General features: G+C 40.6%; 7 protein-coding genes across 16 annotated transcripts; 5 read left to right on the top strand and 2 right to left on the bottom strand.

Annotated features, from left to right (window-relative positions):
• Window positions 1-39,431: 39,431 nt before the first annotated feature.
• vcam1b (vascular cell adhesion molecule 1b) lies at window positions 39,432-50,381 on the top strand. The gene is made up of 10 exons (XM_015339304.2): window positions 39,432-39,742; window positions 40,039-40,308; window positions 40,752-41,063; window positions 41,667-41,930; window positions 43,137-43,403; window positions 44,696-44,974; window positions 45,758-46,069; window positions 46,499-46,765; window positions 48,046-48,303; window positions 48,623-50,381. The coding sequence occupies exons 1-10, from the start codon at window positions 39,697-39,699 to the stop codon at window positions 48,784-48,786; spliced, it is 2,439 nt and encodes an 812-aa protein (XP_015194790.2). The 5' UTR covers window positions 39,432-39,696; the 3' UTR covers window positions 48,787-50,381.
• Window positions 50,382-74,018: 23,637 nt separating this feature from the next.
• On the bottom strand, window positions 74,019-86,735 carry extl2 (exostosin-like glycosyltransferase 2). The gene is made up of 4 exons (XM_006643083.3): window positions 86,640-86,735; window positions 82,686-83,104; window positions 78,961-79,031; window positions 74,019-77,854 (listed from the first exon to the last, which is right to left on the bottom strand). Exons 1-4 carry the CDS (start codon window positions 86,642-86,644, stop codon window positions 77,363-77,365), a joined length of 987 nt encoding a protein of 328 aa, XP_006643146.2. The 5' UTR covers window positions 86,645-86,735; the 3' UTR covers window positions 74,019-77,362.
• Window positions 86,736-88,271: 1,536 nt separating this feature from the next.
• slc30a7 (solute carrier family 30 member 7) lies at window positions 88,272-131,128 on the top strand. Of its 2 annotated transcripts, XM_069194260.1 has the most exons (12): window positions 88,272-88,430; window positions 89,157-89,258; window positions 93,315-93,428; window positions 95,020-95,107; window positions 97,444-97,573; window positions 98,634-98,744; window positions 98,784-98,849; window positions 99,866-99,916; window positions 107,871-108,006; window positions 127,051-127,141; window positions 127,511-127,660; window positions 128,611-131,128. In XM_069194260.1, exons 1-12 carry the CDS (start codon window positions 88,351-88,353, stop codon window positions 128,656-128,658), a joined length of 1,167 nt encoding a protein of 388 aa, XP_069050361.1. In that variant the 5' UTR covers window positions 88,272-88,350; the 3' UTR covers window positions 128,659-131,128. The 2 variants fall into 2 exon arrangements, with proteins under 2 accessions (XP_069050361.1, XP_006643138.2); XM_006643075.3 differs by having other exon boundaries at window positions 98,634-98,849.
• Window positions 131,129-135,032: 3,904 nt separating this feature from the next.
• On the bottom strand, window positions 135,033-154,824 carry dph5 (diphthamide biosynthesis 5). Of its 2 annotated transcripts, none has more exons than XM_006643077.3 (7): window positions 154,318-154,824; window positions 152,961-153,085; window positions 148,831-148,939; window positions 143,561-143,681; window positions 137,434-137,473; window positions 135,884-135,987; window positions 135,033-135,380 (listed from the first exon to the last, which is right to left on the bottom strand). In XM_006643077.3, exons 1-7 carry the CDS (start codon window positions 154,450-154,452, stop codon window positions 135,145-135,147), a joined length of 870 nt encoding a protein of 289 aa, XP_006643140.1. In that variant the 5' UTR covers window positions 154,453-154,824; the 3' UTR covers window positions 135,033-135,144. The 2 variants fall into 2 exon arrangements, with proteins under 2 accessions (XP_006643140.1, XP_015194775.1); XM_015339289.2 differs by lacking the exon at window positions 154,318-154,824 and adding an exon at window positions 153,787-153,976.
• Window positions 154,825-154,850: 26 nt separating this feature from the next.
• Window positions 154,851-238,156, top strand: LOC102682881 (uncharacterized oxidoreductase ZK1290.5). Of its 5 annotated transcripts, none has more exons than XM_069194261.1 (8): window positions 154,858-155,035; window positions 182,987-183,235; window positions 187,876-187,977; window positions 209,456-209,547; window positions 225,087-225,269; window positions 227,163-227,222; window positions 228,344-228,440; window positions 228,600-235,323. In XM_069194261.1, exons 1-7 carry the CDS (start codon window positions 154,954-154,956, stop codon window positions 228,437-228,439), a joined length of 864 nt encoding a protein of 287 aa, XP_069050362.1. In that variant the 5' UTR covers window positions 154,858-154,953; the 3' UTR covers window position 228,440; window positions 228,600-235,323. The 5 variants fall into 5 exon arrangements, 4 of the variants coding, with proteins under 4 accessions (XP_069050363.1, XP_069050362.1, XP_015194776.2 ...); XM_015339291.2 differs by lacking the exon at window positions 228,600-235,323 and adding an exon at window positions 236,995-237,085 and having other exon boundaries at window positions 154,859-155,035; XR_011190394.1 differs by lacking the exons at window positions 209,456-209,547; window positions 228,600-235,323 and adding an exon at window positions 236,995-237,085 and having other exon boundaries at window positions 154,854-155,035.
• Window positions 238,157-238,799: 643 nt separating this feature from the next.
• Window positions 238,800-242,342, top strand: s1pr1 (sphingosine-1-phosphate receptor 1). Its single transcript, XM_006643085.3, has 2 exons — window positions 238,800-238,928; window positions 240,156-242,342. The coding sequence occupies exon 2, from the start codon at window positions 240,325-240,327 to the stop codon at window positions 241,447-241,449; it is 1,125 nt and encodes a 374-aa protein (XP_006643148.1). The 5' UTR covers window positions 238,800-238,928; window positions 240,156-240,324; the 3' UTR covers window positions 241,450-242,342.
• Window positions 242,343-252,680: 10,338 nt separating this feature from the next.
• On the top strand, window positions 252,681-264,347 carry zbtb37 (zinc finger and BTB domain containing 37). 4 transcript variants are annotated; one of them, XM_015339309.2, is made up of 5 exons: window positions 252,681-253,161; window positions 259,592-259,742; window positions 259,848-260,500; window positions 260,839-260,938; window positions 263,639-264,347. In XM_015339309.2, exons 2-5 carry the CDS (start codon window positions 259,602-259,604, stop codon window positions 264,128-264,130), a joined length of 1,386 nt encoding a protein of 461 aa, XP_015194795.1. In that variant the 5' UTR covers window positions 252,681-253,161; window positions 259,592-259,601; the 3' UTR covers window positions 264,131-264,347. The 4 variants fall into 4 exon arrangements, with proteins under 4 accessions (XP_015194795.1, XP_069050359.1, XP_006643141.1 ...); XM_069194258.1 differs by adding an exon at window positions 255,757-255,879 and having other exon boundaries at window positions 259,592-260,500; XM_006643078.3 differs by having other exon boundaries at window positions 259,592-260,500.
• The last annotated feature ends 215 nt before the right edge of the window (window positions 264,348-264,562 follow it).

Here is a 264,562-nt window from a genome sequence, read left to right as displayed (position 1 = left end):
CACATGCATGAAGTGTTTAATAAACTTTGAGAAGGATAACAGGAATGAAGTACCCCTTCACCCCTACTAGCCTAACTTACAGTCCTTTGTCACATCCCTTCCCCAAAAGACAGAAAATCCTCAGTGAACCCCTCTTCCTTCCTTTTATTCATCCCCCTCCCCATCTCCACATCTGCACAGGCCCTTAGTTAACTCTTTGTTCTGTAGCCACGTGAGCCAAAATGCCTAGCTTCTCATTACGTGTGTACAATGTAAAATGGATTAAAATGAGTACTAACAACCTTCTTGGTTCTTTTTGTGGTATTAGAGTTGCATGGCTATAATTTGGAATAACATTTGCCATCATTTAGCATTAAGAGATACACAATATTGTGGGGAGCAAAGAAAACTCTCCAATGAGCTCATTCCTCAGTATACTTCTGACGTGAATTCACAAATCAATGTTTCTTCCTGGAGACTATTGTTTCTCTTTCTTCCACTAACAAAGGACTTTACAGGGGAAATTTCTGGCGCACGGGCTTGATATGTGAGAAAATCAAGAAGCACACAGACACACAGTAATAAACCATTCACAGCTGCAGATCAGGATGATCAATATTGCCAAAATCAGGGGGCGACTAAGATGAGTGGGGAGAATAGAAAGAAAAACATAGGAAACTAAAAGTTCCTTAAGCCTCTCAGTTTCCTCTCCAGCTATCAGTTGATCTTTTTCCACCCCTTATCATCAATCCAACACCTGTCCTAGACATGGTAGTGCAAGGAAGGAGAACTGTATCATCTGTTCTGAACCTATTATGTACAGTACGCCTGTGCTGCATTTTCTACAGTACACATCTTTTGTTTGTGAGTAGTTAAAACTGACTTCATGCTCTATTCAAGTTCACCTAACAAAGGGATCTGACCCTCCAAGTCTTTCTTATTTCAGCCCTGGCATGCTGAAGACATAACATATTAATTATCCAAACTTTAAAACACTGACACACCTATGGACTCCTCTTCTAGTAAATGTATGGCCAGTGTTTATTATTACAGTCTCACGTGACTTTGAAATTCTTCGAAAGTAGAATCAATATAGCCAACTGAAGTAACCTGCAAAATACATTCTTCACATACTTAAATATGAGGGCAATGCTTACTTTTAGGGGTTTTACAAAAGTACCCTATCTCATCTGACACAATGTCCTTCCTTCGTACTGTTAGCTCTGAGATTAGAACTGAATTATTTCTTGTGTTGCTCTTGTTGTCTTGACTAAACTAATCTTTCAGGGAAACATGAATTGATGTTCATCTCCCTTTTTAAAAATAAAAAAGTTTAATATCTGAGCTTTTCAAGAACCCCAAAGCAACAAATGTTTGAAATAACTATTTTTATAGTATTTCCCTCTTCATATACCAACTATATTTAAACTTCCCTAGAAAGACAGACAGCACACTAGACATGTGGTTGAGTAGAGGTGAGGTGTTGAGACAAAGCTGTACAATGTCCTGGACATCTCCTAAATGTCTTAGGAAAGGGAGTTCAGTGTGTTATACTGTAGGTTTCATGCCACCTCTTCTACTGATAGCCTCAGGGTGTTGACAGTGATCTTCACTGAGGGTATCAATATCCTTAGAGAAGAAAGATAATGATAATTGACCCTAGCTTGTTATTTCTAACAGTGCCTTGCATGTACAGCACATAGGGAATACAGAAATGAAAACTACTTTTTTTAGTACTTTCAAACAAATGCCTGTTTTCTCATATGGTAATCAAGTTACGATTCTTTAGAAAGTGATATCTAGGTATCATTTGAAACCTCCAGAAATTCTAGGCCCTGCTGCCAAGCCCTTGCACTGTCTCAAGGCTTAAAACAAGCATATCCCATCCTGATCCTGGTGGACTGTTGTTTTCATTCCAGCTCAGCTCAATGACGTAAACCAGCTGGTAACTGGCTAAAATGGACCAATTGTTATATTACACCTCTTATATGGACCACCTGTTACATTACATCTTCTCCCAACTCTTCAGGTGCTGCTGCTTTGACATTAGACCTAGAACATTAGAACATAAAAAAGTTACAAATGAGAGAGAGACATTTAGGACATCTACTGTATATGTTTGGTAGTTACTGTAATTGATCCAAAGTAAAGACATGTGTCTTGTTCTTGGTTTTAAATGCACTTCCACATAGTTTCCTCTTGAGTCCTCTGGTTTGTTTCTTGCTGTTCATTCTGAAGAAATCTGCTGGGTTGGCTTTATCAATGCATTTGAAGATTTTGTAAACTTGTTTTAGTTCCCCAGTACTAGGTCCAATCTGTACAAAATTAAAGGGTTTTTTTTCCTTCAGCTTGTCAGTGTAGGACATTCCCTTAAGCCCAGAATGTATCTGGTTGCTCTTCTCTGGACAGATTCCAGAGCAATAATATCTTGTCTACAACATTGACCCAAATCTTATCTGCAGTAAATTGGTTCAATTTTCTCAACAAGACTGTTGGAAGAGTTGCATGTCTTCTAAATTACTCCTATTCTGAATAGGATGAATGAAGATGCGTCATGCCCTCTGGACTGTATAATCCTGAGAGCTTTTAGGACCAAAATCTTCCCCCTCTTTTATTCTGATACTATCTAATACAAAATAAGATAGTAATACAAATTAAGATAATAATACAACTCTGGCAACACTTTCATTGAAACTTTGATGTATCTTTTTCTGTTGCAGTAAGCTTTTGGCTTTCTAAAATCTTTTTCACCTGTGCTTGTAATTCACTGTACTACTTTTTCACTAGATTCTTATTTTTGTAATAATTTTGTAAAGCACTTTCTTTCCCCTCATATTTTTCTTAATGTATATTAGTTGAAGTGCTGGGGAAGTGTTTTTAGATTTTGAATTATTCACTATCTGATAAATGTGTTCTCTGTTTCAAATGTAATCTGTTTAAATTGTTGGTATTGAAAATAGATACCAAACTGAATAGACAGAATCTGATTTCAGATATACTGTATCCTATTCTATATTATGTAAACGGATCCTGTTTTTAATACATTTTCCCCATTAGGTTTTTTTTCAGAATCGATTTCTTGAACCATTTGGGATACTGTTGTAAGCTCTTGGGTAACCACCACGCTGCCATACCACCAACACACAGATGGCTTGATTATTTGTAGTAGCAATAATAAGAAATTACATTAAAACCAAAGTTTTATAGGCAATATGAAGAAATGGTAAAACTGACGCGTTATGGTAAAAAAAATTGTTTGCTCTTTAAGAGGTGAAATAGTGAAGCTACAGCATGTAGGTAACTGTATGCATTTAAGCGGAAGAGATGCTATAGATAGGGAAAACATGCTGTAGTGCTGGAGAGACGAACTGATGCCCTGAGTCAGCGTTCTGGGAAAATGAAACAGTTGCTGCTTTTCCTCTCAGACAAAAAGATGCTGTTGACAAACTGATTGCTGCTTCTGAGAATAAAAACATTTAAAAGAAATCAAAAGTTTTCTAAACCAGTTTCATTTTAGCGAGGAAAATCCAAGTGTTTGAACCTCACATCCTAATCTGTGATGGTGTCTTCCACCTCTTTTCTCCAATAGACAGAACAGCACATAAAATATTTTATTATGAAACTTTTTTACAGTATTTTGATTACAATAGAGGAGAAGAATAACAGGCCATTCAGCATATGTGGTAGGTAAGGACACTTCAGCTTCAGCAGAGACAGTCCTGTCAGGAATGCAGTTTCCCTCACAGATGCAACATGTATTGGGGTTTTTTTGTCTCCTAGCCAGCAGCCATATCACCCTGCAGCTCACAACTGGCAACCCACTGAACCTTTCATGGGCACCTGGATGGCAGACCTCCTGGGAAAAACTAAGGTTGTGTAACGATGCTCTGTAGAGGTGAAAAGGATCCGATGCAGATGCAGGAGTCGCAGGGAGGTAAGTAAACGTACCGAGCAAATCCAGGAGCTGAGCCGTAGTCCGAAGGCGAAGGTAAGTCGAGATCCGGTAAAGGCACTGGTGACGAACAATCCAAAACATGAGACAGAATCGTAGTCGAAACGAGAGCTACAGGGTCAAATCCAAAACAGGCAATGATAGCAAACAATCCAAAGGGCGAGACGAGATCCGAAGTCCGAAGGGAAAAGGTGCAGGCAGAATTCCAGGAAGGCAAAAGAGGGGTGAGAACGCTAGGCTGAGCAACAAGAAGAGAACTCAATACCGAGCAACGGGAATCAGGTACAAATGGTATAAATAACCCGGCGTGCCGCACGGTAGAGCAATTGCAGGTGTGTTAACTCGTGCGGCGGCGCTTGTTAGTAGTAATCCGCTGCTGGTGCTGATTGGCTCGCTTACGTGTTGATCTCCGCTGGCTGGTGGTCGTGACAGGTTGCTGCTGGAAGAGGTGTAAGTGGGGCCAGCAAGGGGTTCTCACCCTGTGGTACATGTGGATCCTAAAGCCCCGGTATAGTGATGGGGACACTATACTGTAAACAGATGCTGTCCTTCGGATGAGATGTAAACCCAAGGTCCCGACTCTCTGTGGTCATTAAAAATCCCACTGTGTTCCTTGAAAAGAGTAAGGGTGTAACCCTGGTGTCCTGGCCAAATTTCCCATTAACTCTTACCAATCATGGCCTCCTAATAATCCCCATCTATGAATTGGCTTCATTACTCTGCTCTCCTCCCCACTGATAGCTGATGTGTGGTGAGCGTTCTGGCTCACTATGGCTGCCGTTGCATCATCCAGGTGGTGGAGGGGAGTCCCCATTACCTGTAAAGTGCTTTGAGTGGAGTGTCCAGAAAAGCGCTATATAAATGTAAGCAATTACTATTATTAGTGTAAGTCTCCTAGCTGAGACTTTCGTAAGGAATGAGCCAGGTAGCTGCTGCAAGGATGAAGAGGGGATGGAGGGAGGGTGTAAGAGAGATAGTAAGACCAGGAGGTGATATATATAGGTAGGAGAGCAGAAGATGGAAAGATTAGAATCCTTCCCAGTATATGTTAATAAACTCCATATTGTATTGAAATTATTAGTTTCAGATTGTTCTCAGGAAGTTTTAAGTAATCTGAGACTATCGGGGCTCAGTGGCTGTGGATAGAATGTGAAAATCCAAGAAAAAATAATGAACCTAAGACACAAAAGGTCCTTGCACACAGGATTTTAAAGCTTACAAGGGGAGATGGTGTCAGATGACTTGAAAGATACCTTTTGGTGAGCGACTTGTGTCACTTCATGCATTTTAGCATCCATATTACCAGCCCATCTCCAGTATCTCTGTGACCCAAGTGTCCAGGCCTGGGGGCAAGACCATTACAATATAAATATGTCAGAAAGAAATACCTCAAATCTATGATTAAATACAAAATGAATGTAACACAAAACTATTTACAGACATCTTTTTTAATAGAGGAAATGAACAAAATATCAACACTTAAGAAACATCTCACTAAATTTTACAAGCTATTACATTGTCTTGACTGAACAATATCCCTCTGAATTGTAAAGATCTGTCATTCAGTCCTGCATACAAATCTGTCAGACCACCTTCTCAATGACCAACAATACTAATATATACCTTGTTTATTTTAAGTTAAATCACAGAATACATCTTATCCAGCATAAGATGTATAAGATGGGTTTAAAAAAATCAGATACATGCTCACACTGTACACTGTACACTCCAGACTTCCACACAACTTAGCTCTGGCCCTACAAAGTGTGCATCACCATCATATGCCACATTTTCCTTTTTTTGTTTTTTAAGGGGATATTATCATTCCTATCATTCCATATTATTGGGATTATTATTATCTTTCCTGCTTCTATAATAATTATACTAAATGTAACTGTGAAGGTTCTCTTTTATGCCTCACATTTATATTCTGTCCTGTCTCATCCTGTCTTGTCATGTCTTTCTACAGTGTTTTATCCTATTTGTCTGTATTCTTGTCAAATTTGCATTATCAAAATAAGTTGATATTTGGCTTCGTAACCACTTCTACATTGGTTCAATGTCTATTTTTAAAAAAAATAGAAAATACATTTTGCTGAGGGGTTTGATTCTGACCTGGACAGTTTTCCTATGGGAGAATTCTCTAAAAACATTTCAGGGGTGAGGACTTTGAGAGTGGATGTGAGGTGAAAAAGAGAAACCTGACTGGGAAGCAGTCTGTTTAGGGCATTGAAACTATCTGACTCAAAGAGGAGGTCTGACGTTAGTGCTGAGCTGGACCTGGAGAACATGGCTGCCCAATCTTTTTTCCTTCTGTGACTGTTCACAAGGATGAAGGGACGAAGATGGTGGCTCTGTTAATCCACAGGGCACTGGCAATGTCCTATAAGGATGGATCTGTGATTCAGGGCAATGATGCTCAGAATTGTCCCAAGGGAGGTTTCATGGGGACCAGTAGACAGGATAGAGAACCACAGTAGCAGAAGCAGAGCTCCAGCATCCACTTCCTTGTCACTTGTGGGAAGAAGAGCCTGATGATTCAGTATCATGTAAGGAGGTAGAACAAAAACTATTACTGAGAGGGCCTCTGCCCATCCCTAACCTCCTGAGGAGTTGCAGGTACAAGACTTGGCTGATCCCAGTGTTTTTCTACTGGGTCTGCAACATCTGTGAAGAACCAGTGGCAATAATACCCCCTGACCCCCAGGGTCTATCTATCTCCTGCAGTGATGTGTATATAACTGTGATGTTAACTGCTAGCAGCCTGCAGGAGACCAAGTTCAGGGATCATCTGAAAGTCAAGATTCAGTTGAGAAAAGTGTCCAGTCCTGTGGCTAGGCAGTGATAGAAGGTAGGCAGCTGAACACTCTGATTATCGCCTACACTGTCTCCTACATTTGGCTTGTGAGAAAGCACTACACAGTGAAGGTGGCAAAAGACAAAGATGGAAAATCATAGTGCCTTGTTTTTCTTATCACCTTAATCCAAAAGAGGACTACAGGATTCTCAAACCTGGCAGGCTCCCTGTGGCCCAGAGAACCTCTCTCCTGCCCAATGTCTGGCCAAAGGCTGTTGTATGGACCCTAATATGCCCTCCTGCTATTATTTCCCTGCAGGTGTGCACTGTAGATAAGTACTTTGTCTTCACCATAAAGCGGACCTTCTCTGTTACCTTTATGGGCCCAACCAGATTTGAGTTGCCGGGAACAAATCTTGCATCCATGTTATCTGTTTCTCAGATTGGGCCATCTTCAAGTTACCCATGACTGGCAATGAGACCCATGTCTTTCTGGTGGGAGAGACCTTCACCTACCTGCTCTAGCTGAGGTGGAAATCCTGGTCAGACATTGCACTGCAGACACTAGGACTGCTATCTGGGTGGTGCTTTTTGTGTTGTCCTAATCTTCTGGACTAAGGCCACACTTCCACTCTGCACATCCATGCTCAGCAGTCTCTGCCCAGACACCACCACTGCTTCCACACCAGACCTCCCAGTTACTGGACTGTACCTCCCAGCAGCACGTGGGCGAGGAGATCTCCCACAAGACTCTAGAGACAAGAGACAAGAGCTTGAGTGCTGGCTGGGGATTGTGGCAAGATAAATTGCCCAGGAAAGGTGACCTATCCTGCTCCATTGTGGGAGGGGGTTGTTGGTGGACAGAGGCCCTGAGAAGTTGATGGGAAAAGAAGTCTTGTCTATGGGTTTCAGTTGGTTTGGAGGATCTGGAGTTAGAAACAGACTCCACCCAGGTTTCGAGGGATATGGTGTGACTATTTGATATATTTTTTAGATGCTTATGTTTGTTAATCTGTTTATGTGAAAGAGGATTGTATGTTGTTTTTTGTTTTAAAAAAAAAGAAATGTGCATTGCCATTCATAGTGCATTGTTTCCAGTTCCAGGTTTAGCAAGAGGGTTGACATAGTATTCAAAACAGATTCAAATACAAACAAGAGGTAATGGGACCTGACTTGTGTTAACCTGTCAAAACAGTTAGGTCAATTAAGTTATTAATGATTAGAGGTGTAATAGAAATTCAAGGATGCTGCAACCTTTAACATCCGTGCTGCTGGAACATCTCTTCATGGGAAAGGGTGGTGCTGCTGTAGACTTGCAGTCTAAACTATGCATCTTGTCAGCGTTTGATTCTGCATACAACATCCTCCAAACTCTTAAGGATGTTTAAATCGACATGTTAGCCAGCTCTGGTGTTGGTACCTACAGTATGGCTCAATACACTAAGGAGAAAGACTTGGTCAAGTATTATTTTACAGTCCTCTGGATAGTGGTACATATCAAGCTATTGAAAAGTACAAATGGCGTTACATGTGTACCTTTTTGGCTTTTTTGTGTGCTACAATGCACACCAGGTTGTTTTTGCTCAGTAATATATCTGATTGGTTGAACTGACTGGACCTAAAAAGATGTTGGTGCTGCATTGGGAAGCTCCTCATTTCCTCCCCTTGCACCACAGACCCCTGCCAAGCTTTTGATATCATTTACCTGGAGCTTCCTACCACTCCAGATGGTGATGGCTTGGAGTGCTGCAACTGATGGAGGAGCTTCCACAGATGGCGAGAACTGGATGGGATGGGGGGTTGTTATGTTTTGGCACTGTGGTCCTGTTTTGTTCTGTTTTTGAAAAAGTATGGTAGAAATAAAATTATTTTTAACTGATTCCAGTCAGTTCAACCAACCAGATCCAGATATATCATCGAGCAAAAACAACCTGGCAACTCATCTGGGGATCAGCTCAGTCAAAGAAGAAACCAGTCTCAGATATTATTTTTTCTGCTAAGCAAAAATTCTATTTGGAGTTTTTTTTTTTCATCAGAACATGTGTGCTCAACTCTGACATATAGTCTGCTGCATTTAATGTAGGGTGAGAAAACAGAGTACATGACTTACGGAGCTTTACGTATGGCAGAAATAATGACATGTTCATGAGGGTGATGAAGTATGAAAGCCCTTCGTGTAAGGGGTTGTCTCCTTAGATCCCTTCTGGTGATCCCTACTTGCCCTGTTGGCACTGATGGGCAGATAAACACAAGCAGGTCTTGATCCTAGTAACCCCAGCATCTGTTTTCTTTCATGCCAGTTGTGCTTTTAATTGCTTCATCGACAAGTCAAGTGAATTCACAATTCCCCAATTTGATCTGCTTGTTTTAACTCAGCTACCAAAAGGGATTCTGCTTTCAACTTCAGAAGAATTATTACTGGTAACTTCACACTGTACAAACACTAGAGCATCCCGTGCCAAGCACTGTGGTAGGGTGCCAGGGAAAATTACATATGCAAGAATGACAGTATTTCCACAAAAACGTAGGTCTTTATATTGTGCAAATCAGGCCAATCCAGACTTCTGTTAAACGGACAAACAAGAATGGGAAACTGAGGCTTTACAAGGTGCTGACAGTTTCAAAGTCTGTATTGGGATATGAGTGTTTTTTCTAGAAACTAGATGTGGTATGCGGACGTTTTTCCTGCCTTCCCCTTAAAACAGGGGGATTGCTCAGGAAATCTAGTCTTCATTTTTGTTGTGACTGGTTTAAAAGGAAGACAGTGAATTGATATCATTTAGTCATTTAGAGGAATGAACTGCTCTAAGTCAACATTATCCTGAATGTCTTGGAAAGTTTCCTTTTCCATCCACTTTTCTTAAAAGGTTCACTGGAAGATGCTACTTTACTGTACTGTTTTTGAATGGGACTGCACCCAGGTCTTGATTAATTCAAAATAGGCCTTGCCATTGTTCTCTGCAATTTGTTCTCTGAAGCTGGAGCAGTAGCAACCCCTTCAGTCCATTTGTCCTGTCTGTTGGTCAGGACACCAGGTCTTTTGGGTATTCTGCACTTCTACTTTGTCGACAGTGTGTGATCTTCTACCTCACCTCTCACCTTTATAGCATTTTCAGGACAACAGTCCTTTGATGATTTGATGACTTGTTTAAAATATATTGTAGGTTCACAGTATTTCCACTGACTACAAATCTATTGTATTCCTCTGTAAAAGAAACAGTGTCCAACTGATTAATTATTTAATCTGCATCTTTTAGTTTCATATGAAAGGTAGATTTAACTGCAACTAGAAATATATCCTAAAAGTAAAAGCTTTTTATTTTTAAAAGATCATTTTAAAGAATTATACAATCTTCATCATCAAGAATTGTATTGTCAGGCCCAATACACAATTAAACAGCAATTTTGAATTTAGCATAGTTTAAACACTCAATTTCCATTTACATTACATTTATTCCAGTTTCCCACAGTACTGAACAGTACCCAGGGATTATAGAGCCTTGTAGCAACTCCACATACCATCCCATCCCTGGCGGTGGATGATTCACAAAAGATTTAACTTATGTCCTTGTCCCCAGCTACTTTGAAAATGTAGCTAGCTAAAGCTGCTCCTGGAAAAAGTAGTTATACTGCTGCTAAATAGCTTGGTCTTTTTTAAGTTACATTTACAAACATAACAAAATATAATTAAATTTAAAATGCTTGTTGGGACTTGAAGGTCCCACCAGTAGAAAAAGTCAATGAATTAGTAGTCAAAAGATATCAGACTATTAACCTAGGGTGGACACAGGCCACAGTTCATCATCCACCTTCCACATCCTTGAAAAATACAACTGAAATGTATGTATACAACAAGGTTTAAAACAAGAAAAGTTTACAAATAAAACTTTTTAAACAAGATTCTTACAGTAAAGGAGCACCATATTTTTACAAGTATCATAAATTCAATCCATAGTGGGTTAAGCAAATGAAGTACAGTAGCTGCTCTCCATTGTTCTATAATATGTTAAACATAGTGTTACATTTTATACATGGTAGTCAGAAAGTATGCCCAAGCCTGGCACTGATACAGTTCTGCTGTTTGTTCCACAGTGCCTGGAAACTTTCCCAATGCTGCCCTTGAGATATGATTAAATTAAAGCTTCCTCTACATCGGTGGTGGCATTAAGATTGAAAGTAATAGGCACATTGATGGTGATTTTGCACATTTATCTTGTGCCTCTGTATTAGTGTCATAAAAGACATTTCTTATATTCTGAAACAACAGCTTTTAAAAATGATGTTCACCCTTTTCATCGCCCTTATTCTTTTCCCTGAAAACAAGCGGAACTCCTTTATGAATTTGGGGACATTGACTGTTGCCATTTTGACCTTCTTCTAGTTAAGGATTCCACATGGATGGCTTCTAGGACTGGAGCAAAAACAGCTTAAGTGTGATGTTCTGAAACTTGTTAAAAGGTCAAAGTTGCTTACTGAACTGCTAGAGATATGGTATCAATCCAGTGGATGGTGACTCCTAGAAAGCGTTTGCTGCTACATGAACCAAGCATCTGCTTTAGCTGAGACACATTCAGTGTTAGCCACCTCATTCCGGAGATACTTATTCATGAAGGTGAAATCTTCCACTGTCTTCAACAGGGTTGAAAATATAAGCTGTTTTGTTGACTGCAGCTCGTACAAAACTTCCCAGAACCCACGTCTATCAACAATTGGTTCATTTCCTTAAGAGGTTACAAAATTCCTTCTGCAACCCACTGTTGACACCAGTGTCTTAGAGCACACTGGACTGAGCAGTGCGAGAGCACGCAGGGGTCAAATATATCTCCAGAAACCGAGTTTCTGCTACAAGACTCCAAATGTGTTTATTTATATGGCGCAAATCAGGGTAATTTAGACTTCCTAGTATTTGTAAAAAATACCACTGAACAGACAAAATAAACAAGAATAGATGTGACACTCGAAGAAGTCTCCATAGCCAGAACGTTGTTTTTGTCTTCTTCTCTTTTCAATATGGAATAAACCTTTATTTGTTCCTTGGCAGCCTACGCATGCTGACACAGTTACAGTACCTACTGTACTTGGGAGAATAGTAATAGTAATGCAGAAGCATTATTAGGTGCTGTTCTCTCTAATCTCTGTAGACTTTCAAGGAAGCCACAATGCAAAATGTAACTACGCTACACATAGGGCTTTATATTACTATGGATCCAGACTTGCTGAAGCAGAGTAACACCTTTTTTCAATTTGGCCATGCTTTTCACTTTCTGGAAGAGGGATTTTAACCATTTTAACAGTTAATCAGGAAAGAATCAGGTTCACTGAATGGATGTTTCACTAAACATAGCAATGATATATGAAGGATTTAGGCCATTGGAGCTTAAATGGTTGTTAATTCTTAAAACATTATTATTAGCTTGTATTTTCTTCTTCATAAATGTGTGTTACAGTACATATCCTAGTACAATGTTGTGGGATAACAAAAAGCTTTGCTTGTACAGCTTGTATATGTTTTTCTATATCAAAATATCTTGTCAATATGCAAGTTTAGGTTACAGATTAGTTTCTCATAGATTGATGTTAAATTTTAGTTCAAATGATATTCATATTCATATTTTTCTATTTTTAAGGAAGTCTGGTGCAACATTTTCTGTAGATTACTGATTAGTTTGTGTAAAACCTTATGAACTGGAGAAATATGAGAACAAGAACCCTAAATAAAAGAACCCTAATATCTTCTTGGATTATAATGACTTGTGTTCTAGTTTTTGATGAATATATAACAAAATTAAAAAATGAGATCTGAATTTAAAATTAAATAGAAAATGTCTTCATTTCATCTCCTAAATACACAACATGATTTGATTTTACCACACACATACAAACTGACAAAAACAGAAGCAACACTTAATTCTAACATGCTTGGTTGTTAGTAGTTAATTGATTTCAGGATCTCATCTAGCCATTTCTTGAAAGAAACCAGGGTTCAACGATATGGGTCCTGACTCCCAAAATGCTTTAGGTAAAAAGTGCCTCTTATTCTTAGATTTAAATGTCCTTCCATCACATAACAGAGATGACAAAATCCCCTCACTCAAGGTTTCGATTTTGGCTTGATATTCTGATTCCTGGACCCATTTGTTTCTTCACAATGCTTTCAGTACATACCAGTTCAGCAGTTCATGCCGGTGCATATCTTTATGAGGACTGTGGTCCATACATTTTAAAAGCTGCAATTAAGAAAGAATCTCACACGATAAACACAAAAAGGTTTTTAATAAAGAGAAGGAAATGCATGCCTTGACAGATTCCTGCCATTAGTGCATCACTCTGGAGCCTTCAGATTAATGATGTTTATAAACTCAGGGTTTACACCTAACATATCTCAGATTGCTTCAGATTAAAGCAATAAAAAACAGTCAAATATTGAAAAAGAATTAAATATCTTCATTTGAATTACCTCTTAATTTGGGTCACACGTTTCCTGGTATCCGAACAATTACTAAAATCTTAAAATAACATCTGGAATGTACAGGAGGCCGGGTGAGGCTGAGGACAGCAAGGTCTCCCTGGGTTATTGCGAGACTGTACTCCTTGGCATTGTCCCATCCAAATCACTGAGACAGCAGAACAACAGAGACATTTTGAAAATGCATCAAGTTTGGAGAGACGTTTGGGAAGTAAGAAATTAACAAATGTTATTGTGTCCTATTAAATAATCTCGAGCAACTGCTTGTCAAGCACTGGCTCAGCTCTATGATCAAGGTGTCACAGACTCAGGCCTTGGCTGTCACGGATGTCGTAAAGGACGAACCGTAGAATGGCAGGAGAGCGAATAGACCCTATGCGTAGCGGCGAGACGGGGGTTAGCCCGGGCTCAGCTGTTCAGGGAATGCTATATAGAAACCTATGCCCTCAGGTAGCGGACGTGGGGAGACCTGGTGCTAGGCGTGTCTCAGGACATCCGAATGTCAATGCTGAGCGAAGGCAGAATGAAAGACCCGGAAATATATAGCCCCAGAGAGACAAGGACAGCAAAAAAACAGAAATAAGAGACAGGGCAGAGAAGGAGCGCCCTCTGTCTGCAGAGGGCGTGTCATTGGCCATGTTCCTGCATGATGGTAATAGACGACCAATGTATTTGGTCATCTGCCAGCTGTGTCTGGGATTGCCCAATCAGTTTTTCACTAATAGGTGGGATTAGAGATCCAGGGACTGTCTCAGCTCACATGGACACAGTGACTCTTCCAAGCTCCATGAAGGTGGGAGTGTTAGAGGAGTCAGCCTGTGCTTCTTCATTCTCCCCTTAGTGTGGTCATGCCATTCAAAGTTACCATCTGAGACACGGGACTGTCAATCTCAAATTGGGTGGGTGTACTGTAACAATAAGGGGTCATTTTAATTTGTTTTAAAAAAATAAATCAGCAAAGGCTATCTGTCACTGAGTCTTATTTTCTTCTGAGTCAGCTAATATTGCAATTTTTTATAATATAAATATACTGTATATCCTGAAGATAAGATGTTCAGGATTTTACTTTTGGCCTTGTAAAAACCTTCCTAAATTGATAGATTGTTCTGCTTTTGTGTTAAGTTCCAGAGTTCATGTTATTTTGTATATATATTTGTTTGTTTGTTTAAATTGCTCTTTGAAGTATCCCTTGGCAGATGACAGAACTGCTGAGAAAGTGCTTGAAGGGTTTTAAAGTTACTTTTATACTTCTTTATAATATAGTTTTATAGTTAAATATAGTCATATCTTTGTACTTTCATAGTTAAAACTTTAAAAAATTAAATAACAGGTACTGCTGGAGAAAATCATCAGCAAATGTAGAACACCTTTTTAGTTTTATCAATATGCTGATATGAGTAAATGGGCTGAGCCTCAATTACTTAAAGTAATGTTTTAAAAGATGGTTTGAAGCAAATCAAAAGTGAAAAACTAAACAAAGGCTGTTGTCTCTTTTCTGTATTCCTCCTGAAAGGGCCAGCATGTCACTCATGTTGATCGTTTTGAGAAAACACATAGGCTCTGTAGGTATAACAACAGATTTTTTGTATTTCACACAATGAGATCAACTGGGAAGGAGAGGTACATTAATGGCTTATGGTAGGTTTCCACCACTGAAATAGTCCTGATCTCTTACAATACTTACAAGGAACAAAGAGATAAGTATAACAGTTAATAACAAAAGACAGGAGGTGTTGCTTTTCACAGCTACTGGCATGTGTAAGATGAAAGGCTTATCAAAAAATACTTTCACTGCTGAATCATTTTGCTCTTAAGTAACAGAAGTTACTTATGGTAGTTCAGCCATATACTTGGGATATGACAAATGAGATTTTGTTATATGAGCATATTTAGGAAGATCAGTTCTAATAAAACTTACGGTTTATGTGTTTATTGTGTGAGGTGCTTGTGTGGAGTGTTGATGTCCCTTGGAATCACTGTTAATTTGCTTTCATATATAACAATTCAGCATTCAAGGGGATCAAATGTTTTAAAACAGTTCTGAAATTATTTTTGAGGCAGATCATGTGTCACGTGTATTTAAAAAGTGGACACTAAAAGCAGAACAACAAATGTTTATTGGGTGTTCAGTCATAGTAAAGTTGGCTTAACCCACTTGACTGAGGACCAGCCTCCTTGCTGCTGGACAAGGAGGCTATGACCCTCCAAAGGAATCAAGCGGGACCTCAGACCATCAAAACTGAACTGAAGGAAAAGCATGGAAAAGGTGAGAAAAGAGTTTTTTGACAATGGCTTGAACTGTTGAGCTGTTTCAGCAGTTAAATAGAAACCTGGAGCAATGCTCTTTTCAGGTAGGCGTATTAGTTTTAATGTGGGCAAGATAGGCCTCTGATGACCAGAGGTCGAGTTGCTAAATGAAATTCAGAAATACCTTCATAAGCTCCTAAGGAGGCTGCAGCAATCCAGAAATAATGACCAGTAAATTGATCGGCTACAGATCCAGACTTTTTGTTTGAACTTCATGGATGAAAGATAAATGCTCCTGAGAGATTAGGAGCTGCAGTTAATGGAGTAAAGACCAATGTAAGGTTGTATTTTGAAATAGTATATACAGTATACTGTAGATGCTGGAGTTGAACTGAATGGTTTTGCTTTTATTGAGACAATATATGTAGGTAACTGATACAGTGCAATGTACTGTATGAGGGGAAATCTGAATGTCCATGGAAAAACTGAAAAAACAATGCCAGCTGGTGCAGAAATGCAGAGTTGGAACTCCATACAAAAGGAGAATGTGGAAGAAGGAAAGGCCTTACATATATGGTAGGGTCACAAGACTTCGGTGCAGAGAACCATTGTGACTAGCCAAAATCGGATATAACCAAGTTCACTCCTATACCATGTATAATGTACTAAAGTATATAGTATACTGTATATACTTGAAAGACATTAGTGTCTGTTACAATATAAAAACAACACCTCTTTAAAATGCAGAAGCTGGGTAGTGGGTACTTGGGCCAGGGTTAGGGAGAGGTTTGAACTAGAACACACACAACATGCATGAGCTTTCGCTGTAAACTCCATTTTGACTAAAATGATGGTGTCAGAGCCACATAGAGATAGAGGGAATCAATGCAATAATTGTTCAAGAGTCATTGATACTGGTGGTTGAAGTCATGACAGAGTAATGGTCAGAGATGGGTTTGATGTCTACAAATTCCATAAGAGGAGGGGATGTGTGTGTGCTTGAGGGTTTTCTAGCTGTTACTGTACCTTGGAAGGGAGTTTTAGGTGCAGGCTTCCTTTTTTTTTGCTCTTGTTGTTGTTCGGAAAAAAGTGGGAAGATTGGGAGGTTGGTGGTGATCTATTAAAGATATAATTTCTGTTGCTTACTAGCTGCTAAGTATGCATTTTTTATTAAAAATATTATTTATTCATCTTTGACTTGGTCTCTGATTCCTATGATTCATCTTTTTGTTTTGCCCTGGAAGAAATGTGTAACGAACAGTTCTTTCTGGACCCTATGCGGACGACACAGTCCGACGGAGTGGGGAAACACTAGGAAAACGTCATGCAGGAAAACAGGGCTGAAGACGGGGGCATGTCCAAGGTGCGCTGGTACACGGGGAAGGTGTGGCCGAGGTGAACAATCCGAGAGTAGTCCATAGGGAAAATCCAAAACGCAAGGGTAAGTCCATAGCCAGGAGATCCATCAAAACACGACGTTAAAACCACGAAGACCGGGTCGGAACCGGCGGACAGGGGACAAGGAACAGGAACAGGGGTTAAAACCTTAACTGGACCAGGCGCCTCCAGGTCCCGGACTCGCACGATATGGAAATCAGATGCAGAGCCCGGATGAGCGTCAGCGCCTGGCTTTAAAGGTGGGCTGGGGATAGGGAGCAGGTGCACAGAATAAAGTCACAAGTGAAAGGGCTGGAGCACCCTTAAGGAGGGGGGACTATAATCGTGACAAAATGTAAATTATACTAATCATGCTCGCTTTCTTTGTTACTGGGGAGAAAATATTGCCTAAATGTAAATAGGAGTCCATCAAGTACAGGTACCTCCACTTTATACATACATGAAACTCACCTTGAATTGAATAATATTAACCAAATTTCAATACTTTGAAATCATAGATTCAAAATCTTTTTCTAGTTATCTCTTGAAGTATATAGTGTACTTTTTAACTTACACACTATTTCATTAATTATGATGTACACTGACATTTCCCAAGTTGACTCTTGTATTCAGGTTACTTACATTTAGTCCCAGGTTGGAGCAGGAGTGGCTACTTAAGATGCAAAGAAGAAAACTAAAATTTTGACAGTGAAAAAAGAAAAGAATGTGTTTCCATGACACATTCTTCCTGTTGAATGTTTACAAAGAGCTTGTACATTTATGATAAAAAAGGCACAGGAATACTTTTCATTGACTGTGTTAATTACAATTGCTGTGTAAATAAGTCAAAAGATCCAGAAAGCATACAATATATTTCACATATACAGTGCCTTGCGAAAGTATTCGGCCCCCTTGAACTTTTCAACCTTTTGCCACATTTCAGGCTTCAAACATAAAGATATAATTTTTTTATTTTATGTGAAGAATCACCAACAAGTGGGACACAATTGTGAAGTGGAACGAAATCTATTGGATTTTTGAAACTTTTTTAACTAATAAAAAAATGAAAAGTGGGGCGTGCAAAATTATTTGGCCCCCTTGCGTTAATACTTTGTAGAGCCACCTTTTGCTGCGATTACAGCTGCAAGTCGCTTGGGGTATGTCTCTATCAGTTTTGCACATCGAGAGACTGAAATTCTTGCCCATTCTTCCTTGCAAAACAGCTCGAGCTCAGTGAGGTTGGATGGAGAGCGTTTGTGAACAGCAGTTTTCAGCTCTTTCCACAGATTCTCGATTGGATTCAGGTCTGGACTTTGACTTGGCCATTCAAACACCTGGATACGTTTATTTGTGAACCATTCCTTTGTAGATTTTGCTGTATGTTTGGGATCATTGTCTTGTTGGAAGATAAATCTCCGTCCCAGTTTCAGGTCTTTTGCAGACTCCAACAGGTTTTCATCCAGAATGGTCCTGTATTTGGCTGCATCCATCTTCCCCTCAATTTTAACCATCTTCCCTGTCCCTGCTGAAGAAAAGCAGGCCCAAACCATGATGCTGCCACCACCATGTTTGACAGTGGGGATGGTGTGTTGAGGGTGATGAGCTGTGTTGCTTTTACGCCAAACATATCGTTTTGCATTGTGGCCAAAAAGTTCGATTTTGGTTTCATCTGACCAGAGCACCTTCTTCCACATGTTTGGGGTGTCTCCCAGGTGGCTTGTGGCAAACTTTAGACGAGACTTTTTATGGATATCTTTGAGAAATGGCTTTCTTCTTGCCACTCTTCCATTAAGGCCAGATTTGTGCAGTGTAAGACTGATTGTTGTCCTATGGACAGACTCTCCCACCTCAGCTGTAGTTCTCTGCAGTTCATCCAGAGTGATCATGGGCCTCTTGGCTGCATCTCTGATCAGTCTTCTCCTTGTCTGAGCTGAAAGTTTAGAGGGACGGCCAGGTCTTGGTAGATTTGCAGTGGTCTGATACTCCTTCCATTTCAAGATGATCGCTTGCACAGTGCTCCTTGGGATGTTTGAAGCTTGGGAAATCTTTTTGTATCCAAATCCGGCTTTAAACTTCTCCACAACAGTATTACGGACCTGCCTGGTGTGTTCCTTGGTCTTCATGATGCTCTCTGCGCTTTCAACAGAACCTTGAGACTATCACAGAGCAGGTGCATTTATACAGAGACTTGATTACACACAGGTGGATTCTACTTATCACCATCAGTCATTTAGGACAACATTGGATCATTCAGAGATCCTCGCTGAACTTCTGGAGTGAGTTTGCTGCACTGAAAGTAAAGGGGCCGAATAATTTTGCACGCCCCACTTTTCATTTTTTTATTAGTTAAAAAAGTTTCAAAAATCCAATATATTTCGTTCCACTTCACAATTGTGTCCCACTTGTTGGTGATTCTTCACATAAAATAAAAAAATTATATCTTTATGTTTGAAGCCTGAAATGTGGCAAAAGGTTGAAAAGTTCAAGGGGGCCGAATACTTTCGCAAGGCACTGTATATTTATTCTCATATAATAGTGTGTCTTTGGGCTAAAAAATAGTTATTCATGATTTATCAGACTCCCCTTACCTCCTATTAGTCTATTAAACAGAGGGTTTACTGTACTGTACAGGGAATACAGGATGGGCAGTGTGATGATTTGGGTTTTTAATTTATTTCAGACAGCTATGAGACTATTCCATCAGATCCCTTCCTTTTCAAAGATCAAACACTTCCCTGTCATTGAGGTACGTTGGTAAAAATGTGTTGAACGTTATATCGCAGTTGAGGTTCTGCCTAACAGTGGTGCTGAAGTGTTTTAAGAGATATTGTTCCATGCACTCACTGACAAAGCTGGGCTGTATGTCAGAGACACAAGGATCAGGCAGCTGAAGGAGTGAGGGCAATATCGAGCTGCTGCAGTGACTAGTACAGTATGCTTTATAACCTTTGTACTGCATTTTTCTGTTTGAGTTTTGTTGATTTTCTCCCTGTTGATATTTATTTGTGAAAAAATCTAATCAAGAAGGAACTTTCTTATACTTTTTGTGGTAGAAAATTTAACTCTCCCTTTTCAATGCAAAAGTATCTGTTGATTCCTTTTTGTCAGAAACATTTCACATTGTCTTCTGGTCATACTGCTATGAGCCCCCAAAGAGGAAAAGTAAATAGAATGATTGGACAGATCCTGTTCTGCTTGTTAGTTTGTATTCAAACCCTTTAGTATTTAGGGCTTTAAGGGTGAGACTTAGAAATAAACTCTAAATGGAAATTTTTAGAACTGACCAGAAGCCCACTGTTTCTCTAGGAAATTACTCACTATGTTTACACCTTGATCATATCTGCAAGCAAACTGCCCTTGGGAACTACGGTAACAATAGGCTACTTCCTCATTAAACAACTCTAGATCTGGACTTTTTACAGACCTTCAACCACACCCTGCAAATCACTCTGAAAATTCCCTCTATCAGATTGAAATGAGCAACAGTAAATACATTGGGAGATACTGCAAGTAACACATCACTGAGACTTCTGCTATCTCCATTCCCCACTTCCCCATCTTACCCTCATCTGTTCCTTCACATTTTTCTTCCATTCCCACCCCCAGGTACCCAACCTTTAGTTTCTTAACTCTCTGCTCCAACATCCTCAACAATCAGAAAGTTCTGAAATCATTCCCCCGGTCCTTCCGTTGCAGCTTAAGTTTTTTTCACTATTTTAGTTTCGGTCTGATGTTGTGCTTCATTTTTATTTATTTTTCTTTTGGTCAGGATTACCTGCTATTTTATAATAATCTGTAAAAAAAAAATAAAAAGATAGCATGTATTTACATCATATTCCTATGTCCAATACATCTCTGCATCAGCCCATGCATTCATGCTGTCTCTGTATGAACGCTGCTTGAGTTTACATGGCAAGGTTCTGCAGAACAGCTGACAACTGGTGATAAAAAATTGGTTAGGCAGCCTTAGAAAATTTCCTATGGGAGAAGTGGTATCCAGTGACCTACAATTTGGCTTCTCTTCTTCAGCCTCACTGTATGGATGATGGTGTTTTTGTCACGGATGTCGGAAGGGCATGCCATGGAATGACAAGGAGAGCAGTAGAGACCCTATGCGTAGCGGCAAAAGGGGCAACACGGAGGTTAGCCCCAGCTCAGGGGGTCGGACGATGTCGGTATAGAAACCAATGCCCTCAGGCCACAGACGTGGGGCGACCTGTTAATAGACGGGTCTCACGACATCCGTACCCCCAATGTTGAGCCAGGAGCAGAGAAGACACAGGAAGTAAATAGGCAACACAACAAGACACACCGGAAAGACATGAATAATCACAGGGAACTAGGAACAGGACAGAACAGCAGCACCCTCTAGGTGTAGAGAGTGTGACCGTTTTAAGACAGCGTGGGCTGGAGTAGTACAACATGGGAGTAGATAGAGTCACCAGTAAACTTCATGAATCCGATGACTTATAAAACAATGGAGGAATGCATTCCAGATTAGAGCAACCAGGTACTTTTAACCTTAAAGATCCTAAATCTCTTATGCATTCTTTCACATTCTGTATCTTTGTTTATTAATGATTTACAGCTTTACGGATGTTTCTTTCTCAATGAGTGCATTGTGAAAAAGCATGAGCTTCTCAGACATCAATTCAGCTCCTAAATCCAGGCACTGTTCTGTAGGTGAGAGCAACCAATACATCAGATGGGAGATGGCATGTACTCTAATGAACTTGAACTTTATTCCCATTTGTAACATGTACTGGTACAATGGAATTCTTACAGAAAGTGTCACGACCACCAGCCAGCGGAGATCAACACGTAAGCGAGCCAATCAGCACCAGCAGCGGATTACTACTAACAAGCGCCGCCACACGAGTTAACACACCTGCAATTGCTCTACCGTGCGGCATGCCGGGTTATTTATACCATTCGTACCTGATTCCCGTTGCTCGGTATTGAGTTCTCTACTTGTTGCTCAGCCTAGCGTTCTTACCCCTCTTTTGCATTCCTGGAATTCTGCCTGCACCTTTTGCCTTCGGACTTCGGATCTCGTCTCGCCCCTTGGATTGTTTGCTATCATTACCTGTTTTGGATTTGACCCTGTAGCTCTCTTTTCGACTACGATTCTGTCTCACGTTTTGGATTGTTCGCCACCAGTGCCTTTACCGGATCTCGACTTACCTTCGCCTTCGGACTACGACTCAGCTCCTGGATTTGCTCGGTACGTTTACTTACCTCCCTGCGACTCCTGCATCTGCATCGGATCCTTTTCACCTCTACAGAGCAGCGTTACAGAATACCGAGCCTGATTATGGATCCCGCAGACGCACAGACCCTTCGTTCCCTTCTCCCGCAGCAATCCCAAACCATCGCCCAGCTTCAATCTTCTCTCCAACTGCTCACTAACCAAGTCGCCTGGCTTTTTTCTTCCCCTGTTTCGCCGGCTCCCGCACCGATTCCTACAACGCCTTTTTTACAAACACCTGCTCCAACCACCGCGGCCCCGCCCACCACTCCCTCAACTTTACCATTTGTACTCCCGGAGAAGTATGACGGCAATCCTGCAGGCTGCAGGGGCTTTATTGCCCAGTGCTCCCTGGCTTTTCAGCTGCAGCCTGAGCGTTTTTCTACTTCTCGACAGAGGATCGGATTCGCACTTTCCTTGCTCACAGGCAAAGCATTGGATTGGGCTGCAGTATTGCTTGCTAGAGGAGATCAGCTGTTCTCTGACTTTCAGCTTTTTGCTGATCGTATCCAGGCGCGTTTTTCTCAAAGCAACCCGAATTTGACTTGCCTTCGGCTTTCCTCTCTTCGCCAGGGCGACAGACCACTGCAAGATTATGTGGCTGAATTCCAAGCCCTCGCCACGGAGTCTGCCTGGAACCCGGAAGCTTTGGTTTGCCTCTTCGCTAAGGGTCTCTCGGAGGATCTAAAGGACCACCTGGTGCTCATGTCCTTACCAACCTGGTCTCTAGAGGCGGCTATCGCTGCAGTAGTTGAATTGGACACTCGCATTCGGCTGCGAAGAGCGGAGAGACACCCAGGAAGCAGACCTGTGCGCCCCATGGGTCCTCCCCTCGTGGCGCCCACCCTGCCACATGCACCCCTGTCCTTGGAGGAAAAGGAAAGGCGCCGTCAGGAGGGGCTGTGTCTGTACTGCTCTGCGTCGGGTCACCTACTCGCTACTTGTCCTTTGAGACCCCCACATCCACCTCGAGCTCCCCCACTGCCTACTGTTAGTGTCAGTAGTGCTGTTTTTTCACAATCCTCTTCAGGGCCTTTATTCCCAGCTGAGATTTCCTGGATGGACACGCACCTTCCCCTTTCGGTTTTGATGGATTCAGGGGCAGCTGGGAATTTTATGGATGCCTCTTTTGCTAAGAAGTGGGATATTCCTCTTGCTCCGCTTTCACCCCCTATCTGCATTCAAACGTTGGATGGGTCACCGATCGCTCCTGGACGTATTTCCTGGCAGACCATTCCCCTATCCCTTACTGTTGGTGCCACTCACGTGGAGGACATTTCACTCCTTCTCCTGGACTCCCCTGCTTACCCTGTGATCCTGGGCCTTCCCTGGCTCAAAAAGCATGATCCCCACATCTCCTGGGCCAAGAATGAGATCATTGCCTGGAGCCATGCCTGTCGTGACAACTGTTGTCGTCCTCCACTCAAGGTTGCTGCTTCAGTAAACCTCTTGGAAGAACACTCTATTATTCCCCCCCAATATGCACATTTGAAGCAAGCCTTTGACAAACAGAAAGCTCTATCGCTCCCCCCTCACCGCACCTATGACTGTGCAATAGATTTGCTTCCAGGAGCATTCCCACCCAAAGGACGGATCTACCCGCTCACTCAGACAGAGAATGAAGCCCTGCAGGATTATATCAAGGAGGCCCTGAATTCTGGTTTTATTCGTCCCTCCTCGTCCCCAGCCTGTGCTGGGTTCTTCTTCATAGGGAAGAAGGACGGCTCCTTGAGGCCGTGTATTGATTACAGAGGCCTGAACTCCATTACAGTCAAACATCCCTACCCCTTGCCTTTAATCCCAGCCGCTCTGGAGTCCCTACGTGGAGCCTCCATTTTCTCAAAACTAGATCTACGGGGGGTTTATAATTTAATCAGGATCCGTGAAGGGGATGAGTGGAAGACGGCCTTTATGACCACGCACGGCCACTATGAATATCAGGTGATGCCTTTTGGACTCGCTAATGCCCCGGCAGTCTTCCAATCCTTCATAAATGACATCTTTAGGGACATTATTGGAAAATTTGTCTTGGTATACTTGGATGACATCCTCATTTTTTCCACCGACCCTCAGGAACATGTCCATCACGTCCAGGAGGTCTTGTCCAGACTCATCGACAACCAGCTCTACTCCAAGCTTGAGAAATGCATTTTTCATGCTTCTAAGATTCACTTTCTGGGCTACATTATTTCTCCTCTTGGAGTCGAGATGGACTCAGCCAAGGTGGCAGCTATCAATGATTGGCCTGTGCCACGTAATTTGAAGCAAATCCAACGCTTTCTAGGTTTTGCCAACTTCTACAGGCGATTCATCCGGAACTTTAGCTCCGTGGTTGCGCCCATTACGGCTCTGACCCGCAACCGTCCTAGTCGGGGTAAATGGAATCCGGAGGCTAACCAGGCATTCCTGCGCTTGAAACGTCTCTTCAGCTCCGCTCCTCTCCTACGGCATCCGGATCCCTCCCGGCCTTTCATTGTTGAAGTTGACGCCTCTGCCCATGGGGTTGGTGCAGTCCTCTCCCAGCGCCTCGAAGAGGATCGCCTCCCTCATCCATGTGCTTTCTTTTCCAAGAAGCTCTCTCCTGCTGAGGTTAACTATGATGTGGGCAATCGGGAACTCCTAGCTATCAAGCTGGCCCTCGAGGAATGGAGACACTGGCTGGAGGGGGCTCAGCATCCCTTTGTCATTATCACGGACCATAAGAACCTGTCCTATATTCAATCTGCCAAGCGCCTCAACTCGCGTCAGGCCCGTTGGTCACTTTTCTTTTCTCGATTCAATTTTGTTATCACTTACATTCCTGGCTCCAAGAATGGGAGGGCTGATGCACTCTCTCGGCTCCATGACCCCCCAGACCTGGACGACACACCTGAACCAATCATCTCTCCTAACAGAATCGTGGCAGCGATTCATTGCTCCATTGAAGATCAGGTCAGGCGTGCCCTCAACGGAACTACAGTTCCTCTGTGCTGCCCCCCGGATAAGCTTTTCGTCCCGAACAACTTGCGTTCTGCGGTTTTGCAGTGGGGACATGATTCCCAGTTTGCCGGCCACCCGGGATGCAGACGCACTCTGGACCTCCTCACCAGGGACTTTTGGTGGCCTTCCATGCGATCTGATGCAGCAGAGTACGTCCGGGCTTGCCCGGTCTGTGCCAGGAGCAAGACTCCGCACTCTAGGAAGGCTGGCCTCCTTCACCCCCTTCCAATCCCACACCGCCCTTGGTCCCACATAGCTGTTGACTTCATTACGGACCTTCCTAACAGTCAGGGTCATACGGTAATCATGGTGGTCTCCGATCGTTTTTCCAAAGCAGCCCATTTTGTCCCCCTCCCAGCATTGCCCAGCATCCCAGGAAATGGCATCTTTGTTTGTACAACAGGTCTTTAGGATACATGGTTTGCCTGATGACGTTGTCTCGGACAGGGGACCTCAATTTATCTCGGCGTTTTGGAAGGCTTTCTGTCAAACTCTAGGGACTCATGTATCTTTGACTTCTGGTTATCATCCTGAGGCCAATGGTCAGGTGGAAAGGACCAATCAAAGCCTCCTGACCTTTTTGAGAGCCTTCACCTCCAGCTCACAGGATGATTGGTCATCACTACTTCCCTGGGCAGAATATGCCCACAATTCTCTTACCTCCTCCTCCACAGGTCTCTCTCCCTTCCTTTGTTCTTTAGGTTATCAGCCCACTCTCATCCCTGTCACACCTCCACTCACGGCAGTGCCGTCCGTGCAACAATATATTGCCAAACTGCGAAGGACCTGGAAAATGGCGAGGACAGCTCTTATTAAGTCAACCCAGCGCCACGCCAAATTCGCCAACCGACACCGCAGACCAGCCCCTCGTTTTCGGAAAGGACAGTTTGTTTGGTTATCTACACGGAACCTACCTATACATCAGCCTTCCAAAAAGCTTGGGCCTAGATATATTGGTCCCTTCCGGATTCGTTCCCGGATCACCCCGGTTACCTTCCACCTTGCTCTCCCCCCTACACTCAGAATCCACCCCTCATTTCATGTCTCCCTCCTGAAACCTGTTTACCGCTCGCCCCTTGCGGCTCCCCAACATCGCCCGCCACCTCCTCGTCGCATTCAGGGGCGCCCGGCTTATACGGTCCACAAGATCATTGACTCCAGATGGAACCGCGGTACCCTTCAGTATTTAGTCGACTGGGAGGGTTTTGGTGCCGAGGAGAGATCTTGGGTTCCAGAGAAGGATATTTTGGACCCTACACTAATCAGTGACTTTCACAGGGACTATCCTAATCGGCCGTCTCGGGCGTCGGGAGCCGCCCGTGAAGGGGGGGGTACTGTCACGACCACCAGCCAGCGGAGATCAACACGTAAGCGAGCCAATCAGCACCAGCAGCGGATTACTACTAACAAGCGCCGCCGCACGAGTTAACACACCTGCAATTGCTCTACCGTGCGGCATGCCGGGTTATTTATACCATTCGTACCTGATTCCCGTTGCTCGGTATTGAGTTCTCTACTTGTTGCTCAGCCTAGCGTTCTTACCCCTCTTTTGCATTCCTGGAATTCTGCCTGCACCTTTGCCTTCGGACTTCGGATCTCGTCTCGCCCCTTGGATTGTTTGCTATCATTGCCTGTTTTGGATTTGACCCTGTAGCTCTCTTTTCGACTACGATTCTGTCTCACGTTTTGGATTGTTCGCCACCAGTGCCTTTTACCGGATCTCGACTTACCTTCGCCTTCGGACTACGACTCAGCTCCTGGATTTGCTCGGTACGTTTACTTACCTCCCTGCGACTCCTGCATCTGCATCGGATCCTTTTCACCTCTACAGAGCAGCGTTACAGAAAGTCTCTCAATTGTTAAAACAAGTGTAAAAACACAAAGTGCAGACAGTGCATCAAGACAATATACAAACAGTAGACAGTGTACAAGTAAACAGTCTGAATGTAAACAATGCAGACATGGAAACAATGACTGGAGATGTGCAATAAATAAGAAATGATAATGAGGTAGATGGTGTAGGTGTGGTCCAAGGGGCATGGCTAAATGTGTTCGCCAATCGCACTGCTTGTGGATAGAAGCTAGTGGTAAGTGTCCATATCCTTTTGTATCTCTTGCCTGGTGGGCAAGTGGGGTGAAGAGCTCATGCCCGGGGTGGTGACTGCCCTCTGTGATGGCAGTCCAAGTTAGATCATTAGAAATGTTAATTACCAAAAATTCCTAAAGCTGTTGACTGTTCCACTTCCATTCCATCAATACTGAGTGGGCTGTGAGTGTGTGGCCTGTGTCTCTGAAAGTCCACCATTAGCTCTCTTGTTTTATTTACGTTCAAGTCCAGGTTATTGCTATGACACCACCTAAGCAGCTGTTCAACTTCATCCCTGTAAGTGGACTCGTCATTATCGCTGATCAGGCCTATTATAGTGGTGTCATCCGATAATTTAATGATGTGGTTGCTGCTGTGTCTTGCTGTGTAGTCATGAGTGAACAGGGAGTACAACCTTGGACTCAGACAGCAGCCTTGTGGGGTTCCAGTGGTCAGGGTGAGTGGTGTTGATGTTTTATTACCTATCTGCACCACCTGTGGTCTCTCTATTAAGAAGTCCAGCAGCCAGTTGCAGAGAGAGTTGTACAGACCTAATCCCCTGAGCTTTGTCACCAGTTGGCTGGGTATGATGGAACTTAATGCTGAACAGTAGAGATCATGTCCAGCCTCCAGCCTCCAAGGTGGAAAAATAAACTTTCCTTTTGGCCAACTAGCAATCCATCCAACCATTTTCTAACCGAGTCATCCAATTCGGGGTCATGGGGGAGACAGGGTGTATTTAGGCAAGCAATGGGCACAAGGCAGGATACACCCTGGACAGGACACCAGTCCATCACAGGACAGACAAACTCAACCTAGGGACAATTTTCTCAGGAGATAATTAACCTACCAGTATGTCTTTGAACTGTGGGAGGAAACCAGGACACCTAGAGCAAACCAAAATGCAACCCTGGTCCAGAATTGTGCATCACTGCACTACTGCGGCACCCCCTTTCTGGCTATCGTTACACAATTCCAACAAACCAATACTCAGGCCTTGGTGGAGGCATTAATGGGATAAAATAATAAAAATAACATACTGTAACAAAATGTTGTTCATAACAAAAATAAGTTCAAGAAGAAACTTTATTCCCTTATCAGCCCGATTCACAACTTACACTCAGACACACAAAGAGAGCACTCTGGATCCCTTGGTACATTATCCAAACATTTACCTCCCAAAAGACAAAGGAAGATCTCCATACCTTTTTCTATACTGCAATCAGTACTGCTACATTAATAATATCTAGGCATTCTGCTTGCACCAGGCCCCCCTCACTTTCTCACACTTTTCTGAAAAACAAAGAAAATGGCTCCTAACTCCTTTAGAAGTTTCTTTGAACTGGTTTAAAAAGGGTGACTTATAGTATCTTCATCCCTGGTATCTGTTCAGCCGTGGTCTCTGTTCAAAAGCAGTGGGTAAGTACTGAAAGCCTGAAGTAGCAGATACATAATAATCTATTAACTCTTTCAGAAACGTCTACACCCCCACATCACTTGCTCTACTGTAGCTAAAAGTGAGGGAGCAAAAGTGTGCTGTTGAGCTCCAGGGGTTCACATCATTCCGGAAACTACACAGAAATAAAAACACAGTGTTTCAGCTGTGGACCCTCTTCAGGAGTGAGGGAGAAACAGGAAGGAAGGGATCAGGAGGGCTGGGTAGGGCATTCAGAAGAAGGAGTTTCTGAGAATGAGCACAACGGGTGAGAATGTGTCCAGAGGAATGGAAGTCTGAGAGATAGCATCCTGGAGAGGTGTTAGAGGCTGACATTGGTTAGAAAATGGATAGATGGGTAGTCTCTCATGGAGAGCTGGTGAAATATATGACCCTTATTCAAGGGTAATTGCTTTATGCCTATCTGGAGAAAGAGTTCTGTAATCCCTGTTAAAGCACGCAGACAGAGAAGTCATAGCAATCATGGGTGAGACAGGTGAAATGTGGAACTAGTGGCTTGGAGAGATCTTTGATCCTCAATGATCTCACATGTTTCCTGAAATGGTCCCTCATTCTTCCTTCTATAAATGGCATGACCTTTTCTGTAAGAGATATAACAAGTTAGGTGCTGGATAAACATAGTACCCCTGGGGCCATGTACAGTATTTGTTTGTTGCTGGCACAGGGTATATCCTCTTTAAGTAATTATATTTATATTTGATATATCTCCTGCCCATGGAGGTGTAAAGCTCTCAAAACTGTTATATTCATTACTGCAGGGCAGCTGTGGAAAATGTATATGGAATTTTTGTCCCTGCCCCTTTGTCAAATATTTCTCCTGTCTTTCACTTCTTCTCAAATGTTAGAGTTCAAAGAAATGACACCACTGTTGATCACAGATAACACCACTGTCTATGTGGCCTGACACACAGAACCTATGGTAAACCTATAAAATAATCTTGTAAAAAATATTTTAAAATATAAATACATCTAAAGCTAAAGTAGAAGATCATCTACACTATATGGAAAAAACATGGATTTCAAATAAGTAGGTCTTATCAAGGTGTTTTAGTTCAACAACAAACAAGAACAGTAATGAACAAATATAGATATAATGATATTTTAGTACTTTTTGTATTAAAGAAGGCTTCTGATAAAGTTCCCCATAAAATATACATTCTCAAATTATAAGCAAGTAAATAGAGAAAAAGAGGGTATAGATAAGGGCTATAGTCAAATAGGGGTGATTGGAGTACCATAGTGATCTCTTTTAGGACAAAGGATGTTCCTAATTCATGTCAATAATCAATATGTTGGTATAGTTAGTAAACTAGTTAAATTTTTGGATTCCCAATTATATAGGAGGATTAGGCTCTTTACAGTAGAATCAGGAGATTAAATTCAAACAGATTTAGATAAAAATCAAAACTGGACAAACATCTGGCAGATGATGGTTAACTCTCCACAGAAAACAAGTGGCTCCTTGCACCAGTGTTCCTGATGTCATCCAGCTCAAAAAGGAGCATCAGTAATTGATTACTCACTACATCTTCCTACCTCGCTTCTGTGTCTCTAAAGCTAACATCAGTACAGGTAGCCTCAGACTACTCCTTCCAATTCAGTGCAGTGTCTTCCAAGATCCTGAACTCTAGCCTGAGTTGAAAATCAGCAAGTGTCAATGACTTAATTAGAATGAATGTACCCCAAAGGTTAACTTTCTCCTTCTGGGAGTTTTTGTGTTCCTCTCTGCTGTGCCCACTTTAACTATTTAACTGTCAAATAACAATTTTGTCAACCGGTCTATGCCACAGAGCTCATTAACAAAGCCCACAGGACAATGCATCTCCCAGTGGGTATCCTCACACGTACTGTAACTGTCTCCCTTTTCCAATCTCACCTGTTTGCTTGCAACTCTTCCAGCAGGTGAATCTGCCTATGCATCTTTTTACTAGCATCTATGCCTGTCTGACCTCTATGCCTCAGAAAGAACTTGATCACTTACAGTAAGTCTCAAATGTACCTGCCACCTCTTCCTGTTCCACAAAAGTCCCCCTACTTACATTCTGCTTTAATCAATTCAGGATTAACCCTCCAATTTTAATCACCCACATATACAGTGCCTTGCGAAAGTATTCGGCCTAACCCGTTGCGTTACATTGGTGTCAGAAGCGGGGCGGGATAGCCCTTCGCCGGGGACGGCGATTTAAGCGGGGGAGAGTGTAACGCTTACGGCCGACAAGCACTGTGTGTAAGAGCCGGCGTACCAGAGCGGGTGACGTCACCGCCCTTCCCTGTGATAGCAGGACCACAGCTACTGGGCTGTGGAGAGATCTCTCTTTGGCTCACGGGGCTAGGTCGCTGCAGAGAGACGCGGAAGTCCCGGGTTCGAGCCTCCAGTCGGGATGGGGCTGACCAGATGCGGCAAGGGCGCCCGCCTGAGCCCCCGTTGTGTTACATTGGTTTCTGGATGAAAACCTGTTGGAGTCTGCAAAAGACCTGAAACTGGGATGGAGATTTATCTTCCAACAAGACAATGATCCCAAACATACAGCAAAATCTACAAAGGAATGGTTCACAAATAAACGTATCCAGGTGTTTGAATGGCCAAGTCAAAGTCCAGACCTGAATCCAATCGAGAATCTGTGGAAAGAGCTGAAAACTGCTGTTCACAAACGCTCTCCATCCAACCTCACTGAGCTCGAGCTGTTTTGCAAGGAAGAATGGGCAAGAATTTCAGTCTCTCGATGTGCAAAACTGATAGAGACATACCCCAAGAGACTTGCAGCTGTAATCGCAGCAAAAGGTGGCTCTACAAAGTATTAACGCAAGGGGGCCGAATAATTTTGCACGCCCCACTTTTCATTTTTTTATTAGTTAAAAAAGTTTCAAAAATCCAATAGATTTCGTTCCACTTCACAATTGTGTCCCACTTGTTGGTGGTTCTTCACATAAAATAAAAAATTTATATCTTTATGTTTGAAGCCTGAAATGTGGCAAAAGGTTGAAAAGTTCAAGGGGGCCGAATACTTTCGCAAGGCACTGTATACTGTTAGAATAGATCTCTGTCTCTCCTACTTCTACCTTTCCTCTATGCAACACAATCTTCACTCTTACTATACATGTTCAAAACAGTGGGATGAAAGACTTAACTTGTGGCAACAGCCCTAAGCCTCAGGAATCTCTGGGGTATATCAGAGGAATATTTTCAATATTTTCATAGTCCATCTCCATTTTGTCACTATCCCTGTTTCCACTCTGATTTAATGTGAGCTCTTAAACTAAATTATACTATGCATGATGTCTCTCAGGGTCACTATCTATCCTCAAGGCCCTGTTTCCTACACAGCACCTCAGTGCTACTTACAGTAACTGGTTGCCAACTGCACGCTATTTGAGGTGATAAAGAAATTGTGTGACTTCCTGGCCCCATGAATCTTTTCAGTATCATTCACTCAGTACCATTCTGTGATCTGTACCCAGTAGTCAACACCATCATTTTTTTTTAGGAGACTTGGTTCCATTTGGAGCCAAAATCTAACATGATCCACTCAGTCGTATCTGTACAGTTTGTATTTAAGTAACTCAACTTTCAATTTCTATGTATCATAAACCTTCCCAGATGTCACCTCTGGGCCTCTTTCAATTCTTAATGTGCACTGCTCATACTTTGTTATTCAATCAATGTTCCCATTTTTAGAAATGTAGGATCTCCTACACATTTTCAGAGGCCACAATCCAGTATCTCTTCCTCTGTGTTACCTTTCCGGATCATTTTCAGAGCACTCTTCATTCAAACTCTTCATTTATCACTTCAAATCCATCTGCACAGTCCTTTAAACCCCATATTTCCATGACCACAAATGTCAGAATGTAATGCTGTATTTTGAATGATTTGTTTTGGGATGCTTTCTGCGTGCCGTGTCTAAAAATGGTAAACAAAACAATACATAATGGATTTCAGGAAAATCCTGTGCTTAAGGGTTTTTCCTGAATAGCTTAACCTAATGGATAAGGATACATCTACTGCTTCTGAAGTTGCATAAAAGTTTTTGTTAAGTTTTGGTCCTTTTTGTTATTGAAAAAAAAGAATTCGAGAAGACTGCAAATTTAAAAGCGGTATGGTTTGGATATGTTTTTATTGACAGCACAGGTAATTTTCAACACAATGATTATCAAAGCGTTCTTGTGGTATTGCAAATCTCACTCTGCTTGTCCTCTCACCAAACAATGCATTGTTTCAAATCAAAACCTCTGCATTTGGAAAACAGTTGTTATCAATGTTATCAACAAGTTTCATAAATACAATTCCGGGTAAGTGGCTAATGGTCATTGATTATAATTTTGTCTGCAACATGAAATACTTGGAAAAAGAAACTTAAAGTTTCCTCTTTGGCTATTGGAATTGTATTCTTAGGATGTGCTAACAAAATGAAAGTTGTTTTTATTCAGACTTTCAGGATGTCCAGAGGAAATTTTGCTGAGCAAAAAAAAAGGGTTTGAAAGTTCCCAAATGTATTTTAACTCTGCCTTTAATACAAACTTTGTTCTCTCCCACATTGTTGTTGGTTTTTATACGCATAATGAAACTAAAATGTGATTAAAAAACCTTTGATCAAGCGGTTAGCTACAACAACCAAGGACAAGCTCAAAGGAAGCAGTGTATGAAATCTTGAGATGAAATTTGCAATACACCCAACACTGGTATCACAGAACACATTAATTAAAAAAACAGAATAATGTCTGTGTACAGTACATCTAAACATTTTTTAAATTAGTTTCTCTGGGCATAACTGAGGAATGAGCAATTCCCAATGGCTTTTCTAATGAGACTTTAATAACCTATGAGTCACTATAAAAAGAAAAAGAAAAAAAATATTTTGAAAGCATGCAAATAGAAGTAGCTATAGGGTGGACAGTAACAAACACATACTCATAAAATTAGTTAAAGGTTGAATAAAGTATGGTCATTATAAATAGCCACTTCTTTGAATGTAACAGCCAATCTGAAATGTAGTACTTGGCACTGAGATGATAAAATGATAAGGCAGATAAATATTAGTTATTAACCTGTTACTACCAGTGACATATTTAGCCAATGTCCGCCTGGAATTTCCCCACCTTAAACATTTGTTATATCTCTGCAGCAGAACATAGCAGGAGCCTGGTTCAGGTCTTAAATTGAAGCTAACCGCCTTGGCCTTGAGTGTGAATAGTCAAATTTCTTATATTTCTTAATGTGTCCACTCTGCAGACAAACATATGAAAAAACAAAAACAAAAAAACAGCTGGCAAACATTTTTTTTGGGTCTTCAGAGGTCAGATTTTTCAACTATATGCATGTCAAGGGCCTGGGAATGATTTGAAAACCTTGTTCTAGGTGGCTACTAGCTTGGATAAAAATTTGGGACAAATTGATCAATTAGAAAAAATTCTACATCATGTTTTGTGAAGACTGGACCTGGAATGAAATTTCATGCCTATAATAAAAAATCATAAAAATATTGAAAATAATAAGAATAAAAACCATTGCAATTGCTATAAAAACCTTAAGACACTGCTAGAGAGCCTTTATCTGCTGTTACGCAATGAAAAAAAAACCTCAGAGTTGCCTTCTGGTGTGAAAAAAAGGAGCACTGATAAGAAACTGATAAAAAACTGATTGATTACCCCTTCTGAGTCAATGATTGACAGCTAAAAATGCAACCTGAAGCTTCTAGAGGGTCTCACCCCCTAAGGGCTCTGAATGGCTGAAAATAAATGAATGACAGCGGTTTTGACCAATCAAATCACCTTATTTCGTTCTTCAGACATTTACTACGTAATCAATAACGTTTACTAGTCTCTAGCTCTTGAGAAAAACTAGTCTGGGTTGTTTTGGATATATATCATGCTCCAGAATAAGGTAAAAACATGGGATATATATATATTTGCTGGTTTTTACTTTTGCGGTTTTGTTGGTAAAAATGTATGATATTGACATGCTGTGCTTGCCGGGTTGCCGTGTGTTTTTATTGGGATTCTGCTAGTTCATTACTTTATTGGTTTATTGCATAATAGTGTCATGTCTGTGGAAACAAACTTTATGGTTTTGTTGTGGTGATATTTGAGAATACGTGCATGTGAGAAAATTTGTGGAGCGGTTTCAAACAAACGTTGTTTATCTCGCGTTTATCTTAAAAATAAAAAGTGTCATCTGGGGAGACAGGAATGGTCCTCGGTGACCGCGATCCGGACTAAGAGTTGTTTTACTGTTTACAGACATTAAAGTTAGTAAAAAATGTATTGACATCTGTCTGTCCAGCAGCTGACAGAATGTACCACAAGCAAGCTGCTTCCCATCCAACATGTCCCTGACACTCTTCACACAGAACATGTCCAGTTTTATTCACATTCCAGACAGCTGCCCTGTACAGACTTTGCAGAACAGCCCTCACTCATATCAAGAAAGAGTGCCTGGCTCATCTTTGATGCTGAGCCAAAGCCACTCCGAAAATAGCAAATCTTTTTGAGTGCTTTCTTTCCAGACTCACGTGCCCTCACTGAGCGATGGCATTATCTGCACTATCTGGCCTTGCTAGATGTGTCAGGTCCAGGTCAAACTTCCCTGCTTGGAGCAGGTAAATTCTGTTGTAGTACTTCTTTACTGCAGTTCCTTCCTGCAATGTGCTGTACTGAAATGGAGATTAATCATAGAGTCATGATATAACAAGCTACAGCAATACTGAGCAGTGCGGAAAGAGGCTCCATAATGAGTCATTTTGAATGTCGAGCTACCCAACCAACAGCAAAGGAGGACTAGCAGTGAGCAGTGCTGAAAGCTGTAGCTCATCACACAGCCCATGGTGAAACACTGACACACTCATGAGCCTTTCTTCTCTTACTCTCCCCAGCTGTTTGCGTAATGGCTGTCAGGAATCCTCAATGAATAGGTATACAGATCCTGTGCAGATGCCGGAGTAGGAAGATGTCAAGGCAGGTGAACAATCCAATATGTAAGGCGAGTTTGTGGTCCAAAGGAAAAAGGTGATTCAGAATCCATGAAGTACAATTGAAGTAAACCATCTGAAACAAGAGGCGAGGTCACGGTCAAAAGGCGTAATGTAGGTCGAAATCCGGGAAGTACACTGGTGGCAAACAATCTGAGATGAGAGGCGAGGTCCAAAGTCGAAAGGCAAAAGGGAAGTCCAGAATCCAAAATAATACGAGGTACAGAAAACGCCACGTAGAGCTCTCAACGAGTAGACTCAAGCAGAGGGAAGCGGGTTAGGATGGTTTAAATAGTGCTGCTTGCCGCACGGTAGAGCGTGTGCTGATGGATTAACACATGCGGCGGCGCTTGTTATTATTAACCAGCTGCTGGTACTGGTTAGCTCTCCGCTGGTTGGTGCTTGTGACAATGGCAGTGATGCTTTCATAATGGATCTCTGTAATTCTGCTTTGGTGGTGGGCAGCAGGTATATAGTTATCTATTTCTCTATTTTGTCTATGTCTAATATTTTGTCTAATATTTATCTATTTGTCAAATGGACCTAAAGCCTAACTGAGGAAACTGTGACACTGCAAAAAACATCAGTGTAATGGCTGCTGGACAAAACACTACAATGTCCACTGATGCCAGACAGCAGTCTTTTTCTCAAATTTGCAGTTTCACTTTTCACTGCTCACACGCCTGTGCTGCTCCTTGTAGCACAGCCAGACAACACACAACCAGCTTTCTCACTTCTCCAAACCTTTCATGATTGGGCATGTACATCACCGAAAGTTGCTTCCATGTACAGTATAAATGTGTAACCCAGCTGCATGTGCTTGAGACAACCTCACTATACACTATTCACTTGTAGAGACTAATTTGGGGCACCACTCATTTCTCCTTTATTCCCATCATTATTGTTGAGATGTCTTAAGAACTGACTGAATTTTGGATACGACAGCCTTGCTGGATGATAATTTTGGGGGGGGGGAGAGATGACATATTACACTTGGTCTCCCTTGCCAAGAACACCATTAAATGTCATCAGATGGGTCATCAAATCCCCTGAAAGGCTTCCAGACCAATGGAACAGTGGCACGAAACCATTTTTCCTCCTCTGCATATAATCTAGTTAAACACTCTAGACATATTCAAAGGAAAATGGAGAAAGTTGCTTGAAGATTGAATTAACATCAATTCAGGAAAATTACAATTTTGTAGAATTTACATACCTGTACTATATTAACATGCCTTGGCGCATAACACTCCAGGTTCTGTCTATGTACTCCTCCAGGTGTTTAGAGCAGATCTTTCCAGATGACATTTTTTGCCCTAGGTAATATAGTGTTAAAATCCTTTGAAACACACAGCTTTTACACAGAGGGAGTAGTGTCACTTGATGCTTTGAATAGATTGAGATGGAGGAGATTTGAAATTGAGTCTGTACTGTACTTTACTGTAATAGTCAGAACAATGGGGATAAGTAATAAAGAATTCCGCTGCAAAAATGGAGATATGATTTTGCTGCAAATTTTGTATCAGAAAAATTCCAGCCCCCGTGCTATAAAAGCCAGACGTTCCTGCCAATCTGGGCTCAGCTTTGGAAGATGGACCCCCGGAAGCCCGCCTATCCGCAAGTCCAGGAGCGACTCGACGGCACAGGCTTCATCATGGCGTCCTGACCTTCTGAGTCCGGGATTAGGGAGCATCTGGTCCCGTGACCCCCCTTTTATTTCCCCTACCCTCCGCCGGATCCCGCTCCGGCTTTTGCTACACCTATGGATTTGTCTCAGACTCCCTTGGACTGTTTGCCTCGGCCACACCTCCCCCGAACACCAGTGCATCATGAACACGCTCCCTGTTTTCCTGCCAGCCCTAGAGGCCTTTCTGAAAAAATATTAAGCCCAAGTGTTCTAATAACTTCATATCACTCTATCAAACTGAGCAAAGTGATAAGATTTACAGTTAAATAATGTAAACACAGAGCAATTGTCTTAATGCATTGTCTTGGCATCAGTTTCTAAAACGTCTATCAAGTTAATTGTGAAATAAATATACACTGCTAAATGCTGCTAGGAGATGATTGTTCCATGAATTCAAACATGAATAATAGTGGGAAGGGGATACATGCTCTTCAATTTAATAATTCTTAATAGCCATGGATTGGTTTCCTTGTCATGCAAATTACAAGACAGAGAGAATGAAACAGAACTTCAAACGTTTAATTTCATCCCATTCCACTCTTGCTTGTCTTGAATTTTTTACATACTTTATTTGACACTTACATGTACAGGAGTATGTCATTGCTCTTGGAGGAAGGATTATCAGACATTGTCAAGTGCCTCTTACTTCAGTATACTGTAAATATCCCTTACCTCAAATGTTGGAGGCTGATAAGTGACATCAAAGACCTCAAATGCCAGTAAAAGTCCAGGCCAGTAGTCTTCACTACAGAACAGCACTATGCCCATACAAGCAGAGAAGAGGCAGACTTACAGAAGACATGTTACTGTTCTTAATTTATATGATTCAGTGTTTCTCTTGTGATGTTTTAATTCTGCTGTCCTGGATCATAGACCAACATAAATCAGAAGAACCATGTAACTGTGATTCCTGGGAAGGGTTCTAAACAAGACGAGGCACTTTGGGGCGTCAAGCTTATTAAGCTACTAATATAGTAGCTAACTGATCCAAGGATTTCACCTAGAAACTTCCTGAAAGAATCCAGAGTATCAACTTTGACAACATGGCTGGGTGTTTTTTTCAAAACACCAACAACTATGTTAAAACCTACCTCTTGTTTTTGGTTTTAAATGCACCTCTCTGTTATTTCACTTGTATCTCTTCCTACAACCAATATTTGTATCCCTTCCTCTTTCCAATGTGTCTGATGGACAGTGTTGACGTTAGCCCTGTGAGCATCTCTTTGGGAGTCTTCCTTCTGTTTTATATGACAGGGAACTCAAAGCATTTGTTTTGCATTATTAGCTCTTCTTTTCCAGCATTTTAGACAAAGGCAGAAATTATCAAAGTCCTATGTGCTATAATAAAAGGCTGGGTTTTCCCATTTTAGAGGAAGGTGTTACATTTTTATTTTAGAAATTAGAAATCCCTGCTATTTTATAAATAGGTAAGAGCTGAAGCTCTGCCTCTTCGTTGTGTTTGCTAATTAATGGTTCAGTGGAACTGGTTGAGGTCACAGAGAAAGCAGATCCAAGCACATTCACTCCCACTCACAAAGAAAGGGAAAACAGCCTCCCTCCCTCCTTTGTGAGGCTGCCAGTCTGGACTGAATGTGTTTTAGTGCTTTTATAGAATAATGGTGTAGCTTGCAACATTTAGCTCTGCAAAAATCAAAAATTTCTGACAAGCACTATTCCACAAGTTGAATGTTTAAAATACTGGCCCCACATCACTGTGATTTTGTGACAATAACAAATTTAATTTATTTTTAAAAGTAAGTTAAAGCATACTTAATTATTACAACTAAAAATATGACATACAGTATCGAGCACGCCACAGTGAAAGATCAGCGCAAGCGGAGCTTGAGCTATCTGCCTATGTAGTGAGGATGATGCTTGTCTTATTAATACAAAGTAACTGGATTTTCATTTTAATAAGGATGAGAAATAAGTGAGAAGAATGATATCCCGTTTGCATCTGTTTAGGAAACTCCAGCTTGGATTGCTGTCGCGTCGTCTTCAGTGGTATTCACAAACAAGAACTGCGAAAAAGCCTAATTGAAGGCTGCAAAGCGGGATACCACTTCTTTCGGACGGGTTTGCAGCTTTCTGTGCCAGGCTGTGTGTGATAGCTTGGCTAATTGTTTCAGCCGTCTGTGTTCGTCTGTGCCCATTGTCTCAGCCTGCAAAAGCCTGGAACTGTGTATATTCCGGCAGCGTACGGAAGGGGGAGCGATGGACAGACGAAATTTCTTTAGGGGAATTCATGCGTGACACGTCTGGTATTTTGAGGGAGTGTTAATGATTCTTTTTTTATTTTCAATGGAATCCCCTTTAATCCCTATAAATAAGCCCAGCAACAGTTCTACAAACCCACACCAGAAGAACAGGGAGTGGAAAGAGCGGCATTGATATCCACATCGTAACACGTTTGATTGCACCTCGTTTTGGAATCTTAGCACATTAAAACTTCTCGTAATGGCATTAATTAAATTTATTTCGATCCTTTTGATCGCGCAGAGAGGTAAGTAGAATTATTCGTCGATATGCGAACGTACATTGGGCACATTTACGTGCAGTAATGGAGAAACAGAATAAAAGACTGAAAAATGCTTATTTTCTACACTATTATAAGCTAATAATTCTGCTACGCCTGACAAAAGCGGGTGTATATTTAGCAAGTATGCATATGCTATGCACTTAAATGTGATTTAGCCCTAGTGTGCTTTATACTATATTTTAATAAAATAATTTAATGGGAATACTACGCAGGATTTAATGTTAATATTGTATTCATACGTTTGCTTGTTTTCTGAACAGGATTTTCGTTTAATATTAAACTGCAACCTTCTAATCCATTGGCAATTGTGGGCTCCGACCTGGTTCTGAACTGCAGTGCGAACTGTCTCGGAGCCCAGTTCACCTGGGGTTCGCTGGAAGACAAACCTCTGTACGCGAAGATTCAGAATAGCGACTCTCAGTCCCTGGCGATACTGTCTCCGGTGAAGACAGAGCATGAAAACACAATCGTGTGCAAAGTAAAGTGCGGGAGTAAGAGCAAACAACAGTCGACAAAAGTCAATGTATATTGTAAGTGCTTAATGCTTCTTTCGTTGTACGCTGTTCCCAATTCAAGTATTGATACGTGATAATTTAGCTTTAAACCGTTAACTTGTCTTTTTGTGTAAATGTAAGCAGATTTCCTTTAAAATCGGCTTCAATCCCTTTGCACAGGTCAAAACACGTAAGAGTACATTTAACGGTAGCCTTTATACTGCTTGACATCTATGACCGAGTGTCATTTTTTTCTGTTATTTCAGATCAGACGCTATATTTATGTGAAATATTTAAATTATTTTTCGTGTTTCAGTAGGTTGTCACTGATATATTCCCATGTCTCTCTGATCAGGCACTAATCGATTTTCATCCTCCCATTACCCACAAGTGACAAATTGCGATAAATAGGTAGCCTAGGATAGAAGAGTCTACTATACAAATTGATTTTATATTTATACTGAATTATATTTTTCCAGCTTTTCCTAGCAGCCCAAGTATTTCAGGGAATGGACATTTACTGGAAAACCAATCAACTACGCTCACCTGTCAGGTCCCTGATGTCTACCCAGCCGAGAAAATGGAAATTCAGTGGCTATTTGGGGAAAACGTTATTAGTACAGATTATGGAATCCATAGTCCAGCTACCCATACTGTCACCTTGATTCACACCTTCAAGCCAACAGCTGGAGACGATGGGAAACAGGTGACATGCAGAGCCCGTCTGGAAGTAGAGGGACTACCAGAAGATCAGGCTACCAAGGAAACAGTCGCCACGTTACAGTTGCAGAGTAAGTCACATTCTAAAGACCGACCTGTAGTTCTCCATGCTGCAACACCATTTATGGCTATACAACAGCAAAACAGACAACTCTAAAGAAAGGAGGCTGCTGTCCACTTGAAACCAGCTCTTCAAAGGCAGTTTCTATTAGGCCTTTCATATTAGACATTAAGAATTAAGAATCAAGGGCTACAGCATTCAATTTATTTTTATAAAGCGCCTTTCACAACAAGGTTGCCCCAAGGCGCTTAATAAAACAAGTGACCATACTATATATGTTGTGAATACAGAACAGAAAAGACCAGAAGAAAACAGATGAGAAGAACCAAAAACTCCTGAGTAAGGAGAAAACAAAACTCTATGGGTTCAAGGTCAACTGGCTGCCCAACCCCTGTGGGCATGCTAACATTATACAATTTTTAAAAAAAGGAAAAATGAATAAAGGAATAAAAGAAATGAAGAGTGTATCAGAAGACAGAGGGGATCTGTATCGTGCATAGTGCATTTGTAAAGGTCTAACACTACCAAATACACTTTCCAGTATTCTCCATCACTATGTCGCACACAATAAAGCATCAAATTAAGACTGCATTTTTTGCTGTTATTTTCACAGGAGCGCCAAAGATTATTCGGGTTTTAAGCACTCCTGATTCCACTGTGAGAGAAGGGCAGAATCTGACGCTTCTGTGTGAAGCCCAGAGTGATCTCCCGGCCAACCTGAGGTGGAGGAAGCTGGGGCCGGGCGGCCAGGGACCACTATCGGACAGCGGGACTCTCTCTATTGAGCAGGCGCAGGGTATCCACAGTGGAGAGTACGAATGCCAGGCGAGCAATGCTGTGGGAACAGACACCAGAACAATTACCATCACAGTCCAGGGTGAGAAGAACAGTCTAGTGTCTTTACAAAGCCTGAAAACTGTTGTGTTTTCATCCTAAATATGTTAAACAGTTAAGCCTAATGTATTTTTAAGATCTGACCAAGCTCAGAAAAGAGACATATGAAAGTGTGATTAGGGAAATGAAGATACATTAGCTGGACGTTTTCACTGGTGCAGCTAGTAGCACTTTTTAATGTTTCTTTCGCTGCTGTTAGAAACCATTTATGTTGGAAATGACTTCAATGCCCACAAAAGTATTAGATACTTAAAGCCATGATTTCTCTTTAGATATGTCTTCACTGGGGGAGAGTTCCTGCTGTAGTTTTAAGTTCCAGAGCAACAGATTCAGTAGTTTTCCCCTCTCTAAATTATCACTGTTGGTATTTAATTACTTAAAATGCTTTAACGAAGCATGAATCAGTCAGTGTCAGATCTCTGGTTTCTATTTAATTATAGCATTCAGTTTTAACAAAGTTAAAATTAAGCTTAACATTTTCACCAATGTGGTTATTATGCAGTCATAAATGTAGTTTCAATCCCATAAATTAAAGTAGTTAGCTCTTCATAATGTATCTGTAATCTAATTCTGTTTTCAGTGAAGGGAAAAAACACATGGATTGCAATTCAGTTGTTATTAGTTTTTGGATGAGCACTGGGATTGACGTACAGTACATTCACAGCACACAAAGTTTTACTGTTTCATACTTATTAACTGGTGATGTTAATCAAGTGGGGATCTTTCCTTTTTGGGGGCTGTCTCTGTGTTGTCATTTCTTAATGCTGTATCTTTCACAAAGCGGGCTGGGCTTTGTGTCAGATTTGTTTATGTGGTTGGGGAAGAAACACACAGCCTGGCAACACTGAGGGGTTCAGTGAAAGAGCTTTTGCCAACACACATGGCCAGAAGCCTTGGTTTGAGTGTTTCTCTGAATGAACGGTTTTGAAGTGGTTCCTGAGAGCTGGCAGTTGTTTGTCTTTGAGCCACACTGCCACTTTCACACACCCTCCTCGTGACTACAACCTTATCCTTTTCAGAGTCCAGAGTTCCCATGCCCTGTGCTTTTTGTTAAGCTTAAACACCCACCTTGGTTCATCATATTTTTGACCTGTGTGGTTTCTGAAGTGTCAGGGTTTGGCTTTGGTTTATTAGCGCATTGCTTTGGTGATTAAAAGTGCTGATGAAAAGCCCAATGCTTGGTTTGCAGTGCCCCCTAAGAACACATCCATCACGGTGGACCCATCTGGGGAGCTGAAGGAAGGGGACAGAGTGACCATCACCTGCTCTACACACAGCACCTCAGCAGCGTGGCTCTTTCTGCGCAAAGTGACCCAGAATGAGCAGCAGCTCTTGGAGTCCAGCGATGGCTCTTTTACCCTGAGCTCAGCACGACTGGAAGACACTGGCCTGTATGAGTGTGAAGCTGTGAACGAGTTTGGAAGCGAGAAAGCCAGCGTTAATGTGTCTGTTGAAGGTGAGTACCACAGCATTTTTTTTTTATTGTAGCTACTACTACTTCTATTACAGCTGTTTTCAGTACTATTAATGGTATGCAATACTTCTTTATACCTGAGAGGTAATGAATGGACAGCAAAGAGATCATATTTTCCTCTCATTGACTTAATAGACAGTATGTACCTTCTCCAAAATAAGCTGCAGATTGGGTTTTCAGGTTAAATGCGTCGGCCTCAGCCTGTTTGTTGGACTATTCAAATCTGCTGGCTCTCAGTCTGAGACTGGGTATCTGAAACACACAGCACCATCTGAGGAAGGAGGAGCTTAAAATATTAAGTGAAGGGTCTCTATCGGATAGCTTCAGTATTGAGTGTCAACATCAGACAGTCTTCCGATAAGTGGACTAGTGTCATTCATTCACTTTTTTTACGGGTCACATCGACCTGTTTTGATGCAAAATGTAAAGTAGGAGCCTCGGGTCATTCTACTAAGAGTTAAAGGGGGAGGTGACAGAGGCAACAGGGACCAGTAAAAAAGGGGGAATTTCCCTCTGTAACGAACAGAACATCCCCCCCAGGGAGCTGGTGACATTTTTGCTCAGAAATTCCGTCCCCTGGCTCACGTTAAAAAGGCAGAGCAGTGGCTTAAGGGCATAGTGGCTTACTAAGGCTGAACAACACAGAATAAACACTTCTTGTGGGTTTCATACAAAACTAAGGCATCTTGAGTACTGCAATGGCATCGAAGTTTTTCTTCGCTCTGAGCTTGTGGTTTATGGTTTGGGCTGGAGGTAAGAGAGAGGCGGGGGCTCACAATGGGTCCTGCATTCCTTTGAGAATTTTGATATGATAGATGTGTTTAATGACTATTATTAGCTCAGCTGCCAGCGACTATAATACTACAATCACACAGCTGAGCGCAGCCTTGGGTTAGTGAAAGGAAATTAATCTTTTTAGCCTTAAGTGACTTAAAGATGAACTATCTCTGCTACACTAAACTCCTCATTTTTAGATGTATGCCAGTAACCGATATCCACAATGTCAAAGAAGAATAGCAACCACGCCTATGGCCACAAGGAGAAAATATGATTGTTAACCTTTAAAACTGAACAATGTTAGTTCTTTCTGTTTTCAGGTGGCATTTTGTAGCTTTTAACCATGCATTACATTCAAGGCGCAAAGTTATTTTGTGCTATTAACTTGTGTATGTTCTTTCCTGAAATGCTGCACTGTAATTAGAGACTTGAGAGATTTGAAGGGGTACTGACTACATCTGGTCAAACCGTGACATCTTCATCTGTCCTCTCACCAGCACATCCCCTGGAGGTGCAGCTGAGCCCCCCAGAGGGAGACCTCATAGTGGAGAGGGGATCCTCCCTGGTCCTGACCTGCCAGGCGCAGGGCTGCCCTTCTCCAGACTTCACATGGAAACACGTGATAGACAAGCCTCTGGACGGACAGATTGAGATTAAGGACCACCAGTCCAATCTCTTCCTTGACACCAAGGCAATAGAGGATGAAGTGACCTACAGCTGCAAGGTGCAATGCGGGTCAGCCTGGAAGACCAGGTCCATTCACATAAAGATCTACTGTAAGTGTTTTTTAATATCCATTTTTTTAACCTGATAGGAGACTCAAGAGGAAATATTCATTTGAAATGACCACCAACAGAGCAGAGAAATCACTGAAGTGAAGGATCTGGCCAACAGTTGTACAAACCCTTGACCTCCTAGTCTGTAGTTCAGGGCCCTCCCCACTACACCAAACTGGTGCCCAAAGGAACACTCTGTCACAAATGATGTGCTTAAACATCATGAGTTTTTCCTCTTGTTAGTGATCAGGTGGTTAGCCATACAGCTGAGTGTAAGCTTATTTTCTCCAAAGGGACATTTGTTTTTCTCCAGGCAGACTTTTTAGGATATTGCTCTGTGTATCATACACAGGAGGATTTTGATATATAATAAACTCTCTATCTGAAATGAATTAATTGGATTTAATCTAAAATTAAAGTGATGATTATTGTTATTGCTCTTGCCATTAATGCAGAACACATTAGCATTTCACAAATGGCTAAAGCTCCCCCACAGCACTGCATACCAAACTTTGGTTTACGCTTAAAGGTTCTGGATCTGGAAATAAATGCAACACTTACAAATAATGAAAGAAATATGCGTTGCTGGTTCTGTAATGTCCAGTACCACATTTTAATCAAGAAAATGTCAAGACATTCTGTGATTTGGCCGGACAGCTTCATACTATATGGAGACAGGATATCTTTGCCACAGCAGGCTCTGGAGTAGTCTGATGACAGCTTGTCTATGAATGCTCTTGCTGACTTCATCTCTGAGGGTTTATGGTGTTTATCTCTTTGCAGCTCTTCCTAGCAACCCCGTCATTGAAGGCAACAGGCCCTTTCAGGAAGGAGAAGAAGTCACTCTTACCTGCACTGTGCATGATGCTTTCCCAGCAAACATTCTGCAGCTTCAATGGCTGGAAGGCAAGGAGGTGCTTTCTTCAGAGGACCGGTACTATGGCACTGACACTGAGATCTTTACCTCCAAGTACACATTTGTTGTTCGTCCAGAACACAATGGAAAGCAAATATTCTGCAAGGCATACTTGAACTTGGAAGGCATCCCCAACCACCAGAAGACAAAGTCTGCTCTGATATCTCTAGTTGTGCAGGGTGAGTGACCAGTATTCACTGAAATTGGACTGATGTCCAGAAACACAGCATTCTGCCAATCCAAGAGACCCATCCCTGAGGGCTTTGCCATAACTTAGGTTTAGATTTACTCCAGGAAATATCAATGCAGCACCACAAGCCGAGCATCAGAATTGCTCAGGCCCCTGCCTGGCTACTAAGTCAATCTGAAATTCAGCAACTGGCAGGAGGTAGCTTTAAACTTTTGATGTTTGAAATATTACTTTATTAAACTTTGCTTTATGAATCAGCTGAGTAATTTTTGTTAACTAGCTGATATTATTTGTCTTGTCTGAATTTCTTTGTAGATTATTATTATTATTAATGATGATAGTGGTAGTTACAGTAGCTGTAACCCCACAGCTGTGGCCAGGCTGCACAGCAATAATTGTTGTGGGTTCTTTTTTACAGTGCCCCCTAAGAACACATCCATCATGGTGGACCCATCTGGAGAGCTGAAGGAAGGGGACAGAGTGACCATCACCTGCTCTACACACAGCACCTCAGCAGCGCGGCTCTTTCTGCGCAAAGAGACCCAGAATGAGCAGCAGCTCCTGGAGTCCAGCGATGGCTCTTTTACCCTGAGCTCAGCACGACTGGAAGACACTGGCCTGTATGAGTGTGAAGCTGTGAACGAGTTTGGGAGCGAGAAAGCCAGCGTTAAGATTTCTGTTAATGGTGAGTTTAGTACTTTGTAATTGGAATGGGAGTGTACCACTGCTGAAAATGTTGTCTAGCTTTCACTTCTCTTTTTGCTGAGATCATTCAAGACGTGTTTTGCAATGGAAAAATGTGTCATCACAGTTCTGCTTTTAATCTACCAACCGAAACACTGTAACAAAATAATCATTATGTCATGAAAACCCATATTCCCAATATGCAGTTTCATACATCACACAAGGTGGTGTTTATTAAATGATCAATGATAAATTAAATTATGAAATAATAATGATAAATCCTGAACATAATACTGTTACTAAAATTATACATTTGACATACATGCCTATATACAAAAATTAAATAGATATACAGTAGGGTCTCGACATTCATAAGCCAAATTCATATATAACCAAGTCTACCCCTATACTGTTGCATAATATACTACATTATGTATGGTTAAAAGGCATAATTAACCCTCTCTTTTATGATAATTAAAGTACTAATACATTAGCTTTAAGAACAGTTATCACAAACTTATACTAATCAGCTGAAATAAACAACATTAATCCCTACTCTGCGTCCAGCAGATATCTGCACTTTCTCTCTCTACCCCCATTATTAGCACACCTTACAGCCGAAGCAAAACTGGTTGCATCTGTTTGAATACAAAAACAAGACCATGTTGAGATGCAGGTGCTGGGTAGTGCGTACTTGAAAAGGGGAAAGGCCTACTCACTAGGTACTGTAGGTTCGTCTCACAATCTTAGTCTGTTGTGCAGCTAATTAGAAGGTTACACTTAACTTCTTCAGCTCAGTTTCATCCCACTCTGCTCTTCTTCCACCCAAGACAGTATTGGCAGACTGAAATGCGAATAAGCAAACTTAAATTTCTGAATATTAAGTTTGAGACCCTACTGTATTTATGGATCACATATGCCTATCCTAATTCAGATATTGTATCATGGCACTTGTCTGGAATAAACATTCAGAATTAAGTATCTGCATGTATTCATTTAGGGCCATATTTTTCACTTTATGTTAGCAAGAAGCAATCCATTAACAGAAAATATATCTTTCCATGCTCTTTTGGAAAAGACCTGCCTGTACATGCAGCAAATAAAAACAAGCACTACAAAACATAATGTTCTGCCATTATATGGGCAGCATGTCACAAAGTAATCCGTTGGTGTTTCCTTAAGCAGTGGAGGTGAAAGCTGGACTTTGCTGTGCTGCTGAGGGTTGGTTTTGTTGTTCCTCCTTGGAAAGATCAGCACACTCACTGGGCCTGTTTCTTGCAGCTCCACCAAGGAACACCACGGTCTCTGTATACCCATCCACACAGGTCTTAGAGGGACAAAACATCACGATTTTGTGCAAGACCATCAGCAACCCGCCCCCCGCCATCGTCCTGAGGAAAGTTGAGAATGGTACTGTACTGTACTCTCCGAGCGGGACGTTTGAACTCTACAACCTCACCACGAATGATACAGGCCTCTACGAGGTCAATGTCTCCAATGACCTGGGCTACGAGACCGAGATCTTCATCATCCGTGTGGGTGAGTGACTTCACAGCACAACTAGCCATCAGATGACAGGTCGCTGCATGCATCTACATCAAGGAGGTGATGAAGAGCTGAGGAGCTCCTGCCAGCTCCCAACACACCAAAACAGGAAAATGCCAAGTATTTTACGGCAAAAGTTAGGACCTTTTTTGTTTGTTTTTTACCTTGTGGTTTATATTCTATTTGGCTTATTCTATGATAATCTGAACTAATTATGCTTAAAGACAACATGTTTTATCCAGTTTCCTTTATTGTCATGCCATTGTTCTTCCGACCTCTTATGTATTAATATGGATTTGTTTTTTCTTTCCAGAGAAATACAGCGCTCCACAGACTCCTCCACTCTACAATGCGCTAATCGCTGCAGGCGGCTCTATTATCATGTTAACTACCATAGGTCTTGCACTCCACCATTTAAGGCAAGCCAGAATGAGAGGATCATACAAACTGGCCAACGCAAATCCGCCCACCGTCTAGTATCCTTTGAAGGGGCAAAAATGAAGATGGATAAACCACAAAAAAACTGAAGAAAAACTTGGAAGGTACCCTTTTCCCTGGGCTGGAATGTTAAAAGTTCAAGGACAACAGTAACGATACGAAGGACCTACAAAGCACTGTGCACTTTGCTCTCCACAGTGCTAGACTGAGTCACAGCTGCAGCTGTAAACTGTGTAGGCAAAGCTGGACTAAAAAGCGAGCTGTCTCTCTCTTCCACTCTTTTTGTCTGAGTGACTGAACTGAGGGGCCGGCTGGATACATTTTGATAGATCACTACAGAGAAGTGCCTGTTTGTAAGGCAGACATCTATCACTCTAAATACAATTTAAAGATTTGCATAACAGTGCTAGCAGTTTTGAAAGCTTGTGGCTAGTTTCAGGCAAGACCACTTTATTCTTGGTTAAAGTTACAACAAATGTGATTTTTAGAACTTGCTATCGCACATTGCAGCTTCTATAGATAAAAACAGAATAGAAGCAAAAATGAACTATGATGTCTGTAGGTATAAGAAACAATTGGAATTGTGGAATTGAAAGAATGTATTTGAAAATACCTGCACAATGTAGTGATAATTATATTGAGATTAGCAATTAAATATTTTGGTATCTCTTTGCCAGTCTAATACATGTCTAGGGCATATGAAACAATATTAACATTATTTTCTGACTTTATTCCCTGTTGTGAGATTTGATATCCTGGATGATAAAGAATAAGTGAAATATACATTCCATGTAATGGAATGAGGCATATTTGGTACGGTAACAGACTTTTTTCCAAATATCATAGCTATTGTTACTTTTTTGTGGAGCAAGTTAAGAAGATGGTTTTAAGAAGCACTTGTTAAGCTAAGCTTTTGATAGGGCTGTTATGAAGTTCAGTTTTTCTGTTGGCAGATTGTGCAATTCAAGAACCCGTTGTGCACAGGGACTCTAAATAAGAACTGTAGCTCAGTCGTTTAAACACTTTCTTTGGGTCAGAGCACCTGTGATTGCTGAGCAGTCCAAATCATTTTTTTTTCCAGCACTTTGCCAGGATTGTCTTAGTGGATCATACACTAAAAGCCTATTTATTATTGTAAATCTGGAGGGTGTCTATTTGTTTTGCTAATGCTAAAGGTTTTCAAATTCAATAAAACAATTTGATCCACACAGTCATTGATTTTGAAACCTGTTATAATAATAATAATAATAATAATTAATCACACTTACTGTATATAGTGTTTTTCTGGACACACCACTCAAAGTGCTTCACAGCACCCATCTGGATGATGCGAATGTTATTTTACAGTCGCTTTCCACCAAGCTGGTGCCAGACAGTTCTAGCAAACTGAAGCTCTACAGACTGAGCTGAAGGAGTAAACAACAAGTGCATTTAAAATCCTGATTGTTTTTTGTTTGTTTGAGATGCATGTCATAGCAAGTTTTTCACTGTAGAAGCCAGATCCCCTGTGATTTTATACAAGTGTTTCAACTGTCAAGAGTTCTCCTAATTGTGTGTACATTTCTGATATGTTGCGTTGTGCCTGTGTCTATGTTTTTTTCTAAATAAATATTTATTTTTAAACTGTAAAATAATTCCTTCTCATTGTGGGTAAGATCAGAATCCCCTTGTTGTCTTAGCAGCCACAAGGGGAAGTCTCGATGGACACGGAAAGCTTGGGGGAAGTCCTGTGAGGTCATGGGTGTTTCATGTAAATCACACGTCTTAAAATGACTCTCACACACACAACAGTGCTTTCGCTATCATTCTTGAGGAATCACACTGTGATCTGCCCCTCCCCCAATTATACACACACTTCCTCAAAACACCAGACTGGCCTAAGCAGCCTTAAAAACTCGGGTGCTGCGCAGAGTGGGAGGAAAGGGGCCTCATGAAAGATGGCTGGAGTTCAGTTCCAACGGCAGAGTAAATGAAAATAAAGGACAAAGCTGCTGTGGCAAAGGAAATGAAATTAAAGGCACAGTATAAGAATGAGACAACCACTGAAAAATGGAAAAATACTGTTTTAAAAAAATGTTAAAATATACTGTTAGTGTGCTGTGAGCCACTGTGCCAATAATGCCCAGAGAGAAGTTGAAGACCATGAATCTGTTTTTTCACTTCTGTTCATTATGGGGCTTACTGGCATTCATTCCTGGAAAAAAGTGGAAAAGTTGAGGAGTATGAAATTGTAAAAATGTGCCACACATTCTGTCTTGGTTTGTAATTAAAAGCAGAGAAAAAATAACAAAACATGCAAGCAATATTTTCTGTATTTTTCATTTCTTCCTGTCTGTGATCCATCTGAGAAACGTTTTCAACTTTTTCGTAGAGTGTGCTACTATAGACTCCATATTATTCTGGCAGTGAAGATGACACTGTGTGGATCATGAAGACAGGAACAGCAGGACTTTAATGTCAAGATGAGGACAAAAAAGTCAATTTTCATTTTGCCCCAGTCTGCCCAACTACAGGGTAGAACTGGTGGGCAGCAAGCTCAGGATTTTTGTAGATCATGGCTTAAAGAGGAAGTAGTCAATAGTTTTTTCTGAACTTTATCCATGACAGTATTATACACTGCATTCATATTTAATTATATCAACATAACATTAAAGTTTCCTCTCACTGTAAAAAAAAACATATGATACAGTCTAAAATTTTCACCTGGAGGATGGCCTAATTAATACACAGTATGAGTTACACCAAAGAGATTACCATGCTGCTGTTTGTAGTTCTCAATGTTTTTGTTTAGTCCTAGATTACAATACATTTCAGCTGAGAGCCTCTGAACCTAAGATTTTGATAAGACTGCAGTTTAACGGTACTGCTCCTGCATATGACACTGAGAGAAAATGGATTTTTGTCTTGTAGATCCTTCTCTTCCAAAATAAATGTTCTCAGTTTTAGCTTTTAAAGACACACACAAGCACATATGTAATTGGAAACATTTTTTAAAACCAACAGATCTCTAGGTTGATCATACAACAGCCTGTTCTGTTTACACAGATCAGACAACTGTCAGAGACTGGATCACTAGCTCCAGACTGATGATGTTCTGAACTCTTAGTCCTTTTCAACAAGCCCAGATACAAATGCTCAGTCAGGTGTCTAGGTCGAATTGGCAGTGAATTATCTTGTCTGACCCTGTGACCCAACCACAGAGAATGCACTGCCTTCCTAATATGACTATACATCATTTTCTGTTTCAGGGCAATTTAGGGACATTTGCCAGGAAACCACCTCCAGTGCCCAAATTGTACATGTTTTATTTTTTTCTGACACACTGTACTGTATGTGGGTGGGGAGATGTACCATGTCTTACTTAACAACTGCATTCTATGGATTGCTTCTTAAAAGTTAAAAACATAAAATCTTCCAATATTGTAAAAGCCTTGCCCTTGTGTTAGAGAAAGGATTGGAACTATTTTTTGCTTGAAGCTGAGTGGTTCAGAAGATGGAGATTTTTCATTCTGAAACCACATTTCACGCTATCTTTTGACTGTGAGGAAATGAACAGTGCCAGAACAGTAGTGTTGTAAGGGTGAGAGTGTTGAATAGTAAATTCACCAAATGAGGGGGTGGGGGGAGTAAAAAGTAATCATTACAGGATTAACAAAATCAGAAACTGGTAATAAAAACACTGGCTTTGCATGACTTCACTTACTAATGGCCCCAACCAGTCTATTCAAAAGAGTTGCTCACATTGATGGATGCTGGAGCCCTGACAGTGAACTTAAATATTTGACCAGGAGGACAGCGGAAATGGTTCCTGCACAGCTGCTGGAAGGACTGTCTGCTGTGCCTTATCAAAAAAAGACTCAAAAGCAGTTTGTTAGGACAATTGTCATGAAGTTTAAATCAGCAACCTGAAAAAAGTAGAGAAAGTTCTGAAAGTCCCATCAAGATCCGACACACTGAAAGTGAAGGCTGACAATCTGTAACTGTTTAAAAGCACTGAGTAAGAGTTAACTCTGGTGCCTGAGGGGTGATGGCCATTAACTGGCAGAAGTCTGCTTCTTCACAGGAGGCAAGAAAAACTTAGCCCTTCTAAAAGCATGTCTAAATCTGTTTGTAGAGTTTAAAAGAATTCTGAAAACAGGATGCTTTTTTTATTTTGTTTTTGCAACAAGACCGTTAAACTAAGTGCATCTTATCAGCATCTTCAACAGAGTTTTATATCTTGCATTGTGTCTCAGGTTCATTCTTTGTTTTAATATAGCTCTCAATTAATCTTTTTGTCTTCACAAAATTAGTTTTACAAGAGTGATACAGGACAACAAAAAATCTGAGGTGGTTCAGGTTTCAGAGGCTGAAATCTGGAAGTTCATAAGCTGAGGTGTTAAGTAATAATATTTAATTTTGAAGAGGAGTGTTTCAACCCCAAGTGTCTAGGGGAAAAGGGATGTAACATTTAGGATAATTCTTTTGAAAGCAGGGGGCTTTTGGTGAGGGACTAGGAAGCGTGATAAGGGTAAGGAACTGGAGTGGTGCCAAAGAAAAGAAAATAAACAAAATGGAGCTGGCTAGGACAGTGAGGGAAAGCTAATCTGACTACAAAAGAAAACCCGAAACACACGGTCTTCGGCGTCTTCAACACCCTAGCTAACCTGCACTGACTACCCAAAACCATACAAGACAAATGGCACCCGTACTAACTTAGTGTACTAATACAAAATCAATTAAGTGTGTAAAGTGTACCCAACAACCTAACCTATATAAACTAACCTTATATACAAAAGTTCACACAAAAACACAAGTGAACCAGGAATACAAATAAGGGAAAACAAGAGTAATAAACAGGAGCAGGGTACAAAAGAACACAAAAGTTGAACATGTAACACTGGGGCAAGGTAATGACAAAACAAGGATAAACACACAAACAAACGAAAGTACAAAGAAACTAACGTGAAACCAACAAAACAACAAAGCCAAAGCTATAAGAAAATACACAAACACAAAGCAAAACAAACCAACAAACGAAGCCAAAGCAATAACCAGGAGCAGAGCAGAGCAGAGCAGAGCAGAGCGATTTGATTTTTAAGAACTTTATTTTCTTTTCACAAAAAAATACAGGACATCACAAATCAGAAAGCTTTACATTAATATACATACTTAAAACAGTATATATGATCACATCTCATTACATTTTGACAAGGTAACAGTTACATAGCAACAATTTTCTTTTTTTCTGGTGCAAATCACATTTTGTACTTAAACATGATAATGTTTTTCACAGTTTCTTGAGATATTGACCTATGCTCTCAGATTTTCTGCTTCCTCCCTCCCTTCTCTCCACAGATCTCTGAGGTAATAGTTCTCTCGGGTGATGAACAGGGCCAGGCTACCTGCTGCCTTGACTGGGATCTCGATGCCTTTGAACAGCCACAAGTTCCTCACTCTCCACAGGGCGTCTTTCCCACTGTTCACCACTTCCTCCTGACGTGTTTGACAGGAGAGATGCCGTATATGACGAAAGCAGCGGTCAGGGTAAATTGGGCGAGAGGGCCTGCAACCAATCTTCAAACTGTGCCCAGAAGGCCTTAGCAAAAAAGCAGGACCACAGGAGATGGGTCACAGTCTCCTCCTCGCCGCAGCCCACCCTAACGGGAGCAGAGTCAAACGAAAGGCCTCTTCTTTCTGAAAGCCTCCATGTTATAATAGTGAATAAGATGTGTTCTGATTGGCTGAGGGCTGATTGATGATGACATCATATTGAAACAGTGGTGTGATGGTTGGCCAATGGGGAAGGGAGAACAATCAATGGTCAACAGTGTGGACATAACAGAAAAAACACACACAGAACACACACTGGGACGTAACAAGGAGGAACAATTGGACTATTAATCTTTCTTGTGTTTTCACAGGTTTTCATTTCAACTTCTGAGAGGCCCCTCCAATAGACTCAGATTTAGCCTGCTCAGCATAGGATTACTCACCAGAGCAAACAAATTACATGAGTCAATTCTCAATTGATTACCAAGGAGCGCACAATGTAATTTTATCTCAAAAGTGATTCCTCTCTAAGATTTTTATCTCTCTTCCAGAACCGTTTAAAGAACACATAGGAAGCTCCCGTCTGATTTACTGAGACAGCTATGTGATGTCAACTACTTTAGGAGCTTATGACATTTGTGCCATGCACGACAGTACAGGCTGTACAGGGCCATGTGCACATTTTAACCTCTGCTTGTTTGTCAATAGTGCTGTTCATTCTTGCCAAAAAGCCTCTTTGATCGTTTGATTTCAAGAAGAACAGGAAAAAGAGCTTACCATTTGACTTTCAGACTCACTGTTAGTTATGTTAAATATTACAGTTTTTGCTGAATATTCCATTTTTGAATTTATGTTTTTTTTTTAGATGTGTCTTTATTTTGCTGTTCAAAACTTTGGCAGCCGACAGGATACAACTAGTTATGGAAAGAAACAGAACACAAGTTAGGGTGAAGCAGTTCAAGTCGGTAGCTGCGTCAGCATGTGTAGGCTGCAAAGGAACAAGTAGAGGTTTATTCCACGCTGAAAAGAGAAGAAAACAAACACAATGTTTTGGCTGTGAATCCTTCTTCAGGTGTGAGAGAGAGGAAAACTGGAAATTGATAAAGCATGAGAAAACAAAAGCTGGGAGTGAAGAGGAGACTAGAGCAGGAGAGGAGCAGAGTTGACACTCAGATTGTGTGAAGTTGAGAGAGGTGAAGAGAGGTGTGAAGTCAAGAACTGCAAATTAATAGAGAAGATTAGAAGGAAACAAGTCTGTCATCGAGCAGAGGGGAAAGGTATGATCCTAGTTCCAGGAAAATTTTCGGTTTTGATGTCTTTCTGCAATAGGGGTGAAACCCCTCTTTGAGAATGCAGACGGAGAGATCAGTATGAGCTGTGAACAAGAAGGTTATGCAGATTGGGTGGTTGGCGATATGAGATGATGGGGCTGTCAGAAAATAGGGTACCCGTGGAGGGATCATCCTGTAAGATGGGGAAGTCGTCATTAATGGTCCTGAAGATAGAAAGGGTGTTAGGGTGGTAGGGGAGCACCAATGTAATACGGTTGTGAGGCCGGGAGTTCCTCATTGAGTTAATGATCTGAGGGCTGTCTTTGGCTCGGGAAAGGGCCTTGTCAATAACATGGGTGGGGTATCCTCTGTTAATGAAAAAATAATGCATTTTGAGGGCTTGTTTTTGGAAATCCACGTCGCCACTGCAAAGTCATCAGAGCCTGAGGAACTGTGAAAAAGGGAGAGACTTTTCAATATGTGTGGGGTGAAATGAGCTATAAATGAGATACAATTTAGGGGGATCAAGGTCTTTAGTTTTCTAAAAATCTTCACATGACCACTCTTCCTTCACATCCAGAGTTTTCTGTCATTCTGAATCGTTTATTGTTGCCATAGATTTGTTTTGGATGGATTTCAAGAAGACAATAGTTCACCAAAGAAAAAGAACTGAGTGTTCTCTCTGGAGCCTGCAGGAAGCTCTAGTTTTAAAAGGAACCCCGTTGTTGTTGTTGGATCATCTTGTGCACTGTAGGACATGCTTGCTTGGCCCAAACTCAACAGGGCCTCTGTCAGCTCGTGCTTCCTGTCAATGTAGCGACCTGTCCTCTTCAGGCATGTGACCTTGGAGGAAGGTAATTGTCAGGAAAAGCATGATGGGTCAATTTATTCACAAAAAAGCATATTTCAACAAAGTGTTGAAAAGGAATGGCAGCAGGCCTGCAAACAGGTTAGAGGAGTTTCAACATAAAACAGCCGATTGTCCCTAGAAAGATTGCTTAACGGTTGAACAACTCTCTATTTTACCTCTGTACCTCTGAATAGCTCATTGAGCACAAGGGCCTCTGTTTATTGCTCCAGTGACACTTTAAATGCAGGAAGTATTAGATACTCCATTATCATGTGCAACTGGCAGACCCAGAGATTCACTAATTGAGTGGCAACAGTCCACCCAGCATTCCCATTGCTAAGAACATCAAATAACCAGAATCCATGTACCATGCAGCCCAATCTAGCCACACATGGAAGACCAATAAGCCTGCTCATGCTGGGACATCTTCCAGGTGGACCAATGTCTGATACAAACACGATGATTTATATGAAAAATTGCCTTTGATAATGTTTAACCTTCAGACTTTAACATATTGCTAGCTCTATAGAGTGGAGATCCAAGAGACAGCAAACAGAATCAGCACCACATGCTATATGTTATCATAAAGTAATGATTTAACAGAAATCAAGAACAAACACAGTTGAATCTGCAGTCAAGCTAGCAAAATAAAGTAAAATAAGAATAATAAGATTATAATATTCATAGACTCATTATCAGAAAGCCACTCACTCCCAGCAAAGGTGCAAGGAGAGTAACACACCAGAGCTCATCCTGGAACCACAGGGGGCAAGGCTACATCAGCCACTTGACAGGATGCCAGTCCATCACAGCAGCTGCATGCACACACACAGGCACACACGCAGTTATACAGTATATACATGCACACAGACATGCATGCACAGATGCAATTACTTGCAGAAACACCACAAATAAAAGCACAAAGACAATTTACAGACAATAACTGACCTGGCCAGGATGCCTTTGGGCAGGAGGAGAAAACCCGGACACAAAGGACCCAGACAAAATGTAGACACCGAGGGAGTTTGTTAACTCCACACAGAGGGAGCACTAGTATCAATATCCAAGGCTCACAAGATGGTGCCAACATGCCACTATGAAGGCACCCACAATTCTAATGGGAAAGGACTAAAAATTGACAGGTCATCATCTTCAATTACTGACCTCTTGTTGCTACACACTAATGGCCGCAGCCTGGCGTCACACAGACGTCGCAGACAGGAGGAGACCATTCACTGCATCCGGCTGCTGTGTGTCACACCCGCTGCTATTCAGAATCCTCCACACAAACAGTCTCGCCCCAGTCAAGCACCAGCTGGAGGCAATCCCCACAAACACTGCAGATCAGACCTGTTAACCAATCAGGACAGCTCACCGCACCCTCCACATCCAGACACATTTAAACCCTCTCCCATGCTCGTCATTGCTTGGTATTGGTAGCTCCTTAGGAACACCTTGCCTCGCATTTCTCTATTATACTGTATGACTAGTGGCCTTGATTTCGGAACCCGTTCTTGACTTTGTTTATGATATAGCAATTTAGCTTTGATAGTACCGATAACGTTCCCAGTTTCCCAGACCGGAAATCTGCATAGGGTCCATTATGCTGTATCAGCACTGCATGCTCTTACAGAGTGGTACTTAAAATTGTACAAGAACATCACCCACTTGATCCTTGAAAGATCACAGTGAGTATAATTCATATACAATAGTTGTATCAACCCATTGTTCTTTATGTCGTTGCCGAGACAATCCTTTTTCAGTTCCTTGTTCTGAGACTATCATAAGTTTCTTCTCTGCATCTCTTTTTATAGAAACAATACACCCTCTGTAAGCTGCCCACAGTATTCTAAATAGCAGCAATCCTAAATCGTTGTTTCAATTCCTTGTTCTTTTTTTCCTAAAAAAGGCCAGAAAGATTCTGATCAAACAAAGCAAATCTGACAAGTGATAAATAGATTATACAACCATAATGTCATCAGACCTAAGATACTTTGAGAAGGACTCTCATGAAGTTAATGGACTTTTTTATTTCTAACATTTGTGTCACAAATAAAAATGGTAGTTTTGTTTTCTTTCCTTGTTAAAATGTTGGTTGATTTGCCTTTGGTTTTGGAGAGGGGTTTTTCCCACTGTAGATGTGACTGGGGATAGTCTGTTCCTGGACACTGAAAACACTGTCCCACTGAATAACAATGGGCTATGTCACACCAAGCAAACTATCCTCCTCCTCCAGTATCCTGACACCGGGTGTTCTCAGTCTCCATGAGGAGTAGCAACAGCTGGAAAAGATCAACACTGCCAGATTGGCCTTTACAATACATAAATATGGGAGGATATAGTAAGCCCACTAATCAAAATCATGTCTATCAGAGGGCACACACAGACAGAAACAAACATGCACTCCCTAACACATGGACCAATTTAGCAGAAGCCAATTAACCTTCCAGCATGTCTTTGGCCTGTGAGAGGAAGTACAAGTATATGGTGGAAGCCCACACAAACATGGGTGGAACATACAAACTCTACACAGACATCATCCCAGGAATAGAAACCAGGGCCCAAAAGCTGCAAGGCGGAAATGCTTACCACTGCACCATTGTGCCATCCCACAACAGTATCAACACTATTAATTATTAGTTTAACATCTTACTGCCCAATGATCATTTCAAGTCAGCAATGGTAAGAATTACAATGACTCTTTCTTCCTGCAGTCTCTACCTCCTTGTGACACCTCTGATCACTCCTCCAACAAGAAAAAAATAACAGCAAAGAGCATAAAACATAAGAAACTTGCTTGTACTCCAGCTGGTGTCGGACCTTACTTTGTTTTGAATATTAAAATATTATCTTATGAACATCTTTCACTAATATCACCATCATATTTATTTCAAACTAATATTCAATTTCAGTACACTGACTCATAATTTTAAGATATTACTAGGTATAATAATACTTAGTATACCTGTTTCTGCCTATCTAGCCAGTTTGGTAGTTAGAAGCTAATTGATTGAAGGATCTCTCTAATTCAGCCGCTTCCTGAAAGATTCCAGGGTAGCAGCTTCTCCAACATGGCAGGGTAGCTTGTCCTGCACTCCCACCATCCTTTGTTAAAAAAGTTAGTAGCTCCTGTTCTAAGATTTAAACGTACGTCCGCATAGTTCTTATCTGTGTTCTCTGTTACGTGTTTCACTCTTCGTGAAGTAAAAGTTCATGTCGATTAGGTTGGTTTTGTCAATGTCTTTGAGGACTTTGAGCTTTAAAGAATTAGTAGTGCCAAAAAACATTACTCACTTCAGCCTTTAAAAAACTGTTACAGGGGTAGATATTTTCAGAACCTTCCCAGTGGTCTTTGTTAAATGTTAAGGTTTTGTCGTGTGGATCTTCTGCCATACCATAGTATCAGTCAAAGCCAGGTCATTGGAAATTGCGTATTTCTGTTTCAGAGCTCATCCCAGTAGGAATGGAAAGATGTCTGTGTGAGGTGGGTCTAAAGATGATGGAGAGCATAAATTAGACTTTTTACAAATATATAGATAATTTGCTTCAGTATCTCCTCTGACATTGTCCTGGATCTTACGGAACATAAGAGCACAAGTCTGGATTTGTATGGAATAAAGATGTTAAATACCGAATACTGCAATAATCAGACAGTGGAAAATCATGAGGGTGATCTGACCAATGAAGCTTTGTAACTGTTTTCACTGAGATTGTACCATATACCAAGATACCACGACAGAAACACATGCAGACTAGGTGGCTTACCTAAGAAAACACCTCTCGGTGTCACACCCAGTACCCCTAGAGGGCGCTCTACTTTTCTCCTGTTCCTAGTTCCCTGTGATTATTCATGTCTTACTGGTGTGTCTTTCTTGTTGTGTAGCCTATTTACTTCCTGCTTCTGCTCTGCTACACGCTCAGCATTGAGGTTCAGATGTCCTGAGACCCGCCTAGCACCAGGTCACTCCTGTCCATGGCCTGAGGGCATAGGTTTCTATATGGCATTTCCTGAACAGCTGACCCTGGGCTAGCCCCCGTCTCACCGCTAAGCATAGGGTCTATTTTCACTCTCCTGCCATTCCACGGTTCATCCTTTCTGACATACGTGACACTGGGACTCTGCTTGGAAAGTACAAGCAAGATCACTCAAAATCAGAGGCCACAGGCTACCGTCATTAGACAGCAAAACGTTACTTTACTCAGCCTAACAGCACCTGTTGTGCATTTCAAGGTGCCACTTCAAAGTGAAATTAAGGATCATTTTAGGAATCTACTGTATCTGCTGCCAGTGAGATTCTCATAAATCTCATTAATTTGCATTCATTTCTGGGCCTGAGCTTAAAAAGAACCACATCTACTGCATTCAGTTCAATTCAATTTATTTTTATATAGCACCTTTCACAACAAGATTGCCCCAAGGCTCTTAACAAAGCTGTGTGGGAGAATAGATGACTTTACAATACAAAAAGAGAGACGCCAGAAGACAATGGAGGAGAGGAACCAAAGACTCCTCAGTAAGGAGAAAAAAAACCTCTAGAGGTCCAAGGTCAACTGGCTGTGCCCTGGGGGCATGCTAACATTATACAATTCAGAATGAAATTGCGTTGCAAGTATTGCACTGCATTGGAGTGGAAGATGTGGCAGACCCTGTTCTCTTGCAGAAATTGATCCACAAGCCTGTTTATTACCAATCATGTCAGGCTGGCTTTTTTGATCCAGTTGCAATAATTTTATGGGGACAAATCAGTTCTCCACTCAACTCTGCTGAGGGCACAGAATAATTTTGGACAGTCTGCCCTTTTGTACTATTCTCCAAAATACTTTATTTTCAAGTCCACAGATGGATTAGGTCTTCATTTAAAAAGAAACGTTTGGAAACCAGCCTAAAAGGCAACTGCAAAGGGAGAAAAACACATTTTCAAATAGTGCAGATATGCCTTCGTAACATGTAAAAAAGGTCTGATCATATTTGTGCTAATGGTGTTCAAACTGGGAGTTATTACTGTGTTTGTGTCTGTGGCTCAAGTCCCATTTCTTCCCCCCATACACAGCTTACTACATATCAGATCCTGTCAGACAGAAAGACTGGCGGGAGATGGTTTTGAGCTCTGCTTGTTTGAAGTGGAGCACACCATGACAGACGCAACATTAGAAAACTTCCTGTAAACATGCTTGCAGCAGAAATTATCTCTGAAGAGTTCTGTATTAGTCCCTGGGTCAGCAATGCAATGCTGGGCTACATCGGGGTGGGCTAAGGACAGAAAAAGAGTCATTTAATGGTCTTCGGAGGAAATACCACTTTGACACTATAAAAGCTCATTATCCCTCATGGCTGTTTATGCTAACCTGGAGGAGGTTGCCCATGTTCCAGCCTTTTCCAACCATCTTGTGTTTTTTTCCTAACCCACTGGATAAGTGATCTTCCTTATTGCACAAATCCCATAATTTTTCTGCCCCCTGTAATGTAAACTAAACTGTTATATTTTGTGGAAGACAGAAGGCATAACATTGAATGGTCTAGGGCATAATATCGGTTTAGTTTAAAAGAATACTAAAATAAAAGCCTAATACACTTGTCTGGGCCTCAACCTACTTCTTGGGAAACCTCTTCCAGACTCTCACAACTCTACGTAAGAAGCAGTCCTACATGAACTACTTTTTATTTTCCGATTGTGAGCCCTTTCCTTGTGTCAAATCTGTGCAGAGACCAGGGCAGAGGACTAAATTCAGTTATCAAAAACATAAACAATAGGTATAAAATGGTCAACTTAAAAAAGCAACTCATATACTGACAGGAGATGGAACGGTTTGACCAGGTATCCTATAGAACCAAGAGCTAACTGATACTTTTCAGGCCAATATCAACCTTGCTATTGGACATGTGGTATTACTTTGGGCCAGTAGGGCAGCACATCTTGACACACAGGACACAGTTTTGTACACAGTTGTAATTACTGGACACTTGCCACCTTTCCTCTGCTTCTCCTTGGTGTAAATGGTGTAAATCCCACATATTTGTTCTACTGATTGCTTTAATAGAGTACCATAGAAGACTGGGGATGTAATTGACAAAAGAGGTATTAGGTTATGGTTGAATCTTTCATCAGATATTGATTTTGTCCTGACCCCAGTATGCATACAGGTTGTTTACAAAGTTAATAATTACACACCCACCCCAGTCAGGAAATAGCAAGTGAGATCATATATCTTCTTTTAATTTCCATGAACAATTCAGTAGTGAAAAAATAAATAATCATCAGGCTAAAGCACAAAATTAAGCAAACTTACACATACAAAAGCAAATGTTGGTCAACCTAATGTACCAGGATTGAACAGAAATTTATTTAGGGGCACCAATTACTATTGGCATTTTTAGATCCCTTTCAGAAAGTGGTTGTGCACTACTATTGCAAAGTAAAGGAATTTCAGAGACAACACTGATTGAAGACTGTCAGTGGGACTTTCTGCTTGTTCTGTACAGGAATGGGCACCTAGAGATCTCCAGTGGCCAGTCAGGATTGATAGAGCCTGTGTGTCTGATTGCACCTTTCTGCCGCTTGTAGGACAGGACTGAGTCAATTTGAGAGACCTGAGGTACTAGAAGTCATCTCCCAGGAAGAAAAATCGACTTTTGATTTTTCAGTAGTCATGTCACCCTGCAACTTACACCTGGCAACCCACTGAAGCTAAGTACTGTAGGTGTGAGCCTGGTCAGTACCTGCATGGGAGACCTCCTGGGAAAAACTCTTCCAGTAGCTAAGGTTGCTACTAGAAGAGGTGTTAGTGGGACCAGCAGGAGGCGCTCACCTTGTGTCTGTGTGGGTCCTTATGCCCCAGTATAGTGACGGGGACACTATACTGTAAACAGGCGCTGTCCTTCAGATGAGACGTATAACTGAGGTCCTGACTCTCTGTGGTCACTAAAAATCCGAGGGCGTTTCTTGAAAAGAGTAGGGGTGTAACCTTGGCGTCCTGGCCAAATTTCCCATTGGTCTTTACTAACCAGGGCCTCCTAATACTCTCCATCTATGAATTGGCTTCATCACTATGTTCTCCTCCCCACAGTGTGGTGAGTGTTCTGGCGCACTATGGCTGCCGTCACATCATACAGGTGGATGCTGCACATTGGTGGTGGTGGAGAGGAGTCCCCTTTACCTGAGTGGAGTGTTCAGAAAAGCACTTCATACATGAAAAGCTCTGGGCATTGGTGTTAATCTGAAATTATTAAAAAATAAAAAATTATATCCAAAGAATACAATGGAATAAAACTAAATGAAGATCGCTTCTGGCAGCAAACAAACTATACTGTGCACACACCACATCCTATGCAATTTACATGTCCTTCAACTGAAATGAGGTTTTTGAGGATGTACCCATCTAGTGGCAGCCCTGATATTAACAGGCAAATCTGAGCACACTCAATACTGCCCCTGTAAAATGTAGTAAGTATAGTTGAAGATAGACCACATTTTTTCAACTGTCTGAGGAAGAACAGGCACTGTTCTGTCTTCTTTGTAGCTCCAGTTAAATGCTGGGACCACGTTAAATTATAAGTGATAAAGGTACCCAGACTTGAAGCTGCTAATTATCTTCAGTCACCCCATTAATGTGGATAGGGGTCTGGTCCCTACCCAGCTTTCTAAAATCTACAACCAGCTCTTTGGTTTTTCTCACACTGAGGGAGAGATTATTGTCAAGGCACCACTCCACCAGGGTCCTGACCTCATCCCTGTAGGCTGTCTCATCATTTCTGGCGATTTGGCCAAAGATGGTAGTGTCATCAGCATATTTGTAATGGAGCTAGAGTTGTGTCTGGTCACATAGTCATGGGTAAACAAGAAAAACAGCAGGTGGCTAAGCACAAAGCATGAGGGGCACCTATATTGACAGTCAGTGTGGAAGAAAACTTTTCATTGATCATCACAGACTGTGGTCTGCCAGTTGGGAAATCCAGAATCCAGCTGCAGACGGAGGTGTTGATATCTAGAACATTAAGCTTGCTGACTAGTCTGCATGGAACTACATTGTTAAAGACAAAGCTATAATTAATTAATAGCATACTGACGTATGTGTCTTTATCATCCTAATGAGACAGTGTGAAGAGCTAGGGAAACAGTGTCACCAATGCACCTGTTACGCTGGTATGCAAACAGCAGGGGGTCTAAACACTCAGGCTTTCTAGCCAGGCAAGAGCCACACATCCCGTGGTGTACATGCTAGGTCTACTACTTCTTAGGCTACATATGCAACATCCAATTAATCCTATACATTACATCAAGAATAGTGAAGCATCTGCAGGACAGGGAGCCTTCTTCAATTGCCTATCAGTTGGTTGTTTAACACTCTGTGACCCCCTGCACTGACTGAAACTGTGTTACACCTGGCTGCTGCAAGGGACTCCTCACTTCATTCTGCCACAAGAGAGCTTTGTGTGATGGAGTACACAGAATTATCTCCGAAGGGACAGGTCTACGAGCTGTTCATACATCAAAGAACTGGGTCCTGAGACTGTCTGGCTCTAAATTCACCAGCTCCCCAAGTGCTTGGGCAGTGTGGGGAGCTGTGCTAACTGTCTGTTCATTACCTACATCTCTATCACTGAACAGAATTGTGGTCTGTAGTCCCTGGGAGACATGATCAACAAGTGAACCAAATCTTTGTGCAATTCACTGCAAATAATGCAATTTTTTAGAAACCGAGGGACTTCAGAGAGAAGGCTTTCTCCTCAAAACATTCTGCCAAATTAAACAGCAGATTTCTATTTTTAGAATGAGTTTGTTTTGTTTCTTTCCATGCTAGGGCAATTTCCAACAGGAAGGTGTCTACATAAATAAAAATCAATAAAGCCTCTGGAGAGTTCAGGCAGAGCTTCCTAATATAATATAACATAATGAAAAACAATTATCTGGAACTTCCAGAACTCAAGCTCCTGCTTTAATACACTTCTGGCAAAGCCAGCATTTCCCTCCTTCCCTTTCACTTTTCTAATCTTGATCAAGACAAATAAAAAAAATCCCTTTGACTTTCAATACATAAATGCAACTGTAGATCAAATCTATGGAGGAAATTCCAAAATGGGAAATTCCTGGGTAAAATCTGGAGCCAAACTGCAGCTGATCTTTAGTAAGAACAGTGCAAGACCAGCTGAACTCAGTTGAGTAGAGTGTTCGATGTACTTATTCTAGTGGAAAAATGTATTAATCCAACAATTCTCTTGAGCTTCCTCAAACATCAATAGTGACCTTCCTGTCTTTTGAATTAGTTACATTTAATTTCCAAGCCTGACATGAAACTGAAACTGCTTTTTTCAGCAGTCATTTTAAAGCATTATCCCAATCTGGACAGGTTCTGAAGGACTGCCAAAGGATGGACATAGGCAAATAAACCTATCTTGCAGATTACAGATTTGAATTTGGGCTTGATAGTATGGATTTGGGAAAATGGAACAATGGAATCTACTGTAGTGATATACCTATGTTTGCCTGTATGCTGAACACTATTGTTTGCCAAAGGCCTTGTCATTGCACCTACTGTTTTCTGCAAAGGACAGGGGTCTCAGTATCTCAGTGGGTTGAGTCTCATCTCTCCCTGCTCCTGTGCAACACTTCAGTTCTCCTTCCAGCAGTCCATGACTAATCATACACAGACTAATCTCAGTCTCGATATGATTCTGATAATGTTTTGCCTACTTCAGGGAATTGACAATGATTTCATTCCAATATGTTTCCTCATTTATCCTTTTATCTCTTTTAAAGTAGAGATGATTAATCCTGTGACAGGACACCCCAGTCCTCTGTCCTACAGGTTAGATACACCATCCTTGTAAAGGATGAAATGTGAAACAATTCAAAGTTTTGCTTTTCTTGTATTTTTAGCTAATTAGACACCACCTCCTGGAAAATCCAAATGAAAGAGAACGGTGACACTTTCACCATAATGGACTTCAGTTGTCCCAGACCAGGCTTAGCAACTCTAGTGAAATTTCTCAGATAATAATTAATAATAATAATTGCTTACTCTTATATAGTGTTTTTCTGGACACTCCACTCAAAGCGCTTTACAGGTAATGGGGACTCCCCTTCATCACCACCAGTGTGCAGCATCCACCTGGTTGATGCAATGGCAGCCATAGTGCGCCAGAACACTCACCACACATCCGCTATTAGTGGGGAGGAGAACAGAGTAATGAAGTCAATTCATAGATGGGGATTATTAGGAGGCCATGGTTGGTAAAGGCCAATGGGAAACTTGTTCAGGACACCAAGGCTACACCCCTACTCTTTTCAATAAAACCACCTGGGATTTTTAATGATCACAGAGAGTCAGGACCTTAGTTTTACGTTTCATCCGAAGGACACCTTTTTACAGTATAGTTTCCCTGTCACAATACCGGTGAGTGCCCACTGCTGGGCCCACTGGCACCTCTTCTAGATACATTTATCATGGTCCAGAAGAAACAAAGCATTTTGGAGGCAGGTTGAAACCACTGTCAAACTGTGATAAAACCACAAAAAAATGGTTCAAATTCTGGTTAAATTCACCAAACTTATATCAGGGTATGCCTGCTTGTACATAAATGTAAAAGAAACTAATGAATTGAATTGACATGCATTTCTCATTTTGCCTCTAGTAGCAACAAGGTCTGTATAGAAAAAAAATAAGGGAGAGAGACATCAAAGCGACTCTTATGTGTTCCCCAATCAGCAATAATAATATATTTTAAAGATGAATGCTTATGTCTTTGATACTGAATATAAAACATAATTAAAATATCCATAACATTTTTTTTATTTTGCTATTTTACATCCTCGCTTTGTCTGTGTACAAAGTCATTGTGGACACAGGAAGTGGGGACTTGACCCGTATTCCATTAATAAACCAAGAGAATTAGCTGAAGTGGATGTTTAATTATACAACTGCTTTGTCCTGCTTGTTTGTTGTTGTTTTTGTCTCTTCTGCTCTTATTTGCCTGTAATATTCAGATGTACGTTTTAGCGCAAGTTGTATTGCAGTGTACATATTCACTAGAGGAGATAAAAGACTCCTTATTTTATTATCTTCATATATATATTGAGGCACCGTAGTGCGGATCCCTTCTTTAGTAAGCTAAATAAAGAATGTCTGCGATTCTAAGGAGTAAACTTCCCTGGTTCTTGTTTAGTACAGAGAATGTGATGTAGGATTCAACAGATACTTTTTGTTCTTAAAGTAGAACATTTACTGTGTCATGACATACATTTCTTGTAATCTGTCGTTCATGTTTCCAAAAAAACCTGCTTGAACATTGTCTCCAGTTAAACACTGCATAGTGACAAAGTTTAATTTACCTAAGTAAATCTCATTTAGTTTCTTTCTTATCATTACTAATTTGACATACTGTAACCTTCCTTAGCTGCTTGGCTGTGTTGTTGCCTATAATTCATTTAGTTTTGTGTAAATGAATAAGCTTTGCATAAGAACTACTAAATTGTAAATGTCATTGTGTTATAGTACTGCCTATGGTGGTAAAGCGGGAGTTAAGAAGATTTTGACTCAGATTTGAAAGAGCTCAGGGAAGGTGACTCTCTGATATCCTTAGGGACACAGTTCCAGAGCTTTGGGCATAACAGAGATGGCCCTGTCACCTATAGAGTGTAGACAGGCATGAGGGACACTTAGGAGATCAAAATTAGAAGATCAGAGGTTGCGAGATGGGGAGTAGGACGATAGTAGCTCAGACAGGTATTGTGGTGCCAAGCCATGCAGAGCCTTATAGGTGAGCATGAGGATTTTGAAGTCAACACGAAACATGATGGGAAGCCAGGCTCCTGAATTTTGGATGTACTGGAGTTTATCAAATGTGGATTTGGAAATCCCAGCAAGCAGAGATTTGCAGTAGTTAATTCGGGAGCAGACGAATGTGTTGATCAGCATTTCAGTAACAGTTAGCGATAACATATGACATAGTCTGGTGATATTTCTGAGATGAAAGAATAATCTTTTGACAATATGTTGCACATGTGGGTCAAATGTCAAGCCTGAATCAACTATCACTCCCAAGTGTTTCAAATTTGACTGACGTACTGTACCATGGGCCAGCATTGGTTTTAAAAAGTTGATGGGGGTTGCCAATAAGCATAACTTCAGTCTTGTAACAGTTTAGATTAAGGAAATTTGGAGTCATCCATGTTTTTATGTCAGAGGTGCAATTAGAGAGAACAGAGACAGACACATCAATGTCAGGTTTGCTATGGATGTAGTTTTGAATGTATCAATGTATCACCATAGAAATTATAAGTTAGGCCATGTGATCTTAAAAGCTAACCAAGTGGAAACAGGTAAATGCTGAAAAGAAGGGGGCCCAGTATCAAGCTCTGAGGAACAGGAGACTCAACGAGTCCAATTTCAGAGTTAAATTCACCAAGAGAGACAAAATGACAGCAATCAGTGAGGTAAGACTTGAACCATTTAAGACTAGTGTTAGAAAATCCAAACACACTCTCAAGATAAGAAAGTAAGATATCATGGTTAACAGTGTCAAAAGCAGCACTAAGATCAAGAAGAATGAGGACAGAAAGAGAACCAGATTGGAATGGTACAAAGAGGTTAATTTATTAACTTGATCAACTTTTAATAACTTTTTATTAACTTTTGCACCTATCCCTATCTGAACAACCATGAACATCTTGCTGTAACTAGCATAGCTATTAAAATATATTATTCAGTGCAGAATGGGTAAAAAAACCTGCATCTACAGGCATCCCAGCACAGATGTCACATCCATCAAACGTGATTCTCACTTTACAGGTGAACACAAACAAGAATAAAGTCTCCATTTGGTGACGATTCAAGGGAGACTAAGCGATTCTGATTTTTTACAGTGATTCCTGGGGGGGCTGGACACCATTACACCATGTGACAAAATGATGGGGGCAGCTGAGTGGTTCAGAGCGCAGGGGTACCTTAAGTCCAGGGATCACTGATGATTGAATTAGCAAGGAGATCAGACTTTTGTCATCAGGATTCCGCAGGAGCTGGTGCAGAACTGGCCCAACACCACCATTTGAACTCAACAAAATAATCCATGGCTCCTAATGCCAAAGTGGCCAGCCAAATGCCTGTGAAGGCAATGGATTAGGATAAAATATTCTTTGATTAAAAACACATAAAATGCAAGGTCAGTCTCTGCAGTCTGGGGAGTTACCATAGCAACATGTTAAATATTCAGCAGGGAGGGTGAAGATTACAGCCTCGCTGCACTCGAGCACACACAACTCATCAATACCAAAGATATGTTTAAATAGTTCCGCCAGGCTGGAGGTTTTGTGTGATACAGCAATATTTGTGCTCTTTTTCACATCCATTTATCATGAAAGCTGTGGTTGTCTGGTCATTCAAGGGCAGTCTTTTCTGCAGATAATGGGCCTCTTTTTACAAAAGAAGAAGTAGAGTCACAAAGGTAGTCACCTGCTTTGCAGCAGACTGAAACTAGCCACTACAGCAAAAGACTGCTAACTTGTTTGTATATATTTTAAGAACAGTGGCCTAACAAATCTTCCCACCCCTTAGAATTTTCCAGGGAAATGAATTATTTATCACAACATATACACAGGTGAAAAAAACCCACAATAATCTACAGAATTTTAAAACTTTTAATAACTTAAAAGTAAAAACTCAAGAGCTGGAAAATCAAATAATCTACTGTCAGTATTAAAGACATATATACAAACACAATTTTAAAAGATATCAGAAACTATCAAAATATGAATTAAAAATTTGGTTCTATTGCAGCTGGTCTGTACTTTTCTAGGAGCAACTGTCTTAATTAGCACTTCTTACCCAGTGCCAGTCCATCTGAAGAGAAATATTATATATGCAATCAGGCAGCTCTGCACGTGACTTGTATTTGTTCTAAACTGCTGATCATTAGGACTGGCATCCTGTCTAGGGTGTGTTCTGCCTTGTGCCCATTACTTGTCGGGACATACTCCGGCTTCCTTGCAACCCAGAATTAGATGAAACAGGTTAAGAAAATGGATGGATGTTTATCACCAGTGATTATACAACGGCTACCAGGCATGCTTACCTCTAGCCACATTTCCAAGATGATAATATGTTTTTAAAAAACATGATCCCTACTTGCAGGGATTGGCTTGGCTCCGACTCCCCTGCAAGCCAGTATAAAGGGTTGGTTGGATAGTTGGATGGATGTCTGGATACCACAATTACCTGGTGCAAAGGAAGTGAGTCAGAATACAATGGTCTGACAAGGAATCTGCACAGCACTTATATACTTTGCCCCTGTGCTCCCTCTAGTTCAACTCAAAGATGTCTGTTCACAACATTTTTAGCACAGTGATCTTGTGAACCACCAATATCATCACTGCCTCACAGAAAAGATGCCTCAGCAAAGATGAGACTGAACTGGAAAGGGTGAAATAATGTTTTATTATGTACCATGAAAACCCTCCCTTCTCTAACAATGTCACGTGTAAAAAGCAGAAGCTATGGTTTTAAGACTGGCCGGAGGTGTATCTAGAAGAATAGCAGTGAAATTATGTTTCCATAATTCAGCTGGAAATTTTACCTGTTGCTCTCATTTTCACACACTGAGATCACAGTCTGGTTGCATGTTACTCCTGAAATTTTAAGCAAGTTGCATAGCTTGTAAACATCATTTGTAATTCAACAAAATGGTACATCATTGGTTGAGGGGGGTGAATACTTTGGCAAGACACGTGTATTCAATCTAACTCTCATAAACTACTTTCATTAATAAAGTTATTCATGCCAGTGCACTAAGCTGTTTTGCAATTCACCATATTTATTTCCAGATCACCAATCACTGAATAGGCATCAACTTTATTATTATATTTTAAAAACTGGGAAAAAAATTAACTGTGCATTTCAAATGATAGCAGCACTACCACCTTCTAGCCAGATCTGAAAAGCTAATCAAGGCTGCTGTAAGTGGGGTTGGTGGACCAGTAGGTGGTGATCTACTCACTGGATCAAAATTTCCAAATCAATGGTCTACTGTGGTGACCAGGGACACCGCTGTAGGAGATGCTGTCTTTTGATTGTGATGTTAAACTACTTGGTATTTAAAATTCTAATGGCACAGTTCAGTAATGTAATCCTGTGTCTTGGCTAAAACCCAGGCTCCCTTAAATTGCCCTTTAATTCAACTGGTGCAGCAGTTTCTAACTCCTCCCCCTGATCTGCTCATGCAGACTGACTGCTGTGTGTCATCCAGGTGGGGCTACACTTTAGCATTGGATGATATGGATCTGTCCTATCTTTTGGGATGAAAAGTGATACATGAATGCAATAATTAATAATAAATTAGTACATCCAATGTCAAAATGTCATTTTAAAGTGCGTTTTAGAAAGAGGCGGCTGGGTGGAGCCCCACTGGTTTTAATCAAGGATAAAACTAGCTTATTAAAATAAACCTTTACTACTGGTTTGTCTGTGCAGGAAGCAAGCAGGAAGAAAGCCAATGAGACAAATCAGTCTGCTGAAAGGACATGCATCTGTTGAAAAACAGATAGATATCAAGAAAAAGATTACAGTACAAATCTCACCTCTTCGAGCGTGGGCAAAACTACACAACCAAGAAAGATGCAAAACATATTAATACAACTGAGCTTTTGAGGGAGATATGGAGCGGCTATCAAAAGTCTTCACCCCCTTGGTCTTTTTAGATTGTATTTACAATATAATGTAAATGTGTTACAATATGGAATCATACTGTATTTAACTGTTTTTTTTTGCTATTGACAGAAAACACCCTTTAATGTCAAAGTGAAAACAACATTTTATAGTTCTTCCTTAATTAATTATAAAAATAAACAGAAAATAACTGATTGCATAGGTATTCACCGCCCTTTAGAGAATATTTGCTAGAGGCACATTTGGTAGAAATTACAGCCATAAATCTTCATTTGGACACTGCTATTACTGCCCATTCTTGTTTACAAAATTGCTCAAATTCTCCCAGGTTTGATAGGAACAGTTGATGAACAGCAATTTTCATCTCCTGCCACAGATGCTTCATTGGATTAAGATCCAGGATTTGACTGGGTCACTTCATAATGTTGACTTTTTTCTTTTTTAACCACTCCAGTTTGGATTTGACTGGCTGCATGTTTTGGGTCATTGGCCTTCTGGAAGATGAATCTTCTCCCAAGTCCCATGTCTCTTGCAGACTGCAGATGTGCTTCCAGGATTTCTCTGTACTTTGTTACATCCATTTTTCCTTCTATCTTCACAAGTCTTCCAGGCCCTAATACAGCAAAGCTTCTGAATAGCATGATGCTGCCACCACCAAGCTTCACAGTAGGGATGGTGTTCTCAGGATGATGTTCACTGTTATGCTTACGCCAAACATAGCGCTTACTTGGTCTCAGACTCTCCCATATGCCTTCTGGCAAATTGCAGTCAAGTTCTGATGTGATATTTTATGTCACTTTGCCACAAAGCCCAACTTTGTAAAGCACCCAAAGAACTGTCATATGCACAGTTTCTCCCAGCCATGGGGGACTCTAATTCCTTTTGAGCTGTCACGGGCCATTTGGTGGCCTTCCTGACTAGACACTTCTCCCCTGGAAACTCAGTTTTGATGACACCCCATTATTACGTTTCACAGTTATGCCATATTTTCTACATTTCTTTATAACGTACTGTGTACTGTGTTTCTTTATAATTTACTGTGCTTTGGGGAATATATAATGCCTTGGAAAAGTTCTCATGCCTCTAACCCTGATTAGTGCTTCTCAATAACCCTTTTTTCTTTGAAAGTTTCTTTGTCTTCACAGTTTAGTGATTTAGCTTTTGTTGGGAGCTTTACTAGTCAATGGTGGGACCTCCCAGAGATATATTTTATCCTGAACTCATATGAATACTCTAATTGCACACAGGTGGATTCCATTCAAAAAATATTTGACTGACTTCTAAAGACAGGTTGCACCATAGCTATAACCATAGGTGTGTTGTAGTAAAGGGAATGAATACATATGCAATCACTTATTTTCTGTTTTTAATTTATAATAAATTTAGGGGGATCTGTAGAATTTTGTTTTCACTTTGTTTTGTACTATCAATGGCAAAAAATCCCATATAAATACATTGTGATTCTATATTGTATCAGTAAAATGTGAAAAACTCTAACTATACATTTGAATACTTGTGAAAGTGTGAATACTTTTGATAGCCACTATATCAGTGTCAACATTAGGTAATGAATGGAACTCATGATTCACTTAATTGAGCAGAGATTAGCAAAGATTTGTGCCTGAACTCAGGCATGTGAAGACAGACAAACCTACTGTCCTACTTTCACTTTAAGTTATATATGAGCCTCCTTGCTCTTTAGCAACACCTTTTACTAGGAGAAACACAGAATACAGAATGCATCTGTTACACAATTCAACAACACAAATATTACTATTATATAATGTGCTAAACATTTAGAGAGCAAGATTAATCACATGGTATTCCATCTTATTTTGCTGTCGTTTTTCCTCATTCTTTCAAAATCCTACTTGTTACCTCTTTCATCTGCATTATTTTCCTAATCTCCAAAATTATTTATTTTGGTGGAAGTATTATTAAAAGGCACAGCAGTCTGCCATTGATTTTACCATTTCCTTTAAATTTAATGTATTTTTAATTAAGAAAGATATCTCACTAGGAAATTACAAACAGCTACAGTAATATTGGACACAATGACATTAAAGCTCTTCTGTATCAATTCGGCATCTTAATTCCTGTTTTATCCTGGGAATCTAACGATTTAGACAGTAACAACATTCCTGTCCTGACAGCCAAACACTTTGTCTCTATTCTGAATAGAAAGAAAACACCTTGAAGCAGTTTTTCAAGAGGGCACCTTATTTTTTCACTCAAGGATTTCTCCTTTTAGACACATATAAAATTGGAGACAGCTGGTTAAAAGTCACAGCAAAGATATTAGAAACACAATCCTCCAGACAAAACAAAAAACTGAGAAAAAGGGTCACAGGTCAAATTACAAAAACTTCTGCTCTAGCCCACAACTGGCTCCAAAATTTTAGGACTGGTGTCATGCCAGGATGTATTGCCTGCCTGCTTTGGTCCAACTCAGTGGAACTCTGAATTGAATTAAGCAGTGATTGAAAGTAAAGGGATAATTCTTTTTTAAATCATAAAACCGGTGACTAATAACTACAGGTTATTGTTGTTTTCCATACAGTCTTTGTTTCCCATGTTGTTCCCAGATGGATGTCTGAAGATAACATGATATGTCATTTTCATGGTCAAGCAAATAAAGAGCATATTCTGCTCTGGAGTAAAAAACAATGTTAGAAATTCTTCTGTCCCTCTACAGGTCCGGTTGCAATCTTTGGCCCGTCAGTGACACCTAGTGACCATAGTGACTAGAATTGTAGTCTCTTCTTCAATTATTTTATTTTTTATTGCTCTTCAGAGCTCCACTGCTTATATCAAAACATATCTGTCCTTTATTATTTTGAATGGATATCGAGACATCAGGGAATAACACTATTATAACAACTATTTTAAAAGCTGTAGAGATTTTGTCCAGGAGTCGAGCCGAGTCTGTTGAATGACGGTATAATCATCACTTTGCATGCGTATGATTTCAGTGGGTTTGTAATGTACTTGTCCTGTAATAAAACCTGAGAAAGACCTTTAGAGTCTTAGGGAGTAATCTCTTGGATACCACAGAGGAATTTGCTATGTAATCAGAGTTAGACCTCCAGATTTTTTAAAAATGACTGCAACTCATGTGTGTTGATCACAGCACCTAGAGAGGCTGTTCCCCTCATAAGTCATGGTGGTTTTTATAGGAAACTTCACAGGTAGTGGACTTTCCATGTCATAGGGTTAATTCCATATAAAAGAGATAAACAAACCAAATTTTACTGACTTGCAAAAAATGTGTGATATGTGTCCAAGTGTAATTTTGCTTCTAGTTTAAAACTTGTAATGCGAAAAACCTAACTTAAGAACCTTTTTTCCTAGCAAGAATTACATTAGATCAGTATTTCTGGAATAATGCACATTTCAGAACTTTAGTCAGAATTAACTTTTTTAACACTACATGTAAGAACACTATCTTGGCTACACAGGAAGATAATTATTAATACAGGAAGCTGTTTTGAAACAACATGGAAGAGGGCCGATACAAAATTTGTACAGCTTGAATTGAAAAGTTAAAACTCAGATATATTTCACAACTTTAATTCTGACCTCAACATTTTGGCCAACTCTAATTAACCCCTGGAATGCCTGCAGGGTAGCTGATAACATAAAATGTTTACCTATAAAATTACCTAAAAGCCAGCGCCTTCTGAAAATGATTCAGTGCTGTAAATAACAGTAATGTTTTCCCACAACCTGTAATACAGTTTATTTTGAAAAATGAGTCACCCAGATGAGTGGTAATAATGGTCCCTAGAGATAAACAATAACTGTGTGATCTCACTGTGCTGATCTGGGCTGTCTATCTTACCTACAACCTCTCTTTCTGCAGACCACAATCTTTCCCTCCTGTAGACCTATAAGACACGGCTTCTGGTGTTAATGTTGATTTCTAGTGTACGATCAGGAATAAAAGGGCTGCCCTACCTCAGTCATACATACAACTACACACACTGATGAGGTTTTCTGGAGCCAGTATGAATTTCAATGCATCTTTGGGGATTTCAGCAAAGTGATCAGACTGAGCAGCAGAGGCAATAAAGTATTATACACTGAAATGTCATACAGTAGACATTCCAGAGTTACAGTTCCTCCTTAGAGTGCAAAGCACAGTAATTATAGATTAAAATATAAGAGAGTACTACTTCATTTCCGTGTAAAACAGTGAAAGAGCTTGCATAAAATAAAGAATAATATTCTTTTATACTCGAAGAGGCATCTAGCAACGAAAGAGTGAAGTGTGATGTCAGCTTCAGAGTGACCGACAGTAGGACATCACACTTCTATTTTATCTGAAGGTTAGCACAGTGATTTAGTCATCTAGAGACACAGCAAGCCTGTGGCAGAGCGTAGACTCAAACCAGAAACCCCTGGAACAAGAACATTTCTCACTCACTGGATCATCTAGTCCTGCTTTAAAAAAATTGACTTGTTTTCACTCACCTTTCCCTCACTGATTTGACTCTATAGATCTGGGTGCAGATTTTCAAGGCTATGAAACAAGACTAGGATGAGCAACCTGTGCAGATCTGGGGACAGAGGAGTGTGGTTGGAGTGCCCTCTGCTGTTAAGAAACAAAAGGTGCATCTAGGTTAAGGATTTAACTCCTGTTTTTTTCTAAGTCCACATAAAGGATCATTCATCCATTTTCTAAATGCTTCTTCCAGGATCACAATGGACTGCAAAACATAAAGGACCATAAAACATTTTAAAAAACTTAACTGATGAGTGAAATGAGAAAAATAAGTTCAAGACTGAGAAAACAATGAGTGGAAAATTGCTTGTTGCTACTGTAAATTCTTAATTCTTATCTAGGAAGTAAAAGTCATTCACACAGTTTTATTTCTAATTCAGGGGGATAATTATGGGAAAAATGTGCCTCATTGAAAATCTATTACTCATGATAACCAAAGCATTTGTTATTGGTCTGTGGAAATGTCAAAGGCTTCAACCCCTGAAGAAACACAATATGGGAAGCTCCTATTCTGATCAACATTTAGATAAGGCATCTAGAAAACATCCAGACTGATCATCCACTATTAGACCAACTGGGTTTGTTCAATGTAAATACAGATCAGAGCAATTCTAGGTGCATGCAGCTTTAAAAAAATGAGGACTGCCTCAGACTACAACTGCTTCACATTGTGTAGGTAAGGCTCCTGTCAACTGAGCAGGACCACCAGGGCTGATCTCAGTAATACCAAAAGAAATCCATGTAGAAAAGGCCATCTAAGAAGCCTGTCACACAGAGAGCAGACTCCAGGCCACTCTGAAAGGCTCAATGCCTGTCCTTGTGGTTGGCATAGCTGGGGAAGCCGAACTGTGAGATCATGAGGTTGGAGTAGCGCAATGGCATGCCGCCGTAGATCTGCACCAGGCGGTTGAGGCAGAAGGAGCGCTGCAGGAGGTGCTCTGCCCGGTGCCACATGCCCAGGTACCCGCTGCTAGCGTCCCGCTCCAAGTTGCGAATGTCCACGGGCTTCACAAACACCCCTGCTGGCTTGTGGGTGATCTGGGACACCATGAAGTTCATGGCAATATCGTCGCAGTTCTGCGTCTCGTCGATCAGGCGGAGCACCTCAGCCGGCTGCCTCTGGAAGGCGTCCAGGTAGCTCTGGTGGAAGAATGCTGCTCCGACTAACACCATAGAATATCTGTCCCCACTGCCGGCCTCAGGGTCCTGCAGCTCGAAGCTGCCATAACTGTACACCCCCGAGGGCGTCAGGACGTGCTTGCGGGGCACGAAACCCACAATTTGGTTGGGGAATTGCTGCAACACAAGTGGAAGACAAAACAGAATTTCATGGTTAACTTTTATAACCGTCACATGTCAAAACATCACCAGTTTTGTACAGTGCCTTTAAAAGCCATAATCTCATAGGTGTACCAAAGAGCTGGAAAAGAATGTTTTGTTTTCTCAGACATTTAGACAAAACTGAAAAATCTTTTCACTTTTTAGGATTTTTCAGTCAAAAAGTGAGGTGCTCACACACCAGCTGACAGTATTATAAGGAAACAATCTTAGAAAACACTAAACAAGTTATTCAAGTAACCAATCCTGAGTAAATGACAAGAAATGCTGTTTTTCAAGTCGTAATTGTACTGTTTAAGAACATCTTCATGATTTATAACTCACTGAGATTTTGTTGTTCAGATAGAATGGGCTGTCAGAATAATCAGGAAATATTACTGGAATCCCACCATAGAAATCACATTATTATTTATTAGTAGTCTAGGACTCTTCCTAACAATGCAGGCCATTAAAATCTGAAAACAAAGATTCCCTGAACACCACATGAAGCCTTACATTCTGAAACCACTTGCTGAAGAAAACTGGGGGCAACACAAGGTATTATGGGGCAACAACCATTATCTGCACATCCTCTAAAGCTTTCAGTCACAAACATGCAAGATACTAGCATTACAAACAATATTGCATTGTCTTTCCTTCTATCATGCTGACAAGAAAGACATTTCCTGTTTTCACAGCCAAAGCCTGCTTGGTTTCCAAAGTCACACAGCAGTGTTTTTTGGCTTTAGCCCATCATCCAACATCAATCAGAAACATAAACAGCAAATCAACAACACGGTAACTATTAAGAAAACACTGCAATCAGTAAACTTAGCTGGTAGTTAACCTATTACAGTGTGCAAAATTCCTGTACAAGATTCAATAAGAACTGTTTATACTTTCAATATTAGGTTTGGCAGTGTGAAAATCTAAAACAAAGGCAAGTTCAAATATTTTCCAAGATCTTACAAACATTACTGTCCAAACACACTAATCTCTGTCAACCTTTCTAATTCACTCAGGAGGACAAGCTGTTCCAATTTCAGTCCAAGAGAAAATTGCTGATGATATAATAATCACTGTACCTTCCAGACAGAAAAGGCAAAGCTGATGTCTGGAGCGCTGATCAGGGTGTCATCATCCAGCATTAGCACAGCTGTGAACACAGGTGAGTGAGACATGAGTAGCATGGTTGAAGTCCCCTGGGGCCACACTACAGCAGGCCTTCCTAGGCCATGAATGGCTTAATACCCAAAGGAAAGGGTTGAGGTGAATCGGCTGGGGTTTAATTGGATCAGTTGACCACTTTTCTCAATGGACACCACGCTTCACCCAGCCTCAGAGCTGGGGAAGCCTTGTTTTTCCAGCTCTGAAGACAAGCTCCATGAGAATAAAAGGTTTGTTACCAGAGCCAATAACATCCTCGTGAATCTTTTAGTGAGCGATCTGTTGTTTAGCAGGATAGGTGAAACTGGCATATTTTGAGAGCATTTTGAAATGCTCCTTCACTGTTGGACTTAGTTTAATAAGGACTGGAAACTAAACAGATTTTACTCCTTTTATTATGGAAGCAGGATAAGAGCACATATCACATTAGGAGGTGTTCCAGTAAAGGAGTGGTCACTAGTGTCCAGTTTAACAACCACCTGTTGTGAATTTGGGTTTCTCCTTAGATAAAAGGTATTGTGTTATTGTTAAACACATCCGGTGTAGGTTTAATATAGTTCTAGAACCCTTCACAACAGTTAAGACTGTTAATCATTTAACTTTGATTCAAAAAACAATAATAAGGCTTTTGGTTTATTCATTGGTTTTTCTATAATGCCCAATAAATACTTGGATTTCTGTAGCTTTATTAATGTTTTATGATGTTGTCAGAACAGTTTCAGGACAGTTCTGTCAGCTATTCTTGATCCTTCTACGGCCTTTTGACTTAATTCTATAATAAAATCGATTAGCCTGACATTTAAGTGAAACTCATTGTTTTGGAGCAATAGTAGTGGCCAAAGAATTAAACAGTTACATTCAGAGATTTAAAATGTCATCAATAGGCAAATAATAACAATTCCTTACACTTAGCACTTTATAGGTAATGGGAACTCCCCTCCACCACCACCAATGTGCAGTACTCACCTGGATGATATGACGGCAGCCATAGTGCACACAGTACGCTCACCACACAATAAGCTATCAGTGGGGAGGAGAACAGAGTGACGAAGCCAATTCATAGATGGAGATTATTAGGAGGCTCTGTTTAGTAAAGGCCAATGGGAAATTTGGCCAGGACAGCCAGTGTAACACCCCTACTCTTTTCAAGAAACACCCTGGGATTTTTAATGACCATAGAGAGTCAGGATCTAGCCTCATCCGAAAGATGGCACCTTTTCACAGTACAGTGTGCCCCTCACTATACTGGGGCATTAGGACCCACCCAGATTGGGGAGTGAGTGCCCTCTACTGACCCCACTAACACCTCTTACATTCAGGTACTGACTAGGCTCACACCTGCTTAGCTTTAGCGGCAATATTTTGAATGTTCCTAGATTGATGCTCCTAGGCCTCACAGAGGACATAAGAGCCAGTGCTTTTTGACTAATGTAGTAGATAAAGAAACAAAAGTGTTGTTACAATAGTGATCTATCCAATGTAAGGGAAGATAAAGGTTTCTAAGCACTATACCTTTGGAAAAAGCATTCAGAACATATTACTTTCTGTATTATCAATTTCAAATATAAAATAAAATAAGATTTTATTACATGAGGGCCTGACACATCAGAGAATGAAGTCAATTTCCTTTTCTTTAAAATACAGTGCCTTGCGAAAGTATTCGGCCCCCTTGAACTTTTCAACCTTTTGCCACATTTCAGGCTTCAAACATAAAGATATAATTTTTTTATTTTATGTGAAGAATCACCAACAAGTGGGACACAATTGTGAAGTGGAACGAAATATATTGGATTTTTGAAACTTTTTTAACTAATAAAAAAATGAAAAGTGGGGCGTGCAAAATTATTCGGCCCCTTTACTTTCAGTGCAGCAAACTCACTCCAGAAGTTCAGCGAGGATCTCTGAATGATCCAATGTTGTCCTAAATGACTGATGGTGATAAGTAGAATCCACCTGTGTGTAATCAAGTCTCTGTATAAATGCACCTGCTCTGTGATAGTCTCAAGGTTCTGTTGAAAGCGCAGAGAGCATCATGAAGACCAAGGAACACACCAGGCAGGTCCGTAATACTGTTGTGGAGAAGTTTAAAGCCGGATTTGGATACAAAAAGATTTCCCAAGCTTCAAACATCCCAAGGAGCACTGTGCAAGCGATCATCTTGAAATGGAAGGAGTATCAGACCACTGCAAATCTACCAAGACCTGGCCGTCCCTCTAAACTTTCAGCTCAGACAAGGAGAAGACTGATCAGAGATGCAGCCAAGAGGCCCATGATCACTCTGGATGAACTGCAGAGAACTACAGCTGAGGTGGGAGAGTCTGTCCATAGGACAACAATCAGTCTTACACTGCACAAATCTGGCCTTAATGGAAGAGTGGCAAGAAGAAAGCCATTTCTCAAAGATATCCATAAAAAGTCTCGTCTAAAGTTTGCCACAAGCCACCTGGGAGACACCCCAAACATGTGGAAGAAGGTGCTCTGGTCAGATGAAACCAAAATCGAACTTTTTGGCCACAATGCAAAACGATATGTTTGGCGTAAAAGCAACACAGCTCATCACCCTCAACACACCATCCCCACTGTCAAACATGGTGGTGGCAGCATCATGGTTTGGGCCTGCTTTTCTTCAGCAGGGACAGGGAAGATGGTTAAAATTGAGGGGAAGATGGATGCAGCCAAATACAGGACCATTCTGGATGAAAACCTGTTGGAGTCTGCAAAAGACCTGAAACTGGGACGGAGATTTATCTTCCAACAAGACAATGATCCCAAACATACAGCAAAATCTACAAAGGAATGGTTCACAAATAAACGTATCCAGGTGTTTGAATGGCCAAGTCAAAGTCCAGACCTGAATCCAATCGAGAATCTGTGGAAAGAGCTGAAAACTGCTGTTCACAAACGCTCTCCATCCAACCTCACTGAGCTCGAGCTGTTTTGCAAGGAAGAATGGGCAAGAATTTCAGTCTCTCGATGTGCAAAACTGATAGAGACATACCCCAAGCGACTTGCAGCTGTAATCGCAGCAAAAGGTGGCTCTACAAAGTATTAACGCAAGGGGGCCAAATAATTTTGCACGCCCCACTTTTCATTTTTTTATTAGTTAAAAAAGTTTCAAAAATCCAATAGATTTCGTTCCACTTCACAATTGTGTCCCACTTGTTGGTGATTCTTCACATAAAATAAAAAAATTATATCTTTATGTTTGAAGCCTGAAATGTGGCAAAAGGTTGAAAAGTTCAAGGGGGCCGAATACTTTCGCAAGGCACTGTATTTCCTGAATGAAGAACAATACTGGTTTATTAACACTTGTGAGGACTGGAGGTTCATCATGGAATCAGCAGAGTTCAAAATAAATTTAAAAACTCTTCATCAATGTAACTGCAAAACAAAAACAGATGAGTAGACTTTTTTGTCCATGAATATGTGCCAGTGCTAGTCCTCCCTCCTACGCACTCTAAAATCCCTCCTAAAATCCTAAAGTCATGACACTACAGTACCTGCAACAGGTACAGTGTGTCACAGGGATGCTTCACTGCTATGGAAGGGTTTGCAGCAGATGCTCATTTCTAGAAGGGCACCTGTTGTGAATAGCTGTCAGTGTGATCTCCCCTCACCCCTGTGTAAAGCCTACTGCCATCACCTTCAGTCTCCTGCTCTGGGAAGCGTTGCAGCCTGTTGCGCATGAGGTTCACGGCCTGCTCCTTAAAAACCACAGGCACAGGGTGCGGCTCCAGAGAGTCCCACAGCTCCTGGGGCACCTTCTCTCCCACACTGTTCCACACGATGATGATTCGGTGCAGGTGGGGCACGGCCTGATAGTGGTTGAGCAGTTTGAGCAGCAGGTCAGTGCGATTGTAGGTCTGCATGATGATGGTGAAGGAGTCCGAGAGAGATCCCCGAGGCTGGGACAGGCTGGCTCTCCTGAGGACACCCAGGCCCCCATCGTCCACTCCAGGCAGCAGCAAGGTCAAACCCACCCCAACCACGAAGAGCAGGAGGATGGGCACAATAAGGTACCTGCGGTTGGTGCTGTGCATCTTGCAAATACGGTAAAAGATCCTGGCAGGAAAGAGTACAGGATCTGAGTACAGTACAGTAAACTGCAGAGCACTTTGAGGTCACAACAGATAAATAACACCCTAAACAAGAACCAGAAATAAGAAGTTTGCAATGTTCCCACAGCACTTTCATGACTGAGGTTCCTTCTGTAGAACTGGAACTACAAAGTTCACATTGTTATGCATAACTACATTGTTATGTGTGAGTCTGCTCCATTTGTGCTTGGTGAAGTGCCAGTAATTAGTAACTGGTTTATCTTCATCTCATGGCTGTGGGAAATGTAAACCTGTATAGGAAATTCACCTATTGCCCTTTGTTGTACACAGCCATTTAATTGTAACCTATGGAGAAAATTATTTCTTCTTTCATTATACCAATCATTTTATTTGATACAACACACTGTGCTACTCCTTGCCACAGACAGCTTTACAGATCTATGGGAGTCTCAGGCCCAGTGGTTGCTCCACTCCTCCAGACAATAGTTTGGGGTATGTTAATTATAATAGATAACTAACTATGATAATAGTTTCTGAAAAATCCATGGTTAGTATTAATCAATTATTCTCTGTAAAAACCACGGGACAGGGACAGCTCATAGGATGCTTGGAAAGACATTTATCTGCAGTTTCACTGGAATCGCAGAAGCATTATTCCTGCTTGATGCACAGCCTAGACTGAAAATGCAGTAAGACAACTGATTGAAGCAACATTTCCAAAGCAAGAGGAAGTAAACATAAGTCATTCTTTAAAATGTAAATTCATGCTGTGTTCATTCTCAAAGTTTGGACTTAAGGAATAGATTGCAGCTTGGCTACATTTTGTTTGTGTATGGTTAGATTTCATTAGGTTTACATTCTGCTAAAACTATGGCACAGTTCTCAACGTCAAAACCTGATTAATTAGACCACTTTCCATTTTTCTCTCAGCCTGTGAGCTCCCATTTTCTGTAGAGTTTTTAATATCTGTTGTTTTCTGTCATTTCTGTTTCTTACTTGTAATACCAAAACAAATCCGAAAATACATTCTGAAGAAGAAGTAGATCTGTTGACATTTCACTGACGTTGTCACATTTTCCAGCTTCACAGATTATGACTGAAAAGGTTTTGCTATTTCTGGTTTCATTCCTAGGGGCAGATTAAGCTATGATATTAGAGGAAATACCACAAAGGCATTAAATATGTTGGAGTGAGGATCTGCATCAGTGTGGATTGGCTGCAACAGAACAAGTTAAGGTTAACTCCATGCTGAAAAACAGAAGAAAACAAAATGTTTCAGGCAGGAATATAAAGCACAGGAGAAAACAGACAGAGTTGGAGATTGGGATAATGGGCACATACTGTAGGTGAGTGACTACATGAAAGTCTGTGGTTCTACAGCTTTTTGGCAGTTTACAATGTTGGGATCCAGTGATTCATAATGTTTCATTTGATCTATGGACATTACAGTCCTTTACACTTGTAGTCCCCATGATGATGGTCAAATAAGCCCTCAAGCACACACTTAAATATACAGGACTTGATCCCCATATTCATACCCACTTACAATTAGCTGAACTGGTTCCCACACTGAATGCGTTTTCTTACTATAACCTTTCCTACCAGCTCAGTGGATCTGCCACGGTTACCAAGATGGGACCACGTTATCCCACCATCTTGGAGGGCTGGGTAGAAGAACTTTTCTTCACTTTCTATACAGCTTTTGTCCCCAACCTCTACAAGTGGTGCTGCCACCTGCTACAGCAATTCCTGCATCATTTCACCAACTTTCACCCTTCTCTAAATTTCAACATCAATGTGTATACTCCACAACTGTTTTTTTTCCAGACACAAGCCTCTCCATTCTCTATCCAGGACTGTATCCCCTTTATAGCTCCTTCCACCCCAAACATAAAAACTCTATCTCTCCCCTTCTCACGATTCCTTAAACTTCATGTCACGGACGTCCAAAGGGACTAACCGTGGGGAGCAGGAGAGCAGAAAAAGACCCATATGCGTAGTGGCGAGACGGGAAAAAGGCCCGGGCTCATTAGTGCAAAGAGTTCAGGAATGCCGTATAGAAACCAATGCCCTCAGGGAGCGGACGTGGGGCGCCCTGGTGCTAGGCAGGTCTCAGGACATCCGAACATCAATGCTGAACGAGGACAGAGTGCAAGACCCGGAAATATATAGCCCAAGGGAAAGAGAGGGACAGGAAGGACAGCAGACCGGAAACTAGGGACAGGTCAGAGAAGGAGCGCCCTCTGGCTGCAGAGGGCGTGACACTTCATCAGTTATGCAGTGATAACACGTCTTCCATAAACAAGCCCTTCTAATGAGTTCTTTCTTCAGTGACTGGGGACTTTGTAATTCCTTTGTTAAGATTTGTAGAAATATTCTAACAAAGATATTTCAAGGTTTCATGAGGCTTTGAGCTATAAGGTACAGAAAGACTGGAATAACTTACCTCCTGAAATAAGATCACAAATTTTAATTTGTGTAGTTAAAAGCAAACTAATTTTGTATTTAAAAACAGAATGTTTTTGAAATATACTTATTCATTTTAATATTTTATTTAGCCAAATATTCATTTAAGGTACTTAAATAATTTGTATTTTTATTTACTTAGTATATATACCTGCCACATTAGGTCTCTCTCACACACACCCAAAGAAGATTCAACATAATGATTATTTAAAAAACAAGCAAAATATGAATTTCCCAATCAATGCGTTCTATATACTAGTAGACTTTTGACATAGCTGTTCTAATTTGTAGCAGCCTCATTGTCGTTGTATTGTTTTTATTGCGCTACTCTTCCGTTCTTACACAATGTACACTTTCTATATTGTAATTCGCACTGGATAATGGTGTCTACTAACAGAACAACACATATGCATCTACAGACTAACTTGCAGTCAGTTGGTGTTAAAACTTACTCTTCAATGTTTCTATAATACTTTAAAGAACACACTCGACTTTGTTTGCAATGAATGAGTGGTTGCGTGTGAATAAACAGCATCTATACTTGGAGAAACTAAAGGTTGCATAATCTATATTAAATCACGTTTACACATTTCCCAGTTTTAGTCATCCCGAGTCAGCAGTTCTAAAAAAGAAACGTAGATGACTGCAATAAAACTTTTTCAAAAACTTTCGTAAGAGCATACACGAAGAAAACAACAAAAACTTTGTTGTTTATGACGAAAAGCTGTCCGGTCGAATTTGCATATTCCTCCAAAACAACTTTCCATTTGTCGGGTCCTTAATTGATGCAGTTGATACCCGTAACAGTTCAGAATGAAAAAAATCAAATACAGTCGTCTCCTTTATAAACCTACCATGTGGCATAAATCATTTTCAGTTTATGCATCCTGATTTGTAGTTGTTTGTAAGGTTTGGGGAGAAAAAAGTGTCAGTCTAAACGTATATAAACAAACCTGCTCACACACCGCATCATCACTAATAGTATTCATATTTATTATTTTCATTTCTATACAATACAAACTAGATTCCATCTCGCCCTAAAAGAAAAGGCGAAACTGCTGTAACACGATTACCTCATTTCATCCCGAGGACTTCCCAACACTTCAAGCTCTTCCTGCGGTGCCGGGTCTTGGGTTCCTGCGCAGCCGTGCGGGAACGTTTACCGAAGCCTCGAGCTCCGCGAGGATTGAAATGTGAAACCCCTAGTTACTGTAGCTCCGCGCTTGGGGCAATCATTAGGCGTGTAAAACAGGGTATTATATCTTTGCTCGAATTTCGTGGAAAAACTGACAGTCTTTAAAATTCAGGATCTTTACATGCACAAGCACAATCATACGTACACTGTATCTAGTGGCTGAATGTTTTTTTTTTTCGTTTTTTCGTTAACCAAACAGGCATTCTAATGTATACTTGTTTAAATAATGAAAGATAAATAAGACGTAAACTTCAGCAGCCAGGTTAAAATAATGTTATAGAAAGGTGTCGGCTTTAATAAGATCGCTATTTTCTAGCATTTCATACAAAGGTTTGAAAAATGTATAAAGCCGAGAGTTTTTTTAAGATACCCAAGTCTCTGATTAACTTCCCACATTACATCCTCCACACTCACTGTTCTCAGTGCGTCTTTAACACTTGCCCTTTTTTCCCTCAGTCTTCTTTTCACATTTTCACAGATATTGACGCAGTCTTAAAGGGCGTTATATAGACTGGAGTGAAATTCTGCCATTCGTCCATCCATTTCTACTCCTGCTGAGAGGCACGCAAATCTTACAAAAATACCAGTGTTGTGATCTGACTTGGACAGGAACATTCTGGGAATTATGAATGAAACAGCAATATGGTCTTGTTTTTAGAGAAACACTATACTATTTTAATTGGTTTTACCAACGACATTGTTTTTGGAACACCCCGTGAATTCCTTCCTAATGAATTCTAGATGAAACAGGTTGGATTTCTCATTCTGTTCCTATCCTTCATGAGCCCATTTCACTAACATCTAAAGCTGCTGTTCTGCATAGACCCGAAGAGCCCCTAATCTAGTTATTCCTATACAGTAGGTCTCCCTCCTGAGTAGAGGGTTCTGTTTAACAGTTCAGGGCGATGGGGGAGCCAGGGCCTATCCTGGCAAGCAACAGTAGCAAGGCAGTGTACACTCTGGGCAGGAAGTTAATCCAGCACAGAGCACACACTCACACAAGGGCCAATTTTCCCAGAAGCCAATTAATGTATATGGACTGTGAGAGGAAACTGGAGCACACAGGGTGAACACATCATCTCCACAAAGATTGGAATTGATTCCAGAATTGAACCCAGTGCTCCAGCGTTGCTAGGCAGCCATGCTAACCACTGTGCCAGTCACATATTTTATTATACGCTTTTTAATGTTTAGGTCGCATAGGTGTATTCCTATTGGGAACGTGGCTAGTCATGGTTTATAAGTCTTTATAAGGTCAGCAAACCATTTAACAGTGAAATAATTTGAAGTATGATGGCTATGGTGTATTCCTGTTTGAAAACACTTCTCTCGTCTACTGTCAACACAGGCGTTTTAGTGTGTGCACATAGGGAGCCGTACATTTTCATAAGGTAAATACAATTCAGGTGAACGTAAAATATGTCAGGGTCAGGCAGCTCTGCATTTAATTGCGCAGTAACCTGAGTGGCAATCAGCGACCCCCTCTGGCCGGAAGTGCCGTTGTTCTCCACCGCAACAAGCCTGTGACTCCGGGTATCCGGCCAGTCAGTGCAGCTTCAGTGCCGGGGTTCGGTGTTGGGCTGATAAAAATGTTACCTTTGTCTATTAAAGATGATGAATACAAACCTCCCAAATTCAACCTCGTGGGCAAGATCTCGGGATGGTTTAGGTAAACGGATGATATTTCTATAACTTTTAAGTCAAGAGACGGGTGTTTTGGTGATTTCTCCTCCGCCGGCGTTGTGGTAGTGAGGATTTGTCCGGGTTAGGAACTTCTCCCTGGGCGGGCAATGGCGCAGACACTGCGAGGCCTTACGGTAACACGCGTTGTTCAGGAAAACATTTTAAGTGGGCTTTTGGAAGTGTAAATGCTGCTGCCTGTGATTTTCCAATGGCAGTGTGCAGATTGGTGCAGTGCCGAGGAGTGTATCTGTATGAACCACAGATGGCAGTGAAAGTACATACGGTCATCTGAAATTGCGTAAAGAACTACTGAATTCATAAGGGACATCTTAGTTTACCGGGTGTTACGCTTAAAATGAAAAGACCGCTTCACAGTTTCACAGACAGTCAACACCCTTAACACGCAAATGATGTACCTGGATTATGGTCTAATGTTGCCGGGAGATGCCATATGTTAATTTGTTGCCTGTATACCGACAGAAGGTAATATGGCTGCTGTAATGTTTTTTGACATAGACATATAAATGTACTTTGTTTTTACATATTGAATGGTGATGTAAATCTAAAGGGCAGCACCAGGACGTTCAGTTGACAGAGAGTCGGGGGTGAGTTTTAATGGGTCCCCCGTGTCGGTCAGTTTCTTTAGCAGCGCTTCCTTGTTGCAGTGCTGGGGGTAGCCCTGTCTGGTAATTCTCCCTTCTTCTGTTTGCAGATCTATCCTTTCGGATAAAACCTCTCGAAACCTGTTCTTCTTCCTTTGTCTGAATCTCTCCTTCGCTTTTGTGGAGCTGCTGTATGGGATATGGAGTAACAGGTAAGAAGACGGAAAACACTCGCAGAAGTTCTCGGACGCGCCTGGCTGACGATACCAGGATGTGCCACGTAGGTCTGGAGAGCAGTGCTCCTCCGTAGTGCTTATTCCACAGACATGGAGCAATAGCTGGCAGAGGGAGATGGGATTTTTTTCTTTCTGAGGCACGGTTTGTGATACTTGCTCAAAACGCAGGGTTTTGATGGAGAAGCTGAACCATCAGAGTGCTGTGATTTAGGGAGACTGATCCAGGAGGGGCTACTTGGCAGTGGCCAGTTCCTGTATCTTAGACTGCGCACATAGGTAGGGGCAAAATAGCAGATTTCTCCATTACGTGGTGCTGTGTATAATGTGCCAAATGCAGCAAGCAGATAATTGGAACCAAAGCATTTTTCCAAACAGTATACAGTCAACAGGAGGTCAACTGCTTTCTTGTGAGGCGATGTATTAATGGACTGTGTGCAGTGCTGATTAAGCATTTTAATTTGTTTTGACAACTACCAAGTAGGTTCAGTAAACAGCATGTGGTCTGTATCATCTTTTTTTAACAATTCTCTTCTGCTCCTGCCTCCAAATAGCTTAGCTGTGCATTTGAAATCAACTGTAATTAATTGCGTACCCAGATCCACTGCATCCGACTGGGTGAGGTGAAAGCTTTTTGCTCTAGTCACATGGTCCTGCAGGGTCTTTCTGTTAGCAGTGCAAAGCCCGAACACAACTGTCTGTATCACTTCCACATGGAGGACAGTCAGCTGATGTCATGTCAGACGTTCAGGGCCCTAGGCTGAGAATTCCCCTGCTTTACTCCACTCCATCCAGTCCTAACAGTGCTCAGCCAGCTGTGCTCTGTTCCTGGGAATTCCCAAACAGCTGGCCACAGCTGCAGTTTGGATTGGGGCAGGTAGCAGCAGGGCTGTAAGGGTCATCCTCCACTGCAGGTAGATGAGCTCTGCTTGTCTGTCAGCTACACAGAGGAACGATGTCAGATTATCAGGAGCACTTTTACGGTATGTTTCTCAGCTGCTGTTGACCGATGCAGAGTGGATATGCAATGGAAGTTGCATTCTTGGAGGAAAAAAATTGATTTTTAACAGGTTTTGTTCATTTGGAAGCAATCCCTGCTGGTTTGAATCACAGTATGGAGGTTTTGAATAGAAAATAAAAGTGTGCCTTGTGCAGAATTTTCCAATTGCAGGATGAGTTTATAATGAATTATTGAACTTGGTGGTATAGTTAACAAGAACAGAAAATCAACATTTAATGTTTTTTTTTTTCTACGTTCATCTAGTTATAACAATACAAAAAATGAACCAGAGAGCACAACTGGAAACCATGTGAAATTGCATTTAAAACTCAAAGGTTTGTGGGAGTATGACACGAGCTGCTGAGCCCAAAATAACATTCTTCATGCCATTAAAGAATAAATCTTGGTTTCAGCTCGGCAGATCAATTAGTTACTAATGGGCTGGTTGACCTCCTATTGTTTGTTATACTTATATTCTTATCATGCTCCAACCACAGCAATTATTTAACAGCACCCATGCTGAACACCTGTGTTGGACTAGGGTCCCACTAAGGGGGGGGTGCATGCTCCCTGAGTGGCTGGGACAGGCTCCTGCTGGGCTGCAGCCCTCTCTAAGAGAAAGCAGCATTTCAGGTGTGTGTGTGTGTGTGCGCCTACTTACTTACTGACCAGTACACTGCTGCACAGTGCCCAAGTACGTGAATAATGCAGCCTGGGGATTAAATGCCCTTAAATGACGGACTCCCAGACCTGGTCCTGGGGATCCCCACACCTGCAGATTTTTGTTCCAGCTAAACTCTTGGGTACTTAATGGAATCCTTAATTGACCCACTAACAGGATTAATTGATTGAATGCAATTAACTTTCGTTTTGTCTGTTCCTAAATGTGTTGGAGTTTTCCTTTTATCTACTGTTTCATAATTAACTTAAGATCTTGTTAATTAACTTGTTAGTTCACCTAAGGACTCAAATACAGCTTGGCTGATGTGAAAGGCTGTGGGTGTGTGGGCCTGAATGACCAGGGTTCAGATCTGCTGGTAAAACGGGCAGCAACAGTCACCTCTAATTTAATAATTACCAGTTATTTCTAGTTTTCTGATAATTTGTTCTTTTAATTTTGTTGCCTTTTCTTTTATAACTTGAAGGCTACATCAATATACAGTGGTGTGAAAAAGTGTTTGCCCCCTTCCTGTTTTCTTATTTTTTTGTATGTTTGTCACACTGAAATGTTTCAGATCATCAAACAAATTGAAATATTAGACAAAGATAACACAAGTAAACACAAAATGCAGTTTTTAAATCAAGGTTTTTATTATTGAGGGAAAAAAAAATCCAAACCTACATGGCCCTGTGTGAAAAAGTGATTGCCCTCCCTGTTAAAACATAAATCAACTGTGGTTTATCACATCTTTGGAAAGCTGAGATTTATCAGTCTGGAAAAGGTTATAAAGCCATTTCTAAAGCTTTGGACTCCAGCAAACCACAGTGAGAGCCATTATCCACAAATGGCGAAAACATGGAACAGTGGTGAACCTCCCAGGAGTGGCCGGCCGACCAAAATTACCCCAAGAGCGCAGCAACGACTCCAAGAGGTCACAAAAACCCCCACAACAACATCCAAAGAACTGCAGGCTTCACTTGCCTCAGTTAAGGTCAGTGTTCATGACTCTACCATAAGAAAGAGACTGGGCAAAAATGGCCTTCATGGCAGAGTTCCAAGACGAAAACCACTGCTGAGCAAAAAGAACATAAAGGCTCATCTCAGTTTTGCCAGAAAACGTCTTGATGATCCCCAAGACTTTTGGGAAGATACTCTGTGGACTGATGAGACAAAAGTTGAACTTTTTGGAACGTGTGTGTCCCATTACATCTGGCGTTAAAGTAACACAGCATTTCAGAAAAGGAACATCATACCAACAGTAAAATATGGTGGTGGTAGTGTGATGGTCTGGGGCTGTTTTGCTGCTTCGGGACCTGGAAGACTTGCTGTGGTAAATGGAACCATGAATTCTGCTGTCTTCCAAAAAATCCTGAAGGAGAATGTCCGGTCACCTGTTCGTGACCTCAAGCTGAAGCGCACTTGGGTTCTGCAGCAGGACAATGATCCAAAACACACCAGCAAGTCCACCTCTGAATGGCTTAAGAAAAACAAAATGAAGACTTTGGAGTGGCCTAGTCAAAGTCCTGACATGAATCCGATTGAGATGTTGTGGCATGACCTTAAAAAAGCGGTTAAGGCTCGAAAACCCTCCAATGTGGCTGAATTACAACAATTCTGCAAAGATGAGTGGGCCAAAATTCCTCCACAGTGCTGTAAAAGACTCATTGCCAGTTATCGCAAACGCTTGATTGCAGTTGTTGCTACTAAGGGTGACCCAACCAGTTATTAGGTTTAGGGGGCAATCACTTTTTCACACAGGGCCATGTAGGTTTGGATTTTTTTTTCCCCTTAATAATAAAAACCTTCATTTAAAAACTGCATTTTGTGTTTACTTGTGTTATTTTTGTCTAATATTTCAATATTTCAAAAATAAGAAATCCGGAAGGGGGCAAACACTTTTTCACACCACTGTATCTGTGGAAATCAAGAGCAGTTGTGCCCATGTCACCGACAGAATCCATGCTTGGCCCTCATCCCTGATGGGTGTAATTTCTTAGTGTTGGAGTTTTGCTCAGTGCCATTGGAAACCAAGCCCCTGGTGTTTCTGGAAGGGCTCTGTAATGCAAGCGGGTGAAACTGCTGTTGCAACAAGTGAAAAGAATCATTAGGCTTCCTGTCAAGATTTTTATATAGAATAGAATCCTGTGCGATTTCTTCCACCCTTTGCCATTTATGAGGTGTAAAATTGAGCTGAAGGTTTTTATTCTTGTCCTGCTTCCTCATTCTTTTAATTGTATGTTTGTCATGAACTACCAGCTTGTTACCAGATCTGAATACGAGCACAGTCTTATGCTCGGTGCTGGCGCCACAATGGGCGACCAGCCTGTTATTCCAGACTGTATGCTTATGCAGGATTCTTTTCCTTCCTCTTCAGCCTGGGGCTCATATCAGATTCTTTTCACATGTTCTTTGACTGCACGGCCCTACTGGCTGGCCTGGCGGCATCCGTGATCTCGAGGTGGAGGTCCAACGATGCCTTCTCCTACGGGTAAGGGAATGAAGCATGTGTACCTCAGTCTGTGTGTCAGATAGTCCTGTTCAGGCCTGGACAGCGGTAAAACTGCTGGCTTGGTGCTGTGGGGACTGGGAAGAGTTTGTTAATATACATCCAAGACTAAACTCACATCCTCACTAGAACTCATACAAGTTCTGGCTTTAATATGTTTATTAAAAGTTTAAGTCATTAAAAATAAGGAGCTTGCTGGCTGCTATATCACTCTCAAAACTCACATCTGGCAGTCCAATGAAACTAAGCAGTTATGAGCTTGGCCAGTACCTGGATTGAAGGCATCCTGGGAAAGCTAAGGTTACTGCTATGGAAGAGGTGTTAGAGGGACCAGGACCAGGGGAGCGCTCATCCTGTGGTCTCTGTGGCTTTTCATGCCCCAGTATAATCCTAACTCTCTGTGGTCAATAAAAATCCCAGGGAGTTTCTCGAAAAGAGTAGGGTTGTTGCCCTGGTGTCCTGGCCAAATTTACCATTGGCCTTTACCAATCGTGGCCTCCTATCAGTCCCCACCTATGAATTGGCTTCATCACTCTGTTCTCCTCCCCACTGATACCTGATGCTGGGTGAGGGGACTGGCTGCTGGTGGATGCTGGACATTGGTGGTGGTAGAGGGGAGTCCCCATTACCTGTAAAATAATGGAGTGTCCAGAATAGCTCTATATAAGTATAAGGGGGATGATGATGATGATGATGATGATTATATATTTCAGTCAGTCCTCAGTTTGTCAGCACAGTCAGTTCCTTGAGTTTGTGTTTCTAGTTAAAACAAAATTATTTTCCATTGTAAGTGTTATTAATGTGGAGTGGATAACTGAAGCAAGGCTACATACCCTATTAACACTAAAATAATCCAGAATTTATGTATTCCACAGGACAGTAAAACTGAATTGAAAGAAATTTATTTGGCATTTATTTAGCACTATTTCTTTCCTATGCACGTTGAATATGTACCGCTGATCAGCTGTCCACTGTTCCTGCTCAGACCCAGTGAACAGCTGAATAAAACCAATTTGTTTGTAAGAGTTAGGGTTAAGTTTTATAGTGAATAGCTAATCGGTCATGTGTTTACTATGTGCAGGCATTAAATAAGTTTTAATTTCAGAAAAGGCAAAATACTAAATTTATCATTCAAAGTCATTCATTTCAAAAGCAGTTGAAAAACCTGTGTTTTCTCAAGATAAACACAGAGTCATATGGGCACCATAATTACAGACATAATTAAAGTGCGCTAATATTTTTGTATTGTAAATCCCAGTCACATTTAACATACAATTTAACCAGATTTAATTTTCTGCCAATGTTGTAGTCAAAGAAACACCACATTTTAAGAACTATGTGAATCTATTTCCAAACTATTCCAATGCCATTTTTAGTTACTGAGTGACACAACATCAATGTACATGTGTTTGCGTCTGAACTTGTTTGCTGGCTTTGTGTAGGAGCAAGCTGTCATCAGGCTGAGTCTGACACCAGAGAGTCAGACCGTCAGTCTGTGAAATTAGGAAGTGTTGTTTGTCGTAATGTGAAGTGGTGTCCTCTTCCACTTTACCTTGTCTGTGTTCTCTCTTAGGTATGTGAGGGCTGAGGTCCTGGCTGGGTTTGTGAACGGTCTCTTTTTAATCTTCACAGCTTTTTTCATCTTCTCTGAAGGAGTGGAGGTAGGCATTGTACTGCTGTTCTGCAAGCAGCTGAAATAATTTGTCCATAATTGACTTGTGCTTTATAGTGTACAAGTTAACAAATATAAATGTTTTCCTGTGCTTTGCCACCAGGTGGCAGTGTGGCAAACATTGATGAGTTTGGTTAGACCAGTGGTCCTCAAACTTTTTGGACCAAGTACCACCCCTAATCTAACCAAAGCATCCAAGTACCACCTACAAGTCATCATCTCATAGGAACCCCAGAAATTCTCAATGACCAACATGAGCGGGCGTGCACACACACACTCACACATATAATAAATACTATAATAATAAACTTTCTTTCATATAGCGCCTTTAAAGGTGGCTTCTCAAAGTGTTTTACAGAAAAAAAAACAGTAACAACAACTAATAAAAAAGCACCGTTTCAGTGAGAGGTGTGAGCCTGTTTAATCGAGCAAAGCAGATGTTAATTAATTTTTCAAGCCTTGATACAATTCACAACAGAGTCTAACAGATTTTAAATCGTCAGGCATTTTCTTGACGGCAAAGGTCTCACGGTGGATGTTGCAATGCGTCCATTAATTTCTGGAGCAACCTCTCTAATTCATGCAACTACACCATTATGTCGGCTTGTCATTGCTCTAGTTGTACAAACTCCAACACATTTTATCCAGTCGATGCCATTCTCTTCGATAAATTCATTCAGAAGCTGAAATATGTTCTCTCCTGTAGTTCCTGTTGGTAGCAGTTTACAGAACAGAAAGTCCTCATGGGACATACCCTCAAACTAGTATCTAACGTAAACGAGCAAATTTGCCAAATCGACTACAGACTCATCTAATTGCAGTGAAAAACATCTGCTCATCTTAACGCGCTCTATCAGTGTACTTTTGATATTATCCTTCATTTCAATAATTCTATGAGTGGCTGTGTCTTTCGGGGGGCAGCAGGTCAAGCTGTTTAGCAGCCTTTTCTCCACACATAATACGTATCAGCTGTTTTGCCAACTGTAAATAAGGTTATTCAAAAATAGTGTGGCTTACCTGGTTTAGCAATCCACAAGCTTGCATTTTTCTGCGTTTCTGTTTTTATTCCGTATATATTTAAAGTTTTTATTTCATGCGCATGGGAGCGAAACGCAGAGATGCTCGGTGTATTTTTCTCAAATAAATTTAGAACAGTTCTAAATATTTTTCTGTTATCTATCACGCTTTCCTGTGCTCACAAGATTACCAGCGTTCGTAGCACGTATTTCTATGCATTCCTGTGTTTACAACCTTAGCATTGTTCCAAAATCAGACATTCTCCTTCCTCCCCATTTGCTGGAGATACAATAGCTTTTTTTAAATACAATTGGTCACTTGCGTCCGAAGCACGCATTCCTATACAGTGGTATAGAATTACAGAGTATCTCTTGTGTCCACTGAAGTATTAGCGCGCCCTGTATCGTAGTACGTAGGCTGTGTATTCATCATGTATTAAAATACAAAATATGAAAACCCGTCCTGATTTTTCAGCGCACACAACACATTTTCAGGGTCATTTGAGGTCCCACCCGGCGGCACTCCGCATACCACTGCCGGTACGCGTACCACAGTTTGAGAACCACTGGGTTAGACCAAAGCCAGGGAGCAAGCTGCAAACTCTTCAGGGCTTCATTCTGACTAATTATATGTGTATCTGCTTTTGCAACACTGTAATTAATTGGTCATGGCAATAAAACACTTATTTTGAATTTGACAAAGCAAGCCTACAAAAATGCAACAACAAAATTGATTTGGCTTTTTGAGGGTTGTTGCCATTGATGTCTGCATCATAGCTTTGCCTTTGAAAATACAGATGAGATCCATCCAGCATCAGTCACTTATGTTACAAATGATGCTGTGACATGCAGAAAAAGAGAAAGGAGTAATACCTCCCTAAGAGGAAAAGTGAATAAGAGATGTCCTTGATGCTGCATAATTTATGGTTTCCAGCTTCTGGATTTGTTGTCCATATCAAGGAGCCTAGGGATTAAATGTTCATGTTGTAAAACATACAGTGCAGTTCTTGACTGGCCAAGTCAATCACCCAACCTGAATCCCATTGAGCATGCTTTTCACTTACTGAAGACATGACTGCAGGGAAAAAGCCTCCAAAACAAGCAGGAACTGAAAATGGCAGCATTACAGGCCTGCCAAAGCATCATCAGGAAGAAACCCTGTCTGTTGATGTCTATGGGTTGCTGACTTCAGGCAGTCATCGACTGCAAAGGACTTGCAACCAAGTACTAAACATGACAATTGTATGGGAATTGTGGGGTTTTGTTCTACTGGGGTTTGGTTGCTGAGTGCACGCATCGTGTGTTTCAGAGAGCGCTTGAACCCCCAGATGTCCATCACGAGAGGTTGCTACCAGTGTCAGTGGCCGGACTCCTGGTTAATCTGGTTGGCATCTTTGTGTTCCAGCATGGCGGCCATGGGCACTCCCATGGAGATGAAGGTAAGAGCAGTACATTGTTCATGAGGTGAAAACAGACGTAAGAGCGGTAAGGGTTCCCTAATCTTTGGCTTTGCACAAAGGTCCTAAGGGGGAATGCTGTTTATGGAGAAAGTGCAGAGTCTGCCTTACAAGCAGGAGATTAAAACCCCTTCATAGCAGGTCTGAGAGGTAGGTAATCTGGGGTTTCTCAAATCCTAAGTATATACATATTGTATATATCACCCAGGAGAGATTCTCTGAACATAGCATGATTGTCTTGGAGGGCAAAATAATCATGAGATTACAGACTGTTCGAGGCCATTCAACTTGATGAGATTATCATGGTAATGATTCATTCATCAATGATTCACGGTAGTGTACTCACCAAATGTGAGCTCCATTGAATATCTGGGGAGTGAGCTGGATTGATAAGTGGTATCTAGAGCTCAGATACCAGTGAACAGGCCGCTTGTCCAGGTTCTGTGAGAGAAAGGGGGTAGAGACCCCACAAGACCGCATCTTAAACCTGATGTAAACCTGATGAATGCATCGCAGGTGTTCAGCTTGTGTTACTTCCATTGGTGGTCATGTACATTACTTATCTGAGGCTTTTACAGTAGGTAAACCCTGTCACTGACAAGTGTCAGTCAGTGTAATGGATTTATCCATGTCCCTTCTATTTTATAAAAAGTCACTTGCAGGAATGTACCTGTGGGAATTGTCATTTTTCTAAATTATGTGAATTAGTTATGAATGGTTATTTTAATGCTTAGTAATATATTTGTTTACCAGAATTACTTAATTTGATGTGAAGCAAACCATCTTTTGATGAAAATGTCCTTCTGGCTACATTCACGTTTGGCCTTTGTAGTTTCTAGCCTAGAAGCACATCAAGACAGTGTGACAGAGCCTGAGAGCTATGCTGCCCCAAGACCCACTCACACTGCTGTCCTGTGAAAAGAAAGAAATCTTCTTTTTTGCTTTCCATATTCTATAGCAGTATGAAAACAGCTAGTGATAGTTGCCCAATCTGTTTCAAGTAAAAACAAACCAATTTTTTAAAAAAAATGTTTGTTTGCAGGCCATGGTCACAGCCATTCACTGTTCAATGGCAGTCTGAGTCATGGACACGGTCATGGAGGCTTTAGCCATGGGCACGAGTTGAAGCACGGGCACGACGACCATGGGCACGGGCATGGGCACGACGACCATGGGCACGGGCATGGGCACGACGACCATGGGCACGGGCACGGCCACCATGGGCATGGGCACGATCACCAGGAGACGCATTGCCATGGTAAGGTAAAGCTTTGTCAGCATGCTATCCACTTCATACATCCAGATTGCTAGCTTTGGGTTTGTAACCCAGTTATACATGTTCAGTAGAAAGTGGCACAGTGCAGTTTTCTATAGAATTGAGGGTCTTCCACTGATACTGAGGTGCTGTTGATTGTTAAACATGGAAAAAGGTATCCCTCAGACCAGTGCTCTCTGAAAATAAATTCTCTAGTCCTGAAAAGCAGGTGGTATCAATACAGTTATCCTCACATCATGGTACAGTCAGTATTCAGTATTTTCTGCTTGGTTCAGTTCGCTTTTGAGCGGTCTGTTTTCAGAACTTGGTTCATGTATAAACAGGCAGTACTCGGACACAGTTGATTCCTGTAATCAATGCCGTATGTTGAAATGTTATAACACGGGATCTGATTTTCCCAGAGGAACAAGGTTAGAAATGGAGGATTAGTTTATAAGCCAAGGATGAATATCCTGCTTTCACTAAAATACTCCATTAATTATATATAAGGGAACCAGTGACAGTGTTCACCTGGATGTGCTCAGATAGCATGAGTTTCTTAAACTGCCTTTAAGTTGAATTGCATTGCATTTTTGCTGATATGAAAATTGATTAATGCCCTTGTGTAGCACTGATTAACTATTTACTATTCCTGCCAACAATCATAGTACGTGAAAAGCTGAATATTGTTACTAATTGGTACAAAGTTTAAATTTTGGGTTCAGTTTAATAGTGAACTGCTGATTACATGTTTTCTGTGCAAAGAAATTGAGCACTGGTTTTCATCTCGGTAAAGACAATACTGAATTAAAAAAAAAAGTGTTTTAGTTCTTTTAAGTACAGGTCTGAATAAAGCTCTTCCAGTTATCAGAGTCATAAGGTCCCCATAACTATACACATGGATAAACTAATCTTATATTGTGTTCATTCTGTTTAAGTCTTGGAATGTGTGTTTACCATTACAGGGGAGAGTGTAGTAAATGACTGTTTTATAATGTATTTATTTTTTTCATTTTCAGAGGATCACTCAAACACGCCAGGAAAGGGCTCCAGTAAACAGATTTTACAAGGTGAGCTGGCCTCTGTTCACAATGTCTGCTGCACTGTGGACTTGTGCTTTCTCCCAGCATGTTGGTGGGAACTGATCCAATTGTTCAGATTGAAAATTGGTTCCGTATCATACAGTAACTGCATCCCATTACTGAGACAAGAACAGATAATTTTTTTAAATAACTGCAGAGTATTATTTAAATATTTAACAACACCAGAAAAAACTGTTTGCATCCTAGTCTTACTGAACACATGAAAACCTTTAAAGCCTACTCTCAGTGCTTCTATCATGCATATTGTTCTTATTAATTGTATAGAGATATTAGTATTTATTTGTACACTTCTGTTAATTTTATTAAATATCTCCTGAAATCAAGAACAGATAACAGAAATGCATGAGCAAAGGAAGATTTGGCTATTATGAGATTGTATCTGTTGAAGCGTAGATTGGGATGTCAGGGGTGTAAGGTGCTAAAACAGAAGTGATAGACAGCTGCTTACTCACTTCAGTCAGAGCACCTACAAGATGAAAAGCCTGTATAGATCTGGACATTTCACGATCGAGTGAGGCAAACAAAGGTTAGAGAACCATTAGGGAGCTGTGATCTTGATATGGTGAGGCTTTGAAGTGTGTTTTAAAACTTTAAAAGTCTAAAAGATTTAAAAGTGGGGTTGGCAAACTACAGCAACATTATTGGGATGCAAAGGAATATTTAATGGCGTGTACAATAAAAGTAACAAGCCACAAAGTTAAAAAACAATAAAAATTTTGCTTCACTGTTCTGTAATTCTCTCCAACATGCTTCCTGTTTCTCATTTGTTCCTGAATTTGTCTGGATCGCAGCATGATGTCTAGCTTTTGAGGATCTTTTGGTCTACTTCACTTTGTCAGGCAGGTCCTATTTAAGTGATTTCTGGATTGAGAACAGGTGTGGCAGTAATCAGACCTGGGTGTGGCTAGAGAAATTGAACTCAGCTTTCCAAAGATGTGATAAACCACAGTTGATTTATGTTTTAACCGGGGGGGGCAATCACTTTTTCACACAGGGCCATGAAGGTTTGGATTTTTTTTTCCCTTAATAATAACAACCTTCATTTAAAAACTGAGTTTTGTGTTAACTTGTGTTATCTTTGTCTAATATTTCAATTTGTTTGATGATCTGAAACATTTCAGTGTGACAAACATGCAAAAAAATAAGAAATCAGGAAGGGGGCAAAAACTTTTTCACACCACTGTATAACAGGCTTTTCTTATTTGTTCTGATGTTTGTTTAATAGTTTGCCAAACCAAAACAGTCATCTCTAGAATTAAGGATTTACCTGCTTTGTCACGCTTTGTGAGCTATCTTGATACAATCAAGTTTTTGTGGTCAGAAAAAGGTCAAAACTACCCTGAACTGCACAATAAAAAAAATGGGTTCCAAAACTGGCCAACATCACCATGCATATAATTGAACTCAGCCTCCATCTGCAGGGTACAGATCAAATGTCATGGGTCTTCTCAACACATGGAGGACAGTTCTTGCAAAACCTAGCATTTTTTCCCAGGTCATTGATACTTCAACATTCTGCTATTTTCCAAATTCAAAGAACTTTCAGAACATCGCTAGTCCATGTTGCTGAATTTGGAGTATAAATTTGGGAACAAATAATAGATTTATTCCATGCTGAAAAGAGAAGAAAGGAATAAACCTATTACTTATTCTTTTGCAGCCTGCGCATGCTGCCGCAGATTCCCGCCTGAACAAAATTTGAGAACTGCCATCAGAATTGTCTTTCAGAATTTTTTTGGCCTAATGTTTCGTTTCCTGATTAAACCAGACAGCTTTGATACCAGTGACATGGATTTTTCGGCATTTCGGGGATGGGTGCTGAGGTATTTCTACACATGAAGGCAGTTCTTTGTCTCTCCTGTAGCCAGTTAACAACTGGAAAATCAGGTTATTGTGCATCTTAAAGTGACAAGCCTGAGATTGGAGAACTCCGTAAGGGCAATGATCACACTAAATAGTAAGACATGCATAGTAATTTATTCATTTTAGATACGTTTAATATTAAATTTAAAGTAGTAATGTCTTTGTATGCTCCTTCGGAAAGGTTGCTGACCCCAGTGTACAATTTCAGGAAAGCAGACTTTGAAGCAATGAGATAGATCTTCAAAGAAGTAGAATGAGAGAAGACATAAACACAAAGCATAAATGATAGTCTGCTTGAAGTACATCTGTTTATTCCAAGAGTAAATAGATTAATGTCTAGAAAGCAGTAGGCTAAGTGTTTTTACAGACCAGTAAATTAAGGAGAACTAAAGCACTACATTAAATAATTAAGAACAGTATCCAGTTAAAGAAAGAGTGTAATAAATTGCAATAACAGGTAAAAGCAATCTTATGCCAAGAGAGAAAATTTTATTTTAGTCAAAATAAGGTTTTTCAGTAGTGCAACAGCAAAAAGACACTGGGAATTCAGTGGCCACTGTGATCACGGGTTTGAGCCTGTTTCATATCATTAGCTAACTGTGACGGGGATTCGTGAAGTGGCTGAGTGTAATGAGCTGAGTACTGCTGAGGGGATGGTGGGATTCGTTATAAGACAAGTAGTTCAAAGGTGGGCAGGTCTGGAGAGCCTGTCTACACTTGCTCATTCTCCAGTGTGTGGCTGAGAGCTGAGATGTGAAAAAAACAGTTTATGATTTCAAATCAAGCAGGTATAACATAAAAAGTCTAAATTAAAAGTAAAGAATGAAGTATGGAGTATTTGAGATAAAAAATGAAGACTTAGAATGAAAGGGGAAGGGCTAATAAATATTTAACTGAGGCGTTAAGGAAGACAATTAAGGAAGAAATGCCAGCAGCCATATCACCCCGCAACTCACATCTGACACCTGTCATGACCTCTTAGCAATCCTCATCTATAAAGTGGCTTCATCAATCTGTTCTTCTCCCCACTGATAGCTGATGTGTGGTGAGCGTACTGTGTGCACTACAGCTGCCGTCGCATCATCCAGGTGGATGCTGCACATTGGTGGTGGTGGTGGGGAATTCCCATTACCTGTAAAGGTAATTTACCTGTAAAGCACTTTTACACAGTTGAGTGTAAAAGCGCTGTATAAATGTAAGGAATTATTATTAACTGACAACGTTCTTCATACGGACCACAGTTCTATATTAAATACTATTGGCATCATAGAATCCGAAAATAGAAACACTTAAATCTTAAAACATAAATAAGATGTTATTAACAGTCAGTCAAAACAGCAGTAATATGCTGATTGCAAAATTGCTAATGAAGCAGCAATCCATAAAAAAGGCATTAAGGGGTAGACATGACAGAGTCACTGGGAAATTCTGACTACATTATGGTGTCTATTAGACTTTAGTCTACAGTTAAGGAAGGAGTGAAGACACATTAAAGTTTCCATTCACACCATCATTAAAAATATTCAATTTAAACTCTGCACTTAATTTCTAATTCAACCAAAGGGAATAATATTAGAAGGGGGATGAATACTTTTTGCAAGAAATTCTACATGTTGCATGGGTGATTTCCAGCTGCAGGAAGCTACAAAACGAACAACAAAAAACACAAAGAAATCTCTGTGTTTATGTTGATTCTTCCTTGTCTCCTGCAAGACAATGTGAGGAAGCAATAAAACAAGCAAAGTAAATGTTTTGGAAAAGACCAAAACTTGGGGGATTTAAATCAGGAATGTTATGCTCAAGCTTTACAATATACTCTACAGACCTTATTTAGAACATTGTGCTCAGTTTTGATCACCAGACCACAAAAGAGTTGGTTTTAGTTTTTGGCTTTAAAGAACAGTAAAAAGAATGATTCCTGTTTTGTGCTGTATCATGTATTTGTCATATACAGACAGGTTAAAGTAACAATCTCTGTGGACAAGAGTGAACACCAAGGTACTGCTTCCTTGTCTCCTCTGGCTTGTGCCTCACTGTTAATTCTGACGTCCACTGGGTTGACATTTCAGTGCCCTTTAGGATTTTGGATACTTGAATCAGACCAGTAGTCTTTTTCTGTTCAGGATGTAAAATATTTAGTTTTTTTTTCTTAATTTCAGTGTAGGCCTAAAATGTTGTTGTTTTTCTCTGGCCTGATTCCAGAGCAGCAATATCTTTTTTGTAACCTAGTTAGCAAAATATTATAAATGAGGTCTGTCTTCTGCATTGACTAGTTTTAAGACAACATCACTTTATTCAAATTCTATTCTTATATCTGTATATCCAAACATTCAATTTGCTAGAGTGGAAACTGGGATGACATATAGATTATCTTAAAGCTGTAGCTAAAGTTCTTGAGGTCACTGGTGTTGGGAAAATTCTGTGATTCTGCCCATGAAAACCTGTTACTGAGGATTTTACTGCAGTGCTTAATCTCCTTAATACCTTTACTGAATGATCAAGGTGACTCGCTGAAGATTCACTCAAGTTTCTGAATCATTTTAAAGATAGTGGAGTAAATGAACAGCATGTATTTTTAAAAATTGTAAGTTATGAATGAATCTGAATTTTGGGTGTACGGTCATTACGAACAGTTATGTTGTTGATATGTTTGGTATTCCTTTCTCTTTTCATGCACCTATATTTTGCTAAGTCAGAGTTAGAGGAAATTCATTTTGATGTCATTTTTATGTTTTCACTCATCAGACAAAAAATGAAAAGAGTCTCTTTACATTAACTGCCAAATGTTAAAAGTTTAACCTTTTTTAAAAAATAAGCCTTGAAAAAAGGACTCAATTTCCCACTATGGTGATTTTGTGAAATGCACTTAAAGACAGATTTATACTTAACCAGAAAAGAAGAGGCCCATCAGTTCACCAACAGGGAAAGGTCCAGCAGTAATGGCCACGAAAGTGCCGACGTGTGTGGCATGATGAAAAAGATTGGGAGATCAAATTGGTACCTGTTTTTTGTTCATGGGGTGATGCAGTCTGTTTCAAGCAACAGCAACAAGAAATCTGAAATAAAATTACACTGCTGCTAGAGAAAGACGTTTTATGTTTCAAAAGTGTGACTGTAACTGTCCCTGAAGAGGTGTGCTAGGAGTCTTCTGCCTCTGCTAGTTAGAATCAGTTTGATGTAGTTTTCTTGCACAGGTGTGTAGTGTGTTGGATGTACACACAGGCTGCAGTACCCGTTTGTGCCCAACAGAGTGTGCCATTGACTAATTGACAATCAGCAGGGATGATCTTATCGGGAAGAGCTTTATGATGAGTTTTATGGTTATTCGTTTTACTGTTTCACTGTTGCTGGTCTTTTAGGAGCACTTTAAATTCTCATCCCTCTCTTGAGCCCTTGGGTTCTCAGGTTTTTTTTTGTATCGAGAGCTACAGATACTGCAATTTACACATGCAGTTTAACATGTCCTTAGAAATCTAGTATTTTTAAAAATGTGAGATCAAATCAGAATAAAAGCAACAAGGGGTATGTAAACTGAGACTTGCAATAATTACAGATGCACGCTTTTTACGAGGTACCAGCTATTACTTTACTTGTTCCAGAATACCAAACATAAATCTCCACAACTTCAGAAATGTCTTCCATTCTGAACTAAAAGTTAAAGCATGTGGTTGGGTTTTAACATCTGTATAGGTACCAGGCTTTCACCAAAACTAAATTTTCTCTATACTATTTTATTCCTAAAACAACTTCTTTATTGATGTTCAAATGGCATCTATAGATATTGACTTATATAGCTAAGATGAGCCTGCTGTTCACAAATCCTGAAATGGCTGTAACTGAAATATAGTGGAAAAGCAGTGGTGAGCCTGTACTTATTGGCTTTGATACCTGACATGCATGCATGGCCTTAAATGAGTCTATGGATCACACGCTAACATGATGGCCAAGATGCACCTCAGTCACATGGAATTTCTCTTGCAAACAGACTGAATGGTGAGCAGAGTATGGGACACCACTCACTGCTACTGTATGACTTAATGCTGCAGGACAGTGTTGTGCTGTGCAGGACACTGCAACTTTAAATGTGTTGTGCCCTGGTGTTGTGGTTGACGCTTGTGAGAAAGTGAGTGAGGAAGGAATGCAGATTGCCCTTCACCCTGGCAGAGAGGGGTCTCTCCAGGAGGCCCCCTGAAGGGAAACTTGTCTTTGCTTGCCATGGGGGAGGGCGGTTTACAGCCCTTATGCTGGTTTCAGCAGTGCCCGTTCCCGTTAGTGCTTCAGGGCACTTTACCCTAACAACCTGCCATTAAATCAGCGCGGGGGCTGTTACAGCTCCTGAGCCTCTTTGATTTCCCTCCTGGCTGGTAGGCTTATTTTCTCCTTTTTACAAGAGCAGCAGGCTATTGAAAAGGGCCTCCAAGCCTCTTCTACATTCCAGCACTTCTTTTAAAATCCCATCCGCACAGAAACTCGTTTGTGCGATTCAACAATAACTTGCCGAGCCAAAGTGCAAGCAAGGTCTGGTGCGATGAAAAGATGACATTGGATGGAATTCAGTATGTTTTGTAACCAAATTCTGAGAAGAATTTAATTGAAATGTATTAACTTTATCCAAAAAAACCTTACATAAGATCTTTTAATTATTTAATGATGAACAGCTACTTGTGAGCTTGAAGTTAGTCAAAATTGATAAAGGGAAAGATTAGAGATAAGATGAGAGAGCTGAAACCCAAAACATCAGGGTGCAGTTCAGTAGAGAGTGAGTTGTCTAGTTTGGTTTCTTACTGCATAAAAAGAATAACTGTTGATGAATGCAACATTTAAGGAAGATAATTGTTGTCTAATGTGTCTAAATTTGGGGTTTATAATTTTATTTATAAAAGACTACAAATAAAGGAGGCAATTTACAAGCAGTGCACTGGGAACAGATGGAAACAGAAACAAGAGGAGAATGATAGTCATACATTAAACAAAATGTTAAGACATCAAAATTATTTTAGGTCTAAAACAATTAAGCAAAATTAAAAACGCCTTAAAAGTGCTAAAAATAAAAGTATACAGAGCTACAGAAACAGCTGAAAAAAGAGGGAGACTGGAAAGAATATTGCAATATGGACAAAACATAGTATCAAAGTATCAGAACAGAGTTGAAGACTCAAAATTCATCCGTAAAATAAAGATTCAAGTTTAAGAAAATGTGCCTTGATGGAGAAATTAAGAAAAAATGTAGAAAAGTGTGTTGGTGTGAAAAGGCTCAGGATAAGACTATACTGAGCTTCGGGCTGGTCTAAAAAAGGCTATTAGACTCTCCAAGAAAGAAGTGCGTGTTTTGTGGCTATGGGTGCTAAGTGGCTTCCCATGTCCATCAGGAGACGGAGGATCTTAGCCCGTGGGGGCGATGCAGTGGGTTCAGGCTGGGGACGCTCGAGTTGGGCCCATTGTGTAAATGGCTGTGGCTGACTCAGCACATCGCCCTTCTGGAACATGGAGGTCTATCACATGAGGAATGATACAGGCAAGGCCCTAAGAGAAACTCCCCCATCTGTTAAAATTCAAGATGTAAAACCATCAGTCATCTCAGTCACTTAGCACAAACTGCCTGATGTGTAGATTAATTTTCACCTACTCTAGATGCCCTCTAGTTCACAATCTTTGAAATGGTGTGTGATGCTGTAGGCTGAAAAGGCTGCTTCGTGTTGAGCCAGTGCTCTTAAATGCTCCTGGATTCACGCATCCTGCCTGCTCCCTGGTGTGGAGAGAAGGCTGTGGGGACAACACTGCAGCTCTCTGACCTGCCTGCTCAAAATGGCACTAACCATCAACACCCTGCTGTGCTCCCAGGCTTGGCAGTGCTTAAGGCTTTTGTCCAGTTAGGTAATTGAGGCCTTTGTGGAAACTTGGCACTGGCTGTGAAGAAGGAGAAACACCCTTTGGTGCGAAGTTCTATAAGTTGGTTGTGTCTTAGAGGGTGTGCAGAAAAAAAAATACAGATCTGAGTTTGTTATTCTTCTGCCATTTTTATAAATGTTTAATTTTTGTATTTACTTTATCCTTTCAGGAGTCTTTCTGCACATCGTAGCAGACACCCTAGGAAGTATTGGAGTCATCATTTCAGCTATATTAATGCAGAAATATGACCTCATGATAGCTGACCCTATCTGTTCCATGTTGATCGCCATTCTCATAGGAGTGAGGTGAGTTTTTCAACATCCTGGGATCTGATATAACAAAGAAAGGAAACGGGTAAATTCCATGAGCACTGTTGTGCTGAAGTGTCTAGCCAAAAACATTGTAGAAAAACTGTAACTTTTACTTTCCAGAACACAAGTGGGTGATTATTACTAAAGGAACAATTAAATTAAGTCCATGAAAATTAGATTAAATAAAATTGTGTAATCTGCTGTTACAATTTCATTAATTTACTTGAAATTATAGGTGATTGTTAAGCAGCTGTCTCTGCAAAATCTTGAAAGATAGTCATGGCAGAAGGAACATTGTAGACTCTCAAAGAATGCACACATGGAAATTAACGAAAGGTGTTTCTTCTGTTTGAAGAAAGAGTAGCAGGGAACAACACTGGTGTTGCACACAACTCTGAAGTGTAACACTAAAGTAAGTTCTTGCTGCAAATTGATCTTCCCTTCAGAATTATCTGTTATAACTGCGTTAAAAGAGTTTGCAGCATTCGATAGCACTATTTTTCACTTCTAAGAATTTTTTAGTTTGGGTTGTAATTGATGCTGCTCATGTTCAGCCAGGCAGCTCTAGGTTAACATCTCCCAGGCTCCTTCATTGCAGACGTCCTCTCCCTGCCTGGCCAGAACAGTGTCCTACTGCTGTGAATTCAGACCAAAGATTGCTTAATGTTTAAATAGAAGACATGAAGTTTTTGGGAATGTATAACATCAATTTGATGTGTTTTCCTGATCTTATGATTGTTGTAATTACTTTGAATAGCAGATTATAAAATACAGAGTATGGGCCATGATGACTGGCTTTCTGGATAGAGAGAGTTCATCTGTGAGCAGTTGGTTCATCTCCTTAAGTCTATGGGCCCAGCTTTTGAAAAAATATGGCTTCATGGAGAAATACTGAAAAAATCAGGAAAAGGGTGCTTTACAGACATGTTAAAGGGCTCAGGATAGAGTATATATTGATCTACAGGCACAACTGAGGAAAGTTATTTGAGAGGAGGAATAGAATCTTTCAATGGAGGTAAAATCATGTTTTTTCCCCATACTTCAACTGTAAGAGGAAGAGTAGTTTACAAGATAGTGGAAGCTTAGCAGAATTTGTTGAATTTTAAGCAAAGTTGCAGGTAATACCAGATGTGGCAGGTACCGAAGAGCTACCATATGCACACAGACAGAAGATGAAACACATATTATGGATCTGTTTTGTCTATGTTGGATTCCTGGCTAAGCTTGAGTGTCTTTGCAAATCGTGTGTTCAAGTTATTAGACTGGGACCTGTTTTAACAGAGTGTTCCAGCAACAAAGACTTGTTCCTTGAAGCAAAAAGCCTTACTTCCACATCTTTAAACACCCTGGCAGTGCCTTGTTTCTTGCACAGCGTTTATGATTTCTACAGATACATGTTTCATGTGATAGCATATCTGGGGGGTATCTGTGATGCACAAGTGTCATGTTCTGACCTGCCTCATGCCATGTGCCTCCAGGATGGACTCTTGTGTTCTGTGACCATCTGCAGTATAAACAGTGTTCTGGTTATGGATGGATGCAATATAAAATTTAAACCAGTCAGTGATGTTATAAATAAAAATAGTCTTCAAAAGCTGCATTGTTTCGAAACAGTTCCCCACCCACCATACCAGCTCTGTATTAAAAAATGCCTTTAGAACAGGAAAGATGTGATTTAGCCTTTACCCTTCCCTGACAGGGAGCTGTTCTAAAAATATACAGCTGTCAAGTCACCCAGTCAGCCTTTTTTCCAATAGTTTAAGTTGTTGATTCTGCAAGCAGAGCAACTGTACTGTACATGCAGGATGGTGGAGGTTGAAGCCCCTTGCTACCTCATGTAACAGTCTGCAGGTACAGCCTGTGTTTTTCAGGATTCAGTAGCATGGGTTGTATTATATGGTGAATGATGAGATGCATGCTATGACTGATGCCATTATTGACCACACAAGTCTTGAGAGAAAAACATTGACATAATTTGGAGGTGTGACATATAACAGGGACACATTGTTAACCATTTCACAAAAAACAGCATATGCTCTTGAGTGTTGAGAACAGGACATGGGAGATGGAGAAAGATCAATCCAAAGACTGCCCCTAGAACTGCAACGCAAGGGACATGGAAATTGACAGACATGTTTGGCTTAGTGAGGTGATTCATAGCTATAACTGTTTCACAAAGTTTCATGATAATAGTTTGATTTCAGATGCATGACAAATCAAAGCTGATGAATTAATAGGGTGTCCTGTTAAGCGTATATGAGCCAAGCTTAGTTTAGGAAAAAGGTATCCAACAAAATTATGCATTTTTGCCCTTGCCCTGTAGTTTGACTGATCCTATGTAAACTGAAAAAAGCAACGACCCTGTTACTGTGTGTGATCTGGGCCATAATGCCATCCTGACAGCAGTTCCCTGAGCAGCAAGCTCATTCCTGTGACAAGATTGCAAGTAATTATAATTATTTATATAGTGCCATTCAAACTGAAGGAATTCCAAGGCTCTTTTTGGATGAATCCTACTTCACCTACCACTGAAGTATATTCCCACCTGGGTTACACACAGCTGCTATTCTGCATCAGCAGCCACACTACACAGACGTTCAGGTGGGGAAATGAGAAATTACATCACCACTTAATTTAAGAGGAGCTTTCCAGAGGCCGGATTGCACAAGTCCAGAGTGGAATGTAGCCAGGATACCAAGGATAACACCCCTACTTTTACAAACTCTCATGGGATCTGTAGTGAGCACATTCACTATAGGACACCTACAGCACAGTGTACCCAGTCACCAGATTTATCAAAAGCCATAAGTCACTGCAAGGTCTTTAATATGTGTTAAACATTGGAAGCCACTCTCTTTCGCCTTGCAATGCGTCTCAAGTTTCGGAACAGTTCTTTTGCTTATGAATGAACCAAAAACTGTTTTTTTTTTATCTGACCAAGAAGACTAAGCTTTTGTTCTCAATTATTTTATTCTTTGTCTAAAGTATCACCATTCCAGAGCCTCTGTGGCATCATTGTCAGGATAAAAAGACATGAGAGAGACTTGTTTCAGTAATAAATCTGAGAAACTGCTTATGATTGTTGGGAGTTGTGCAAATGCATTAGAGTTCTCCAACATGTGCCAGCCATTCTCTATATTATTATGGTGTTAAAAAGCTGAAATGAGAAAATAAACTTTTATGTTTTAGCTCAAGTTAATCATGTATGCATTTTACACAATTACATCGTCTTACAGTATATTTTTTGTAAGGGTTGATGCCTCTGGAACCTACAAAGGGTTGTTAGAATTTGGAGGAAACTGCTCGGTTGTGTTATGATAGCTGATACCTTGGCTTCCTTCAGGAAACATCCGAGAGGTCCTCAATTCAATTAGCTACTAGCAACCAAAGAAGCCGAAGTTCCTCAATCTAATCTGGGGCAGTAGCATGGAGTAGTGGTCAGGGTTCTGCATTGCAGCTGTTGTACCCTTGAGCAGGATAATTAATTCAAACTGTTTAGTACTGTTTAGTTAATCATTGTAAATGAAAATTCATTCTCAATTGATTTAACTAGTTCAAGAAAGGATGAATTTTTCATATATTCCAAAAAAGATCCATGCATCCAGGAAGCTAGATAGGTAATTTGGTTTTGGTTTTGACTGAAAATTTGGGTTCGGTGGCAGGCATCTTCAGTTGTCAGGAATGTTTTAGGCGCAGAAGCAGTGAGAGAACTCGGGGAATAAGAAACATTTTCCTCTGGTTTAAGAATGTGAATCTGCAGTAAGACTGTACAGTATTTGATGTCCAGTTTGCGAAGGCGTGACACCTGATGGAAGGTGGCAGCTGGAATTTTCTTACAAAGCCGTGTTGGGATACAACCCCCAGGGGTGTACAAACACCAGATTCACATCTTCATGGATTTGTCTTGTGTTCTTTGTGTTCTGAATCATTTATGTCTTAAGTGTTGGCTTTTTTTTCTACATTTTGCATTCTGTGCAAGGAGTGTGTTGCAGCCTGAAATATCTAGCCATTTTTTATAGTGGGCTTTCCATCAGGAGTTGGGTGTGTTATTGTAGTAAAAGAGCAACATTTGTTACTGATTTGTTTTAATCTTTTCTGTTGTTGTTATGGCCCTTCTTGTGTTTGGGTCACAAGAAGTTATAGGTAAAAAAAGCTGCTTTGACTTTAATATTTGTAAGCTGCAACAATAATTGTAACAATAAAAGTACAAATAAAGTTGCAACAGTTTTACTTAATATTTATCTTGAAAATTAGAGGAAAACCATTTGTTTTTTACTTTTTTGTCTTCTGATGAGAGACAATTCCCCCTTTTTCCTTCCTTGTCATTTGAGACCATTTTTGTTTCATGTTGCCACTTGGTTTCACGCACAAGCTGAGGTTAATTTACCAGTCTGTTGCAAGCAGGTATGATGAACCTATTTGTTAACTCTAGACTGAGAAAGATGGTGAAGCAACTCAATATAGCTGTCTGTATCACTGCCAGAGTTAAAGCGAGCAGGTTTCTAGTAGTGAGGTGAGGGTAAGAAGAATGGCATATTTGAGCTGGGAGTGTATAGCAAGAGATTCGAAAAAAGATTGCATCCGATTCTAATGGCAATGCACTTCCTTCATTGAATACTTGCTGAAGCTAGTCAGTTAAAACTAGTTAATCGGCTAAGATCCCGTGATCAATGCTAAATCAGGGATCTGGTTTTCATACAAAAATGTCTTTTGCAAAACTTTTCGATCATCTCAACACACCACTTCTGGGATTGTACTTTGTTCTTTAGGATTTGACAATAAAAAAATAGATGTAAATCCTTTGCCGTTATGTTTACTTGGCAAGGGTTTGTTTACACAGGGAGGTCCCTTGCCTAGGCTGTGGTAAATTACTGAGTGATGGAACTTTTATCTCAATGTGCACTCTGAGCTATGACCTATTTAAGGTCAGAGCCCAGAGGATATTAATAAGATACCCTATTTCTGTTTATTTTAATTACCAATGTGCAAATGGCCAGTTTTTAAACACATGCTGTTTTCTTTGTACTTTTTATTGTAAGATTGTTAATGCACTTCTGCAAATGTGCAAAACTCACTCCTTTTTGTAGAGTTTAAAGCTGGAAATCTTGGATTAGTGGTTTACTCTTGTGGAATAATTTTCACTCAGACTGGTCTGCTGTTTTCATTGGAAACAAGCAACTACCTTCAAAAGCAGAAGTAAAGTTTTATTCCATGCTGAAAAGAGAAGAAATGAAACGCAACAATTCAGCTGTGGAGCCTTCTACGGGTGTCAAAAACTGTGCTGTTAATTGGGTAGTGTTTGCTCAAGTAAAAAAAAAATGACCTTTATATCACTTTCTTTAAGAGAAGTTACCACAGAAGTATTTATTAAACCAAATCTATTTGTGTGACTAGTTACATGCACATCTGTGATTGCAATTTGTGCATTAGCTGTAGGGCTGTTCAGAATTTGTCCATGACCACAAAGCTGGTGTTGTTCCATTATTAATCACTTTATTAGTGATCAGTGAGCTCAACAATAAATGTCAAGCAGGTCTTGGTGTCAGTGGCTGCGGAGGAGAGAATGATCAGATTGAGACTAGCAAATGACTTGCACAAACATTTTAAAGACTTGCAAAACTGGTATTAACCCAATGTTACAGGAGCAGAAATAATTCAACAGCAGCAAGGGGTTTGGACAGTTTTTAACGGTAATGTGATTGATTTTATAGTCTGCAGACCAAAGTATACTCATTTGACTAAACATCTGATGTGTTGGCATGTTTATAATACCTTCTGGGTTTCAGACCAGAATGCAGTAGTTTGTAAAAATGACACAGGATAAAAAATACTTGGAAACTGGAAGAATTTTCCATTGGGTAAATGTTTGTTGAGCAGAGCAGCGATTTATTTTTCTTTCTAAAATCATCCAGCAGAAAAAGTCCAATTAAGATAAGTCTTATTTTCAAGAGTGTCCAATAACCACAAACCGCATTCCGTTAAACTGGTTTCACATGTTACCAGTGGCAGAAACACCAGGCTTTTTAAGGCATTAAACAGTAAATTCTTATGGCAATGTGTTTCCTCCATATGTGAATTCCAGATTCATCTGATTTGTTTTTCTGCAAACTGTATAATACAGAACCTTAATTTTTTTCATCCTTTGGAACATTTTATAGGTGTTTTATAGGTTTCTACTGGAAACCTAGTGCTTTCAGTTTATGGGAGGAATAATTAAGCATGCTCGATGATGCTTTTTTTCACTTTTTGTTAATAACAGGCTGTGAAGTTTGTCTCTGATTGCTGTGGTTTGGTTAGATGCAGTTTCAAGCGGAATTAAAGCCAGATTGCTTGTCTAGTAGAGTGCACATCTGTTTGAATTTTGTGCGGAGGACAAGTATGCTCCACTGTTCCCTATTTTCCAGCTACGAATGAATACTGCAAACCTGATATTACCAAGGCCAGAATTTCTGAATTTCAGCCTCATCACAACATCTTGTAATGCAGGGGTGTCATTTTCTATAGTAGAACAAACTGACTTTAAATGTACTTAAATAATACCACATATTTAGTGTTTTACATTTTGGGGTTTATTTATTTGGGGGTTTCTTTATAATAAAATGCAGTGAACACTCATTGTATGTTTGGTAGATTTCAGTTGAGCAAAACTACAGTTATGAGAAAAGGTTTGTGAAGCCTTTGGAATTATCTGGATTTCTGTATGAACGCTCCTAAAATGTGATCTGATCTTCATCTAAGTCATTAAATAAACACATTTATTTATTATATAAACTCAGTTAACAAACAACACAACATTTTACATTGTCATATCTTTATTGAACAAATTTAAAAGGATATCTTATGACAACAATAACACCCTCAATGTGGAGCACTGTGTGTATCCATACTACTGCTTTTTCTAGTATAGTAGTGGAACAAAAAAGAATGATACACTGATCCACCGGCTTGGTGTGTGGTGTTTTCGTCTTCATCAGGAGACTTATCTTAACACATCAAGAAATGTTGTATTCCTGGTGACTTTTGAAATGTGCGATGTGCTCCTCCTTTAAGACAAAGTGATCAGTAAAGACCTCAGGTGATTGACAGATTGAGACTAGTATTTCCTTTCAGAGTGTTAATTGAGTGAAAATGTGGTGCTTCTTAACATATTTCCAAATAATTGTAAAGGAAAATATATTTGAATGTAGTTAATAAAACAGTTAAACAGGTAATTCTCCTAACTGCTCTAGGTGATATAATAGTGTGTAGAATTGAGTGAGAGAGCTATTCCATGTAGGGGATTATGAATAGAATGCACAGTATTTCTTCAGTGGTCTGTTGATTTGTGTTGTTTATATGCTTTAGAAAAACGGGATAGATTTAATACTGTAAAGTAAAATTTTTGTTTTCCTTGTATGTGACTTGTTTAAATCAAGTCCCAGGTTAGATGAAGAGCAACGGGTAAATTTGCACACTTATTTATTACAAACATCTTATTTCAGAAGGGTAAAATCAGCCTTTTCCACAGCTCTTTACTTGATGATTGCAATGTTCAGCCTTTTCACAGCTCCCTGGCATGTTTTCTGGGCTGTGGGCAGAGTGTGGCACGAGGCAAGTGAACTTAAAGAAGCTGCTGACAGTTGTCTAGGCCTGAAGGTACACGACTGGCCTTACAATGAAGGGGGAGGAGGGAGGGTGTAATGTGAAGTCCCCGTCAGAGGTGTCTCTTCATAAATAGAAGATGGGCAGACAGCCTCTCATGTATTTGCATGCTTACCAGTCCACTGATTCTCCTCATTTAGGTGAGGGAGTGAGAGACAATAGAATTACGTGGATGGTTGTTAGATGACTTTTGGATAGATCTGCAACACATCTGTCCCGGGGCATCCTTTAGCCTTTCCATTTGCTGGAGGAAATGTTGAAAACAATGGTTGATGTCACACTCCCGATGGGGAAGCATGCTGGGCTTTCCTGTTTTTATTGTGTGGAAAGCGAGGAGCATCAGGCGCGAAACAGCACATGAGACGGAATGTTCCTGCTCCTCAGCCGTTTCTCTTTTTTCAATGCAGCTGATCTGCAGCTGGTAACCACTGTAGCTTGTTGTGGTGTTATTTTTGAATGAGGGGCAGTGGTGTGTGGTTTCTATCACTATTGGAAAGTGCAGACTACACTAAATATTAAAGGCAAGAATTCTGATGCCAGACCAGCTTCCGAAAAGAAAAACAGATTAATAAATCGTCAATTGATGAGGATTTTCTCGATTTCTATGAGCACGCAGTCCTCCTTCATGGGCTGATCATAATGTTATACAGCTTTACCATCGTGGTCCGTGTTGCGCCTCCCTGGCTTAAGGATGCTGAGGAGGGAAGGTATTTCTTGTGTTTCCTTCGGGAAGGTGTTACTTTGAGCTCTGACAGTCTTCATATTGGCGACTTGGACTATCGGGGTTCATTAGCAATGCAGCCACCAAAGAGCCAGCCACAAAAAAAAGGTAGTTCAGTGATTGAGAACTGGATGTTATGTAATTGTTTAGCGTGAGAGAGGGTTTGTAAGCAGGGCAGTCTTTGTCTTGCTGCTTATTAAAATAGAGCAAGGTTGGTGCTTACCACCAACTCTTAATTTGTGATGAAATAGCTGCTGGGGCTCAAGAATCGATGTCACTGGAGAGAATGTTTTTTTGACTGGGTATCTCATTGCGACAACAAAAACACAACCTCACCATTGTTATTTGATACAACCACATATTTTACACCATAATTTGCAAATAATATCCTTATGTATAAAAATAAATTAAGCACAACCAAAAAGGACGAAACAACTAAACAGAAATTGACTACATTCTCATAGCAATCTCTGTTTTAAAAAGAGCAGTTTGGCATGCACCTCTGAAGCTTTTGAACTACATTCATCATAGTAAAATATAATATATTCAAATAATAGAATTTACCTTAATTGTGCTCTGATTTATAGATGCCATACTGAATATAGTTTGTCTGGTAACACTTTATGTGAATTAGGCTAAAATATAGTGTAATAATGCCTTTGTAAACACTACAGAATTTAACAACAAGCATGACTTTTAAGACTTATGTGCAAAGGACATTACAGGCATGCAGTTTTTTGTAATGTTTCAAGATGAGATATGCTTTCAGTTGATGGCTAAGAGCAGAACTCTAGCCCTGCTATCTGTTTTCTTTCATACTTGGTAAACATGTTAAACTAACTTAAATACATCACTTATATAGCCAAACCACTGAACCCTTATGGAAGAACATGAATACATAGAAGTATTTGGCCTTAAATGCTAATAATATTTAACATGTTTGTATAACTTCAGTATAGCTCTCTTTCTAGACTTCATCAGCAGCAGATATGGTCTGGTTCACCATCCCCAATTAGACTTTATATGAGCAAATAATAACAGAATGCTTTTTCTGAATGTCTGAATCAGAACAGCAACAGGTGGGTCAGCTCCTGGAAACCAATTAATGGTGCACAAGGTTCGTGATGCCACATTACCCCATTACTTAGGTAGATGCATTGGAACTTCTCAGACTTTTCTGCATGAGCATCTGCATGAAGCCCTACATTATGTTCAAAGCCAAACTTTAAGAATGGGTAGTGATTAGATGTGGCGCTGGTCATAAAGAAGAGTGATTAGGAGATGCAACAAGAGAGCCAATAAACATGGTTCAGTGGTGTGCAATTTTAAAATGTTTTTGTAAATTGATTATCTTTACATGTTTCTTTCTTCATGTTTGGGAATTGTATTTTCTATTTGTAATGTTATTTACTTTGGTCTTTTCACTGTGGTTAATGACCTTTTCCTCTCGTGAAGACTTTTTTTTCCTGTGACCAGCTTTTCCCCAGCTAATCTCTGAACAAAAGGCGCATGGCCTGTCTAACCACATAAGTTTCAACATATTCTTATACACAAGGTCGCACACCTACAGCGGCGTGTCTGGCTTCAGCCGCCCCCGCCCTCTTGACCACGCACAGAACAGCCCGCTGTGGAGTGAGTGTGAACACAGCATGGGTGAGGCGTGAAGTTAAAATCGAAAGAAAGCAGCCTCTCCTCTAATGCACATCATGTATGGATATGTTCCGAGTATCAAAAGCAGTTCATCAACTTAGGCCTGTTTGTTTTTAGAAAAAAATATATGGATTTTGGATATTGATCTTTTGATATACATGTTTTGGCATCAGTTTGTTTAATTGGCCATTTATGATTGATCATGAATTTTAGTCACGTAAGTGATGTTTAACTGTTGAACAAGGCCAGAGAGAAAGTTGATTGGATGCAGGTGATGAGGAGATTTAACCTATTGAATATCAAGAAAGAAAAACTCAGAAGAAGATTAATATGCCCTGCTAATCACGAGAAACTCGGTGCCATTGTTTGGGGGGTGGAATAAGTCAATCACACAGTGGTATTCCTCATTTTTGGTTGTACTGAACATTTACAGTAATTATTTTGTTGATTAGAATGTATTCCATATGCTCCATATTTGTGAGTTAACTTGTTATTGAAGGTTATTAAATGGTGTTTCAGAAGTCTGTGGTTTAGGTAATATTTGGGCTGTGTCTTCTGTCGTTACAAAGCAGTGTTATTTATAGACCAAGGAAGTGTGTGTGGTTTGAAGAGCCTGTCTTGCAAGACGATACACAAGCTAAGTTTCCTTTTTTTTTATTTGTGTTTTTCATTGCGCAGTCACAATTTGCAGACCAAGCTCATCTGACTTGCCTGGGGGGGGGGTGTTATTTGTTTTTTTTTAAATCAATTGTGATGATTCACAATGGGGAGGGTTGTTACACATCAAAGGATAATAACAGAGGTAAACAATTAACTATCAAATACGGCTGCACAGTTAAGACTATTTACATTAGGAGGGTGACTTAGTGGTCACTCTGTGAGCCCACAGACCATCCCCCCGCTACAACTCCCAGCCTGCTCTGTAGTACGCCTGGCGAGGATGCTACATTAATTTCTACTGGGTGGACCACGATTGCATTTATATTTGTAGCACTTTTTTCTTTTGCGCTAGGTTATCGTGATTAGCCTAGCACTGGAGCGTACCACACAGCAGAAAAAGAAAATGAGAAAATACGATGAAAAATACCTAAAGTACAGATTTACACAGACAAGTATTGGTTGTGGCGAAGTGTTGAATAAGGAAAGCCTCAAGCTCTCCAAACTGCTATGCCACTTGCAGACTAAACAATTTACCCTCCAAAATGCCACTACTGTGAAATTCAGGCGTCTTTCGTCATAGCTAACTGGATTGCCAAAACAGGGACGCCACACACATTAGGGGAGACTTTTCTTACCGTGTACTAAGGAAACGGTTTCAATCGTGTGGGAAAAGCGCTGCAGAGCAGCCAGCATTGATACCAGTGTCAAATGATACTGTGTCTAACTGCATTGGGCGTATGGCAAGAGATGTGGAAGAGCAGGTGATCGCGGAGATAAAATCTGTGTGTATTTTTCTTTACAACTTGATGAGACCACTGATGTCTCCAGAGATGCACCAATGCTCGTTTACACCAGATTTGTTGACGAGGGTGAAATTAATGAGGATTTTTTGTTCAGTTGTCTTCTTCCCCAGCGTGCCACTTGCGATCAACTTTTCGTTTTGCTGGACACATAAGTACGTGAGTATGAAATTGACTGGAACAAGTGTGTGCGAATCTGCTCAAACGGTGCACGAGCTATGATTGGCAAACACAGTAGGCTCTGCTCGCTTTGTTGGGTGCATTGTATAATTCATAGGCAAACCATCAAGGCTAATAAAATGCCCCCCAAACTCAAACAAGTAATGGATGAAGTTACAAGCACATGACTTTTAAAGATTTTTTTAAAAATTAAGCATAAGATGACTGGAGAGCAAGCCTTTTGCTACTACACACCCAAACTGTGGAAAAGTATTCCTAAAAATATTAGAGAGGCTGGCTCTGTGGATATTTTTAAATGGCAACTCAAAAACATTTTTTAGTCTTTTACTTGATTTTTCTTATATAATTTCAGTGCTATTTGTATTGTTTGTGCATAGTTCTTTTAATTTGTTATTGTTGCTTAAGGTTTTTTTATACTTTTTTGTAACAAGCACGTTGAGTTGCTAACAATTGTATGAAAGGTGCCATATAGATAAAAATTATTATTATTATTAAGTGAGCAGGCTTACAATTTATATACAATATGATGATTTTTAAATCTGTGTGTGGAAGTGGGGGGGGTTCGCAAAATATTTTTAATCTTAAAAAGGTTAAGAACCCCTGCTATAATCCATCTAAAAACAGCTGTTTTGTGTCTGAGGGTTAAATGGAAAAAAAAAGCTTGCTGTTGTTTTTCTGTTTTGATACTTCCCTATTTAATTTTACATACCTCAGGAACATAGGCTAGAACTCAGCAATATCCTCCATGACTCTGCACTTTTTTCAGAGGATGCTCTGCTGCAAGGCTGAAGCAGTCTCGTCTGCTACAGGGTCAAAAGGAGACATTTCAGAACAGATTACTGCTGAAATGGCCCTGTGAGGTTCAGCTAGTCTTCTGTATAACCTACTATACACAAAGGCATGGCTTACACAGAATTCGGGAGATGAGCCCCTGTGTCACTTGATTTACAGTATCTGATCTCGCTTCCTGAGTGTCATGATGGTGTCCTCTAGCTAGCGGTTTCCCTGGGAAATCGTCACATTCTCATGAGGGCTTGTGGTATTCCAGGGTTTGCTGCTCTGACCGGATCACCTTTTTGTGATCCGAGTTAAATAGCTTATTATTCAGTCCCTGCTTTTCTATATAAAGCCAAGGTGTCACTTTGACGAGACATTTTTTCGCGCCAACCCAATTTTCACTATTGCTTCTGTCTCACTATCCTCTTTTTTTTTCCTTTGCTGAACTACACAGTCTTACCTACGTTGACTTACCACAGTCAACTTAGTCTGTACCTACGTTGCAGCCTCAAGACTGCCCTGAAACCCAATTGGTTCTTGTTTATTTTTTTAAATTTATTTTCAGGAAACTTACTATTTGGTTTCTCTGTACCCGAGCCTCCCTTTATTTTTTCTAAACCATGGGCTGTGCAGCCGATTTTTCCTCAAGGCCGCAATTCACTCTGCACAGAAGTTTCAGCTTTCACCAAGCTAGCCCTTGCTCTGCACAGCAGTTTCTACAGTCTTACCAGCGCTTCACTCTGCGCAGCAACCTTCAGCCAGCCTTCGTTCTGCACATCAGTCTCAATGGCCTTAAATCTGCCCTTTTAAGCTGTCCAGCTCCTTTCCCAGGAGGCTTGCAACTTGGTTTCTCCTGTACACGAGATTCTCCATTTCCAATTGGCGTATTGTGTTTGGCAGCAATCCCAACTTCCAGACTTTGCTGTGTGCAGCAGTCTCAGTTCTCGGCAACGCCCTGCACAGCAGCTTCAGCTCCTAGCATGTGCCCCGTATCGTCTGATGCAGCAGTTTAAGCTTCTAGCCAGCAGTTTATTTCACACTTTTCACTGGTCACCGCGTTGACCCTTGAGTTTGCCTGTTTGCACCCCTGGCAATCCTGGCTGCCCTTCTAAAGCCGTTTGGTTCCCTTTTCAGGATTCTCGATATTCGGGTTTTTCCGTACTTGTGACTCCCTTTCCCGACGTGCTATGTGTAGCAGCCTTTTTTCACGAGGGTTGCAGTTAACCCAGCTTTTCCTGGAATTGTTGTTCCTAACAATTATTGACTGGCCTGGGCTGATTAGCCCTTCCAGCCAGAAATCAGTTATCTCATTCTCACCTTCCACTTTTTACTGTCTCTTGTGCTTGGATTCTGACAAATCGCCCACACAGCCGCGACATTACACTGAGAATACAGAGTTTGGGATGTCCATGAGACCCATTTAGAAAAATCTTTGTTTCCATTAGGTCTAAGTAAGCCACTGTTTTGTGCTGAGTAATATTCTGTGCATGTGACTGTGCTGTGCCACTCTAGTTCATAGACAGAATGCTGAAACACTGTCCTAATGACTGTCACATCTTTCTGCTATCACAGCTGTATGACAAACTATGAGTGGATTGTTTTATTTGAACATTTAAAAGCATACTTGGAACTTTGCATACGTGGAAATGGTATATCAATATTTTAGGGATTTGTTTTCATTTTCTTCTCCATACTAGGCCTGAAGCAAAGCATTGGTAGGAATATTTTTTGCAGCTCAGGCCTATGCTGTTTATGAGGATCCAGAACTTTACAGTTAACTTTATGCTAACCCACAGTCATCTTATAATCATTGACAGGTGGAAGTTGGAATGTATCTACAGATAGTGCCTGACACACACAGGTGGGGCTGTGTGTCATTAGTGGTTAACAGGGTCCTCTGCTTTGTGTAAATATAATTGTAATACAAATGTTGATAGTTTGAGGTTAAAAGCACAATACAACTTGTTATTGCTGTTATGCATTGATTTTAGAATAAAATAGTTGACTCAATAAGGATTTGTTGCAAAATATAATTAATAATAATAATTAATAATTGCTTACACTTATATAGCGCTTTTCTGGACACTCCACTCAAAGCGCTTTACAGGTAATGGGGTCTCCCCTCCACCACCACCAATGTGCAGCATCCACCTGGATGATGCGACGGCAGCCATAGTGCGCCAGAACGCTCACCACACATCAGCTATTAGTGGGGAGGAGAGCAGAGAGAGTAATGAAGCCAATTCATAGAGGGGGATTATTAGGAGGCCATGATTGGTAAGGGCCAATGGGAAATTTGGCCAGGACGCCGGGGTTACACCCCTACTCTTTTCGAGAAACGCCCTGGGATTTTTAATGACCACAGAGAGTCGGGACCTCGGTTTTACGTCTCATCCGAAGGACGGCACCTGTTTACAGTATAGTGTCCCCATCACTATACTGGGGCATTAGGACCCACGTGGACCACAGGGTGAGCACCTCCTGCTGGCCCCACTAACACCTCTTCCAGCAGCAACCTTAGTTTTTCCCAGGAGGTCTCTTATCCAGGTACTGACCAGGCTCACACCTGCTTAGCTTCAGTGGGTTGCCAGTTGTGAGTTGCAGGGTGACATGGCTGCTGAATATAAGTTTTATGAATATAATTCATAAAACTGAAAAACTTTCATTTTAAATTTTAAATCTGTTTTCTTTTCTGTCTTCTCAGCAAGACTTTCACTTTAGTTTTATTGTCAAATTGTTAATGGGCATGTTGCTCCACTGCAATGATTAACACTGCACAAAGCATCTACTGTAAATGATAATGCAGAAAAGGGCTTTGTGACGCTTAATACTGCCCTCGTTATAGTTGGGTGTAAGTGATTTAGGGGCTTTTTTGACCTACGTTATTTAAAACCATTTCAGATATTATTTCAATTCATGAGTCTTCTCATGTTAACGGTTTGGTTTTATTTGAAGGTGCTGTAATTAGTGATGCCACCCACCCCCATTAGTAAACCTCAGATTTTTACTTATGTAAAATCTGTGTGCAGTCTCACAGCACTGGGTACATGAGTTCATTGCCAAACCTAGGGTGCTGTCTGTGTGGTGTTTTATGTTCTGCCCGTGTTTGCGTGTATTTCCTCCTACAATTCAAAGATATTCTGGTAGGTTACTTGCCTTCTGGGAAATTGGCCTTGATGTGCTTGTTTGTGTCTGCAAAGGGCTAGCTTCTTGGGTTTGCTTGCTGGGATAGGCTCTGACTCACCTATGACCCTATTATGGATAAAGTGGTTAAGAAAGTAGATGGACAGATAGATCTAAATCTGTGTGTTCCTTAGGGGTTACTCTTAGCATGTTGGAGTCACTGTCCTTGTATTTTCAAAACTGGTATGGTTAAAATACAAAATTAAGGTAGCCCACATGCAGCAAGAGTAAGATTTTGAATAAATTATGGATATGAATATTAAATAGGTCTTTGTCCATTGACAGTATACAGAGGTAGGACATGGGCTGTGGAGCTTTATACAGTGCCTTGCGAAAGTATTCGGCCCCCTTGAACTTTTCAACCTTTTGCCACATTTCAGGCTTCAAACATAAAGATATATTTTTTTTTATTTTATGTGAAGAATCACCAAGAAGTGGGACACAATTGTGAAGTGGAACGAAATCTATTGGATTTTTGAAACTTTTTTAACTAATAAAAAAAAGAAAAGTGGGGCGTGCAAAATTATTCGGCCCCTTTACTTTCAGTGCAGCAAACTCACTCCAGAAGTTCAGCGAGGATCTCTGAATGATCCAATGTTGTCCTAAATGACTGATGGTGATAAATAGAATCCACCTGCGTGTAATCAAGTCTCTGTATAAATGCACCTGCTCTGTGATAGTCTCAAGGTTCTGTTGAAAGCGCAGAGAGCATCATGAAGACCAAGGAACACACCAGGCAGGTCCGTAATACTGTTGTGGAGAAGTTTAAAGCCGGATTTGGATACAAAAAGATTTCCCAAGCTTCAAACATCCCAAGGAGCACTGTGCAAGCGATCATCTTGAAATGGAAGGAGTATCAGACCACTGCAAATCTACCAAGACCTGGCCGTCCCTCTAAACTTTCAGCTCAGACAAGGAGAAGACTGATCAGAGATGCAGCCAAGAGGCCCATGATCACTCTGGATGAACTGCAGAGAACTACAGCTGAGGTGGGAGAGTCTGTCCATAGGACAACAATCAGTCTTACACTGCACAAATCTGGCCTTTATGGAAGAGTGGCAAGAAGAAAGCCATTTCTCAAAGATATCCATAAAAAGTCTCGTCTAAAGTTTGCCACAAGCCACCTGGGAGACACCCCAAACATGTGGAAGAAGGTGCTCTGGTCAGATGAAACCAAAATCGAACTTTTTGGCCACAATGCAAAACGATATGTTTGGCGTAAAAGCAACACAGCTCATCACCCTCAACACACCATCCCCACTGTCAAACATGGTGGTGGCAGCATCATGGTTTGGGCCTGCTTTTCTTCAGCAGGGACAGGGAAGATGGTTAAAATTGAGGGGAAGATGGATGCAGCCAAATACAGGACCATTCTGGATGAAAACCTGTTGGAGTCTGCAAAAGACCTGAAACTGGGACGGAGATTTATCTTCCAACAAGACAATGATCCCAAACATACAGCAAAATCTACAAAGGAATGGTTCACAAATAAACGTATCCAGGTGTTTGAATGGCCAAGTCAAAGTCCAGACCTGAATCCAATCGAGAATCTGTGGAAAGAGCTGAAAACTGCTGTTCACAAACGCTCTCCATCCAACCTCACTGAGCTCGAGCTGTTTTGCAAGGAAGAATGGGCAAGAATTTCAGTCTCTCGATGTGCAAAACTGATAGAGACATACCCCAAGCGACTTGCAGCTGTAATCGCTGCAAAAGGTGGCTCTACAAAGTATTAACGCAAGGGGGCCGAATAATTTTGCACGCCCCACTTTTCATTTTTTTATTAGTTAAAAAAGTTTCAAAAATCCAATAGATTTCGTTCCACTTCACAATTGTGTCCCACTTGTTGGTGATTCTTCACATAAAATAAAAAAATTATATCTTTATGTTTGAAGCCTGAAATGTGGCAAAAGGTTGAAAAGTTCAAGGGGGCCGAATACTTTCGCAAGGCACTGTATATTAAATGGTGAACTGCTGTTCATGGCTGCTAATTATACACAAATAATTAAGTCATAATAGTTCTCTCTCCAAGAACTTTGTGATTGGATAAAGTTCCAATTAATTTTCTTGCCCATGGTTCTTATCTTAAATCCCACCCTAACATGGAAGGATGTTCATTCTGAGAACTGCACCAGTTAGTATAGGCTCTCTTGATGGTTTCTCTCAAAGTAAAATGAGTTTTGAATTAACAAAATAGCAGTGGATGTCAGGGATAGGTGCTTGTAAACATTAAATTAGGAAAACAGAAATTCCAAAGTTGGATGCCAGCACAGAACCCCTAATGGTTTCCAGATGGGTTGGTGGCCAGATCGCGGGTTTGGAGGATGACGCAGGACATCATTAGTGTCTCACAAAATAGCAGTGCTGCCTTTTCAAAAAACTGTTTTCATTATGAGAAAGGGGGCTGAGCATGGCATGGCTCAGCAATGTGCAGCAAGGCCTTAGTTCATCTGTGAGGTATGTTCTGCGCCTCAAGGGGAAGGCTCTAACCCCAGCGCAGCTCAGCAGTGGTTGCTGGGCTGTTTGAAGCCCTCTCCCTGTGCTGTTTCCTTGAGCAGGGCAGACGCACAGGGTGGAGCCTTACTCACAGGGTCTTGCACACTTGTGTCAGCAATATTGGTTTCTCTGAGCCTTGCTCTGAGAGTTTCCAGTTGCAAAAATGAGCCATTTTTTAAAAGATGGAATGTGTTTCAAGGACGTCTTACTGGACTGTTAAGACTTGGAGATGATCCGTCCGTTTCTTCTGTTAGAACACACAACCTTTCCAAAACGGCTAGAAATGTAAATTAACATTTCACTTTCCTCCGTTTTAAGTGTTATTTTTTTAATATGTGAGTACTTGCCTCATTCCATTAATATCCCATTTTGTCGAGTTAAAATAATTTATATACTTATTTTCACAAGTCTGAACTATTGAAATCATTTACATGAATGTTTGTGATCAAAACATGGTCAGAGTGAACACTTTTATGGGTCAAAGAAGGGTCAATACTTGCATCCTTGGCAGCGATTTATGCCGTAAGTCTTTTTTTTATAGGAGTACAAAATTTTCAGCCCAGAATGGTTCAATTTTCATTTATTCCTCTTCGCAATCTTGCTCAAACTCTGTCAGGCTGGCTGTGCATCATTAATGGATTCAACTTCCAGTTGTTGAGTATTCCGGTTGAGTGTTTTCTTCTTGTTTAGCCACTGCAATGTAACTCTGGCCTTGTGCTTGTGCTGGGTCAATGTCTTAATGAAAGGTGAATTTTCATCCCAAGTTTCAGACTGAAGCAGGTTTTCCTTAAGGATTTGCTCCATCCCAGAAACATTGGCACTGAGAAGGATGACTCGGGTGTGAATAGGGCTGGTGTCCCAGCAGAGGAGGAGTGTGTTGCTGTGCAGGACCATGTCTGACCTTTTCCCCTCTGCCTTCTCCTTTTGCTCCAGTGTGGTGCCACTGCTGAAGGAATCTATTGGTATACTGATGCAGCGCACTCCTCCATCTCTCGATCACACGCTCCCGGAGTGCTACCAACGGGTGAGTACCAAGAGGCAGGCCTCTTGAATGGGAGTACCAGGCTAGGGGAACAGCGGGATCAGAACAGGATCAGGGTTCATCTACTTCCAAATTTACCCTTCTCACCCCGTGAGATCTCAGTGAGGGTGATGCTGTGCCAGATTAACCTGATTGTGCTGCACTGATTACATATTCCTTTATTAATGTGAGTAACTGGAGTTGCTATAAGGCCAGTTTTCTTTCATGTCTGTTAAGAATGCAGGTGTTCAATATTGCAAACAGTCATTCAATAAAGGGGGTTCATTTTTTTCCCCCTTACATGATCAATTTCAAGTGATCAGATCTGTCTCATGTCTCTCTAGTGACAGATATTGTGATTTTGTGTTGCAGGTTCAGCATCTCCAGGGGGTTTACAATTTACAGGAGCCCCATTTCTGGACACTCTGCACAGATGTTTACATTGGTACTTTGAAGCTGCTGGTAGCCCCTGACGCTGATGCCCGCTGGATTCTCAGCCAGACGCATAACATCTTCACCCAGGTAGGTAGAATGCCTTCATTCCTGAAGAGTTTCCATCTGTGTAAATCTCCACTGTAGGAACCAGAGTTGTCCTCTCCAAATTTCTTGCATACATTTAAAGTTTTCTGATATGGGCTGGATAGGAGGTTAAGGGTGATGTCCGTTTTTATGAGGGCCTCAGTTATGTTAGTGGAAAATAAAATAATGTCCTTTTCACACTAATACTGCTCCCCATAGACTTTGCCATTGGTCACCAACCTTGGTCCTTCAGTTACAGCCATATTCAGCCAGAGGTTAAAGATCACATGCATCCTGACTTTAATCAGTTCAGTTAAGTAACTGTGAGCTAGAAATAAAATTAGAAAACCCTGCAGCATTTCAGTTCATTTCATCTTCCTTCCATGGAGCCCCATATGTCTGCTTTTCTGTTATGTATTCAGATACATCTGGTCCATTCAGCTGTCCCCATTTACTTTCTGTCTTCAGCATGACTTTCTTCCTACCTGGGCACATTCTGTCCTGATTGGACACGCTGCAGTACTGATCATCATGTACCATATCTTCAAAAAAAAAAGGAAAATCAAAAGTAATATTACAGGTGTATTACTTACAGGTTGTTCATTAGTGTAAAGAAGTGCATGGATGGGCTGTGGAACAAGAGACAGACTGATTCACATTCCCTAGTCTGAGCAATCCCCACATCTCAGAACCGCTGAGAAGGGGAGAACATGCCATTTAGCCCCACACACCATTTCCCCCCTGAAGGAGACCAGCTATAGGAATGACTTTGGGCTGTCGGTATTTCAGAACCTCGAGGAATATGGGTCACATACTGTTCTAACTGCTTGCAGAGGCCTGGTATTATTTGGTTGTAATATTCTGGCCATTGACTGTAGCTTGACTCAACAACTTTCCATTGACAGGAATGGACACCCATTTGACTTCCTCATATGCCTATTTTGATTTTTCAGGCAGGTGTGAGGCAGCTTTATGTGCAGATCGACGTGGCTGCCATGTGACACCCCTGTGTGGGAGGGCCCTGGGACCAGAGGCTCCCTGGTACTGTAGGGATCTGTCGACTTGTCCTCATCTCTCTGGGTCAAGCTAAAGGGACCAAAACAGAGGCGGAACCACCAGGCTCTCGCCAGTCTTCATAAAAACTTGCCAGTGTGATTTCTTCAAGACAAGATGAACCTTGTAGTCTGTTCAGTCTCTGAACCCAGTATTTTTTTATTTTTTAAGGAAGGATTTTTTAAGTAATGAAAACTTTCAAATCTTACTTTGTAAGCGTGCTTGCCATGGATTCTGTAAAATCCAGGGTAGTTCAAATACGCTAATGTCTCTTTTTTTTCTTTATGTAAATGTCATCTCTGCAGCTGATAACATCATGTAGAAGGAAAATAATCTAATTGGCTGATTTGCACTTTGCAGACTTTGCAGAGCCAGACCATATTTTTGGTTTCCAAAGTGCCTTTTTTTAATCATCATGGATAATAAGGACAATCCAGGGCCTTGTGTGGAAAAAACCATGTGGACATCTGGAATAAATGGAGCTCAGCACTGCCGCTGGTGTGGTGTGTGAACAGCCAAGTGCTGCCCACTTACAGCTGTCTTGCAGTCTGAACACTTGTCCTCATCAGCAGCTTTCTAAGCAATCTGTCAGTTCAGGAGAATTCCACTTGATCATTGAAACACATATGTACCTCTGGACAGGCCAGCTTAGTTGAAATTTATTTCAACCCACTTAAAGGGTAAATGTGAAGAGAAGACGTACCACAAAAGAAGTTCTCACACGATTGTGGTCCTGCAGATTCTCCTCAGTTTTACTGTATCTGTTTGTTGCAGGCCAGGTATCTTTCTGCAATGTAACAAACAGTTTCCACAGCTGAGTACTGTGCTTTCTAATGAATTTATTAATTTTATTATCTTTTGAAGAGGTGTAAATGAAAGCAGGGGTTGGACATTAGGAAGCATACCCATGTGTGACCCATTGCAGTTATTGTCATTAAATGAAATCAGTGGCCATTTTTGTTAATTTAAGGTCTTTAATTTCATTTTAGGCCTTTTAATTTTTCGTAAGTTTTTGTCAGGTTAATTCAATCTTGTTTATGTCCCCTGATCATTCAAAACAAGCCCTTTTGTTTTGTGTTGAAAGTGCCAGTAAAAGTATTTGAAAATCTTCTGAATTTCACTGTCCATTCTGAAGGAGCAGACAAACCAAGATGCTCGTCCTTTAGAAAGTCAAACAGAATGAATCAGGGCACTTAATAGTTCTCTATTTAGCAATCACTGATTGCAAAGTTGAAAGTGTTAAAGTAGGCTATTATCTGCCCCTAAAGCTCATGAGAAATCTCACAGAAGGAATGAATAAACATCTTCTCCAGTATAAGTGTGCAATGACAAGTACCATAATTGAAACGCATTAAAGCGCAGTGAAATAAATAGAGATTTATAGACTTTCAGGTCAAATAGCATGGCTACTGTGTGAATGCCCTGTGCTGGACAATTTAGATACTCGCTGAAGAACACTGAACAGAATGAGGGAACCGTGTGTACATACTGTGTGGGGTAAAAAGTTCCCCCTGACATCATAACTCCAGACCTTCACTGTTACCCCACAACTTAAACAATGTTGATTATCCAGATAACATTTGTTAAATCCAAGTCTGTTTTAGGTCTGTTTTTTTTCAATAGAATATACAGATAGGATATGCACTCAAAAGTACTGTAATAACAACCATGTGTTTATGATTGAGAAGAACACTGTTGAGAATCTTCAAACGATCCCAGCACACATCTTGCCAGGTGTTTTTCTCCACCAGATCATTTTTGTTTTCTGTAGCACAGCCAGATACACCTCAAGCATTGCTATTCGCATGTCTTCATGGACAGTGTCACATCTTTTAGAGATTCATTTCTAAGGTGAGAGTCAGCGCCATATTACCCCAAGATTTTTGAGTTAAGATCATATAAGGAGGTTATCTGCATCTGTAGATTGGAAGGGCTCCTTCATAATGGACTAAACATTGCTTTTTTCATTTTTAAAGATGTTCTTCAAATTTTCCCTTCTTGAGTGTTGTAGACTATTACTTGTAAGCTGCTGGTTATAATGGTCACAGTCCTGAGTAAGCAGTAAATATGGACTTTTTAATGATGTACCGTTCCTGGAGGTGGAAGAAGTTCTTGACTGATTCTGATCTCAAGAAACAGTGGCGCTCACTTTTTGGTCTGCATTTTGCACAGTATACTGAGCAGTGTCTATTCACAGACTTTTTGTGTGGATTAGCTTTGATCTGTACCTGTATTATTCTGCGTGTGTGAAATGTGACATCTGTGCACATTTCACCCAAGCATACAGTCCGTGATTAACAGTAAGTGGACAGGTAAATCTGCTTGTTACCAGGCCAGCAGTGAACCTGAACATTTCACGGCTAGTCTGGCTCTTTGTGGAAATTATCGATCATACAAATAAAACCAATTCCAAATATACTCTGAATTTGTTTTAAACTCATTTTTTAATGTTTCCTGGGAAGTGTTAATTAAAAATATTTATATGCTTGATTAACTTTAAGGAGAAATTCACACAGGGCAAAGTTATGTGTAATACTAGATTCAGTCCAGCTGTTTGGTCCAATACCCTGATTTAAATTCCACCCACCCACACTTCATTTGCTTTTTGACAGGCTCACTCTCTGCCAAGTGTCTCATCCAGTTTTGTGTAGAAACATCACCTGACATCCATTTCACAAATTGAAAATTAATCATATATGCAATCTTTTTGTAAAAATGCTTGGGTTAAAGGTTTTTGTACATATACAGCCACCTATATGAAAGTGAAATGTTTATATTGTAAACAGATTAAGTGTTGGCAAACGCAGTAACTGGGAAGTTCATTTATGCCTTCACATTTGCATGCTCCTTTATAAAAAATAAATAAAAAGGGGTTTTGTTTTAAGTGTATTATGATGTTTACAGCAGATACAGAGCATCATGAGGGTTAGTACAAAGGGGATCTGTTTACATGCACATTGTTTCCAGGTGAAGCATCATATAAAGGTGAGACTGTCACGGTTATACAACAGCTTTGTTGAAACAAGATGCAGCCATTAACACATTTGATAAGGTGGTAGGAAAGTACAGCAATAAAATTTCATGAATTATAAAGCATCTCCTGTGAAAATGTAGAAGATCTGTTTAATCAATATACTGTATGTATAAGTGTGAGAGAAGGCAGTACACTGTGTATATGTACATCTCACTTTTCAGAAAAGCAAACTCAATTCATATGCTCTGGGCTTTATTGTTTACTGAGCCTTTTAATTTTCTCTTATCCTGCTGTAATTATACAGCAGGGTAAGGTTTTGATATACAATATAAACTGTTGGTGTACATTCTTGTTGTGAAAATAAGAGCAGTGTGCCAGGAATTCTCTGTACATCTTACTCAGTAAAATCAACATTCCTCAAGTGCTGTATCAGCTTTTTTTACCTTATTTCTTATTCAGAGCAAGTTTGGGAACATATATTTTGATACAGTATATTCTTATATCTCTTTTTTAAAGTCAACACTTTATTCATTATATTTTTAATTCTGAAATCCCGCTCCTTAGTTTATGCCCTAGTTTTGAAAAATGCAATGGTGCTGAGTAGCCTATGGTCAAATGCAAGCTCCTGACTTCTACATGACCTCATTAAATTAATAACTGGCTCATGCTAGCTAATTGCATTTTTTTTACAAAATATTGAAACTTCCTGGGGGTACAATGCTGCTCCATGCCACTGCTGGACTGAAAACACTATCTCATGGGCAAGGAGTCCAGTCTTGATCTGTCGGCGCATCTCTTAGTACTGGACCAAGTGAAATCACAATTACACCACCTCACTAGCAGGCTGACTGAAACTCGCTGTTGATGCAGTAGTTACACACCAAACACAGGGGCCACGTGGAAAACTGATATGAGGGTTACTCAAAATAATGAGATGATATTTGTGTTAGTGAGAATCCAATAAACATGATTAAAAATTCCTTGCATTTATATACCATTTAATACTAAAAAGATTCCAAAGTGTAAGGAATACAGGTAGGAGTGCAGTAGTCTTTCTACACCAGCAGCCCCACTACACTTTAGGTTGAAAAATGTCAAATTGCTTCAATTTCACTTCAGAACAGCATTCAACACCTATGCAGTAATAGGGAAGGCATATCCCACAGCAGGCTGATCAGGACTGTAAGTGCTGCTAGGACTAATGTGTTAAGAGAAGTTAGGTGAAATCATACTCAATACTAACTTTCCAATGTTTTCGTTTTGAGGGCTTTTCCCCCTTGCTCCCTTCCCCTTCTTACCAGTTCTGTCTTTTATCTTCTGCCTTGTCTTTGCAACTTTCTCTCTCCCATACCAGAAGAATGCTTCACAGCCTCAATGTTTCTTTTCTTCACCTTTCAGAATAGAATTGACCTGTTCTATAATTCTTTAACTTGTATTTTCATTCATGTTTCTCTAATTTTGTTTGGTGTCTGTATTGAAAATAATTACATCCAGTAGACTAGAGTGGTGCATGTTTTCTTTTTGTGCATCACTGCACCAAACAATAAATCTTTATCTGGCAGGCTTTACCGTAAACCCCCACAGGAATACAGTCCATCTAGGTACATTGAAATTTCTCAGCTTGTGCTGGCACAGAGGCTTGTTTAAGATCTTTCCTAATGGCTGCCTGTAATTCCCCTGCAGTCAGCCAAGTTATTGTAGCCATGCTCATCAGGAAGGACTGATGAGAGAACAAACACCTCAGATGTTGCTGTGAGAAGAACAAAAAGATATATTTATCCATTTTTGCTTGGCAGCCGTCGAAAGAAATCCATATTTCTGTAAAGGAAAAGGACAAGGTTGCTTCCTGAAGATTAATTGCCTCTTTCCAGACAAAGGGGTGTAAAAAGCAAGGTGAAGCCAGCTCTGACACGAGTTCCTGCCGTCCAGCACCACAGCTTGCTCGCCAGTGTATGGCTCTCAGCCATTCCAGCACAGTGCCAGAAGGTTTTTTCTTTTAAGCCAAGGGAGCATTTTTTTAAACCAGACTTTAATCCAGCCTAAAATATATTTGTAATGAAAAACAAGACTTATCTTTGAAAGATAATTGCAAAGGTAATCTAAAAAGAATAATAGTGGAGTGCATGTCTGCACAACTTTAACCCCAGTAGGGGTTAGTGCTAGGAGGTCAATGTAAGTGCAGGAGCTCTGCTCAGGGGGCCTTCAAACAGGCTTTCTTTTGCCCTGCTTCATCGTCTCACGATTATTTAAAGTTTCCAGACAATTGAAGAGGGATCAGTTTCATACTCATGTTTGTGTTGTTCTTTCCCTTTCAGTCCGGACTAATCACAGAATACAAAGTAGGCTGTATTCTTTAAGTGCGATGTCTGACCTGACCTTGCTGACAGGGGTCAGGTTCAGCATGGGGCGGATGCAAAGGGATCGCCACCTTGCCTTTTCTCTGATCCTGCAGGACTGTCTTCTTACAGTGACATCACTCCTGTCATCTGCAATTGGCCACTTACATGCGTGACTGCCCTGCCTGTTTACTCATGTGTAGCACATGGTGACCTTATGGCTCAAATACCTTAAAGGATAATGCTTCCACATGTGTCTTCCCTAGTGCCTGTGGGGTTAATCTTGGTACAGTGTGTGACAGATTCCTCCCCTCGTCAGCAGATTGGGTACTGTAAGGAATAGTTAAGTACCCACCTCATAACATAAGAGTAACTGGGCTCAAATTGTACATATAAATGTTCTATAAAGAAGAGAAATGGTCTACTGCATTGTAAAAATAGCCCACAGATATGAGTTAAAGAACATATTTAGAAATGCACAGTCTGAAATTATGAATAATTTTTAAGAACTGAAAACATAATGTTCTTTTATGGATGTTCTTAATGTTTTCATTCTCATCTTTTCCTACTCAATCTTTTTATACAGACTCCATCATAAGCTGTTTGCTGATGTTGCAAAAGTGCAAAAACAACACGGTCTGCAAAGTTGTCTCAAAGACATTTTGAAAGCTGTTTCGAGAAAGTATATGTGTGTGCACAACACTGAAGCTCTGCTGACAACAGCTCGATAATGGGACCTGTGTAACATTAACCTGCTCTCCAGCCTCACTTCCTAACAATCGGGGAGTTTTTGCTCATTTACAGCCCCAGCGATGAAGGCAGGTACAATTAAGAAATCACTGTCAGCATAAACCAACTCATATAAAGCAAGTGAAGGACCAGGAAGACAGTGATTGTGTAAACTAGCTAAAAAGGAGTGGAAGGTTTTTAATCAATTCAATCTTGCTGTATTATTACAGGCAGATATGTCAGACTTAATTGCATGCAAGAATATCCTTCCCACACACCAGGGTTCATTGTTTGTTAAGGCAATTTTTATTTCACACTTTAAGAGTACGGTGAGTTTCTATGAATCTTCACACAGGTCTTTGCAAGTCTCAGAGCACTCTGGGTCTCATGCAGCTCTAGGATGTGTAAGTAGAGCTGTCTGTCAGTTTCAGATTGTGGAAAGTGGCCTGGTCCAGAGCAAATAGTCTCAACATGTCAATCTCCAGGGGGTGCATGTCCCCTGTGATGATCAGAGAATGCAGGGGTGGCCCCAGGTCAGCCAATGCCATCTCTGTAAGGGTGCCGGTGCAGATCTTCTGGTTTTCCGCCCCCACCCTGGCCAGACCCACGCAGATGGTGTCTTCAGTGATGGCTGCCACACAGAAACAGCTCCATTAATAGATTGACTGCAGTGTGGAATTCAGATCTGGATTGCAGAAAATTCTATGACACTATCACATTTATATTTAAGCTTCTAAAAAGAAAAGTAAATCCCCCATGAAAATGCCATTGTTTTTCTTTAAGCTCTACTTCTGAAACTTAAATTCAGAATTCACCACTCATGGAAACAAATCATTTTTTAACAAAAATTGAGCTTTTCTCAATTCTTAAGAAAAGTAAAACCCAGCCTATTTTACTTCACTTTAAAATTCAGCTGAATGTTAGCAGTCATTATATGACCTCAGGTTAAGTGAATTTAAAAGTGATACAAAATTATCTCAGTTGTGTCAAATTTGAATATTAATGAATCAAGCCTGGCAAAAAGTTTCTGAATCTATTAAATGTATGCAGTTTTTGTAAGTTTTGGCCAGTTGGGGGCAGTGTACAGTAGGGTACACCCCATGACACCCTGGTACACAGCTCTTTTAATCTCACCCAGCTCCTCGTGCTGCTCCCTCCTATTGTGGACAATCTCCAAGAGTTGCTGGGCAGCCTGCTTCACACTCATGTAGCGTGGTGGCTCATAAATCTTCCGACCCCTGGGAAAACAATACAAATCTGTGTCAATTATATGAGAGGGGCAACTAAAGTGAAAGTGGAGATGGTTTGAACTAAAAAATAGGGACACATTTTTGTGCAAAGGACAAGTTGTTTGAGGTGTTGTTTGAGGTAGGTGTTTGAGACAAGTTACCCAGCCACATTGTCGAGTTAGAATTCCTTGGATCCTTCATCATGTGGCACATCACTATATTAGTCAGATCAGTCAAACAATGGCATTAGCAACCAAATAAGCAAGATAGGCCAATGCCATAATTTCCATTGATACTGGTCTCTAGCTACACTGAAGGCTCTTTTTTTTAACAGCTATACAATGATTATAATAATGCTAAATCCAGTGTCCTAGATGAATTATGTCAGATTAATTTTGTGCTACATGACTGATTCTCTGTAACTGTAACTTTTCACACTGTATTGCTGTTGAGGGCCTCTATTTTAGCTAGTCAACAGCAGAGCAAATGTCTTTTCCTCCACTGGTACAATGGCACCAGCATACAGAGGGCACACTCTGACAAGAGGCCACTCATGCAGACCCCCCGACATGCCCATATTTACTTCAACACAAAAACTCTCTACCTCTTATCTAGTGGGATGCAAGAGAAACTAGCTGAAAGCACATCATTTTGTCTTCTTTGGCATATGCTGAAGAAAGAGAGGTCCACATTTTTCATTTAGTGTTTTAAAACACATTGAATAACAGAATTCTTTAAACCACCAACAGCTTATTTAATTTTAGAATTATTAAAACTTTTATTAGAGAACATCTGTGAAGCTGCATAATATAATAAGAAACTCGAGGTTTTGACTACCACAGAAAATGGTTTCTGTGTTTTTATTATGTATACCAACAATATCATTCCAAAACACATGCTTTAGTGGAAGCCATTTATATTAAATTTCCTTGTAATAATACAACTATGCACATAAATCTGGGATAAATTAAATCCCTTTACTGTATATGAGAAGCAGATTCAATTTTTAAATGACAAGACTGGAAAAACTCAATTTGCTGAACATGGATCATATTATTAAATGGCATAATACTCCCTCCCATTGGGAAACATTTAAAAATTAGCACATGACAAGATACCCAATGCACTGAGCAATAAACAGCACTATCATTCTTACATCAGTGCATTAAACACAGGGACTTGTAAGAGCAATTCTTTTCCTAAGCAGACAGCATGTTTGGATTTTAATTAGCACTCTTCAAAACTAACAATTATAATCTGTCATCTATGTAATACATTCTCCATTACATCACTGTACACAATGTAACAGATCAGCTCCAGGAACTTATACAGTATTTGTACATACCTAAAATTATTTTAATTCACTTTATCACAGTAGTTTCACTCTGAGGCCTATTTGTATAACAATACCTATAGAGAAGCTGGATTCTGTATGAAGGTATTTTCAAGACATACCTCATTAAATTCTCCAGGGACTGCTCCTTGACTTTAATATCTGAAAATAAGAGTCATTTTGGGTCATTGTAGAAAACTGAAGAAAAAAGGGTACAATTGTTTTTTCTAAATCATCTTAAGTGGGAACACCAGCTAGTGCTATTAGCAAATAACGCATGATGATGGAAATAAATTATATGAACACAGCAATGGACTAAAGCTGGAACTTACAGCCTTCAGTCTTCCCAATGAAATAAAATAACAAATATCCATCCACTTTCTAACCTCTTTAACCAACACAGGGTCACAGAGGAGACGGAGCCTAATCCTAGCAAGCAAAAGGCGCAAGGCGGGATACACCCTGGATGGGACCCCAGTCCATCATAGGGCACGCACAGGCACAGACACACACACACTCACATCTGGGTAAATTTCACAGAAGCCAATTAACCAACCATTATGTCTTAGGACGGTGGGAGGAAACCCCGCAAACACAGTGAGAACATAAAAACTCCACACAGGCAGCATCCCAGGTCCAGAATTTAACTCAGGGCCCCAGTGCTGCAAGACAGCAATGCTAACCACAGGACCACCATGCCCCCCATTACAAATATCACCCAAGTTTATTTTACTGCCGTGAGCCAAGTCAGAGAGGAGACATTCTCAGATGCTAGAAGTTGCGAGCACAGTCAGTCCACCACGTAGTGTACTGTCTTTCTCACCAGCTTTCATTGTGGAATTCAGGTTCACTGTCTCTTCTTTTCTGCACAAATTACCATATTTAAACCACAGAAATGGACTGAGTCAGATGCTTGCACGAATACTAAAAGTGTCCTTCTGAGACACATTTACATAAAAGACTGAAAAAGAGTCACATTTTAATCACTGAATTTTTACAGCAGAACCGACACAAGTAATTATTTTTACCCTCTGAGCTAAACATAAATCTAGAATTTGTGAATTTCCTGGACCCATACCAAAACCCATTTCAGTGCTTTGTATTTCAATGATGTTTCTGCCTGCAGTAATAGCTGTCTGATGTGCACAGATGGGGAAATGTGTGACCTTTAACACACATCACTCACACTTGCCACTGCAAGATGCGTGCTCCCGCCTCTGTATCCACATTAGCTATCGTTTATTTCATGAGTCCTGCTGGGGATGGCAACACTATTCTTAATCTCAGAGCTTTACTGCCTTTGAATCACTTTAATAATGCCACCCCCCGCTCTAGGCAAGCCGCAATTACCCACGATACCGCAGCTGTGACAGCACCAGGTGAGGGCTGTTAAAAATCCAGCAAGGCCAGCACACAAGGGAGCATCAGCCCCGTCGCTGAGATGCATAATGAATGAGAGTAGCTCTGGTGCCCACACAGCCTTTCTCTTCAGACTAAATTAACTGCCTGAAATTAACTACTGTTGTCACTGGGACTTCGAGCACTGGAGAGGGGCAAACTAGGTCCACATCTTGAGGCACAAAATAAATTTCTACAGCACTACAACAGCAATCTGAATACAAGCACTCTGACCATCTGTCTCCCAGAACAAAGTAGCTCCATTACAAAAAAAAAAGAGACTTCCACACATTTTTGTTAAACCAAATAGAGGAAATCTGATGCTTTGGAGACTCCAGTTGGCACCCACTTAACTAGAAATCAGTAATCTTTCAGTCATAGCACATCTTTTTCAGGTAAGGAACTCCCTATTTTCAAAGATGTCTGAAACTGTTGTCATCAAATCGTGTCCATTGCTAGCCATCATTGAGATAATTTCATTTACTACAAGCATCAACTTTCTGTGGACTGAAAATGTAGAGTTTTATTAAAAAAAAAGTTGTATTTAAAAGTGAAGCAGAATATGAACTCCTATGAACTAAATGAGGTCAGTTACAGAGAGACTCACAATAATGGGCCGGCAAACAGAGCTGCAATGAAAACAGGGCCAGTGACACAGTGTGTCTTTTCAGTTGATATTGTCCAAATTGATCCAGGAATGATAGGAAAGTGCTACCTTCTCTGCTTGGGAATCCTACCTCACCTTACCTATTTTATCACTGCTTTAGACCACAAGCTTTCATGTTCCTTTTTTGCTCCCCCGGAGACCTCCTTTTGCATATTTCCTAACTGCTGCTGTTTTCAGCTCATTTTCTTTACTTTACAGTTCTACTAAGAATTCACACCTTCAGCTGAGATTTTTTAATCTAATTGGAGCATCTCTAACTGTGCTATAATGACAGTGAGTCTTGAAGAAGGAAGATCAGAAGCTCTGAACTGCAGTTTTTGATCAAGCGGCTCTACGTCGCTCACTGATTTTCTAAAACCTTCCTATAAGAAACATAATAAAGATAATCTTCCATTCAGACAACAAAGCTGCTGGGTGTCGTACTGCACAAATTACTCCAAATTGGTGCAGTAGGACACCCAGCAGCTATGTTGTCTGAATACGAAAGGCCTCCCTCTCCCACGGTGGCTCTTGGATATTGACATCTCTTGGATAAACTCTGTTAGTGTCTTTCACAGACCTTTCAGTCGTGCTTTGTAGAAGCCTATTCTCAGGTCTTGCGTATCTATACATTGGAGACCTTCTCCATCTCTGCCTCTCAGCCCCCAGTCTCCTATCCTTTCTACAGCCTGTGGCCTGTGGCTGGAAGGTTGCCAATTCTATTCCCGCGGCCGGCAGAGGAATCCTACCCCATTGGGTCCCTGAGCAAGGCCCTTAACCCCAACTGCTCCAGGGGTGCTGTACAATGGCTGACCCTGCGCTCTGACCCCAAGCTTCTCTCCCTGTCTGTGTGCCTGTGTGCCTGTGTGCCTGTGTGCCTGTGTGCCTGTGTGTCTGTGTGTCTGTGTGTCTGTGTGTCTGTGTGTCTGTGTGTCTGTGTGTCTGTGTGTCTGTGTCTCAGCCAGAGCAAACTGGGGTATGCAAAAAGACAAATTCCTAATACAAGAAATTGTATAGGGCTAATAAAGTGATCTTATCTTATCTCACAAGTTTTCTCTAAACCCAGGTGTAATGGATGCACAAGAAACAATTGAACTCAGACAGAATGACATACCTGCAATACCAAGTGCCAGTCAGGGGGCTGGACTTACAGATTTACACACTCTTTAAAGAATAATGTACAGAACAATTCCAAAAGAAACATTAGAGCAAAATGTGTCGATCTATAATGCCATCATTTCCTGAGCTTATTTACTTTCTAAGTGGTGCAGCTACTGCACCTATTCTTTCACAGCAGCTAAACACATTTAAATATTAAAATAGTCTTTATTGCTGCTGGATCTGGACCTTTAGCTGCATTACTTCAGTACCTTTATCGATCTTAAAGAACCTATTAGCCATTTATTGTTTTAAACTGTATGCAACTGTAGAGAGCTCCTGATAAGGGCACCTGCTAAGCAGATAATTAATACACCACAAAAAAAACTCCTTCCCAGAAGAGAACAGCTGAGTTTCTGATTCTGGGAAGTCTAGTCTAATTGTATTCCATTATTGGTGTTAAACAAAACTGCACAAGAACATTCAAAAACATTTTATTTCCCAATGACAAAACTATCATTGGGAAAGCTGCACCTGCACCTTTTCCCACTACTCTCTTCTGTTTTTATTCCACTAACAAAAGATAAAAGGTGGTAAACTGTGATTTCACCCTTGTGCAACAGTGTCCTGGGCAAAACTAAGGAATACAAATAACATATACAGTTTTTATTTAAGAAGATTTAGTCAAATGAGAATAAATTCCCATTTCCATACTATATATTGACCATGTCAGGCATATGAGCTATGAACTCTAAAAATAAATATGTTGGTTAAATGCCTTCTATATTAAATTCCTTCTGAAAGTTGTTATGAATATCAAATGCAACCACAGGAACTAAAATGTCCTGGAAAACTGCATCAGAATAGGCACATTACTGTTTGCCTGATTGTATTAACATTTTAAATATTCTGCAATTAAATTTAAAAGAATGACAGAACAAGAGCACATAAAATGATCATACTCATTAGGGTTCTAGAAGGCTGCTGCTCATTGTGCAATAGGGTGAATCAGAGATCAGCAGAGGTGTTATAGTATTCGCCCATCGTTGTGCTCCATCTGGGAAGAACCCTAGCCAGAACTTCCAAGAATATAAAAACTCTTAAGGCACTTTCATTCATGTCAAAGTATTCTTCTTACTTCAAGTATTAAAAATATGTAATGTATTTCTATCTCTACATCCCTTTGTGAAAGATCACCAAGGACCAAATGTATTTAATATCACATAAGACCCCTGGACCATGTAAAGGCATGACAGCATCCTCCTCCTCCTCTCTTATCTCCTATTAATCTCCATTTCAATTTGTGTACCCAAAAAACCTTTTATTCCTGCAAAGAAGCGCTTGCAGCAATCTGTAACCTTGAAGCACAGGGCACTAGGCAAGTCTACACACTGGACAGGACACCAGTTTATTACACGGCACTGCATATTTAACATGACTTTTAAACCTGGCAATGCAGGTGTCCTCAGTGGTTCGATAGCTGCTCAAATGATGTCCTCACCGTGGCAGGGCCTGTACTCTTAGGTTGCTGTGTAGAACTACAATATCCACTGCGATGTCGGACAAGAGGCAGCAAGGACAGACACTGAAGGCAAAGAGCCATCAGTCACGGGCACTGATCTCACATTAACGAGAACGCATGAATCTCACTCAGTTTCAAACCAACGTCTGTTGTTAGCCAACAGCCACAGAGCATTTGCCACCTCTCAGCCGGCTCTGGGACCTGCAATGAACAAACTCTTGACGGTCAAGTGACGAGAGCCGACACAACAAAGCCGTCTGTGGACTGATCTCCAAACTTGATGGTTTGTAGTTTCATACAAAGAAAGTGCTTATTGCTCCCCAGAGTGTATAGAGTGGTGATTAATAGTATAGGAATTAGTGGCCTCACTCATAACTCAGGCAATCTATTTGTGAGTCTTGGGGGGCTCTGCTCATGTTTCCCTTCACACATGGGTGAGCATCCCCCTGGATTCCCTCCATCAGTCACAGGAGCACAGTTTTCAAGTGCCAAGGAGCAAGGCAGAGCAACCTATAGAATTTTAAAATAGACAAGAACAACTACAAACAGCTTTCATTTACAAAGTGGCAAAGCATGTTATAGAAATGCTCCAAGGACAGATCACTGAAATGTACCATTAGTCTCTAAAGTCCAAAGGAAATAAAAGCAGGAATTTAACTTGGTTCTAAAAACAAAAATTGACTAATTAAATTTCAGGACAGGGTAACACAATTATGTTTCACATAATTTTTGGATATGATGCCTCCTTGTTCTCTGCAACAGATTTACCTTTTTAATGGTTTACACATTATCCTGTGTACTTTGGTCATTTACAGTAAAATCATACAAAGGGGAACTATCTTAAACTAAATGACTGGGAAATAAATACCAAATGAATAGTTGTTTCAGAACACCAGTTTTCCTTTTAAAACATTTAATTCTAATTTGCCCTAGTTAGTTTATTACTTAGTCTAATCTACTTTAATTCTAAGCTTCCCATGGTACATATTCCAAGCTTTATTAATCTTTAAGAAAATCAGACACTTTCTCTGGAGCTATAAATGTCCAGCGTTACATTTTGAATCATTATAGGGATATGGGAAGTCACTATTAAATTTTTTCTGAAGAAAGAAAAAGAAGAAATATTATAAAAATTGTGAAAATCAGTATTTTGAGGATTTTGAAGGGTGAACTTACACTCTGTAGTCTATGGAGCTGCACCTGACACTAAACGTCTCTCCTTGCACAACTAGGTGGTTTGCTGTGTGCTTTACATTCTTCTAAATTCTAATATCTATCACACAACTGAGCTCTTGTGTGCGAAATTACATGTGAAAATTTCTTAAAATTATAATTTCAGTGTAAATACAACATAACACTTCTTAAACGTCATAAATTCTGCTTGTTAATCTGTTATACAATCCCTTATTGTTCTTAGTACAATACAATCATTTACCAAAACTATCCTCCATGTATTACATGAGGTCGAAGTTCACATTCCTGAGAAATGGCAGTTGTATTAGTAACTCTTAATCTTCAAATGACAGAGCAGTGTTTTACACTTGTTGCAATCAGAAACTATGCACAGTTAACTCCTGGCACTCACCGAGCAGACAGAGGGTGTGCATTCCACTGGCGCGATTCTTCCTAATTTTATCATAAAAGCTCTCAGGCTTCCACGTGTCTGTCCAGAACACTATGGACACCGTCTCCCCAAAACTGTACAGCTGAAAGAGAAGCATTCAAGATTAGGTCACACATCCTATTCCCTGGTGGTACACTGGACAGTGTTGTTTGAGTGCAGGAGTCAGGACACCCCAACGTGCAGCACACGGCTGGCACAGCCCTGCCAGGACTCTAAGAGGTGCACTGCTGAAGGCCGGGGGGGGGGGGCAGGCATAATCACATCAAGGCCCAAACAAGATGCTTCCTGTTTTTCACCATCTTGGAGAAACACGTCAGCAAAATCCTGCAGTGCTTCTTCGACACTTCTATATATATCTATATATATATGACAAGAATAAACAAAACATGACAATGTAACTAAACTACTGCAACAGCCAAGGTTAACCTTGATAGATGAATACTGTCCAACGTCTATGTTCTCTTCTAGACTACAGTGTGGGGTGGTTCAGTGTAGATTCAACAATGCACTGAACTAAACCCAGATGTTACAGACTGTGTCTGAGGCATATCCCCCTTGGGACTGGCAATAGGAAAGCGCTGCTGACCATCACATTTAGATGACAAAAATAATATTTTCTTTTATTCCAGAATGCAAGATGCAAAAATAAAAGGTAGCAAATAAAATTAGGGGATTTCAATTCCCCAAGCATAAACTAGATAAGGCCTACAGGGAACTGCGCATCCGGAATTTAAATGAAGCCAATGACAAATGACCTCTAAATCAATCTGTCCAGGAATCCTGAAGAGACTTTGTAACAAGCAAGACCAGGTGAGGGACCCTATGGGGAGCAGAAATCACAGCATGTCATAATTGCAATCGGAATTCACATCTCTATAGCTTACATCTTTACTTTCGCTTTAGGAAAAGGAATAAAAGTGTATTTACGACAAGTAGAAAATGGACGGTCAGGTTTCAAGGACACAATGCCTGCTGTGAGTACAGGTTTACCCCAACAGACAGGAAACTTAAAGCTACACTCAGCAGGGAGAGCAGCACCTCTGACCTATCAGCAAAATAGTCAGGAGAAAGAAACTCCTTAAGGGCGTGGAAAAAGGAAATAAAGAAAGACAAAAGAGTACAGTAACTTAAAACCTAACCTTAAACATTAAAAAGGTTACACACAAAAAATACATACACATAATAAACACTAACAAACTGCAAGTCTAAGAGATGTTAATGATTTTAGTGCATATCTAGGAAAGGCACTGGCTATTAGATTAAATGCACAGAATATTCAGTTTATTCTGAAGTTCAATAAGAAATATAATGTGTAGATTTATACTTTTACAGAGATGTTTTTAAAGCTATATTATACAACTATTTATATCAGAACATCAGTTTAAGAGCAGTGTCTACTCCCCCTGGCACACAAGTGAACATCTGACTCGCACTGTGACCTGGGTGCATCTCTCAACACCACTGCCTGTCACACTGCTCTGCTTTGGGACTTTTTACGACCACCGTCTGCCCAGTCACCCTCTTCACTTGTTTCAGCTGTCCCACATGAAAGGCAATCATGTCCCTTTAGGTATGCTAAACCAATATCCATGTAACACAACACCAGCCTCCCTTAGCTGGCATTCTAACATCAGACAGACACTCACCACAGAGCCATACAGGCTGGAACTGTGATAACTTATAGCCCCACACCAGGTCAAGCTACACAACCCTTTAATGACAAGAAAAGACTGCTGACTTTCTTCAGCAGGAAACTCCAATTCTCATTTTGCATTTAATACTGCATTTTCTTTTCTCAAATAAAGACACAACAGCAAAGGGATCAGAAACTGGTGGGCATATGAAGAAACTGGAAGACGTTAGTCCAGGCATGTTCCCCCTGGCAAAATCCTGAAGTGCAGCACCAGCCACAGAAAGAGGAGATCAAATTGCATAATGATCTGTTTCTTCATGGCAGGGATTTGGCATCTCAAAGACTAGCATTATCTTGACAAACAAGGCCCTGACTTTGCATTACAAATTCCATGTCTGCAGCCAAATGTTGAGGGAAGAAAGCAGCTCTGCAGACCAAAGCATATCATTCTCAGCTCTGCCAACTTTATTCTAACTCCTCAAATATGAAAGGAATGGAAACTGTTGACCTTCTATTCTTCAAAGTTGTGTGAACATTATGTTTTTAATACCATTTGTAACAAGATGTAGCTACAGAAGACTTTAAGTCCGCTCCCTTCTGCATTGTAACCATGAGCTACCCAAACCCTTTTCTTCTATGGTGGACAAAGACACAGGCACTAAACAATGGGATTACATGAGGCAAAGCCATTGGGTTTATTTTAGTTATAAAAAGACTCTATGATTTGGTCATTCACATCAATATATGTTTCAAAACAGATTGATATGACTGCACATTTATTTCTTGGAAAATTAGTTTCATTTTTTAAAATAAGACTCATGATATACCTTCTTTCTGCATGACTACACTTGAGGTCCAATCCATATAAACCCGATAGGATGTGCAGTGCTTCACACTAGGGATGATATTTAGCATTTTTGTAAGAATGTTTTAATGATTTTTTATGACCCTGTGCCTCAGAAACTAGGCAGTAACAATATAACACAAATCCAGCCTTTAAGAAAAGACAAGATTACTGTCCTGCAGTCAAGAACAAGTAGCGAGACTGAATAAAACAAAGATTATAGATTGCTACAGCTGTTTAAGTAACAGCTGACATCAGGTACAGGTCTTTTAAGACCTGCAAGCAATACTTTGCAAAGAGACTCAATGCTGTTGTTTGATGATGCTCATTAACATACATTAACCTAGTTTTGATTTTTAAGCCAGTACAACTTGGTTGTATCTTTTGGGTAATTATCCAGCTGGAAGATGAATCTCCCCTCTCTGTACGTTGCTACATTCATTTTTCCTTCTATCTTCACAAGTCTTCCAGGCCCTAAGGCAGTGAAGCTTCTGCAGCATGATACTACCATCACCATGTTCACAGAAGGGATGATGTTCTCTGTTACACTTGCGCAAAACATAGTGCTTACCACTGAGACCAAAAAGGTCCATTTTGGTCTTGTCATACTATTGAATCTTCTTCCACTTGGTCTCAGAGTCTCCCACATGCCTTCTAGCAAAATGTAGTTGAGATTTGATGCAAGTTTCTTGTTACACTGTCATGACTTCTAGATATATTTGGTTTCACCAGAGTCTATTTAGGTGCGTCATAATAAAGGGAGTGAATACTATGCAATCACTTATTGTCTGTTTTACATTTATTATTAATTTAGGAGGATTTATACACTTTTGTTTTCACTTTGACATTATAGAGTGTTTTGAATGATCAATGGCAAAAATTCCATATACAATGTGATTCTATATTGTAATACTGTAAAATGTGAAAAAGTCCAAGGAATGAGAATACTTTTAATAGTCACTGCAGAAACACTTTACTCCCGGCTACAAGTTTTTCAAGCTATTCTAAATTTTATCATAACACACATTGATTCTTCAGGGTACGAACATCGGAATCAAGAAATGTGTTGTATAAAAACACATTTTCGCGGACCAACTGGGTTCAGTGCTGCAGTACACCTTCATCCTGAGATTAGAAAGGGTTCTGGTGCTCTGGAAGACATCTTGCCTGGTGCCAGTACCCAAAAGGGGGCACCCTATAGTCTTGAATGACTACAGACCAGTGGCACTGACATCACGCCTAATGAAAACTCTGGAAAGGCTTGTACTGGACCACCTCAGACCCCTGGTGAGTACAGCACTGGACCCCCTGCAGTTCGCCTACCGGTCACACTTGGGAGTGGAGGATGCCGTCATCTATCTATGAGCTAACTCTCACCTGGAGAAGACGATGAGCATTGTTAGAGTTATGTTTTTTGACTTCTCCAGTGCCTTTAACACCATCCATCCACCATTACTGAGAGATAAGTTAAGGGCAGCGCAGGTGGACACTCCTCTGGTGTCCTGGATTATAGACTATCTGACCTGCAGGCCACAGTATGTACGGCTACAGAGCTGTGTGTCTGAACAGGTTGTTAGCAGTACTGGGGCTCCATGGGGGACTGTCCTTGCTCCATTCCTGTTCACCTTTTACACCTCTGAGGCATGTCACCTCTGAGGTGTATTAGAGAGGGGAGGGAGGAGGAATGTAGGAGCCTGATTACCAGCTTTGTGGAGTGGTGTCATCTTAACCATCTCCAGCTAAAAACCAGCAAGACTAAAGAAATGGTTATGGACTTACGAAGGAATAAGTCTCTGCTGAACCCTGTTTCCATCCAGGGTGAGGACATAGAGGGGGTGCAGTCCTACAAGTACTTAGGGGTACACCTGGATGTTAAGCTGGAGTGGTCTGGTAACACTGATACCCTGTACAAGAAAGGTCAGGGCGGACTCTATTTTCTTAGAGGCTCAGGTCCTTTGATGTGTGTGGAACACTGCTACACATTTTTTATGCATCAGTGGTGGCAGCGGCCATCTTCTACGCTGCTGTGTGTTGGGGCAGCAGCATCATGACAAGAGATGCAAATAGGCTCAATAAACTTATCAAGAAGGCTGGCTCTGTGTTGGGGCTGAGCCTTGACTCCATGGAGGTGGTGGCTGAGAGGAGAATGCTGACCAAGCTCACAGCCATCATGAACAACGCCTCTCATACGCTTCATAGGACTGTTATTGGGCAGCGGAGCACTTTTAGCAACAGACTGCTCCAGCTACGGTGTTCAAGGGAACATTTCCGCAGGTCCTTCCTCCCGGCGGCTGTCAGGGTGTATAACGCTGCCCTAGGCTAGGACTGTTAGCCCTTCATTTGCTCCTCTATGGACAGCATGTTGCTCTATTGTACTTTTTGGACACTCAATCTGTATATACCTATGCACATTTTGCACATATTTAATTGTTTTTACAGTGACTATGAGCATATTGTGCACACACCTATGTATTTATTTTTATTTATTTTGTATTGCTGTACATATTTTAATTTTTCGTCTATTCTGATGTCTGTTTTTTTTTTTGCTTGTCTTGGGCTGGACTGCTGTAACACATCAATTTCCCTTCAGGATCAATAAAGTCTTATCTATCTAAAAGCTGAGCAGTTATTTGTATATTTTTCCACATCCTGTTATTTGTTGCATGATTGTTGCAGTGTTTTGGAAGACACCTACACTTAGAGCAATGATGGAGAACTCCAACAGAGCCTTTCAGGCAGTGAGAAATGTCCCACCTGCAGTCCACAGCACCCAACTGCATTCATGATCGAGGCATTGTGGATGACTCTGTGCTGCACACCGGCCTTCACCGCTCGCAAAACCAGGTCACTGTGGGTAGTTGCCCTGCAGAGAAGAACACAACAAATGTGAATCTTAAAACTGAAACCCTGTTCCAAAGGATCCCAATACACAGCAATTGATCAGGTTCCAGCTTTATAAGCTAATGGCTTTAATAAAAGACAAAACTAGGAGCTACATGTTTAAAGCATGTTATAGTGTATAGCTACCTGGTGAAACTGAAATTATTTTAGTTATGCTGCTGTTTCACCAGAACAGCTTGCTCAAGGATACATTAGCAGTGTCTCACCTGGGTTTTGAACCCACAACCTTCCAGTTAGGAATCCAGAACCCTAATTGCTGCCTGCATACTCTGCCCCTTATCATACCAATGTGTTAATGTGGAAGGCCCTGTGGTAACCAGAGGAGCAATGCCTGATAAAATTGTGAACATGGATCTGTGCCTTGCAAAAGTATTCACCCCCTTTCGGACAGATAATTCCAACCACAAAGCATTCATTTTGAGCATTTAAGTTTTGTTAAAAAATATTTAATTTGAAAAATCACTTCACTTGCAGTTGCAGCTGTATATTTCATTGGCAGTTCAATACAAATGGACATCATTGGAAGCAAGTGAATACTTCTGCAAGGCACTAGGTGTGTTTTGTCAAAAATAATTTAACAATACAATATAGATCCTTTCAACTGCTTTTGTCTTTACGGCTAGCAACTAAAGAATTTCAACAAAGCACTGACCATATTTTGCTATGAAGTTTGTGTTTTACTGAAAAAAGTGGATGAAGCAACATATGTTCTAACAGATTTCCCACCAAAAAATCATCCTTTCCCATTGAACTGTCTTGCCACGTTTTTGTACAAAGCACGTTTTTTGGGAAGAAGTGCAACAGAGATGCTGTGGAGGCATGAGCAGTGTACTGTGTTTTCTGTGTGCTCTGAAAGCTGGATACGGAAGGAAATACCAGAGCCCTTTTCTATTGCAGCTCTGTACTGAGTCCAGGAAAAAAATATTTTGGTCTTTATACTGGCATTGCCTTTCATGCTGTCATCATTTAGTACCAAAAAAACACAGAACCAGAGGAAATCCGCCTTGAAATAAAGTGCCTGTAGCATTCAAAACCTCAACACCAGAAACCAATTCAACTTCTTCATTTTCAACATCCATTAATAACACAAATAGGGAAAAAAGCATACGTTGGGTACTGTTCAACGGGGACTATACACAGCTGCAAAAACAACAGTCTTGGATGTTCTCAACACTGTTCTATACCCAGTACTGGCCCAATAAACATTCTATGTGATAACCCACGGGATATTGGAGGACTGGGCTGTAGTTCAATGCAGCCAAAAGGCCAATAAAGAAAATGACCTCCCATTTTGTGTCCTTGTGAAACTTTCTACCTCTACACCCTGGAATTTTGCCTTTACATTCAACTCTCCTTCATGCTGTAAAAATAAAAAAGTACCTCGGTACCCTGTGTGCCAAGTACCATCGTGCTCTCTGGGTAATCCTGTGCCTGTGGTCACACATACCCCTTTAACTCCATGTTTTGGGGTTAATATGCTGCTGTACTCAAGGTTGCTATTTTTCTTTATATCATGAGTACCCTCCCCAAAACAAGGGAAAAAGTCTTCTTCATGGCTGTCTTGCTCAACTGTTACCTCTGAGAAGATCCCTCAATATATGTCTTGGTTCTGACCATCCTACTCATGCACTAGCTTGTCGTGTTTGACCTACAGGTACTCAGACCTTCAATGCAGGGCCTTGTTATAACAAAACTCTCCAAGGTCCCTCTGACGCAGCTTCAGAAGACCTGATTGCCTCTTCTTTGCCACAGCACACCCACCAACCACCACCTTCTATTGACAATGCTGCAGCTGGTGCTGGAGACCATTCAGTCCAGCTCTGTATTGAAATTCAAGCTTATTCCTCCTTCCTTCAGTGCTCTGGACACAGACATGCTTTGTCCCAAGTGAACTATTCTAGAAAGTCCTAAACCAACCCCCAGCCACCCCTGTCTGGTTTGTGTAACTACAGCAGATCCAGAATAGCTGGGGTAAGGAGATCCCTCTCCTTGCAGACCTGGTGTCTGCATGAAGGTCAGGACCCTGTCCATCTCCAAACCGCAGCAATGACTCCTCTGTCCTCTGGGGCTGCCTAATCTTTGTCCACAGAGCCCTCATTCTGGCTCTTTTCAGTCTTCATCAGGAGAAGACCTTTGGTTTCTGTATCTAAAAACTGCTTTTTTGCTGGTTATATTCTTCACAAAAAATCTGAAAGATTTCCATGTACACAATTATCTGTTATTCTGGTGAGGGAATGTTGCGGCACCCTAATCTGATGATAGGCCTATCCACTGTATGTCCTACAGGTCATCTGCCCCTCCATGTTAACCCATTCCAGTGGCCATCTGTTTGTTCTTCGAAATGAAAGGGAACTTCATTTCTTTGTGCCTGTAACCCTGCCTCCCTGAAAGAGAAGAAAAGCCACCAAGCTCCTCACTTGGCAGACCCTTTGCAATTTCATCAGTGAAAGAGGAAGAGAAGGAGAGTTATTAGTCCTGTACATCCTCAGGGTGAATTATATTTAATAAAAGACCAGGCATATTCACTGTGTGGGAATCAATACCTCAGCCACAGATTTGAGCCTAAGTTTTACAACTGCAGAACCAGGATTTTGCTTGTACATATTTTAACTCCCATTCTTCTAAAAATGTCTAAACTTAGCAAAGCCTGTCTCACTATAGGCAGAGTTAAACCTAAAGTAACAAACATAAATTCGCAGGCCTTTTATCAAGGATAGTTTGGGTATTTGGGTACTTGTTCTGATGTGTTTTAAAGGAAGGGAATTCTTATTGGAGATTAAAGAAGCAACAGGTCCTGGCTGACCATTCCTACCACTGTTTCAGCCTGTTATTAACTGTATTTAAAAAGGGCTCCTCAGCATACTTCAGCCCTGACAGAACACGAGAAGCCAGCTGTTCTTCTGGATTTCGTGGTTTGGATGAAAAAGAGCTGAACCAAACACTTCTGACAAACTTGAGCACAAGGTCCTCAGCCTGTCATTAAGCCTGCTTTCATAGATGGGCCCAATAGAAGGCTTCTGATTGTTTATACAGGATTGTACTTAAGCGCAATGGCATTTTTCTTTCCTCTGGCCAGGACCAAGTGCTATTGGACAAGAAAGAAACTGCTGTGAAACCACTTACATGTTCAGCACCATTTTGTTCTACACAGCCCTAACTAATCCTTTAACAATCTTTAGCACATCTGCATGTTATTTTTCCATTTTGTTTCCTTTCTTATCCTCTTAAACCTGAAAGTTAGATTTCTAATGTTGATGCTTTGCAAGTACATCCTAAGTACTGCAGCTTACTTATTCAAGCACCTTGTCAATTATTCAAGCACCTTTTGATTGTTATGTATAGGATGACTGACTGCAGTTATCATATAAAATTATTATATAATAAATAAATGTTGTATTTACATCTTAATTACAGAAGGAACTTTGGAAAATATGTTTTCACATACAACTGATATTTTCTGTGTATGGACAAATTTGTTTGCAGGCCAACGGATCTTAAGAAAGTATAATAAATAGCACTCTTATGAGAGGACTTTACAATGTACCACTTCATTATAAATTTTGTCTTGGTAATGCAAATTCTTTAACACTCAATTTTCATAAAATAGAATTGGGTGTTATTGCTACTCTATTCTATAAAGCTCCTGTCTTCGGGGGATATTACTACAAAGAACTGGATAAGATTCTCAGATTAATTAGCTACTAGCAAATCAGAAAAGGAAAATGGACTGAATGGTCTCTTCTCATTTGCAGCTCTTGTTTTCTGACACCATACATGAATAAAAACTTCTCTTCTTCTTGTTCCTACAATATACCACAGATCCTGACCTTTTTAAAAAATGTTCTTTCTGCAAACTAACCTCTCATTCCCAATTTGATCATCAATGCTGTGGAAAAAGTAGCCAGGCATGAACATCTGGGGAGAGTTAAGACTGCAGCCAATGCAATTTAAGAAAAACCAAAAAAGCCCCTTGCCAACTTTACCCAAACGGGTCTCCAACCACCAGGAATGCCACGTCACTGACATCCGCCCCCTTCAGAATGCCATCTGCCTCCTGTTCCACCATGTCCCTGTCCGCCAGGATCAGCTCTCTGCCGTAGTATTCCTCCTGGAGAGTGAGCACACAGAGGTACCTGACTAGTAGTGCAAACCAGAAAGCCTATAAACCTGTCAGACACCACTGGTATAAAATAATCCCACACATTTGGAAGGACAGTAATCAAACCAAGGATGGGCATCTGCCACTCTGGGGGCCTGGATGGCTCTATTATTTTCAGCCCTTCTTTTGCTTTGAAATTACTTCAAAACCAGGAAAAACACTTAATCTTTATCAGTTACTAATGGAAGAACACATGGTCTTTACAAAACTGTTCATTAAATATTTCTACTATGTTTCTGTGTCTGCATATTTTCTCAATACAAATTAACTATAAAATACACATAGCTGAAACCACCTGGTCTAGGTCTGTTCTCCAAAGCTAGAAGAAACAAAATGGACAAGATGGGCCAAATGAGCCCTTTAATTTACAAATGTTCCTTGATTCTAACAGAATAAGATATAAGTACTTTAGTAAAACTGCATAAAGGGATGTAAACAAATATATTACTCTACGTGTCTCTCCTTCCCCTAGATCCAACATTTAAGTCAGGCTGAACTAACTCTAATATCAGTATTATGCCTGTTTATTGAAAACCAAACACCACAACACAGCGAGCTATTCTGAATAAGACCAGAGGTCTGCAAGACTGAACCTCCTTATGCATGCTTAACACACATCCATAACTGAGACTGGACTGAGCATAATTCACCTGAGCATCGTTCATCTAGATTTTCTGACAATGCTCTACCAGACTCAGCTCTTGAAGGATGTCAGGGTTTATGAGCTTGATCTTGCTGATGTGTCAACAATAAACTAAATAACTAAACTAAAGAAGTATAATGAACATGTCCGCAAAAGGCATTAGGCATGGTCTTGCATTTTGAGAAATTAATACAATTGGGAGAATGTTGCAATCTATACATTTTATTTCACGTTTCTAAGCATATACCCTAAACCTAAAAAATTTCATAACATCATTATTTGACTTTAACTTTAAACCAAACTTCAGAGCAAAAGGAAACTTTAAATTTACCAGGCGATCCTTAATTGGATCAGCTTACCTAATATTGAAATTAAGAAAGTGAAATATGTATCTATAATTTATTCACTTTGTAACTGTTTAATTAAACTTCGATTCCCTTCAACAAATTCAGAAGAATGTATAAATAACTGGTACTTATTTTTTAAGCACCTAATCACAATCAGCACATTATATTGAAAACACATAAAAACAACATACCAACGCTTCCTTCCCCACAGTAAGTATAGACGTGTAAGCTTCCAGATAAACTCGACTGCACTTTCTAATAGTCTCTAAGCCTTTGACTGTGATATCTTTAGCATCTCCTAAACCCAATCCTATGAAATACAGCATTTTGACATCGGATATCGTTCAGTTAATAACAGATATTTGTAAGATGTTGGTGAGATAAAAAATAGTAACAACTAGTAAAACGCTAACAATTATTTTAAAGCAACGCGGCGTTTCTGCCTTTTACATGAATAGAATGACTTGTATTAATACTTTGACGACAGATGTTCAGAAGAAAAACTGCTGTAATTCATTTACAGGAACGCAATCCACAACTGAACACGTACAGATTCAGCCATTCATTCAATCTTTTCCGAAATCCACTACATCGCTTAAAAAAGCAATTAAACTACAAAAAGGTTCAACCACGATATAAACGAGTCTCCGTTTCTTAACATCCTACACGCAGTGCAACACACAACATGCTTTCGCCGCACTGTAATACGACCGCCGCAAACTCGCTCGTTTTACGACGGTTTGCGACAATTCTATATTTCCACATCGTTAAAGAGCAGTGATTTGTTATTTTTAGGAGTTTAACTGGTTATGCACGCATGGTAAAGCATGACCGCCAAGGTTCCCTGGAAGCTTGTGTGTCCCACAGTCCCTCTCTCCAATGGTCTTGAGATTCCAATTCTGGGTTTGGGTGAGTACAGTACAGACTGCTGTCAGTCACACACCGCTACAAGTACAAAACTGTTTATTGCACAAGTACAAAGTCCGTTTCTGTTAATTTAGCACGTGTGATCTTTTGTTATAACTACATTATATCCAAGTGATATTAAAACTTTAATATTAAATTTAATGTTATATCAGTAAAAGGACAGTTAGAGAATGCTGTTATTTTTTAAATTGGAAATCGTTTTCTGATATGAAATAAGACAACTGTTGGTTAAATGTAGACATGATATTAAGAAAACATCTCTGATATCATAATAGCATTTATTGGTAGTCAAAGCTTAAGGACTATTTTCATATATTAAAGTACTGTACTCCCCAGCACAGCAAAGTTTGTCTCTTCATCTGACATGGGAAAAACCCTGCTGTTATGACATAAAAAGCATGGTTAGGAACTATAAAATTATAACCTTAGAAATCTGAATGGCACTTACTGTCTTTATGTTACTGTTTTATTAGGAAAATGTAGGCTTAGCAGACCTCAGCAGTTTTGACACACTTAATTAATGTAGTTTATGCTCAGCTGGGAGGAATGTAGCCGCTCAACAGCGGCATAGGAAAGTAAAACCAGGAAAATTATTAGCATTGTCAGTTGGTACTTATTGAAACATTTTAAGAATGTCTTATTTTTTTAATTACACCAGCCAACATCAACATCATCATCTAAAATCAGTGCTGATGAGTACAGCTTTAGGAAATCGTAAAATCCAAGACACCCTGACCTGTCACATCTATACAAAAGAAACAGGGAATGCACACAGAGGGGAGGTAAAATGGTTGTGCCAGGCCCACAAAATATGTTGCACTGAAATAAAAAAAACATCTTGAACATTTTCTCTGTGAATAACTGTGTAATCAAAAAACCCGATTTCAGGATTATATTTTGATTAATTTCTCTCTTATAATAGGGAAACACCCTATTATAAAAGAGAAATTCATCAAAATATAATCCGTCATAGAAGAACAGATGTCTTTTCAAAGACCCAAAATACAGGGCCTCACTATTAGAGGTATAGATAGTGTAGTGTGCACAAGAAATAGGGATACAGTGTGTAGCGTGCTGCTTGCCTGGGTGTGGATTAAAACTGTACAAGTGTAACAGGTTGCACTTGAACCAGGGGGGTACTGGTGTATGTGTTGAGTGGTGGACTAGTATTTAAAGTACACAACCGCAGGGCAGGACGCTCCCAACTGGCCAACTCAGATGAGATCTGGAAAGACCTGGACATCAAAAGAACAAGTTTAATGCAAAGAACACGTCTATTCTTAAATGATCAGAATTCAATTCTAGGAGCACTATATAAGGTAGTAAAACAGAACAGAACAGGACAGAAGTGTACTACATTAATAGAAAACATTGTGAGTCATTGTGCGTGGAACACAGACAGGGCTGGGGGAGGATGGCAGGGCTGAGTATAAAATTATGGAGTGCACATGGTTCAGAAAGACAGGCAGGATGAATGGGTTGGTGGGATACAGTAGGTCTACAGTATATATCAAATATAACCTTCAGTAAAGAGACCAGCAGCATGAGGTTGTGGACATTTTGGAATCTATATGGGCTAAACTGGGAAATATAAACTCTAAGGGCTTAACACTAAATGAATAACCACTTTATTCCAGTCCTGTTTCTCTTCTCTCTGTCCCATTGTCCTCAATATAATACATGAATCCTTGAGCTTTGGCATTGTACCAACGGTCCTCAAAACTGCTGCTATTACCCCCGTGCCAAAGAAGCCTTACATGGCTCTCGACAATCTTAACAAGTTTCGCCCTATCTCCAACTTACCCTTTCTGTCTAAAATTCTAGAAGTGCTGTCACACTTCAGTTACATAACCACCTCATGACAAACAACCTTTTCGAACCCCTCCAATCTGGCTTCCGTCAACTTCACAGCACAGAAACCGCCCTAGTCAAAGTCACCAACGATCTCCTAATAGCTTCTGATTCTGGTTCTCTTTTCATACTCATCCTTCTTGATCTCAGTGCTGCCTTTGACACTGTTGACCATAACATCTTACTTTCTCGTCTCGAGACTGTGTTTGGAGTCTCTGACACTGCCCTCAAATGGTTTAAGTCTTACCTCACTGATCGCTGTCACTTTGTCTCTCTCAATGGGTACAGGTCTGAAATTGGTCTTGTCAAGTCTGGTGTCCCCCAGGGCTCAATACTGGGCCCCTTGCTCTTCAGCATTTACATGTTCCCACTTGGTCAGCTTTTAAGATCACATGGCCTCAGCTTTCATTTTTACACTGCTGATACTCAAATATACATCTATACCAAACCCAACACTGATGTGGCTGTCTCTATTCTATCTAATTGCATCTCTGACATAAAAATTTGGATGACTCAAGCTTCCTTCATCTTAACAGTGACAAGAGTGAAGTCATGCTTATTGGTACCCCCCATCAACTTCGTAAAGCCAGTCCTGTAACCCTATCTGTAGATGGCTCTGTACTTGAGCTTTAATCAAAATTGAAAAACCTTGGGGTTATATTCGATTCTGGCTTAACATTCGACCCACATGTACAGCATACTGTCAAAACATCTTTTTTTCACCTAAGAAATATCGCAAGACTACGCCCTATGTTATCATTAACTGTGGCTGAAAAGCTGATCAACATATTTGTATTCTCTCGAATTGGCTACTGCAATGCTCTACTCCCTGGGGTATCTAAATCTACTCTAAACAACCTGCAGTATGTCCAAAATTCAGCAGCCAGAATCCTGACCAGGTCTAGTGCAAGTGTTCACATTACTCCTATCCTGGAGTCCTTGCACTGGCTTCCGGTCAAATTCCGCATAGACTTTAAAATCCTCATGCTCACCTATAAGGCTTTACATGGCTTGGCACCTCAATACCTGTCTGAACTTTTATCGCCCTACTCCCCACCTCGCAACCTCCGCTCTTCAAATTCTGCCCTCCTTACTGTCCCCCAAGCACGTCTACATTGTATGGGCGACTGGGCCTTCTCCTGCTATGCCCCCAAGGTCTAGAACTCTTTGCCCAAGGATATCAGAGAGTCACCTTCTCTAAACTCCTTCAAATCCAGACTCAAAACCTTCTTCTTCAGAAAAGCCTTTACTTAACTGGTTCCATTCTTCACCCCTCTGCTCTTCTTAATACCACCTTCCACGGTCTCCTCTATTGTTATTGTTGTATTGTTGTAATTATAATTGTGTCCTATCTTGTGAAATCTTCTTATTTATTATTGTAGTCTTCTTATTTATTGTTATTGTCATCCTGTAAAGCACTTTGAGATCCACCTTTAAAGGCGCTATATAAAATAGTTTTTTTATTATTATTATTATTATTATTATTATTATTATTATTATTATTATTATAGACCATCTAATGTGGACATGTGCACAAATACCTCACTGCATGATGAGATTAGGAAGGAATGCAAATTGATATCATATTACTGGGAGATTTCAGTTTTCTACATGTAACTGATTTGGTTGCAATGGTTAATGATTGCTTCTGACTCAGGCTTTGTTTCAGACAGCATAAGTAGTTCCTATTTTTCAGAGTGTGCAATGGTCTAGCTGGGTGCTTTTCTACAGCTCACAGACTGAGGTTCTGGAAATGTGAAGAGTTTTCCAGTCTGGCTGTGTTATTCCTTGTCCTTAGCCACAGAACCCTTTGCCAGCGATTCCTGCTCTACACATGAATAGCGGCTTGAAGGGGAAATTGTTCTGTTGCTTCTGAAAACAATGAAGTTACTTTGGAATCTCCTGGCAGCCCTGGAATTTGGAGTCTTTCATGGTCTGCTGAAATCCACTGCTTGATCTCTCTGACTGATTCAGCCTGAATAAGGAAAGCTCTCTCTTTGCTTTTCCTGTTAAATACGTATTAGCAAGCCTTTAAACACATTAAAATGACATTGAACTGGGCCTCCCTGAATAATTTGTCTGCTCTGAGGATTATTTTGTTTTGAGATGTGACCTTATCTTTATTACTTACTTGATCTAAAACTAATAGCTCACAATGGGAATACACATTGCCTGAAACAAACTTGTCTTGGCCTGTTCTCAAATATAGGCTAAATGTTTAGCTTCATAAACTCCCTGGGCAGCAGAATGATTTATGGACACGCAGAGGTCTCTGTCTCCTGAGGGATTCAGTCAGGATATTTTAAAATAAAGCTGAACAAAGTTTAAATAAAACTTAGTACAGATAGTACAAATATAACTGGCTGTTGGGATCACCGAAGGCATTTTGTTAGGCTTCGGTCCTCTCAGAAAGTCCACTGGGTGTCTTGCTTATTTTTAGAGTTCCCACGTGAGAAAAATTAGGGATGTATTTTTGCAGGATTTCACTCTTTGTCTGTGACCTTTTTATCCTTCTGCATTATTATAGGGACTGCAATCCACAGCAGTTTGGTCTTTAATCTGAAGTTAATTTTTAATCGATTAGGTAGATACAGTGAAGTAGGGCAAAAGCAGAACAAAGCATGAATCCACCTGTCAACTTGGAATGTGCAGGCCCTGTACTTTGGGCTGGGCTTCCAGTGAGCAGAAACAAGACCACCCTCTCTAGTAAAACTCAACCATCAAAGAAATTTGTTAGTTGGATGGAGCTGTAGTGTGGACATTAGTGCTGCAACTTTACGGCTCCCCTGGCCTGGTTTTGATTCCACCCTGAGGCACCTTCTGTGTGGAGTTTGCATGCTCACCCCTGCTCATATGATAGGTTGATTGGCTGTGATAAATTTTCATTGCTTTAGCCGGCAGCATGGGACTCCTTCCTCAGTGATCCACCTTAACCGCAATTCAAACAGTCCATTATCTGGTTCATTCCAATCCTCTATTGTAGGGCTGAAGGTAGGAGGATCTGTGATAGTGTGCTGGTGTATCCTTATCATAATTTTAAGATTTTAAGATACTGTAGAATACCAGTAGTTAAAATGCCACCTCCTATATTTTCAGGGCTTGAAAAATTAAAAGAGTTCAAAATAAACCGATTATGCAGTCTTTAATGGTTTAATGTTTTAATTGAGTGCTCAGGCTGAACAAAAGCCAGCATGTGTGGGGGTCCCCAGAACCAGGACTGTGAACCTCTGCTGCAAAGCAGAGGTGTCCCACTCCATTTCTGAAGGGCTGCATTGCTAAAGGAATGCTGTTATATTGCTCCAGTTAAGCCAATTAGTTCATTCATCCATTTTAAATGATATGTTATTCCAGTACATGGTGTAATTAGCTCAATTATATCGTTAAAAGTTGGGCTGAAAATAAATACCTCAGGGACAGGGTTGGAGAACTCCTGGCCTGCAGTATAACAGAGACTTTGGGAACATAGTGTCTACTAGTGTTGTGGTAATCTTGTGCTACAGAAAAGCCATAAACAATTTGACAGTATGCATTGTTTATTGTGGACTTTTATTTCATTTGTATTTCATACATAGAGCAAATTTAGGCTACAAGCACAATGCAGTGCTCAGATAAGTTAGGAACAATGCCTTGTTAAGTCAGTTAAGTAGTTTTGATAGCAGAGAGAGAAAAAGCAGAGCTAAAGTTCTAAGTCATTGATCATTTAATAATTTCTGTTTCTTGAAAATAAATAGAACATCTCAGCTTCTAACCTGATAATGTGTAGAATTATAGCTGATTAAGTTCCAGTCACAGGAATTCTGTGAAGTTATTAACACAGGTACAAACACATTAAGGAGAATAGAGCAGGTGAGAAGAACGAGTCTATCGGGGGGTTCAATGCAGCAGTAAGTCTTTGTTGCAGAGAGCCTGAAGTTTCGTCTAGTATTTGTTCTGCTGCTTGTGGGGTGTTAATTGCTTAAATTAAGTAATTGTTTGCCTAATTAGAGCAGTCACACACTTTTCTGGGGTTTAAGGTTTTTCCAAGTGTTATTAATTCAGCCTATCTGAGCCATGACCATCAAACCCTCTACTACCTGACTTGATAGCACACAGTTGTTCCGTAGCATGTGTGTAGAAAACATGTAAGGTAGCCAGAAATTTGAATTCACTTCCTTTTCTGCTTTGTATAAAATCTAAGGCTGCTGTCAGAGCACCTCACTTTAATATAATGCATTATGCAGTCTGTTTTCTTTTTGTTAGATTTGATTAAAGGCTTCAGTCAAATGCATTAGCAAATAATTATTGTTTGGAGTGCTCCTGCTGGAGAAATGGTCACACGGCTGCCATTAGCACAGGAAGTTTTATCTTGCTGGAATGTGTTGGTGTGGTTGTAACTGGTCCCTCACATGTGCAACAAACAAAACTCACTGGGACGGCAGTTTGTCTAAGAGTGAGAGGAACCGCCCGTTTCTGCATGATTAGTTAATTCATTTAAAATGAAATAAAAATGCAAAATAAGAAAGGATACAAACCAAAACAAAGCCCAGAAGTGAATAATCAATCAAACACCGTGTTTATTAAATATATTGAGAAAGACAGATACATTAAAGACACAAGAAAAAGTATACAGTACATTATTTCAGTAAAATTCTTAGCACCAGTGATTACAATTCAATTAAATTCAATTTATTTTTATATAACTCCTTTCACAACAAGGTTGCCCTAAGGCACTTATTACCTTAACATTTTGATTCCACTTTAAGCTCTGGTTATTTACAGTGGATATCAAACGTCTATATACCCTTATTGAAGTTTCTAGCTTTTGTTGATATAGAGGCTGAAATCAAGACAAATCATGTCAGACCTTTTTTCACCTTTTATAAGATCTTGTAACCAACCATATTTAAGTGAAAAACAAATGGATAATTTTAGGAAAAAATATTTAAAATAAATAAATACAAATCTTTCAATGCCTTGGTTGCATAAGTGTGCACATCCTTTATAAAACCCCTTTATAAAGGGGGTTGTAACTGTGTTTGAATTTAACCAATCACATTCACAATCATGTACAAAGATAATTTGCCTTCACATGACATTCGTTGAAGTGATTCTGATTAGCCCTAAAAAAATCAGCTGTTCCTGTAGGATTTCCCTGAAGGTTTCTTGGTTGTCTTGGATAGTGCAGAGATAACCATGTTCCACAAGGAGCTACCAGAAAATCTACAGGATCTTATTGTTGAAAGGTACAGATCAGGAGAGGGATATAAAATAATTTTGAAGTCATTAAATATATAATGGAACACTGTGAAGACCATCAAGAAGTGGAGGATATCTGGCACCACCAGGACCGGGCAAGGAGAAAGCTCATCAGAGGGGCTACCAAGAGGCCATAATCTTAACGTAAACCTTAAAGGAGCTGCAGGAATGTATGGCAGTAACTGACCACTCCCTGCATATTACAATAATTTCACGTATTCTCTACAAGTCTGAGGTGTGGGGTAGGGTGACAAGACGGAAGCCATTTCTCACAAAAAAGAACATTGAAGCCCATAAAAACTTTGCAAGAAGACACATTCAGTCTCCAAAACCATGTGGAAAAATGTCTTATGGTCTGATAAAACCAAGGTAGAAAAACACAAATTCCAAAACATGTATTTGATGCAAAGCCAACACAGCTCATGAACCAAAGAACACAGTACCTACTGTCAAGCATGGTGATGGCGGCATTATGATATGGGGCTGCTTATCTTCAGCAGGGACAGTAGGTACTGTGTTCTTTGGTTGATGAGCCGTGTTGGAATGAAGAATGAAGTATTGAAGCTAAAGAAGAATTTCACCTTTCAACACAATAATGATCCTAAGCACACAGCCAGCTAAACCAAGGAAATGCTTAAAAAAGGAAGATCAATGTCCTGGAATGACCCGGACCTCACTCCTTTAGAAAATATATGGACTGACCTAAAGAGGGCTGTGCACAGGAGATCCTCTAACAATTTGACTGAGCTCGAACTCTTCTGCAAAGAACAGCGGGATACAATTGCAGAATTCAGGTGTGCTGAGCTGATAGAGACCTATACAAACAGACTTACTGTTGTAATCAAAGCAAAAGGTGCTTCCACAAAGTATTAGTTAACTTTGTGGAAGTTTTATTTTATTTTAAATTATTTTTCCTTAATTGATCCATTTGTTTTTCACTTAAATATTGTTGGTTACATGATCTTATTAAAGGTGAAAAAAGGTCTGAAATGATTTGTCTTGATTTCAGCATTAACATCAACCAAAGCCGAAATTTCAATAATGGTGTGTAGATATACACATTAGGTACCGATGTACTTTACCCCTTTCTGTACTAGTACTCCTCACTGGGGAAGGGGAAAGATTTTAAAAAATAATACCCAGTCTCCTTTAGTACGTTGGAGTACTTTTTCTTGCCCCAACAATCAAATATCAATAACAGCTTCCTGAGTCAGTCAGCCCATAGAAACCCTCAGCTATGTTGAAAGATTAATGAGCAGATTTTGAAGGTAAGAACAAACTGCGCAGTTTATTCAGCCTCGTGAAGAAAACAGCTCTCAAAAGGCCTGTAAGACCACTAATAAAAAGAAGCTTCAACATGAGTGAAAATCCAATCTAAAAAAAAATATTTGAAGAGAAAGAAGCCATGATTCAGTAAACATATTCCAGTGATGACATTAATTGTAGTTTTTCTTCAAAGCTCAAAGCTGGTACTATGTATAGAGAGCAGTTGTGCAGGTGTTGTTTTTTCTGTGACCATTGATGTTTAGATGGAAAACACTGAATTTTGGATTTCCAGAGGACAGGAGTTGGCAAGCATGAGGAGCTGCATGCATGTAATATTAACTTTCATTCATATGCTGATGACACGCAAATATACATTTTGTTTACACCAAACGATAACTCTTCTATTATCACTTACTATTGCATTAATGAAGTAAAGACTTAAATGTGTGAAAACTTTTTTGTTACTTAACTCTGATAAAACTGAGGTTCTGTTGTTTGGAGGAAACAATGCTGATAGAACTACTATAACTTCAGCACTTAACACAGAGGATTTAAAGTTTTGCCTCAAAGACTCAGCATGTAACGCGTCATAGGCGTCATATTAGACACAAGGCTCTCATTTAACTCTCATGTTAAAACAGTATCTAAAACATGCGTCCTACAGTTAAGAAATATTGCAAAACTACGGCAGTTTCTTTCCACTCAAGGCACAGAGAAATTAATACATGCTCGTGTATATAGCAGGTTAGACTGCTGCAATGCCCTATTATCAGGGAGGACCCACCACTCTTTTAAGACCTTACAGCGAATTCAGAATGCAGCAGCTAGAATTGTTATTAGGAGCAGAAAGCACGACCATATAACCCCCATACTTAGCTCTCTTCATTGGCTTCCTGTCAGGTACAGGGCGGACTTCAAAATCCTTCTACTTATAAGGCTCTCAGAGGTCAGGCACCTGTCTATCTAATGGAACGTATTAATGTTTACCATCCAAGTCACCTGCTTAGATCACAGAATGCAGGTCTTCTTCATATTCCATGAATTAATAAAATAACAGTTGGCTGTAAAGCCTTTAGTTACAGGGCCACTAGCTTATGGGACAGTCTCCCACATTAGGAGCCGAGTAAATTTCAGTATTCAGATCCAGACTGAAGACCTATTACTTCAGCCTAGCCTACTCACACCTTACATTATAGCCTGCTGCAACCATGGCTGCTGGTGCTGCTGTACATGCCATTGTGTATCTCTATGTTGGCCCACCAGGTAGATACATCTGTTCTGACCAAACTATCCTATTCTCCTCCCTACATGTCCGGATGGCGCCCGGGCTGGGTACCATCTGAGTTGGATGCTGCATCACTGCCAAGGATCCAAGAGGGCCATTGTGGATATAGCTGTCGTTTAGGAGGAATTTACTGGTTTACAGAGATCTGCATGGAGTACTAACACACAGAAGACATGATGGATGGATTAATACCCTCATCATTTTCCTTTTTTAAATTTTCTAATGTTGGCATGCCCAAAGGGGTTGGGCAACCAGTTGACCTTGGACCCCTAGAGGTTTTTTCGCTCCTTACCAAGGAGATTTTGGTTCCTATCCTCCGTTGTCTTCTGGTCTTCTGTTCTGTATTGACAAAATGTATCGTCAATTGTATTGTTAAGCGCCTTGGGGCAACCTTGTTGTGAAAGGCACTATATAAAAATAAATTGAATTGAATTGATGTCCTAAGCTGAGCTAAAGAGGCTTATTATGAGAAAAACTTGGATGTTTATCTTGACACATTATTTACGTTCTCTTGACAAAGTGGAGAAGCAAGTAGATTTATAATTAAAGGCATAGAATTTAAATCAAGGGGTGTTATGTTAAAGCAGATATGCATAATACATGAGTAATATCTCATTTAGAATATTGTGTACATTTTTGGTCAACGTGTTATAGAAGATATATTGCTGCTTTGGAGTCTGTTCAGACAAGCGCAACCAGATCCATTCTGGGGTTTAAAGAAATGTCCTACACTGACATAATGAAGGTACAGAAGCTCTTTAGTCTTGATCAAAGAAGATTACAAGCAAAATTGATACAGGTATTCAAAATCCTTAAAGGAACTGACAAAGTCAACCAAATAAACTTCTTTAGAAAAAAAACTGAAGCATCAACCAGAGAATATAAGTGGTAACTAAGTGGAAGTGCATTTAAAATTGAGAAAGGAACAGTCTACCTAGCCATGTTATTGAACCCAAAACCCTGGCTTCCTTCAAATGATCTCCTCTTGTTTCTAACCATTCTTATGTTTAAGAGTAGAGCAGGTGTGTGGTAGCATAGAAGTGAATTCTTTAAAGTGAGTGAGAGAAGAAAATACTTTGGAAAAGAACCTCACAGCAGTACTGGAATGGTTTATCAATTGGTAGAGTGACAGGAGTGGCAAAAAGGCACTGCTTGACCTGTAGACTGTCTGCTAATGTTCCTGTGAAAAAATAAAATTAAGCATTGAAAAATGCAAATACATTGCTATTTATGTATGTTGTTCTATATATTGTATAAAATTGCTGTGTTTGTAATTATGTTATGTCTGTTTTAGAAATCACTATACTACCATCCCAATACAGAAAATCAAAGTTCAGAAGAAACAACACTGTGTCCAGAATTGTCAGACATTGGCAGTTACTGAATCCTAGATTCATGTTTTCCATTCAGGGCAGAGCTGGTTGAAAAACAGTCAGTCCGGGATCTGTTCCACATCTCTGACTGGACCTCAGGGGCTCTCCTGGGTGGGAATTACCTCCCCATTTAATATGAATTTTGTTTCTCGCTTTGCCATCTGATCTGTCTTTGTTTTGCCCTTTTTCTGTTATGTTTACTGCAATCTTATTTTCTGAGAAATGTTGATGAACTTCACTGTTTTTCTTCACACCCTGAATCATAGCCCTAAAGCATTTTCCGTCATGTTTCGTGCCTGTTTTTCAGGAGTAAAAACAAACTCCTCATGTAGCTAAGCATTGCAGTGGCCTACATGGACTCTCAAACAAACACCCAGAAAGATTCACTTTGCCTTTTGCACGATTATTGTGTTGTTTGCTTCTTATGGGAAAAAACAGGTGTAAATTCAATATATTGCTGTAGTGAACAACTGATGAATAAGGTCCTGTATTAGAGTGTACCTGCCGGACCAGTTCATACCCAATTCATCTATATAATGGGAGATTTTTCCTTATGTTCCAGCACTAATATCTTGAAATACAGGAATAATGCACTAAAAAACTCATTTGAAATAGATTAAACAAAGAGATTAGTTAGATTACTTTAATAAATTATAGTAAGATGTGGGCAAAGGTAACTTCACAAGGCATTTCAATGTTCTGAGAACAAGTGACCAGAAAAGTGACATGAATTGCTTTATTGAGTCGTTTTTTACTGACAAGAATGGTTGTCTCACTCTTTGTATTTGTGCAGTTAGTTTTTGTCTCCTCTCCTGGCTAGCTGTTGGAATTGTAGTGACATACAATGGGGTCCAGTGGTCTCAGGCTATGAACTCTTATGATGAAATGTCAGGTTCGGGTGCATATGTGTGCTTTCCCCATTTAAACATGGCAGACAGTGCTTTGCGGTGAGCATGTGTAATCTGATCGCAATAGAAAAGGCTGTTCCCCTCCTGTTGAGAGGTACTGTGCTCACTGGGTATCTCGTCAGAATCTGTGAAGCTGGAATTTGTGCTCAGAGAGATCTCCAGGCAAGCGACAGGGTTCAGACAAGGCCTGCCCTCTGTTAGACTTGTAGTGTTGGAGCTTGACAGAGGGCTTTTCGTTTTTCGTATTTTTGCAGACTCACTCTTCCACTTGGGATAAAAAAAATCTTGAAAATAAAGGAATAAAGGATCCCATCACGGCACCATGAAACAGATTTCTTTAAGCCTCATGTGGATCCATTGCTTCCTGTACTTTGTAGGAACTCACATTTAGGTGCTGTAAAAGGATTTTTCTTCCCTTTGAGCAGCAGACAAAAACAGCACAAGATCTTGGGAATGAGGCCAGCAGGCGAAAGTCTTTTGTAATTGCGACTCCTCACAGGCTCTGTGACAGCAGTGCCCTAAATGGTCCAGGCATCACCAACACAGGCCATTGTGCTCCGGCTTTGTGGGGGGTAGGGAGAGCAAAGACATGAACCCCCAGTGGAAAGATAATAAATCATTGCTCTAACACCTCAGCACTACCCCCTGGGATGAGGCTCTCATTTTTAGTTTGTTTCCCTGTGGGACTTGGGGAAAATAAAAGAGCAGATAATTGTCTGGGGGCAAACACACAATGGGAGTTGGACTATTCTCATCAAAAATCTACAGAGGAAGAATACTTATAGGAATGGGGTAGTGTAGCAGTCTGTAAAGTTTTCCTTTAGTTTAGCCCTTTTGGTAGTTAGTAGTAAATTTCCGATGATCTCATTTACTTTGTGTCCTGAAAGAAGCCAAGAACTCGGCCTCAACACCATTGCTGGGTGGCTTGTTCCTTATTCCCACAATACTTTAGGTAAAGTAGTGCACTTTATGGTTTTAAATGCACACCTTCATTTTAATCATTTAATTTAAATATAAAAAGTAGGTAACTCAATTGTTTTGAATTTGGCATTGTGTGTTCCTCACAGAGCTATCAAATGGATGTACAGTATAAATCCTTTAAAGCTATACTGTTACCGCAGTTTAAGTGTCAATTCAGGGTAAATACTCCATCAATGATGTGCAGGACTATACAGATCCTCTCGAGTCGACTATTAGCAGGGTCCAACAGAGGAAAGCGGAGCCAGGGCCTCTCAGCTCTTGACATGGCAGTGACTCCTGTAGCTGGCCGGGCACCTGCGGGCAGGAAGTGATGTCAGTGAGAGATGTTCCACTCTACCAATTGGCACTACCTCACCTGTCAGGCGGTAATGTGTCCACATCTTGTGTTCTATGGAATGGGACCTGGAATCATTGCCAGAGAGCCAACTAATATTTTTAAATTAGGAGGGTATAAAAGAGAAAATAATTGGCAATTCAGATTTTTTTTGTGAAACGTATTTGTTCAGAAGGTTAGAAAGCAGATGTTTTTGCTTCCTTTTTGGAATTCACAGCAATGCATTGTAGCATGTGAAAACAGCAGTGTCATTCTCTCAGTCTTGAGTCTCCTTTAGATTGTAACCTATAGACCACAACTTGCTGTAACAGTTTCCATTAAGTGTATTATGTTCTGTGGGAGGATACTGAAATTAAATTATTCTGGATGGACTAGTGGTGAACTAATAAACCTTTTTTTGAAAACAATGTGCCACTTAAAGTACTTGCAGATGTTAAAAGAGCCTTTCACTTGTAAAACAGAAATTCAACACCAGCAATCTCTCTGTAGTTAGGGCTAGCAGAGCTATGTGTGGAATGTAGAGCATATTGGTCTTGTGTTTTTGTTTTTTTGTTGTTTGTGCTTCAGAGGGCAGATTTCCTGTGGTGCTAATTGGCCAAATAGGTTTTCACTGTCAGAGCTTTTTAATCCCTTTCTAATACTAGGCATTTCTTGTACCTTTCAGATTTGATTTTCAAATAAATGGCTCTCGGTAGTTTCCTATTGTAAAGGTAATTATCTGAACTGCAGCCACTGTGGTTAAAACAGGCTGTGCTTGATTACTGTAGGTTGAGAGAGAGAGAGGAAAAAATATTCCCACCAGTGCAATCAAAAACTAGACGTCGCAAGCTTTAAGATTACTTTACAACATCGTGCTTGGTAAGGTCTTGTGGATTTGATTTGGTCTGAAAGGATTTTATCTGGAAGATCAAATCTTTTTTTTCTCAAAAGGCTAGCTTGGCCTTTGTTCTTAAAATGCCTGGTCTGCACTCAGGTGAGGCAAGATGAAATCTGAACCTAAGGATGAAGTACTAGAGATCATTGTAGCTGCATAGTCCCTGTTGTGCAAATTCATCCAGCCTAGCCACTAGATTTGAGACTGCTTTGCTCCCCATGCTTGCCCCATCTTGTCTCAGTGTGTCATAACAGAGGGTGAAAATAAAACTAGTTGCCACTTGTTTTTTTAGATAACATTGTGCCCAAGGACTTTTGTAGCGATAGTGTTAAAAAATTGCACCACAGCATCATTTATTGAATTGTTAATAAGGAGGCGATCCTGGACAGTTGAGCTGGCTGAATGCTGTCTTCAAGCGGCGCAGACAGCCACAGACAGCCTCTGGTGTTTCTTTCTCCTCGTCTGCATGGGGGAGCAAGAGACTAGGAGAGGGTGAGCAGCAGACATGACAAGTCAGAGAGGCTGACCTTGAGAGGCCTGGCAGGGATGTATACATTGAACTGTTCTTCACTGACAGGCCAGGGCAGGAGAGCCTTCTTAATAAGGCTTGGCAATTTATCAGGAACTGTCACTGTTCTTGTTGCCATGTCCAAGGAATGCACTGAAGACAATGAGTGCAAATTTCACAACAACTGGAATCTAACCAGAGCTAGGGTCATTTCCTAACCAGGTTCTTCCTGGTTAACACTGTTTATGGAGCGGCGGAGACGTATGGACTGTTTTTGTTTCTCAGCGCGGAGAAGGGTGAGGAGGCGGGGGAAGGGTGGGTGGTAATTAAAAACTGCTTGTAAAACTGCCTTCCACTGGTGCTCCTCTGCAGTCCATAAAAAAGGAAAGTTCCAGTCACAAGACATTGTCCAGAATTGAATGGGTTTAGTGAACCCTGGAAATTGGATTTGATATATGCCAGAATATCTGCCTTTTCACTGCTGCAAGTTTCAATAAAGGAAAGCCACAGTCCTTCACCACACGGTTTCTAGGGAGACACCATCCGGCATAGCGTCTGAGAACTATTTGGTTGTTAATGAGAATGTTTCGCAGGATGGTGGGAAAATGCGAATGAGAAAGAGATTGTCTGTGATTTGGCCTGTTGTCCACCAGTGTCAGTGTGTGTGCACGCATGCGCACTTATAAGAGACAGGGTGTATGTGAGGGTGGATGGGGGGGGGGGTTTGTTACCCAAATTGCCTAGTTGATGGCTCTGCCTGGATCACATTTCTTTATTAATTAATTTTTTATTTTGTATAGCTATTCCAAATTCTCATCCCCATCCCCCACATTTCCCTTTGATGCAAAATGGTATAGGCATGCCTTTCCATCAATTACAAAAGTAGAAAGAGAACAAGAATGTAGAAGAACTACAAGAGGAGATCATCCACCTCATCTAGCTAATTTGATTGCAAGTAGCTACCTGAGCCAATGCTTTCACCAGCCATTTTGTTAAAGAATCCAGGTTCAACAACTTGAGTGGGCAGCTGGTTTCAGACCTCCACAAACCTTTGTGTAAACTTGTGTAAAGTGGTGCCTGCTGTTCTTAGTTTTGAATCTACTTCCACATGCATGTTTTCACTTTTGTCTTCTTGTTAGCATTACAGTGGGCATTCTAAAGATGTGCATTGGGTTGACTTCATCAATCTGTTTGACAATTTTGAATACTTCAGTGGGGTCTCTGTTCAAGGACTTTTCATAGGTAGCATCTTCAAGCTCAGTGAAGAAATTACATTTACTGTAAAATTAAAAATAATTCTCAAGAGAAAGCAGATGAGCCTAAGTTTATGCCAAGTGTCTTAACCCTTGAAGCAGGTGTGTCTTCTGTACTTCCTTTGAAACGAGACAAGGAACTGTAGTGCAGGCTTATAAGGTGTGAGGTAAGGGTGGTTATAGAGTTTTCATAAGAATCTGCACAGTTAATGTCAGTGAATAGAAGAGTTGGGACATTTCTTTTTAGGGCTTAATAAAACTTATTAATGAAAACATTAGCTGTGGTTTGAGTGGTAAACAGTCATTTGCATATGAAGTTTAAATCTTTTGTTTCATGCACTCCTAATTGATTCCATATTATTTAATTTATTGTTGTTGAAAATTATTATGTAAGCGCTCTGTAGTCTTCTGCTTGCTGTGCAGTGAGGTGGCCAGCAATGGCCGGGCTCTATCTTCTGCAAGGGGCTTTGTCTGTGACCAGTCAGCCATCACAGATATTCCAGAGTATGTTCCCGCCAGGCTATCCAATGGACATTAACTGTTTATCTCTGTGTCCTGCTCCATCAAGAAAGCTGGAGGGAGGGTGAGTGGAAAAGTTGTGAGACATTGTGATTCAACAAACGTGCTCCTTACAAAAAAGCACAAATTGGTAACTAATTGATATACAAATAACTAGAAAAATAATTTCCTGAAAACCTGGAACAGTTAAAATACAGAAATGAAACCACTAGACCAGTAATTTATATTTATTCCCTTTTTCAAAGCAATACAAACCAAAGAAGAACCAAGTCAAAATTCAGTTGTGAAAAAGTGAAATTAGTGGACATTAAAGACTACAAATTCCTCAGTCAGTCTGCTAGAGCTGAGAAAGATGTTGTAGGTTGTCAAATAGTTCCTGAAACACAACAAAGTGAATCTACAAGGTTCTTTATTCAGACTGTTCAGTTAAGTATAACATTTTAGGTATTTCTCTAGGAGTAAGGTTTAACAGCACACATTTTCTCAAGTGACAATAAATAGGACCTCAGTTACCGAGGCTAAGTGGTGTTAGCTGTTATCTAAGTGAGTAGCAGTGCTGGAGTTTTAAAACAAATCAGTGGGGCAGTCCTTAGGTCTAATGAATTGCAGTCTGGAGGGGAGAGTTGTCCCCTATGAAGTCACATCTGGACAACGGGAGGCCCTGTCCTCAGGACTGAAAATTGAACCTGCTGAAGCATATTGTTGCACACTTTTTTTTATTGAAAGGAATGATGTTTTTGCTGAGGTATACAGAAGGGAAATCATATGCCTGTAAATATAGATCTTGTAAAAAGTGCCACCCTTTCACTCATTTTGAGCCTAGTCAAGCCGTAAACTGAGGAAAGTGGTCCTGGAGTATCATTAGCACTTGAATACTGGCTTTTATTACTGAACTCAACGTTGAGTAAGAATCAGAATTTAATCTAAACCATTGCTCTTCCAAACATGCACTTCTTACAGTAATTAACAAGCTCAGCAGAACTGTAAAAAAAATTTCCAAAGTTATGTGAGATGTTTTATGACATTATGGAATCAGAATAAGAAAAAAAGATTCTAGAAATATTTACATTTATTTATCCAGCCACCCATTTTCTAACCGTTTTTCCCAGTACAGGGCTGGGGGGGAGCTGGAGCCTATCCGGGAAAGCAACAAGGCAGGTACACCCTGGATGGGGTGCCAGTCCATCACAGTGCAGGCAGACACAAACCCACAAACTCACACCAGGACCTGTGTTCCTAGAAGCCAATTAACCTACCAGTATATTTTTGGACTGTGGGAGAAAACTGGAGCATCTGGAACAAACCCACGCAAACACTTGGAGAACATTCAAAATCTGCGCAGATAGCAGCTCAGGTCCAGAGTTACACCCAGAGCTCAGGCATTCATTCATTTATTCATTCAGTTATTTCTGCAGTGTCTCACCTGGGATTTGAACCCACAGCCTTACAGTTACACGTTCCAAATACCACTCACTGCTGCTCGTTATACTGCACAGAATCCAGAAGCTTATTGCATACTAATTCCATTTTTTCTGTTACAGGTTTGTGAACCTGTTTTATACCATATACAGTATAAAATATACCAATGGCAAGTTGGAGAAAAATTGTGAAATGAATCAGAGAAATGTACTACATACTAGTGACATGACAGAACTTTTTGGATGCTTGCTTAGGAGAATTAAAATATTAGCTGGTTAGCCAAAAATAATAATAGCACTTCTGGTGTGTCTTTCCCAGTCCATCAGAGGCGTGTAGCTGAGGCGTTGGAGAGGTTAGAAATGAGGTCATTTGGCCCATCTAGTAATTGTACTGGTTTATTTTTGCACATCAAGTTCTGCCCTGTCTCACAAACTCCTAGAAAACAAATCAGTCTGGTAGGAAGCTTTCTAACCAGTACACCCACACTGTCGTTTACAATTTTTTCCCGCTGTGATTCCTGAGAAGACAGCTCTATCAAAATGTGCAGTTCAGTATGTTCACTATTGATTTAAAACTTTGTAAGATATATTTTGTCTGCATGGAATGTAACTTTGGCTTTCGTTCTCTCAGTTTTCTTTTGTGTAATATGTGATTCTAAATTGACTTTCTGGTCCACACACTAGCGGGGAGTCTAGCATGCCTTGTGTTTTAATTGGTTGATTTTATCTCTAATTCTGAAACTTTGTTTTGGTTTATAGCATTTCTTATGCACCATCTAATTATAACTTATTTGTGGTCAAGGTGAAACTTCTACATTTAATAGTCTCTTTGCAAAGCGGCATGGCTCTGCCTTCCTGTTTAATGACATTTCAGTTCGATGCTTTACTGCACCAGGGTTCAGCGTTCAATAATTGCAGAAGTTATACAGAAAGTGCAAGAAGATCCTGTGTGCTACTGCTGCTTTGGAGCGTATACTCCACCTGACGTCTGTATTATTTTTGCTAGTGATGTTCAGTCCACTGTACTGGAGTGTACTAAAAACATAAGGAAGGAGAAGAAGCCATTTGGCCCGTCTAGCCCATTTGGGAGTTAGGAGCTAATAGATCTAACACTCTCCTCCAGCTGTTTCTTGAGCTAGGGTATCAACTTGAACAACATGCCTGGATAGCTTGCTCCATACTCCCACAACCTTGTTTTGTAAAGAAGTACCTCCTGTTCTGGATTTAAAATGCATTTCCACATAGTTTCCACTTGTGGCTTCTGGTTCATGTTTCACCGCTCACTGAAGAAGTCTGCTGGGTCGTCTTTGTTGTTCCCGATGAGGATTTTAAATACTTGGTCAGGTCTGCACTTAGGCTGGAAGGACTGAACCTTTTTCATCTTGAAGTGAGAACACTATCAAGGCAGTACATTTCCTTAAGCCCTGGAATGAATCTGTTTGCTCATCTCAGGAAGGATTCCAGAACAGGAGTATTTTTCCTATGTTTCTGTTTGTGCAGTTGTACAAAAGTGTACATTTTTGGGGTTTTTTTGTTCAACACCCCACTTTAATTTCGAATTATGAAATTGCAAATGGTGTCAATTATAAGAATAAAATAATAAAACGCATGTCTTTTACACATAAACAACTGTTTAAACAGTTTTACACAACTCTTACCTTATTTTCTGTTCGAGTTTAGAAGTGTCGACGTTGCTGAGCTCTCATCCTTTGATTTCATCCCTAATGACACTGCAAATGTGCCTGTTTGAGGTGGTTTAATAAAAATATTTCTGCTTCCACCATACACTTACCTCTGTGAGGGCAGCACAGTGGTGCAGAGGTTAAAATTGCTGCCTTGCAGTGCTGGGGCCTTGGGTGCAATTCCAGACCTGGGGTGTTGTCTGTGTTTGTATGTTCTCCCTGTGTCTGTATCGGTGTCTGTATAGGTTTCCTCCAGGTGCTCTGGTTTCCTCCCACAGTCCAAAGACATACTAGTAGGCTAATTGGCTTCTAAGAACACAGCCTCTGGTGTGAGTGTGTAAGTTTGTGTCTGCCTGCACTGTAATGGTCTGGCATCCCATCCAGGTGTACCCTGCCTTGTTCCCATTGCTTTCCATTGTATATCAAAGATAATTGTTGATTGTTTTTTTATCACTGGAGGGGCCTGGGTACAGGGGTCTTTAATGAGCAGAAGAGAGAAGCAACATATACCAGGATTACTAATCCTACAGGTTTTCCAATCGACTGTGCTGCATAAATTGATGGTTTACAGCATCAGTAGAACTTTTAATGTGCTGTGTGTATTAAATTACAGCTCTGGAGTGGATTGGATGTGCTGCTGGGGGAGAGAGAGCCTAACATGAAAAGTGCATGTAATTTTACAGAGGTAAACTGAACAGCTATCAAAGCAGGATTGAAAGCTTAGTCTAGAATAGAATAGTCTAGAATTTGCTTGCTCACCCCCATTGTGTTCTGTTCATGAAAAAAAATAGAGGAGTTTTGGATAATCTTATTTCACCTATCGATATACAGTGGTGTGAAAAAATGTTTGCCCCCTTCCTGATTTCTTATTTTTTTTGCATGTTTGTCACACTGAAATGTTTCAGATCATCAAACAAATTGAAATATTAGACAAAGATAACACAAGTAAACACAAAATGCAGTTTTTAAATGAAGGTTTTTATTATTAAGGAAAAAAAAATCCAAACCGACATGGCCCTGTGTGAAAAAGTGATTGCCCCCTAAACCTAATAACTGGTTGGGCCACCCTTAGCAGCAACAACTGCAATCAAGCGTTTGCGATAACTGGCAATGAGTCTTTTACAGCGCTGTGGAGGAATTTTGGCCCACTCAGCTTTGCAGAATTGTTGTAATTCAGCCACATTGGAGGGTTTTCGAGCCTTAACCGCTTTTTTAAGGTCATGCCACAACATCTCAATCGGATTCAGGTCAGGACTTTGACTAGGCCACTCCAAAGTCTTCATTTTGTTTTTCTTAAGCCATTCAGAGGTGGACTTGCTGGTATGTTTTGGATCATTGTCTATGTTTTGGATCATTGTCCTGCTGCAGAACCCAAGTGCGCTTCAGCTTGAGGTCATGAACAGGTGGCCGGACATTCTCCTTCAGGAGTTTTTGGTAGACAGCAGAATTCATGGTTCCATTTACCACAGCAAGTCTTCCAGGTCCTGAAGCAGCAAAACAGCCCCAGACCATCACACTACCACCACCATATTTTACTGTTGGTATGATGTTCCTTTTCTGAAATGCTGTGTTACTTTTACGCCAGATGTAATGGGACACACACCATTACATTCAACTCAACTTTTGTCTCGTCAGTCCACAGAGTATTTTCCCAAAAGTCTTGGGGATCATCAAGATGTTTTCTGGCAAAACTGAGATGAGCCTTTATGTTCTTTTTGCTCAGCAGTGGTTTTGTCTTGGAACTCTGCCATGCAGGCCATTTTTGCCCAGTCTCTTTCTTATGGTGGAGTCATGAACACTGACCTTAACTGAGGCAAGTGAAGCCTGCAGTTCTTTGGATGTTGTTGTGGGTTTTTTTGTGACCTCTTGGATGAGTCGTCACTGCGCTCTTGGGGTAATTTTGGTCGGCAGGCCACTCCTGGGAAGGTTCACCACTGTTTTCGCCATTTGTGGATAATGGCTCTCACTGGGGTTCGCTGGAGTCCCAAAGCTTTAGAAATGGCTTTATAACCTTTTCCAGACTGATAAATCTCAATTACTCTGTTTCTCATTTGTTCCTGAATTTGTTTGGATTGTAGCATGATGTCTAACTTTTGAGGATCTTTTGGTCTACTTCACTTTGTCAGGCAGGTCCTATTTACTGTAAGTGATTTCTGGATTGAGAAAAGGTGTGGCAGTAATCAGGCCTGGGTGTGGGTAGAGAAATTGAACTCAGCTTTCCAAAGATGTGATAAACCACAGTTGATTTATGTTTTAACAGGGGGGGCAATCACTTTTTCACACAGGGCCATGTAGGTTTGGATTTTTTTTTCCCTTAATAATAAAAACCTTCATTTAAAAACTGCATTTTGTGTTTACTTGTGTTATCTTTGTCTAATATTTCAATTTGTTTGGTGATCTGAAACATTTCAGTGTGACAAACATGCAAAAAAATAAGAAATCAGGAAGGGGGCAAACACTTTTTCACACCACTGTAGAAGCTAATTTTTTGCCTCACAAGATGCTCACAAAACATTTCTAAAACTCCTTGTAGGATGTAGACAGTTTAAAATTAGTTCAGCAAATTGTCTTCTCTCTCTGAACACTAGTTATGTTAGCAAAGATTTCATCATGAGATAGAAAGGCTTAATATTTGTTTTGATTTCACAGCTAAACCTCTGCCCTCTTGAGTAGCTCATATACAGTCTTGGAAGATGCCCAGTTTACTGCCTATGCAGTTACTAATCCAAACATTATTTATTAATGAAATTTAATTTTCATTAAATTAGTTAAGTTGAAATTGTTACCATTCTTAAAATCTTTTTAGCCTGCCTAATCAGCATTCCTGATGCTCTGTAGGAGTCATTGCTGCATGTACCCCTCGTGTCTGGACATCACCCTAAGCCATAATAATTACAGCTGTGCTGGGGGAGGCACTGGTGCTTTCCTGGCCAGTTTGAGTGAAAAAGATCATTTGAGTTTGGGTTGTGTATGCTTTTGTCTTCACCATGAGAAGATGGTTCCAATGAGTGTAGAAGGCAATGCATTTGCTTTCACATGTTAACTGCCTTTGGGCTCCCTGTCACATGCTTCCTTATAAATGATTTCACTATAAATGCTGCCTCATACAAACTTCTGCATCTGAACGTTACAGACGGCAATCTCTCGTTTTTGCTTTTGGCTGAAGAACATGGTGTTTTTGCAGAGGAGGGCGTGAGCTGGTCTACTGAGTTCTGTGCTTATTCCTTCCTTGACTTCATCTCCATTTATGATTTTGGAACCTCCTGGAACTCCTGGAGATTGGTGGCTTAGGCTCTGTACGTCTCAACTGCCTCAGAACATGAAACCACTCACATCTTCAGCAGAGGCCTGAGTGGATCAGCCCCCCAGTAGTTAAACTTCAGCAGACTCATGGAGAGAGTTATTGACTTCTCCTGTTGAGCACCTTGGAGAGGGGCCTTGATGAAGTACATCTGAGACTTCCAATTAGAGTCAGGTATATAAACACTATCATTCCAATCAGCTCATTTGGGAAGAGTAACTAAAATGAAAGCTACTGGGAAGGATCCTGTTATCTTTATCCATCTGATGAATTGATATTTTCCTTCACCAGACAGTTTTCTCCCACGGTTACTCCTTATTGGTTACTGTTGCGAAGCAGACTGCTCTGGAAATGTTTTTTTCTCACTATTTAACAGTTCTCCAGAGTCAAAGAAATTCCTGATCTTAAAATAATGGAGAACATGATAACATTAATGGATATTAGGAAATGAGAAACTCATTAATGTTTTTCCATGGAGAGCCCCAGTGCAGGCAGCAGCTACACCCTCTTGAAGTAGGATCTCGCCACATCTCAGGTTTTCAGCATGACTGGGGCTGTCAGTGTTTTGATAAAGGACATCAGAGGCAATATCATGTTGCTGCTGAAGGAGTGTTGAACTGTAGGTACTGCATTTCACTTGGGACTACCCAAATATGGTGACAGGAAATGATGTGTTGTAAGAGGTGCTTTGATTGATTTTCTTGAGGTCATAACAGATACCATAACAGATACCAAGACCAGGGGTGCTAGCCATGGTGTCTTGGCCAAATTCTACTCTGGGCTTCCCTAGAACCCCCTCGGTTGAGGTGAATTAATTCCTCACGACCTATGGGATCAGATTGACAGTTGTGTGTCGTTCAGCAAGGGCTGCCCTTTAGTGAAAAAAAGAGAAGTGTTGTTTGTAAGTGAATAGTTTCCTGCACCTATTACTTCTGGATGTTTCATATATGAAAAAGTATAAAGTATATACAGCATGGAAACAATTCATAACTTTTTTATTGTTAAATCTGATCAAGGTCTCAAACATCACCTATGAGGTATCATTTGAGTATAATAAATGATAGCAAGAGGAAAGGAGAGAGAGCACAACACTATGATCACTGATAGTGTTTCTAATTGATGTTGAATGTTTCCATTGTTAAAATAATGTCTAACTGGGTCCAAAATAGACAGATGATTTGCCTACTAACATAAAAGAAAAATATGCCAAAACTGAACGTATTGCTACCCCTTTGACCACTTCAGGAGAGTTCTCTTCTCTTTGGCATAAGCTCATTGCTTTCATTTTCACCCAGTCTCTTTAAAGCCCCTTTTTACCATCTGTGCCTCCATCTCCTGTTTCAAAATTCAGCAGTGTTTTACTGTCATTTCCCAGCAAGGGCTGCATCGATGTTCAGCTCGTTTGAAGAAAATAGAGGTTTCTGTACTGGTACGTCAGTGAAGTCTTGCTCCTTTGGAATTTTTAATCTGATCCAGAGATATAAATATAACAAAAAGTCTAAAAGTGATTTTGGATCATGTATTTGATTTTTGTGCACAGATGCTGAATTTCTTCATATTTATGCATAAAACTGAATTTTCCCAAAAAATGAGTGGTCATACGCATTTTCAAAATTTGCATAAGAGCTAAAATTGTGAGCTTGTTCCCATTAAGCTAAGTATACATTTTTCATATTAAACATTTGCTTTTTGCAAATAAGCAGATCCAGATAAAACTGATATGATATGATTGATATGGTATTAGTGTAGTCCTTGTCCCATACATACTGTACCATATACTGTATACTGTTTAGTGCATGAAGATGCTGATGTTTCAGTTAGCTTTTTCTTAAGGCTGTTTCCATATATACAGTGGTATTATCCCCTTCATTCATTGTCGCTCTCCATACTTGACAGTTTTCAGTAACACTTTTGTCAGATTCTGGTGAATGTAGTGCTAGAATGACCAGCAGAGTAGAGAGTTCATTAGAATTAACACCAGCAGTTCATAATGACTTTCATTCCCAGCCTGGGCATGAAGTGACTGTCCTATGTGAAGACCCTGGGTGATGAAGAAGATTTAGATTTTTAAAACATACAGTGTTACATAATCCAAAATTTCACTGTTTTTAAAAAACGTTATATTTCTTACATACTTTCTTGGGGAGGGTCATACCTCTTGCTTTTCCCTGTCCTTTTTGGGACTTTAAACAATCAGGTGCTGGTTTTGAAAGAGACATCAAGGGATTTTGGTGTTCAGAGGGACTGCAACAATGCCATGAAAGAGTTTATGTCCTAGCTGTAGGGGATGCAATCTGTATAGTACCTGTCAATGTTAGCGTACAAATAAAATAATGTAAAATCTTTCTTAGTATGATTTGGATTATAAATTGCATTAGATTTATATTATATATAGTTACACTGATGGTATATAATGATACCAGTTACATGTCTGTCATGTGAGGATAGATTAAAATGACTGAAACCTTTTTTGTACTGCATAAAAAGAAACTACCTATCCACTTTGTTGAAGCTGATACTCTGGTATCTTTTCAGAAATAGCTAGAAGGGCTCCTCAGATCAATTAGCAGCAAATTTTCATAAAATCTGAAGGAGGCCTCAAAATGGAGACCAAAACCAAAGGCCCCAATGGAACTTGAGGACAGAGAGCAGAAGGGGCTGTGAACATGAGGAACTAACTATAGAGGAACAGTTGCCCTGTTTCAGGGGGAATCCTGATGTGGTTAAATTTCTCATATTCAAAAATCAAAAATAGCTGAGCACCCTCCTCTGTTCTGAAAGCTTTGTGATTTATGTAACCTGTTTACTAAAGATCAGAAGAAAAGCATACAGCATGCAAATGGTTTTCCTCTTTTAGCAACACGCTACAGAGGCTACTCCTCAGCAGACATGCAGAACAGTGTGACTTTCCCTTTCTTTTCTTCTCTGTATTCATAGTAAAATTCATTAGGTATGCAAAGCCCATGTATTCACGTCCATGAGTGCTGAATGAATTCCTTTCATGCTGTAATTGGAGATGTCTATGTAACCACAGAAGCAGGAGAAGAACTGAGGGCCTCCCTTTCTTTGGTGCCTCTGAGTGCTCATTAGAAGTTAGAGGCTTACTCTGAGAATCCCTTTGCTGTTATATAATGTGTTGCATAAACAACCAAGCATTTGGAAGTTGAGGCTGGCTGCAAAATAAATTCTATATTGGGTAGAACGTTTTTGGTAATGTGTTTTTTCCTCATCTTCTGTTCCCACATTTAGTGGCTGCTCATCTCCAGGGGACACTTATTTGCATGAAAATTATCAACTGAAATAATATAGAACAGAGTCCCAGGATTATACATATTATATTTTAGTACTTGAACTTATCTCTGTAAAGTTTGTAAACAGGCATTTCTGAAAATGTGTGATTATATGCTATTTCTGCAGCTGTGATTTGTTTTTAATTTGGGCATCCATGAAGACCAGTATCCTGCAGCTTTTTAAGTCTGTTTATATCATCAACAGGCAACAGCTTTGAAGAGAACTTGAATTGGTCCAGTTAAGCTTGTGAGGTCTGGTGAGCGCTACACTGGAAAGATCTCCTCACTGACCTCTTCTCCCACTTTGTTTCTTCCATAATTGTTTTTAAATATCGAACCTGGATTGTCCATAGGCAGAGACAGGAAAAGCTATAGTTGTCTCCCATTCTCTCCTTAGTAGGAATGAAAGAAAGAGATTAATTCTCAAGAACTGTTGAGGAATGGTTGCTACGAGCAGCACTGTGTGAATCGGTAAACACGGCTTCGTGTAAATAGAGGCAAGGTTCTGCCTCCATAATAAAAATAAGTGTGCTTCTTGTTTTTGTATTAAACAGCAGAGCTGTGTTCTCTTTGATGTGATATTTGCTGAAGTAAAGAATGACAGTCAGCAAGTTGGAGGAGTATTGCTGATAACAGACTTGTTTTTGAGTTGTTTTTAACAAACGCATTAAAGACTTGTCCGAGCTCTGCATGCTTTCAGGTTTGGAGGGCTGCCTGTGACAAAAAATAACTGATGATTCTAAATGGAGAAAAAAGAAAATAACGTTTCTGACACAATATTCAAAAGCCGGTTGATCCTGAAGGCAGAAGAACAGATATGTACTTAAACTGCCAACTGAAGCACTCTTTTTGCGGTCAGTTAAGGTTTAGGCTAAGTCTAGGCCAGGAATGAGTCCTGGGCTGGAAACATGACTTTAATCACACCATGGTGACTTTCACAAGCAGAAAAAATGCATGAAACAGTTACAGTCTAGAGAACCTACAGCAGTAGTTTGTCATCATTGAAGGAATGAGAAAGGAGAGGACAGGCCACAGAAATCATCCATTAGTGGTGCAGTGTCCAGGGTTTGGTGTAAAATTTGAAACACAACCCAGTGGATTTCCATTTGCTTCTAAGTCTTCACATTCTTAAGCTTTGAGAAGGAAGTCAGCACTGACCCCACTATTGGCTTTGTCCACCAAGGCCTGCCCAGATCTGGCCTGAATTTGCACTGAAGAGCATTCCTGTCTAAGAATGCTAGTCAGTGTCCATGTTTCTTTACTATTACCATGAATCACTGGTCCCATGAGTGTCACCCAACCTTCTACCTACTCTATTGGTCATCTGTACTTTGAGATAGAAACCTCAAATCATTTCTACTTTGCACTGCAGTAATGGGAGCAGAACACAACATTTGCGATGTTATCTGCTGCATTAATTAAAACAGCAGGTCAACCAGACCCACTGCTTTTTCTCTACAAATTTCTGCTGGGTGTGTAAATGTTCAAGCAGTGTCCTTGGTGAACAGCAGGCAGAACACCACAGTCAGCACAAAGGGGCAGAGATCTGAAGCGGTGAAGATCCACACTAAAAAGTTCTCTGTCTCTGAGGCATTGTTATGCTGCTCATTAAATCCACTTGTTTTACTTTCCAGTGATAATGTCCATAGAATATTGCCATTGTGTTTGACAGATGCTTTTATCTAAGCTGACTTAGAGAATTTCACCAGTTTTTAACTTATTACAGGTAAAAAAGCTAAAGAATGAATAGGTTATGTTGCAGACGCTAATAATCTCCCAATTACCGTGTTACAGCATTCTTGAAGATCTGATCCTATTTTTTGTTTGCTTGGGGGGTACGCTTTGTGTCCTTCAGGAACATCGCATCACGGCGGCTATTCACACAGAGCTGTGGTGTACGCACTGCAGGAATGTGGGATTCGCCACATCGACACGGCAAAGCGGTACGGCTGTGAGTCCCAGCTGGCAGAGGCGATCCAGGAGAGTGGGGTGCAGCGAGAGGAGCTCTGGCTCACCACCAAACTGTGGCCCGGTGACTACGGCTACCAGACTGCCAAGCAAGCCTGCCTGGACTCCTGCAGGAGGCTGGGGGTGAAGTACCTAGGTAAGTACACATTCTCTCTCATCTCTGTCATCTCCTGCTCAGATTGTGTCTTTAGCCATTGATGTCCACTACATGCAGCTCCTGTGATTGCAGTCCAGGATCCCAGCACCTTTCACTGAGGGTTTAGAAGTTTAATAAGGAAGAGGCAACTCCAACAGGCCAGTTTAATGTCCAGTTTCAAATGTGCCATTAACAGTGCTGCCATTGCAGTTGAAAAATGCCCTGGAAGACACACCCACAGAGTGCAGGACTGTCATGCTTCTCCTCATGTGAAACAAGGCTTGTCTTTTGAGTGCATGATTGCGTCATGTGTCGCTCTAGAAGGGAGAGCGACCCCTCCTGTTGTGTAATCATTACTTCTAGCAGCATCCTGATTCCTCTTGGATGTCTCCCTTTCAGATACAACCTTGATGAACTTCATAAAGCTGACCGGGCTTCAGGGTGTTGCATACCTGAAGCTGAAAAATGTCTTAAAGGGCTTGGTAATTGAGCCCTTGTTTGGCATTAATTCTAACATATTGTTATACAGAGGGAGATAGTCTGTCTGGCGTCAGACTCCGTCAAGCTGGCCACCTCCTGCCCCTCACAACAAAGCAAGGAAGTGGCAAACACCTGTCACTTTTCTTGCAGCAGGGCTCTGATTAGTTTTACTTGAAATGTCTTGTGCCGTGAACACATTTCTTGGGAGGAAGGGGAACAAAACCTCACTATTTAGTTATATCCTGTAGTTGTTCTTTAAGGAAAAGAAGTGTGCTGAGTCTCACTGTGAACTGCTCTGAAAGAACGCACTTTGATACTGGAAAATGTCCATCACTGCCCGCTCTTCATTCCTAAAATTTTCTAGTTTTCTCTTCAATCAATACATGTGTTCAGCACAATTATGCTGATTGCTGCTTCCTTTTCATTTGCTACTGCATGACACCGTTGTTTCTCTTTCTTGTGTACGATGCAAGATCATTACTATTATTACTACAATTCCAGCAATAAGGTGCTTGTAGTCCAGAAGATGTAATGTGGACTGCTAATGTGTCTACTTGTAGGCCTCCTGCCTCACCACTATGAGGTTTCAGTTCTGCGATTTGCTTCATGGGAAAATTAAAAATTGAGGCAAAAAAACAGAATCCACCAAGTGTATGTGGCTCATTTTAAGCCTTAAATAAATGGAATAAATGAGGAAAAAGTAAAAATTGCAGATTTGAAATCTGACAATCCAAAAGATGGAGTAATCAGATTAACAACAAGTGAAATCCTGTCTATAATGTAGCCTTTGCTACAGAATTAAGCTGTATTAACTCTGTTATGTTCGTCTCACAGCACCTGTAGCTATAATTACAGGAGCCTTTTAGAAGATTCAGAAAATGCTGGTCTAATAATATTCACGTTACAAGCAAGTGCAATATTAACTTAAAAAAAAAACATGAAGTCACTGTAAATTAGATGTAACAATGTCTCAAAGGCCAGGATGAGAGGTTAGGAACAAGGATAAATTCGGCAGCAGACATTCTCACAAAAGGCTGGGTGTCATTATGAAAACAGTGTTTTTTCCAGGACTCTGTCAGTTCAAAACTGGAGAGTTTTTTTGTGAAACCACAACCGTGGGTGCTGAAGGAGCATGTGTAGTAAAGCTTCCGGTCTTTATGGGAGTCACTTTCAGCTGTGCGGGCCTTTGTCATTGTTCTGGGATGTGATTTTTTCATGAGATAAGGAACATGTTGAAAAAATAAAATTCCAGCTCACAATGGAGCTTAAAAACAAAAAAAGGTCCCATTATTGCTCTTGTGTCAATCAATTCCTGCGCTACGTAAACAATGTCTTCTTTTTAAGGCATAAATCAGAGCACTAAAGGTCGCCAGGACTGCGGCTAGTCTTTACAGGAAAGAGAGGGGCCAGCTGTTGGGTGCAGATAAACTGGCAGGCTGCTCTCCTGCCGTGGAGATGACTGGTGCATGTACAGCCTGCATAGAGCAGTGATGGGAGTCTGCTTTGGCATGACTCCAGCTGTGGCTACCAGAAGTGCCTTTTTACAGCAGAGCATTGTGTCACATGTGTGTTCCTGTTTTTCTCATGTGTGCCCTGTTGCCTGTGTGTAATGCAGCTCCCTTGCTGTTGCTGCTTGAAGCATTTTTCCCAGGGTACTATAGACAGTCTGGTCCTGCCCTCGGGGATCTGTGATAGCTCTTGGAATATGCACGGGGATTTTTTTATAAATCACTGGGACAAAAATTGAGCACAGCATTCCATATAAGGGCATAGTAGTACATTGTTCAATGTAAACATAACATTCCGTGCTTTTAACAATATTATACATCCTAACATCATGTTTACTTTTTTATTGTTTCTCAACATTGTCAAGAACATGTACTTGATGTGCCGCCATGAACACCTGTGATGTTAGTCAAAAAATGTAGTCAGTCACTTGCAGGTGAGACCTGGTGCAGAAGGACAGGTCTGGGGAGCACACTGCTCTCCTCTTGCATGTTGTGCTTGGCTCAGCCCAGCCCCAGGAATTTTACTGTGCAGAGTTCTGCCCCAGAAGGAAGTGTTTTTTATTTTAAAAACGTCTTTCTTCAATAAATAGCTGTGAAGGCAAATTAACCTCTAATGTGCCACAAGCCAGATCCCTCCCTCCTGGGACCTCTATCAGAACTGCTTAAAGTAATTGAAATAATCTGAAACAGCTGTAATAAACCTATACATTTTTGTGCCCAAGGATGTGTAGACCAAAAAAAAAACAGAGCTGAAGAGTTTTAGTCCTAATTTATAATAGGACACTATGTACTGCTGTAATAATAATACCAAATGCCAAAAAAGGAAATGCTAAGTAACAGATGACAAAATATTTTTTGTCCTTTATTTAACCAGATGAGTTAACTGACAACACATTCTCATTTATACTGACAATATTCACTATTTACTGGAGTAATGTGAGCGAAGTACTTGAAGGACTCACGAGCACAACTGCAGCATGTTATCCAGGATCCAACAGCACCTCCTTCCAGGTCAGTCCTAACCTCCACTGCTGTTCTGCACATTAGAATAAAGTAATAAAGTAAGTCAATAAAAACGGCTTGCGCAGGCTTTGCATGGTGGGAGCAGGCACCGAGGCACAGCCAACACAGTAACTAACAGGCTCAGCTGGATGAGTCTGGGCAAATCTCGGAATAAAAAACACAGTCGATGAAGAAAGCAAGGAACTACAGTATTGTTAATTTAAAGTCATGTATAAAAACAAAACTTTAAACCTTCAATAAAATAATTTTAAAAAGCAGTCTAAAATTAATAATCAGCTCAAAACCTAAGTAAGTATTAAAAATGTAATGTTACTCATGATGCTTTAAAATAAATGGCAATTAATAGGCTGAAGGTAGTGAAATGACTGTAGATAGTTGTTCAGTCCAGATGAGTCTTGGGATTCACAACTCACATTTCACATAGTTTGGGAACACGTGCCGTGTAAATCATGAACTACCTGTGCATGTGTGTGATATTGTACCTTCATGTGTTGCTTTTATTCATTAGGGACTTTTCCTCAAACGCAAGAAAATATAATGCAACACCCTCCAATGCAAAACCCCTTCTCCCACCCCCTTTAAGCCCCTTTACCTTTCTCCCTAAGGACCCCTAGAATACAGTCAGACAGCTACAAGAGAACCCCTGTGCAAGCTGACATTGTCAGCAGCAACACGCCAAGTCTCCACTGTCTTCCCACCAGCACTGTGACTCCCAGCAGCGGAAAGATCCCTATAGATAAGAATAAGGTAGAATAAGATCCAGGGATGGCAGAGGTTCTTTGTGTTATTCACCTTTTTACCATAGACCCTACTATAACATGGGGCCTTGTGAAACTCTTTGAAAAAGAGGTCCGGTCCGTTGATTGATAGACTGGCTCCCAGGAAATGTACAGTACAGAGTGTGACAAACCAGGGTTCAGGAAGTCGTAACAGGATCTATAAACTAGTAAGACAGACGCGCCAACACGGCGGTAAGTTATAAACCAGTGTGGTTTGTTAAAAGTGCGTAGAAATATAACCCCACCATAACAAATATAAAAGATAAACTCCGTATGAGCTGCTAACTAGACTTCAGCAAGGCCCTCTATCAATATTGCCAAGCAGCTATGGTTCTTATCACCTCCTCAAACAACTCTCACTGAGTCAGACTTCAGAACTCTGATTTCAGAGATTTCTCATTTCACAGTTCCTCAGGAACACAGTTGCTTGGACAGTAGCTTTCTATTCCCTCTGGGTAGTTTGCACACAGAAGATCTGTCTTCTGTCTCAAAACAGCAAATTCAAAACCAGTCAAGGAAGCCTATGCTTCCTGCTTTTTAAACTGTTACCGGACCAGTTGTCTTGCAGGTACTGGTCAAGTAACTGAGGGCCGCAGCTCACTCCCCACAGCTTTATGGGGGTTCCAACAGTTATCTCTATTTTGACTGAATTTACTTCCTTCTTACAAGAGGAAGAAAACTATTGGGGCATCCAGCTGAAAAATACTAGTCTATAAAAAGTGTCTGCTCAAGTCTGAAAAGAACAGCAGAGCATAATGCCATCAAGCTGGTTAGTGTAAATTCCAAATGGGATGCAAAAAATCAGGGAGAGAAGGTATAGATGTGTAATAATGTGTAAATTCTCTTCCAGACCTATACTTGATGCACTGGCCTGACTGCATGTCTCCTGGGAGATCCAACAGGGAGGTGCGGGCAGAGACGTGGAGGGCACTGGAGGAGTTGCACGACAAAGGTACACAAGTCCGACTCTGATAGCAGGGCAGCCTGAGCAGCCTGAGCTCCACTGAGAAACTCGTCAAGTGTGCTAGCTCAATTCAAAATCAAGCAATAGCTGCACCTCTTCCTTATTTAGTTCATGTATGTAGCTGTGTCTGCCTGCATATGGGCTGCAAAGGAACAAGTAAAGGTTTATTCCATGCTGAAAAGAGAAGAAAAGAAACACAACGTTTCGGCTGTGGACCCTTCTTTGGGTCCAAGAAGGCTGAGTTTTTTTTCACAATTCCTTGTTACAAACTCAAATAGAAATACATACAGTATATACTTTGTATGGAATTTTTTGTCACTAGTGTACACAAATTACTCTACAATGTCAAACCAAACAAGTTCTAAATACAGACATATAAGACAGATAAGAATCTGTAATTGCTGTAAAAAATGCTTCGACAAGGTACTGACTCAGGAGGGTGAATTCTCGAATAAACAAGATGTTTCAATTTTTCCTTTTTCTTAAAAAAATTTTACACTTAAATATTTTGTCCATTTAAATGTTGCATATGTTGTGTGGATCAAAGGGGGAAAATCATATCAATGCATTATAAACTCTGTTCTTAATACAATGGTATTTGCGGTCATGCAGGTTAGGTGAATACTTTTTAGAAAACACTGCTTGCCAGTTCTACTCGTGAGTAAACAGCCTCTAGAAATCCAGGTGATTATGCTTCGCTGTTTTGTTTATTATTACCACAGGATCAGATGGCCTCTGTTTCAGGGATTTCAATTAGCATTCCATGCGAACAGTAGAAATCGCAACATGAAGCTGCCTTCCATCAACTCCACATATGAAAATGGATAGCTACAAAAGGCACTTTCTTTAAAAATAAATATATGTTATTCCCATAAGATTTTAATGTATAGCAAATTTTACTCTCACTTGTCGTGATCACAATGTATTGCTACCGAGTCTCTGGCTGGATAGTGTGCTGGAGAACTCTGTTGTATTAGCCAACCAACTGTGTTTAGTTTCTATGCACATGCCACTGCTTCTGTAGAATTTAGAAAAGAAAATGATGGTATTTTATTATTTTAAACCGCTGTGAGAAAAGAGAATCTTCGAGGCACAAAGTACAATTTTTAGAAGTTTGCTGTTGTTTAACTTAACTGATCAAATGATGTACCATCAAAATAACAGCGCTATCTAATCCATCCTTCTATTTTGTCTGGGAAGAGTTATTGAAGCAGAATTTCCCAGAAATCAGACTCACAATCTGGCTCTTTCATGTGCGTTTCTTGATGTTTCGTCCTGATTTTATGTAAGTTTGCAGTCACTCCATTGTTGTCCCTTTATTGGATTTTGAAACAGCTAAGAATGCTTTTTGTTTTCAGTAGTTATTTTCCTGCTAGGTCAGGTTTTTGTAATATTCTTTTGTTGTCAGTGACCTATAATCCTTACCAGGGATGTGCAGAGCGGGGTGGCTATAGTGTCTCAAGCCCCTGCCCCTTTGCCCTCATTGGCCCAAGTGCCCTTTTTTGCTTGTAGAAAAAAAGTCCAACCAATTTCATTTTTTTTTTCGCCACTTGATGATTCCAGTTCTGTATTTAGTACAGAATTTAGTATTTAGTATTTGTAAACTGTATTTAGTATCTCCCGTTAGGAAAAAAAAAATCTTGGACCTAATTGATCTAATCCGAGCACAAGTTCCCAACTCCTGTTCATTGTAAAAAGCAGCGATAAGCAATGTAGGCTACTACACCTATGGAGGTCGTGTTAAACATTTTTGAACAGTGAGAAGATACACAGATTTTTCAAAAAGACTGTACAAATGTAACACACCAAGGGTGTCGTATTGAGAACTTTGTATTTAAGAAAGACTATTTTCATTCATCTATTCTAAGTCTGCAAACCGTCAAACTCACCACGTTATTGTCTGCATGGCTACTTAGCTAGCTAGATTTGAGATTTCCTTAAGAAAATGTATTTAACTGAGTAGTCAAGCCAGTCTTTTTGTATTTGATATAAATAGTTAACATGCATATGTTAAAGCACGCCTTCAGAAAAAAGAAGAAAAAAAGAGAGAGAGAATTTAGAGAGGCAGGTAAATGAAGTTCATCGCTTCATAACTGGGTCACAACTAGCTGCAGACGAACAGGTAAATGATCATCTGCTGCTAGTAATAATGTTTCAACATTTAGTAGTGTAAATTAAGCAGTTTCAAGAGATATCCAGTACATAATCATAATAGAGATATATTGCTTTATAAGTGGGCAAAATTAAAGAGATGGAAACATAAAGATGAGAAAAGGAATTACTAAAGGAATAAGTAGAGACAGACAGAAAAAAGAAGAGATAGGGACAGAAAGAGAACATGGAAAGAGGAAAGGAAGAGATGGAGACAGAAAGATATCTTGTCTGTTAATCAAACATAATGAGCAATTATGGACAACCATTTTTTTGCCAAAGTAGTGAATATTATAATGCCTCTGAAGTCACATCCAAACTTCCTGTAAATTAAAAAAAAACACAGAAATACAAGCGAACACTAATTTGTGTCCAGGATACTCTAACAAATCCTGTCCCGAAAAGTGCCCCTTCTCCCCTTTTGAGCCACTGAGAACCAAAACGGCCTCTGACCGTTACACTGATGTTGCTGCCTCAACAACTACCACCTAAGCTGCCAAATATTCTTTTGTTTTGGAAAGACTTCCATGTAAACATTTCCTTGTTTAAAGGCACTTTTGCTGCTGTTTGTGTATCTGGAATTTCAGAAAATATACTGTTAAGAACTGTTTCTAAAAAGGTTTTTTCCTACTCAGTGACTGGCTTGAATATTGGAAAATTCTTAATTGACTTGGAAACATTGTTACCTTGCAAGTTTTTAGAAGCTGCCATCTAAATATTTAAAACATTTTTGTTTTTGGAAAACCAAACCATCTTTAAGCTGCTGAAAACACTGCACTTTAAACGCATATTTTCTGGAGAAACAATCACTTAAACTGCTACAAATAACTAAATCCAAACACATTCTGTATAATGACTTATTTTTTTCCTCTGTCAAACACAGCTATCTTGAGCCATTTGATTTTTTCTGCCATCCTGTGCTTGACATCAGTGCTATAGATATGTTGATACATATTGTATAATGTCACAGCTCAATTTTTGTATTTCCCTTTTTATTTGGCTTCCTGCAGCTAAAAGAAGCTTCAGAAGCTTCTTCTTGTTCAAAACTGCAAGAGAGCCACTGGTACAGACATTTGGTGTCTGTGCTTGGCTAAGGAGTCAATGATGTGAATCTGCCATCAGTGGGATTATGACTGAATGCCTCTAAATTAGAATCCCCCCTAAAAGGTAGAAAGACACTACTGTCTTATACCACACATCCTCAACATATTATACCATTTCTACATTCCTAACACTGGTTACCTGCAGCTTGTCATATTGACTTTAAAATGGCTTTTCATGATCAAGGTCGTTTACAGGGCCTATGGCAGATTACAGACTATAAGGGTAAGGAAGTAGCTCTTCATGATGACCCAGAGCTCCTAGACAAATTGAATGAGCTCTATAGTAAATTTTAATTATGCCAAAAGTGCCAAGCTGCAGGCAGAATTGCTCGTCAAAATCTCAGTGTAGAGCTTTGGGTTTTGTTGAGGTTAACCCAGGAAAACAGGTGCTGGAACAAAAAGGCTGTTTAAGATGTTCAGGTAGGGTGGTCATCAGATACAGGGCTGCCCGGAGGATCAAGCAAGTGGGCTGACAGCTGCAGGGCTGCCCGGTTCTTCAGACAGAAAGGCTGCTTGGGGTTTCGAGGAGACAAGAGGACTGATGGCTTAATCAGTGCTTCGGCAGGGATCTGAGCAGAAGGGATGGACACAGAGCTCAACAAATATCAGAGTGCTGATTAAGCCGTGAATCAAACCTTTTTCGTGTGCTTAATTGGTGAATTTATTAGATGAATTGCCTAATTGGGAACTAATACCTCTGTCAAGGACTGGTTTTTGGTACTGAGTATGCTTCCTTGAAAGGGATCCACCTGTACATCTAAGGAACCCGTAGCGGTTCAGAAAGCCAACAGTAACAGATCACCAAACACGCACTTCCAAAGTGAATGATATGCAGGCTCAGGACTACAATGTGTGGCTCTGAGGTTGGAATGCATCACAGTCACAAGGGAAGATACCTGGAAGATACCTGGAAGTTTCTTGGCTTTCACAGTCTCCTCTTCTGTGAAATGAGAGGCCAATGTACACCAGATAGTGAAAAAGACTATTTCCTCAGAAAGCTCATAGACTTCTGCGACTCAGGAAGGCAAAGTCCATATTTACAGGGCAACAACTAAGATTGTGTTAACTCTTTTTTTGTTATGGACTAGAAACTTAGCACTTCAAGAGAGCAGAATAGAGTGGTCCACACAGTTTCTAAAATAACCATCTGTTGGTTTCATGTACACAACACTTTTAAATTGGAAAACTGAAGATTGTCAATGACCACTCCCATTCAGCTTAGATGGGATAGACTCTAGAACAGAGTGGTTCCAGCAGAGTACCAATCCTGAGACTGTTCATTGTTTTAACTCAACAGTTTTATAAAAATGTGTTGGTACTTCTGCACTAGGACTTTATATTATTCCGGACAACTAGGGTAGTATTCTATGTAGGGTGGATTTCTATCCATGTTTATGTGGCATTGTATTGCAATTTGTTAATGTTGTGTGTGTGCTTCATTCTCTTTTCCGTTTCTGTCTTTTTGTATCTCAGTTATTTTGAGAGCACCACAAGAAATTCCAATGTGTTGGTTTGCTAAAAAAGTTGACTTGTCTTTATCAGTGCGTACCAGGTTTTGGTATTAAGTTGCTTTCAAACAAACAGGCAAGGTGATGTGCATGGTTTCTATTGGTTTACAACCATTCTTTTGTTCATAGTGATACACTCTTGGTTTCATTTCAGAATTTCACAAAATAGGCTACTTACTGTTTTCCTGATTACAAAGATGTCTTTAACAAGTCACAAAAGACACAACATAGGCATACAGTATATCTAATATCCATTACCTTATGCAGGTGGCCAATGTTTTTAATTTTTCATACTTTTTGTAAATATAACCTAAAAGGGTCAAGAGGTTTGCTTGGAGAAATTGTCTGGAAATAAAGAAGTAAATCTTGAGAATTGTAATTACAAATCTTGATTAGAGAGCAAGGCAAAAACCTGCAGCCTTCACAGGATTTCTTTAAACATTCTGGAAACACACATTTTTTGTGGATACAAAACCACATTTGTTGTGGTTTTGCTTGATGACAAGGAAGCCAGAGTAACAGAGTGACACTAGTAGTGGTGGGTAACAACCTGGCCCATAGGGGGAGCTCTGAAACAAGGAGGAGAACACCTTTCCAGAATTTTACTGAGAGCACACCTTGTCCCAGACTGAGGTACGGAACTGGTCAGGGTGGGATAATCTTAACAGAGGCAGAAATATCACAGGAAATACATAGGGCGTCCTCGAAAATCAAACTGGTTGGACAAGAAGGCATTTTCCAATACTACATTGAAGAAGTGAAAGTTGTTTTGAATGAAGTCTTAATCAGGATATTTAAACTGGCTCTTAATACAGATTTTTATTCCTAATGCCTCTAAAATGTATATAAAAGGGTAGTTCTTATTTAACAAACCTGCTAGATTTTGTTGGACATCAGTAGCAAGGATAGCAATGGTAGTAATTATGTAAAGTACTGGTATATTGAGAATTCTGGAAAGTCTTTGTTAATGTTCCACATAAAAGATCAATCAAATTGAAAGAAATATGAATGTACATCAAAGTGATTATATAGAATAAAGGAGAATTGTGATTGATTGATGCAGTGGGGTACCACATGGATCTGTTTTAGGTTTATTGCTCTTTCTGATTTGCTTTAATGACAACTAAATTATATACTGTGGCCCAGTCTATAAACTTATAGATATTAGACATAAAAAGGGAGCGGCAAACACTTCAGATGTAGCAAAGATTTCAAGGGGAAATTTAATGCATAACAAAAATCCAATATCAACTATACCACACTGCAGTTCAGTGCAGTGAACGAGATCATGAGATAATTGTGTAATAGCTGGATGCTGTGAAATGTCTCTTTAATGCCACACTGCCAAAATCAGAAACAACTTCCAGAAGACATGGGTCAGGTCAAGTCAGTACTGGTGACACGTTTACGTAGCAGAACTCTACACTGATGTCTGAAATTTCAGCAGACAAAGATGGGAAGATATGGGGAAGGCAGAGCAGCCTCTAGCAGTCCATTAGAATGTCAGGCCATGGCTTAGTTTCAACCTTTAACTTGTGTTTAAGAAAGATACAAAAACTTTTACTGTGTCAATAAGACAGAGAAAGGAAGACTTTAATCATATATAATGAGGAAAAATGAGGAGAAAGCAATTTTTGCATGTCCTTTCTGTAAACATCTTAAGTAGGCAGGCATTGAAAACAGTTCAGAGATATGAAGAATTCTGGGTAAAGGATTTGACAGTCCAGTCCCCCCTCCACTATGGACAAGCTTTTCAAAAGGGGAACAGAGTGAGGAGAGGGCACCCAGTTGTCATAGCACCCATAGGTGTGATGTACAGGGCAGACCCTGTTGAGCTGCTGTCACCACGAGTCAGGCAAAACTGTCAAAGCAAGCAAATAAGTAATTCTCCTCTTATGTTAATTTTATGGTAATTAGTACTTTAGTAGCCGCATACTTAAATCTGATGAAAGTCCTAAACACTTGCGATGCATGTCATCATTACACGATTAGGGGGCGCTGATATTTAGCTTCAGTGTAAGGCAAAGTTTACTGCCTGCATCTCATTGTTCTCTGTGGTAAATAACTGAGTGGGGAGGAATTCCATTCCCAAGAGGACCATGACCTCACACACTCTTCCAAGAAATGTCGAGCTGTGGTTTCAGTTTGAATTAGAAAACTATTCTGTAAATTCATATCTGTGAGGTGTTTCAATAAACTGGCACAGTGAGGGTAGAGTCCACTGCCTTTCACGCATGGACATGAACTGCAAAGTGTAACATGCCTCTTTAATCTTCAGAAATGTTCAACATTCTCCTAAGTGTTTTATTGGGGTTTTTTTCAAAATATTTCCAGAATGTTGTAGCAGAAGAATAAGATATCTGTGCTGGTTTTTGTGTATTATGACGGTGTATAATGAGACAGCTGTGAGAAGAGCTGGCGAGATGGGAACCTGCAGGACTGGGCTTTGTGGAACTCTTGTACAAGCCTCCTGGAAACGAGGCATCATGAGCTGCTAAATCCTTATTCACATTCTTATTCACAAAAATATCTGGTGCTTGTTTTGTTCTAAATCAGTACACTGATCTCATAACTCATAGCTCACATTTCCTCTACATTTTTAGTAGGAAAACCCCCACCCCACCCCCCAAAAAATGAAGGGAAAATAACATGCATCTTTTTATTATCTAAGTCATCTTTGAAGGTGGAAGCATTATCTTGTTTTGTTTTTTTGTTTTTTTGGCTCTGTTTGAGAGCCAGTTGCTGCCATCTGTTTCTGATAAAAAAACACAGACTTCCCACTTGTTGAGAAATCTCTGTTACGGGACTCAACTCAAAATCAGTTTCATTCTTTCTCTTCTTCACGAGACAGAAGAGGTTTAGAAGCTGTATTTTTCTATTGAATTATTTCTCTCAAATTGGTAATAAATGGGAACGCTTATTGTTTCCAGAGTGTTGCTGTTTTTAGCTGTCTTATGCCATCTCTTCCGGACCCATAAACGGTTGGCTTTTACTCTTCTACATTCCAGAGATTTGAATGTAAACAGTATGATGTGGATTGCTGATTTCATGTCGTACTTGCGTGCAATAGAGGAAGTTGTGCTGACCTCGTTGAAGGTATTTTATAAGTGAATCTGGCAGTCTCAGTGAACTTCCATTTGGGGTGGTGTGATCAGATGGCTCCCACCTGTCAGGGAAAGTTTTATATCCACTCACAGAAGGGTCAGTGAGTGGAGAAAGCATGAAATATTCTGGAAGAATCCAGAGGAGAGGAGTGAAACTGCTCATGAACTGGACTAGTTTGATGCAGGAGCTAAAAGATGTAACTTTATGGCTCTCTGAATCCCTTTCTTCCCACCTCGTTTTATAAGCCTCCTCATTGTGTAGAGGTGTGGCTAATTTCATGGAGAGCCTGTCCTTAATGCTCTTTCCTCTTGTGGAATTGCATTACCTCTTAGTACTCTAGACTCAGTCAGCAGAGTTCTGACTAATTCTGCACTTTCCTAATACCACATAACCATTTTAGCTCAAGATCCCTCCTTTAGACCTAAGATTTGACCTAAGATATTGTCTTACAAACAGAGGCACCTCTTACTACATCACAACTTAATGCAGACATGGTTTCGGTTACTTTTGAAATTGGGACCATAAGTAATAAAGGAGATGTTGTATCTGTGTAAATAATTAACAGTTGCTTCTTAATCCAGTTTGTAAGTGTAACAGGTATGGAAGATGCTCTTATTGGTCTAATCTTTTAAAAACTGGCCAGGATATAATTAAGGAAATACATGTTATAGAACTACTTAACATTTACTTACCGAAATATTAAATATTAGAATTTATAATCAAAAGAAGACTATTAAGGAATGAGGCAGAACTTAAAGTGAAATGGGAAGAGATGGTTAAAGTGTCAATAGAAGAAGGATGGTCATTCTTTAAAAGCATTATGAAAAATGCTCAAAATGAATTAATCTCTAAATCAGTTAACTCAATGTTTAGGAAAATATGGCATGAATGATTAAATTGAGATATCAAGAAAAACATAAATGCAAGAGAGCACTCTAACAAAGTGAAATAGCCCAAGGTGATACAGAAATAGAAATGGAATGTGACTATACATAGCAACAGGCTTACCTGATGGAACACATCAGAATTGCCAAGACAGAAATGAATATTGTATTTATGTCAACAGAGTATATTTCACTCTGTTTTTTTCCATGTTATAAAACTAACTCCAGCAGTATTAACAAACAAAAGGAGTGACAAATTTGAACCAGGAAACTATAGACCATTTTTTTTACTTCTGTTACTGGTAAATCAATGTATTGAAATCATAACTAGAGGTAAACTTGTGAAACAATTGTGTTTTAATAACCAATGTGTTTAACTGATTTGCTAGAATTTTCAAACAAGCCATAAGGACAGTAGACAACACTATATTTAGATTTCCAGAAAGCTCTTGAGCTCCCTCATTAAACTTTGAAGTTAAAAACCATAGGAATCTGAAGTAATACAGTATATTCACATCTTTTAATTGGGAAGCTGTACAGTAAGTGCTGGTGTGTTCTATTTTAGGTGGGGTATCAATCAATGTATATAGTTAGCAAACTAGGTAATATTTTGGGTTAAACAAAAATAGGGGAAGTATCAAACAAAGAAACAAACAGCAAAGTCTTTGTTTCTTTACAAAAAATCTTTAAATCATGACTTGGATAGAAAGGTGGCAAATGAAATTTAACATTGAAGTCCACAGTGAACTGCAACAATAATTATAACATACACTACAAGCATGGGGGCATTCTAAGCTGCAGCTGCACGATGGAGATCTGGGTGTTTTTGTAGATTTTTATGTGTCTCCATCAAGACAAAGACAGGAAGCAATAAACAACCAAACAGAATACTCAGGTCCAAAGCAAAAAGTGTAGCATTTAAAACCACGGAAGTTATGCTCAAGCTTTACAACACATCAGTATGACCTCACTAGATATGACCTCATGTACTAGGACCACAGCTCTTCTTTTTTATATAAGTAATCCAGATTCTGGTCAACTAGTCAAATTCACAGATGATACCAAAAAAAGTGGTTTGACAAATACACTAAAATAATTCAAGCTCCAAATGAATTTCCAGAATATGTAATTCAAGACTGAGCAACCTCCTGGCAGATTATATTTAATGTGGACATGAGGAAAGTATTACATGCCAGTAGCAGAAACATTAATTATTGGTGTAAGATGGGAAACACTGAGCTTGAAGAAGCAATTTATAAAAAATACTTAAGCATTTTTTACAATAATCATTCCTTGCACCTATATAGTACTTTTCTGGACACTCCACTCAAAGCCTTTACAAGTAATGGGGCCTCCCTTCACCACCACCAATGTGCAGCATCCACCTGGAGTATGCAATGACAGCCATAGTGCACACAGTACACTCACCACACACCAGCTCTCAGTGGGGAGGAGAACAGAGTGATGAAGCCAATTCATAGATGGAGATTATTAGGAGGCCATGATTGGTAAAGGTCAATGGGAAATTAGGCCAGGATGCCAGGATAACACCCCTACTCTTTTCAAGAAACACCCTGGGGTGTTTAATGACCACAGAGAGTCAGGACCTCTGGATCAGGTTTTATGTCTCATCTAAAACACGGCGCCTTTTTACAGTATAGTGTCCCCATCACTGTACCTGGGCATTTAGACCCAAACAGGCTGCTGGGTGACCGCCCCCTACTGGATTCACTAATATGTCTTCCAGATTGGTCTCCAGTTCAGGTCCTGATGAGGCTCACACATGCTTAGCATCACTGGATTGCCAGTTGTGAATTGCAGAGTAATATGGCATATTTTTATGTTGATTTATTACATTATTCTATTTAGTTTATTTAACTATTAACATAATTATTTCCAAATTCAGGGACTCCCAGTGGCTTAGTTGTTAACATTATTGCCTTGCAGTGCTGGAGTCAGGTTAGAAATTTTACAGTTATGCAGTTAATTGTAAAACTAGTCTAGCTGTGTAACAGAGAGCTTGGATCAAGCAAAACCCAAAAGACCCTCTAGGTTTTGAATTTGGTAACCCTGATTTACATAAACTAGACAATGTAGGGATGTAGTAAAAAGTAAAAATAAAAACCTATACACAGTATTCTAAATTAGGTCTTATTATCACAATTAAAATTTTAATGCAATTTTAACGTAACAGCCCTCAATTTATAATCTACACTTTTAAGTATATACGTTACCCTAACATTCTGTCTGCCTTTTATTGTTTTCCCAACTTTTCAACATAAACATGTTTTCAAGCAGCTTCTTCAAGTTCAGTATTTCTCATATTTTATTGATCAAGTATTTTGTCATTTGCTGGTTCTACAATGTTCGTTAATCATGTTTGGCATTATTTGCAAATGTAACTAGTTTACTAATTCTGTTGGAATCTAGATCACTGATATAAATCAGGAAGAGCAGTGGTCCTAGTATAGATCCCTGTGGTACTCCTCTAATTCCATCACCTCATTTTGAGCATATGTACTCTTAGTTTCCTATCCATTATCCTGTTCTCAGATCAAGTACACATATTACCTTGAACAACTATTGACTGCAATTAAGTTGTAAGAATTAAGCTTTAATGAGGGTTAAGCTTACGATTTCAAAAGCCTTTTAAAAATCTCAATATACTGTACCAAATTGCTTTTTCTGTGTATGTCCATTACACACAGTTCAATGAACTCTAACATGTTTGTTCAGCAAGGCCTGCCTTTTACTTTAGGGGAGGTGTGGTGGCTCTGTGGCTAAGGATCTGCGCCTGTGGCTGGAAGGTTGCAGTTTGTATCCTGTGGCCAGCAGAGGAATCCTACTCCGTTGGGCCCCTGAGCAAGGCCCTTAACCCCAACTGCTCCAGGGGCGCCGTATAAATAATAATAATAATAATAATAATAATAATAATAATAATAATAATTGCTTACACTTATATAGCGCTTTTCTGGACACTCCACTCAAAGCGCTTTACAGGTAATGGGAACTCCCCTCCACCACCAATGTGCAGCACCCACCTTGATGATGCGACGGCAGCCATAGTGCGCCAGAACGCTCACCACACATCAGCTACCAGTTGTTACGAGTTCGGTAACAGGGACCGAACGAGTGAGTGAACCCACTTGCAGGAGCGAACAAAGCCAAGTCGTAATCGTAGGAACGAGCCGAGAGTCCAGGGGAAGCCAGATATCCGAAAGGGTACGTGTTCCGAAGCCGAAGAGTAATCCAAAGCCGTAGTCCGTAGAGCAATCCGAGAATCCAGAGGTAGCCAGAAATCCAAAACAGAGCGAAAGCACCAATCCAAGCCGAGATCCGAAAAGCCGAAGTCCAAAGGGAAAAACCGAAAGCCGAAATCCAAGACAAACACAGAGTAGAAGAAGCGCAACCAGGAAGCTCGATAGGGAAAACCAATACTGAGCAACAAGTTAGGGAAGGACAGGTGTTTAAGTAGGATGAGACGGGGGTGTGGTGGTGAAATGGGAAAACTGATTGGTGAACTGATAGATAGGGGCTACGTCTACTTCTGCCTCCTCCGTTGCCGGGAGCCAGGGTTCATAACATTACCCCCCCCTCTATGGGCGGCTCCTGACGCCCTAACGGGACGATCCGGGAAGTTAAGGTGGAAGTCTTGGATGAGGTTGGGGTCCAGAATATCCTTCTCCGAGACCCACGAGCGCTCCTCCGGACAGTAGCCTTCCCAATCGACAAGATATTGTAGGGATCCACGAGACCAACGGGAATCCAGGATTTTATTGACTGTGTAAGCAGGGAGTCCATCAATTACTCGAGGCGGTGGGGTTTTTTTTTGCGGTTTAGACAGGGTGGATCTGTGAAAGGGTTTAAGAAGGGACACATGGAAAGTAGGGTGGATCCGCAGGGTGGGAGGCAAGGCCAGTCGGTAAGTCACAGGGGTGATCTGGGCGAGGACACGAAAAGGACCAATGTACCTGGGAGCAAGCTTGCCAGAAGGTTGCTTAAGAGGAAGGTTACGAGTAGATAACCAAACAAACTGACCGCGACGAAGTCTGGGTGGGATACGACAGCGCCGATCAGTCACCTTCTTCCGCTGAGCTGAGGTGCGAAGAAGGGTGGCTTTGGCCTTCCTCCAGAAGGTCTTCAGTTTAGAGATGTAGTCCTGAACCGAAGGTACCTCTGTGTTGTGGTGGGAGTCAGGGATAAGAGGAGGCTGATAACCTAAAGCACACTTAAAGGGAGACATGCCGGTAGCTGTAGTATACAGAGAATTGTGTGCATACTCTGCCCATGGGAGCAAAGACACCCAATTGTCATGGGTAGAGGAGATATAAGTCCTTAAATAGGTCAGCAGTTCCTGATTCATTCGTTCAGTCTGACCGTTGGCCTGAGGGTGATAAGCTGAGGTAAGTGAGACTGAGGCGCCCAGCGACTTACAGAAGGCCCTCCAAAATCGGGAGACAAACTGGGGGCCCCTATCAGAAACAATATCTTTAGGGATGCCATGCAGTCGGAAGATATGTTGTACAAACAATTCTGCTAGTTCCCGAGCTGTCGGTAAGGATGGTAGGGGAATAAAATGGGCAGATTTGGAAAAACGGTCTACCACCACCATAATAGTTGAGTGTCCATGGCTGGGTGGAAGGTCAGTAATAAAATCTACTGAAAGATGGGTCCAAGGACGGTCCGGGATGGGTAGGGGTTGAAGAAGGCCCGCTGCCTTCATCCGGGAAGACTTCATTTGGGAGCAGATAGAGCAGGCCTGGACATATTCCTTGACATCCTTGGCCATAGATGGCCACCAGAAGTCTCTGGAGATGAAATCCAAGGTACGGTGGAATCCAGGGTGTCCGGCGAAGCGGGAGTCGTGTCCCCATTGTAAAACTGCCGATCTGACGGAATTAGAGACAAATAACTTGTCCTGAGGGCACTGAGGTGGTACCGTCTGTCCTACCAAAGCTCGTCGAACAATTACCTCAATGTCCCATCTTACAGCTGCCAGGAACTTACCAGACGGGATGATAGGTTCTGGAATCAATTCGGCCTCAGGGGGGTCGTGGATCCGTGAAAGGGCGTCTGCCTTGACGTTCTTGGAACCTGGAGTGTAGGTGATCAAGAAATTGAATCTGGAAAAAAAAAGGGACCACCTAGCCTGGCGAGGACAAAGACGTTTGGCCGACTGCAGATACTCCAGGTTTTTATGATCAGTGTAAATTAAAAAAGGGTGATGAGCACCCTCTAACCAGTGCCTCCATTCCTCCAATGCCAGCTTAATGGCCAAGAGCTCACGGTTACCGACATCGTAGTTCATTTGGGCAGGTGATAGCTTCCTAGAGAAGAAGGCACAGGGATGAAGAATCTGTTTTTCTCCATGACGTTGGGAGAGAACAGCACCCACACCATGGCCAGAAGCATCCACTTCGACCACAAAGGGCAAAGTAGGATCAGGGTGTTTTAGGATGGGGGCTGTAGTGAACAGATGTTTCAGACGCTGAAATGCTTCTTCGGCTTGAGGGGTCCATTTGCCTTGTTTAGGTCCATTACGGGTCAAAGAGGTTATGGGAGTGACCACCGAGCTGAAATTTCGAATAAACTTCCTGTAAAAGTTAGCAAAGCCGAGAAATCGTTGAATGTGTTTTAGATTCTTGGGAGTGGGCCAATCAGTAATCGCCGAGACTTTACTCGAATCCATTTCCACCCCATCCGGCGAGATGACGTACCCTAAAAAGTGAATCCTTGGAGCATGGAAGGTACACTTCTCTAGTTTGACATATAGCTTATTCTTAATAAGCCGGGAGAGTACTTCTCTGACATGGAGAACATGATCCTGGAAGGAATCAGAAAAATTAATATATCATCTAGATAAACCAATACAAATCTTTGTAGGAGATCCCGAAAGATGTCATTAATAAAAGATTGAAATACTGCTGGAGCATTAACTAAACCAAAGGGCATGACCAAATATTCATAATGTCCATGGGTTGTCATAAATGCCGTCTTCCATTCATCCCCCTGCCGAATGCGGATTAGGTTATAAGCCCCTCGTAAATCCAGTTTAGTAAAGATCTTGGCTCCATGCACCGACTCAAGTGCTGCTGGAATTAAAGGCAAAGGGTACCGATTCTTGATGGTGATCTCATTGAGGCCACGATAGTCGATGCAGGGACGGAGCCCACCATCCTTCTTTTCCACAAAAAAAAAACTGGCACATGCTGGTGAGGTGGATGGACGTATAAGCCCAGCCTTCAGAGAATCTTGTATATAGACTTTCAGGGCCTCAGACTCAGAATTGGAGAGTGGAAAAATACGACCTTTGGGAGGGATAGTACCAGGCAAAAGGTCAATGGCACAATCGTATGGTCGATGAGGGGGGAGGGCCAAGGCCTCCTGCTCATTAAAGGCTTCCTGAAGATCAGAGTATTGAGGGGGTATGGTAGGAACCCCTGAAGGGGGCGTCGCCATGAGTGCAATCTTCACTGGTAGGCGACAGCATTTTCTAATACATCTGGGTCCCCAAGCTACAATCTCTTTACGGGACCAAGAAATGTGTGGGTCATGCTGCTGTAGCCAAGGAAATCCTAGAACCAGAGGATGTGTAGGAGTCTCCAGGAGATAAAACCAGATGTCTTCGACATGGGTGGCGCCTATCTGCAGGCTTATAATTTCCGTTTGCCACCTAATCAGTCCTGGAGATACGGGGGAGCCATCAATAGACTGGACACGAAGAGGGGTGGACACCAGGGTCAAGGGTAATTTCCAAGCTCGAGCGACGGAGGCGTCTATAAAGTTTCCTGCCGCCCCCGAGTCAATAAAAGCAAGAAGAGGTCTCCTTTCATTATCCCAGAATAGGGTAGAACAAATAAAAAATCCTGAGGAAAACTGAGGGAATTGAGTAGTCTCACTCACCTTAGGATTCCGAGAAGGTGGGCAGCGCCTCAATGACGAGTATGCAGCAGGGCAGGCCGCTTTAAAGTGTCCAAGTTTCCCACAGTACAGGCAGCGACCCTCTCGTTGGCGCCTCTCACGTTCTTCAGGGGTTAACCGGGTGCGGGCTATTTCCATAGGTTGTTCCGAGTCGGCAGATCTGAAAGATGATAGCCGAGGAGCCTCTAGTATAGAGGACCGGGATCTCTCAGCACTCCTATGACGAATTCTGAGTTCCAATTGCAAAACCTGTGAAATAACTTCCTCCAAGGTATTGCCCAATTGTGGCATATTTACCAGATGGTCCTTAATTTCTTCACTGAGTCCTTGACGGAAAAGAAAAATAAGGACCTCATCGTCCCAGTGAGTCTCTGCTGCTGCTACTCGAAAATCAATAGCATAATCATGTACAGACCGGCGGCCTTGGTGGATGGAGGAGAGGCGGAATGCAGAGTCTTGGCCAACTACGGGGCGACAAAAAACCCCCTTAAATTTTTCTAAAAAAAAAATCATAATCCTGAATTTCAGGAGCCCCGCGATCAAGCAGAGCAGTAGCCCATTCCAGAGCGCGGCCGGTTAGCAGTGAAACTATGAAGGCGATCTTGTCCTGAGGAGAAAAAAAAGTTTCCGGATGAAGCCTGAAAACCAGCGCACACTGTGCTAAGAAGCCCCGACATTTGGTAGGGTTGCCGTCAAACCTGTCAGGTGGAGTTAGTGGAAGAGGTCGAGGGGCAGGTGTAGCGGCTGGCGGGGGCGGAGCCGCAGCGGCAGCTCCAGCGTTGCTTCCTCGATTGCCGATGGGCGGTATTGCAGACAGGTGCGCAGAGATCTGTTGGACAGAAGCCTGGAGCTGGAGTAAGGCTTGTCCGTGCTGATCCAAAGCTGAGCGAATCTCCTGTTGCTCCGCTGGGTCCATGTTAAATGGCTCAGTATTCTGTTACGAGTTCGGTAACAGGGACCGAACGAGTGAGTGAACCCACTTGCAGGAGCGAACAAAGCCAAGTCGTAATCCGAAAGCAAACCGTAATCGTAGGAACGAGCCGAGAGTCCAGGGGAAGCCAGATATCCGAAAGGGTACGTGTTCCGAAGCCGAAGAGTAATCCGAAGCCGTAGTCCGTAGAGCAATCCGAGAATCCAGAGGTAGCCAGAAATCCAAAACAGAGCGAAAGCACCAATCCAAGCCGAGATCCGAAAAGCCGAAGTCCAAAGGGAAAAACCGAAAGCCGAAATCCAAGACAAACACAGAGTAGAAGAAGCGCAACCAGGAAGCTCGATAGGGAAAACCAATACTGAGCAACAAGTTAGGGAAGGACAGGTGTTTAAGTAGGATGAGACGGGGGTGTGGTGGTGAAATGGGAAAACTGATTGGTGAACTGATAGATAGGGGCTACGTCTACTTCTGCCTCCTCCGTTGCCGGGAGCCAGGGTTCGTAACACCAGTGGGGAGGAAAGCAGAGTATGGCTGACCCTGTGCTCTGACCCCAAGCCTGTCTGTGTCACGTCCACCAGCAACTGTATTCTATCCTGTAAACGACCTCTCACTAAACAGGCCACAGCTATGGGTACTTCCAGCAAGTGCCAGCGCACTGATCAATTATCCAATTACAACACCACACTAATAACCAAAGCCTCCACTTCCTGGAATATTTAAACTTTCATTACCCTCAGGTCTGCATTCAATATTAGCCTCTACCCTTGGAGCTCCTACCTCCCCATTTTCTATTGAGATATTCTCTTTCTGATTGAAAGTCTAGTCTTGGATATTCTACCTTCGACCCTTGACTCCAACTTCAGCCCAGCGATTTCGATAAGCAGCTATCGATCTCTCCCTTTCATCCTTTTTCCTGATCTCCTGAAACTCTCGGAACAATGCACAGGGTCCTTCCTCTACCTCATGGACACAGCATTCATTACAGTCTGTGTGTCTCATGGAGAGCAAGTTGGGGTATGCGAAAAGACAAATTCCTAATACAAGAAATTGCATATGGCCAATAAATTGATCTTATCTTACTAAAACCATGTTAACTATCCCCTAGGATCTTATGTCAATATAGATTAAATTTAGATTTCCTGTGGTTTTTTTCTAATTATTTCAAAATATTACATCATAGAAGTTGGACTTACTGGTCTCTAGAAGCAGTTCCCAATGCTTCCGTAGAGGGCCCAAGAAAAATAAATTTCTGTAATACTACAACTGTCATCGCTCCAAACTGACATCCTGTCTTCGAAGTTAGCAAAACAGCACTAGCTGTTACCTAATATACACACAATCACACTGCACTGCTCACATAATTTGAAGTATAATAATACAAATGTTTTAGGTCATAATTACAAAAGTTTACAGAGTGCGGATTATTCCTTTCTTATTCCTATAGATTTCCATATGTGACGGAGTGTAACAATGAGCTGTGGATGGTGGTTTGGAAATTGTTGGAAATTGAAAGTCCACACACTTGAAATCTTTTTATGTAGTTCAATCAGTCAGCAATGACAAAAATCGTAATTTACGCAGTGTTTGATATTAGATAATAATTAATAAATAGATTAATGAATAGATAATAATCAATTCAAGGGGAAAACTCCTAATATTGGGAAATTCCTATTTTTGCTTTTCTTCACCTTTATTAGAAACCCTTATTCTTGTCTTGTGTTATCAAGTCAAAGATTTTGTTCAATGTTATGTAATGATATTGTTACAGCTTTAAGTGACTGAGAAGTGTCTCTTAGATTTTAGGTCTTGACACTTGGCAGAGCAAACACTTCTAGCTTCAAAGCAGAGGATGTTTGCTGAGGTCTGGGAGGTCTCTTGAGCAGAAACAATTGTAAGGTTTATCTTATTATACCTAGGTACAGTACGTTGTGGGTTTATGATTGTCAAAGAGGAATACAGAACACACAATATAAGATCTCATTATGAGCACAGAGGAAGAGAGGAAACGGGGAAAAAGGAGAAGAAAGAGGAGTCCGGAGGAGTTAGCATTTGACGTTTTGCGCCAGGCGAGAGCTTCTACTTCATGATCATCCAAGCCAAACCTCACTGGAGCTAAGTATTTGAACCTTGCTTCCTTGAGAGCCTGCTATTCTGTGTTTTTAGGGAACTTGGGTTTCCTAGGGTAAAAAAATACCACAGTAAGAAACTTCCTTCCCATTTAGGGTGCATTTTTATAGTTATAGGGTTATAGGCTCCCATTTATTTTGTGTCATCTGGGGTGCAGAGAGAGAGATTAAAGTGCAGGTTGCATTGTATTTAGTTAGAAGGCAGCTTATCTCTTATTTGGCTTATTTAGTGAAAAATGTAATGTTTAGTAGCAGTCTGGGTGACCAGAATGTTAGACCTTTGAAATGCCTTGTTTGTAAATACTGAACATAGAATAGCTTGTGTGTTGTATGTTTTGTGGTGTAGTCATTGTCAGTGTCTTGTCATTGTAATAAATATTTGTTTAACCACATGTGCCTGGATTATTACTCCTCTCACCAAAGCTGTGCCAGAGGACAAAGAATTCACGTGCCTTTAATTATACAAACCGCTCGGGTATATTGCAGAAAAGCACTTACAAGTTGGGGGTTATGAATCCCCCATAAAAACCTTATCAAATAAAATCCTTATTTTTACCATTTTCATAACCCCCTATTTGTAACAGTATGCATTTAAGTATGCTGGCAGAAAAAGTATGATGATGAATACAGTGCTTTATAATGGAAGGACTCACCCTTCTTCTTTCTAATTGACACTTTAAGGAAGCTCTTCATTTCTGAATCAATAGTCTGTCTGTATAAGATGCAGTGGCAAAGTAGGTTAACTGCCACAAAGGCAAGGTCACTTATTTCTTATTACTCTGTACTTAAAGCTGTCCTATTTAGAACCAATGAGAAATGCCAACATTGTGATTTCTATTGATCTGTCAAGTGGCAGTCAATTTTTAAAATCTTTTTGACAATCTCAATCTGTCAAATATCTCTTGTTAATGACATAGATTTGTGAAGTCTTGGCCTGATAGATACTAACATGCTATACAGCCATTCAAACAAACATTAAACTGATATCATTTGTGTTCCTGTCAAAAGTATTTACAGTCTGTTAGCAAGTGTGCGTTGCCTCAATGTGTTGTCTCTAAACACTGTCACAGAGAAGCTAGCTATCTGTGGCTCTGTGCACGTTCTTCAGTTTTCCAGAAGGGTCTCTCAATGTAACTGAATTAACCAGATGACAATAAAATTGTCCAGTCAGATTTTGAATTAAGCATAAGGCATCTGCTCCATGATGTGGAGAAGGTTGTGTATGTGTTTACATCAAAATCAGGCTCAAGCTCATTCTATGGGTTAGTCCGGCGAGTCCATCCTGCCAATATTCCCTCTCTTTCAATAGTAAAAATGACTTTTGGTGGTATAGATATGGACAATATTGTGGCAAGTTTGATTGCAAAGTTTTTTTCAAGGTTATCATTCAGTGATAAATTAAGTCTTGTTCAGCAGGGTTGACCAATGACTATTAGATAGGGAAATCATTTGTACGGTATTTTAGCAAGACAAACCACCAACAGATCATTTTTCGAAGTAAGTAAATAGCCTGACTATAGTGTGTGTGTGGACACGTGTGCACACGTGCTGTGTGTGAACGACACGTTGGCTGGTCGTTGGGAGGGGGTTTGAGCCTGCGGCAGAAGGAGAGCACTCAAAGTGCACCGCACACAACTGGAATCTACGTTTTAATAATGGTAACACAGAAACAGCAATCGTTTTGCGATTGCTGATGAAGGGTGCTTGTTTAGCGCCTTACAGTATATTAGAGTGTATGAAACAGGGCCTCACTGAATAACAGCATGATTCGTTGAGGCTCTCAACTGCATGATTACAACCTCCTAATTCACTCTCAGAAGTGTTTTAGAACTCTGCTTTCGATGGACTGTTAGTCAGCATTTCACGTCATTGTCTAAGCCAAAATCAACAAATAATGCTGGCTCATTCTTCAAGGGATAAGAGGGACCACGTCTAAGAGGTTACATAAGACGTAAGATGGGAAATAACAGGAAAGACTGGATGACATCAAGTGCACTTCTGAAGAATATTTTCCATTCCTCCGTGTTGACCTCTGGGCTGCAGACTGACCCCTCTAAACTGACTGTTTCCTGCCTCACCCATCTCTGTCGCTAGCCCCATCCTCTTGTATTGTGAGTTCGTAAAGGCCAAAAAAGGAATAAAAAATTGAAAAAAACAGTAAGCCTCAGTTATATTGCATGTTTGTGTGAGTTCGTCAACAGAGCTCATGATGTGTTTTATATATACTCTAATGGATTTCTTAGCAACTGTGCTTACCATTAACAAGGCAGCTAATTATAGTGTTCACTGTAACGCCCCTGTTTAGTTTAATTGTCCTTCAGATTTCCTCTGCTGATAGCAGCCTGGGTTCTGGATTGTCATGGCCCGACTGGGAACAGAGTGTCCTTGCAGCTCATTGCTCACACACCCTGGACCGTGATCCAGCCTGGTGAAATCTTGGCAATCATCACTATAAGTGACGCAGTCTTTGGTGTTGTTTACTTTATACTGGAAGGACCTGTTCCCAGAATTTGGCTGAAGCTACAAACCCCTGGGTATTCCTTGTGTACTATATTCCAGGACATTCCCCCAAAAAAGGACCCCATAGAGATAAAGCTGTCTGAGCCCTGCCCTTGTAGAAGGGAAAGCTACAGTACCTTTCGCTTCTACTAGGATTTCTGACTTTGTCTTGTCCTGCACGAGCAGACACTTTTTTTCTTATTATTTCGCTCTGCTTCTGTTTGCCTCTCTGTGACAGGAGTGTGCCGTGCCATTGGGGTGAGCAATTTCCTTATCCAGCACCTGGAAGAGCTAAAGGAAGATTGCAGCATCGTCCCTCATGTTAATCAGGTGTGTTTCCTCTCTAAATTACACTAACGCTTAAGACTTTGGCTAGAAAGTGTCAGCCTAATAAATCAATAATAATAGTAATAATGCTGCTAGCCATGGTTATGGTAATTCCTGACCTTCCTCTTCCAAGAGAACTGAAATAACTTCTCCTAACAATAGCAAAGAAATACCATTATTTTTCAAGTCTATTTCTTTGGCCTTGATCTCTGTTTTAATGAATTAATTTTAATGAACAGATCTCCGTTTGATTGTCACTGATCATTTTTCAATAGTTTGGTTTTCTTCCTCAACCACATCTCTTAAGTCATTATATTTGCTTGCATTTATATAGTGCTTTTTATCTCAAAAGATCCTAAATTATAAGGGAGCGAACCCATTATATCTCCCACTTAAGTACAGGCCCCACCTGCATTTATTCTGAATTAGACTATACATAGCCGGAGTGTAATTTAGCCTGGAAACCAGGGTTAGCACCCTATTGTTAAGATCTAAAGTGCTTTGGGATTCTTTGGGATTAAAACCACTATATAAATGCCTTGAATTAATCATTTAAAAAGTCAAGTTGCACTGCAGTGTTAACTGAAATTCTAGGTTCACTTATATAAAGAATAAAAGAGTGTATTTGACCCCTTGAGTGGCCCAACTGGTGAAAAGACTCGAGCGAGAGTAAGTTGAGCTCTATGCTATGATCACGGGTTCAAGATGGGTCTGTGTCACTGGTGACTGGAATTTCCCTAGTGGCAGTGCTGAGGTTAGGTTGGGATTCTCAGCAGCACAGTTCCCACTGCTGCCTCCCAAGAGCTTATAGGCATGCAGTTCTGTTGGTGAGCGGCATGCCTCTCCTCTAATCACTGCTGAACCTCCAGTATGAGATTGTGGTGTCTGTGATGTCTCCAAAGATGACATGTTTGAAGGAGGCATTTTTGGTAGGGGGTCAACCCACACTTTCTCATTCCCACCGTCAAGCAGTTCGGAGCTCCTAGATGAGACAAGAAAAATGGTGATGCTAAACTTTTAAAATGTCAGTTGCCATGAATAAAAGAAAAACCTTCTGTGTTCAGCCTCCTAAAATTATGCTGGGTTTCAAGGATTATTTAACCCAATTCATGCTCCAGTTGGGTTCTGCGCAGTTTGCAGCGTGGAGCCCAGTATTAATTAAATGAAAATGTCCTGCCAGACCCTCATTTTCTTTGCTAGAGTCAGTTGGAATCATTATTCCCTCAGGGGACGCAATGTTGCCAATTGGGTTTTCTCCACAGCGAGACAGCTCTGGAAAGGACTGGGCCCTGTTCAGGGACTAGTGAACAAAAGCAAGTAGTAGGGCTTGGAGAGACTCTTTAATTGTGCAAATCCGGCCCCATCATCCACTTGCATGGATTGATAATGGACAATCACCCCCGTTCTGAACGTTTTTATTGCATGTGAAGTTCATACAGTACCTGGCTAGAATGTTTACTGATTGTGAGCATGTTTCTATTGTGAGCTGTTGCTTTTGGAAATAAAGTATAATTTGATAGAAAAAAAAAATCCATCAGGGATGATACAGCCTGGGGTGCAGCCCAGGCACCTCTTCCAAACCCCTGCAGTCTGAGCCAGGTGAGCTTCAGTGTGTGAGACCTGTGGACCTGGCAAGAGTGAAGATGGAAAGCACACCTACCAGGAACTGTTTCAGCTGCAGAGAGCACTGTCAGAGCTGTTTGAAAAATGTTGTCCTGGAAGTTTCGTTTTCTTCACTTTACTTTCTTACTCTCTTCATCTGCTGCAGCTTTACTTTCTCTTTGGCTTCCCTGGCCTCTGGGCACCCAGAAACTCCCCACGGACCTAAACTTGAGAGTCTTCAATGACAAAACCACATGAAAGAGAGGCAAGACCCACCACTGGTCCCACGCACTCCACTGTCATACAAATGCCTTCTAAACATTACAGTGCCAGTAGACTCCCTGGCATTCTCGCAGATCCACTTGTTCCTCTGGCTGCAGAGGTCATGCTTCTTAACTGCGTCACACAGATGCAAAGCCCACACCACTCCTCCTCAACCGGGTGGAGCATTGCTCTAACAGTCTGCTGGGTTACCTTCATCCTATAAGACTTAATTTCTCTGATTCTGGATTGTAATTAGGGCAAGCCACCCCGTGCAGCCAAGGACTGACAAGAATACTTTTATTACTGGTACTTTTTGTTGTCACGGACGTCCAAAGGGACTAACCGTGAGGAGCAGGAGAGCGGAAAAAGACCCATATGCGTAGCGGCGAGACGGGAAAAAGGCCCGGGCTCATTAGTGCAGAGAGTTCAGGAATGCCGTATAGAAACCTATGCCCTCAGGGAGCGGACATGGGGCGCCCTGGTGCTAGGCGGGTCTCATGACATCCAAACGTCAATGCTGAGCGAGGACAGAGTGCAAGACCTGGAAATATATAGCCCAAGGGAAAGAGAAGGACAGGAAGGACAGCAGACCGGAAACTAGGGACAAGACAGAGAAGGAGCGCCCTCTGGCTGCAGAGGGCGTGACACTTGTCCCAAAGAATAACACATAGTGTATCTCCAGTCCTTTCTTTATCTGTAACATACCAAGCAATCTTGAAGCTTGGTTGATGGAATATGCTGGCTGTTGGATAGAGGAGAATGTGCAGTAGGTATTGCAGCTCCTGGGCACCTTAGGCCTCATTGTAAACTGATCCAAGATTGATCTTTTCTGTGATTTTCTTTTATCATTTTGGCATCTCTGCCCCCTGACATGAATCCCTAGAGGTTGTGCTTTACAGTTTTCAAGCACATGCTTGTTCAACCCTTCTCTTAACTGCTGGACCTCATGGTGGTAGCTGTCCAGATGCTACCACAGGGGATCTTCCATGCCTGACCGCCGTAGACTGGCGTCTTATGCCAGGTCCATGTTCCACACAGGATACAGCCTCTGACTGTGTATATCTCCTGTTGGCAAACACTCGCTTGCTGGCTGGACCCGAGATCCCTGCTGGGCTGTACTTTTGTTTAAGAGGTTGTGATAACAGCGTGTGGGCCAGACGTCCACCCATTACTCCCTGTGGTACTCCATGAGGGATTCTCAGCCACCACTATGGGTAGGAAAACTGGCTCTGTTGGACTGCCAGCCCAAGCAGTTACCACTGAGATGGAACCTGCTGAACCAAACATGGTTAACCTTGCGATGCATTTCCTGTTGTGCGTCAGATGCCTAAATGGCATCCAAGAGATGTTGGACCGCTCCTTCCAGGGGGGCCAGACCCCAACAGTGCTTAAGAAGAAAAGTTACCAATAAGAGGAGGCCATTGGACCTATCTCGCTCATTTGGTACTTAGTAGCTTATTATTCCAGGGATGTCATCCAACCTTTTTTTGTTGAAGGAAGCCAGGGTATCAGCTTCAACCACATGGCTGGGAAGATTGTTCCACACTCCCGCAACCCTTTAAGTAAAGAAGTGCCTCATGTTATGGGTTTTAACCTGCACTTCAATGTAGTTTCCATGTGGATAAATGTACCATTGTTTATTCTGAAGAAATCTGAGTGCCTTTCAGTGCCTTTGAGGATTTTGAATAGTTGTATCAGGTCCCCTCAGAATGTTCCATACAAGACTTAAAAGCTACAGTTTCTTCAGCCTATCAGTGTACTTGTGTAAGATGGGAGTCTTTGAAAAGTGTTGCACTCCTTGTGATTTTGACCCAGCCATCATCACACAGTTGCTTTCACACAACACTCATGTAAATGGTAGGTGGTGCTATGCTGGTCATGTTTTTGAAGCATAGTTGTACATCGATTCATCCACTTTCTAACCGGTTTATCCAATACAGGGTCACAGGGGAGCCAGAACCTATCCTGGCAAGCCATAGTTATGCAATTAGAGAACAATTTTATGAAATGTGTTGCATCCAAGAAACATAAGTTGTGATCATTTGTGCTTTTTTTTCCTTTACTTCCCAGAGAAGGTATTGTTTGTGTTGCAGTTTAAATAAAAATATCCTGCAGTCTGTTTCCTAGTGTCTCTGCACCTCCATTCTTTCATTGCCTTTCTAAAAAAGTCCTTTCCATTGAAACATACACATTTGATGTGTTATATTTTATTTTTGACTATTTGTAAGCTCAAATGGAAATCTTACACATGTGAAAGATCTTAAATATCAGCAAGAGCTGCAAAGAATGTAGGACAGAATGGCAAGAAGGAAATCACCACTGAAAAAAGCGCAGGCACTGTAGCTATATGTAGCAGACATCCCTGACTGAGAAGCCTGTATGAAGGGCTCTTGAATCTTGAATTCAGTATCAGTTTAAAAATAGTCAAATTAATAATAATCATAATAATGATAACAATAATAATAATAATAATAATAATAATAATAAATTGTTATTGTTGTGATTTCAAGTTCACAATTTTGTTGTTTTTTCTTAATCTTATTTCTTGTTTAGTCATTATATTCCAAAACATATTTTTGAAATAAAATAAAGTACTGTAGTCCTAACCGCAACTTGGTTTGATTACTTTTCGAAAAACACTGAATTTGTTGGGGGAGTTGCAACACATGAAGTGTTGCAACACTTCCACATGAAGTTTTCCAGCAGTGATTTAAATGCACCAATAGTAAGGGTTATGTCTTACATCCAGCAGTTATATGTAGTTTATTTATTAGTCCAGATATACATAGCAATAGTGTCTGGTAAATTTTTTAACTTGCTTCACAGAGCTCCTAAATACTGGACCTAGCATGAAACCTCAACACCACTGACAGTGCAGAGGAAATGTGGTGGACAGTTATTGAGCTGTTTTGTCTGTTCTAAATGAGCTTGCTCTTTACAAACAGGGACCATGTTTGCAGATCTTTGACCCTTCAGACAGCTGAATTACATACTAACGATTTCCAGACTTGTAGATTTTGTTATTCCTTGGCAAAGTAGGCACTCGGATTTGTCTTCATTAATGGAACTGCATTTGATGTGTACTATCACACATGTTTTAGGAATATTTTATCAGCACTGCTGGGGGTGCGTTTCCCACTCCAGATTACAGAAATACCTCTGTTATCTCTTCCATTCCGATTAGTATACATGTTTTGTCACTGTCTTGTAGGCCAAATAATGGCATGCCACTCTCACCTCAGAGCTTTTCAGCTGATAATGTCCGACACTCACCCCTGTGGCCAATCAAAAGGCCTTCCCTGCCCTAAATTGATAACTGAGTCCTGAAATAGCCTGTGAGGTAATGGATAGATGTGACTTGTCAGTTACTGGATTCCCAGGTTCAACAGGCCCTGTGAAAGCTGAATGACTAAAGAGGAAGAGAGCAGCATTCCTGGCTAATGCTTTCCTGTGTGACCTATGGGGCCCTACAGTCAGAGTGTGCAATGTCCGGCTGACTCACAGTCTTTAGCTTCATATCTCTCTTTCCTTCTTGGCTTCCCAGGGACAGCAGAGGAAGTGTCGTGTCAGAAAATTGTACAATTACTACAGGCTGTAGAAACCTTTTTCTAAACAAAGTTCTAGTTTTTCTAAACCTAAAATAAAATACAAAAATAGCAATTCTCCACCCCACTCTCATCCCCTTTAGTTCTGATTCCCACCAAATTTCTTTCTGGGTACCCCTGAAATACAGTCTGACAGCTATAATAGACCCCCTGTGCAACAGGACTCTGACTGCAGCAGTACCGCCCCAGGTCTCCACTGTCTCACCAATAGCACCATGGATTCTTTCTGCAGAAAGATCCCTGTAAATAATAATAACACACAAGAATCCAGAGATGCCAGAAAAGGGAATGCAGAGGCTACCAAATTACGTCAATGCAGTGAGTCCAGGGGCTAGGAACAAGCTTTATATGATACCGTCTATGAAGGATCAGATAAGGTGAAGAAAATTTAAGTTGATTATTCAACAGTTAGGATTTTTGGAAAAAGAATGTATGCTGTCCCAAAAATTAACCCAGGAATTGGTCTCATCTGCAACAAACAGGTTGCTAGTCTGGAAAGAAACCACTGCTAATTGCTTACATGAAAAAAAGGCATAAATCGAAAAAGCCAATCCCTTTGTTTTACGTCTGAGGTCAAATAGATTATGTGTTAAACGTGTAGACAACCTCGCCCGTGGGGAAGACTCATATAGCAGAATGGAGAACGGAGAAGTAAGTAAAGAAAGAAGAGCAAGTCCAGGAATGAGCAATGACTATTTTCATTTAAAATATTTGTTAGAATGCAAGTTCCTTTGTCACTCCTGTTTGGAAAAGAGAAAGGGTAATTTTCTGCAAGGACTTTCTGATTATGGAGAACGTTTAAATAAACATGCCATATCTTTTGTTTTTTTGTGAATTGATGCCATATCTAAACAAACTTTGTAATAATGATGCAAGAACCTATCTGTGTAATATTTAAGACTGCACACCCTGGTACAGTATAAATCAAATTGAAGTCTTTCTGGAGAAACCAGACTTTTGACAAATGGATGTCAAGATACAGGAGTGTCAAATAATGGATTCTAAACTGAGCAGTAGAAGTCAGGCCTCCCGCATTCTACCGCTGTTCTATGCTGTAGGTTGGATAGTTTAACACACTTTCACTTTCCTTTCCATATGAATTGTGAGATTCTAGGATGCAATCTAGACTGTTAGCCTGAGGGGAAGGAAAGAGGAATTATAGAAATTAAACTATTCAAGCAAGGAAGAACATTGATTTTCACAGTGGAGACGCAAGCTTGAAGAGAATAAGGGAAATGTGCTTATCTGTTCAAGTCAGTGACTTCCTGTTTTAAAATGTTATTAAAATTGTTTACTACAATGGGAAGAAGAGTGAATCTCAGTACCAAGTTATCTGAAACAGGTGACCAGTCATATAAACAGAGGTATGCCTGCTCTGTATTAGTGCGTTTACTTTCTTCACATTGGTTTAATGGTAATGCAAACTTTGGCTTGTTAATTTTATATCCTGTTAGAGCATTGAAATAATCAAACAGTTAGCAGAAGAGACAAATTGGGTGAATGTATCTGCATATAAAAATATATAATCATCACAGGGTATTACACAATACTGAGTATAGTTTTTCCTATTTTCACTAAAATGACAAAATGGCGACCATTTTCTTCTCACCTAAATTGTCTTTGCCTTGTGCACCAAGTGAATTGAAGCTTGTCAGATTTCATGAATGCTCAAGACTGCTTCATACTCGCAATGATACTTCCTGTACCTGCACCTCATGTTCTTGGTAAAATATATCTGTACACAATCTGATTCTGTACAAAAAACAGGTGGCCAGTTAACTACAAACCTACTGTTGCAGGTATTAGTCTGGTGGCAATATAATTACAGTGCAGCAAAATGGGGTTCTGCACAAACCAAGAGAGCTGCTTGTTCTGTAGGTCTAATATAATTATTTATTTATTTTGCTGACACTTTTATCCATAGCGACTTATGTTCTCATCCATTTATAAAGCTAGGTGTTTGCTGGAGCTACAGTATTCAGGAGAAGTATCTTGCTCAAGGTTACAACTGCAGTGTCGTATCGTGGATTTCAACCCACAACTTTCCAGTTATTAGTTCAAACCCCTGAACCCTGCTGCCTATCAGAACATTATTATGTTTTTTCCCCTCTTTTATTATTGTCATTAAAAAGAAGAATCAAAAGATAATCAGATGCCTGAAACTTTATCACTTTAATGTTTAAAATCAGATTAGTGAATAGATAGCTGTGTTAATTAAAAAACAAACCAGAAGGAAAACTATAGCCAAGTGTTTTAATCTCCACACACACACCCTACCCCCACCCCAAGATGTCCTTTATTATTTTTTTACTCGTCCAGACAAAGACCACCCCTGCTGCATATTAATGGGAAGGACTAGTTCTTTGCTTTTGTGTTTGAAATCAAACATTTTCATGTGCAGTGGGAGCAGATAATAGCACTCTGAACACAAAGAGCCCTGTGAGGTTGCCAGGAGTCCCATCTGAAATCATTAATGGGCTGTGGAGAGGGCTGTGGCGCTGCCCGTTAACTGCAGCACACTTGGCTGAGCACTTTCACTCCAGCGCCCCTCCCCGCTCTCTGAGCCCCACAAGCTCCGCTGCTGTGTGTCCTGCACTCCCCAGAGCCCACAGACTCAGCACAGGTTCACAGGTCACGAACGCCGGTAAAGCCGAGTCCGCTGCCAGCCACTAACTGACTCTCCCCTCCTTCTTCCTCCACATCCCCCAAGACAACCAGAGAGCTGGCATTTCCTTCTGTTCCCGTTATCTCCTCAAACAAATGAAATCCCCCTAGAACTGCTTAGTTTTGTTTTTGATTCAGATCTGTGTTTTGATGGTAATTCCTGAATTTGTTGTTTGGGAAAAACAAAACCAAAAGCAATGGATCTTCAGACAGCTTGTGTGCCAATGATCCCAATTTGTTTTCCAGGTTCTCCTTGCTTTGATCTTTTGACTTTCTGATCAGCTCTTGAAAAACAAAACATTAATAATTGTCACCGTTTAAAGTCAGTATAGATTTTTTTTTTGCTTGGTTTGTTGTCACATATTTAATCCTTTTCATTTCAATATTGTTCTCCTCTCTTCCATCCATTTTCAACTGCTAATTTTCAACTTAATGGCCTAAAGCGTTTAAGAAAAATGGGTTAATAATCTAAGCATCTTAATGTCATAATCACACTGTATTTTTCTATGTAGTTTTAAGGGGCATTGCACTTCATTTTGGAAACAAGAAATCTGCATTCTTAGTTCAGAGCTCAATTTTAAAGGGACAGAACTGAAAGACGCGTATTGGGATTTTTCTCTGAACAGAAGGAAGACTGCAACAGAAGGGGTTAATTATCTCTTCCCGGTGCGCTGGCTGCCTTTGATAAGATGGTTGAAATCAAATTTTTTTTAGAAAGGTGAACCTGGGGGCATATCTTCCCTGGAATTTGTTCTAACTGAAAAGAAAGTTCAGCCTCTTAAAACTCTAAAGACAAACACATCCATCTGAAGGCTTAGTATCACATGAGTGCGCGGACTGTGGAAGATCTGCTTATCATTGAGGAGAGAGGATAATGTAAGGATAAGGGAGAATTCCCTCCTGGTTGGTCTCAGTCTCACTCTCTCCCGCTCTCTCTCTGTTGTCCTCTCTTCCACTAGCCTCTGCAGACCAAGCATATCGGAAAAGGATGACCATTTGTGTGGCTTTCAGAAAAAATGTAAAGAAAAACTTGATTGTATGCAGTCATTTGAAAAAGTGCTCAGGTTCTTCACTATGGTGTCCCATAGTCTAAAATTTAGGTCTGCCATAGCAAAGGGGGTAAATGCACTGAACAAAGGGGGTAAATGTACTGAACATATTTTAGTTTTTGCCTTTTATCCAGTTATTTCTGACATTTAACATCTCTAATCCATAAAAAAGTTCAGTTTGAACAGTATGGTTTCGATTAAAAATATGTATTTTAAAAAATGTTTATTTGTAATTTGACAGACCGGAACATCAATGGAAGTGTGATAATACTTCTACAAGGCACTGCAGCATCCATCCATCTACTTTCTTACTGCTTTATTCAGTACAGGGTTGAGGGGGAGTCTATCCAGGCAAGCAATGGACACAAGGCTGAAAACACCCTGGATAGGATGCCAGCCGATCACAGGGCAGAAGCACAGGAAAAAACAGTGACATGCGCACTATCACACCTAGGGCCAATTTTAGTAATAGACAATGAACCTACAGTACCAACATGTCTTTGGACTGTGGAAGAAACACAGGGAGAACATAATATAAGTGTAAGCAATTAATTAACTAACATACAAACTCCACACAGATAGCACCCCAGGAATTGATCACAGGGCCTGTGAGGCAGAAATTCTAATCCCAGCATCACCATGCTGCCCTAAATCTGCTGATAATTCACAGAAATCATCAGGAAAAAGACAAAATCTGTTTGGTAGCAGGCACTCTGATATTTTATTGACCATGCATAACAAGGAAATTCTTTAACCTGATTAAACCTGAAAGTAACAGGCCACTGTGCAGCTATTAGGTTTTAAGGCCATTGTTGGATGTGATACAAGCTATACAAGTGTGTCATATGCTTTGCACTAGGTTGCAGATGCTGTCTTGATAGGAGTCTGTCATATTTCTCTCATAAAGCCTAGAAAAGCATATGCCTGGTCACCGGTCTCTAAGCCCTACATGCCACACATCATCCAAGCTGTACCCACACACGTTCAGGGGCTCAATGGTGATTAAAGCACAGGAACCCAGAGGACTTTTTTTGCTCTTTTTCTCCTGGTCTCCTGGCTGTTAATATACACAAACTTACTAATCCTCGGGAGTGTCCTATTACACATAGAGCCCATCCTATTTACTCTTTTCCTCAAAAGGAATCTCACTCCCACTGGATTCCTTATTTCCATCTAAACCTGGTGAATAATTAGTCTCATTTACACTGAAATAAGTGTTTTTCAACAAGTTCCTACATCATGTAACCAGCCCATGTTTATATGCAGCCATATCACCCTGCAACTCACAACTGGCAACCCACTTAAGCTAAGCAGGTGTGAGCCTGGTCAGTACCTGGATGAGAGACCTCCGGGGAAAAACTAAGGTAGCTGCTGGAAGAGGTGTTAGTGGGGCCAGCAGGGGGTGCTCACGCTGCGGTCCATGTGGGTCCTAATGCCCCAGTATAATGACGGGGACGCTATACTGTAAAACAGGTGCCGTCCTTCGGATGAGACGTAAAACTGAGGTCCTGACTCTCTGTGGTCATTAAAAATCCCATCGAAAAGAGTAGGGGTGTAACCCCGGCGTCCTGGCCAAATTTCCCATTGGCCCTTACCAACCATGGCCTCCTAATAATCCCCCTCTATGAATTGGCTACATCACTCTGCTCTCCTCCCCACTGATAGCTGATGTGTGGTGAGCGTTCTGGCGCACTATGGCTGCCGTCGCATCATCCAGGTGGCAGTCTAGAACGTCATTGTTTTCTTGCCTTTGGAAAAATCCAGTGTGAGCTCAATGCAGTGGGAAGTGATAGATGAATATTGTCTGTAGCAATGTGATCTTCTTTTAACCGATTGTTCTGTTTCCAAATTGATGATTAGTGATTAGGGGCTCTGGATTCATAACAGGAATGCTGAGAGTTCAAAGGTTCTTAGGTGGGATACAGCTATTTTTTTAGTTTTTAACCAAGGCATTTCATTTGGTTTCTTTTAGAACCAAGCAAATAAATTAATAAGAATACAGGTTTAGTGAATAATGAGCCCAAGTTCATCTCTATGCAGTCACACAAGGACTGGCTTTTGAAGACTGTAAGACTATAGTGTGAATTTGCCAAGGTGTCCCAGAAATCCTGCGAACAAAGGCCAGTGAGAGGAGGAAGCTCTAGAGGTATACATCTGGGAAACGAAAGCGTGTTTCCTAGCAGAGGGCCAAGCTTAAATGGAGAGCAGTTCATTCAATTTGCACATCACTGATGATATGCTGATTTCATTTAAATAAAAACAAATTAAAGTGAGACATGAAAGCTGTTTATCTTTGATAACACTAATTGAATAGCGGGAGGGGGGGATCTGGTATGTGTGTAGGAATCATTTTAGCATTATTTTGCTCAGACGTTTTCTCCTGGTTCCTCTCCAGGGCAGTTCCAACTGTTGCCTTTACTGTTTTTTAGCATCTATTTGATCTTTATATAATATTTGTTTGTAGACTCACAGAGGTTTATTGCATTAAGCTGAAGGTGAAAGAGAAATTTTTTTTCCATTTTACTGACTTCACAAGCACCGTGTATTCACAAAAATACAGTAGTGTTAAACAGCCTGACCCCACATACTGGATCTCTGAGTAACCTGATACAGCAGCAGCAATTGGTTTTATTATTTGTAAAAAGATTTTTTTTAAATCTTTTGTTTCTCCAATCATTTAGGTGAAAAGTTAAAAATACATTTCAATTCTGCTCAGGGCAACAATGTAAGAATTTTTAAAATTCAAGCAAGGTCTGTTATTCTATGTTATTAAAATAATTATGTCTTGATATTCAGGTAGTAGTGGAATATTCCTGGCAAATGACAGCCCAGAATGTTCACAGGCTCAGAACATGATAATCTCTCCCTTGGCTGATGCACATAGAATTATTTTAAGAAAAGAATTAAAAATGATTAACATTAGAACATTTATTTTTTCAAATTGATTATCCTGAATGGGTCAGTCCTTCACCTCAATCTGGGTTCCCTGGCCTTTGTGCTGAATGAGCTGCATGGTTTGAACCTGACAGCATCAGTCACTTCCAATGTATAGAACACATCAGCCCGGTCTTCCCTGAGCTTCCCTGTCACAGTCTGAGAAGGCTCATGTCTGGTAAACTCCTTGTATTTCATCTGCATTCAGTTCAGGGGCTATTCAGGGGTAATTCCTTTGGTCTCTCTCCAGTCCTTTTCATAAGGAGGTAACTAAAACAGGACACAGCTTTCTAAACAGGCTCATGCTATGAAGCCTTCACGTTGCCTTTTGTTGAGTAAGGTTAAATACTGTAGCTCTTTCTGTAAATTAGGTTGTATTGTTTTGCTTTTTCTGTTGCTTTGCCCTTGTTGAGTTGGATGAGGACATCTTTCCATCTTCGCCTGTGTGCAGGTGGTCAGAAATGAGGTGGTTGTTCCATTAAAGTAAAGTAATTGTTCTGTTTTGACAGATGTCTGCTGGCAGGCACTACAGACTGCATAGATGTACCTAGCACAATCCATAATTGCTGTTAGATACTAGCAGCTGTCACCCTGTATCCTGGACACAAAGTGTTTCTTGAGATATAATCATTGCTCCCCCATCCACACCTCCCCAGCCAAAAATGAAATACACAAGTCTGTAATGGGACAGCTTAAATTAAATAACTGCAAAAAAGAAAAAAACTACAATTAATTAAATAAGAAACAGGGGAAACAGATGCCTTTTTACTAGGTCTAGTATGAATTTCAATGCCAAAACAAAAGCTTAGCATGAAACCAAGGCTTTTATGTCTCTGGGGATGGAGCTCTTCAGAGTGACATTTTGTTTTTCCCATGATTCATCATTGAAACCACATCAACACACAACAGAAGAGAGAGCCATAGGGAATGGCTGCACAATTAGATTTTTATTGTATTCCATTGGAATGGGGAAGGTGAGGGCAGAGATCAGGCCACATCACATAGACTCGTCGCCAGCTTGTATTTTCTGCTGAAGTTCCAGTAATCTAAATTTAATGTGGGAAGTGCAAAGGACATGCTTGAAAAACATTTGGGTTTTGATGCCAACCTTGGTCCTGACTGTTATAGCTGTTAGAATTTCAGAAATCCAGAGGTTACAGCTCTGGATGCAGCTGCTGTGTGAACCCACTTCCTGTCACATTGCACACATAATCACACCCTACCTGTAGTGGGTGCTCCACCCCTGCATCACCACTAAGACATCGCTGCACCACTATTTGGGACCACTCAATTTGGGACCACTATTGCAGGAAATCAGCAAACAGGATATGACAGGTTATGTCACAGTGGAAAACAGATAATCATTTTCCAAATTAACTTTGAAAGCACAACGTCAGGCTGTTGCCTTTTGAATGCGAGGAGAGGTGTCACAAAAATGACCGGTTAACTTCCTGTCGGCAGGAAAGGGCAGCTTGTCTGAAAATTATTATTATGCCCTTTAAAATTATTTATCATTTTAAAGTGGGAAAATTAAAAGCAGTACATAACTGCTGTGGTTTATGATGTGAAAGTAATGCTGTTTATTTTTAAGTTTGAATTCCTTGACTTCTTTTTGTCATAGCTTTATTTCTGATGATGTCAATATTTTCCTCATCCCTTATCATTAAGACCAGGTAAAGGTTTGTATCAGTAGCCAGTGCTGCTTGCGAATGAGAACGAGTTTCTGCTCGTGTGTCGTGGGCTGAAACTGGTCTTATGATGGGCCGGCATCAGTGCTTATCAGCTACAGCAGATGGCTGCATATCTAATTCCTCCATTTAACTAGAAATGTTTAACCTCCTGGAATTTAAAATATTGGAATTTCAATACATATCATCTATGAATATTTATTTTCAAAGTGTGGTAGACTGTGACTCCGTAGCCTATGTCACAATTTAATTAACTAGATTTTTTTCTGAATACTTTACTTGCTTACCAGATTTCCAACTCAGAATGAGGGTTGTAAAAAATAGTTCACCAGACAATTTTTATTGGGCTTCTTAAATGAGTGAAAGCATTACTAGCCACAGTTTGACTGATTGAAGAGCAAGAGGAAGGCCAATGTTTGGGACATGGTTAGGATGCAGGACATGATTTTCACTTTGTTCTGCTCTCCTTTGGCTCAGACAGAAAGATGACATTTATGACATGCCTGGTTTATGATGTGAGGAATTTGCTGCTGATGTGCCCAGATTTCCCATTTGATTTATTATATCAATTAAAAAAACACTAAATAGTATTTTCTCTTTTTTCCTCCCATACATTTTGGGGGAAGTAGAAAAGTTGCCTCTGCAACGATTCACCTAAGATTTTCCAATAAGTGCTTGAATCAGCATAATTGAAGTGGTTTCAGTGAACTACAGTAGGCCTCCGTGCTACAGAGTCCTGCCCCTGCCATTGTCCTGGGTCAATTGCCTGCCTTTCTCTGCTGTTTAACTCCTGAGTGTGTGACTGGGGCATGTCTGTAAATGGGCTGTGCTCTGTCCTGTTCCATCTATAAAAAGACTGGAGCAAACTCTCATGGTGCCTCAATTACCCATCTTGGTGTCTTGCTCCATCCCTGTAAGATGCAAAAAGAAAAGTGACATTCCATGTAAGTTTCCTGTGGAGCAGAAAGGATCAAGGCCAAGAAAAGAAGAAACGGATTCAAATGTGGGAGGGGTGTGTGCTCTAACAAAGAACTTTTTCCCCCATTATTGAACCCCCTATTCAGGACTTCACATATTTCAGCCTGTGCCTTGGTGACCAGAGAGAAGCCAGGCTTTTCACATCCAGTGGCTTTCAAGAGGATAGGCTTCTCTGCTGGGGCTCTTTTTCCCTTCTCTTCCGCCAAGAGAAGAGAGAGTGTTGTTTCAGGGCTGCAGTGTTCTGGGAGCTGTCAGCATGACTGATACACTAACAGGACTGTCCCTCCGAGGAGGAGCCAGGCTGGGTCAGCCTGTAAGAAAAAATTAGAACATTTCTGTGTGAAAGTAAACTGGACTCAACTCCTAAATGTTGAGTCATGCATTTCAAGGCATTTGTTTTTCTCATTGATCACATGCATAGATTATTAAGGTAAGATAACTCACACAATCAATAATTTGAAAGTTCACTAACTTTCCAGGATTTCAGTTGCTGTGGGTCAGTTCTAAAGAAAATCAGTTCCTCTGTGTGTGGTATCCATTTGAGTCCAGGACATCTGCTCACTATTCTATGAACCTGTTCCAGGGCAGCGGTGTCCCTTTTCTGTAACCTGTTGACAATGTCCTAAATGAGGTCCTACTTCCTTGTTATTAGATTTAGACTCGGGGCCCTCTGCTCCATAGTCCTGTCTTCTGGCGACTCTTTTTGCCTCCCGCCTGTATCATCCAGGTGCAGTGAATAGTTCCTCATTCCTTGGCAGGCGGAGTATCACCCCTTCCAGCGGCCACAGGAGCTGGTGGACTACTGTCAGCAGCAGGGCATTGTGTTCGAGGGCTACTGTCCTCTGGCCAAAGGAGATGCTCTCACACATCCCACCATCATCCAGCTGGCAAACAAGCATGGCCGCACCCCCTCCCAGATCTGCATCCGCTGGAGCATACAGGTCAGAGGAGGCTGAGGTCAAAGCACACTACAGCCTGCTGGGACTCAAACCTGCTTTCTTGAACTTGAACTTTATTGCCATATGTAACTGGTACATGTACTCGTACAATGGAATTCTTACTTACAGAAAGTCTCTCGGTTGTTAAAACAAGTGTAAAAACACAAAGTGCAGACAGTGCATCAAGACAATATACAAACAAACAGTAGACAATGTACAAGTAAACAAGAAAACAGTTTGAATGCCCCCTGAAGTTGTTTGTACCCAAAAAGCCTCGGGGCTTGACCAAAAGAACTTGTCAGCAAAAAAAAAACAGTTTGTGTACCATGAATATAAAAATAACGTATTGCTGATTTTTCTTCCCATTTAGAGTACTTCCTAATGGCTAGAGTCCATCTTCATAGCACTTTGGAAGTTTTGATTACTGTAGTGTTCAGTAAAGGCAGAAACACAGCAACAATATAAAGCACCCACACATTTGCAAGGCTTTTGGTCATCTTCAGGTCTCATTAGGTTGCTTTACTTTCTTGCAACCTTCTTGTTTTGTATTTCTGTTTGTTGTGTTGTACTTAAAACACAACAACGAGAGGGAATGGGGGAACAAGAGAGAGAGTAAGAGAGCATCTGTGAGGGAACTTTTGTGCAACTTATTTTTTGAACGCATGCCAGTTCCCTGTGTGAACCTCTCAACCTTTTAGTCAGATAGAAATATCGATACTGCTCCTTGAGGAATGAAAACGCTGAGGGCCATATAGAGTGTGTGGTGATCTGAAGCATTTCAACTTGTGACATTGACCGAGAATGCAATGGGCAAAGCAGCTTGTTCTTTTCCAGCTTAACAGCCTATGAATTCCTGCATTAATATTTTCTCCTTTCTTCCGTTTGCATCTCCGCCCCCCCCCCAGTTTTTTTTTTCTGTAGAGCTACATTCTGAGAGTAATTGTAAAAGTTAAAGAAAACGGTATTTAGCAAGAAACAGTACAAAGCCACTGCCTTCCAGTTACTTAGCATGATAAAATCTGTTCCCATCGTACTCTGGTACTCTAAGTACTTGTAAAAATGAAAAAGAATTATTTCAGTTCTAATCCTGACTATATTGTCTCTTGCTAGTTTTACATCTTTGGCTTTCACAATTAAACAAATCAGAAGCCCATTTTTCTCTGGGCTGTTTTACTGTCTTGTCATACTGTCCTGAAAAAGTTGACTTAGTACTGTAACAAGTTTTTCAAGTGTTACAGTACTTAGTACTGTAAGTGCTAAGACTTTTAGGACTAAAATTATTAAGTCATTCATAACACTATGTGTGAATAACTTAATTCAATAACTGCAGCAGCCACTTCCCACATTAAAAGAAGCTTCTACAAAGTGTGTTAGGTTATAGGAAGTGTTTTACAATGTCTGACAAGATGTAAAATGTATTCTAAAAGGAAACCATTAAGTCCATTTGGCAGTTAGAACTGAAGATTTCATGTAGCTGTTTATCGAAAGACAACAATGTAAATTTAGCATATCCAGTGGTACCAGTTGTAAGACCCTGATTAATGTTTTCAGGGATGAAACCATATTAATTTTTAATATCACAAAGTGGATAGTTTCCATTTACTCAAATTAGGAAGATATTTTCTTTATAACAAACCAATAGCAAATACACACTCTACTGTGAGGAGTTCCTCCTTCTTTGAAACTACTAATAAACAACTTTCTGAGCAAGACCTATTGCAAATTCCCCAATGGCATCAGTAAAGCTCTCTTTTCCTTTCTGTGAGGCTATAATAAACCTAAACCCCTTTTCTGCTCATGGACTGTATGCTGATTACTGTGGGGCAGTGTCTGTGAGTTCTCAAAGCGAGTTTTCCCTATTTGTTTTGTCATTCTTTCCTCACGTTCTTTTTTCAGAATGGAGTGGTCACAATTCCCAAGTCAACCAAAGAGAAAAGGATCTTGGAGAACTGTCAAGTAAGCTATGTCAGTTTGTGGTAAGATATATAACCAGAATTATGCTGTCAGTACTGGGTCGCACAGTGACATGTTGGTAAGCCTTGCTGCCTCACAGCACACACAACAAAGTTTGATTCTCTAACAGGTACTTTGTGTGAGGAGTTTGCATGGTCGCCTCAAGTACCTATGGATTTTCTCCAGGTGATCCAGCTTCTTCCTACCTTCTGAAAACACACCAGCTGGGTTAATCGGTGTTCCTGTGCGTATGTGTGTGTACACCCCATGTGATGGACTACATGTGGTCCGGCCTTTTGTCCCACCCTACCAGTGGGGTTCTCGGCCGCCATGAGACTTGCCAGAAACAAGCAGCTTGCAATAATAGATGGATAACAGTGTACATGGTACAATCTAGCTACAGTCGGAACGACGAAGCCCTAGGAACCCTCAGGTCCTCATGCTCAGTTTCCATATAATATCAGTTTACAGTATAGGGGGGAAATATTGTAGTGTTCTTCTGGACTGGCCTCTCACTGCAGACTTGACAGTGGTCTTGTGCTTACCTCAGTCATAACTCTCCTTCATTTACTTAAAAAATATATTTTAAATGCTATTAAAATCCTGGAGTGATTCTGTGTTCTCCCCAATTGCACAAATGTGCTTGCTTAGTTTCGAGTGGTGATTTGAACTTGCACTGTGTCTTCAGCATGCTTCTGTATTAAACCAGTGGGCGGAAGATGCTCCTAAGGTGCTCTATGCTGCCTCTTCCCTCTGGAAGAAATATCCCATATCTGAGGCACCGGGGCATTGCTGGTTTCAACTCAAACCAAGGCAAACTTTTATTCTTGGCAATTTTGTGCCCTTAGCATGAATTAATAGTTTTACATCAGAGTCATCCGTGAAGAGAATTAATTGAATAGAATCCACTGAATTCTCTTACAATTCCAATGTACCACCATAATAAGTATTGCAAATCATAGTATTATTGTTATCAAGTGTAGTAAAGCTCAGTGAAAGCAAAATCAAAGTCAAATCTACCAGTGCAAACTTTCCCTAAGGGAGCTACTAGAGTTCCCTTTGTCCTGAGCTGACGCTAGCTGTGCTCCATGGGAGACTCAGAATGTGCTTGTGCCGCCTCACAGGTGCTGGATTTCAGCCTTCAGGACAGTGACCTGAGAATTCTAAACGCATTACATGATGGGAGGCATATGAGCTGGGATCCCTCATACGTTGTGTAATGTAGGTCTATATCTTCATTACTTTTTGTTTATCTTTATTTGGTATTTCAAAAGCAAAAAGCCTGAAATCATTGTAGTGTTCATCATCACCTATCCACCTATTTTGAAATCTAGACAATTGTTTTTTTACTCAATATGCATGTTTTATAAGTCCGGATAGATGAGGATATGTCAGTGGGAACATGAAGTCCATGAGGAGAAGCTGGGGACATCATCTGCTGAAGCTTGTAATAATTCCACATAATAAGATAATAAGAACCACAGTTTCATCTAATGAGTTTGCCTAATTTTAAAAACATTGTTCAGAATATGTTTGTTTAAATATTCAGCATACTCCATCCATGCAATATCAGAAAGCCACTTACAGTATTCCTGGTTGGGACTGTGGCTATCTAGAAGCAGAGAGTCCATTGTAGGACACACATACAGAAACACCTTACAGACAGCTAGGAGTTACTAGCCCGTATACAGTATATGTGACCTGTTTGCTATTATAATGCAGAATATACCATGAATTCCTGTTATCTGTGCAGACATGCAAAAAAGCAACATGCAAGTAGTTTCCATCACGTTTTAAATGATTGATTTAGTTTTTGCATTTACACTTTGCTTATCCAGTGTTTTTACAATGGTTTTCTATCCAACAAAAAATAAACAAATGCTCTTTTTTTTGTCATTTGTGCTGATTTAGAGACCCTTCTCAAGTCTTGAATAAATGTATTTGGGGATTTACTGTTTGAAGTGATTTGTTTTAGCACAAATGTTTTCTGGTACACAAATAATCAGCTATCTTTACTTGCTGAAATTTCTATCATTTTCAGTATGAAATAGTTTTCCAGTTATTAGTTTTCTATCCTTTCATCATGTTAACGCCACCATAAATGGTGAGTACATGTTGTGTGAAGTGCTGAACCAATAATAGAAGGCCAAGAGAAACATTGCCTGAGATACCTCTATTCTGAGCAATTGTATGAAGGTTGGGGATGTACTGTAGCATAGACTAAACATAGTTTGAGAAATGGCTGAACATATGCCTGGCCCGACACAGCAGACATGTGAGCAGAAGTACAAACATCTGCAAACGTAGACCTTATTTGATGTGTATTTGAGAATTAGTTAAAACATGAAAATAGAGAAATTTCTCACATAGTGCAATGTAAAAACTCACATTTTCCTGAAATGAACAGAACGCCCATGTTTCCGTTGAAGACTTTATTCAATGCATTGAATTAAAAAAAACACATTTGCTAATAATTACTAAGAAAAGTGCTTTAATTAGTGATTTGCTTTCCTGAAATGTGAATTAGCAACAATAGTTAACTAAATCAGTTAGCAATTTAAAAGTTTAATTTAAATTAAACTGGGAAACCTGCCCCAACAACGCATTGGAGATCTAGAGGGACATCCTCTGGGCACACAAGGATAATCAGATTATATCTATGAAACATGTTTTTGGACATTATAGAAAGACATGCTGTAGCAGCACAGTTCCCACCCTTCTGTCTTATCTAGTCCGTTTGCAGAAGATAAGCAAGATTGAGACCACCAAGCAAAACCAGGTTCCAGTTATAAGAGCTCATGGTGGAACAGTAGTTAGCACTCTCTTCACTCTGACCTAGAATTTCCAAACCAATGCCCCAGGATATAGATCCCATGGGACTGTTTGTACAAGTAGAGGTGTTAACACTGGTGTCCTAGCTAAATTCCACTCTGAACTCTGAAAGCTCCCCCTTAATTCAGCTGAAGTGAAGTACGTTCTCCCCGTTCAGCTGTGCTTAATAGCAGTCATGAGTCACCCAGACAGATGCTGCACGTCTGTGATGGATGATGCAGGTCCCTCTTCTATTTAGTTTGAGATTAGCTCACGCAGGTCGTTTGCGGTGCGGTATGAAATTAGAATAGCAGATCACAGAGGAACCCATCTTGGTCTGCACTCCACCTTATCTGGACCCAGCAGCTCTGTGTGAAATCAAGCAGCAATACAGTGCTGTTTGGACACAGAGTTGTAGAGCCGCCTTTACTGGCATTATAGTTATTTCCTTTTCTTAAAGTTTAAGTGTTATTACAGGCCTTATATGACCCAAAATTGTGAACATCTATGTCACATGTAATGGGTTTACCAGTAGAAAATGACCACTGCAGATTCAATCACCATTAGACCAACTGATGGTCTTTATAAATTATTATGAATAATGATAACTGTAATAATGCTGCCAACCTGTGTGGCTCCCATATACACACACTACACTGTGCAGGAAGAAGGTGGGATACACCCTGGACAGGACACCAGTCCATTGCAGGGTGCACTCAGACCAGGCCAGTTTCCAGCAGCCAGTTAATTAACCTACTAGGTACATATTTGTACTGTGGGTGGCAAATGAAGTACCCAGAGGAAATGCATGTAAATACAGGAAAATACAAACTCCACCCCAGGAATTGAACCCAGGGCCCCTATACTGCAAGGCAGCAATGCTAAGCACTGCACCACTGTGTCACCCGTGTAGCACTCATAATCAAGAAAATATATTTACGTTCTAGAGCCAGAACTCTGGTAGCTGGTGAGCTGGTTATGTAACAGCTTCACCACACGGTACTGAACATCCACTTTTCATCAAGCTGAGTCTTGAGATATGGTTGCCTTCTGTCTACTGGGGGAAAAAAAGGTTAAAGTGCTGTTGTTGTTCTCCAGAACTGTCTGAACACTGTCTGGAGAGACGTGGAGATTCCCAACAGGATGTCTTCACTTCACTCTGCTATCTCTCAGGAATTCCTGTATCCAAAGATCTGGAATTTCTTTTGGAGGGGGTGAGGGGTTATTTCCTAGTTGGACTCTGTAAACCAGAAAAGTCAGGGTTATTGTCATTTTCTCAGAAAATGTAATTACAATTTTTGTATTTCAACTCCTCTTTTGACTGTTGTCTTGTGACCTAATGATTGATGAAACATTTTATTAGAAAAAAGAAAGAACTAAAAAGGTCCACTTTATTAATTAAAATAAAAAATGTCCAATCTTCTGAATTTTTACTGCAAAGTTGTTTTGTTCATTTGTAATTTTTTCTTTCATTGCATGAACTTTCTCAGCATGGACTTAATAATGCATTTCTTTATTGCTTTCCATGGCACATCTACTGTTTATAATTCCAGGCTGTGCTGGATTTCTTCTGTTTTAGTATTAATCTCTTTCACACTGTTTCAATCATACCAGTCCTCATTTGTCCTTGAAACATTTGTTCCCAGACTGGCTCTCAGTTTGTCTTGACTTCTGATCACATCTGTTTCGAATTTTACTGTGTCTTTAGCCATTTCTGGGCCTGGGCTTTGAACTTCTCAATAGTTTCTCAACTCCAAACTTCGTCTGCAAATCGATTCGCCAGGTGACATGAGTGCCCTCCACCTGTTCTCTGCCTGATCTGTCTCATGCTCTTCTTGTAGGACTTGCACAATTGGAACATTTACATTTACATGATTCTATATTTAATTAAAATCATTTTTGTTTTCCTAATGTATATCCCAGTCTACATTCCAGCTGAGTGAGCACAATGATCCCAGAAGAATTACAGGAGCACATATACTGTGTAGATGGCTGTGTTCTAATCTGTGAATCGAAAGAAGGTTCAGCAGAGCTTGCATTTTGAAGGGAGGAAGGACACAGTTCCCATGGAGCATACCTTGTTCTACTAGTACCAAGCTTCTCCAGCAGCTGCTTGTCATATTAGTTCCCCCTCCTTAAGGGTGCTCCAGCCCTTTCACTAAAGACTTTATTCTTTGCACCTGCTCCCTATTCCCAGCCCACCTTAAAAGCCAGGCGCTGACGCTCTTCCGGGCTCTGCAGCTGATATCATGCGAGTCCGGCACCTGGAAGCGCCTGGCCCCGTTAAGGTTTTAACCCCTGTTCCTGTTCCTTGTCCCCGTCCGCCGGTTCCGACCCGGCCTTCGTGGTTTTTATTCCTTGTTCTGATGGATCTCCTGGTTTTGGACTTACTCGTGTGTTCTTGGATATTTCCTAAGAACTTCTCTTTCGGATTGTTCGCCTCGGCCACACCTTCCCCGTGCACCAGCGCACCTTGGACACGCCCCCCTGTCTTCAGCCCTGTTTTCCTGCATGACGTTTCCCTAGTGTTTCCCCACTCCGTCGGACTGTGTCGTCCGCATAGGGTCTGGAAAGAACTGTTCGTTACACTGCTCTGTAACCGACTGATGAATTCTCCAAGCGATTCTGCCAAGTCCCACTCCAAGAATTTACGTTTCCATCAGGATGATGAAACTCAGCGGTATTCAGGTTGTGATCCTAATTCTGCACATGGGTCTGAACAAGCAGTGTTCAGGATGTGGGTTTCCTTCTTGTCCATGAGCAGAGGCTGTTACAGACAGAGGTACTCACCACATCCCCACAGCAGCACTGACTGTAAAGGCCTATAGGTCTCTTTGTGTGGGAAAGTGTTTTATCTTCACATGAAAATGCCTCCTTTTTCTGAAGCATTTTTTTGCCTCTTCCTCGCTTTTTGTGATTTTAATTTATCCTGAGTGCCACCTGTCTGTGTTTCTGGCCTGTGGTCAGGATTTTCATATAGTACCCGGTGAACATTTATTCACACCATCTGACCCTCCAGTTACTCTATCTCAGCTTCTCCTTAATTGGACCTTAGTAATTTGTACTCTCACTTTTGACTTGTTTGGCAATTGAAAGATACCCTGTATTTACAGTAACTACAGCTCTTAAAAATGCACAGCACTGCCAAAATATCCTGAGAGTCTAATACAGTGCACAGACAGGTGAGATGGAAAAAGGACCCTGTGCCCCACAGGGACAGGAGATCCGACAATGCTTTATTGTTCAAACCCTAAAACTGCTTTACTGCAACTGCTTCATTATCTAGTGCTATCTAGTATTATTTCCTACTGGGGTTTTAGGCGAGAATGATGAGAGTATATTGTATACTATACTGGAAGGCTGAAACATGCTCCATGCTAGACAGCAATTTGAGCAGTGTATTAATCACACTTTTGCCCTCTTTTCCAGAATTTTCTGAATTGTCACATTCTGTGCATGTTAGCATCCAGGTCACCTTCTTCGAACAATGAATTCTAACACTTAATATAAATATACTGTATTTTAATAACATGTTTCAATACCATGTGAGCCCTGGATTGTCTGGAATAACCTGAGGTATTTAGATTATTCCAGTTGATGTATCATAGGATTCCTGAGATCTGATTTCAGCAGCATACTTGTGATGTTTGTTGCAGGCACCTGCAACTCTTTGTGTAAATAAATGCTTCCTGTTTTCCTAATTTCAGGCTCAAAGCACCTGTTTCGAGCTTCTACTTTATGAAAATGTCAATGTATTCCATAAGTCCACCAGTTCTGTACGTTATAGCAATGCAGAAATCCAGAAAAAACAAATGGATGGGAGACAACCACAGTCTTGTAGATGTTATAATTTTATATTTTATTTTATATGCAAGTGCTGTGTGCTGTACTGCATTAGTGATGTGGAAAAGGATGAACAGAGAGGGAATGAGGCACTGTGTTAAATAATCTCACCATAGAGGTGTAACCTGTGTGGTTTGTGGTCCAGTGAGAGCACGTGGTGAGTGAGACTGAGTTCCCTATCACAGATCCTCTGTTACCAGAGAGCAAGCAGCTGGACCTAAGCCTGAGAACCTCAGCGATCACAGCTGGTTCACAGCTGGGCAGGTCCTGGGGAAGTGTGGACTTGCACTGAAGCCTTAGGAGAGCAACTGTCTAAAACAGGAACAGCGTTTCAGAGTTCAGAGTTCTAATTACAGAAACAGTTAAGAAAAAAGGCACTTTTTGCTTCTTTTTTAATGCTTCCTGACTTGAAATACACATTGCATTTGTTTATTTAATAAGAGAACTTATATATTTTAAAATTATAAAAGGTCAAGTGTCTTATGAGAAAATTATATTGATAAAGACCATTCATCAGTTTCAATGGATTTATATTCCCAGTCCTCAGACAGATATTGATGGCAAAACTAGAAATAAAACATTGATACCTGAACTATGAAGTTACTGTTCATAGTTAAAGTAAAAATACATTACATTTTAGATAATCTTACCAATATATAAATGTTATGGACCATTTGTCTGTGCCAGCTTTTGGTTAAGCATGGAAAGTCAAGTTTTTTTCTGTAATAAAGTCACATATGAGAAGAGACTTATTGTTCATGGAGCGGTTGTTTAATAGTGCTGATCTGGCCAATCTCGGGGATCTAGGGGGAAGCGGAGTGGGTTCCAAGTGCGGCAGTGAGAGTAGATTTTTTTAGGTCGGCGCTGGTATAAGCCTACTTACCTTCAAAGAAGAAACTCTTTGCCCTCTATATGCATGTTTATTTTCAGAAAACAAAATCTGCTGTTAAGGATCTAAGGAGCTTTCTACATCATATCATCTAATTTCTATTTTTTTCCTGTCTCATTTCTTGCTGTTGGGGGCTGAGGAAACAAAGAGAAAGGAAACAGCTGTCTGCATTGCTGGATTTGTAGATCCAGGCAGGCAGACACTAGGAGCCAAGTGAAAGAGACCACTGACACACCCTATTGTGTGTGGAGGGGAAATGCAGAGGCAGTCTGCCATTCTCACCTTCTCCTTAGAGATTTTCATTTCTGCAAAGCCCTGCTCTGGTCTAAGGCACAAACTCAAGAGATGTATGATCACAGGGAGAATGAAGTATGGAAAATCCATGTACAATTGCTCCTTTTGTTCTTCACTGTAAATCACTATAAATTCCTTCTGTAAATCACCTCAGCAAGCTTGTAGCAGGGGAGCACTTAGCCATCAGGGTGCCTGTGAGATCTTGCTTTTACAACCAATAGGATCTGTAATCAAAATGTCTATTTTTACAAATGCATATGGTCCAGTGTGAGTTGCTTAGTGTCTACAGTGTGACTTGAACAATATTAGTCTGCATTTGAATGGAAAATAAAACTTTCAGCAATAGCAGGCTGATCCAAGACCATTTGTCCACCCATTCTTTCATTATTTTTTTACTACAAGGAAAAATTCATACAAAAAAAGCAAAATAGGGGCCTCCCAAGCAGCTCAACCAGTAATGGCTGTCGCTCGAGTGGAAGCTGAGCTCAATGATCATAGGTTCAAGCCTGGATTGTGTTGCTAGGTGACCAGGATTCCTCAGGTAGGACAACTGAGGGTCGGGTCAACTTGATGACACAATGGCCTCCGAGGTACTTATAGACATGTGGACCTGGCAATTAAGGAAACACCTCTCTTTCAATCAGTGCCAAGTCTCCAGCATGAGGCAGTGCTGCTGAGATGGTAAAAGACAATTGGCAGGAAGGTGGACGGGTGAGTGTAGTCTATCTGCACGTCCTCATTTTCCCCTGTGTGCTGTTAAGGGGCTTTCGCTGTAAGACAAGGTGTAAAAATCACACAATTGGCTATTTCAAATCAGGGGGATGTAACAAAATAACTGGTGATTTTTAATTTTAAACAAAAACATAGAATATCTTAAAGTGCAAAAAAACAATATTTGCAGTTTAACAAATATAGCTGTTTTTCATATCAGACATGTACGACTATTCAGTTGTTGTTGTTTTTTCTTGAGGATGACATATCAGTCTGATATGTCCCTTACACCAGTTGCTCAACATGAGCAAAAATACGTAATTTTTTTAAAATTTTGTAAGCTGTTCCCTGTGGCTCATAAATGAGTTTTACATGTTTATACTGCTAAATGAAACACAGATACAGAATCTGGTTTGTATACTGAGTATATGAGGAGGAATGGATAAATTTAAGAGTGCTCTTCTCACTGTAATCTGTGTAATTTTATACTACATCTAAAGGGTTGTAAAAGCTGGTGGTATGTGCTCTGAAGCTCTTTTGAAATGGAGGGCCAGGTCTTTTATGTGTTTTAGCTGGTCTGGCTAACTTGCTGTAACAGGGAGAGCTGACCCTAGCCACAGCCATGCCTGACAGAGACCACAGAAGTTCTGGAGACTCAGTAAATAACAGTGTGCTCTCTGCAGTCTGACAGCACTCTGCACAGCCCCAATTTCTGTGGTCAGCCTGTCAGCTGTCTTCACTTCATTCCAATACTTTATACAGCAGAACCCAGTAACAGAAATCATCCCATGATCATGAACCACTTAAAAGGCCTCCTCTCTCTCAAAAAGTTATTTTCCCAAAAACTCCTTCTTTTATTTGCTGCCACACAATTAAATGGGAAGTGGAGCATTTGTTAAGACACTAAAAATAAGATAAAGAAATATTACACTTGTCCGTGTCTTGGCTATAGGCTTGGCCTTGTGCTCTCCAGATTCTAGTACTGCTGATTATCTAACACACTGACAGTCATTTTATTTTCTATCAATTTCTTGAGCAAAGTATATCAGTGACATTCTGCCAGTGTCCCTAGAAAATACTTTTTAAATAAACCTGAAACTTTTTTCTGAAGGTAATCAGTATAAATTTATTTAGCTGCAGTCCTTTGATATTCACATTAAACTCTAGTGTTTTGGATATCACTGGCAGTTAATAATTTCTCCAAACTCCTGTTTCCCCTCTGGCCAGGTATTTGGGTTCTCACTCCCAGAAGAAGATATGAATTTGATCAGCGGGCTGGATGTTAACAGGAAGATGGTTCATCTCAGCTGCCCATTTTGGAAAGGATAAAGCTGCTACACAGGGGAACCTGGACATCCTCAGTTCTCGTGAGGTGACCAAAAAAAAGAAAGGAGTATTTTGTGGAGGATACCAGATGTGTATATTAATGGTTTTTTTATGGACATGGCTGACTTGTTTTGCCATTTGAGTGATGAGGTGCCCAAGGAACTGGAATAATGGAAGTCACCCATTTCCCTCGCACTGGAAAGCACAACATATTGAACTCTTCCCCCCCCGGGGCATCAACTGGGTAAATAAGCGCTAGACCTTGAGATACCGCAGCACGCTTGTGATTAATGAGCAGATGAGGGTGGACGGTTTGGAGGAGCTCCATTGTGTGTATACGTGTTCTTTGTTGTGGGGGTTCAGACAGCTCACCTCAGCTTTTGTGTCTGATTTCATGGATTAAGGGAACCTAGTTCTACAAATAATGTTGAAATTAAACTGAAGTTAAAACAGCAAGCTCAGGTGGTAGGGGTTAAAGGTTTGGGTGGAGCATCTGAAACTGCTGGTTAAGAAGGCCTCTGCCATCTTGGAATGGCAGTGCTTGGCTACAGCCTTGTCCTGCTTTGCAGGGTTTGCGGTCTGGGGTCCACAGCCCCAGCAGACCTCTCGTGCTCCTGTCTCTCACATCTTCATCAGTGCCCCTGAATGGGCACTGTCACAGACATGAAGACGCCCTCAAACTGTTCCGTTACCATTTCCTTTGCCAGCCGCTAATTTGTAAATTGAAACTGAAATGGCACCCAAATGTCCAGCTTTCCAGCGAGCCCTAATCACTCTATTACAGGCAGAACGAGGAACAAGCTTAATGCACTTCAGAAACGGCAGCCCTCCTGCCTCTCAGTTGAACTTTGGCCCCACAGCATGTTTTCCCTCTTTATTTTATTAGTTCAAAAGAATATTAGTTAATCATTTGCCAATCTGTATAGTCTAACAAAATACGTTTTGCACTTACATCTCTGGATAAACTTGTTTCAGATGCAAGTCTTGGTTTCCTGCTTGGTCCATTCATGCTGAAGTGCTTTTCCATGTATTATGCTGCCATTAAATTTTACTTAAAAGGCAATTCTGGGTTGTGTTTTAATTTGTACTTTTTTAATGCAGTGTTTCGTAGATCAAATCGCAAATTATGAGCATGCAGCTAAGAGTCCATTAATTTGAAATAAAATAATATGATGAAGAGTGAGAGATGTGTTTAAAGAATGAAAAAACAAATGCATAACAAATTTACTTTGGTACAGTGTCATAACGGCTTCTGTGTTCATAGGGGCTACTACAAATTAAATATATTATTACACAGTAGTTTTTATAATTGATAACATTTTTAGAAAGTGGCTGGGTGTATATCGCGTACCTCCAGTTACTCATTCTATGTACCTCGTTTTCTTCGCTTGCTTTATAACCAATAATGTTTCCTTGTCATTATGAGCAGTGGGTCAGCACGCACCTTAGAGTCAAACCATTACAGTCAAATCAAGTCTACTTCTAGTTGGATTTATTATTCTGACCACTGTTTCATCTGACATTTTGTACATTTTTAAAACTAAACAACATAACATCGAATAAAAATATAAAATAAATATTGTCACCTACACTGCGAATCTCGGACATTAGCCGGAGTTCTACACGGTGTGGTGAAGTCTCGGGCCCCTGTACTCTCAACTGGAGGAAGGCGGAGCTTCAATCAACTGGATTTAACTTCTTAGAGTTTGCACAGTAACGCCTCCAGTCGAGGGAACAGTCTCTTGGTGCGTGGCCATGTAATAATGTCCTGAATCGGAATATACCGTTACTCGAGGGATACATATGACCAAGACACAAGGGCACATACCTGCAAGGTAAGTACACGAATAAAATTGGTACATTAGAGACATTGAATTGCATAATTTTCGAAGAAAACGAGTTTAGCACGAATAACAGATGCTTTTTGGAGCAACTGGTGTACTTCAAACGCAGTTCGGAACTTATGAAATTGTTAAATTTATTTGTCGAAAGGGTGATTTAGGAATGTTTTGGGGTTTTTTTACGCATTTCCTTTCGCAGTATCAGTTTGAACCAGCACTTTGAAATTTCTCTAAAGTGCAATAAATTGCGTTTCACTGGGAACTGGTGGGATTTATTAGACAGAGAAGGCTCTCTCTTCGTTTTACCAGATGCGGTATCATATTAATTTTAAAGTTTAAATTTTTGCGCGTATAAAAAATATTTAACTAACTTCGTGCAGGATCACTGCTGAGAAATTCCTGCAACTAGTGGTGTTGCTTAATTCCGTTTGTAAATTCATGATTAAATTCATGATGTCTTTTATAGTCGCATAAAACTCACTCTATCAGAATCACTTCTTCATATTAAGCATCTTTATCTGTTTTGGGAAATCTCGCTGCCCCCTTGACAAGTGTCAGTGTAGAGCCGGGGTGAGCTCAGCGCGTCGCATGAACCTGTAAACCAATGCGCTGCTATTAAGTTCATAAAAAATAAATGTCGCAGTATAAAGTTATCAGTTTGTATGGTAAGCATATATTTATTTGTGAAAGAACATTTTTAAACTTTGATATTATCGTGAAGTTCTCAAACAGCGGTTAAAATGTTTTAATCCCCTCTCCTGCCAGCACCAGTTCTTCGATGGGAAGTTTTTTCCCTATATCTTTTAAATAAAATAATAACTAATAACTAATGAAATTAAACATTTAAACATCCATTTTTATTTTTCAATGTATAGTGTTGAAGAATATGAATTTGTAGTTTTCAGTTAACGGCAAAATAGTATGATGAACATGAACTAAACGAGAAGTTATCTATCAAGGGAGGTATCTGAAACATATAGGCTGCTGTTTAGATTTGAATATAAGCCATTACTTTTTCTAATTAGAATTGTTGTAAGATTTAACTAAAAGCTTTACATATGTTGCATGTCTATTGCTGGGGAAAATACTTTTAAATTATTAGTGGACCTTTTCATAATAAAATGAAAACAAAAATTAAGTATGTGACACAAACCCATGAGGGAACATCTATGAAAGTTTTTGTCTTATCATCCATGTAATGTCGATGCTTGTCTCTTGCAGCGTCTAAACGATGGGTGCCGTGTCTGTGTGGTGCACATTCTTCTACCAGAAAGAGTTTCTTCTCAGCTGAGAGCAGCACCGCCCGGACACACGAACAAAAAAAAACGGGTTTGGCTCCTCCTATGGACTGAGTTGTGCATTGCACCGTGAATGACTCACTCCTCCAACAATGGAACTGACCACTGCCGGCAACAGCAGGAATGCCTACGGGTCCATGTATTCTAATTTAATAGAGAGGCACTACAATTTCACTGGGAAATTTCGGAAGGTGGAACAAGACTCGGGACTCAAAGCCGACTCTGTGGTCTTTATTATCGTGTGCTGCTTCATTATTCTGGAAAACATTTTGGTTCTGCTCACAATATGGAGGACGAAAAAATTCCACAAGCCCATGTATTACTTCATTGGCAATTTGGCCTTGTCGGACCTGCTGGCAGGAGTGGTGTACACCTGCAACATCCTGCTGTCTGGAGCTAACACCTACAAACTGAGCTCCACACAGTGGTTCTTCCGCGAGGGCAGCATGTTCGTGGCCCTGGCTGCTTCAGTGTTCAGTTTGCTGGCCATCGCCATTGAGAGGCATCTCACCATGCTGAAAATGAAACTGCACAATGGGAGCAACACCTGCCGGGTGTTTCTGCTCATCAGCACCTGCTGGGTCATCTCGGCCATCCTGGGGGGGCTGCCCATCATGGGCTGGAACTGCATTGAAAGTATGAACAGCTGCTCTACAGTGCTTCCCCTCTACCACAAGACCTACATCCTGTTCTGCACCACGGTCTTCAGCGTCATCCTCATGGCCATTGTCATCCTCTACGCTCGGATTTACTCCCTGGTGCGGACGCGCAGCCGCAAGCTCGTGTTCCGGAAGTACCCAAACAGTAGGGGGAGCAAGAGCTCGGAGAAGTCCTTGGCGCTGCTCAAGACGGTCATCATCGTGCTTAGCTGCTTCATCGCTTGCTGGGCCCCCCTCTTCATTCTCCTACTGCTGGATGTGGCCTGTAAGATCCAGAAGTGCGCTATCTTGTACAAGGCGGAGTGGTTCCTGGCACTGGCCGTGCTCAATTCGGCCATGAACCCCCTCATCTACACCCTCACCAGCAACGAGATGCGCCGCGCCTTCCTCAAGATGCTCCCTTGCGAGGTCAGTGGGGGGCCGGCCAGCAGCAAGCTCAGGCAGTCCATCATGGGTGGCCGCAGCAAGTCGGACAACTCCTCCCACCCCAACAAGGAGGAGGCCGAGTACTGCCCCGAGACTGCTGTGTCCTCCGGGAATGTAAACTCCTCCTCCTAGGAGCTCCGTCCTTATTGGCTAACTGGGGAATGTACGCTCCGCACATCAGTCTTCACACTAGAGGCGTGAGAGCAATCAGCCACAGAGGGCGAAACTGGAATTACAATCCTGTACGTCATACTTGAACTGAGGAACCTGTTTCACAGGACCAAGGTCTGCCAGGGCCAAACGTTTCCTGACATTAGTTTTGACAGGGAAGCACTTATGTCTCCTTTAAGTATTGGATTAATCAGTATTAATTCACCCTTATCATTTCTCCTTAAGTTAAAAGAGTTTAAAACCAAGAATGTTTTCCTTTGTTCAAAAACACATGGAGCAGCACTTGTTGTACAAGAGTTCTTAAGGCAGCAACATTTAGCAATGTCAGTATTTCCTAAAATGTGTTTTTGCAGTGTGATTTTAGTTTTATTATGGGTATTATTATTAATATTAATAAATATATTTACACTATACAAGAATTCAAGGGATTCCATTTGTTTAGCATTTTCATACAGTTCTAGCTCCATGACAATGTCCTACTCTTATCACCGAGAATGTATTTTGTACTGAAACCTGTTATTATTTATCCTTCCTTTGGGATAAATGTTTATTGTTGTAGCAATAATTGCAATGTTAATTTATCGTTATTCCACTTTAAGCACTACTGTCAGAGCATCTCTTTAATAATGACTGAAAGTGCTAGAATTTCCCTTGCGGTTCATGCTGATTGGTTTGAAACCCATGTTTTGTACATTATTAAGCCTTCATCTTACCTGTAACATATCTTCTCAGACATGTGCCACATCGTTGCAGCTTAACTTGCCAAAACGAGTAGTTCTGTTCTGTGTCTGACGTCTTATTTGCACACAATATTGTTTTGTTATTTAGATGTTAATAAAACTTCAAAACAACAACATGAGGTGACGTTGTTTTACTTTTGACGTATCCCTATAATCTGTCTTGGGCATCTTAGGCAAACTACAGTATCTGGGTTTTAACCCAACTGTGATACAGTCCTTTACTCGCCTAGCTTAATGTCTTGGAAAAGATTGATCTGAGCTGCACTGGCTGTGGTTTAGTGCTGAGCTGCTGCTTAATTGCTAAATCGCAACAAGGTCTTTGGTTCACTTTTAGCTTTACTGCTACAGGAGTCGTTTTAAACCTATATTGTAAGCAATTTGATTTCCTAGTGCCCCTTCACTGTCACTTTTGTAAGATGAAGAAGTGTTCAATAACATCAGAAGAGGTGTCTGTGATTTTAAATTCTGCTTATTATTAATATATATATATTTGCAATATACAAAAATTCAAAGGATTTTCACACAGTGCTAGCTGTTAAGTAAGCAGAGTTCAGTAATATTTATTCCTTGTTATTAATCCTTGTCCAATTTTCTGCATGATAACCAATAGCACTTCATGGCTGGACACCTCTTAATCAGTGAGAGCATGTTGTAATTAAAAATACTTTCCTGTAGGATATATATTTAATTTCTGTAGTGCGAACAAATACTGGTATTGTTTTATTCATATCTCTTCACATTTATCTGCCGCTCCTGAAGTTCTTTTTCTGCCATCCCAGCTAATTCTCAAATCATGTAGTTAATGTTAATGTAGAAGAATGAAATAATAATAATGGACAATGTACCTGTTCATGTAGTCTCAATACTATTGGCCTAATACATGTCTGGGAGCTCAAGTAACAAGCTGGTGAGGATGGTTTGTAATTAGGCTGGAGTAGGCTGCAGAGACATGGGAGAGACAATTAACATAGAAACATAGTTCAGTTTTTATGTTTCCTTCACCTTGTCCACTAGGTTTCTATTTAATTTCAGCACATTTGTTTAGAAAATGCCAGCACATGTAGTGGTTCCCAATTATGTAAATCTTTTGTCTTTAAAGCTCAAACACTGGCCTTACAATCGTTCCCTCTCTGCACAGAAGCAGCCTCCATGAAGCAGAATATAACAAATCTTTGATGGCCTGCAACACAGGGAAAAATGCTGCAAAGTAGCTGTCAGTAATGTAGTTCAGCAACTTTGAAGATAAAATTATATACCACATGGATAAACACAGCACTTAAACTTACATTATCATGAACTTAATTGGTTAACACTTTTATCCAAAGCAACGCAGCAGTGCCCCCTCTGAAATTTTAACCCACAACTTCACAGTTATGAGCATGAGTGCAAACCTCAGCTCCACACTACTCTGAATAGAGAACTACCTGAACAGGCAAATTATAATTACCAATAATATGAATACATCAAGTTTCTCAGTTCCATCATTACATACAAGAATTCCCCATAAAAACACAAACTGGTATGCTGTGTGGAGTGCCCATCATTTAAGGCAGCTTCCCAGTCCTGGTTCTGGGTATTGCCATATCTCGTTGTTTCTATTCCTTCATTATTTTGGCCTCACCTCAACTGTTTCCTTGTTTTTTTAAAACCACATTAGTTCATAATCAGGAGAACCAGGTTAGAAATCAGTATAAATCCTGCGGGCCCAGGCACCACTCCGAATTTGTCCTGAAACTGTTTGACAGCCTCACTCCTTCCTATGTCTGAATTCAGGATTGATAGGAATTGGTGAGAAAACTATAGATTAGCAGCTAGCTTGCTAGTAAACTGAAATACATTCTGTACACGATGATTCTTGTAAATCACACATACAAGGAAAGATTTTTTGAGAGATCGAGTCCTGAGTACAGAAAAAAACCCAAACAATTCAATGAAGAGTTCTGTAAACTGACGAAAACCAAATAAAAAATGCCTTACAGTCCTCATAACCAGTACCACTGAATTAAGGAAACCTACTGCCACCTAGTGGTAAAATCCAAAATAAATCTAGCAATAAAGAAATAATTATAATAATAATAATTGCTTACACTTATATAGCGCTTTTTTGGACACTCCACTCAAAGCGCTTTACAGGTAATGGGGACTCTCCTCCACCACCACCAATGTGCAGCATCCACCTGGATGATGCAACGGCAGCCATAGTGTGCCAGAACGCTCACCACACATCAGCTATCAGTGGGGAGGAGAGCAGAGTAATATAGCCAATTCATAGAGGGGGATTATTAGGAGGCCATGATTGGTAAAGGCCAATTGGAAATTTGGCCAGGACACCAGGGTTACACCCCTACTCTTTTCGAGAAGCACCCTGGGATTTTTTAATGACCACAGAGAGTCAGGACCTCAGTTTTACATCTCATCCGAAGGACGGCGCCTGTTTACAGTATAGTGTCCCCATCACTATACTGGGGCATTAGGACCCACATGGACCGCAGGGTGAGCGCCCACTGCTGGCCCCACTAATACCTCTTCCAGCAGCAACCTTAGTTTTTCCCAGGAGGTCTCCCATCCAGGTCCTGACCAAGCTCACACCTGCTTAGCTTCAGTTGCTTGCCAGTTGTGTGTTGTAGGGTGATATGGCTGCAATAGAAAACACTTTAGAAGTTTACGTAATTTTCCACCCACCAGTAGGTTATACACAAGGGAATGTCTTGTTCATGATACATGATACTATTTCCTGTAATCTCAAATAAATACTGAAGACAAAAATGCAAAGCCTTTCTACAGAATCAAAGGGTTTTAGTTGTGAGTTGTTTAGAGCTAAGCTGCTCACATTCTATAGTATAAAACTATTTGCCACTGGTGGTATTACAGAAAGAAAAAAGTATTTCAATGTAAAACTAAGAGAACTAAGAACAGCAGATGTGTCCATATGTAAACTGAATGGGATATTTTAGGTGCATTTTAAAGTACTATCATTGTCCATCAGGTATTTAAAAACTTCGGATTTTTTCCACTCTTTTCAAATGGAAAGAAAAAGGAAATATCAAAGACTTTCAATGAAAATAAAGATATACAACTTCTATCCACTTGTTTTCAATGTGCTTGTCCTGGTGAGATTGTACTACAAGCAGACAAAAAATTTTCCATTTTCCATTTTCCAAATTTTCAGGGATCTGCATGCAGTACCTAAACTAGTAGCAAGATGGAACCAGAGTCTATTTCCATAGTTTATCTGTTAAAGATTCTCAGCTTTGTTTGGTGACTGGAATTGGCTTTCATCCATAAAATGTCTAATCCACTATTTTTTACAAGGTTTCAGGGAGAAGCAGAACCTATCCTGTTAAGCAATGGGCACAAGGTGAGATATACCCAGGATGGGATGCCAGTTCATTAGAGGGGACATTGGAGGGCAAACCAGGGAAGTTTTTTACAGAAGCAAATTAACCTTTGGCCATATCTTTGGAGTGTGGCGAAACCCCATACAAACACTGGGAAAACATACAAACTCCACAACTTTACAGTTATAGAGCCCCAGGAACTGAAATCTGAGACAGATTCAGTTAGCCTTAGGTAACCTACATCTAAAATTTTGAGACACCTGATAGATAAAATAACCTAATTACCATACCTCTGGTCTTCTGAGTGCTGAAAGGTATCACATTTTGGACCCAAAAGATATTTAAATTATTTAATTTAACAAACCACCTGCTTAGTTCATCATAATTAAATTGAAAACGATCTGAAACCTTACCTGAAATTCATCCATACATATTCAGTCCCATTATCCCTTGCAAGATATCAGGTATTTGCTTTCCACTGCATTGGAATTATGCCATTTCTGAGCCCATGTGGTCACTAACAAATGTCCAGGGATTAATTCTCTTTTCAGGCTGTGCATTTCCAGCTCTGTTGGATGTTATGGGGGTTGTTCTGCAGTTTCTCATAGTTGTCTCAGTCCTGGGAAAGTTATTTTGTGTGTCAGAAAATACTTCCAGGAATATCACTTTGGTGCAGTGAGTTTTTATCATATTTACTGCTATTGTTTTGTATTGTTGAAGCTGATATTTTCTGTGATGTATTACGTTTTAACTTGAAATGAGGAAAACTACAACACACCACACCACAGGAGAAGAAAATACTAAAAACCCAGACTTTGCTACAGCTGTCATCACGGCCCCTTGGGACATAACAGCTTCCTAGCTATCTTCGTAGTTTCAGTATTTTATCACAGGCGGCACTCTCCTGTGTGTGAAAATAATCATTACATGAATGCAGGAGGTGAGCAGACAGTGTTATAGTGTGTTTCTGGCATTTACAGTATGTGTTCTGACCTCACCTACCTACCCTGATCCTATCACCTGTATGCCTTACAATATCACTTCAAAGACAACTAAAACAGTCTCCTACACTCTTAACCTTCGCCCTCACCATGTAATATTGACTGTAAAAGACAAGAAAAAGGAAGACAGCAAGCTGCATTGGGCCTGAAACGAGACCAATGTCTTGGTTTTCTTTCAGAGCGAAACATACTTGTTTCTGGCAAGAAACAGCTGCCATAAGTCAGGAATTTTGTATCAAAAAGTATGTGGAAACAATTCAGGAAAATGTATATGTCATTCTGTACTTTGAAAGACTGGGATTACAAAACACACAAGAGTAGCAGGAATATGTATCCACATAGCAGTTAAGTTGTTGAGTTAATGAAATGCAGGTGAAAGCAACTTTCATTAAAGGTGAGATCATAAAGTTCTTCGGCAACTGTCACTTAAAGTATGTCCAAAAAAGAAACAGGAGTTTCTGAATTTCAGTGTAGCAATGTGTACATTAGCCTGGAAAACATGGTATGAAATAAGAGCAAGCAAGGATGCTGTTTTGACATTTATACAATTGCTTGTGATAAGAGCAGTGATGCTGTACAGTTTCTTATTTATTCAGTGGGTCTCACACATAGGCCAATGGCGGCTCACAGTCCACGATTGCCCCAGGAAACCACAACATTCCCACAAGCGATGGCATCTGAACACACTCGGGCTATTTGTCAGTTAGCCCCTCAGTCATCTTATCAAACTTCCAATTAACCATCTCGGATTTCTATATGATCCCTGAAACACCACCAGAACAGTGCTCTGACATTTGAGCTTTTTCTGAAAGTATTGCATTCAGCTCTGTACCAAGAGACACGTCAGCCTGAAAACCAGAAAGCCAAAAGACCTGGAATCCTGAGACCCGAGATCAGGAACCTGAAACCTGTAGCTTGGTTCAAACCTTTTCAAACCAGCACAGTTTCAGTGGTGTCTTCCCACAACTGCATGTCAATTCTGGAATTTTTCCCCTCTATCAGTCATAACACTGTTCATCCTCAGCTGTCTCAGGTGAGTCCCAAATGCCTAAAACCTCATTTTCCTCTGCCAGCCACCAAAAACCACAGAGTCCCTGCAGTTGGATTCCTGCCTGTCAGTGTCTGTGGCTGTCAGCTTCAGCTACCCGCAGTGCAACAGAGGGCACTGAAGATAGTGCCTGCGCTACAGAAACTCAGAGACTTTGTAGAGCACCACAGGTACGTGATCGGTTTGAAGCAGAATCTTGCCACAATTCAGAAGTCTGAGACAGTGTCAGAGTAAGAACTGGTCAGTAAAATGGGATGGCAACATTTATCTTCCCAATCAGCCCATAACTCCTATATACTGGTGATCAGGCTGTTAATAAATACAACATCATGCACCAGGAAGGTGTGTGTGCCACGAACAGGAAGCACTTCTTTTGACAAATAGTTGTGGAAGTAAGGAACAAGCAACGCAGCTATGATGTTGAATTCAATACCCCAGAGTCTTTCAAGAAGTGAAATATTCATACTATAAATGTGAATAAGGTTCCACAGCTCAAACCTTTCAATTCAATGTGGAATTATATTTTACCAGTTCCTAATGTAATAACCAGTGTGGTAAAAAAAAGTAATTACTTAAGAGTTTATGTTTTAACATATTTAGGCATATTTAACTTTCACCATTTTTTTTCAAGTCCCAGTAGGAGACACAATTTACCTCACCTGACAAATAACATACAAATATTTTACTTTGTCATTATTTATTTTTTTAAAAAAACCAACAGTCGGTATCTTTGCGTGAAAATGTAAGTGCACACATAGCTTGACCATCTCAGTTGAGAGGGTATGTAGACTCAGGTGCACCAAAATATGTGCAAATGATTGGATCATCAGGAAGTGATTTCCACCCATATGGAAAATCAGAAACTTGTCAGTTTGGTCTTAAACTCTTAGGTTTGTGGTAACATATCATGCCCAATCTGTGACAATCAGAGCCATTTCCAAACAAAATCATTCCATGGTAACAAAGACAAACTACAAATGGAGAAAATTCAAAACCATTGCCAACCTACCAGGAGTGACCGACCTAGCAAATTCCCTCCAATATCTGACTGTATGATTCTCCTAAACATTTCAAAGAATCCCAAGGTTACATCTACAGACCTGACATCCAAGGTTACATCTACAGACTTGCTGTGTTAAATGTCTGAGTTCACAAATTCACCATTGGGAAAAGATTAAATAAGAATGGCTTTCATAGAAGCATAGGCAGGAGGAAAGCCCTTTTCTGGAATAATGTGCTCTGGACAGATGAGTCAAAAGCTGTTTGGCCATAAGATAAAATGCCATGTTTGTTGAAAACTAAACACAGCCATTGACCAACCATCAAGCACGGTGGTGAGGGGGGTGATGGTTCAGGCCTGCTTTGCTACTTCAGGACCCTGAAGCCTTGCTATAGTTAAATCTACCATGAATTTCACACTGTAATAGAGTATTCCAAAGTTACTGTAAATGTGAGACCATCTTTCCCGAAGCTAAAGCTCAGCTGAAAGTGGATCAAACAACCGCACAATGATACAAACATATGAGCAAATCTATGACAGAATAGCTCAAACAGAAGAAATCAGATATTGGTATAGTCAAGTCTAGACATCTAGAAGTCTAGAAGTCATAGAGATTCTGTGGCAAAACCTACAGAGAGCTGTGCATACAAGAAAGCCCTCAATCATTACAGATTTGAAGCAGTTCTGTGAGGAAGAGTGGGCCAGAATTCCTCTGAGGAGATGTGACAGAGTGATCAACTCTTACAGGAAGCTTTTACTTCAAGATATTGCTTCTAAAAGGGGTGTCACAAGTTACTGAATATATCTAATGCTGGATGATCAAATAATGTTTGTTTTACCTATTATTGGGACTTGGCAAAGACTAGGTGAACGTCAAATATATCTAAATCTATATATAGTATAAATATATCTGTTAAACCATAAAATCCTAAGGTGATGTACTTGCTTTTTCACTACACTGTGTATTGTATTGCATTAGCTTTTTTTCTTTCTTTGTGTGCTGCCTGTTAATTAACATGTTCCTTAATGCAAATTATTTGGACAGCCCTGTAGTATTGTTTTAAATAATACTAAACATGGAGAATTCCTGGCAGCCCTAATAAAATCTAATAAACAGTGCAGGCTGTGGTATGACATTTTTATCTACTCAATAATTCCACAATATTAATTTGTATTTGTAACAGTATTGTTGTTGTAATTAGGACTGTAATATAGTACAGTATTAAGTACTGTGGTCAAAAGATAATAGCTACCATTGGGAAATGCTTGTGGAAACAGGACTGTGGGCATTTCCTGGAGAGTCAGATCACTGACATTATAGTAACATAAATCTGTATAGTATCATAAATATTTAATATTTTCAATATTTGCTTAAAACTATTTGAAATATACATTAATTAAATAATAATTCGAAAAAAAATTGACCTTAACCACAAAAGTAGTTAAGAAAGCACGCTTTTCTAGTTGAGGAAAACGAGAAGTGGAAGCGTCAGTGGAAGAATATGCCACTAGAGGGCGTAAGGCCCTCTACTGTCCGTGCATACCTTCGGTTCACTTTGGGGTACATTGAGCTCCGTGAAGTTGGCCCCCATACAGACAGCAAAAAAAAATGAAACCCACCTCATTTGTTAGTGCCGTTGAAAGTAGGATTTTTTGCTGCTTTCGTTTCCGAGATATAGCGCCTTGCTTTTTCGGGGTCATGATGTCACTCTGCCCCCCTACAACGTCGTAGGGGAACAGAACCGGTCTCACTCGTTAGTGCTCTGTTTGTGCCGGTATGTACAATTGAAAGTAACTTCCTAGCGGGTTCTTTTTCGGATAATGACCTTAAGGAATGAGGGGAGTTTAATTATTTGTGCTGTTTGTAGGTAGGCAAACTTCACAAAGCTCTTTAAACGATTAATTACAGTAGGTGAACTGGTGAAGGGCTGAGAGTCACATTCTTACATGGGCTTAATTTTTAATTACATGGACTTTTAATTTAGGCATATAAAGGGATTCATGGTGGCAGTTGAAGTTAGGGTAAGGTTTGTCAGAAGGTTTTATTCACTTTTCTAGTGGCTTCACTTGAATTCTATAATAATCAACCAATAACAAAAAAAAGAGTCCCATGTCAAGCAAAATGTATGATATGATATTAAAATATATTTGGGGAAATAGATTTAGTAGCTCTAACAAGATCTAAAAAGAATTAATCATATATGGGGTGGAGAGGTGACACTGTGACTAAGGATCTGCACCTGTGGCTAGAAGGTTGCTGGTTCAAATCCCATGGCCAACAGAGAAATTCTACTCTGTTAGGACCTTGTGCTCTGACCCCAAGCAAATTCCTAATACAATAAGTTGTATATGGCTAATAAAGTGATCTTATCTTAGAAATTGCTTCAATAGATATTGGGTGCAGCCAAGAAGGCTGTGAGTAGAAATGAGGAAATCTCAGACAGGACAAGTCTCCAGATTTAAATCCAGCTGAGTATTTTACATGCTGAGGGAAAAGTGTAAGAACACCTGAAGTGTAAGTAAAAACACAAAGTGTCTCTATGGGTTGCAAATGCAGTTGTTGCTTTAGGGGATATACAACCAAAATGTGTCTCAGTACTTATGATCACTTAGAAAGACTGGGTTGAACACAAAGTATATTTTTGGTTTAGCTAAATGACTAAATAAATGTATTAATTCAACATTTTCCATATTTAATATTAATTACTTAAAATTAAAATATATTGTAATTATTATTCAATTAATTTCATGATCATCAATAAAAGAAAGTGATTGACTGTAAAGAACAAAGTTTAATCTTTGCTGACAAAATACTTTTTTAGGACCTGTTATGTTACTATTCTCTAACACTCTACAATAATTAATTTTGATAAACTTACTCATACAATTTGTACCCATAATGGTATGTTGAAAATTTTTGCTATTACTGTTTCTTTTAAAGAGTGTTAAGTATTTTGAGTTTTACTTGATAGGTACAGATATGTTACCCACCCCAAATGATACTCCACCTGGGATGGAAACAATTCCCACAGGGTTTTGCTTTCAGTTGAGTTCTTTATCACAGGTTAATTTATTTGAATTTTCAACCTGATGCAGATTTTAAATTTGCTTTGAAGACTTAAAATCCTTTATTCTAGAGCATTATCTCAAATGTAATACCAATGATCTCTACAGAATGGGGGGTAAACTGCTCATTGTATTTAAACAAAAATAAGAAAACAAACTCTTAAAAAACACATCGAGAATTGTCTTCTTAAAGTTCTGTATGCTAGATTAGGGTATTTTGTAACCACAAATTTACAGTTTCCATCATGTTCCATTATGTTATTGTTCACTGAGTTTTTACCTACTGTTTTGTGATTACGAAACATTAACATTTCTTCTGATTTCGTTTCAATCAGAAGAACTAAAATTTCTCCATGATTATCATCTCGTGTTTGCTATTTCAGAATTAACTATCCTACGTTAATTTAATGGTGCAATCATTAACAGAATTATATTAATATAAAATATATTTTACATGTTTAAGAGACTTGTTAAATCAGATAGCCTGAGATTACGTTTGATTCCCAGTACTACATCTCTACTACATTTTTCACCCTGGATGAAAACGTTTTTCCTCGAATCAGGCGATGTAAAAAATTGTTCGACTCGAATAAAAACAAACTACAATTTTTATTATTAATACAAAACAGCATTTATATAGAAAAATATTATCTTAATCGAATCAAGTGAAACGCTGTTTTTTTCTTAAACAAAATATCTAATTCTTTAAGAAATGTTTCCCTTCTGATGTTTCAGCAACGTACAGAGACCTATTATGGATAGCTGTTTCTTTCGGCAAAAAGCCTTTAAGATATAAGTGCAGTGTTCGGCCGGCATTTAATGTTTTGGCTATAAAATAATTAACTGCAAGTGCCAGAATCCTTTTCTTCTGTTTTCAAGCAAGGCAAGATGGGACTTGATGTTCAACCCAACCAGCGTGGCACCAGCTTTCTCGGTCCATTGCTTCCTGAAAAACAACACTTCCCGAAACGCCAAACACTTTCTGCAATTTTGGGGCCCGCCCCTTGTAATGGACGAGTATGAGCTGCAAAAGGGGAAAGGCGAAGAAATATTTTTTCGAAAATATACTTTATTATTCAGTTATGTGCGTTTAATCTTTCTATGCAGAACTGTCCTTAGCTGGAGTTTAAAGTAAGATATAGGTCCGTATAGCTTGTTTCATGAATTTTAATTGTGATTTAGGATTACACCAACCCCCTCCTCAGACCTGGGCGCAGAGGGGATCGGGTAGGCCTGAGCTCATCCCCGAACTCTAGTATGCTGTAGTGGCGGGGTCTAATGAGCTATGGCAAGGTAGCAGTGCCGAGGATTAGCTGGCAGGCAAACACAGTCGAGCGGATCAACGGTGACGACAAGGGCTCAGGGATGTGCAAATAGGCTTCAAGAAACCCCCTTAATCCATGTGCTGGTAACATATTTAAATAGAAGCAGTGTTTCCAGGCATTGCCGTGCTTTCAACGCATTCCACCAGATAAAGAAGGTAAGACAGCAACTTCGATTAATCTATTAAGCTAATTGCTCAGTTTAGTGATACATTAAGGTGCAGCTGAAACTGGAGGGGGATCAATAATTTAATGTAGTGCAAAATCTAAGGTTGTCGACATGGGTCCGAATTGTGATCAGATAGGTTAGCGTGTCTGATGTACACAACGTCATTCCTGTTGTTTTAAAAGCCATGGTCAAACCAGCTCCTTTCTTCACAAGCCCAGAGGTGCCTTGCAAAATTAATATTACACGTTGTGTCCTTATAATTGCAGTTAAGGTTATGCTTAGAAACAGAAGAGAAAGAAAGTAAAGAAGTTGAGTATATTTTCAGAGTTTCAAATCTACACTTTGTCCTACTAAGGACCGTGGCCAACAGCTTCTGTGGTAGAGAGCGCACCTTTGCTCCAGATTTGAATGTGCAATACACAGTGAAATAAGACAGTTAACCAATGTGCAAGAGTTTCAATTTGTATTCAAACAAGTCACCTCACTTTTCCGCCGGCTTATTAGAGGATTTATAAATAACTGGGTGTTGGATCCACTGGTTGGGTGGCCGACTTCTATCTTTGATGAGCACAGATTATACTTTCTCTAATTTGACTCAATTTCTCTTCTGGTTTCGCTATTCGAAGCGCCGAAGCACCGGAAAAAGGCTTCACAGCCGAAACGTGTTTTCTTTCTTCTCTTTTCAGCACGGAATAAGCCTATTACTTGTTCCTTTGAAGAGTAATGGTGTTTACATTTATTTAACATACAGAAATTACAAGTTTGCGTTTTATGCTTCACAGTGAACATACATAGCTCGCTCTATGTTTTCTTGTACAGGTGCTTGTAATCCATGGTTAAGTCACATTTTATTAATTTGAAATAACAGGACAAGATTTAAAACAACAATTTAAAGTGCATGTAACCTAAAAAAGCAAACAATGAAAATATAAACATTCAATTAATATTATCCTTTGAATTTAAAAGACTAATAAAATGACATTACTTTCAAGTAATACTTTTTAAAAAGATAAAAGGCAAACATTAACAATGGAAAAACTGTAAAAGATGATAACACCATATCGATTCATTGTAGAAATATTGTTGCGTCCTCTTTGTGGCAAGCATAGAGTATTGCTTTCAGGCCAAATAATTCCGTTTTTGTTTCATGAGATGAAAGAAACTTCTGCCAACTGGTCTCCAGGGTTTGTCGTATGCCATTACTACCCATCTAGAGTCCCACCCATAGAGGCTAAATCTGGGTAAACCTGAACCTAAACCTGAAGAAGGCTCCAAAACCGAAAGGTTGTGTTTCCTTTCTTCTCTTTTCAGCATGGGATAAACCTATTACTTGTTCCTTTAAATCTGGGTAGTGCTGCAGAGACTGCTGTCATTGTTGTGATCCCATCTCAGCCATGGAACTCCATAGCTTTGTCAGGGTGGTCACTTAGTTCTCGGTTGCTTCTTTAACCAAGCTCCTTCTTGCCAGTTGCTAGCAAGTGTCTGGGTGGTTCTGTATTCACTCAATTTCATAATGTTTGCTCTTGGGAATCTTTAATATCATTATGTTATATACTCCTTTCCTGATGTCTTGTACTCATTTCTGTTTGAGGTTGCAACACAACAAATTGTAAAAACATCCAAGGAAGGATTTATATAAATAGTACATTGCAGCTGCAATGTGCAATAGTCCATGTGGTGTTGGCTTTGTGTGGTCATGGGTGATGCTGTCACTGTAATGATGGCACTGTGCTTTTGATGATCTATGAGAAATGGGATTGTGCTGCAGTGGCCTTTGTGGTGATGGCACTGTGTTGTAATTGCTTTGGGTGTAATGGGAGATGGCTCTGTGCTGTAATTGTACTTGTAATGTGACACTGTGCTGTTTTTATCTATATGCCGAAGGCTATGTGCTGAAATAACTGGTACCTGAAGTACATGATCAGTCTTTTTTCTGTGTAGGGTTTTTTAATTGGTCCAGCATATTCTGGAAGTGTTAACAAAGTGGGCTGGGAGATACGGCCTAAAATTAATATATTTATATTTTTTCTACTTTTTTTTTCTTTCTCTGCCGCCATTTTTTAAATCCGCTTCACGTTGCAATTTACAAACACGACATCCACTTGCATTGTGACTGCTGCTTCTACAGCCGACTACTCCCCGATGAAATTGTTCAGCTGATTACTTTTAACCTCCTGCTACTGCATTGATTCAGGATTTCCTTCCCGTCTTGTTGCATCGTCGCAGATTCTTCTAACATGCTTCTAAGGTACACCTCACTGCAACGGCTGCAACTAAAACAGAATGATTTCCTGGTAAAAGACACATTTGATTATTGCTGTAATATTGGGATCTTATAACCGATGCGTTCCATCCATCCCGGCACAGAACGCTGTTTCTTTCCTTCTTCTACGCACAGAGTCTCTATCCCTGCCTCTTGGCGCAAGACTGGAAGTCCATCCTGCACCAGCGCCGACCTAAAAAAAATTACTCTCACTACTGCACTTGGAACCCACTCTGCTTCCCCCTGGATCCTCGAGACTGGCCAGATCAGCACTAAACTCCATGAACAATAAGTCTCTTTTTATATGTGACTTTATTTCAGATAAAACACTGGACATTCTGTGCTTAACCGAAACCTGGCACAGACAAAACGATGGTCTCCTGCTTAACCAACTAGCCCCTTCTGGGTATGGGTTGTTTGACCTTCCGCGTCTCTCAGGCAGAGGTGGGGACATAATTGTTAGTTACAATCTTCTTTAAAATTTAAGTCCCATTACTTTACCTCTTCCCTCCTCTTTTGAGTGTCTTGTTTTAAATGTCTCTGTACCCCACTCTACTATCATTGCCACAGTTTATAGACCACCCAAACCTAACAGTGCCCTTTTAGGTGAGTTTACGGATTTACTTTCATTTTTATGCCTCAGATTTAAGAGGATCCTTGTTCTTGGGGACTTTAATATACACATTGACTCAAGGTTTTCCAGTTTGGCTAAGGATATTCTAGCTCTATTGGGATGCTTTGATCTTACTCAGTTTGTTCGTAGCCCATCACATAACGAAGGACACACCCTAGACTTAATCATTGCAAATGACTCTTGCTTCCCACTGCACTTCCCTTGAACTAAGCCTCTCTGACCACTTAGCTATTTTTTTCAATCTGGAATTACCTGTTTCTAATACTTCCCACTAACACTCCGTACATTTTTGCAACTGGCAATCAGTTGATCAGCCTAGGTTCACAAATTCTGTTCTGTCCTCCTTATCTTGTTTCTCTACCTCTGACCTGCTAGAGGACAAAATATATTTGCTTAATGGCACTCTTTTATCTACCTTGACACCTTTTCTCTTCTAAGAACTCGAACTCTCTCTTTTTCTCGCTCTGCCTCCTGGTACACTGACCATCTTCGATGTCCCAGAAACTTGAGCATAGGTGGCATCTTTCTGGCCTAAACGTACATTATCAGGCTTGGAAAGATTACTTGTCTGAATATAAGGATATGACAGAGTCTGCTAGATTTAGCTACTTCTCTCACATCACTGAAAATAACCATAACAACCCTAAACACCTTTTCTCCACCATCAACAGACTGGCCCACCACATTTTGTAACTTTGTAACACATTTTTAGATTTCTTTAGCTCCGAGATCGGCAACATCTGGCATAACTTTCTCTCCACAATGCATATCATTCACACATCTCCTTCCTCCTTATCCAACTTTTCTGGTTCCCTTCTCTCCAACTTCACTCTTCTTGACTCTGCATCCCTCAGTAAACTAGTTTCACGCATGAAATCCACCACCTCTATATAAGATCCCATTCCCACCACTTTATTTCAGTCCTGTTTCACTTCTCTCTGCCCCGTTGTCTTCAATATAACAAAAATGAATCCTTGAGCACTGGTGTTGTACCAACGGTCCTTAATAACTGCTGCCATTACCCCCGTGCCAAAAAAGCCTAACATGGCTCTGGACAATCTAAATAATTTTTGCCCCATCTCCAACTTACCCTTTCTTGCAAAAGTTCTAGAACGTGCTGTCACATTTCAATTATATAGCCACCTTATTGTAAATAACCTTTTTAAACCCCTCCAATCTGGCTTTCGTCAACTTCACGGCACAGAAACTGCCCTGGTCAAAGTTACCAGTGATCTTCTAATAGCTTCTGATTCTGGTTCTCTTTCTTCTTGATCTCAGTGCTGCTTTCGACATTGTTAACCATGACAGCTTACTTTCTCGTCTTGAGACTGTGTTTGGAGTTTCTGACACTGCTGATCACTGTCACTTTGTCTCTCTTGGCAGATTTAGGTCTGAAATTGGTCACATTAAGTCTGGTTTTCCTCAGGGCTCAATACTTGGTCCCCTACTTTTCAGTATTTACATGTTTCCACTTGGTCAGCTTTTAAGATCACATGGCCTCAACTATCATTTCTATGCTGATGATACTAAAATATACATCCATATCAAACCTGACACTGATGTGGCTGTTTCTAATAGCATCTCTGACATAAAAACTTGGATGACTCAATATTTTCTTAATCTTAATGGTGACAAGACCAAAATCATGCTTATTGGCACCCCCCATCAACTTTGTAAAGCCAGTCCTGTAACCCTGTCTGTGGATGTTACTGTACTTGAGCTTCAGTCTAAATTGAAAAAACCTTGGGGTGATTTTTGATTGGCTTAACATTTGACCCACATCTGCAGTATGGTGTTAAAAGACCTTTTCTTCAAGTTATCAAGTTAGTTATCACTAACTGTGGCTGAAAAGCTGATCAACAAATTTGTCTTCTCCCGAATTGACTACTGTCATGCTCCACTCTCTGGGGGGTATCTAAATGCACATTGAACAAACTCCAGTATGTCCAAAATTAAGCAGCCAGATTCCTGACCAGGTCTAAGTGATCACATTACTCCTATCCTGGAGTCCTTGCACTGGCTTCCTGTCAAGTTTCGTGTCTACTTTAGAATCCTCATGCTCACCTATAAGGCTCTGCGTGGCTAATTCTGATTTCCTAACTGTCCCCCAAGCCTGTCTACACTCTATGGGTGACAGGGCCTTCTCCTGTTATGCCCCTAAGCTCTGGAACTCTCTCCCCAAGGATATCAGAGAGTCACCTTCTCTAAACTCCTTCATATCCAGCCTCAAAACCTTCTGCTTTAGAAGAGCCTTTGCTTAACTGGTTTTATTCCTTACCCTTCTGCTTCTACTGTATTTAGTACCACCATCTACTGGCTCCTCTGTGTATTCTCATTGTGTTTATCTTGTGTATTTTTTATTGTTTATTTTTAATTGTTGTTGTTTTTGTCATTCTGTTAGGCGCTTTGAGAAGCCACCTTTAAAGGTATATAAAGATTATTATATCACGGTATAATTTTAGTTTTGGACGGTAATGATATACATTACAACATATAATATACATTTTTTTTCTCATCCTTTCAATAGAACATGCTCTAAAAGGAGTACAAGACTTGGATAGTAAATAAGTTGCCTGGAGTTAACTATTAGGTTATTATTAACTATTGGTTAGCTACTGTGTTTTTCCTTTAGTATTTTTGAAATTTCACATTGAACTGAAGTAGAAGTCGATCATTTTAAGAACATTTTTATTTTGCAGAACTGAAACAATACAATAAACTTATGAACATAAATTAAATAAGTAAATATGTAATACTTCAAAGTATGGCTGTGAAGTGCGGCTCGACCACAGGTCAGTTGTAGTAGAAAAGTGTGTAATACTGGCAAGTTCTTCCTCCACTTTATCAGGACAGATGCTGTACAACTTTGGGATTTCGGTTTGATTGAAATATTTGCAGGTTTGGTGTTACATAGCAGGAATCCAGTGTTTTCACCAGTGCCTTAAAGCCATCTCTCTGTGGTTTGGATGGGTACCATGTCCTTACACAGGTACACAGTTATGGTATGTATAATGTCCTTCCACCACTGGCTTTTCTTATCATAAGGACAATGACTAGTTAATGACTCAGGCAGCAATGTCTGCATTGTGCCTTTTTTTTCCACATTGACACTAGAACTGCTTGATTCGGAGCGCATTCTCGTGCTTTCGTCATACTCGCATACATGTTTCATCTTTAGGTGATTCTAAATAAAGAATTCTATAATTGGAGCTAAAATATGGCAGAATTTTAAACTATGACAGGTCAATCATAAAAATTTCCAAACCCCGTTTTGCAACGATGCTGGCGGCGCCATTTATGTAAACATCAAAATCCATTCTTTACAGGTATAAACAGTATAGCCAAATCCATATCGTGGCACATATTTCTACTGGTATACCGTCTATATCGGTTATACCGCCCACCCCCATGCCCATCTTTAGACTGTGGATATTTCAGACTTCCTTCATTTTGAGCAAATTGTGAACAAGCAGATGTGAATTATATTCATATTCCCATCTCTCTGTCCTGGTTCTTTTCCAGGTTACCCAGTATGGAGCGAGCCGGCAGCATCCAGCTAGAGATCCCTGACTTCAGTAACTCGGTGCTGTCCCACCTGAATCAGCTGCGCATGCAAGGCCGCCTGTGTGACATCATTGTCAACGTGCAGGGACAGAGCTTCCGTGCTCACAAGGTAGTCCTGGCTGCCAGCTCGCCCTACTTCCGTGATCACATGTCCCTGAGCGAGATGAGCACAGTCTCCTTGTCCGTCATCCGTAACCCCACTGTCTTTGAGCAGCTGCTCTCCTTCTGCTACACCGGCCGACTGTGCCTGCAGCTGGCCGATATCATCAGCTACCTGACAGCGGCCAGCTTCCTGCAGATGCAGCACATCATCGACAAGTGCACCCAGATCCTGGAGAGCATCCACTTCAAGATCAGCGTGGCTGACGTGGAGGCCGAGCTGAGCCAGGGAGCGCGGGGTAAGCACCAGGACCGGTCGCTGGAGTCCAGCCGGGGTGGTGCACCCCGCTCTCTCAGCCCACGTCATGGGAGCCCCCGGGGCAGCCGTCGTAGTGGGGGAGGGGTAATTGATGTGAGCCCCCAGATCATTGAGCATGGTGCTTCAGAGGGACTGGGCAAGGAGCCCATCCTGCGCATCAACCGGGCCGGCCAGTGGTATGTGGAGACTGGGCTAGAGGCGGGGCGGGGGGGCGCGCTGGATGAGGATGTGCGGGTGGTGGACGGACTGCGGATCAAGACAGAGCGGCTGGAGGAGTGGATGGCAGCTGAGACACAGGCCTCCGGGGAGGAGGGAAGCAGTGCTGAGGAAGTGACGGCCATGATGATCGACACCACTGGCCACAGCTCACTCCCCCAGGAGGGCTTCAGCATGGGGGCTTCAGGAGCCAAGGGCTCCCAGCCCTCCAGCAGCTTCAGCGAAACAGACAGGTACGTGTGGAGCCAGGCCCTCGGCCTGAATGCCTGGAGCTCAGTTCGGGAGTTCAATGGCAAATCATGTCAAAACTTAAGTTAAGATTCACAATCGGGCTAAAACTACTACAGGATGTGAATTATTTAGGTGTTATTAAGTGCTGAACTACTGAAAGAGAAGCAGAAATTTCCTTTGGATTCTGAGGCTGGGAGCAGTAAGTGCCGACCATCTACATGCTTTTGTGTGTGTAAGCATCTGGGTCGCTGTATTAACATGGTAGTCTTTGATAGTGGTAGTCTGTATTGATGAGTGAGTGCAAGAGTTTGTTCCTCATAGGGTGTCTCTTTTCTGCCAGGTTCAGCCCCACGGGCAGTGTGGTGGTGGTGGCGGAGCGGCAGAGAGCCAAGAGCGAGTCTCCATGGAGGGTGGATGATCAGAGACAGCCCACTTCACAGGTACACTACCCTGTTTCACCTTCAGGCGATCCTGAGCTCCCTGTTGGATTAAGGTCTTTTTTTTTTTCAAGCCCCACAAAGGCAGCAGGAAACAAACTTTAGATTCAGGAAGGAAGATTTCAGCCATGGACGTTTTTGCCATGAAACCAAGACTAACACAAGGACATCAGTTGACCATCTACAGAAAATCACCCCTTATCAATGCTCTGGGTGCTGTGTGTTGTGGATTTTAATCTTTTGCTAGCCCTGAGTTAATAAAGATGACCATGTGTGTCTGTGGCTTAGACTACGTGGCATTGCAACACTGCAGACAGAGGCCTCAATGTATTTTAAATCATTAAGAGTAGACATCTAGACTGAATAAGCAAACAACACAGAATGTGAAAGCAACTTGGAAAACATAAGCAGAGACAGCATAAAGGTCTTTTAACATATCAGATAACACTATCTTTGTCAGGAAGCTGATTGTGATAGTTGCATGAAGCCAGTTTAAAACCTCAGCATGCTTTCATTTTCTTTTTTCTCACCATCTGAGCATATCCTCTAAGAAAAAGACGAGACGTGCTAAGGATAAATCATAGGGCCCTGCCAGAATTCATTGTCAGAGGTTCCAAGGTCCAGACAGACAATAGGATGTTAGTAGTGTCACAGTCTTCTTGTGATGGGATTTCTTCTTCCTTTTTTCACCTTTGTTTCATTTATCAGATTAAATTAGTCTGCATGGCTAAAAGTATTCCCTGTATATTTCTCACAAGTCAGTCTCGAATGAGACTGAAAGTGGAAAAAGTGATGCCTTAAAGAAAGAGCTGGGTCTGCAACTTGATAATGTCTGGTGTCAGATCACACACTCATCTGGTCACTTCAAACATTAATGCAACTTTAAGAGAAATTTAACTGTGATGGCTGTCAGTCGTAGCAACAGAAAAAAAATGATTGTGGCTGAAATTATGAAAAGCCATTTTTACCGTGTTCAGTCCTGTAAAGAGACCTTTAAGTGTGGTGATAGAAATTTATATAAAGCAACCAAATATGACTTTGGGTGTGCAGTGCAGAAAGCAAAGGCCCAATACAGAGATCAGTTAGAAAGCAAAATGAATAGCAAAGACAGGAAGGGGGTAAGGCAGGGCCTTCAGCAGATTACGGACTGGGCAAGAACCCTCTTGATGATGATCCAAAGCTTCCAGACAAGTTGAACAATTTCTACAGTAGACTTGAGGTACAAGACTGCCTTCAACAAATAGTTTATATATTTCTAGAAACCTCTTCCCCTCCCTTTATCCTTGGTGAACATGAGGTTAGATACCAGTTTCGCAAACAAGATGGCAGGAAAGCCGGGGGCCCAGATCATGTTTCAGGTTCAACTTTAAAATCATGTGCAGATCAGCTGTCACCCATCCTAAGGTGTTTAATGTGTCACTGCAACAGTCTAGGATTCCTGCTTGTTTTAAGTCTGCGTTTCCAAAGAAATCAATAAATCAATTATTAAATACTGGCTATGATTCAGTGATTACTGCCTTTAACACAGACGTCCCCCAGAGGCTCTTTCATCATCTGAATTGACATGGGTGTAAATCAATCAGTGTGTTTCTGGTTTCCAGATTTTTTTCAGGCAAGAGGCAGGTGGTCAAAGTACACCAGAAACACTCTCAGCCACTGGTTTTAAATATAGGTGCACCCCAGAGCTGCTGTATGTAACCACTTGTGTACTCCTTGTATGCTAATGATTGTGTTATGTCCTACCGAATATGTGAAATTAATTAATTTGGCAGGGCTCCTATCCCAGTCCCTCTGAACCACAATGGCTGGGCTAAGAACTAAAAATGACAAATCTCTTTAAAGGAAGGAGGTGGCTGCTTTTGTGAGCTGTTGCAGTCAAACCAATGTCTAGCTAAATGTTACTAAAATCAAAGAAGTAATCTTTCATTTCAAATGTGACAAGAATGAACTACAACCTCTTTAGATTGATGGTCAGTGGAGATGGCAGATACCTTTACGTTTCTTGGCACAACGATCTCCTCCACTTTGGAATGGGTGACCAATGTGCACCAGATAGTGAAGAAAGCCCATCAGAGACTCTTTTCACAGGCAGCTCAGAATGTTTGGTGTGTATCAGGAAGCCATGGTCCATTTTTACTGGGCAACAATTGAGAGCATGTTAACTTTTTCTGTAATGGTCTAGTGTGGGAAAGTAGCCACTTGGGAGAGGAAACAGGTGCAGATTTTAATCCACAGTGCTTGTAAAATATTTGGCTGTGACCATCTGTTGCTTCCACATATGCAAAACATTTAAATAAAAAAATGAAGATAATCAGCAACCATTCCCACCAAGCATTTCCCTCGGCATGTGCTAAGATGTGTGAAATCTAGAACAGAGCGGTTTTCAGAAGAGCACCTGCCCTGAGGCTATTCAGTCTCTGTTCTAAAAGTGTTATAAAAGTGTTTATTAGAGTACTTACTGATAAATGTGTGGATATCTTAATTTAAATGTAGCAGCATAGTGTATTTAGTTTTGTCTGTTGTTCATGGTTTTTCTTTCTCTTCTTTTATCTGTTTTTTGTATCAAAGGTTGGTTTGGCAGTAAGACTTTAACTTTGAGGGAGACGACAAAAGTGTGTTAAAAGCTCGAGAGCTGATCAAGGGAGTTTGTATATATCCACTAGCTGCTTACATCTAACGCTGTCCTCCTGTTGTCCCCTTCAGGGCGAGGAGCAGACAGTGTTCGACGTGGGTGGCTATGAGGAGTACTTGCGCGAGCAGGTAGGCGACCGCTGGTTCCGCTACAATCCGCGGCTCACCTGCATTTACTGCTGCAAGTCCTTCAACCAGAAGGGCAGCCTGGACCGGCACATGCGGCTGCACATGGGCATCACCCCCTTCGTGTGCCGCATCTGCGGCAAGAAGTACACACGCAAGGACCAGCTGGAGTACCATATCCGCAAGCACACGGGCAACAAGCCCTTCCACTGCCACGTCTGTGGCAAGAGCTTCCCTTTCCAGGCCATCCTCAACCAGCACTTCCGCAAGAACCACCCTGGCTGCGCCCCCCAGGAGGTCTCACACAGCGCCTCCCCCGAGACCACCGTGCCCTCGCGCGGCCAGAACGAGGACGAGTCTCCCTCGCAGGAGGAAGGGGGCGCAGCCGCCTTCAGCGAGGCGGTGCAGCCTTCGGTGTCCACCACCGGGCCCGACTGATCGCTCCGATCTCTGGCCAGGGGGGCGGGGCAGGGAGAGCTGGGGGAGGAGGCGAGTGAGGCTCTGCTCTCCCAGGTGCAATCCTTGAGCTGTGTTTACAGAAGAGGGGGCCCAGCGCCCTACTCGTATGTGTGATGGATTGGACTGTATTTTTATGGCCAGGAGGCCGAAGGCTTTTCTCAGCACACGTAATGGCAGGATTCTAGTAAGTTATTGCCAAATTCTCCCATCTGCCCTCACAAAATAAAGATGCACAAGGAAAAAGATGCAGTTTCCCAGCATTAGATTGAAGACTTTTTTTTCCACCCTAGTGCCCCGCAAAGTAAATGATTTGACCCCATGTGTCACTGAAGCAGAGGAGACGCAGGGTTGCAGCGGGGTGATTTTTATTTCTCTGGCCTCTTGTGTGGGTCCAAACTGAACTCATAGTAG

This window comes from Lepisosteus oculatus, chromosome 9, assembly GCF_040954835.1.
Source record: "Lepisosteus oculatus isolate fLepOcu1 chromosome 9, fLepOcu1.hap2, whole genome shotgun sequence".
NCBI lineage: Eukaryota > Metazoa > Chordata > Actinopteri > Semionotiformes > Lepisosteidae > Lepisosteus > Lepisosteus oculatus.
Note: the sequence above shows the minus strand (reverse complement) of the source record. Positions and strands in the feature narration are given on the sequence as shown.

Coding starts and splice junctions, on each gene's coding strand:
- s1pr1 (XM_006643085.3), top strand. CDS start 240,325: ATGGAACTGACCACTGCCGGCAACAGCAGGAATGCCTACGGGTCCATG.
- vcam1b (XM_015339304.2), top strand. CDS start 39,697: ATGGCATTAATTAAATTTATTTCGATCCTTTTGATCGCGCAGAGAG. Junction 41,064..41,666: donor CGCCACGTTACAGTTGCAGA/GTAAGTCACATT, acceptor TTATTTTCACAG/GAGCGCCAAAGATTATTCGG. Junction 41,931..43,136: donor AATTACCATCACAGTCCAGG/GTGAGAAGAACA, acceptor CTTGGTTTGCAG/TGCCCCCTAAGAACACATCC.
- LOC102682881 (XM_015339290.2), top strand. CDS start 154,954: ATGACCGCCAAGGTTCCCTGGAAGCTTGTGTGTCCCACAGTCCCTCTC. Junction 155,036..182,986: donor GATTCCAATTCTGGGTTTGG/GTGAGTACAGTA, acceptor TGTGTCCTTCAG/GAACATCGCATCACGGCGGC. Junction 225,270..227,162: donor GCATCCGCTGGAGCATACAG/GTCAGAGGAGGC, acceptor TTCTTTTTTCAG/AATGGAGTGGTCACAATTCC.
- slc30a7 (XM_006643075.3), top strand. CDS start 88,351: ATGTTACCTTTGTCTATTAAAGATGATGAATACAAACCTCCCAAATTC. Junction 98,850..99,865: donor CCAGGAGACGCATTGCCATG/GTAAGGTAAAGC, acceptor TTTCATTTTCAG/AGGATCACTCAAACACGCCA. Junction 108,007..127,050: donor GCCATTCTCATAGGAGTGAG/GTGAGTTTTTCA, acceptor CTTTTGCTCCAG/TGTGGTGCCACTGCTGAAGG.
- zbtb37 (XM_006643078.3), top strand. CDS start 259,602: ATGGAGCGAGCCGGCAGCATCCAGCTAGAGATCCCTGACTTCAGTAAC. Junction 260,501..260,838: donor AGCTTCAGCGAAACAGACAG/GTACGTGTGGAG, acceptor CTTTTCTGCCAG/GTTCAGCCCCACGGGCAGTG. Junction 260,939..263,638: donor AGAGACAGCCCACTTCACAG/GTACACTACCCT, acceptor TGTCCCCTTCAG/GGCGAGGAGCAGACAGTGTT.
- extl2 (XM_006643083.3), bottom strand. Junction 79,032..82,685: donor CCCAGAGCAGGAGACTGAAG/GTGATGGCAGTA, acceptor CTGTGTTCACAG/CTGTGCTAATGCTGGATGAT. Junction 77,855..78,960: donor TTGCCTTTTCTGTCTGGAAG/GTACAGTGATTA, acceptor CTTGTGTTGCAG/CAATTCCCCAACCAAATTGT.
- dph5 (XM_006643077.3), bottom strand. CDS start 154,452: ATGCTGTATTTCATAGGATTGGGTTTAGGAGATGCTAAAGATATCACA. Junction 143,682..148,830: donor TTGGGTGCTGTGGACTGCAG/GTGGGACATTTC, acceptor CTTCTCTTTCAG/CTGTACAGTTTTGGGGAGAC. Junction 135,988..137,433: donor TCCCTGGAGAATTTAATGAG/GTATGTCTTGAA, acceptor TTGTTTTCCCAG/GGGTCGGAAGATTTATGAGC.